Below are 239,632 nucleotides of genomic sequence, written 5' to 3'. Positions count from 1 at the left end.
CAGAGGTACTTCTGTCCCACGGAGTATGGTGAGATGGGGCTGTCATACCCAGGAGAGGTTGAAAGCAGAGTACAGTCTGAAACGGCAGTATCTGCAGTTACAGAAAGCATTCTCCTGCCTCTGCAGGAGACCTTTGCTAACAGCTCAAGAAGGGAGTTAAGCATTAAGCTCAGTTTTACTGGTCTTGATCAAAGACATCAGACTCTTCCTCTGCAGGCAGTCAAGTGAGTTTGTTTACAGAGGCCAGAAGCTGGCCTAAAGTGTTTTATTCTGGTTTTGTTGTTTTGTTTTTCCTTATGATGGAATATTGCTCTTTTCCCTGTGTTCTTTGAAGAACTGTTTAAAAACAAATTGGTAAAAGTGATGGCTACCCTCTTCCCCGAAATCATTGGAGTCAATCATAGTGGAATAAGCAAGACTGGAAATATGTGACTGTTCTTGTATGATCTCTTTGGTCTGAGACATAAATGTGGTTGAGAACAAAGCCAGTTTGCACACAGAGAAGGATGCTTCATATTTCAGCTTGTGAGTACTGCAGTCTTTTGCTGACTTACTTTGATTTGTAGGCTTAATGGATGCAAAGTAAAGGAGCTGCTGTCTGAAGCCCAAAGCTAAAGCAAACCTAGAAACTGTCTTATTATCAAGTGTTACAGATAATGCAGAGCTGGGTAAATGACAGGCCGTGGCAGTGTGAACTTTAGGTTAGCCCCACGAGAGCCAAAGGCTGTTTCTGCAGGAAAGATGCAGTATATCAGCAGATGTCACAAACTGGTGTCTGGAAGTTTCCTCCCAACTGTGGAGCTCCCCAGAGCTTTGTTCTGGGATTGGTCTCTGGGCTGCAGGTCCTCATGCGCTGTATGTGTGAGCTACAGCTTGCTCTGTGGGCAGAGAATTCCCAGTAACTCCCAGCCCAGTGCTTCCTTCCCCAGTACAGCTGTCAGCCCAGGGCATTGCAGCTCTGCTCTGCAGACTGTGGGACTCTGCGTGGCTGTGCTCAAGCGTTACTGGAGGAAACACATTACAGATGGCCAGCAAATAGCCCTGGTGTGAGCTGAGAGGCCAACAGGACCCCAGCGAGGCTCAGCTGAGAGCAGCTTGCCCTTCACAGGAGGCTCAGTCTGAGGCTGGATGGTAGGACCTCCTTTCACCTTGGAGTGGCTGTATTTCAGCACTCGTTAGAATCATAGAATCCCAGACTGGTTTGGGTTGGAAGGGACCTTAAGGCTTATCCAGTTCCAACACCTGCCATGGGCAGGGACACCTTCCCCAGGATGCTCCGAGCCCCATCCAGCCTGGCCCATAATGATGAGTGAAAGGGTGCTTCGTGGTACATGCGGGCCCTGCTGTGCTCCCTACCCATGTCAGCTCAGCTGGTGGGTGCCCTGTGATGGGTGCCCCCAACTGCTTGACCAAACCAGTGGTAGTTTGGTTCAGGCTTCTGGAGGAAGTAAAGGTCGAGGCTGTGACCGGGTCGTGAACTTCTCCAGTTCCAACCTGTCCTTTGAAAACCCACACAGGAACAGGGTGACACCGAGAGCTTTGATGTCTGTGAGCCTGGAAACCGGAACACTGATCATGCGATTAACACATGAATAGCAGGTGGTTATTCCAGGGCTGATTTGGAACAAAGGAGGCTGTGGGTACAAGGACTCTCATACTTACCTTTTCCATCCCATGTAATTTGACTATGAGCCAACTGCCTTATTGAATAAATGTGACACTGAGCTTTTTCTGAGCTCTCCCTGCTAAGCAGCTGGCTGCATGGCAGTGATGCCCTCTTGAGTTGGGATGTTTCTCAAGGTTAAGAGACTATGAGCCAACTGCCTTATTGAATAAATGTGACACTGAGCTTTTTCTGAGCTCTCCCTGCTAAGCAGCTGGCTGCATGGCAGTGATGCCCTCTTGAGTTGGGATGTTTCTCAAGGTTAAGAGACCCCTCACTAACTGCAGATCTTTGGTAAGTGACTGATGCTGCTCCTAACCTTGTATTACAGGGCAGTAAAATCCTGCGTTGGCAACTTTGAATCATTATTATGTCCTGTGTGCAGTAAGTAGTAGATTGACCCTTCCCATCAGACTCTGTTAAGCCCCACTTTAACACCTTACTTCAATAAAACCACTTTTGCTGCTACTTTTGGCAGTGGTTCTTTGAGCAGCCCATATCTGCTACATGATGCTCCTGCAATGACCAAACAAGGGCTTCTGCGTTGTTGTGGTTTATTGCTTTACTGCACAGACTTCCCACCAGCGCTCCTCATCCTGATTCAATAGTGTGTATTGAGGAGAAAGTACATGTCCTTATCAAACCACAAAAAAGGAACATTTGCCAAATGCCCAGATGTTCCTCAAGAGAGGACTTGGAGCCAGGTTGTGCAAAAGACAATGGGAAATGATTCCCTAGTTGTCTTTTGCATAGGCTGCCAAGTACCTACTCTCCCAATGCCCTGAATCTTGAGTCTGTAGTGGCACACCAAGGTAGACAACCCCAAGGTTCAATGACTGAGAAGGAGGCCTCAACTATGAAGTTCAAAATACTCCATGCTTGGTCATTACCAGCACATGGACATCTTGCAGCGCTTGGGTGACGCGATCCTACCAGTGTAATGGGGAATCCGTGTTCCCTTCGCGGCCATGCTGGCAAGGCAGAGGAATTAACTTCCAAATCATTTGGCTTATGATGTAATAATGGGAACACTTTAGATCCACAGGAGTGGAGCAGTGTTTGGCACCTTCCTGGCACTCTTCAGAGTGTTTTCCAGCAGGAGCTCATTAAGCCTCACACATCCCAGGAGGCTGCAGGATAAGCAGGGTCTTGGGAATAGTTCCGAATTTAAATTCAGTGGGTTTAAATTTGAGATTTTAAGGGGGTTTTTGAAAGCTTTGGGGATAACTTTGCCAAAATGTTTTTTTTCTCAAGGAGCTGAGATTCTTAAACTTTCTTATAAGCTCAAGGGGAGCCTCAGCTGAGGGAGAGAGAAAGAGGTATGAAGTATATGCCAAGAATAAGCTGGTGAGGTTTTTCCCCATTTAATTGAAAAACCTGGCATGTTTAATAAGGGGGGGAGCAAAACTTCATAGAATACAAATAAGGAAACAGAGGAAGCTGAACTTTCCATTTCCTTTCATGTTTGGGCTTTAAATCTTGCTATGACGTTTACTGGGTTAAAAATGACCTCAAGAGTAATTGGGAAAAAAGACCAGAAATACTGATTTGGGAGAGTGCAGCCATCTCAGACCCACACCAACCCCTCAAGAGAGCTTCCTGCTCGCCCCAGAGCATTCCAGATGTTTGGGCAGCAGAGTGGCTGGGGCTGCGTTGCAGACTGCAGCCCAGGGGTGAGGATACGTGCGGTGGCAAAACTGCTTTAGCCTGTTGTTTAGCCTGGGAATGCATGAACGAGACTGAAGTGCTGGAGTTTCACCTTGTTAAACGCTGCAGAACATGGCACCAGCTGGTGTTTTGGGTGCCTGTTAAATTCTGTATGAAACATGCCACCTACATTAAACTTACTTTTTTTTTTACCATGTTGATGGATTGATTGCTTGGGAAGAAAAAGGAGGAATTTTGTCTTGTGATGCTGGTATCGCTCTGATGTGGGGATGTCCAAGAGCCTCTTCCTCTGTTTGAGCTGGTGCAAACAGTCAGAGCAAGTGCATGGTGAGCAGAATCAGGCCCTTTGTGGTCATGTGTCAGAAGCATCACTGAAAGTGTGGTGAAATGCTTCTTTTTACCTCCTCGAAGGGTCATTCAGTGATGGCTTAGCCTCAGATGGCTTTGGCTCTAGCAAGCAGACAGTATGGTCCACTGCGGGCGTTTGAGTGGTTGGAAGGAGCTCTCACTTCACACTGAGGTGCACATCAACTAATGAAGGTGCTCTATTTCATCCTTTTCTTGCATGGAGGTGAGCTTGCAGTGCAGAGCTGCATTGTTTCAGGACACAGTGGTGATGCTTCTGGGATTAAAGAGGAATATTTCTACTGTGATGGGCTTTGTAATTCCTATTGTTCTTATGTGGAAAGTACTACAGTGATGTGCAGCAGCATAAAACCCTAACAGGTGCTGGATGGAGCTTGTTTTCTGGTGACTGGCAGGGCGAGAGCCAGGGGAGGCACCAGCTTCAGAGAGCCAGCATGGGGGGGGGAACTGAAGAAATACTTGTGTGGATAGAGCTGCCCACATCCAGGTGTGTATGAGATGCTCCTTGCTGTTATCCCAACATAACGGTGGAAGGGTCACAGTGAAGGACTTGAAAGAAAGCGGAAGGAGGTTTCCAGAAGAGGTAATGATTTGGGCAAGGGTGGGTATATTTGCACGTTCAGTATTGCATAGGAAATCGTAAGCGGTGCTCTGAAACGTGGCTGATGTTTTAGCACAATGGCAGGTGGCAAAGTCGGTTGGGTGCTGTGCAATATTGGACTCAATGACAGTAAAAAGCTCAGGAATGTACTATGTAATTGTGCACTTCCTATTGTTAATGTTAATTTTAAATACATCTCTTGAGCCTTTGCCATCTCCTGGGGAAGAACTTTTTTGCTCAGGTCCTGGAGAGGAGACCAGCCCCTTACCCCAAAGGGCTTTACTTGGCTGGAAGCTCATTGTGATTCTTCCCAGGCTTCTCATAAATCACTGATTCTGTTTCTTTCCCTCTGGAGGAGGTAGGAGACAGCATTTGCTATCAGTTGTGGAAAATAACACAGGACATTGACTTCCAGGAACAGCTTTGGCTCTTCTGGAGCCTCCAGCGCACGCAGATAGCATGCTGTTCCAGTGAAGATGCTGCTGGAAAATATGAAGCCTTGTTATCTTTCTGGAGTTTTATTTAGCCAGGCAAGGTTTCCATAGCTCTTGGACAGCTCTGCTGCTGGGGGGGTGGGGGGGGAGAAAAGAAACACCCCTCTCATTTCTTCACCTGCCAACCCTCTGCACTGGTTTTGTCTTCCTACTTCAAAGCAGTCATTGTGCCCAGAAAATGTCAGTTCAAAGGGAGGTTTTGTCCAGTAATGAGCCACTGAAAATTGTTTAGTGTAAGATCTTCTTGTGCAGCCATCAGAACTGTGCTGAGGTGAGACAGGGTTGGGTCCTTGGGGTCTGCTCTGAGCTCCATGCTCAGGTGGCTTGAAAGCAAGTTGTGTGTGTTTTCTGTGTGCTCATTTACTATAGGAGTAGCTTTAAGCTGACATAGATGAAAGGAGCATCCCTGCATCTCCTGCATCTTTCTCGAGTGAGAAATTCATAGAATCCCAGACTGGTTTGGGTTAGGAGGGACCTTAAAGCCCATCCAGCTCCAACCCCTGCCACAGGCAGGGACACCTTCCACTGGAGCAGCTTGCTCCAAGCCCCTGTGTCCAACCTGGCCTTGAGCACTGCCAGGGATGGGGCAGCCACAGCTTCTCTGGGCACCCTGTGCCAGCGCCTCAGCACCCTCCCAGGGAAGAGCTTCTGCCGAAGAGCTCATCTCAGTCTCCCCTCGGGCAGGTTAAAGCCATTCCCCTTGGCCTGTCCCTACAGGCCCTTGCCCAAAGCCCCTCTCCAGGTTTCCTGCAGCCCCTTTAGGGACTGGAGCTGCTCTAAGGTCTCCAGGAGCCTTCCCCAGGCTGACCCAGCCCACTCTCAGCCTGTCTTTGTGTACTGGAGGGCAGAAGAGCCCACATAACTTGCACAAGGGCTGCATAAACACAACACTTCTGAGCTGCTGCTTGGCAGGATCCGCAGAGCCTCTTCCCCCGCTGACCTCCACCCCACACTGCACTGGCTGCACACAGCGGGCTCCAGAAACGTGTGATGTTCCCCCAAGTGGGTGAGCGTGAGAAAGGGCTGGTGATGGAGCCTGCGGGGCCGCATCCTGACCTCGGATGCACAAGACTCTGGTAGAACAGAGCCTCTAAGACATCCGAAAGCCAACTTTCCCCTGCATGGAAAATGCTGTATGTAGCAGTGAGACAAATACCAAAGTCCTTAGCTGGAGCTTTGAACAAAAAAAAAAAAAGAAGTAAAATATAAATCTCCCATTGGCCCTGGTGAGAGTTTTGCCTGAGTAAGGACATCAGGATTATGCATGCTAATTAAATGAACGACCCATCCCTTCAGAGCCGGCTCTCTGCTGGGAATTCCCCTCTGAGTAACTTGCTCCCAGCGAGGCAAGGAGTTGCATGAAAAATTTCCCAGATGGTGAATCTGTTCGAGAAAATCACAATCTGTTTGTGGCTTTCTCAAACAAAAAAGAGCACAGGAGATGCTGCCGAATAAATTTGCTGTTGCAAACCATTTGCTCAGTAATGGGGAGAATTTAGATGGGCAAAGAGCTGGTTTTTTTTTTTATCCAGAGGAGTCTTATCTGCCTGCCTGGAGAAATGAGCAATGCTTTAAAACATAAATCACAGCGATGGGTGTTTTCAAAGCCCAGTGCGCTTCCTGCAATGATGCCTCTTCGTTTGTTCTGACATCAAGGGTGTCTGAAGCCACTGGGGGACAGTGGCCTCGGCCATGCAGACCTCCAAAGGAACAATTGCTGCTGTGTGCTGAGCAGAGCCCAGCTCTGTGCCTGCCCGGCACAAAGGAGCTGTTTCACACCGAGCTGCTGTGGCCTGTGAGTCTCCAGCCAGCATCCCTGGGCACGGGGACCCACACAGCCCCAGGACCCCAGTGCTGTCTGTGCTTCAGGGCCTGGGCAGCCAGGCCAGGGGAAGGGGTTTGGGGGTGATGGAGCAGCCCTTGGCCTGGGGCAGGCACTGGCAGAGCCCAGCAGGCAGGAGCACGTCCGTGGGATGGATGGTGCTGCAGGCTCAGCAGAAGGGATTGTGTCCCACACTGTATGCAGCCTGGCTTTGCTGCATTACTGATGTTCCCTGAACATATTTCACTTGCAATTGGAATATCGTAAGAAGCTCCAAGCCAAGGAAAATTCTTCCAAGGTTTTTTTCTGTTGCTGTTTGGGTATTTTTCATTTGAACTTCAAATGAACACTGCTTAATAGTTTCTTGGAAAGGCATTTGCTTGCAGTTATGTGCAGTGTAGGCTCTGTTACTTCCTTCTTTTCCATGTGAGGCTGACTGCAAGCTGTGTGATGGTGAACCCGAAGCCCGGTGTTGTGCAATGCGGCGGGGCTGGGGAGCAGCAGGCGCAGCTCAGACGGGCTCAGGCTTAAACTGGGATGTTTCCCACCCAAAAGTGATGGTGAATTCTTCTTGTTGAGTACTTTGATTTAATCAGCCCACATCCTTTTAATAACCCAGCTAAGAATTACATAAACCCACGTGGCTTGGGCTTGCCAGGTTCAGTTTAGGAGAGATTTATGGCCCTTCAGGGTTTGTGCAAGTCGCTGAGCTTCAAGGGCTGTGGGTCGGGGACGTGCGCGCAGTTCTCTTGTGCTCCGGCCTTTCCTAGCGAGCCGAGCTGGCAGTGCTGATTTGCCAACAAACCTCCTATTTACTGCTCACCAGAGCATCAGTTGTGACAAACAAACAGAAGAAGGCAGCATTTCGCTGAAAGCATCTCATGTACTGATTAAGACGCTATGCAAAGAGAGCTCCTCAGGGGAAGGGGAAGGCTGGGTTGCAGAGGAGCTGTTGCTGTGCTCTGGGGGCTGCTGTCAGGGCTTTGCAATGCTATCCAGGTTTAAAAATCCCAGAAATCCCTGTGTTTCTGATATCTGCTGTCCAAAGCTGCTTCCCTTTGCAATAACAGGGGGGGTGGTTTCCGCAGAGATTGTTTGTTTAAATGATGCCTTTATTCACACGTTGGGAACGCCTTCGGAAAGGGATGAGTGCGGGGCCTGGGTTGGAGAAAACACAGGATAACAACATGATAGCAATGTGCCACAAGAAGGGCAAGCACATTTCACGCTTCAGGGACTGTAACTGCTTACCAAAGAGGGCAGGAAGGGACTGATGCTGCTTCTCCCGTTCCTTGGGAATGCTGGGCATGCATAAAAGGGCGATGGGGGTTTTGGTCTCTTCCTTTAAAGCATCAAACACCAACAAAGAACTGAAGCAAGAACCAAGACCTGAAATCTGGTTATAGCTCTGGATAAACGTCTAGTTCCGCTGGAGGCAGTGGCAAAGTCTCAGTGCTTCCAGTGAGGTCAGGATTTCACCTTGTGTTCCTTTCAAACAAAACTGCCTGTTCTTGGGGAGATAAATAAAGCATTTGAAAGCGATGCTCGTGGGTCAAGTTGCGACGTGCGTATGTACAGAAGATGTACGGTGCTTTGTGTCCCTGTGCAGCACAAGAAATATGAGGCCAAATCCTGAAGTCCCTTCAGGGCTCTGCTGTGGGGGTTTTTCCCTGCTGACTTTGCTGTTTGTTGTAGCTCCCACGTTGCTGCTGTGCTTCCTGGCCTGCTCAGAACACACTGCTGCCTTCGAGAGCATAGGAGGACCGTAAGAGGAAGATGGGTTTGCTTTTCCCATGTGAATGGCGAGCAGAAGGGGTTGGGTTCAGCCCAGGCTGCAAGCTGCACCTCTGGGGGGGGGTTGGTCCAAAAGCCCTCAGAATAATAAGAAGCAAGGTGGGCCCCTTTGGAGGAGCCACCCACTGCTGTGGGTCCCATGGGGCAGTCGCACCCATCACCCTCAGCTGGTGCTCAGTTGACACAGTGCAGTGAAACCACAGAGATGGGCGAGAGCCGGGTTTGTTCCCAGCCTGTGACCTTGAGCATCTCTTGCATCCTTCCAGCACATGATTCGGGGGAGAAGGCAGTGGCGGGGGCGGCGGCACAGGAGCTGAGCGTTTGTTCAGCAATCGCTGCGGAGAGAAAACTTGCTTCAATCTGCAGAGATGCCAAGTGGATTTTGTTTTGTTTTGGCACGTTGGAGGCAAGCCAGCAGCAGGATGTTGTGAAGTCTTCAGCAGCTCCTGCCTGCTTGTTCCATACCAAGCATAACTCTGTATGTATTTTTATCGGCAAACTCGGTCCCACGCATCTGATGCACAAACAAGAGCCCCGGCTGCAGGGCTGCTCTGCCAGGGCGCTGCAGAACGGAGCCCTTCTCCTTGGCTCTGCTCTCCCATCAGAGGTGCAGGAACCGGCCTGCAAAGGTTTGCTGGGGTTTTCCCACCCCCCTGCCAGCTGCTAAGAGGAAAATCAAGGGGCTCACTTGATGGGAGAGGAAAGCAAACCAAGTTCTGTGCACGCTGGGGTTCCTGCTTCCCGGCCTGGGGATTCAGCGTGCCCTGGCTGCCGTTCTGGAAAGCTTGCAGGGAATTTAGGGTATTCCTTTTTGCATTGCACACGGGGATGAGGCGCGTTTCTGCTTTGTCAGCAGAAGGGCCTGCTCTCTCCCTCGCACAATAGAAAGCCGCTGGGTATAAATAGCCTTTCATGCCTGTCACCTCGGTGACTTTAATGGCGATGCCCTGATTTAAGCCCTGCTTCCAGAAGATGCTTCAGGTGTGTGCTGTCCCCAGGGGACTGAGCACTCATTTGAATGAAACCTGTTTAAGAGGCTCTGAGCAGCGATGCACTGGGCTCGTCTAAGCTCATGTTTTAGTGCGTTGCAGAGCTGGGACTGGCACGGGGGGGGGACGACACTGAGCCCATCGTCGCTAGTTAAGCACTACAACTGTTGCCTTCACAAAGGATCAGTGCTCAGAACAGGGAGACATCTTAAGAGTGTCTGACAAATATATGTACATTCAGGGACCGTGAGCTTTGAATGCTTAATACAGTGAAGGGAATTGAACATGACAGAGCTCCACAGAGGGCAGAGCCGATGCTTTACCTGCCTGCCTCCAACAAGCCCTCGAGATCTCCAGGGTGGGATGGCAGCTGCAGGTCGGGGGCAGGATGGGTGCCCAGCACCCATCAGGCACAGAGAAGATGGGTGCTCTCTCCTTTCTCCCTTATTAATCTCCAGGCTGCTCATGGAGAGCTTCACAGCTCACTCTTATCAGTGTTTTCCAGTGCTTTCCAGCCTGCAGCCCCAGTATCACCCGAGGTCAGGGAGCATTAACAATTTAATGACATGATTTACCTCAGGGCACTTAAGGCTGGGCTGGGTGCAGATTCCCGACTGGAGCAACAGGAGGGATGGGCAGAAGCACCCTGACAGGGTGACCCAGTCCCACTCTTCCCTCATCCCGTTTGCCCTGCCTGCATCCTCCTTGTCCCTTTGTTCCTAAGAAAAGCATCCGAGGTGACTATGGATGCCTTTTTAAATGCTTATCGTCACATTATCCATCAGATACATATTTACAATCATTCATTAAATTAGGATGTACGTTTCATTCTTCTTTCTTAGAATATTAATGCCTACTCCTGGCTGAAATGCCATATGAATATTCATTAAAAAATCAATCAATTCCTGTGCCAGGAATGATGTCATTGGAGCAATAACTGAGGCAGTAATCGAGCATGCTATGGAAAAACGATGAATGCCATCAGATCTAATGTTTATTGAATTCCGGGTGGGTAAATCACAGGAGGTTTTTGCCATCCTTTTGTGTGCATTAACTGGTGCTCCAGTTCCTCCTCCTGCCTGGCACAGGTCAGCCCACCAGGAGCAGGGAGCACCTCGGAGCAGGTATGAGACACCCCCAAGGATGGATGAGGCTGGGGGCCGGGTGGGATGTCACATTGCTGCAGGGCTTTTAATGAAGAGAGGATTAGAAATCTGTCTTACAACAATGGGAAACAAAAGCTCTCCAAACTGTTGTGGGAAAGCTGGGAAATTAATAGGCTGAGGTCCCCTTTCCAGCAGATCTTTGGCTGGCAAAGCTCTTTCTCATCACTTTGAGCATTGTCCTGAGGGACTTCAAGTGATGGCTTTTCTTGGGTTTTCCTCTCGCTTTTTAATGGTGGAGCTACCAGAGCAAATAGAGAATAAAGAGTAACAATACACTTCGGGAGGAATCATTATTATTCTACATTTTCTCACATCAAGACTTTCTCAACAATAGCAAAGGAGCTGTGCCAATGCACGGGCTCTGACTGCAGCTCCTGTGATAAGATCACACTCTGCTTGTGTGGGAAATATTAAGAGTTTTGGCTTGACTTCAGCAGCAAGAGTCGCTTTGCAAGTCTTTTGTGTGCAATGCACCAGCTTTAGATGAGAGATGCTTTTCAGGATCCGCTCTTTGCCGTAATAAAATCCTCCATCGGGTCTGCAGAACAAATGTCACAGAGCATTTGTCCTGGGGAGAAGCGGGTTCGGTTGTAACTGAACGCATTGCCAAAGGTGATTCTCAGGACATTCTCACCCTATGTTGGAGCTGAATATTTAGGGAATGTCACAGTCGTAAGACATTAAAATCCTTAGCATGAATTAAGTTATTGCTTAGTCACTCCGATTACCTCCATCACTCAAAATAAAGGCTCAAACCGTCCTATGTGCAGCAGCGATGTTTCAGCTCAGAGCTGCAGGGCTGCTCCATCCCCCTGCCCTCCCCATGGACTCCAGCCATCAGTGGAGAAGACAAGCCCAGGTTGGCTGGTTTAGCTGTCACGTGCGAATGGTGACAGGTAACACCTTCAGTGGGTGTCGGTGTCAGTATTGGCCCATTCCCAGCGGTGAAGGAGCCGCTTCCCAGCAGCACCCACCGGTGACACCGGGTCCTGGGCTCCTGGCAGAGGAGCAGCAGGGAGCCAAGGTTACCCGCTTCCACCTCCAGCACTGCAGCATCAACTCGTGCATCGCTGCTCTGACAACAGTGACTTGCTGTGTCAGTCACATCACAGACACTTCAATCCAAAGTGTTCTTCTATGGAAAGGAAGGGGAAACACAGACCGATTATGCCAGGCTCATTTACATGCTTAGCTTAGAGAAACGAGCCGCCTGACTCCGTCTCAGGCGGTGTGACGCTCTCACTGAGGGCGTCATCGTCTCCTGCAGAGAAGATGCGCAGCCTCCTCATCCCCTTCCCACCTGGCCAGGGATATTCGCCCCTCCAAGGTTGCTGCTTGTGTTTCTGTGCAACGAGTTCCCCGAATGGTGAGGGATGTAAGAGGATGGGTAGGGAGAGGCTCAACACCACTTATTTGCTTCATGGTCAACTTTAGAGTAATGAAAATTGCCATGCAAGAAAGACTTTGGAAAAGGGATGGTTCTGTCAAAGAAATGAGCCATTCTATGTGTCCTGTCCCAAGTTTCACAACTCTTTAAAGCAAAAGGTGACCTCAAATGCAATGCGCTGCAGTGGGAGCAAGCCCTAAAGGGTCTGGCGCTGCAGCCATCCAGGTTGCTTGGCACAGTAGGTCCTGTGCTAACAAGATGCATGCTCACAGAGTCAAGAGAAAGATGCTGCATCTGGGAAGCAGAAATCCTGATCAGGCCTTAAAGAGGAAGCAGTGAGCCAGAGAAAGGCTTGTAAAGTCCTGTGAATTGTGCCAGTTGGAGTTAATGCAGTTTCTGAGCAGTAAAGGCAGTTACATACCAAGGTCATTTACAAGAGGATGTTCTATCCACCAACACGTTGGGTCTTTAAGATGAAAGTAGATATTTCTCTGAAAAAATTATTTAAATGATGCTCTTGGGAAAAGAGTCTCCATTCTGTGTCTGGGGAGGTCAGGAGCCTTCCAGCACCAGCCTGGCAGCATCAGCTGAGCCAGGGCACTCAGTACCTGCACCTGAATTAACACAGCCAGAGGGAAACCACCTCCTGGAGCTGGGTTTTCTCTTCTCCCACTCATCACCAAACCCTCCTGTAATAAATAGCTTCTGAAACAGGCCAATAATCCCTTAGTCTGTTGTTGCCCTACTCTCACCGCATGGGATCCAGCTGGAAACAAGCAGTGCCTTGTGCTCCTGGAGCAGTTCTCATGCCAGGAGCTGAAGGATGTCTCTGTTTACAAACAAGGAAAGGCTTTGTGCGCACAACCCTGGACCGGTTGAGGTAGGACAATGCGGCCACCTTGGAGACCCTCTCATTTCTGTTTGTTTTAACTTACTCCTCATCATTTTAATGTACAGCAAAACAACCATCACCTTGTCAGCTGTGTGGCAGAGGGTGATTCCTGAGCCTTGTGCAGCTGCTTGATGTAAAGAACTCAGAACTTCATTTACTTTATTGATAATAAATAACAACTGCAACCTCTGCTTCCATCACATGGGCTCGCTCTGAGCTGTGCCTTATCCTATGAGTGACTTCATGGTGTTCCTGGGGATGCTGATGAGGGAAAGCCCTGCCCAGGGCAGTGAGGTGGCAGAGCCTGCTATAGCGGTGTTTCCCACTTCCTGGTCAGCATTACGTGAGCTGGAGCAGGGGCAGGGTTGGGATAACTGAGGCTGTCACATCGCGTTCAAAGCTGGAAAGGAGAATACCCAGCAGAGAAAAAAGAACTGAGCTGAACAGCCACCAAAGACAACAAAGGAAAGGCTTTCTCGGGTCAGAGATTGTCTCCTGGGTCCTGCAGCTTTGGCTGAGCAAAGATTTCAGGGGCTTGTCCCAAACTGCAGTGTGTTAGCAGCCCATCCCTCCTCAAGTGTGGTGGGTACCGGGAAGGGGGTGTGAATACGCTGTTCATTGTCCCATCCCGCCCGGCAATTGCCATTACTAATGTTACAAGCAGGCTGTGATGACACTTATCTGCCAGGGTCATGGCCTGGTTCACAGAGCTCAGACACCGTCAAAATGCCAGTTCTGAGCCCTGAGCCTCCCGGGAGATCTCTGTGGGCTGACATGAAAACATTGCCGGGCTGGAATGAGACCCCCAGTGACCCAGGAGAGATTTACTGCAGCAGGGTTAAAGCTTTCCCAGTGAAATATGTGCCAGCAAGGCTCCCTAATGGGAGCAGAGTGTAATTCTGGAGTGGGGAGTGGAATGGAGACAACACAAAGCGGTCAAGGAGCAGAGGAGCAAGAGACTAATGAGGCAGAGCCGGCATGGTCACAGGTTGTCATTTAACCTCCTTATCTCCATTTTCCAAAGGGAAACGCAGGCGTAATGCCCACCTCCAGACCCCTTTGAGTGTTGTAGCTGAGAGGTGTGTACTTAGGGTTGGAAAGGACCTTAAGATCACCCAGTTCCAACCCCCTGCCATGAGCAGGGACACCTCACACTAAACCATGCCACCCAAGTAAACCATTACTTAGACAGTTACTGTTCTGTATGGCCAGAAGCTGAGTATCCTCCCACACCACTGAGCTCTACTACGCTGACTACAACAACCCCCCTGAGGAGCCAGCTCTTTCCTCCCTTACGGTGATTTAGGTTTGTACAAGGACATTAACGCTTGCCTGTACTCTTGCCGCCTGGAGCACAACAAGCAAAACTCCTCACTTGGCTGCTGTGATGGGGAGAGGAAAAGGCAAATCCCTCTGCCATAAATAAATCAAGTACATAAACGAGGGGTTCTGATGCATTTTGGTTTGTCACTTGCTCCTGTTCGAGACGGTATGTTAATGCCAATGAACTTTACATGGCTGCAATACAGCTGCTGTTTCCTCTCCTCTCTTCTATGAGTTCCAAGTACACTGAAGTGTAAGCTAAGTGTAGAGGCAAAGTAAAGGTTTCTAGCAGCATGTAATTCCCTCTGCACACCAAACTGCCTTGTAGTTCGCAGTGCAGTGCACACACTGCTTGTGTGTGTTGGATTAGGGTGATAACACTGCTTCTACCTGTAAAGAAAGCTTCTGTTCCAGCTACAAAACTCCATCCCAATATGACAACTGCTCCGCCTTGGGAAGGCCTCTGAAGGTTCCCTTCAGAGGGACCAGTCTCTCAGGCAGACTTCTTAAGTTTTCCATTTCTGCCATCATCCTTTTCCAGCCCGGAGCTGCTCTGGGTGTAGGAGGCACAGCCCAGCGTGCCCTGTGGCACAGCCCGGCCACACTGATGGCCATCCCCATGGCATCATCCCTGTAGGGAGGAAGACTGGAAAGAGCTTGCAGGTCTTGCTCGTAACTGAGCTTGCTGGAAAGTCACGTCTCTGCACAAAATAAATGTGTCCTCTGCTCACTGGATCATGGAATCATGGAATGGTTTGGGTTGGAAGGGGAACTCTTCCTGTTCCAACCCCTCCCAGGGGCAGGGACACCTTCCACTAGAGCAGGTTGCTCCAAGCCCCTGTGTCCAGCCTGGGGCTTTGGTCTGTGACCTGTGGCATCTGATACATCAGGGTTTGATGCTGTGGTGCCTTGCTGTGGGCTCCCTGAGAGCTCTGATGCCAGAGCCAGGCCGGCTCCCTCCCGCTGCCACTCACGAATACAACTGGAAACCAAGATGTAAAGTGTATTTTAACCATCTTCAGCACCCTTAGAGCCCGGAGTCTGGAAAAGGAACAAATTCCCATAAGCTCTGCCATGGACAGCTGAAGTTTTCACTGAAGCGCTGCAGCCAGGAAGGGTTAAATGGCTGTGAGCTGCTGCAGGGTTGTTTCTTCTGCTTCACTAAGATGAAAAAACCCAGAAGTTAGCTTTTCTCCTGCAAGAATGTAAATGTTGGGTGTTTTGTCGAGTGATTTCTCAGCCCTGCAGCCATCCTTCAATTTGAAATGCTAGATTAAAAAAGAGAGAGAAAGAAAGAAAACATTTCCGTCAGCCCGAGCACACTTTGCAGACATTATGGGAACTGTTGCCCGTTCCGTTTCCTCTAGTCACTGAACCAATCTTTTGCATTAAAATCAGCATAGTAGTAAATAAACATGTTTTTTCGAGCCCTGGAGCCATTCTGGGACATGAAATGGTACTTTAGAAATGTTTCTTTCTCCATCACAGAACGTTTTTAAGAAGCTCATGGCTGAAGGGAAGGAAGATGCTCTCCTGGCTGCAGCATTAACAGCCTTTTTGCTCTCTCAGAGCTGAGGGAGGCCCTGGGCAAGTCATGGCACTTGGATTTTCCATCCTACTTAAGCACCTGGGGAAGAACAGGAGCTCTCCGCCTATGCAGGATGTCACAGCTCCCCATGGATGTGGCCTGGGGATTCCAGAATCCACACCACTGATTCCCATCCCTGTGGGAAGATACAGCCAGTAAATCGTGTCCTGTGTCCTCTGGAACACAGGGATGCTCTGATGTCGGCTGTGGTCCCTCAAGGAGGGACATGGGGCTGGGGCTGGCTGTTCCCACTGGGATATGTATGCTCCAGGAGGTATTTCATGTATTTGGACTGGAATGAAACTCAGAGGCTCTGCTATGTCCAGGAAGTGGCCAAATGGGCCATAACTGCCCAGTTCCCTCTGTGAAACGGCCAATGGGTGTCATGCAGTGTTTGTAGCATCACGTTGGGATGCTTCATGGAAGCGGGTGGAGAGGAGCAGGGAATGTCCCATTGTAAGGGCAGCAGGATTGCCCTACCTCGGAATGCACTTTGGGATAGATTTCTCATGAATCATTTCTTAAAGAAACCCCCGATTTTCTCTTGCGCAGCAAAGCAAATGTGGCTGTCCCGACCTGACAGCTTTGCCACGTGTCGAGCGCTAATGGCATTCCTCAGCCTTGGGCAGCTCTAGGCTGATTTAAAAAACTGGGGATATTTTGGTGCAGATTTTAGGGCATCCTCGAAATGATGAATGCTGAGGGAGAAACTTCCAGATGCAGAGAAGTTCTGCCGCGGTCTCGATGCGGAACAGGCAGAAAGAGGCTCGCGCTTTAAAGAGGGTTTCTGTGATTCCTTTGAAATGTGTTTGGGAGATGTGGGGTGAAGGCTGTGCACTCGAATCACGCAGATCTGCTGCTGATTTGAATATTAGAGAAGCAACAAAGCAAAATGAGTTTTTGTTTTAGGCTACAGGAGTGGGGATTTGCCCAAGAAGATAAAAGAAAGTGAGATAAATAACATGAAATGAATAAAGTAAACCAAAGCAAAAGATAACATGGACTGAAGTAAAATAGACCAAGATAAAATGAAAAGAAACAAAGTGAAATAAAATAATGAAGGAAAGTACAATAAAAAATAAGAGACATAAAGTAAAATAAAAAATAAAATAATTAAATAGAATAGAATAAACCAAGGTAAATTAAAAAAATAAAAATATAAAATAATAATAAACCATAATTAAGTAAAATAATAATATACCAAACTAAATTAAAAAAATTAATAATAAACCAAGCTAAAATAAAAACATTAAAATAATAAAATAAATAAAATAAAATAAGATAAAAAAGAGAAATAAAATAAAATAAAATAAGATAAAATAAAATGAAATAAAATGAAATAAAATAAAATAAAATAAAAAAAAAATAAAATAAAATAAGATAAAATAAAATAAAATAAAATAAGATAAGATGAAATAAGATAAAATAGATAGACTCAATAGGATAACCCAGACCCGGACCGAGCCAACCTCGCCCTGGGTCCCGCGCTCCGCAGGGGCGCACCCGGAGCGCGGCCGCCCCGCCCCGTGACCCGCCCGCGCTCGGCCGCGCCCTCCCCGCGGTGCCCGGTGGGGGCTGGGGGTGTCCGCGCCGGGTCCCGCCCCGCGGCCCCTCCTCCCGCGCGGGGCAGCCCGGGGGGGGCCGGTCCCGTCCCACCCCCCCCCCCCCGAACCGCCGCCCCCCGCCCGCAGCGGGCGGCCCGGCCCGGTCCCGTCGGGGCCGTTTCTCGGCGGCTGCCGGGCGAGGTCAGGCTCGGTCCGCGCGGAGCGGCCGGAATCACTTCCTGCTGCAGGCCCCGGGCAGCCTCCATGGGGCCGGCGCCCCGCAGGTGAGCGGCGCGGCCCGGGCCCGGCGGGCGGGGAGCGGGGGGGCGGCCCCGGGAGGCAGCGCGGTGGGAACCCCCCGCCGGCAGCACCCGGGCACCCCCCGGCCCCCGCGCTGCGGACGCGCACCGCGCTCATCCCCCGCTGCCCTTCATTGTCACGGCGCGGTTACCGGAGGCAGGGCTGGGCTCAGCCCCGGGGGTGCGAGAGCGGGTTCGGGGGGGGGGGGGGGGGGGGGAGGAGGGAAGGGGGGACCCAGGGGGGCCGGGACCCCCCCCCCCCGGCCGTGGGCAGCGGGGTTCGGGGGTGGGTTAGTTCCTGCTGTTCCCAAGTCTTGCACCAGTGTGGGAAACCGGGAAATGGGGTGGTTATTATTAGCGATACCTTCCCGAGGAGCCTGCGCTGCCCGATGCATGGCTTGTTTGCTGCTGGCACCATGCAGGCGCAGGCTCGGACTTTCTCTCACAGGGGCGGAAAACGCAGGGAAAAAGGGAGGCAGTCAAAAAAAGCCGAACCTAAACCCCAGCAGAACGCTTAAATTTGGAGTTCAGGAATGATCCCGGGGGTCATTGGGGTGCCCGGTGCTTGCTTGAGACCAGCGGCCGTGCCCCCATCCCGGCACGGAAACCACCCCAGGGCGTTCCTGTGCGTGTCGGGGGCGAAGTGGGGTCCGTGGCTGGGTGTTGCTGGGTGGGCGCGTTCCCCCGCTGCCGCAGCCTGCAGCCTGCTGTACTTAAAGTGCCTTTGCTGTGCTCAAGGACTTCTCCAAACATCTTCCCTGCTGTAGGGAAATGAAGCGCCGGCAGCTCCCTGCGTGCTGCGCTCCTCCGGGCTCCCCCGTACCCAGGTGCAGGATCAGTCCCAGCCAAGTCTCCATTACCCGCTGGGTCATTAATTTGAGCAGTCCCCTTCCCACCCCTCCCGCTTCCTTGCAGGAGGCATTTGTGGGCATCTTGATGTGCTTCGTGCCTGCCAAATGCTTGCCTCGCGCCCGGTGTAATTGCGGGGCTGGCGTGCTGCTTTACCTCCTCCGGCTGAAATATTAAACAGTGGGAGCAGTTGGGATGGGGAACCAGACCGGAATGATCGCTGCCCTCCCCGTGGTGGAGGTGCAAAGCCCTTCGGGTCCCCAGTGCCCACTGCGGGTGACCTGGCCCCACTCTAAGACCTGAATCACCTTGTTCATAGCCTGCTATTAAATAAACCCCTTCAACTAGAGGGAACAAAGCTGAGCCTTTCCCTGTTAGCTGAACTGATGTTGTTTACCCAGCCTAGGACAGTCAGTCTGTGACCTCAAGGTGGGGGTAATGGAGGCAATAATAGTTTGATATGAAGTAAGCAGCAAATATAAAATAATTAGGGATCTTGTTTTCCTCCTCCTGGGAATAAATGTCCTTCTGTAGCCATCACTGCTGCGGGTTTGGGGTTTTTCCTCCTATACAGGCCTTAGAATTAAGACTTCATGGGATGAAAATGGTGATATTGAACCCTAAAGGGTGGGGATGGATTTCTGCAACTTGAAATTTGTCAGAGAAAACTTCCAAGGCTCGCTGCATGATGCAGGCAGCTGGGAAAAGGCAACGTTTTAATGCCTTTGGTTCCAGGCTCAGACCCCCTGCCTGGGGTTTCACTCTTTGGACCAGACCATGCTGGCCAAGAAGTGGCCCTGCGGCAGGGGAGCAGATGCTGGTTCCTCTCTGTGGGTGCTAGTGACAGGTCAGTGTCTCTGTGGGGTGGCTGTGTGCTGATCTGGGGGACATAGAGCATCATTACTGCTCGTGAGCCCAGGAAAGAAAACTCCCTCTCCTTGAACTTGAAGGAGCCTGCCCATAAGGTCTTGGTAAGTCCTTCCTGGACTAGGTTGAGGTGCGCGGCTGCTTTGCGGCATTGCTGGTTGGCCCTTGAGGAAGAAGTGCCAAGAGATCTGCTGGCAGAGCCCGTTTGACTTGGTGAGCTCTGGGTTTGCTTCAGAGAAGCCTCCAGGCTGGCATGGACCTGCCAGACTGGGGACAGAGCTCACGTCGGGATGGAGACACTGGCACAGGGTGCCCAGAGAAGCTGTGGCTGCCCCATCCCTGGCAGTGTTCAAGGCCAGGTTGGACACAGGGGCTTGGAGCAAGCTGCTCCAGTGGAAGGTGTCCCTGCCCGTGGCAGGGGTTGGAGCTGGGTGAGCTTTGAGGTCCCTTCCAACACAAAGCATTCTGTGATTCTAAGGCTGTCCAGTTTTCCTGCCAGGCCTCGTGGAGGGCCAGTGCTGGGCTGAGGAGCTCTGCAGGGGTGTGATGTATCTAAGAGGCCTTGATGGACAATCCCAGTACTGAAGTTGGTTGGCGGCTCTGGGATGCGTGGTGACGCAGTGCTTGGATTAGGGATAACCATAGCGGAACCACCTGCAGAGGGGTGATGGGATCTGCTCTTGCTTTGCTCTGTGCAATGCCTGTGTTTAAAAATACCCAGGCCTGACAAAATGGGGTTAGAAGGAAGCTTCAGTCATGGGTTTGAATATTCCCAGGTTTTCTGAGCCAGCCAGCTCTCTAAGGTGGGAGATGGGCTGGGATGTGCCAGGCCAAAAGGAACCACTCCTGGAAAGCTGCAGGGATGTTGAGGAGCGGGGGGGGCTGCACTTTAATTGCATTTCTTTATTTTACTACTTTCCCTATATTTCTTTGAGCTCACTTGAATACAGTGCAAGAAATAAAACAGAGGCATTCAGCTGGAGGAAATTAAAGTGAATTCAAGTTCCCTGCCTTACCTAATGGGCAGAGAGGGCATTGTGTCTTGCTGCAATTAGCCTTCAAATCGAGCCTGAGCCCGTGTTGACCCTCCGAAGAGCAGCTGCCCGGCCCTTCTCTGCTTTGCCTGGGGAAGTGGAAGCAGATGCAAGAGGCTCCAGCATGCAGCTGGGGCAGGCACACCTATGGGAGGTGTTGGGGGGGGTGTGGGGTGTGTTTCTCCATCATTTTGTTGACATCCAGGCTGCAGAGCGGTTGAGAAGTAGGTGAGGCTGTGCCTGTGCTCTACCTGCCTTGATTTGCGAAGTGACAGGGATTTTGACAGGCTTTGTGTCTTTTTTAGCAAATCAAGTGTCATGCCAGGTTTGCCTGTGGATGAGATCATTTGCAAAATATGTTTCCCAGCTTGCTTCAGGCATAATTCATTGTGTCAACTGCAATTGCTCATTTGCGAGGAGCTGTGATTCATTAGCGGTTTATTTTTTTCTGAGTTCAACTTGGTTTTAAGCAAATGTTTGGAGGCAGAACAGAAATTGAGGGAAATTATTAAACCTTGCACTCTTTGTATCCAAAACCGCTGCTGGGAAGGGAGAACTTGCTAAAATGCCATCAGGAGGAAGAGGCAGTCGCTGGGCTGTGCAGGATTGCGCTGGGGTTTATCGTGTGGTTACTCCTAAATGGGGACGGAGGTAATAGCAACCCGACTGCTGGGACGGAGCCTGCCACGTAGAGCCTGGAGAGGTGGAAGGAGCACATGGAGCTTCCTCCTTCTTTTCCGTGGTGGGGGGGTTCAGCCTGCTGAAGGTACCACGTCTTCCTCATCCCCGCATTCAGCTGGGGCAGAGGCTGCCCTATGGATGATGGACGGGGGGATGCTGGTGTTTGCAGCCCTTGCGTGACACCAGCTCTTCCCCTGAGCTCCTTGATGGAGGAGGCCTTGGGGCTGGTGGAGATGGGAGCAGTTGCTTGTTACGGTGACCGGCACCCCCCAAAAGCTGATGGCTCAATGGGATAAAATGAAGATAAATAGCCCTTGGCACATGTTCTGTGCTCTCTGTGTTCCCGGGGCCGTTGCAGACATCGCAGTTTGGCTTCAGTCTTTTTAGAGGTCCTCACGTCAGACTTCTTAAAAAAAACAACCCTAATCTGCATGTCAAGTACATTTTTGTGTTACATTTCCTATGAAGACAAATATTTCAGTGCATTTTTTGCCCTGGGTGGGTGGATGGGGGGGCAGAAATCACTGCTACTGCTTCAGCAGCCACAAACTACCCTCCGATAACAAACCAGTCTGTGTGGGCTGCATAAATTGATATATTTTTCACAAAAAAGATTGATTTTTTCTATTTTTTTTTTTTTAAGTTCTAAGTGATTAAGTACATTTGAACAGAAGTCACTTGACAGGTTTTCTTTTCCCCGTGCAGCAATTCCCTGTAAAGTACTCTTAAAATGGGTTTGTTGGTTGGGTTTTTCTTTTTCCCCGAGTATTTGCATATTCTCTCTCTGGTTTTCTCCCAATATAAGGTTTGTCAGATTAAAAGCCAACAAGCCCTGGGAAAGGGGGAGAGCTGATGGTAACGTGGGGAGTCTGCTGACCCGCGGCTCGCCGGCGCCGTGCCCAGGCACTGCTGCTTTGCTGCAGAGGCCAGTGCCAGGAGCGAAGGGCAGCAGAGCATGAGGGGAGGGAGGTGACTCCATCACAGTGACCATATATAGTCACTGGGATGGGATTAAACCCTTCACCTCCCGGACTCATCCCTGCGGCAATAAAGCCAATATCGGGATCTGTTAATCATTCGCAAAACCAAGAGGAGAAGAATCCTCTTCCCTTCGAAGCATCTCATTTGTAGCCATCAGGGCTCTTCTGGATCACTCGATTTGGGGACAGGAGCCAGGTGTTTTTCATCCCTGGGTGTCTGGAGACTGGGTTTCGGTGAAGAATAGAGTGTGTGAAGAGTTGCAAGTTAAATATGACCGAGCTTGTGCTTACTCAGGCTCGTGGGCTCGGTGGCAGAGCAGTTGTGTGGAAAGGGTCCTGTGTTCGGGTGCCAGCGCTGGCTTGGCTCCACGCGCGCGTTCTGATCGTGATATCCACTGGGGAAGCATATGGCAGCCTCGGTTATATATATATATTGTGTGGGGGTACATGTTTTACATGCCAGTTCTCTCTGTCATAGGACAAACATTTACGCTCTGATTATATGAAGCATTAGGCAAACAAGGGTTAGGTTTGGAAATAGCATAATTCCTTGCGGAGATGCTGTGGAAGGTGCGGTTAAGTGATGACACGGCAAAGGAGTGATAATGTTTCGGTACCCGGTGCTTTCCAGGGTGCTAAGCTCTGAGTGGATTGTGCTAGATAGAGGTGGAACATGCCGGTGTATAAATAAAGGGTTGGCAGTTCAAGGTGTGCAATGCAGAAGGCAATGGCCAGGTGCCCAAAAGATGCAGGGAGCGAGGTTTTGTACGGCTGAAGGTGGTTAAAATGGCTCGATTGCCAAGGGGAGGCGGATGGGCCTGGCCAGCGCTGGGTGGGAGATCTCCCACAGGATGGGATGTGCCTGGCTGCACCGTGGACCCTCCTGGGGAGGGGCTCTTTGCTTGGGTACCAAGCTCATGGCTGAGATCCTGCTGAAATGAAGCTCTCATAGGTGGGGGTCACCCCCGTTCATGGGTGCCCCTGCACTGGAAACCTGCCTAGATGCTTTTGCAGGACTAAAGCTGAGTAGCGTAATGTGCAGTTTGGTTTTGTTCTGTTGTGGTTGGAATCGTGCTCTCATTGCATGATTTTATGGTTTGCTGATGGTTGTATGGAGGGTTTATACCCCTCTGACTAGATCTCCTCCCCTCTTACAAGTTCTGATGGGTTATGAAGTAAAACACTGCAGGTTTTGCATGGTTTCTGGAGCTGCAGCCCAGCCTCACAGGCAGGTGAAAGCATCTGTAGCACTCAGCTATTCATTCTCACAAACTTCATGTGTCTGCTCTGCAGTTAACTTCTCCTTTCTGCCCCCCTCCGTTTATACATGCTGCCACCATCAGTACATGCCCATGCTTAATGAAACATTACTGCTTAGGTTTAATTGTCTCCTAATTGAGTAAACCAAAGCTTTGCACGGTGGTTGTAACTGCATCTTCGTGTGAGTCCTGCTGTGGCCACGAGCCTGCAGAGTGGGGACAGCAACATGAAGGCCCTTCAGGAGAGGGTCATGGACCACAGCAGCAGCCTCCCGTGCGGCTGCTGCTCCAGAATATCCCCCTGATTAAATTAGATTAATTGCCAGGTTTAAAGCATGCTTTTCTTTGGAGAAATCTCTGCGTGCTTTGGGAATGCTGCCTGGTTATTGCCTCGGCACGGCCCCACTGAAAGACACGGATCTGGGGTCACGGGGAAGGCAAAGACAGGGCATGCAAGCGCAGTGCTGAATTTTTGACTCTTGTCTGAGTACAATTCCTGGTCTTAATGCATCATTAACACGGTTTTCTGCATTTCATTCCGTTCCCATTACAGCTCTCAGTTCCGTCGGGTAATTTTGGCATGTTGATATTTTTGTTGTCAGCAGTTTTTTCTCTTTTCTTTTTTTTTTTTTTTGACGCATATAAAGCCATTAGTGTGAAAGCAGATTAAAAAGATACATTACAATTAAAATGTTAATGAAATCGGCATCATACAACTTTTGAAACCATTTAGGCATTAATCTTTCTTGGTCTTATGGCCATTAACTCGGGCGATTCTTATTCTACACTGACCCCTGCTGAGAGAGTCGTGCTATAATTGGATTTTAAAAACTGGGGGGAAGCAAAGGAGGGAGAAAAGCCTTTTAGAAACATGGAAGTTGTGGAGGTGGCGTTAGCCTGCTGTGTGGGTGTCCATGGGAATGGAGCCGACGGAAAACAGCCTCCTCTCTCCATCACCGCCCGAATCCCTCCCCACCGGGGCAGGTCTTGCCCCTGCAGCGCTGCTCCGCAGGCTGGGAGTGCCGTGGGGGTGTGGGGCAGAGCCCTGGGAACCCCCAGGCTGGGATCCTCCTGGGCAGTTTGCTGTCAGCGTGACCTTGGGCAGGGCACGAGCACCGCTATCCGCTTCGGTTCATCGGAGTGTAACGTGAGCAGGGCCGTAGCGCGGCGGGGGGAAGGCGTTTTAGGGCTCTCGGAGGAAGGGAATGGGACAACAGCAAATAATCATTCACCCTCAGCTTTCCCCTGTTCCTCCAAGGAGTATTTCTGCAGATAAACTGTTTGGGTTGGGGTTTGTAATTCTTTTTAAATAGGGTTTTTTGCAGCTTACACAATATTTGGATGGGGGCCAGCCCTCCCCCCTCCTGCCCCTGGGTGAAAGAGGAGGATTGACTAATTCACAGGCTGGGCAGTGAATCCAACAACGGCACTTCTTGACTCATCAGACAGCTCCCAGGATCCGTGCCATGGCTCCACTGGGCCATGGCTCCATTGCCTGCTCCAGCCCCACCAAGCCTCCAGCCCATCCATGCTGGGCTGCTTGGTCTCTGGACACCTCCAGAGCTTTACCCTGTGCTGTCCAAGAGCTTCCACAGCTGTGGGATGCTGGAGAAACTGGGAAGGGCAGGTCCTTTAGAGAAGAACCCGGCACTGGGATGGGGCACTGGCTTGTTAACAGGGTGGGTGTGCAGCTAACAGGGCAGTGATGCGCCTCCGGAGGGGATGAGCTGTTAGTTGAGGGATGAGCACATCCCGATGAGGGAGGAGTGGGGAACCAGCCCCGCTTGCTGCCAGTGGGAAATTCAGAATGAAGAAAGGCTAACTAGGAATTTGGACGCTGCAGAGCTGTCGTCTTCCAGCTGCTCCGCTCTCCTGCGAGCTGCTGTGCCATTGCATGATGGAGGGACTGGAATCTGGTGTGTTGGCCGGGAGGCCTGCTGGAGCTGAAGCATCTGCAGGGCTTCGGGTAGCGATGGCAGTGATTGCGGCTGGGTTCGTGGCTGTGAAGCACAGAGCCTCTGGCACCTCATCACAGGGATTTGGGGGCTGGATGGCCAGAGTGATGGAAGCTCTTCCTCAGAGCTCTGGAGTCACTGTTCACACAGAGCAGAGGCTGGGGTTTAATGGGTTTATTCCCTTTTTATGTGGGGAAAAAAAGGTAGTTTATAGCAGTGTTGTTTTGTGTCAAGTGCTCAGGCATCGTGTGAATTTATAACCTGAGAGAACTTGGGATGAGGATCCAAAATTATCTTACTTGAAAGGAATTGCATGAGATTTCACTGGAGCATGACACATCCATGTCCCAGCTCTCCTGGCTGGACAACTGGGGATGTATTGCTGGCACAGGGTGCTGTTTCGTGTCCATGGGTAAAACCAATGCATTTATGACAGTCATGTTAAACTGCCTTAGGGAATGGGAAGGAAAACCACCTCCCCAGAGCAAGAGACCTGCAGAATATCCTGCCATATTCAACTTGTGTCTCTGCCCTCCCATCCTATAGTCCTGTGGGGATCCTGCATGTGGAGGGCATTCCCGAGGGCAGGGGAGCTGGGAGGCTCCCAAGGGTTATCTGCAGGTCTGGAAGCCCTCAGAGATGCAGGCAGGTGATGAGCACCACCCGGGGGTGGGATGGGAGCTGCGGCATCACTGTTGCCCACTCCTTTTCCTGTGTGGGCATTCCCATGCTCTTCTGTGTCTCAGCACAGTGGCAGACGTGCAGGCAGGGGACAAAGAAATTCCCATTTGAAATTCCTGGCAATTGTAGGCCAAAGAAGAGGGAGCAGAACAGCAACCCCGGACAGTCCCAGTGTGTTTCAGCACACAGGTGGGATTTCTAGCAGGGGGAGTCTCTGTGTTGCAGCCCCAGCAAGATGCTCAGCTCACCAGAATCAGTAACTGAGCAGTCCAGTGAGATCTGTGGGAATTTCATTTCAGGCCATCAGTCTGATAACTGGTCTCGCAGATTGGGTGGCTTGGGGTTTGTTGGGTATTTTTTCATGGTGGTTTTCATTGCGTGACTGAAAATGCAGATTGAGCCCAAGGTACCTGGAGTGCTTTGGTGCTGCAGTGGCATGGTCCTGCCCAAGGGTGGTGAGGGCTGGAGAACCCACCTTGCCAGCTGGGATAACTTGGCTCTGGGTGGTTTTCAGACCCACTGATGCTGGCAACGCTTCTGCTTCCAGAGTGCAGTGCGGCACAAAGCAGCTTTTATATCCTTGCATGGCGCTGCTAAGATTTCGAGTCCCATTTCCTTGCAGGTTCATGAATTGGTTTGGGGCAGAGCCCATAATGTGCCATCACTAGCACATCTGGGGAGGAGCACAGGACCCAGGCGAACCTGAACACTTTCTAGTTGGTCTGTGGGCTGAGCACTGACCCTGGTGGTTCTTCTCCTGCCTGTTGCTGGATGTGGTTGGGCAGACCCTGGAAGTCACCAAACCTGGTATGGTTTTGGGATGACCACGGGTCTCCATGATGATCTCTATACCCCGTGCAGCAGCCGGGCAGACAGGGCAGCCTTGCTGAGCTCACTCGGACACCCAAGAGGCTGTTTTCTCCGTGCCTTGACTGCACAGATCTGGTATTTGAATTTTAGACTTCGTTTTGTAGGTGGGAAAAAAACCACCCACCCTCCAGGCTGAATGATGCCCTGTTGTATATGATAGAGACGTGGGCAGCACGAGCTGGACTATATGTACTTTCCTCTGTGGTCCTGCAGATGCTATGGGTAGAGGCTGGGCACGCTGGCTTTCTGGGGCACGGCAGTGCTCTCGGGAGCACAGCCTACACCATGGATCCTGCCTCATGCTTTCCTCCAAATCTGAGACTTACATCATTTGTACCATGAGAAATAGATCGGTCTGGAAGTGGTGTCTGGCTTCGCTTCATTGCAGTGCGTGGCTCCTGTATTTTATAGCCTTGTTCAAGGGCCTCCCCAAGAACCTCTCCAAATTCCTTCTGCAGTTTTATTTTAGTTCAGGGAAGCTTAGCTCAGGTTTAAACCACTCAGTTGTGGTTGTTAAGTCTTAGTGACATATTAAGCATTTAATATCTAAGTACATTAGCTTCCCACCCACATCCCCTGTTTGAGATGGGTTGAGGAAAATAGTCGGTGCCCGCAGCTAATAGGATGCTGCTCGGCATGCTTGTATAAATGCCTCCCTCCTGGACCTCTTCTTCTTAGGTTTAGTTCCTGACCTAATTAGGCCTGAGCAGGGATCTTGTGACTGCATCAGACAACACCTAAGGCCTGGGAGGGATGTCAGGACCGTTGCTAGTGCCGGAGGGGACGCTTTCAGTGCCATGGGGATGTGGCTGTGGTGGCCTGGTCCTAATTCCCTGTGCCCTGCACGTGGCTCTGCAGCCTCCCGGGTAAAAGAAGTACCCAGATAGAGCAGTGTCCCCAGTACCTGGTGGTAACTGGGGTATGCCCTGGTCCAGCCACTGCCGCTTGGCTTGGTGTGAGTGCAGATGGGAGAATCCGCCTTAATTGCGGTGGCATGTCTTGATTGTGTTGCATCTTAATTTCTAGGCCCTTGCTTAACTTGTGCAGTCCATCAGAAGCTCTTGTGAAATGTAATGTGCCGGAGCATCGGCGCAGGAAAAAGCTCTGCCTTCTGTGAAGCCAGACTGTTGCAGCGTAATTTGTTTTGTAAGATTTTGAAAGGCAGTGTTGCAATCTGTAACAGTAGAATAGTGGGAAGATGGTCAGGTGGTTCTTGGGACTTCAACAGACAGATTTCATGTCTGTGTGTTTTTGCAACACCTTTCTATAAAGGGAAACATAATTTAAAATATGATTACTTAGTGTTGTAACAGTCTTCTCAAACGTTTTTGCATTATGCAGAGATCATTATCAGAGGCTGATATTAACTTGCAAAGAATATTATGCAAATCATTCTCCTGTTCTTCTAAAAAGAAATTTCCTTCATAATGCAAAGCGTGACAAAAAAAATTGTGCAGAGGCTTTTGGCAAAATTACATTCAGAAGATGTAACAGTTTTTCTGCTTACTCGCACAATCCATTTGTGCCTTTCTACTGGATTTTCTCAACTCAAGCTGATAAAGGCTGAATTTTAAACTGAGGGCTGGGGAAGGAGGGGGGAGTATCGTACCTCGTGGGTTCAGGAACAGGCAGGGAGGCTTTTCAGATCATTGTTTCAGATCCGAGCTGACAGTCAGTAGAGGTTCGGTTCATTCTCAGCTGTTTGTTGGTTTCTGAAATCACTTGGTGCTGGGTCTCCTCTTTCCACCTTGTCGATACCAGCTGAAATACATCTCAGTGTGTCGGACTCCCATCATGTCCAACAGTTACAGCACTGTTAAGGCTCAGTATTGCTGACACCAGTAAGACCATCCCAAATGAGGGGCACTGACTGGGTGATGGGAGGCTGGACCACAGACACCCGCGGTTGCATGGATGGTCCTGCCCTGGGGTGGTCCAACCTCAGCATCTTCTTTGTGTTTCTCTGAGCAGCGTTCCTGGAGGAGATCCTGGTCCTGTGGAGTCACTGTGGATTTTGCCACTGACTTCATCCCTTCTCCATGGTTTTTTTTTGGTTACAAGCTGGTGGAATCAGTTCATAGCTGCTCATTTCTCATACAGAAACCAGACCCAACTGAAATCGAGAGAATCATTCTATAGGTATTGGCTGTTCTGTGCTTATTATAGATGGATTGACAAAAATAGACCCTAATAAATATTGTAACTGGCTTAAATGAGTAAAATATTTACAGCTGTGGATGCAGGCAGGGTTGGGAAGGCTCATCCAGTGTAGGCCCCATTTTCCAGGCACTTCCAATCATTTAGGAAAAGTGTAGCATTTGTCCTGGTTTTGTTTTTTCTTGGGCATTTCTCAATACAAATGTGATTAAGAAAAGTCAGGATTCTTCCGAGGTACAGATTGAATTACAGCACCATAAAATGGCAGAGAGAGTTTTCATTAACAGGGGAGGTTTCTAGAGTTTTGTGTGTGTGTCTGGTTAGATAACTCAATAGTTTAAAATCAACCCAAATTAGATCAATACGCTGGAAGTTGTAGTTAGCATTCATCAAGCAACTTAGGCTGGATGTTCAGGCATTGACAGGCTCCACCTCTAGCTGCAGGGTTTCCCTGTTATGAACGGGTGAATACTAATCCTTGTTCATTCCCTGCTGCAGGGGAATGGATTCATCCCTGGGTTTCGATCTTGAAGCCCTTGGTGGGAGCGGGGTTGGCTGTATCTGTGCGATGGTGCTCAGTTGGATACCACCACTTATAGCCCTACCAACACCAAATACCCTGTTCTGGTGGCATGGGGCTGAACTTGAGTACCCCAAAAGTGGCCCCAGGTGCAGGGCCAGGGTGTGGTTGTGATGTGATAATTACAGAGATCACAGGAGCTGGCTCTGACCTGTGCTTCCCATGGCCTGCCCTGCACACGCTGTCCTGCTCAGCCCTGTAAGGAGCTGCTGGTTGAGCATCGAGGTCCTCCCTTCACCTGAGTCACATACTTCCCTCTGGGACACTGTCCAGTGACGAGGCCAAACACTCAACAGAGCTTGTCCAGGTTGAAGGAAGCCCTCAGAGCCTTCTAAAATACACTGTCATTTCCCAGACTCTTCACTTGTTCTTTCTGTAGGTAAAAGACTCTTTGGTTCTTCTTTCTGCAGGTGAGCCCAGCCTCTGTGCAGGGCTGTGGCATGAAGGCACAGCATTTATTTGGGTTTTATGGGATGTCTTAGAAGAACATTTGCAGAGGTCATCATCAGCTGCTTCATTCCCCCTCCCTTTCCCCATTAACCTCATATTAGCCTGTGCATATCATCAGTGGCTTTTATCCTCTACTGCTCTTTGCCAGGTTTTATGTTCCTACTTGCCTCACTACAACCACATTCTTCCCGTCACGCATGAATAAAAGCAAAGCCGTGGCCAGTGTGATCTCCTGCTGGAGGGAAACTCTTCCCAGCAGACAGAGTGGAAACTGCAACTGGTTATGTAAATGATGGGCAGAGATAAAAGAACACTCAAACGCAGCTTGAGTTGTGAGTATGTGTCTTGGAAAGGAGTTAGAGCAGTGCGGAGCGCAGGTTGTTCCAGGGTGATTCATGGGCTCACCGTCCCGCAGGCGCTGCCGGGTGTGGAAGCCCATATTCCAACCTTGAGGAATCTTGGAGGACATAGAAGTTTTTAATTCAAACTGTGACTTGGTTGAGGTTATTTTGCTTTCCCGTGAACGTCTTCATTTCTTCTGCAAGAATTAAATGAAACCCTGGGTATTTTTTTGTGTTTCTGCATATTTATTCTTGAAGTTGAAGCATTAGAAAATAATTGAGTAAAACAAAATCCACAAGGCTTCAAATTACCTCGCGCTTAATGTTTTATTTAAGGGCTTTGCTAACTGGCATCCTTTCTAATGAAGCGGGTCACGCGCTGTGGAGAGCGCTGGGTTTCTGTTTGCCATTTAAATTGGAGGCTGCTTCCCTCAAACCTCGGGCTGCGCTGCTGTGAACGGCCGCGCGGTTGTGACTTCCCGGCTCGGGGAGTCTCACTCTGATTGTTCTCAATCACACTAGTGCAAATGAGTGTATCTGAGTTCGGGGGATCCAAGCGGTGTTGTCATGGCAATCTCCATAAGGTCAAGAGGAGCTCATGGGTGCTCTTTGCCGCCTCTCCCGGGAGGCCTCTCCTAGTTTGCAAAAGTATGGATCTGGGGGGTTTGGTAAGAAGTTGAAAGCACAGTTTGGTAGTGGCTTGGCTGAAAGGATTCTGTGTTTCCTACACGGTAGCTGAAGGTGCCACGGTTCAGGTGAAGGTGATGATGGGCTCATGTCTCACGTGCTGATTAGTCATCGTCCTCTGGGAGCTGTGTCTCATCAGCTCCCGACCTGGTATGTGGACCAGGAACGCTGGGATCCTTAGAAAGGTTGCTCCAGAAGGGATCCGTATAAACCAGAGGGACAGTGGAGGGGCCCCGTTTGGTGGGCTCAGTTTGCTGCGGTGAGCTCTGGCTTGGGGTTGGTCGGGATGGGGTTTGGTTTTATGTTATTTAAAAAAACAAGAACCAAACAGTTCCCCTCCCAAAAAAAAAAAAGCAACCCAAAAGTCCCCAAACCAGCTCAGCTTTCTGGATAACAGGAGGCTGTGCTATCCAGAGCTATAGCAATGGGCACCTCAAAGCTGTCCCTGTCTCCCACCGCAGCTGGGGCTGTCTGCCCCTTCCCTCCTTGCCCGCAGCAGGCAGGGAGCAGGGATGGTGCTGAGTGCTGCGGTCACTGCAAAGGAATGTGGGCAATGAAGCACATGCATTGCTGGGCTGTAACACCGGGATCGTGCTCTGCCGTTCCCGTGCACCGGGTGGGAGGGGATTCCTGTAAAAGCTATGTGAACAGTAAACATGGGAGAAGTGGCAAAGGCAGCAAGGGGATGTTTGCTCAGCACCGCCGGGGCAGAGCTCTCCTCTCGTGGTCGTGGCAAAGCCGCAGGATGGTTTTGGTTGGGGACTGCAGGTAAGGAATTGGTAACAGAGTGCCGCTACGTGGGTGCACAGCGAGAGGCTTTTAGAGATGCCAGTGTGGGTCCGGGTGCTTTTGTGAACTTCTGTTTGTGGAAGGTGCTAAAGCTGAAATTAGAATGGAAGCTAAATTGAAATCAAGTGTAAAACTGACCCAAAAAGTCAGTTCATTCTATTGTAGAGCAGCAGCCTGGTTTGGGTTGCAAGGGATCCTAAAGCTCATCCAGTTCTAACCCCCTGATGCTGTTGTCTGTGTTCACCTGGGGTTTTATGTTGTTTAATAACCTCAGTTCACCTTTGGCATGTTTGGATTGTGGCAGCCACACCGATGACTTTACCAACACCTTGTATAGCAGGAGAAATGAATTCCCTAAAGTTGGCATGTAGCAAGTCCTGCGTTAGGTGATCTGTGTAGTTGTGGGTTTATGGTTTGGCATTCCCAAATTCTTTTTGTTTCTTAAGAAAACCCCGAGACCACAAACAAAACAAGCCCCCAAAATGAGCCTTATTCAATAAGTCTTATTCATAGAGAGCCATTATAGCGTTTTGATTTACAACTAAACGCATGTTAAATCTGCTGTCTCCTTGCTAGCCCAAAGAAGTTATCCGTACACACCCCCCCTCACCCATCTTCGTGGGAGCTATTAGACAGGTTTAGCACGTTTATGTGGAAGGTGCTTGGTTTGAATGATCTGATGTTACTTAGTGATTGAGACCAATGTTGTACAAAAAGGTATGAGATCCATGTTTAAAATGAAAGGAAAATCTTCAGTTCTGTTGGCTGTGGAGGACGTGACTGCGCCTCTCGGATGCACGTATGGCTGTTATACTGTGTGTGTTACCTGCACTTAACTGCTCCTGGGTGTCCTGCCTTTCAGGCTGTTGATCCCCGCCGAGCTTGTCCTCTCACCCCCGACAAGCGCTCGCACATCAGAGCAAGAGGACAGGTTCTCACTGGTCTTGGCACCTTGAAGGTGTGCAGACACGTTCACCCCTCCCGAGCCAGGCCTGGCTTGCAGAGCCCCTGCCCTGGCCTGGCTTTGCCCCTGCCTGCGCAGGCAGCAGCCGTGCTGAGGGTGCCCTGGCACCGGGTCCCCACACACGGCAGGGGACACCCGGTCTGTTATCTCTGCCCTGTGACTTGCCTGCCCATCATGGGGTTTGCTTTGACCTGATTTTCTCTAGGACTCTACACAGAATGAGATTAAAGGTTTTTAAAGGTCAGTTTAAAGGTTTTTAAATGAAATTTTAGCTACTGCTGTATGTCAAAGAAGTGTTTCTTAGATTCGAGTGTAGATAGGAGTTAGGCTTAAAAGAACCCAACAAAACATTGGCATTTATCATTAAAAGCCTATTTACATTTAAACAACCATTTTAAATGCTCTTTCTCTGTGCTTTCTGCAGAGATACAAAGCAGAGGCTGGGCTCAAAACAAAGCTGGTTTTCTCAGCTGACCTCCTGGCACATGGGTGTTCTCATTTACTGCAGCCTCGGCATCCGCACACATGCACACAGGGCTTAAGCCCTTCATCTGGCACCTGTACTATAGCTGTTAAGAACCTCCAGTCATCCCTCACACTGGCTTTTGTCGGTTGCTTGATGTCTAACATGTTCCCTTCAGCTTTGGTGTCAATAGCATGTGAGTAAGCTGAATACCTGCATTTCTGAACAATGGCTCATGGTGATTTCCTCATTTTCCTCGGTGAGCTCAGGCTGCTTGGGGTCTCCTTCCTGTGCCAGAAAGACTGTTTGCTCATACAAAGTTCTTCATTGTAATAGGGAAAAAAATCAATTTGATTACTTTCATGTCAGCATGCATGTCTAATGGCTTAGAAGTTATTGCAGCCATAAAATATACAGTATCATTTCTCTCTCACTCTGAAATTTGACAGGATTAATATAGTCAGCATGAAATCTTAGTCATAAAGTCGACCATAAGTGATGGTAAAATTAGCTGCTGAAATCGTCTGCTTATGGAAAGCATCTTCTGTTTTTCCTTCTGGGAAAAAATGCCAAGGGGCTGGCGTGCGGATGGAACGGAGCTTGCAGCATCTCAGGCTCTAATAGAAATATGTCCCTTTCATCCCGTGCTCTTCTGACAAGGGAGACGGTGAGTGCTGCTCAGCTCTGTGATGTCCTGCAGCCCGCTCATGGGCTGGCGTTCACGTCCAGTGCAGCCCTGATGGGGGGAACGCGGCTCTCCTGCATCCCCCCCTCCCCTGTGAGCCATTCCATGTGTGAGCTGAGCAGGGTGACCACCTTCATCAGGGTGGGAGGAATGCCCATGGGAAGCTGCCTGCCTCTGAGCTGAGACGGAGAAACCTCTGCTTGGAGCTGAGTTTCCTCCTGGTCACGCTGGGTGCCAGCGGTGGAGCCCAGCAGATGACCAGCGCAGCCTCTCCTTCCTGCTTAGCTACCTCCAAAACTGCCTTTGGAAGTGGAGATGGAGTGCCAGGGTTAGGCAGGGGGAGGTTTGCTGACATCTACTCCTTCACCAGCCCAGCCTTTGAATTACTTGTTACTGGTTTTGTTTAGTGACAGCTCCTTTTGGCTATGTTGTGTAAGGTGCCCATAGCTGGTTTTCTGCTACTGAAGCTGGTCCCAGACAGAAGGAAGGAGCTGGCTGTTGGTATCTTTAATATCATCTTTAAAATTAGCCCAGGGGAAGGCAGCAGCTTGCATCTGGGCATCATTTACCCACTTCAAGAGGTCCAAGAGTAGGGTTCATTGCGAGCCCTTGACCTGCTTGGCTTTGTGAGAGGAAATTTCTCCCGTCTCTTGATCAAAGACAGGCAGGGTTTTACTTCTGAGGGGGCTCAGGGCTCCCTCGGGTTGTATCCGGATGCTCCCACCTCTGCTGGAGGCTGTTGTCCTGCTGGTTTCACGTGTTCTGCCTCCCTTGGCAGCCTGTTGTGAAAAGTTAATATCTGGTCATTGGTTTTGGCTGCATCTCCAAGGCAACTTCATTCATACGCCAGCTCCCGGTTCATACCGATCCGGACATGCCTAGATGACTAACTCCCGGCTCCTGTTACACTGTCCCAGAAGAGCTGTTAACTCCTTCGGCCCAGGTAGGTGATGGTACAGCAAAGAGGGGGCACACGGGGCGGGTGGATGCCACAAACACCCAGCAAATGCCGACGTGCTCTGTTCCCCCTCCATCCCATCTGCTTCGGTTTGCTCCCAGTGCCCCGTCCAGCCTGGAGAGTAAAGAGCACGTCACTGTTGAAGATCCTTTTCAGTGCAGAAAGGTCTCAGACTAAGTTTGTTTCTCCTGAAATTATTATGCTTCGTTATCCTTGGGTTTGGGCAGAGCACTGCCTTTGGGATCTAAACTCACTGAAGAGCTTGCCTGCGTGGTAGCTGTTTGCTCTGGAATGCAGCTAAAATGTCATTTTGCATTTCATGCACAGCCAGAGGGGGGTATTTCCTCCGAGGGGCCGGTGATGTGGTGAGGCCGCCACGTTCCTGATGTGTGGTGGAGGTCCATGAGCCCTGCGAGATGAAGCTGTAACAGGTTAAACACGGAGATGCCCAGTGTTGCTGCAGCGCCCGGTCCCTCACTGGTGTGCCTGTTTCTCTTTGGGTTTGTCACATACAGATTTACAGCCCCCAGAGACTCCGTTTGCTTCTCACCAAAAGACGTAGGAAGGAGGAAAATGAGCCAACCTCTGGGGGCTTTTTGCTGTTTGTTTCTCTCACAGCAGTGCTGAGAGGTGCTGTTGCACTAGATGATGATGGTATGTCCTTTATCCCCACCACTCACTGGGATGGGTCCTGCAGTGCCTGGCGTTCCCTGTTGGGGCAAGTGGCTTGTCTCCAGGGAAGCATCCGACCCCAGGAAGGAGTGGGACTGGGAGAGGGGCAGAGCAGGACCAGCTCACCCCAGTTTGGCTTGAGCTTGCTGAGCGTCGCTTGGACGTGATGCTTCACTCTTTCCTTGATGTGTTTGAACACCGACATGATCCATGTATCCAGCCTGGATGTCGTGATGCTGCTTTTGTGGGGGTCCTGGAGGTGGTAGGGCAAGAGCATAAACACAAGTAGGCAAAGCACGCTGGGTCTTACTGGTTCCTGTCCTCCTTGCAGCCGAAGTGGGGTATCAGCAGCAGAAATCAAGGCTCAGGGTAGCCCCGAGGATCACTAAGATGTACAAACTTGAAACCCTGTTAATTTTTTACCACCTAATGCACCGTGGGAGATCCATTACGCTGAAACATCAGGTGGAGAACTGAGCACCCTGGGAATACGAAGCTGCTGGGACTCATGACCGTGCCCAGGCGGCTGCACGAGCCTGCTCCTGGCAGCAGAGGGAATACTCTGTGGAAGAGTTAAGTAGGGGAACATCAGGGAGATTCCCCCAAGGACCTGGGTACAGCCCAGGCACCACATGTGGAACCCACTGTCTCGCCAGCCTCCATCTTCAGGTGCTGCTTTCCCTTTGCAGAGAAGACAAACTGCTGTAGGACTCTTTGGCTGCTATAGAACTCTTAAATTTTAATAATAGATTACCATTAGTACCAGCCTTATATAATGCACACCTCATTATTGCTTACTCCGAATAATTTTGCAGCCTCTTTATAGAACCTTGGAACTTTATTTGCTGAGTATAAAATATGCAGGAATGCATGAATAGTTTTCAGACTCGGTACCCTAAACTAATACAGTGTGCCTCTCTTTTTCACCGTGCGCCGTGATTGAAGTCACATTAACATATTTACCTTCAGTGCTCCCAGGAGCAGCATTAAAGAATTCAAGAGGTGATTCAGAATAGTCTCCCATTTACTGGAGAATGAAAGCTGGGTTTCAGTTCTCAATAAAACCAGGCAAACACTTGACTCCCTTTCAGCTCTGCAGCCTCCTTCCTCCCCGTGCAGGTCCTCGGACTTATCAACAGATGGTAGCAGTATTATTACCGCCATGTTCCCAAAAGGAAGCTTTTTATTTCATTTTATTGGGTTTTCAGGATGGGGGAGAAAGCAGGGACGGAGGAGAGGGAGGGAAGGAGTTATAACAAATAGCACCAGAGCAGAGCTGCTATTTTAATCTGAAATAAGGGAAGGGATCAGCGTGATTGTTGCCTCGCTGCCTGCGAGCGCTGGTTTGCTCTGTGGTGTTGGTTACGTTATCGTGCTCTGCCTCAGTTTATCTGGACGTGGTAACCGCTTCCTAAGGCAAGTCCTGAAGCATAGTTTTTGCTATGTGTTGACATCTTCCCAGGAAGAAAAGCCATGTAAATGCAGGGTTAGGAAATGGGAATGGTTGCTTTATTGCCCAGAGGGTTCTTTATCCTTACCAGTCATCACCCGGGAGCTGCTTGTGCTGTGATTTATTTCTACAGCTATAGGATGCAATGCCTATAGCTCCAAGGATTTCAGACCCCACAACAGCCGGGTTCAGGGGTGCACGTTCCTGCCTGAAGCCCCAGGCTCCTTCACCATCACCTCTGCTGTGGGCTTCCCTGGGGAAGCACCACCTCTGAAGCGTATCAGTGCTGCAAGGAAAGCTTCAACCCCCTTGGTTTTCCTGACCAGGTAATAAACTATGGGGAGCAGGCCTGTGGAAGGAGCCCTTTGCGCAGCTGGGATCAGCTGGAACCTGCAGAGGGACAATTTTCCTTACCACAGACCAGAGGTACTGCAGTGTCTTTTTTTCCTTGCCTGCTCCAAGATGAGGGAGTTATTGCAGCAGATGTTGGCTCCTGAGAAAATGGGTTAATGCTTGGTGGTTCGAACGGTGTGGCAGAGAAAAAGAGCTTATTTGTGTGAGGTTTTGGCTAATGGCCGTGCGAGTGTTGCGGAGCGTTGCAGCAAGCTTCCTGGGTTTCGCAATCGCCATGGTTCTGGTTTAACTGGCCAGAGAGATTGTCAAAACCACACAAGTAACTGGGAAAACAGAGGCAAATCACTTGCTGCAGGGAGCTGAAGGACCTTGTGTCGGGGGTGGAAAGGCTGCAGGTGTCTGAGCAAGCAATTGAGACTTGAAGCTGCGCTGACCTCGGTTTTATCATCTCTTGGTTGATGAAGGGTGGCTGTTGCTGTGGGGCAGGCCAGGACAAACCCCTCGTAGAAAGCAGAAGTAACTCCCAGGCTCAGGGTTCCCTGGGAGAACAGGGATGTTTGTCATTCCCAGTTCATGGGAAACGGGAAAAGGGTGGTTGTGCAAGGGAGGGAAAGGCTGCTGGTGCACGAACCATCCCTACTCCAAGGGCAGGGACCTTGGGGGAGGCAGGTCCCAGCTCTGATGTAGAAGCTCTTTCTCCTGCTCTTTATCTGCACTGGTAGGCAATAAGAAAAGGAGAGAGATGTATTGCATGCACCTATGAAATGCATCCGTGGAAGGTACTGATGCAGGTGAAAAGAGAGCACGGACTGAGAAACACGGTTGGTTTATGTTCAGTGATATTGGTGCAGTGAGTCATAGAGTCATGGAATGGTTTGGGTTGGAAGGGACCTTAAAGCTCATCCAGCTCCAACCCCTGCCACGGGCAGGGACTGCTTCCACTCGAGCAGCTTGCTCCAAGCCCTGTGTCCAACCTGCCCTTGAACACTGCCAGGGATGGGGCAGCCACAGCTTCTCTGGGCACCCTGTGCCAGCACCTCAGCACCCTCAGAGGGAAGAGCTTCTGCCTAAGAGCTCATCTCAGTCTCCCCTCTGGCAGGTTCAAGCCATTCCCCTTGGCCTGTCCCTACAGGCCCTTGTCCAAAGCCCTTCTCCAGGTTTCTTGTAGGCCCCCTTAGCTAGTCCATACTGTGATGGTCACATCCTGTCTCACTGACATAATGCCATCTCGTTGGGGAAGGCTGCTGGTCCCTGGTCTTACACCGGTGGCAGGGCTGCTCCCCACCAAGGCCTCAGCCCAGGCCCCATCCAGAACTGATGGAGGTGGAAGCTGCTCTAAGCTGGGAGGGCAAGGAGGAGTTTCAGCCTGCACGGAGTGAAGCCAGTAGAAAGGCCGACGTGCAGGAGAATGCAGATGCAGTGTTGCTGTTTCTGAGAGCATCCCTGTAGGAACGACTTGTGCTGTGTCAAAGTGTGGTGGTGATGAACTGCGGCTGGTGGGGACGGAGGAAACCTCAGGCTGTCTCCTGGGCACTTCTGCACTGGGGTCTTTGGGGAAGGGTGGCCTCAGCATCACCCTTCAGCCACTCCTGCCACCCTGTGCCCCAGAGGAAACCCATTTCTGGGTAGGGTCCCTGGGGCCACATGCCCGCACAGCCGAGTGGGGGGCGTGCGGCATCGCCCGGCACTGCATCCCCACGCTGCTGGTTAAATGGCTAATTAGCTTCCATCCGAACAGCAGCATAAACCAGGAATAAATGGAATTGGCTTCGTAAAATTAGCACTTAAATATTTTCCCAGGCAGGAAAAAAAACACATTTGCTTTCCATGCAAAACATATAAATCTTGGAAAAGTTCCCGAAGTTGCGTGTTTAACCGTTAGATCGGGTGTTTGTAGCACTGAAGTGGTTATTCCTCTGCATAATTATTTTTCCTTTTACAAGGAAGCTGAGATGTTGGCGAGGGAGACATTTTAAGTGAGTGCTGGGGATGAACAAGAGTGAAGGGAGAGTCAGGTTTAATGATGATTGCTTTGCTTTGCTTTCTCACTGTTGGAAAGGAAGCACCTTCTCCTCATCCCCTCCCCGCGAGGACTAACCACAAATGCTGCTTTTACCGTTGTGTTTTGGGTCTGTTTCTGCTTATCTTACAGGTTTTATTGGCACATGTGTCTGGTTGCTCGTTTCTCTTTAATCCTCCCAAAATACAAGAGCTGTTACTGGAGTTGATTTAACGTGGTGGAGTCTCTGCATAGTTAAAATTGCGGATGCTGTATAAAACACGGGCTCTCCTTGTCCTTCCCGACAGCTCCAGTGCAGAAGATGCTGCAGTGGGATGCTCCGTTACCTAACCAGTGTGGGCAAGGGGTGGAAGGGAAGGGAGCAGCTTCCTCCAGCAGGGCAGGGCCATCAGAGCCACTCACCCCTTTGCCATGTGCTGTGGTAGCAGGCAAGGGGTTCCCGTGGGAAATGGGGGGCTGGCACCCAATGGGGGGTTTCTCCCTCCAGCCACCGGCACTATTTGCCCAGGATGGAGATTTCCAAATCTTCTTACATTACCCTTCCCTCATGCTCACCCCATGAGGGACCCCGCTGTATCTCTGTATATAAATACACAGATAAGGAGCATAAAATCACCATTTCACATATAATCCGCGTGGTGATGCTGTCGAGACCTGTCACCGTGGCTCGTGCGATGCTCAGCTGGAGTTGGCATCACCCTGTCCCCATCCTGGGGTGCAGGTGGGTGGCAGGGGGGCAGCACCCCCAGCCCGGCCGTGGCACTGGGATGCGGGTGGGAAGGGGGACTGGAGATGATGGAGAAGCAGGTCTGTAGTGAGTGCCCTGCCTGGAGCGGGTCAGGCTTTGGCATGAGGACAGTGAAATGGGTTTGGGGGTCTCCTTATTTGATGGAGTGTCAAAACAAGATGATTTCTTGTCATTACTCAGGGTTTCTCAGAGCACTTTCTGCACGCTTTGCTGTCATTAACAGCCACCAGTCCAGAGCTGGAGCTGCTTAATTTATCTGTGTGCTCCTCACACCTTTGTGTTTTATAAAGCAGCCGCCTCTCGGGGTCTGGCCGGGAGGCAGCGGTGCCTGTGCGCTCCCGCTAATCCAGGAGTGAATCAAAGCAACTTTTTACAAAACAAGATTCTCTCGCTGTTGCAAAAGAGCTTTGGGGAAATCTGGGGTTTGTGGTTAAGGATCTTACCCTGATGCACAAGGAAAATGATGTGTAGCTTTTATTTGGCCCAAAGGATTCTTACAACATTATCCGTATTTCCTTTAATTTGTGGGATTTCTAGTAAATGGGCTTAAAAATAGGTCCGGGCAAGATGCCAGGGTACATATGAACAGCAAGAAGACTCTGCAGGCTGCGAGCAGCTCGCTTTCACTTCTCCCTCGGTGCGGGCTGGGACGGGGCGAGCGCTCACCTTTGGGGTTAAATTTAACGATGCCCCTGGAATTCATTGGAAGTTGATAGTGTGGAAAAGGCCTTGGAGCTCCTTTCCAGGACTGGTGCAGTGTTGTAGAGTCAGACACAGGTCTGGAGAGGGGCAGGATGAGCTGTGGCGCCAGGTAGGGCTAGAGCATGGCGGGGGGGACACCCTCACGTGAGTCCCTGGACCCGTTTTGCTGATGGGACTGGGGGCTTTGGAGACCCGGTGACTTGGCCATGATTTTTATGGTTTAGTTTTTCATTCTCAGGAGTCTCTTAAAGCCCTTTTTAAAGCAGGAAAAATCTCATGAGGGAGAGGCTATGGCTGGAGCCGGAGCGACTGCTTGTGCCAGGCTCCCTTCAGCGATGTCCTCCTGGCTCTTTCTTCAAAGTCAGTCTCGGTTCAAGTGACTTCAAAATGCGTTTTTCCCTGGGGACAGCCACCCACAAAAGCCTTTCATTAAGATGTAGTGGGTTTACGCAGCGGGAGCCCCAGCGGTAAAGGGAAGGTAAGCAGGGAATGATGCCAGCTCGCTCCGCGTTCCTCGGCTGGGCAAGGGCGCCTCAGCTTCCCCAAACGTGCCAGCTTCGTCCTGTTTCTGCACAGTTTAGTTCATTTGATTTTAATTAAATCTGTGGGCATAAGCCTGTAAAACTTTAGTGTGAGGACCGCAGATGCTGCGCCTCTCTGCTGTGAGCAGCTTCTCGGGAGACGAAGAGGAGGAGCAGGGAGATGGATGAAGGGCAGGAAGGTTTTGAGCTTCCTGGGAGCAGCAGTGCTGGATCGGTGCAGCGGGCAAGGAGAGGTGTGGGGAGGGGACATGCAGGATTGTGGCAGCAAGGCTGCGGTTGGGTTGGGATTGCAGCAGGTCCTGTGGGTCATGACAATGAGGAACCCTCCTTGCACAAGCAGCGTGTGGGTGCAAGCTCACACCGTGCCTCTGCCAGCTCTCTCGAACTCAAAATGTGCATTTTCACGTGTTGGTGGTGAGGGACTTCCGTAAAATCAAGAGGACCCTGGTGCCTGATGCAGAAGCAAAGTTGTTAAAGGGAAATTATTGATGCCATTGGCAGTAATGTTCTAATAACACTTTCATACGAGGGTATCCAGTTGCTTTACCAGTTATTAAGTCTCGTGATGCCTCTGTGAGCTGGGGGAAGTGCAGTGAATTGGGTTGTACAGGTGAGAACCCCAGGCCTCATCCCTGCTCCCCCTCCTGGCACAGCCTGGCTCCTCATCCTCTGCTTTTCTTTAGAAGTCGGTAAGAGCTGTTGTAGGATCCAGCCCTCCAGCATTGTGGTGGCTGCGGGCTGGAGTCCCACAAGCCATCCATGCCACCGCCCAGTTCCCAGTCCTCTTTCCGGAAGAGGCAGGTGAATTTGCTGCAGGGATAATATCCGGGATGTGTCTGGAGGGCACTGGGCTCCATGACACAAAACCTTTCCATTTCCAAGCAGCAGCTGAAGGGGCTCTTGGGCCTTTCCCATGGAACTGATGGTGGGTGCTGCAGTAGATGCAGGAGCACCACAGGGCAGCTCCCAGCTCCGAGGGTTTCTCCATGTTTCAGGAAAGAGCAGAGCAGAGACCGCCCCGTGCTATTTCAGCATGGGTTTGGTACATTGTGAGCTTAGGAAGCATCTGTGTCCCTCCGGACATGGAGGTGCTGAGCGCAGGCACCCCAAGACACCTCTTTAATCATCCAACTTTGGCATTTAGCAGCTTCCAGCCCCAGGAACTCCTTCCCTCCTGCCCTGGCGATGCCGAAGCACCACCCTCCAACCAGCGCAGTGCTGGAGCAGAAGTTCACATTCAAGCTGATTCTTCAACTTTCCCTCCTTGAGTGGAGATCAGCTTTCCCGGCTGGCCCGGAGGAAGGGGCTCCTGTTGTTTCTTCAGAAACCAAGGTTAAATGAGCAGCTGCAGCACGGCTGGGTGGTAAATGTAAAGGGTTTGGGGAGATGAGCAGTGGCCTGGGCAGTGGGTCGTGGCCAGGGCTGCTGCTGGGTTCCATCGCCAGGGCTGGGATGTGTGAGGTCCCCTCTTCAAACAGTGTCATCCCTGCTGCAGGCCCCTTTGGTGTTCTTCTGAAGAACGACTGGGTTTGTGCGTGTTGCTTGGGTTTAGGGTTTTCTTTGTTGTTGTTTTTTTTTTTTTCCTTGAAGATTTTTAACTGAGAGACAGCAAATTTAATATTTTCTGTGTCTTGGATGTGTTGTGATTTACATTTGATTTTAGGCATAATTAGAAATGCAAGTAGAGCGCTTTGTGTTTTACCTCTGCTTCGACTATTTATGGCATGATATGCAAATGAAGCAAGCTATGAATATTAAAGATTAGAGTATGTTACAAAGTATCACTGTCTTTAATGAGTTGGGTAATGGGCACAGGCTTTGCACACACTTTAATATGGAGCTGGTTTATGTTGTGTGCCGGCTCTGCAGCGCTCGATGCCGGGTTCGGTTACATCCCAAGAGAGCGGGGCTGTGATTTAAGCCCCATCGAGCCCCGCGTCAGCTGCAGTAGGTAGGTGCCATTTCCAAGCGTGCCCATGACAAAGGCGGCTGCGGCTGGCGAAGGGTGTTGATGGATTATTTCACAGAGACTGTTTCAGTTCTTGTCTAGGTCAATCCGTTTCATCTGCTGCAGTGTTGTAGATGGAGCTGAGAATATGAAAGCACTCGTCGACCTTTCAAGGTGCTTTGCAGCACTGGGAGGGAATCTTAAACACGCTCCTGCCGGAATGGAGCTGCTGCTGTAACATCACACAGACCCCAAGAAATTAATTTTGCCATTCCTTGCCAATTAGATTCATTGTCAGAGAATTATTTGGGGGTTTATTGGCACATCTGAAGGCATTTGAAGGAACATCTTATCTGCTGGATAGCAGAGGGTTGGGAAGTGGGCTCCTCGGATTAACTCTTTCTTGCCGTGGGAGCGTGGGCAACCTAGGTGGGATGGGTTTATCTCTAAACTAGTAAATGGCTTTAAACCAGTGTCATAAAGGAGGAAGGTTGCGGTGTCCTGGGGCACTGCGCTGCAAGCAGCGGTTTCACCCATGGGTAATCTGAAGAAGCAGCAGTGGGGTCCCTGCAGGATGCTGCGGGGTGATGCTGGGGGGCTGCAGGAGATGGGGCTGGGGGGGAACCAGCCAGGGAGGGGAAGCAGCGGGTTTTGTGCCGAATGGGGCTTGGGGAGGGTGGGCGGCGGGGAGGGAGAAGGCAGCATGCCCCGGGGAGCGTGCTTTTGAGATTGGAGGTATTTAAATTACAAATTTGGATGAGGAAGATTGTCAGCAGTATTCAAAACAGTGCTGAAATTCTTTTGAAACACTGTCGAGCTGTGCTGTGGCAGTTGAAAAGTTTGGCACACAAGAACTTGGCCCAGAAGTTGCTGCTTGGGTTTTTTCCTTTAAAACTCCATTCATCTGTATGCAAGTATCCCACATGCTTAAGGCAAAAAATCCCACCAGGCTCAACAGTGGTTTGAGGCAGACCCGTGTGAAGCTGCAGAAGTGACCGGTCTCTAGTGGCAGGGGGTTCTATATTTATGCTTTTTAATTAAAATCATAATTTTACAGTGCTTGTATCTACTCTTAATGTTGCCCGTTTGGCTGTGGCACAGCAGCACACGACTTGTAAGATGTTAGCGTTGGCTCTGGGGGATGTACTTGACCCTATAGAATCATAGAATAGTTAGGGTTGGAAAGGACGTGAAGATCATCAAGTTCCAACCCCCCTGCCATGGGCAGGGTATATATATCTATATCTATCTATCTATCTATATTGACCATATCTAATCTACCTTATAGTAGTTATATAATGCAATATTCTGGGCTGCAGCCTTGTCTGGGGGGTGGTTTAGGCCATTGCATTTGGAAGCTTTGGGCAAAATTTGTTTCACCCAGTGAATGTTTTTGTTGTAAGAGCAGAGAAATCGAATGGGAAGTCGGTGTTGAGTCTCTGGTACCTTCCAGGCTCAATGCTGGGATCTGGGAGCAGGAGATGGGTCCGGAGGGAGTTTTCCTTTCAGGAAATTGGGAGGGGGACAGAGACTTGTTTGCTGAAGTGCAAGCAATGAATGCAATGTATGGAAAATGCAGGTCTCCTGATTTGCCCCCGTTCTGCTGGGGAAAGTGGGCGTCAGGCTGGGGTGACCCCCTCACATCACTGATTTTAGGTTTCTCTGGGGGTTTTGGTGCATGATCGGAAACCTCAGTTTTGAGAAGCATTCCATGCAATCTCTTCCTCGCTTCTCTGGACCTAGAAGCACAGAGTTAAATGTCTGCAGTCTCTAACTTGCCTTTTCTGCAGGCTTATACTTCCATTAAGGATCAGGCTCCGATGCAACTGGAGCTTTACTTTATAGAGTATTAAAAGTTTAATGAATAAATCTCTTCCTTCGCCAGGACTTTTGGGCAATATTGTTTCCCAGTGCTGAAATCCCAATGGAAACACGGCGATCCCGGGGCTTGGGAAGGGTTAATTCTGTCATACCTCCTTTTTCCTTAAAGCAGGGAGAATAAGCTGCAGCCAAAAGTAAAAGTCATTAATTTGAAGACAGAGATGTAAGCAAAGTTTCCTTCCCCTCTGCAGGCTGGTCAGGGTAGGCTATGCAGTAATTGAAAAGTAAAGGCAATTGAATTACAGGCTCCTGTCCAAACGGAGCGCGATTTCTTCTTCTTCTTTTTTTTTCCACCCTCCATTGCATCAGAACTAGGCAGTATTCCTGATGTTCTCATGTGTGTTAATGCTGACTCACAGACTAACTTGCACAAGAAAAAAACACACAGGCAGCTCCACCATACTAGGTAATGAGCTCTAGCAAGAAGCAGCGTCTGATGTTTTGTAAGCTTTTTTAATTGACCTTTTAAGATATTTACTTTATTTTAAGGCTTTCTCTTCCGTAGTGGTAGAACTGAGTCATGCATGTTATATATATATTGCTAGCTCTGCCGTTGTGTACGGGGAGTGAGGAGAATACCATTCAGCATGGCACTTGTCTTTTTGATGTGTTACGGATGTGGATTAGCGTTTGGATGGGATGCAGGCAGTGCAGGCGTTGCGGAAGGTGATGGGGTGCTCTGTGCTTTCTGGTGGCTGTAACTTAGTCGGGGTCTTGAGTTTTTATTACATAGCAAGCAATGAAATCCTGCAGGGTAACTGTATTTTCCCTTCTTTTCTCCATGTCTCTCCCTTCCCTTTTATCCTTACAGCGATGTGGAAAAGAAATGAAAATGTTGCATTTTCTATTTTTGCTTTCCTTGCTTTGAGAGCTCTGAAAACCAGCGATAGAGAAGGGAGGGAAAGAAACCCCAAACTTAATTAAATAATAATGGCAATAACACGCTTCGCCCTGGCTGCCTGACGGCACTGTTCGGAGGCAGCAGCCTGCCGGGGGGGTGACCTCGAGCGGCGCTGGAGTGGCCAGCCGGCCGGTGACTCACCTTGCAGCAGCACGGAGCCTGGGGGACCAGTGCCACCAGTGCCGGGCTCCCTGGGGATGACCCCAGCACCGCATCCCGCGGGGCTGCAGCATCACCGTTCATTTCGTTCACTTTTCCATCTCCCCCCTCCTTCATTCCCTGCCCGTGCCTGCGGGTCTGTACTTTCTGTGCGAACTTTCAGGGTTCGGAAGCAAGCGGAGCCCCGTGCCGCATGTCTGCTGCGTGCGCGCTGCTTGTGGGCTACTCGGTTAATATTTGCAGATCCAGTTCCTGCTCTCTTTAATAGGGCAGAAATCGCCTTCTCTCACCCATTGCCCCCGGCTGCTACACTAAAAATAGGGACGGTTCGCGCTGCTTGCCACTTGCAGCATTTCAGACATAAATACCTGGGAGCTGCAGGGGCAAATGCTGCAGAAGGGGAGAGGAGTCTCGCTGGTGCTGCCATTCGCTTCCCAAACTTAACCTTGTTTGCTTTCCCCTGCCAAAGACGGGCATTCAGCAGTGCCGGCGTTCCCGGCGTTTCGCAGTCATTCCCCAGCCCCTCTCCCATCCCCTCCTGCGTTTTCTCCCCCCTCCAAACCCCAACGGGGCCAAAGGGAAGGCTTGGTTTTGGGGCGGTGGGGGGGGGGGGGGGTGTATGGGCTTGTCTGCTTTGCTCCTCTGTTGCCTGATACAGTGATCTGCATGGAAGGGGTGGTGGTGGAATATGGCCAAAGCAGACCTGAAATGTGTTTTATTTGACTTTATTTAACTCTTTCTCTCGCTGACAGCGTTGCAGCAGCTCCATGCTTGGGGAATGGTACTTTGCCTCCGAGTTTTGCAGTTAGCTCGTGCCTAGTTTAACTGGGGCTTATGTAAAAAGTGCGTTTCCTTCTCATTACAAAAAGGGGGGGGGGCACCCCCGAAAAGCTGGGTGCGTGGTGTGGGTCTGGGGACAGCGGGTGGCTCTGGGGAGCCCCTGGGTGGGTGACATCCCCCTGGCAGCCTCAAAGCCAAGGGGGGGGGGGATTTTCTCCCTCTCTCCTCATTTACAGAAGAAAGGGAAGTTTCCTTTGACCCTTTGGGGCCTTCAAGGGCAGGACTTTTCAGCTCTTTTCTTTTGAGGGGTTTGGCTGGGTGGGGGTGAAAGCCCTCGGCCCCTTTTGTCTCCCATCCCTGGAGGGTCCTGCTGCCTTTGTCCCTGCCCAGCGCACCTTCCTGCAGGGACCTTGGGTTTGGGGGTGTTTTTGGGTGTGTGTGTGTGTGTGTGTGTGTGTGTGAAGTCTCTGTACATTGGCTAAGAGAAAAGCCCATTTAAATCCATTATCTGATTATTTGTGATCACTCCTGGGGGGTGGCTCTGATGCCAGCATCTTACTCTAGGTCGATGCTTTTTCCTTTGTTGTCGCCTTGCCCCGACCTCGGGGCAGGAAAATAGTTTAGGAAAGAGCAAACCTGCCTTTTTTTTTCCCCTCCCCTTCCCAAAGCGCATGAATGCAGAAACTGGGAATTCTCCAACTCTCATGGAAGTTGTCTCAAATAACGGCTGCATTTTTGATGAACCTCCTGTGACAGAGGCTATGACTTTACAAAAACCATGCAGACATGTATAGGTTGTCCTGCCCTATCCAAGGGATAGGGAAAGAGGCTGCAATCGGAAAACAGAACGATGTCTTGCTTGAAGGGTCAGGTACCTTCAATACTAGGGGTGGGAGGGGGGCTTGGCTGGTTTTAATCCTGTTTTGTCCCAAGTTTTCCCATTTAATAGGAGGTCCATGGGATGATTGTCACCTGGAGGACATGGCAGCCCAAAAGGGACTTTTTAGGGTTGTGATGGTGCTCCTGCACCCCAGGGCACAGCTCAGCTTGGGAGATGAGACTGTAAAATACAGTTTACATCTGTAATGGCTAAGGTCATTTGCCTGCAGCACAGCTCTCCCCGTGTCAGATGGACTGAAGCCATTCCAAACCATTCAAAAGCCGCTCGGTGCTCTATTAAAAATAAATAAATCCTATTTAATAGAGGAGATTTTAAATGAGACATTATCAGGCATTATTGCATTCGCTATCTGGTCACAGGAATGTTTTGCTGCTGTTGGGTTCGGGGGGTGGGAGGTCTGGGGGTGAGCAGGTTCTGCTTGGCTTTCAGGTCTGCTTTTATTTCTTGTATTTTTTGGGGGGGGGGCATTGATTTGTTGGGGTTTTAGATTGGGTTTTTTGTATATTCTGGTCCTACAGAGGCAGAGGTAGAGAAGGGAGGAGGAAATAACGCAGAGGTCCTGGCCAAGACCATATTGAAGTGGTTTGGGCTTTTCAGCTTGCTGGTATTGGCTTTGCTCTTGTTCCTCAGTGCTCTTTCTAGACCAAACACAGCTTTTCACCGTTTCCCTTGGGCACATTTCAGGGCCTTTTTTCTCTGGGAAAACTAGAGGTTTAGACCATTGCTTGGCTGCTTTGTGACCAGCAGCTACAAAGCCTGCTGGAATCAGAGCTGAGACCACCAGGAGCTGGAGTGATGGGATTTTGGGGGTGGGATCCCTTCAGGATGGTCAGGCCAGGCTGCAGTGCAGGGGAAGGGGCACCTCAGGAGGACTCAGTTTTGTGGAGCCTCTTGGTTCAAACTCCAGTGTCTCGTAGGAGGTTTTACATAAAATCTAGGCAGTGATTTGCTAGGCTGGGGCACTGTGGCGCTTCTCACTGGCTTAAACATACCCTGAAGCAGCATGATTTTGGTGGGTTTGGAGAGACACGGGTTCCTCCTGGCATGCCTGGCTTGTTTACAGAGCAAATTCGAAGCAACATGAATAATTGATATCTATTTTAAGCCGGTTTGTCTGTGCTACCAAGCTGTCCTTGGCTGGTCCTGCCCTGCCAGGTTTCTCCGAGGCAGGGGTTATGAGAGGCTCCAGGGGGGTCCAGTCCAGTGCCTCCCTGGTCTCTCTTCCAGCTTTCAGGGAGCTCTTGCTGGAAGAAAAGAGAAGATCATTCTGCACCCATGATGTGCCATCACCAGGGATGCTCAGGTGCCTGAGTGGTGAAGTTCTGTTTCCTTAAAGTGATTTTCACAGATACAGGGTGGATCCGTGCTGGCCAGGGCAGGCTCCTTTCCTTCTCCAGTGCAGATGGGCAGTGTCATGGCTGGAACAGGTCTTGGGCTCTCGGGCTTGGCTGTCATTGTGTCACCTCTGACCTCCTTGCAGGATGTCACCTTGGTCCTTCTCCTCCTGCACACGAGACAGAGCTCCCATTGACCTGACCCAGGGTTTGGATGAACCCTTTGGGCGCTCCCGACACGTGAAGGTCCTGAAGATCCTCTTGGGAGGCTGCAGGTGCTGTGGGATGCAGAGCAGATGTTAGTGCCATTTGCTGGAGGAGCAGGGGGAGGCAGCCAGCCCCGAGCGCTCGGCAGCAGCAGCAGTTTGCTGCTGTGGAGTTGAACTTAATGCACCAAACATCTATTTGGGTGGTGGATGCGGAGGCGGCAGCAGGGATCAGCAGGGAAGGGTCGCACCAGAGCATCCCTGCAGTTACCCTCCTCTGAGGATGCTTCACCTCTAATCTCCTGCGTTTTAACCATCTGAGCAGAGCAATTGAAACAAATCTGAGACCAGTAGCAGGAATCAAAAGGCTCTGGGCAAGAGAGAAGTAAGCAAAGGGAGGCCCCACCCTCTTTCCCAGAAAAAAGCACCAAACATGCTCAATAAATGCGAAGGTAATTTAAAATCTGAATCCAGGAGACAATGTGACTGGGATTTCATTACTTAAGCAAATGGATTTGCTTTTAGTGGATTCAGCCACAGACTGAAAGAAGCTTTCCCCAAGGGGTAAACATTTTTCCTGCATTTGAAAGGCTTTCTTGTATGGGGGGGGGGGGGAGGGACGACTGGAAGGGGGGGGGCAGGAATCAGGACTGTGGCTGCCCAAGAAGCACCTTTATTTGGGGCAGATTTGGGCATTCCCAAAGCTGTCCTTTTGGGCAGGGTGGTTTTGGGGAGCCCCTGCTGTGGGATGCAGGGGGATGCTGAGGGGATGCGGGGAGGGGATACAGGGGATGCAGGGGGATGCTCACAGCCCCCTCCCTGTGCCTTCCTCCGGCCGCAGGAGTTAACCAGCAGCAGTGCCAGCTCTGCAGACTGTTTGGAATAGTTTAAATGCTTTGACACTCTGGATGTACTAGATGGCAGGGGAGGCAGTTTACAGCGTAATTCATATGCAAAACTGCACTATAAATTTAAAACCTGTCTCAGTTGCCGTGGCACCACTAAGCATTTCATCAGCATACAGTACAGTATTTCTGCCATCTTTGTTTGCATTGCAGTGACTCATCAAAAGTCTGTCTTGTACCAACACTGAGAGCATTCCTCTGGCACTGATATTTCTCTGTTTTTAAAGCTTCGGTTTGAAACTGGCATTTACTTCAGGTCCCTAATCAAAGGGCTCTATTCATTGCAGAGAGCAGCCTGAATGTTAATCTGCATCCGGCCTATTCATTTAGATGCTGTGCGCTGCCGGGGAGATTTGACTTGGTAAAAGCTTGAGCTACAGCAGATACAAACCCAGGGTTTGATCCCAGAGTTGGTGGGGTTCGGTGCCTGCCCTGAGCCGCAGCGTGCGGTGGGCGACCCGGAGGGACGCGGACGGGCGCTGCGGAAGGTACGTTCGAGGGCACCGGGAACTTCCTCGCTCGCTCGGGAGGGGTTTTTGACCATGCAGATACAATTAAATTGGCTCCGAGTCCCTTCCCTTTTCTTCCTGTTACCCCGTGGCCTTACAGATAGGACTGTTTTTTTCCTCCCAGCAATGGGAACAGAGCGGCTCTTTGTGGGTTATTATTTTCTTTTCATGGATTTTTTTCTCCTGGGGAATCTTTCTCAGCTAAACTTCTTTTTTTCTTTATATTCTTCTTACGAGCTTTCAGGACTAGTTAACCGTAGTTTTTCTTCACTAGTATTGAAGGCAAATGGGGTTTTAAATCTCCTGGACTCTTGCATGGAGCCCGGGGAGGGGGGACGGGGAGGTTCGGGCTCCGGCTCGTGTCAGTGAATCCGCAGTGATTTGCTTTGCTGGAGTTTCGGTGCACGGGCTGCACCCGGTGCTGCCTGCGTGGGGTTTGTGCCCGAAGGCAAGGCTTCATTTGGTCAGTGAAAGGAGGAATTATCCCCACGGCCGAAAGGTACCGCCGGCCCCAGGGGTGGCCGCGGTGGGATGCGGAGCCGGAGCCATCGTCCCGAGCCTCTTTCATGGGAGGTTGCTGGGAGGGTCCTCGGTACCGGGGCACTGGGCTGGGGGCCGGCGGGCTCTGGCTGCAGGAGGGGCTGAGCTGGGGCTCCCCCAGCCCCACTTTGGATTTAGGGGAGGAAAATCAGAAGACAGCTCGCCTCGCTGCGGCACGTTGGTTTGTTTTATTGGGGCTCAAATATCTGGCTTAATTTGGAGATAAGCCTCGTTTTGTTGGAGGATAAATCTGTTGAGAAGGGGTTTAACTGTTGAAATGCTTCCTCTTTCTGGTGCAAATGGCAAGATTGCTTTTCAAAGTGCTTTTCCCTGGGAGCTGTCGCTCGGGCAGAATCCTGCATTTATTTCAGGCAGAATGGCACATTGTTTTATAAATATCTTTTCTGTAGTTTCAACATAGCTGCTGGTTGTTGTGTTTCTTATATAACGCTGCCCGAGGTCTGTCTTCACTGTCTTAGGTTTGCTTTACTGCTCGCTCCTCTGCCTTTACTGTTCAGGTTTTCCTGCATAAAGTAACCCCCCCCCCCCGGGGAATAAATCAGTGGTGCTTATTTAAACAGACCACAACTCAAAGAAAATGCTGGTGTTTTTGGGATCTCCTTTGCCATCCACCAATGGCATTTCCAACGCTGTCTGAAAACATTGATCAGTAATTTCTATGAGCGATTGCTTTTCCGCCCCAGCTTCTGGGGCTTCGCTTTGAGCCTTTGATGTGGGGTGAGATGGGTTCCTCTGCTCCTGCCTGCTTTGGTGAACTGTCTAAAAACGCTCTGCCTCTTTCCCTGCCTTCTCCCTTTTTTCAGATGTGCCCTACTTTGGATATTCCTGCATTGAATGTCTGAGGAGCTCCAGCCGATCCTGAGCCATGTCGCAGATGTTGCACATAGAGATTCCCAACTTTGGGAACACCGTTCTGGGCTGCCTGAACGAGCAGCGGCTGCTGGGGCTGTACTGCGATGTCTCCATCGTGGTGAAGGGCCAAGCCTTCAAGGCTCACCGGGCGGTCCTGGCCGCCAGCAGCCTCTACTTCCGAGACTTGTTCAGTGGGAACAGCAAGAACGCCTTTGAGCTGCCGGGTACCGTGCCCCCCGCTTGCTTCCAGCAGATCCTCTCCTTCTGCTACACCGGGAAGCTGACCATGGCGGCGAGCGAGCAGCTGGTGGTGATGTACACGGCGGGCTTCCTGCAGATCCAGCACATCGTGGAGAAAGGGACGGACTTGATGTTCAAGGTCAGCTCTCCCCACTGTGACTCTCAGACCACCATGATCGAAGACCCCAGCTCGGAGCCGCAGAGCCCCTGCAACCAGCTGCAGTCGGCCTCGGCGCCCTACGTCATGTCCCCTTCCATGCCCATCCCGCTCCTCACGCGTGTCAAGCACGAGAACCTCGAGCTGCAGGCGGCCGCCCTGCCCGGCCTGCCCGGCAAGCGGCCTCTGGAGCCTGGTGCCCGCGATGGGGCTGGCGGTGGCACCAACACGGGCCCCCTGAAGCTCTCCCGCGTCTCTTACTATGGGATGCCCAACCTGGCCACCCTCATCCCCAATGTGCAGCAGGTGCAGTACTCGCAGGGGGAGCGGACGAGCCCCGGCGCCAGCAGCATTCCCACCACTGACAGCCCCACCTCCTACCACAACGAGGAGGATGAGGAGGACGACGAGGCGTACGACACCATGGTGGAGGAGCAGTACGGGCAGATGTACATCAAGTCCTCAGGAGGCTACTCTGGTAACGGACAGTCTCTCTTCTTGGGTTTTCTGCTCGCCTGCAGTGGTTGCTTGGTTCTTCTTCAGCCACTGTGGGTCGTTTTGGGCTTGTTCATCAGGCTTTTATCTCTGGGGCTTTGTTTATTTGTGTAGCACTGTGCAGAAAGTGATGCACGTGGTGGGCTTGGGGCTGGTGTCCAGGTGTGGCATGGGCAGGTTCCCCCGTGCCATCACTCATGGGCTACGTCCCAGGCTCTTTGTATCATCTGCCACGGTGGGTTTAGCCCTTGTTGGCTGAGGCTGCTGACAAGGTGCCTGGTGGCTACATGAGCCATGCAGTGGTGACACCCATCCCATGGTGATGACTGGGTCACCGGCTGTCGGTCATTGAGAGGGGTGGTCATCCGTGGGATGGGAAGTGTCAGCCCTTGCCCAGCAGGGGTTAGGAGGTCAGCCTGGGAGTTAGTCTTCAGCAAGGTGAATGTTCCCTCTGCACTGGCTTTTCAGAACAGATTTTTTGTAAAGTGATGAGCACAGGACATTTGGAGGCAGGGAGAAAACAGCAAATAAATCATCTCCATGCACGTTGTTCATTAGGAATACCTGCAAAAAGAACGAAGGAAGGATTTTTATCCCCGCTGTTTGAAGTGACCCCCCCTTTCCTTTGCCAGCCTTGACCCGCACATCACTGTCGAAAAGGGAAAAGCAGTTGGGGGGGGGTCTTGATATTATTTTAGCTCCCCATTAGAAACACCATGCCCAGAATGAAACAAAACCCCTCTCTTGCCCTTCCAGAAACTGTGGTTAAGAGATGGTAGTGAGAGTCCCTGGACGTGCCTTAGAGGAGGTGGCTTCGCTTTGGTAGTGCTCAGCCAGGAGCTACTGGCTCAGCCCCAGGGTGGCACAGGGGCAAGAGGCCCCTTCCCTCTCGCTTCCCATGTAGGAGGAGGCTTCCTTGGGCATCTGGCAAGGCTCAGACCCTGCTGAGGAGCAGGGGAAGGCTGGGGTCTGGAACTGGGGGGTCAGGACCACAGATGCCGAGTCAGGTCGCTGGCGTGCCTGCATCCCGCACGGAGGCAGCTCACAGCATCCCACATGGAGACTCAGCCTCGGCACAGTGGCCTCCTTGTCAGAGCTGCAGGTGCTTGTGGCAGCAGCTTTGATCCAGGGGTGATTCCCAGGGAGGGACATCTTCCTGCTGGTGCTGGCCACATGGAGCATCCTCTCACCTGGAGCTGCTTTCCCCATTACAGTTCTGCGCTGGAAGTGCTAGGCTGATTTTGCAGTGATTTCACTCTGTTTCAGAGAGCTGCTGGAGTCTGTTTCCCTAAAGATGCTTCAGTTTATTCCTGAGCAAGGGAGACCATTTGACAAGTATGGCCTTTTCTGTTACCTAAAGCCAGGCTTTCCCTAGGACTGAAAACAGGCTCACCCCACTCACTGTCCCACCCCGTCCCAAAGGGCAGGAGCCCAGCATCCCCTTGGCATCTCACCTGCTGGGGATCAAGCAGATAACCAGTATTTTCCAAGCATTTTTAGCAAGCCACGTGCAAAAGGAGGGAAGCAGACTGGTAGCAGTGTTACTATTTTAATATCAGAAATATCTGCTGAGACAAATGGATGAGGCAGTTGTAGAAAAAGAGCCTCAGAAGCCTGTGTGCTCTCTCTGCCGTGCTTCAAGTCCCAGCGGTTGGTACCAGGTGGGTGAGGAGGAGTGGGACCAGGGTTGGGGACAAGGCCCATGGTCTCCCCCCTGACAGGAGCAGGGCCCTGGCTGCTGTTGGAGCCAGCCCAAACAGAAATCAGGCTGGTTTCCCCCACGCTGGTTTTGTTTCTGTTTTGCTGTGCGCTTCCCCTGTGCCGTGGAGCACGCAGTGAAGTAACGCGGCTTTGCCTTCAGCGCCGGGGCTCGCAGCGTTGTTCCTCACAGCAGTGGGATTATACCCTTGGACACATTTTTTCCCTTCCCTGTCACGGGGCCAGTTCATGCAGTAACAGAACAAACTGAATTCCGAAGGCGAGGGCAGGACCGGGCCAGCGCAGCAGCAGCTATTGCTGTGCCTAACGCTTGTGGTGCGGGATCATCCCAGCTGGAAAAGTGAACATAGGAGAAGCTTTCTCGAGTGTTGCTGGAGTGCCAGCGCCAGGCACTGATTTTTCCTGCTTGGTTTCTGTAGGGAGAAGACTTGAACCACATCAGGATGCCGAGGTAGGGGTCACACAGGGAGGAGGCAGGTTGGAAGCGTGGCACTGCCCGGCCGCACTGTTAAGCTGTGATACACCACATTTGTGCTAAAATACCCCTTCCACCCCAGGATGGTCCAGGGGAGTTTCCTGTTTTAAATAAGTCAGCTATAGTAGCAGGCTTCCTGGAAAAGAGGGCACACAGAAAAAAGAGATTAAAAACAATAAAACCTAAGCTATTCCATGATGGTTTGGACTTGTCGAGCTAACTGTGTTTTAATTGCTCGGGATAAACTGTACCCTCAAAAGGTGCAGAATAATAAAACCATAAGATGGAAGAGAGAAGCCAGCTAATCCTGCTCCTGGCATGTAGATCCTGACAGCCTTACAAAGGCCTGGGGGAGGGGGGAGCCCTTTAAAATAGTGATTGCCAAGGTTTCCAAGAGCCCCGTTTGTAAAAACAAAAACAAAGCCAAAGAAGAGCAGAGCAGATGAAGCCCTGCATTTCAGAGGCTTTTTGTTGGGTTTTTTTCCTCCTTTTTCTCCAGTTTCTCATTCCCAGCTGAAGCGCTGACTGAGCTGATCCCGGTGAGTGTGTGGCTGGGATGCTGGTGCCTGATGCTCTTCACTTGCCTTGTTCACCCCTTTTTATAGTCAGAGCCGTGCTGAATCTCCAAAGCCAGGATGAGAGAGACGAGAAGCGCATCTTCCCCTTAGCCAAGGGTTTGGTGGCAGAAGAGGGAGTGAGGAGGAGGTCTTGTTAAGCAGTGTGCCTCCTGCAGCGCTGGCACTGGTGTGATGGATCGGGACAAGAGCTGGACCTGTGAAAGGAGAAGCAGAGCAGCAGACAAGAGAATAAACCCAGTGTTAAGCACAGGCCGATAGGAGTGTTAGGTTTAGGTGTTGGTGGACAGGGTGGCAGCTTGCAGGGGGATGTGGGGAAGGTACCTCAGCGCCCACCAGCTTCTGGCCATGTTTGGTGGCCTCAGTGTCACCACTGCCATCCCCTTGCCTGCCTGCTGCTGTGGCAAGCTGGGAGCATTGCGGTAAAATGGCTCCTTATTCTCTAACTAGGTCTGGTTGTGGAGAACATGTGGGCCTTGAGGACACGGGTGAGACTTAATGAGGTTTCTAGCATCTGATTTGAGGAATGCACAACTCCAGAAAACATTAAACAAAGGCAAAGTATTTTTATCCTGGTTAATTACAGCGTTGTGGGCCTGATCTGAAGTGGGTTTCAGCAGGACTTGCAGATGCTCGGCGTTTCTCTGCACTGAACCTCGTTCTTGTCAGTCAGCTCTGCTCAGCAGATGCAGTTAATTCAGTTTTGACAGGCACAAGCAAAGTTGCACCAGGGTCCGTCCTCCTTCCCTGCCCCTCCTGCGCCGGTTTGCAGGGGAGAGGGAAGATCTTTATGCAGCAAATGGCTGGAATGTAAAGGCTGGACTTGAAAGTTATGAAATCCCGAACTGACAGGAGCACGCCTCATTAAAAATTCATCTAAAATAGCCATTATAGAATAGTTGTGGTAATTAGCTGAGAGAATAGTTTTCTCTCCTGGCCTCTTGATTCCTGACAGTAAGGAAAGAGGGCAAGAAACAACCCAGAATCCATAATGAGCAGCTCCGGCACAGCCTGTGCAGCATCCCGGCCCAAGCCTGGGAATGACACGCTGCAGCGCTGTAAATCACAGCTCGTGACGCCGGATAATTACAGCTGAAATAAAGTAGCTGATTCTAACTGCAGGAGCAGTGACCTGCTTGGGTTGGAAAGGACCTTAAAGCTCATCCAACACCCTGGGCAGGGACACCTTCCACTAGAGCAGCTTGCTCCAATCCCCTGTGTCCAACCTGGCCTTGAGCACTGCCAGGGATGGGGCAGCCACAGCTTCTCTGGGCACCCTGTGCCAGTGCCTCAGCACCCTCCCAGGGAAGAGCTTCTCCCCAGATTTCTTTAGATCTCAGCCCCTTTAGGTTCTGGAAGGTTACTGTAAGATTTCCCTTTGGCTTTTTGTTGCTTTTCACACAGCCCTGCTGCTGGAGGCACCGCTGTGTGCTGATGGGAGCCCGCCAGAGCCAGCACCAGCATCGCCCGTCCCGGCACGGGGACCGGTGATGCTGAGCAGCCGGAGGCAGCCAAGCCCCACACCGGGGCCATGCAGCCTCTGGCCTTTTTTGGCATTAAACCTCCAGTCCCAGTTTCCTCCCCGTAAAACACAGATGTTTAATTTTGGGCTGGCAGATGTTTCACTCCTGGCTGAGATTTGAAGCGAAGGCAAGATAGGGGTATTTATAAACCAGTGATATTTTTCCTATACTAATTCCAGATTACCTCCCTGTATAAATAGGTCACAAATCAAATCTCTCCATTCCAGCCCGTTGTTATAAATGTACTAATTGTAAAACGTAAACTATCCCAGTTGGGACTATATCATCTCCCTGTCCCGCAGTGCGTGCGTGTGTCCTCTGTGGTACAGGTTTACATACGCAGGCTGATGCTGGCGATGCCGGCGCCATAGCTGGGATGCTATTTTTGGGCTAGTCCCACTGCCAGTGGAAAATAGGCTAATGGGATAAAAATGTTTGTAAAGTGTAGCTATGTGAAAAGAAACTTCTTGCCATGTAGAGAGCAGGGAGAATTATCCCTGTGATTGCGTATGTAGTGGTTGGCAGTGGAGCAGGTGATGGTTTTGGAGCCATTCTGTTGGACCAGGGCTCATGATTTGTGGTTTCATGCTGAGGCTCTGTAAATGTTAACTTTTGGGTGAGGGTCGATGGCTCTGATCTTTCTGTATCTCAGAATCTCATTCCTAAACCAGAAGTAGCTGTTTGCTACCCACAGGAGTATGTTGTAGTTTATCTGCAGTAAATGGTCAAGAGGAGAACCCAGGCTGGTGGGGCTTGGGGATTCAGGAATAATTTTGAAACGCTGCTGTTTGGGTTGCAAGGAAATAAGTGAATACTGACCCCAAGTGTATGGCCAGCAATTCCCAGCACTGCCAGACCCCAGGCAGTCGCCCAAGCAGCTTGTTGCCCATCACTGATGAGGGTCACCAGGAGCTGTGTGGGCTCAGCATCTCTGATGCAGCTGTCCCGGCATCACCAAAACCACTGTGGGCTCAGCAAGAAGGTGTAATGGACCTCTGAGCTGGACAGTATATTTTAGGGACAAGGAAGACATGTGCCCGTAGCGTCACGCAAAGCTTGGAGCCATGAAGCACCCGTGACTCCAGCTTTCCTCCAAGCTGCTTCTTCAGCCAGAAACCCCAGGATGTTTCCCATTCTGGACCAGTTGTTGCCAGCTGCAGCATCCATGTAAGTTTGAGATGGATAAAATATAGCAGTGTTTGGCTGGCAGCTCTCATTGCTTCCTCTGTAATGATTTCCGGCCCCTCTCCGCTAGCTGGTAGGCTCCTTTCTTGGTGGAGAACAAAACTGTGTTCAACAATACCTCACATTGTTTGCCCTTTCATTCAAAGGGAAGGAGCCGCTGCCCTCTGAAGATACAAATTAATTAGAAGCAAATACTATCCTGTTCTTCAGAGCATAAAGGCCAAACAGACTGGCTTTCTTTGAGAACATGGGACCAAAGTGTCTCTTGTATCCTGCTTCTTTACATAACCGATGGCTATCTGCTGAATTGAGGTGGCACTGAAAGGCCTAAATCTTTGGTTGGTTTTGTTTCGTATTGTTGAGTTTGTGCTGATGTTTTAATGGAAACCAAGTCCAAACCAAATGATTGGTGCCCATGTTTAAAGAGATTTATAGGCAGCGAGCCAGCAGGACAGCTGTAATCAAAACAGAATCATGCATTGAGTTGCACTTGGTTGTTTTAGCCCAAATTTTAGTTTATGAAGTATTTGATTTCACAGGAAGGAATGTAAACTTCTCAATGGCTCCGTGTGTAGGAAGTGAAATGCCTTCAAAAGCAGAGAATTCCTTCAAGGCAAGACTGTTACCAACCAGGGCAGCAGCGTTGGCTTCCTGAAAAGCTACTTTTCTTTCAGGTTTGACGCCAAATCCTTCAAAGTTCCTCCAGGGTGGTAGCATGAGCACAGTGCTTGTGGTGATCTTTCCCTTGCCTGCCCCATTCTGGCGACTTTAGGATCTCTTTAGCCCCAGAATTGGTTCTTATTGGGTGTTTGCCTGTGAAGGTGGTAGAGCAGGTAGGTTTGTCCTTGTCTGCCGTAGCTGTTTTGCCTTGGATGCTGTAGGTGTTTGATTTCTTCAGTGACAGCAGTTTGATGAAGGAGCAGGCAGGAGGAGGAGATGGCTGATGGCTGCTCAAGTCTGAGTTCTCCTCTGTTCCCATTACAGCAGCGTTGGGTCACAAGCTGCGAGGAGCCTTCTCCTGCTCTGACCTCTGTCTCATTTGGGAGATGGATTGCGACTGCTTTCCCTGGAGACCCACAGCCTCTGTATTGCTTAAAAATTAACTGGAGGCCTCTGAGAAACTTTCTGAGAATCCATCTCGGTCTGCACAGCTTCCCCTCACAGCTTAACCACTGCTGGGTGTTAGGTGGGGAGGAGTGTCGTAAAGCCATTGCCAAGTTCTCTTTTAACCCCCAGTAGCATCACTCACCTGTCTTCTGTTGCTGCTGCTGAGGATCTTAGCACATCCCAGTCTGGTTTGGGGGATTTACCAGCAAAGCAATCGCTCATACATGGGGTATATATATAATTTTACCTTCTATTTCAGCCTGTGTGTAACCTGCTGAGGGCTCTGGGTAGGAGCTGATGGTGGTATCCATTCCTCCTGCTTCCTCTCCCCTTGAGATCTGCATTTTGCAGTGGCCCTTGTGCTGTAGCGTGCTGTGGTGACCATGCATTGCCAGAGCCAAAAAGGCAGTGAAGGACAGCAGAGCAGGCCCTCCCTGAGTGTTGGTTCCCTCATACCCAGTGCACCTCTGCTTTTGACTGGTTCAAGCTAGAGCATACTAGTATTTCCTTGGATATATTCTACTTATCACTCTTTAAAAGCGTCAGAAATACAGGAGGTCTTTGAGATGCTTCCTCTGTACGCATAGAAGGTGACTTCCATCTCCAGGGAGAGGGTGTCTGGATGCTTGGAAGTGCTATTGAGCAGGGAAACATGGCAGTTGGTGAAAATGCTGTGTGCCAGTGGGACTGCACAGCATAGATAATCAGGCTGTGATGGCAGGAGAAGTTCGTTTAAAAACACCATGGGAGTTGTTCTGCTGCTGTTTGGTCCTTAATCACTGAAGGAAAGGCTGCTCTGCCATGGTGCAGCTCCACGGCCAAGGGGCATCCTCCCGGTATTCCGACTTTTTAGGGAAGGAGGGAGCGATGAGGGTGGCGATGCCTCCAGCCCCGTGCCTGCGATAGGATGCCACGGCACAGCACGGCGGCGCGGGGCATGTCCTAGTTAGAACACTGCTCCCATTGTGCCCGAGCCATCGTCCCTCGGTTACTGCAGCAACAAGTCTGCAAAACTTGTTATTTTATCTAGAGAGAGGAAAAGTGGCCCCCAGAACACCAAAATAATTGCAGGAAAAGGCACCTTTTGAACAGGAGACATTTTGAGTTCAGAAACGCGGATTGCTGGCGTTTTTCCTTCTCTCTGTATTCACAGGTACTCAAGCACCGAGCTGAGTTTGATTTTCTGTGTGGCACTTGTACCATTATCACATTTTGGGTTAAAAAAAGGTGGATTTTTGTAGAGCTGGGCTGCAGGGCAGCGCTGTAACTGCCCCCACCATGTCCCAGTGCAGCTGGCGTTTCTGTACACCTCAGCCCAATTTGGTGTCAGAAATCGGAATTTTAGGCAAGCCTGTGGACTTGCACTGTAAATGTGCTTTAGCAAGGAATCCCCTGTATACCCACAAGACCCGGACTTGCACACTGCTGGTAGGACAGTTCAGTACTTCCAGTGGTAATGACTGCAGTGGTGCATTGGTGGGCTACAGGAACTGTGTGTCGGGGCAAGTCACAGCCATGTCCTGGCAAACCCCAGTAGTTTGGTTGTGAAGCCACAGCTCAATAACATATCTTGGCTTGTTGGTTGGGGTGTCTCTTGTTGCTGAGAGGAAACAGTCGCCTGCAACAGGCAGAGGAAGAGAAGGAGCTTCAGGGTGTGAGTTGGAGCTTGTAGGTTGTGGCTGGTGGGTGCCATCTTCAGGAGAGGCTGTGGTGACCTGTCTCAGTGCAGAGGGCACCCACAGAGCCTGGCTTTTAACTTCAGCAGGAAAAAAACACCAGGAGAAGCAGTTTTGGTACTGATGCAGATATTTATCAAACTTGGGCAATTCACTGGTGAAGTAACCTGCTGTTCTGGGAGCATTTGGGGAAGCCAGCATCCTGTGCCGCGCTGACAGAGCTATGCCAGCTGTGCAGAGCTGCCTATTTTCATAAATGATTAACTTAGGCGAAGTTAAAGCCTAATTAGATTCTAAGAATCCCTCTCACAGAACCTGAACACACATACAAGACTGCTGTGGCAGGTGATGGGGGGGACCAGGGGTTCTTCCCATGCTTTCAGGTGGCATCTGCCCCGCAGCCGATAGCCCTGGTAACAGCATCTGGAGAGGAGGAACATTTCCAGCAGCCACGTGAAAAATTCAATACCTGACCTTCTGTTAATGCTGTTCCTGCATAATGAGCTGGTTTCATGGTGTTCCCTTTTCATTTTTAAGTTGCTCAAGAGAAGCCGGAGCAGATCCCACTGGAGAACCGCTCCTGTGTCCTCATCCGACGGGATCTCGTTGCTCTCCCAGCCAGTCTTATCAGTCAAATCGGATACCGTTGCCACCCAAAACTCTACTCGGAGGGAGATCCTGGAGAAAAGCTTGAGCTTGTTGCAGGTAATGAAGGGGGAATGTTTCTTTGGTTGGCAATTCCTGGGAATCATTGATGTTTTCCTTCTTGAAATGTGGTGCTCGTCCTGCACCATTGCTGGAGTCAAGCATCCTGTGTGTGCCCTTCCTGTGTCTTTCTGGATTATTCATCACCAATCATCCTTTTGAAAGTTCTAAGTTTCCTTTAATTTGCTGATAGAAAAATGTGTCATTAACAGGATTTATTCCATTGAATTAATTTAGCATTTTAATTGAATTCTCCAGCTTGTGTTCTTCCTGATTGGTGCGGGCTGCATCGCAATTGTGGTTTGATTTAGATGCACAGATCTAAAAAAAAACCTGCTGAAAACCCCAAAACCCTCTCACATTATCAGATTTACAAAGCCGTGGGGAGAAAGTCTGTGTCAGTGCAGAGGCTTTGAAAAGCCTGTGAAAGCTCTTATAAAATTGGGGGTGTTATTAAGTGGTCAAACCCTGCAGTAGGCAGGAAGAGAAGGAACTGGGTTTGGTCCTTTCTTCCATCTTTATTTTCATTTTGGGGGGAGTTTACGATATTGGAAGCACTCATTACTTCTCTGTAAAGGATTTATGGGCAACCTGAGGTGGAAGGTGATGCTGTTTAGCTTTAATGGTACTGGTGGTGTAGAGCTGAATAAAAAGTGAAATCCAGTAGCTGTCCAATGTGTCCATGCCAGCCTGCAGCCCAGGTTTCTCCAGTGCTGCACAGGAGATGGATGTTGGACTGGGGTATCCAGGTCAAATTCCAGTTTCAATAATTATGTTCTGCTTTTATCAGTTCCCCCCAGTTTCGCTTTGCTGCAGTGCTCCTCTCAGCCTGTAGCCCATGCTGCTGGGAGGATTTTTCCCCCCTGGATGTAGCTGCTTTTAGTTGAAGTGATCTTTGCACAACTGCCCATGCCTGCTGCCACAGTAGGGAGGGTTCATTAATACCTATGGAAACCCTTGGTCTGAAAATGATACGTGGCTGTGCAGTCAATCCAAATCAGTTGTCCTTTCCTTCTGGACATTTATCTCATGCTGAGTAGCAGGATTTCATTTTCAGGCTGTAGAAGGAATCCTTGTTTCAGGGGATGCCCAGGAAGTTTTCCACCTGATGGAGGACGGGGCTCGGATGGAAGGCAGCAGTAAAACGCGCACGCCGCAGCACAGCGGACAACCACAAGTATTTATTTGGTATCTGGAATATTCATGTTGTGCCCGTTTACATTTTATGTGAGATTTCTTAAAGCCATCAAGTGGTGCAGGTTGTTTGCACAGGGAGAGCTGCAGAGTGGCTGGAGGCAGCTCTGCTTGATTTGCATTTTTCAATCTGGGAAAAAAAGTAGATAAATATCACTAACTGATAGTGGCTGCCTCGGCTGGGTTTTATTTATCAAAGTGAAGTTACCCTCTGATGGATTAGCTCTTAAAATACAGCTGCTAAAGGAAGCCAGGTCCTGTCTCAAACCGGGTGAGAGCTGGGGCGGGGGCTTCTGCCTGCAGCAAAAGTTTTCCTCAGGTCTCCACTTTGGAGCATTTTCCTTTTGTCTCTGATTATTTGTGCCATGATTGATGCTGGGGACTTCAGCAGCTCTGTCCGAGAGGCTCTTCAACAAGTCTTGCACTCATTGTACATCTGATGGATGGATTCTGTGCATGGAAGAGAATACATGCAACCTGGAGAAGGGCTCTGGACAAGGGCCTGTAGGGACAGGACAAAGGGAATGGCTTTAACCTGCCCGAGGGGAGGCTGAGCTGAGCTCTTAGGCAGAAGCTCTTCCCTGGGAGGGTGCTGAGGCGCTGGCACAGGGTGCCCAGAGAAGCTGTGGCTGCCCCATCCCTGGCAGTGTTCAAGGCCAGGTTGGACACAGGGGCTTGGAGCACCCTACTCTAGTGGAAGGGGTCCCTGCCCGTGGCAGAGGTTGGAGCTGGAGGAGCTTTAAGGTCCCTTCCAACCCAAACCAGTCTGGGGTTAATGATAAGGTAGCACATTGAGAAGCAGGATGGCTCGGAGATCCAAGCGGGGATTGCTCTTTTCTGGGGCAGGACCAGGGGCCTGGCTGCCATCCCTGGGCAGAGGGTTGGGCTCAGGGAGCTGCCAGTGCTTGCCCCGATGGCATGGGCTGCTCTGCAGCTCTGTCTCCATCCGGAAGGTCAGGGACAGTCATCTGTAGGGTTTCCTGGAAATCCAGGAGGTAATTTTATTGCTCCAGTACATGTTTTTGTATCTTGAGAACAGAGTGTGTTCTGGGTCCAGATACAACCCATTATTTAATCTTAATTAAAAGCAAATACCAGAACCCTCTCCTAAAACAGTGTGCTTGAAAGACAGGATAACCTCCCCCTGTAAGCTGATGCTGAGGCGGGAGCAGTTTGCTCTGTGTGACTATGTGCAAAGTAAAAAGGTTTGATAAGAAACCTGCTGTAAAGCACTGCCAAAGCCCTGGACGTGTGCAGCTGCTTTGGCAGGGGCTCTTTTTTCTGCTGGAGAACGTTCTTAGAGACGGTGTGTTTCAAAGTCAGCAGTTCCTGTGCATTAGAAGGAACATTCCCTGCACACCACAAGTATCAGGAGGTGATGGGCTGGGGTTTTTGGAAGCAGTTACATCTGTAGTGTAACCCCGTACCTTTCCTGTGCTAGATGGGGATATTCTTTTCTTTCTAGCTCTGTGCTCTGCAGTCTTTGACTTGAGAAGAATGAAAGGCCAAACGGACTGGGGTTTTCTTCCTTCAGCAAGAATAAATAATCTGATCTGTACATACAAAGTCACTGTGTAAAGCCTTGCTCTGGGTGTATTTGCAAGAAAAAGAGAAGGATACTTTCACTTGATTTCCATACAGATAAAATTAGTGATTACTCTTACCAGGGCCTTGCCGTGACGCCAGTGATGACAGTCCCTGCTAGGCTTCTCCAAAGATCCTGCTGCCCTCGGTGGGCTTCCGTGGCAGCGTGTGAAGAACACACTCCCTCCTGCGTTACAGCGGCGGCCGACCAGCGCAGGAGCAGTTTGCTCGTGCTCGGAGGCGATGCTGTCAGTGAGACAAGGGTTTAATTTTGAATTCTCCCTTCCCAACCCTTCCAGGCTCAGGTGTTTATATCACCCGGGGGCAGCTGATGAATTGCCACTTATGTGCCGGTGTCAAACACAAGGTCCTTCTGAGACGTCTTCTGGCCACCTTCTTTGATCGGTATGTCCTCTTGCTCTCCAGACCCCCAGGGATTTGGTTTATTTTCTGCTGTTCTAACCACGTTAATAGAGAATGTGTCAGGAGTGCTTCATCCTTCCTATGTGCTGCACTGATTTCTGTGCTTTTTCTTAGTGATGCATGAACCTGAGCACAAGGGTTTCCAATCCCTTACCTTAAAATCACGTAACATAGCGACCCCTCCATAAGAACCTAAAGGGAAGAGGACAAGGCAGTGGCTGTCACCTGGAGTCCCCAGTGTAAGGATCCTCCTTTGCCTTTCTTGCAGGAACACGCTTGCCAACAGCTGCGGAACTGGAATCCGGTCCTCCACGAGCGATCCCAGCAGGAAGCCCCTGGACAGCAGGGTTCTTAATGCAGTCAAATGTAAGGAGAGAGATTTTCTGCTGCTCTGATGGAACAGCAGGCTAAGAGCAAAGCCAAAACCTGAGCAGGGAAGGCCATCTCTGTTGTGTAACAGTGGGAACTATCTGTGGTGAAGTCGGGTTATAGGAAAATTAATTTTCTTTTTTTTTTTTTTGCATCATTTTGGGGCCCAAGTTAATTTTTTGGTGGGTTTTGGCAGTATTTTAATATAAAACATTATTGCTGCTTGACTGTTTTCCTGTATTTTAAAGCAGTGGTTTTACAGTTAATTAACTTATTGATAGGTGCTCTAAGGAGGAAACCTAAGTCATGTTTTTGGCAGCATCCAGAGCTTGATACCACTGAAACAGGCCATCTCCGTGTGCTGGCTTTTATGCCTCCAGGCTCATCCAAGCACAGGGCTCCACCCTGGTTTATAGGAGCAGAGCATGCAGCTCCAGGCCATGGTCCAGTCCCATCTTCTGCCCATCCCTTGGTGGTGCTGGCCCCACTGTGCCCAGGCTGTGGCTATGTCCTGGGCTTTTGGGACTGTTGGTCTTCAGCAGTAAATGCTGGAGTGGGGTGACCAGCACCTCGCTGGCAGCCTGTCTGGTGCTTTTACAGTCTTATTTCCTTGACTGTGTATTGTAAACCCTTTTTGTTTCCCTCAGTACCTCCAGTGGGAGCTCTGCTGCAGGTATCTGCCTTTTAAAAGGCTGCAGAAAGCAACAGGAGCTTTTGGTTTTAACATTGGAGCTGCAGACAAAGTTCTGCATCGTGCCACGTGGCTTGGCTGGGGTGGCTCTGTCTTTGTAGAGCCGCCGAGCTCTGTCTCAGGGCTGGGGTTGCAAAAGGTTCAGCTGTTTAACCCCTCTTGTGCTGCCCTGCAGGTAAGATCCCCTTGTGTTTGCATGATTACACAGCGCCCTGACTTGAGCCAGGGCTGGGATGTGCAGGGCTCCCTGTGCGTTCGTGCCCAACGTTGGTGTTTATACGAGAAAAGGAGAGTTTGGTTACTTCCATCAAGGTAGTTTAGTTATTTATGGCAGGTGCTAGAGACAAATGGTTAAATATTTGGCTTCTGAAGTCACTCTTGAATACAAGGAGCATGCAGTGGGACAAAAGGTGCCTGCTGGTGAGGGAGGACCTGGGCGGTGCAGGAGACCCTGATGGGTTGGTGCAGCGAAGCCTGTTTACCGTGGGCTTGATACACAGTGGAAAGCAGTGTGTTCTCTCACCCACGCTGGATGCTGGGTACTGAATCTTTCTGTAAACTTTATTGTGCTGGAAAATGAAACTCTGAGCAGGTTTTTTGTTACTATTTCTTATTTTTAAGTTTGGGAAGATAAATCTTTCCTTTCCCTGATTGTTGCTGTGCTGCTGAACTCCAGGGGCCTTCCAGCCACCCTCTGAGATCTGTAGCACATGGAGAAAAGGGATAAGATGGCAGATGTTCAATACATAGACACAAAATCACTAAGCTGTGCTGGAGGTGCTTGCCCATAGCTTGTGCATGGTGCTCTCCTAAGACAGGCTCCCTGTTAGCAGCTCACACTGCAGGGCCATGGGTCTGGACCTTCCAGGCTTGGTCTTTGCTGATGTTTGCAAATACCTTCAGAGGCTGGAAAGGCATCGCTGTCCAGTGCCACTGCCATGTGTCAGGGCATAAGATGACTTCGTACTGCCTGAATTTTACCTTGTGCACAAGCTTTAGCTGATAATTATTCACTGTGGCAGTTCCTTGGATGTTGTTCCATAACATCAGGTGCTTGGTCCCCTTGGAGGAGCAGGGCTGCAGCCAAGGTCTTGTTGGGCTTCTGCAGAGTACGTGCTGGTGAAGGGATGTCAGAGCAGCCACGCTGGCAGGGTTGGTGGTCCATGCAGCACTGGTTGGCCCTGCAGCGGCTGGCACGAGGCGTGGGACAGGCAGAGGACAGTCCTTTGGGCAGCTCCTTTGCTCAGCCAAGAGGAGCTCCGGCATTTCCCAGCCCCACAGCTGTGCCTGCACCTCTGTGGCTTTAAGAGCCGTTGATGGATCTACTGTTGAGGTGTTTGTGTTGACCTTTTCTGTGTCCATCTCTGCTTCTGGCCATCCCAGCGTTGGTGCTATACTCCGGCTGGAGGCTGGGTCCTCTGTGGGTCCCTGCATCCCGAAGGGCTGAGTGGTCCTGCGCCAGCGCCCTTCCCCAGGCCAGCTGGGATTTTTATGCCTTCTGGTTTTATCCCTTCCCGATTGTCCCAGTCTCGAGCTGAGGAACCCTTGTCTGTAAGTCTTCCCTTGCGAGAGCTCGGTCCATGGGTGAGCCTCCTCTCCATGGCATCTGCAGGTCTGTAGGACGGGACAGAGGCTGTGTTCACCTCTGGACCACCTTTGTGGTGCTTCCTCTGAATCCTCAGCTCTGTGTATCCCTGTCTTTGCAGTGTATTGTCAGAATTTTGCCCCGAGCTTTAAGGAAAGCGAGATGAATGTTATAGCAGCCGACATGTGCACCAACGCCCGCCGCGTCCGCAAGCGCTGGCTGCCGAAGATTAAGTCCATGCTGCCGGAAGGGATGGAGATGTACCGCACGGTCATGGGCTCCACCACAAACAGTGTCCCCCTGGATCCTGAGTTCCAGCCCAACACTGCTCAGGTCTTTGAGCAGCGAATCTATGCAGAAAGGAGGAGCGATTCAGGAACTATAGTAGCCTTGAGAACTAACACAGTGAATGTAGAGCTAAGCAATGGATCCAACCAGTCCTTCGAACAGAGCGAGGATGCTGAAGGGGCTGGCTCTGTGATACAGGAGGCAGCTGCCACAGATGCTATGGCATCGGATACCCAAAGCACTCCGCAACCTTTTGAACAAGGTTCGGGCTCCTCCAGCCGGCCCGAAACTCCTGTGAGAAGACAAGATGGTACTTTTGGAGGGACTTTATAAAGAGAGCAAACATTTCATGACCTATAAGGGATCTGTAATACTAAAGCTGCTTGCATGCATTACTAATACGAAACAAAACAAATGTGATCAAGCCACTTACCTACTGAACTGCTACTGTTGCCTGAAAAAAATGTGATTTTTATTCTGCTTGTATTTAAAATTTATGAAGGAAATAATCGCATTCGTTATACTGTAAACGACTAGGTCTGTGGCGACCTACTTCAAACTATTGGGCTCCTTTTTTGATATTCCTGAGGTTAGTCGATAAGATTGTAGCTTTTTCCTTATTTTTTTTCTTTTCTTTTTCTTTTTCTTTCGGTTTTATTTGAAGAAGGGGAGGAGAAAAGCTCGCCACCCCCCACCCCCGCCATCCCCACCCCATCCATCACTCAGCTCAGAAGTAAAGCCATCGTTAACCTTGTCCTCTACAGCAAGTTTTACCGTCACTTAACAGGAAAGCGAGGTGCGTGAGGGTGCAGGTGCTGGGACTGGTGATGGTTGTCTCTAGCAGAAGGGCTTTAGCCAAGTGGGACAGGGGTGGGGGAAATCGTTACAGGCTCCTGCTGTCGGAGGGAGCCCCTTGCAGTGGGTGCTGCAGGGCAGGATGCTGCGGGGCCCGGGCGCTGCTGGAGGCTGGCAGGGACTCGGTGCCGTTGTCTCCGGGAGCGTTATCCGGTTCCTGGGATCAGGGATGGTTCCATGGGAGTTCAGGCTTGCACGTGTCGGGAGGACTGCGCGGGGTGCAGGTGGAGGCCCTGGCCGGTGCTGTGGTTGTTGTCGGGTTTTTTCCCTCAATACGGCTGGGTTTGGGGTTTGGTTTCTCTCTCCCGTCCCCCCCAGCAGCTCCTTTTTGTTTGCTGCTCCTTCCTTGCACCTTCGCATCACCCACTTGGGTGAATGGGCTCATGGCACCCTCGGCAGCAGGGTGTGCAGGTCCTGGGGCATGTGCCAGAGCTGGGAACAGCCCCCCTCAGCCACCTCCGAAGGGCTTTGGATGGGAATCCACGCATGGAGAACGCGTTGGTCTTGCTCCAAAGGGCACGGAGCCGGGAGCTCTGCACTGGAGGCACAGTGAGGCGTGTGGGGCTCGTCCACTGCCCCTTCCCTCCTCCCCAGACCAACCAGGCTCTCACTTTGTAATAACCTGGAGTGGGTTGGAAGTAAAAACAGAAAAAATCAGCTTTGCTGCCTTCTGTGAAAGGTTTTGGGGAGGAGGAAGCATTTTGCCTCTTGCTCATCCTCCAGACAGGCCCTGCTGGGGTAAAAGCCCAATGTTGAGTTATTCCTCTATTATTTCTATGTTGAAAGCTGATGTCTCCAGGCTGTGCTGGCTTTGGTGGCCCCAGATGGCCTCAGCTCAATGGTGCAGGAGCTGGGATGGGACCTGCAGGTGCCCTGGCTGGGCAGCGGGTCCCATCTTTACCCCCTCGCTGCCTCCTGCCTACGTCAGCTCTGCCTGCTCAGCCTCGGGATGCCCCAAGGACCTGGAATCCCTTCCTTGTGCTCCTGCCAGGCTAGGGAATGCCGGGCATCCATGGTGATGCTGAGGCCGGGGTGCCCCAAGGGCTGGGGGCAGCGATATGGAAGCCAAGTATGGCTTTTTCCTTTCCTTTTTGAATTACTATCTTTACTGTGACTAAACACCTGCTTTAATGATATTTGCAGCTTGTTCTTTAGCGAGTTTGGGACTATGAACAAGTGCAAAGTGCACAAAGAGTCACTTTGAAGGCTACTGTGGCTGTGCTCTTCTCTTCCCTGCTTTGGTTCCTGAATCCAGACAGCGCTTGCTCAGGGTTTTCTTCCTTCTTTGTATTTCCATTGGGAAAGGGGGTGGGAGGAGAGGATAACCCAACTTTTGGCCATTTCTTTTGTTTTCTTTGATACTTGAAGCAGTTTTTTGCATCGTAGTCACAAAGCTGTCCAGAGCTTAGCCTGGTCCAGGGCTCCAGGAAAAGAAATCAGTGATGGGGTGCTTCCTGCCTCATGGCTGGCACAGATTTGGGGTTTTGGCATGGCTTGGCTTGGGTGGACCATGATGCCCTGGACCACTTGAGCTGGTGGTGGTGAGGGCTGGTGAGGGCGGCAGCGTGATGAGCTGCTGAGAGGTGTGTGATGCTTCAGGGGAGCGGGGACAGGCAGGGCCAGGGGCTCTATTTGCACTTTACCCACGTCAGCAGATAAAACTCGTGCTCTTGCTGAAGCCCAGAGCTGGGGCAGCTCGTCCTGAGCCTGGCAGCACCATGGGAGGAGGCTCCTTGTGCACAGTGATGCCCGTTGGTGCTTACCTGTACCGGGGGCATGCAGCCGGAGGACAAACATGAGCAGGGGGTGCACTGGGGACCACAGAGCTGAGCTTGGGGTGCGCTTCTTCCCCTGCCATCCCCGAGGAGATGCAGCGGCCCAGGTCCTTGGCCATGGGGGTGTCCTGTCCCCCAGGAGCTGGGGTCCAGCTCTTGGGCAGCTCAGCCAGGCTGTGGGGCTGGGGGGGGCCTCATCCACCACCACCTCCCCAACAGGTTTTGGGTTTGCCAAAAGCTTGAGGCAAACTGGGAGCGGAGCCGGGTGTGAGAGAGCAGAAGTCGTCCTGTGTGTGTCTGCGTGCGTATATATACACATATAGAGAGATATATATTAAAAGAGAGAATGCAAAGGATTCCTCCTCCTTTTTGGCACTTGCTGGGGCTGGGGGGCAGCCCGAGCCCCGCGGCCGGGCACTGCGCTTGGCTGGAGGGATTCATTCTGGACCAAACCCGAGCCCAGACAGTCGGTCCTTGCCCAGTGGGGCCACCCCGGGGGCAGCAGCAGAAGTACTTGAATGGCTTAGGACAGAGAGTCTGAAGAGAGTCAAGTTGCACAGTGAAAATATCTATTTTTATACCTAGCACAACTTCCTGTATATTTTGGGGGTTTTTCTTTCTTTTTCTTTTCCATTTTCTTTCATTTCTTTTTTTTTTTAATTATTATTATTATTTGGGTTTGTTTTATTAATTATTATTATTAGGAAGGCAAACTTCTCAAATGTGAAGGGCGTTGGGTTTCTCCTTATCTGGTAGATGAGGGCAAAGCATTTTGCACTAATGTTTCCTGTGTGTGGAGGATTCCTGATATGTTTGCAGATGTTACATGGGAATGATTGTATTCTTCCGAGAAAAAAACCCCTACAAAACCGTCGAGTAACCCCTCTCAAACACTGAATGTAAGGTGGGAACAGAGCAGTCATCGATTGTATGCGGCTTTCCTGAGTGCCTTAGAATTTTTTGATCCTTTTCTTTTCCAAGGAAAACAGATGAAGATCAGATCAGAACCGACTCCTTCCTCCTCTTTGTTTACGACACTATTTTCAATTCTAGAATTTGGGGCTGCTTTATAATGTGAATAGGAAACTGCATTCATCTAGGTCTGACAGTGTAAAATCAAAGCATCAGTATTTATGGTATGTCTGCACCTTTATTCTTATGCTTGACTATTAGCAATATTACATGTATATTATATATCTAAACTTATACCAAGCACCTTTAAAGAAATCCGAGTGTAAGCATCCAAGTTACCTGCAGCTGCCATATAGTGTAGAAGCCAGCCCCTCTCCTCCTCCTCCTCGTCCTCCTCCTCCTTAGCACCCGTTACCACCACCCTGAGAGCTGCTGCTTTGCAGAAGGGCTGCATGGCCTCTGCTGCACCCCGGTCCCGCTCGGCATCGGCCGGGGCTCACGGTGACCCCCGGTGTCCCCCGGGCTGGCTCGGTGATGGAAGGGGCTCGGGAGGAGGGATGGTGCCGGCACAAGATGGGGAGCGGGTCCTGTTTGCCACCCTGATGGTTTAATTCCTCCAACTGGGGTTTCACCCTCTGATCCCCCCGGGCTCATGGGGCTGGTGGTGGGAGCCTGTCCACGGGTGCCACCAACCAGGGCTCCCCTGTTCCAGCCCACGCGGCCCCCCCAAACTGGAACAACCCACGGCTGACGGGGGAGCAGAGCACCCCAGGGAGCTGCCGCCTCCCTCCCCTCTGCCCTTTGCCCACGGGGGGGTCCCTCAGATCTTTGTGTGTCGGAGTCTGCTCCCTGAGTGGAGAAGGGCCCGCGGGAAGCCGGGATGAGCCCCGGCACCACATCCCCAGCGCCCCATGGCCAGCCCGGGGCACCCCGGGCTCCAACTGCTGTTCAAAGTGTTCCTGCTCTCTGAATCGTGCTGTGAGCGCTGGCGGGGGGGGGGGGCACGTCTGACATCGGAAACCCCTCGACTCCTCCGATGAGTTTCTTCCACTGTTAAAGCGTTTTGCACACAAAATGATGATTTTTATGTCAAGGTAAAAAAGCCAAAACTTGCAATACTATTTTTAGCAGACAAAAAAAAAGAGAAAAAAAAATAATAATTAAAAAAATAATAATAAACCAACTGAGTATAAATGTATAAATATTTTTGACTTGAACGTTTGGATGGCACTTGATTCAAATAGAACATTAATCCTTTGGACAGGATGTTTGGGGAAAACCAAGAAAAAAGGACTTAAAGTACAAGGTTGTTTTTAAAGCGTCTTCATAGGGTATTAAGTAGTACTGTAATTCATGACTGTTAAAATACTGTGTGCTGTAGGGAAATCTCACAGTACCACTGAGTTATGTTCCTCGACTGTCGCAGCCACAAACGATGCTTGCTTCTTCTTTATGTTGGTTTTCTCGTGCATTATTCACTGGTATTTATGTGCTCTTACTCTGTATAGTTAAGACTGTTATTTTGTAGCCATGGCTGACACGATGTATCAGTAACTAAAACAAAAAGAGACAAGATTAAGACACCCCCTCTTCCCCCCCCCCCACCCCGAGCTGGAACTGTGCTCGTAGCTGTTTTCATATGATGAAAAATCCATTTAAACCCCCCCAAAACAACCAACCCGACGTGATCATTAATTGTAAAGCGCTTTGTAAAATTCACATTTACAGAATAATAAAGTAAATTACAATTAAAAGCGGGTTTTTGCCCTGGTTTTTCTTCCCTGATGGGGGCGGATGTTGTTCACCGGGAGTTAATGGGTACCAAAGGGGCTCCACGTCCCTGTGCTGCTCCACTTTAAGGCATGAAACAAACCCCAGTCTTGGCCAGTTGTCTGGGTTTGCCCAGCTTCGGGGGGTTTTGGAGTTCCCTGCGCTGGGCTCTCCCCACGCCTCAACTCAGCTCCTTTGGGCATCTCTTGGCTTTTTTTCCTGGACACATCCCATGGTCCCTTCTTCCCTTCCTCCTGCACTCACTTTATTTATTATTATCTCTTTAAATTGAGTTCACAGCCCCCAGATCAGTGCTCGATTGAGGCCGGAGGATGCTGCATCAGCCAGACCCCACTTGCTGCCTATTCACCACAGGAAAACCTTCACCAGGCTCCAAAGTAGGGGCAGGTGAATGGCTGCAGCAGGAGAAACTGCATCCCCGCTTCCAAGGTGGGAATCAGGACCCGGATGCATGGGATGAGTTTCCAGGCCTTGAGGAGTAAGTGGCTCAAAGCTGAGCCGGGTGCAGGGTGAGGATGCTCCCTGTGATGCAGTGCTGGTGGCTGCCTGCACCATCCCTGCTGCCAGGGGGTAAGGTACCAGTGTGGATGGGGAAGATGCTCTGGTGGTGAGGCCATGGGAGAGCAGCGGGAGGTCCAAGCCCTGCGCCAGGGTTCCTGGCTCAGGCTGTGTGCAGGGATGGGGCTGTTGGTGGTGTTGACGTTGTCTATGGGGTGGGGAGGGGGAGAAAAGGGTTGCAAAGCCAAAGAGCTTGAGATGCACTTGCAGGGGTTGAGTGGGGTGCGAGGGACCCCTTGGCTGGGAGGGAGGGCAGCGGGTGCCGGGGTGGCAGGAGCAGGATGGGCTGCGAGCACGGCAACGCTGCTCTCCCTCATTTTTGTCTGTCTTTTCTTTCCTCCCAACCCAATTGGGCATAAAATTGCTGAGAAGCTGCATTTCCTCTGCTTAGCAGGGGGAAAAAAAAAGTGCCCAAAACCACTTGCATTTGGGGTTTCATTTAATCTCATCTCACTGAAAGGAAAAACACAGAGACTTGGATGCTCGCGCACGGCTCGCACCGCACGTTACATAAACCATTTCAAACTGATTTATTCTAAATGAGTTGTTATAATCAGAGTTTTCCTTATGAGCAGCTTTCTTGTGAGCGTCAGGGTTTCAGGGAAGGGGGGATAGAAAAAAAAGGCCCAACCCCAAGCATCACGCGACCGCTCCAATATTTCAAACTGATTGCTTATAAACACCATGTCTAAAATTAGGCCTTTGGTGCGCGGCATTGTCAGGGTGGGTGTGTTATGATCTGCAGGGAGCATAAAGAGAGAAATGAGTTATTTAACCAAGTAAACGACGCTGCTGTAGAAACGTGCAGAGGGAAGGAGCGTGGTGGTGGAGGGGGGGGAACGGGACCTCGCACTGCGGCAGCCGAGCGGGGCCGGCGCAGAACGCGGGGTGCATGGAGGAAGGTTTCCTCTTTGCGCTGATGTGATTGCTGTAAAGGAGCCGGTCTCTGCCCCACACAGGGCTGTGATTTGGGAGAGGGAGGCAGCCGGGGGCACCCATGGGTGCGCTCTTCCCCAGGGCATTAAAACATCCTATTTGTGGGTGCTGTGTTGGGTCACAGCCGGTTCCTGGAGGCAGCTCTGGGGTTTAAAGGCTCGCTCTGTCTTCGTTGTCTCAGGGTCTGCCCCGGGGAGCGCTACACCCTCAATGTCCCTGAATTTGGCTTTTCCCCTCAACCTGTGCTGTCTTTTGTCCCCCAGGGTGTTCCAGGGCTGCCCTGGGTGCAGGTTGGCCCCAGGGACACAGCTGGGTGGGTCGGGGACCACCAGCCCGGGGGCACTGCACCACCCGCCATGGGGAAAATGCATCCAGGTCTCAGTGCCCAGCGGCTCCCTCGTCCTCCAGGAAAGGAACCCCCAGTTAAGTGAACGCTGCTCACTTGGTGCAGTCCCTGCTGGGCTTCTGGATGGGTTTATGGTTTGTTTCCTGGCACTGCTCTGCTTTGGCTCCGGGTTTTGCTGGGTCCATCCCGGCTCTCCTCCCTTTCCCAAGGTTGCTGCCCTGGAGGGCGGCCCAGGAGGGGTGCAGCAGGGCGGGTTTGCACCCACGGGTGCTGGGGGTGCTGCCGCTCCCTCTCCCTGACTCCACGCACGTGGATGAAGTGAGAGATTTATGCCAGAGAGGCCCCCTGAGCAGCTGCCATAAATCACGGCCGCGAGCGCTCCCTGCACCGGCGGCAGAGGAACACTTCACGCCTGCTCTTTATTTATATGCATCTTTTGCACCGAGCCATTTCATAATAGACTGCGGAGCAGGTCCCGAGCCCCGGCGGGGGCTGATCCGTGCTGTGCAGAACACAAAATACAAATGAAGGGTGAGGAGTAGGAAGTGCATCATTCCCGACGCGCGCCGCGTGTCCGCCGCGCTCTGCGGCGCTGACTTGGGCGCACCGGTGCTGAGTTAAGGTCGCTGCTGGCACATCCATCAGCCCCGGCGAGCAGGGCTGCAGGGCGGCTCGGTGTTGTAGGGTGGCTTAAGGGTGGTAATAGGAATAGTATGCCCTTGGGGTGGTGAAGGGGTGGCGGGGGTGGCAGGGATGGGTTGGAGTGCGATGGGCACATCCTTGGGGTGGCACCGCGAAGCCTTGGTGGTGGGTCTGGTCCTTGCTAGGTTTGGGCAGGGGCCCGTTGGGCCGGCAGCCCTCCCTCAGCCCTCTAGGAGAGGAATTAGATGAGTCTAATTCAATGAAAGGACAAAAGGAAAAGAAGAAATGCCAAGCCACGAACCCAGATGACGGCGAAACCCAGGAGGGGGAGGTAACCTCACTCCTCGGGCCCAACCAGAAGTTACAATGCATAAATTATTGCACCTAAAAGCTTCTATAATTTCACTTCTATTTGATTCACCATCAAGTACCACAATGCTCTCTGCATCTCCCCGTTTGATTATACATTTGTACCAAGACACAGCTTATGCTTAAAATAACATTACTGGAATAGAGACGGACAAGAGAATTCATTTGAATGGAAATCAATTTGATTAGAAAAGTAAATTACACCGAGTCTGAGCAGCAGATTCTGGTTCTGAATAATCATCAAATAAATGGGTGGCAGCAAAGGTTCTTAAATGCTTCCATGGAACGGAGCTGCTCGGGCAGGAGCTGCGGTCACTGCCCAGCACGGTGATGGGGCTGGGTCCCTTGGGCAGGACACCCCGAGCCGAGCTGCTCCGGGTCCCCAGGAGCACGGGAAGAGGACAAGGTCACCCGTGTCTGTCTGAAGTGATGTGCATGGCTCGATGTGGGTGCAGGGCCACGGGCAATGGGCATGGCTGTGCTGGCTGAAGGGGATGTGCACGGGTTCATGTGGCTGGAGGTGCCTTCAGGGCTGTGATTTCATCTGCCCGTGGGTTATGCTGGTCTCAAACAGCCATTGGATGAGCAGTGCCCCCCAGGTAGGGAATCACTGCTCCCAGTGGGTGACGCTTGGGATAGAGAGGACACCGGGGCACTGGCCTGGCTGTGGGGAGGACATCAGTGTCCCTTTGTGGCCAAGGTCTAGGAGGCCAACAATGTACAAGGAACCAGTGCCCACCGGCGTCCCCATTCACCGCCTCCAGGTACGCTCCCCTGTGCCAGCTGCGGAGCAAGGAGCTGCGGAGCAGAGCTGCTCTTTGCTGAGCTGGGCTATTTTATAAATAATCAATTGGTATTTAATCCCCATGTGATAACTGTCTTATTAAATCTAAATTTAATGTGTATTTGGGAAACCCTAATTTAAAGTGTTACTGCATGCACCATCTGCTGCGCTCTCTAAATACAAATGCAATAACATAATTCAGAATTACATCATAAAAGTAAGTTATAAGAGATTAAAATGCACAACTGTGTTCTTCGGTCGAGGCAGCTTTTATGCTTTTTCTCCTGATTCAGGCACAAATCACAGACAAAACGTCCCTGCCCTGATTAAGTGATTTCCTGCAGGGATTTTTGGTTTAGTGGCGAGCGGGAGCGCACGGGAGGGAGGTGAGAGCGGATCAGGAGCTGGCAATGGGCTCTGCTGCTGCTGAAGACACTGGAGCCATGGAAACCTTCCGCTCATCGGTGCCAGGTTGGTTTGGGACGCCCAGTGCTGCCCAGGCAGGGGTAGGTGATGGGCACAGGGCACCCCAGGGTGTTGCATCACCCACAACCCAAGAGCAAGCCCCCAGCACGGGAAGGGACTGCTCACCGGGAGCATCAGGGGCCTTAAAAGTAATCATAGAACAGTTTGGAAGGAACCTTAAAGCTCCTCCAGCTCCAACCCCCGCCACGGGCAGGGACCCCTTCCACTGGAGCAGCTTGCTCCAAGCCCCTGTGTCCAACCTGGCCTTGAGCACTGCCAGGGATGGGGCATTCATAACTTCCTTGGGAATCCTTTAGTGCCTTAGGTCAGAGCATCCCCTCCCAGCCCCTTCCCACTGGTGAGGGGAGGCTCAGTGACACAAAGCTGCCCTTTGTTGAAGATCTGGTCAAATATAATGCAGAGTTCAGTGCATCAATGATCTTTTATAGTGGCAGTAAATCTGATATCTTTGCAAAACCCCCTATTTTCTCTCTACATTGCATGAAACATGAGATTCCTTAATAGAGAGGGAAATTAAAATCTAGTTTTATTGCAGTTCCTGTAACTGGTATCTAAGCTATTAATAATCAATCCGTTCTTGCTTAAAAGCTAACATTTATCACGCCAGCTAGGATGAGCTGACGGGCACTGGGGGGAAAGTACAATTGACTGCAATTACACTTTGAAAAATGTTATCTGTGCCACTGACCACTGGGGATGAATGATGAGATTTCATTTATTTCCTCAGGCTTCAGTCTCTTTTTACCCAACTTCTTGTTTGCTGGTGGGTTGGGTTGGGTTCTCCTTTTACCTACAGCTTGCCTCCACTTTGGGCTGCTCAGAGCCAGAGCTGAGGGGACTGCAGGGTCCCGAAGTCATGGGGATCTTCCATGCTGTGCCCTAGTGCTTGCAGGTGCCATCCCCTGCTCCCATCCCACTTGGGTACAGCGCATCTTCCTCATCCCAACATGGGGACATCACAGCCAGGGCCATCGCACCTTCCTCATCCTCACCTGCGGACATCACGCTCAGGTGAGCAGTGATTTATGTCCCTGGGGGCCAGGGCACCCATGGGTGCGTATTGAGGGGGATCACCCAGCCTTGGTCTGGCTTCACCAAACCTCTTTTAACAAAGACCCCAGCGCAAAAGGTGATTACGTTTATCCCTTCACTTTACAGCGGGGAGGAAGAGGCTGGTGAAGGAATTGATTTGCTTGATTTACCGGTATTAATGAAGCCCTGACCATGGCTCTCCCATAGCAATATCGTGCTCCCTGGGATGATTCTGCAGCCTCCAAACTTCTCAAATGACTTTCTGCAATTAAAAATCACTAATTGTTCTGTCTAGAGCAAGGGTAATGAGACGCCTGTTCAGCCTCATCATTGTCAGCCCCGTGATTTGTTGTTTGCTCTGTAATAGAATTAACCGCTTTACCTAACGGGTGCCAAAACTTGATAATTAAAGCTGAGCAAATAATTTGCAACAAATGATTTGCCCTCTGGGTTTGCTGGGGTCCGTGGTGGGTGTGGGGCTGATGCGATGCCAGCAGCCGCGGTGATGGGAGCCGGCAGCAGTGCCCAGCCCAGCACGGGGTACCCCCAACAACCTCCTATTGCTTAAAATGGTGATTTCTCACACGAAAATGCCTCTGTTCGTTTCTTCCCAGGAAAAAAGAGGCTCCATCCCGGGCTCTTCCACACACCTGGAGCACGAGGCAGATTGTTCAGCAGGGCTTTGTTGGCTCATCCATCAGTGAGGAAGCCCCACAAGGAATATCAGGTGCTCCCTGGCAAATCCCGAGGGCTGCGTGGTTGGAAAATGGGGAGAGAAATCCCAATAATGAGCCAACAAAAGGAATTTGGTCAGACACAACCTTCTAGCAAGGATGGCCGTTAAAACGATGGTTCTTAGCCAGGTTTCAGCAGAGGCTTTAGAAGGCATCACAATTAACTTGTAAGTTTCTATTACACGTTATAGCACAAAGGGGCCATTAACACAGCGGTGACACGAAGTTTAATGCACTTGGCGAATGGGACAGTTTGTCTCTCCCTCCTCGCTGTATTCCCAGTGGATGGCTGGGATTCAGTGCTGCTGTTTGCCTCGCGGGGGGGATGCTCAAGGGGCTGGCTGGTACCACCGGCACTGGGGATGATGGTGGTGATGCCCCGTGATGCCGGGGCCGGGGGGCACTGGTGGGAAGGGGCGTTCTGGCCCCAGCTCTGCGCCACAGCCAACGAGACTCAGATGGATATAAGGAGAATATGAAATGTCTCATACCTATAACTTTGAATTAAAAAAGCAATGCAGTGTTTATTGGTTCTTCCGAGTGTCTCCGGAGCGGCAGGCTCATAAAGATCATATTACAGCACAAGCCATTATGCAAAGAGTTTACTATATATACATTTCTAAATGCTTCAGCAAACAGCAGCCTACTTATGAGCAGAGAAGGATAACTGGTTCGTTTGGGGTAACAAATGATCCTTGATTTGATTTTAAATGCAATGACAGCAGAATTTACTTCTTATTTAATCACTTGCCAGAGCTGTTGAGGACGGGCTGGTATTAAACTGCACAATGCAGCATATGACTACTGAATCAGTTGAAATAGGCATAAGAATATATTATGTTTATAGGATAGAAAAAGATTGTACAGCAATGCATATAGCTAGAATGGGTATTTTTGTCATTTATACAGTAGCTTAGATCATTATTCCTTCCCGCTTCCAATTTTTCAGTAATAAAAATACAGGGGATGTGATTCTCTTTGCATTACAGATAAACCACCTTGATTCGTTATTAAATATTTTTATTAATCTGAAGTACTACAAAGCATTTGAGCAGATAAATCAGGCGCCCAATAGTCATTTCCTCTCTGCTATGGCTCTATAAAGTGGATTCATTTATGAGCGCGCAATACCAGAAAAGAAGGTTTCCATATTCATTAATATGCTCCTTACGGGTCCGGTTTTCACATCCCACTGCACCTCCAGAAGGGTTAGCACTGACTTGGTCCCCAAAAGCAAACAGGTCTCAGTGATCCACCCTTAATCCTGCCTTGTCCCAGGTCTGCCACCGGCCAGCCCTAGGGTGCTCAGGATCTCAGCACTGGGGGCCACCAGCACCTTTGGGGTGATTTGGGGATGGATCCAGCCCCAGCATCATCCCAGCTTTGGCAGCACCCGGCAGCTCTCCCCATAGGATGTGAGGATCCCATTGTTCAGCAAAGGGACCGATGGGGATTTGGGGCCCAGCTCTGCTGGAAGCTGCTCAACCCCCTAAGGTGTCTCTGGCCTCGCGCTGTCCCTGCGCCCCAGCACCCTGCATCCTCCCACCCCACTTTGTGGCCAGCTCCTCAGGGCCCATGTGGCCCCAGGTCATCCCAGGGGATGCTGCCAGGGATGTGGGACCAGCGCAGGGGCAAGTTGAAGCAGCAGCATTCAGCCTTCATTCTGAATGCTGACAAGTCATTTAGTCATCAGAGGAAGCTGCGGAGAGGCACAAAGGAATTAAATCTATTTAAAACACAGCCAGGTGTGCAAACAAGTTTATCCTATTGTGACAGCTAAGGTGTGAATCGGGAGGGCTCTATAAAGGTTACAGCAGCTGCATGGTTATTTAGGGCTTCTTGGGAGATGTGACATTTAGTGCCTGCGTTTGCTGGGGCTCTGGGACTCACCGGGACCCCTGGAGCTGCTGCCTTCACCCCGCTGAGCCCAGGGCTCTGATTCCTGCCCTATGCTGGGGTTGGCCTCATCCTGCCCCTTCACCCCTCCCGGCCCCAGCTGCTGCTGGCACCCCCGGGGGACTTGGCTTTGATTTCACATTCGACTGCAGCAGCTGCTGAGCATTTGTTTGCTGTTTGGAAACAGGAATTATGGCGCTCGGCAAAAGGCAGGGTCCCTCCAGGGCTGCAGCAGGCGCAGCGCCAGCCTGGCACCCCGGGGCTCCACAACGTTCCTCCTGCTATGGGTGGCCTTTTGTGGCCAAGCTGTGATTGCACGGTGGGGAGTGGGAGTCCAGATTCGGGGGGATTTAGCTCTGCTTCTGCCCAGACTGCTGCTGCTTCCTGCTTTTGAGCATCCCTGCTCCCTCCCGGGCATCCTCGGGCAGGATTGTGCGCGCTCACCCGGTCCAGCACATGGTGGGAGCCCACCAGCACCACAGAAGGATGCAGGTGGTGAAGCTTGTCCCCATGGGGAGGGGTCTGCATAGGGAACCGCAGCGGGGTGGCTGATTTCATGTGTTTCACTGATCAGGTCAGGGGCTGTTTGGAGGCAGAGGAGCGGCCTCTCCGGATGCACTGGGATGCTTTTCTTGCTGGCAGCCATGGGGCTGCACATAAATCCGCCGTCAGCCACAACCGTGTCACACATATCCCAGGACATGAATTTCTCCTCTAGTTTTAGTGCTGTGTAAAGCTAAGTTATGGTACTTGTCAGCATTAGCGAAACACATCACCTCCATCCTGCCTGGAGAAAGCACAGTGGTGGGGCCAGGGGGCTGGAAGAGATGGAGGAGAGGTGGCTCAGCTCCTGTTTGAGGGGAATTATAGGGACCAGTTTATTGCTGGTGCTTGTCCATGGCCGAGGTCATCAGCACAGCAGCAAAAGCCACTGCAGGGTGGCTGTGGAGGCACCTCGGCCATGGGAAGCTCTTCTCCATCCCTCCACCTCCCTCTGCAGTGCTGGCGAGGATCAGCAGCACGCTCAGACCCCTCTTGAGGGCTGTGGCTGCAGTGAGGGCGGTGGAAACTGGATTCAAACTAAATCCAACCAGAAACTCTCATGGTGCCAGCCAGGGCTTGAGCACGGACAGCTTGGGAAGCGCTGGAGCTCCGCACCTCTACGGCAGAGGAGCGCTGGTGTAGAGCAGTGGCTCCTCATTCCCAGGACACGCGGACGCTCTTCAACACCGGCTTAGGAAAAGCAGGAGCAGACGAGTTTTACATCCTCGCAACACGGTGTTGAGGAAGGAAACGAGCAGCCAGCCCTTGTAATTGAGATGGATGAAAGGGCATCCAGCTTCCCCTAAGCGTTTCAGGCAACGTACTTGAGGAGAATATGAAGTGCTGCTGCTCTCTAAAGATCGCCACGCTGCGGCTAAATTATTAATGACGAGGAATGATTTCATATTTAATCTAAAGACTATTAATTACACTGCAGACGAGCAACACACCAGCCCGAGAGCCCCTCTCACCAGCTGAATTATTTAGTGATGCCCCACATTTCACCTCAGTGTGGCGGCCGGCTGGGACACACGCGGCTTTTGGGGCAGACATTGGTGTCCCAATGGGGTACATGGTGCTGAGGACTCACCCCAAGCTCTGAGCCCCAGGGAGCTGTGCAGAGGGGGACACGTGTGGCTCCATGGGGCTGGGGGCATGGCTGTCTCCTCACCTTGGCCGGGCTCAGAGCCCAGCTGTGGGAACAGTAAAGACAGATGCTTGTTTGCCCAGGATTATTTGCTGATCACTGTTACAGTGATCCAAGATGATCATTAAAAAGTGAAATGGGCTGTTTAATAATAATGCTCAGAGCACTCAGTGTGCCTCGCATTATGAGGATGTTTAAGCATGAGCCCAATTAAGTCCCTCGCATCCCTACAGAATTACCCCAGTTGTGCAAACTATTAGGCAAACTCCAGGCTCCTCGTACTCGCAGGCAGTGCTGGAGCCCGGCGCTCTGCTAGAGACCCATTTCTATCCTGAGGCTAAATTAAAATCCTATTGTGCCGGTGCTGCTAATATTTCCTGCCCTTGTTTCCAACAATTAAACTGTGTCATTGTGCCAAAACGTACAAGGAAACAACAAAACGCTCTGGATCAGCTGCAAAGGGAAGGCAAATCCTCCCGGCTGCCTCCTGCCACCCAGACACGTGGTGACGGTCACCCCTGATGGATGAGGTGGCAGATGCGGGTATGCATCGTTCTCTGCTGCCATGCACGAGAAGCAGGACTTTGAATATGAAGCCAAAGGGGGTTTCTTCTCTGTTTAGGAAAGAAATGTGTGAACGGGGTCCCTGCAGGACCCCAGGGCAGAACACTGATGTACTGGGGGTGCATGGCAAGGGTTTGGGAGTGAGGGGCTACAGGGGAGGCTTGCGAGAAGCTGTTGGAAGCAACTGTGTCCAACAGAGCCAGTGCCAGCCAAGACGGACCCGCTGCTGGCCAAGAGCGAGTGCATCGGTGATGGTGGTAGCACCTCTGGGGTAATGTATTTAAGAAGGGGGGAAAGGCTGCACAGGGCAGCAGGAGACAGGAGTGAGAGTATGTGAGAGGAACAGCTCTGCAGACCCCAGGGTCAGTGCAGGAGGAGGGGAGAAGGTCAGCCCACCACAGCTGAGCAAAGGAGGATGATTTCCACCACTGCCACCCCCAGCACCACCAGTGGCCTGATTCGTCTCCCCTTCTCACACAGGTACTGCCACATCCCTTTACATAGCCCATGATTGGGACTGGCACCCAAAGAGCTGCAGGTGCTGCAAAGCTGGTGAGAGCAGGTGAACTGGTGGGGAGAAAGAGAGGGTAATAGCAGGCTGTTTAAGAAAGCAATGACTGTTTGGTCATGGCTTAGAAGTTGGTACTTAGAAATTCCATGAATTTTAAAATAAAGACACGGTAAGATTTGAACTTTCTTTTGAATACTGGGGAACTGCATTGCCTAATACCTTCCCTGGCCATTAAGGAGCTGTGCTAGAGAGCAGAGAGAGCTAAGTACTACACTGATAGAGCAGTTAAACACGGTAATAGAATTGTGTTTGGAGAGGCTGCAAAGCCAGGTATAGAGCCCATACATAAACAAGGCCATTACCAGCCAGGGTAAGCGGTGATAGAATTTCATGAATATCCCCACAAAAAGCTTTGTATATTTATAACAACCCACAGAGTCGTTTGGAGCACAGTCAGGGGCCTTTCAGAGTGATTCTGGAGTTAAATTGTACAACAAATCTGCGTGTGTCTGCACTGGGGTAGCAGCAGCAGCGCTGATGGCAGAGCTGGATGGGGCAGAGAGGTCCTGGGGTGCTGCACAGGGGGTGAGGCAGCCCTGCGGGGCTGTGGGTCCTGACCCAGCGCTGGAAATGACAGCCCGATGGATATGGCCCACGAGTTTTCCCAGTTTCCAACTTAAAGCACCCATTTTATATGGTTTTTAAGATGATCCTTGGTTTGCAAGGAAGGAGAAGCAGAAGGGGGCTGCTCCCACAGCTGGGATGGAGAGGGAAGCAGGAGCAGCGATTGCTCCTCCACTGTCTGATAGGGAAGTTGCTCAGGGGCACAAGATGGAAGTTTCCATGTCTCAGGTAAAGAGAAATAAATCTGGAACCCATCAGCCTCGAAGCATGAGGATGGGGATGCTGTGGGGTCCAGAGCCTGGGTGAGATGGGGGGCCCTCTGTGGTACAGTGTGATGAACACAGCCAGGATCCCATACAGGGGTTGTGGGCACAGATGGATCCTGGTGCTTCTCGTGGCTGCTTTGCTGGTGATCCTGCAGCATTCCCAGGACAGGCTGTCAGACACAAGCAGGATACACACGTGTGCTGCTGGAGACTGGGCAAGGAGACCCCAGGAAGCCTCTGCAAGAAATCCACACTCTCAACCTGTGCCGTTTGCAAACAACCCCTCTGAGCATATTTATTGCTTTGATTTAAATAAATAGGTACTTTAAACTGAGGAAAACTTCACTTTGCAACTCTTGCAAAACCCAAACCCAAGTGACAGGTCCGCAGCTCGAGCACGAGCCATAATAAAATGCTAATTGCAATTCATAAATTATATGGGGATGCCCGGGACTATTGAAGATCCTGGATGAAGTGTAGCGTTCAATTTATCCTGTGCATGCTGCCGACAGTGCTGCCAGCCTCCTTCTTGTCCCCCTGTGTTGTTTTGTCATCTCCGTACTATCACCAATTCATCACAAAGGCAAGTGAACTCTCCGATGTCCACCCACCGGGTGACTTTGTCTTCGCTACTCTATGACTTCTAAATTAAATTGTCAAAACACATTACCGAGAGAAATATCACAAAGGGAAAGTTCTTTACCCTTTTATCCCGGCTTAAGCGAGAATGGGTTTGATTTGAAGAAAACATGTCTGCTTCATTATCCCTCCCGCTATCATAATTCTTCACTCAGCAGCAGCAGGAAAAGGGAGTCGATACACAAGTCTTGGGTGACATGATGTAGCATCCCACTGGAGTCATCTCAATAAATCCCGAGATTGCCCAGGAAAAGGTTGGGGATGTGTGTGTGTGTGTGTGTAATTTTCACCCTCTTTTTATTCCTCCCACTCTCAGACAATTTAAAAGAGATTATGGGTTTGCTGGTGTGGATTTCCCTGGGCTGGACTCCCCTGCTCCACCAGCACTGCTTGGTGTGAGATGAGCTCCTTGGAGCTCCTTGCAAAGAGAAGAAATCAGCCAAGCCAACACCCTTGTGTACTAAGGGGTCCTCAGACCTGTGTCCTCCCTAGAGAGCCACAGACAACTTGCAGGCAGTAGAGCAGTCCCAAAACTGCTCCAGTTTGCACCAAAGGAGACCCTGGGCAGCAGCGCCTCAATGCTAATGTTATGATGCTCCCCAGGTACAACCCCACTCTCCATGGGGTACTCACTGTTCTCCTAGCCAGGGAACTCACCATTCTCCATAGGGGTAGCCCCCAGGCCACCACTGCATCACACTGAGTACAGCAGGAGGGTCCTGCTGCGAGATGCAATCAGGGAGAATAATACACCTGGAGACATAAACCAAAAAGAGCTGTTTCTCAAAGGAAAAGGGCCGTTGATTTCCCCTTTTCCTCATTCGCACATTGGTCTGGGCATAATGAATCAGTCAGAAAAAGCAAGTAACACATGGGGCACTCATTCTTTTGGCTTTGGACATTATTAACATAATACACACATATTGTTTATTTATTCGGCTGTAGTGCAAGTAAAGGAGGTAGAGCCCAGCGTTTAAATGGGGTATCTTTAAATGCTCGCGTTTCCTTCGCCGTTGTGATGCATTAGCCATCAGTAGTCAAATTGCCTCATATTTGCAATTTTATGGGTACATTTTATCAAGCACACGGGAGCTGCATTCAAAGCATGAAGATAAAGTATTCCACTTGTGTTAGGCAAGCACTGTCTCAACGCCAGATACGGCCAGAAAGCAGAAATCCCCCCTTTTTCCTGCCTCAGCTCCAGATTCATCTCCAAATACCGCTTCTACTTGCAGTTGTGACTGCTAGGAGCCCCCTTTATGGCTGGTAGCATTCACACATTCACATCACCATTGTGTTTAGCTGGGTGTGGAATCACCCAGCCTTTCTTTACTCGTTTAAGGGGTCTCACAGCAAAAACGTTATCGTTGTTCCCCCCACAGCCAGAGCCGCTACCGCGGTCACTGAGCATCCCCTTCCCGAGGCGGTGTCCAGGCTTCCAGCTCCCGTCCTGAAGCAGGAACAGTTATGGTGAGTGAATAACGGTGGTAACCAGGTGAAAAGAGGGGCTCTCTGTGCGCCAGCACCCATGAAAGTGGCTTTGACAACCGGGACGTGTGCTGGTGCTTGGGCTCAAACAGCGGCTGCCTGGGGTCAGAGCTTGGCTCTTCGCAAAGGCAAGGTTTGCGGTCACCGCACGGCCCCAACGGGCACCCCATGGAGCCAGGGCCACGCTTGGGTTGCGGTGGGGAGCTCGCACAAGCTGCTCCCAAAGGGAGCTGCTGCTGGCAGGGAATTCACCGAGCGGGAATTTGCTCCCTCTCGTGGGCTCCGGGAGCTGGTGCCTGAGCTCTCCAGCGATGGTTGCACAAAGCCACGGGACTGCTGCGCACCTGGGAAACAGGAAAGAAAACCTCGCGTTTGACCCCAGGAGCTGCCACCGGGGGTACGGGACAAGTCAGGGCCCCTCCAGCGGTGCCTACAGCTTCCGACGAGCTAAAACTCAGTCTGCTTTTCGATGGGACTGGATTTTGGCTCCCCGGAGCTCCCAGCCCCTTCTCACAGGACCCGTTATTGCCTTTATCGCCTCTGGGTCTGCTGATCCCGCCTGGATTTATTCCTTCCAGACAGCTTTAGTTCAGCCGGCTCCAGGCTGAGTGTGTAACACGAACATTACAGCGCTCACTGAGATGAACAGTGGCACATTCCTTGTATTTCCTAGGCAGGTCCAGCTCCATTTAACACATACCGAGTATTCCACAGCGGCCGTGCCCTTTTGTTTCATGTGCCCTTTAACAGTGATTTTAACACCCCAAAACCCCGCAGGCTGCAGGCAATGACCTGGGAAGGGAGCACAACCCAAAGCACACCGGGTGCGGGCAGCGTGCGGCCGGTGTTTCACTATGGACGAGGGGAACGTGAAAAGGGCTCAGCCTCGGCCGGGTACAGACAGTGAGACAGGTCCCGGACGGGCCCGCAGGCCCCGCTACAGCGCCCACCGCCACCTCCGCTGCCACCGGCTGCTGCTCCGAGCAGGCAGATCGCGGTTCCCCTCTAGCGGCGGCCGGGCGGCTTCCGAGCTCTCCTTCTCCTCAGCGCGGCCCGGCCGGGCTCGCCGCCCCCCCCTCGGGCCTGGCGGGGTCACCTTCATGGGAGGGCGGTAGCGCGGGGCCCGGCGGTGCCCGGGGCCTGGTGAGGAGGCGGCGGAGCGGGGGCCGGAGGCGGCGGCGGGTCCCGGGGCGATGTTCGTGCAGGAGGAGAAGATCTTCACGGGCAAGGTGCTGAGGCTCCATGTGTGCACCATGGAGGGCGCGGAGTGGCTGGAGGAGGTCCCCGAGGACACCACGGTGGAGAAGCTGAAGGAGCGGTGCCTCAAGCACGTAAGGAGCTGCGTCCCGGTGCGAGCCCGGGTCGGTGTGAGCCATGGGTAGTGCCGGGCTGGGGCTGGAAATCGCGGTCGGGGAGGCCATTGTGAAGGAAACAGGCTTTTTCCAACGCCCTGTAAATGTCTTAAAACGAGATAAGACAAAGAACTGGCTCAAGTGAACGAGTGCTTGTGTTGTTTCAGTGTTTACCGTGTCTGCCACCCCCCCGAATTGTGTGGAGCCGTTCCACATAGGAAGAAAATGCCTATTTCAAGAGTTTTGTGTATTGGGAAGGAGAACTTAGGGGAGGGAAATACTTTGCAGCCTTTAGGTACAGAATTTGGCGTGTGCTTTGTGTAGTGTTAGAGACTGCCAGCTCCTGCGTGCTTCTTGCGACCTGGTGGCTCTGCACCGCCGGAGTCTGAAGTGCGTCCTTATGATTTCCCCTCAGAACTTAGTCTGGTTGGTTTCTTGTTTCTATGGAAGAACAGAGAAGGAAAGCGAGTGTAAAGGCGAGCTTCCCTTGTCTGAAAGAGCCTTTGCCCAGTCGTACCCTGTGTTGGCACAGTGGGTTGTTTGGTGGGGAGATAATGGACTCTTGTAAAGCTCTCCCTTGAGCTCTAAGCAGTAAGGTCTCAATGGAGGTGTCCAATGGGTAATTTACCACTGTCTGGAAGAGAAAACAAGTAAAACTGCACAGGCAAAGCCTGCGGAAGTTGAGCTGGAAAACACAGACTCTTTGTAGCCATGTGCTCACAACTGGTGTGTTTGTGGGTGTTAAATGTGAAAACCTGTGGTTCCAAAACTATTGGACTGATTTTTGAAGCTCTGCCCTGACGGTGTTTTACTTTAAATCAAACCCAGGATTTGCAACAACTGGGTGTAAGGTTGTGACCTGTCACCAGGGCTGTCCTAAAGTCTGTCGTTCTGGAACCGGTGCAGCCTGATCTGGGAGCTTGAGAGCATTGCTGAGGGATATGTAACTTTAGAGTGGCAAAAGCAAGAGCCTCTGCTCCGCCTTTGGGAGCGCAGCTTACTGACCTGCATTTAGTAGCGAGGTTCGTTTTGTCTCTAAAGTCTTGCAAAGACTTTGTTTCATAAACCACACTTGCAATAGGCAAGCATATGTGTAATATTGAATTCCTTAACCCCCGTTTAAAGGGTAAAAGGTTTTAGTTTCTGGCTGAGCACTCTGTGAAGGAAGGGTGCCAGGAGCCCTCTGCCTTGGGTCAGCTCATCGCTTCCAGCGAGAACCCCTGGCTACAACAGGTCACAGCACACGCTGTTTTTCTTGTCTTTTAGTCTTTTAAGTGCTTTTTGATTTAGAGATGAGAAGAGCTACATCCTGAGGGAAGAAGGGGGTGCCTTGCTGCAAGTTGTGGAGTTCAGCCCCCCCGCCACTGTTGCAGTCCTGGGATAAGGCTTGTGCTTCCCTCCTGTCCCTCTTCAGCACAGCTGAGTGATTAAGTGGTGCAAAACCTGCCAAAACAGGGTGGGGTAACAATTACATGCATGTGTGCAGTGCTGAAAGGCCTTTAATTATCAGGAAGCTTAATTGAATAGCTGCTTGCATTGCAGTTCCAGTCAGGGCAGAAGGCAATTGATAACTTGGCATGATGTTTGATTTCATTCTCTCTGCTGCTTTGTGCTAATGGTGTGGATTTGCATACCCATTATGGATAATATATAGTTTTATGGAGGGGGGAAAACAGAAATGGAAAAGTCATCCCTCCTGATCATGGGTATATTGCAATGAATCTTGATAGTGCCTCGAGATAATTTATGCAGCCTTCTCTTGTGAGATGCTGGTTATTATGTTCCCTAAAGTCTTTGAAATCATTCTTTTGGGAAGCAAAGGAAATTGGTATTTGGAACAGTTTTGAACCATTTAGTGCTGATTATTGTTAAACGCCTGCCTTTAGTAAAGCTGTCTTTATAGTCTAGGAACCTGATAATACATTGTTTCCGTTCCTAGGGATTTTTTAACTCATGTTTTACCATCAAAGTGTTCTCTTGGAACAGTCACTACAGCACAAGGTCCCACTGCCTCAGCAGGAGCAGACCCTGAGCTCTCCTGTGGTTTCCTTAAGGAGCAACTGTTCATTTCAGAACCAGACTTCGGAAGGGTCAGTTTAACACAAACTCACACTTAAATACTTTGTATGTCCAAGTATGTCCTAGTTCTGATACTCTAACCACAAGAGACCCTTTCTTCTTGTTGAGGCTCGCAGCGTTTCTGAAATCCTGGTGTAAAACTGAGGTCATGCACTTGGGGCACACAAACATGGGCTGTACGTGTGTGCAAGCTCCCCCTGTAACTTTCCAGGCGCTGTGGGACAAGCTTTTAATGCTCTGTGCCTCTGTTCCCCTTAAGCAGTCTCAGGGATACTCACCTGGCTTTTAAGGTATGATAAGGAGTATCTGTGGAATAGAGATGCAAGGTGCTATTTTTCAGAGTACAAAGATAAGGTAGGTTCATGCTGCTGGGCATGGTTTGGGTACTATGTGAGGGATGCAAATGGTTTAAGCCACCCAAGCTTAGCAGCAGGGAGTGTCAGTGCTGTTTACAAATGTTTCTGTTAATAAAAGCAAACAAAATAAAAGCTTTTTCTTATTTTCAAACCAACCAAACAGCCCTGTGGTTTATCAGCATTCCAGGCTTCACAAATAGCATTTGGCATCAGCAGGGTTTACAAGTTCAGTAGTTGCTCAGGCACCTGTGAACAAAGGTTTCTCTCACCTGCCTGGCAAAGGAGCCTGAACTCCAGTGTTAAAAAGAAATGCAAATATTTATGCTGGAAGCAAAAGGATGAAACAGCAGATCCTGTCCTTGCAATCCTTTTGTACAAAAAGATGAGAGAGAGCTCATCGTCCCCACGCACTGTGCCTCTGATTGTGGGGAGCAGTGCTCCTTAGCTCTGCCATGCCCTGGGGCAGCGGGGTGCAACCTGCGATTTCCCTTGCTTCCTCTGTGCTCTGCAGGAATTCCTCCTTCTTCCCTGCTCTTCCTGGGGATTACCAGTGCTGTTCTGTCTCTGGGCAGGAAGGTGGCTTTAGGTGCACTTTAAAACATGGCATTTAATACAAAAATCCTGTGTTTTGGCAGAATGGTTCTCATGAAGCAAGATTCCACAGTGAGATCTGATGATTGGTGCTCATAGTTCTTGGTGCTCTGTTAAGAGCTAGTAGAGGCATTGCCTAAGACGGCCTTTCTATTTCCAGGGCATGTTAAAATGTTAAGATAAATATTTCACTAAGCAGTCTCTTTGATATATGTACTTTCCATATTTGCCTTCAATAAAGTGGTTAGAGGATCTGGCAGTTAGAATGAGTGTCCACAGGACTTCTCTTTTAAAACAGCAGTTTTCACTGTATCATATGCATTTTCACCTTGGTGTTATGGTTGCACACCCCCCCCCCCTTTACCTGTGCTAGGGGAAAAAATGGATAATAGTTCTGGCCCCAAACATAGACCTCCCAGCTCCCATTTTCAAGTTCTTCCTTTTGGGGTAGAACTCTCAGGATCTGTGACTAATATATTGAGCTTGTTCAGAGAGGAGATGTTCCACTGATGTACTCTTATGCATTTTGGGTAACTTATCAGATCAATTACAGGAGGTGCTCCCAGCTGCTTCTAGGCTTTAATGTGTTCTTTGGCTCTGGTTCAGCAGTTAATATGCTGAAGGATTAGTAAGAAGCTACTGTTGTACAGAGCAGGGCTCAGACATTCTCGCCTCAATCTTACTGAGGCATCAGAGCTGTATAAAAGCTCATATGAGGAACTGAAGGTCAGTGTTGAAAACAAGTGCATCATGTTTGAAAAGAGCAGGTAGCTGAGCCTTCCTTCAGCTGCAGTCACAACAGGAAAGGTGGTGAAGAGCTAAAAGGATTCCTTTGAAGGAGGCTGGTGATCCATCTTATGATGGACAGGACTACATCAAAGTGAAGCAGTGATTTCAGTGGGATTTCTGGAAATGGCTTCTACCTGAAGGTTGAGCACATTCTTCTGCAGACATGGTAAAAGCATCTTGCAAGAAGCATCATTAAAAGCTGTTTCTGTGAGCAGAGCAGGTGAGGTCAGTGTTAAGTGTCCTATTGTGGTAAGAGCAGCAGCGTCAGTTCCATGGCTTTGGTAGGTTGTTATTTTTAATTTAGCCTTTCTGGAATCACAACCACTGTGCTCTTTTTCTGCTCAAACAAATTAGAAGTCTCTAGATGCACTGATGTAATGTTCCCGAGGTCTGTCACTGGGTCTGGAAGTCACTGTGGTATGGAGTCAGTTCAAGGCCTCTGTGTGTGCACGTGCTCTTTTGTCAGGATTTGAACTGGATTTCCTACTGAATTAATTGACATACAGTTTATAATTGTAATAAGTAATTGAGCACAATGTTCATATATGAAAACAAGTTACTGTGTGTTGATTATTTATGGTTGGGAAGAAAAGTTGTGAATATGACTTTGGTTCAGTGCTTTGAGCAGGAACCCAGGTGAGAGGGCTCCAGCAGCCAAATCTGTTGATTGCACTTTGAAACAAGGTGCAGAAACTGCTGTTTCCTTCCCAGTTTAAGGTCAAGTGTACCAAAATCACTGCTGGCTGTTGTTTGTTTCATCTGACGGTGTGTGTAAATAGTAATTATTAGGTGAAGCAGGGTCTCTCCTCTGTTTTAATGCTGGTTACAAATGAGAAACATGCTGTGTTACTACAGCCCTTCTGTCGAAACACTGAATGCTCTTGCAGATTTGCATTCTTAGTTCATTATACTAATTGCCACCCCCAGACTTTTCACTAAGAGGAGTGAGCTTAGTGATCTGCTGCAGAACTAACACAGCTGTGGGTCCTGGAGCATCGGTGCTTTGCTCCAAATCTCTGCAGGCCTGAATATAGGACCAAGGACTCAGAATTGTGTGATGGAGACATAATGGGAAGCTATAAATCCACTCACATAGGCTGGTGCCCCTGAAGAGCTCACTTGTGGTGATTGAGCTGTAATGTTAATGCTTTGAAACTGTCTAAAGAAGTTTTTTAGACTGTCATCAGTTGGAACTTAAATCATAGAACATGTCAAGTTGGAAGGGACCCTTGAGGATCAAGTCCAACTCCCTGAAGTAGCTATTAATTTAACAGCATTGCGGAAGGAAAGCTAAAATCCTTCCTTTTGTTGATAATTCTTCCCAGCCAGGAGCCTGGATATGCAGGTAGAAACCTCAGTTTCTTTAGTAAAACATATTCTGTGCACTGGCCTCTAGCTTAAGCTATTAAGAAGCTACTAAATGGTGGCACAGCTTGTATATGGAGAATCTTATGTGCAAGGTGCAGTGATTCATGCAGGAGGCTTATTTCTGTGCTCTGATCTTTAATATTTATTATCTTCTGCAGTGTGTACCTGGGAGCTTGGAGGATCCAAAAACCGTGACGCATCATAAGTTGATCCATGCTACTTCTGAGAAGGTGCTGACAGACACAAAAACAGTGTTGGAGGAAAACATTCAAGACGGAGGTGAGGTCGTCTGGTTTTTAATGCTATCAGCCAGGAAACATGAGATTGTGGTTAACCGTTTGGCGAGTTCCAGATGGTGACTTTCTAATATCTATTCTGCTTTGACATAGGAAGCTAGTAAGATGGCAAAAAAGGAAGAGGAAAAAAGGCTTTTTCCCCCAGAGAAAGCACCTTGAGCAGTTTGCTTTTCTTCACTCTTCTTTTGAGAGTTGAAAAGGAATTAAGTGTGTTCATTAAGTTGCAAAATTAAACAGGTGATTTTTCTCTCCTTCTAAAGGAATTTTTCTGGATCTCCAGGGCAGCTTTTTTCCTTCAGAATGATTCAAAAATCATTCAATTATGGCTGAGTATTCCAAGCCAGACAATCCAATGCTTTTGGGAAGGGGGTTTTCTTGAAGTCTCCCAGTCAAGTAGAAGGATGATTGCTGTACCTGGGTGTCTGCAATTCAGGCCTCATTCTGTCCTCTGCGATCACAGGTCAGAATCCTTCATGCTATAGTATCACTGACTGCAGTAGAGTATGTGAGGTGTGTATTTGCTCCTGAACTTTAAAGGTGTAAAGGATTAATGTGAAACAAAAGATCTAAAGATGAGAGCTGGAGTCAGTTTTTACTAGATAGCTCAAGCTAATGGCTCCTTCTGGAGATAAAGGGCAGTGATGCAGAGAGAAGCAGGACTGCTGTAGACTGAAATACTGTCTGAGCCAGAAACTCAGCAGGAATAGAGTTCCTGGGTTTTTGCCTGAGTTCATTCAGGCTGCAGAACATGTGCCATGACCACAAGCGTTTTGGTGTCTGTTCCCAGGCAGTGTCACCTATCACCTTTAGAGCTGAGAAGTGTCCTCTTAGGAAGAGGCGACAGGCACCATTTTTGCTGATTCGTGGTGTATTATTTCTAGGCGAGGTGCTGGCTCTTGGAGTTTTGAATTGCATTTGCAGCAGCTATGCAGTGTTAACTGTGTAGTCACAGTGAGCTGGCATGCCTCCTCACTCCTCCCTCTGCAGCCTGTGCCTTGCTTGTCATGGAGACAAGATTGCAGCCAACAGCTGACTGCACAGGGCAGCCAAGAGTCAGCATGTGGACCCTTTCACATTCTGATCAGCTGGGCAAATGAGGGTTAACAGCCTGCACCAGCTGTTGCTCTTGGCTGTTATGTGCTGAGCCAGATCAAGGAAACTTGTTGTGCAAAGCATGCTTTGTTTGCTTTGTACCTGCTTAACGCAGTGGGCTAAAAACTGTGTGGCAGGCGTATCTGGGTGAAGGACTGCAGATGCTGCACAGTTCTGTTTTGGGCCCTGCAGTCTGTCTGCATGTTTCCACCCTCAGAATGTAGGTGGTGGTAACTGAGATGCTAGAAACTTGGAAAGCATCTAGTATTTCTAGAAACCAAGTTTCTGGGTCTCTAGAAAAAGGGCACCTTGTAAGGATGTATTAGTAAGTGCTAGTCTTAAAAGCACAAAGCAAGCCCTTGCCTGGTGATGTGGCATATCTGATACTGAAGACTTGTTTGCCCTTGAGACTTGCCCTGGTGGCCTCCCAGGGATACATCCTGCTGTAGACCATGAATGTCTCTACTGCCATTCACATGCAAAGGTGAGCTTCAGCCTAGTGCTGGAAGTTCTTGTTGAAGACTGGTGCTTTCCTTGCTGTAGTTGGATGGTCCCAGCATAGACCCAGACCCATCTGTGACCTGTCTCTATTGCTTCCCTCTTAGTGGAAGCACTGAAAGACTTGATGCTTTTTAATTATTATGAGCCAATTGCTGTCCTGTTAACGTAGAAGACAACTGGAGCCTCTAATACCCTTTGTGTGAAGAGAAGAAACCAGTAACAGCCAAAGTGTAATTAATAATGGCCCATGTTTTGAATTGACTGTGCACTCAGGAGCTGTGGACACTGAAGGAGTGTGTAAAGTCATAGAGGCTTTGAAGTATGAAGAAAGGTCTGATGCTACAGGGGAATTAATACAAAATTAATCTCTAGGAAAATGGAGTTTGTGAAGTATCTCACAAGAGCTGTTTTCATATAATTTTCTGATGTATTTTGGTGTCTTTCTCTTTCTAGACGTCTTGCTGTTGATAAAGAAGCGTGCGCCACCACCACTCCCCAAAATGGCAGATGTGTCAGCAGAGGAGAAAGTGAGTTTGAAAGACTTCTCAACTTGTTTAACTGCTTTATTAATGCTATGTGGAGGGATTACAGTGGTGTGCTTTTAAACTTTGATTGGGAGAACATTTGCCTTAGAATAAGACGTGCAGATACACTCTGTGGAAGTGGTATAGATTTGCTCTCTGAACAAATGTCTAATAAACGTGTAAGTTTAGTTCAGCAAGTGTCTTGCTTTGTCTCTGTTTGAAAACCCAGTTGCTGTCAGGCTGTCTCCTATCTTTAGCTATATGTGGCTTGTCACCCTCTAACCTGGTCTCTAGAGCTGGAGTGTTGCCCTCTTACTATTTTTTGATTGAAACTTTATTGGAATGTGATTGTTACTGAGGGTCAGTGGTGCCTAGGATGCTGCTTATGCACCAGTGCTATTGCATTTGGTGTTACTGCATAAACACCTTGAGCAATGCTTGTGCTTGATGTTGTGTATTCCTAAGTCTCTTTACTTTGTCCTTGCACAGCTTTGTTTCTTCTTGCTTCCTGTAGGTATTGGTGTATGTCTCTGTAGCCCTTCCTGTAGGTATTGGTGTATGTCTCTCTCTTCAGTATGGTCTTGCTGAGCTGAATGTCACTGTAAGAGCCTCAGTTATAAGACTGGAAGTATTTATAATTTGTACCCTGCTATGTTTTATCCTGGACTGTGAGCATGTACTGAAAATCCAAGGCACCCTATATCTCTGCATGATACTTGCAAGCAGCAAAGCACTTCCACTGTGAAGCAGTTGTAAGTCTGTGCACAGCATTAGTCTATCTCTGGGTTTGAAGAGAGCATGCTATGAGCAGACCACATGGAGCAGAATATGGTCCTGGGCACTGAGGCCTCTAAGTTCTCTTTTTGATACATCACTTTCCCTCTATGCTGGAATTTCTGTGTGTGATTAGGTAACAGAAATAGGTGTAAGGACTGAAAGTGGGGCAACCCAACAGGTCCAGTTTTGCTCTGTAATTGCAAAATGGTACTGGTGCTGTTAATTCATTGTATTGCTAGACTGCTGTTTCTCTTAGCTGCGAGTTACAGAGCACTGCTTGATGCCTTGGTGAAGAATATGAAACTGCTCTCCTCTGTGCTGTGTTCTCTGTTCTGTGCATAATGGGTTATGAAACCTGATCATGTTTCCTGTCCTTCAGAGGAAACAAGAGCAAAAAGCTCCTGATAAAGATGCTATTCTCAAAGCGACTGCAAATCTGCCATCTCGCAATGTAGATCGCACTGTGGCCCATCACAACATGAGGGATGTAAGTATTAGACTTGGCCTTAACTCACACACTAACATCCAAATAGGCCTTTATCTTCTGTAACCTTTTGTTTTACACATAAATGTGATCCTCTTTTCTCTATAAGAGAAATACAGATGTATATAATGTACATTAAAGTAGATAGCTTAAGATTTGGATACAGGTCATACTATTTGGTGATAATACATAGCTTTGTCTTCAGCTGTGTGGAGACCACTTCTACCCTCCTGTACTAGTAGGATATGAAGCAGAGAATCTGCCCACATATTGCAGGCTGTCAGTGTGCCCTAGTAACCTAAAGGGGACAGTTGTCATTTAAGCTGTTTAGTAGCCAAATGACCTGCTGAGCGCAGCTTATTTAAAAACAAGTGTCCAGCTGAAAGGAATTTGTGATGCTTCAGGTTAGAAAATAGCTTTGATCTGTGTTGTTCAAATTTAGATTACTGGAAAGCAAAGAGTAGACCAGGAAAGCTCGTTGGTTCAGAGAAGCAAGTACTGCTGCTACAGAGGTACTGTGACTGTCTCTTATAACACATCTGCAGTGTGTTAAAGTGTTTCTGTGAAACAGTGAGTTTTCTGGACCACCACACATCCTGTGGTGGATCTGGGTGGCTGTGGTAGAAATAAAGAACTTTCTGCCCATCCTATTTACGTGTAGCACTTCACAGGAAAGGCCAGTGCCTCTTGAGAGATTAAATAATGCAAAGGAAGCCCTAATAAAGCAGTTATCTGTACAAGGGCCAGACCACTGCTGAGATACTAACAGGTATATTAAGATTCAGTGATGGCTGGTTACTGGTCTGAATGTTCTGACAGTTTCCTTTCTTGCAGTTCCAGACAGAGCTCCGGAAGATCTTGGTGTCTCTCATAGAAGTTGCACAGAAACTGCTAGCACTGAACCCAGATGCAGTTGAACTGTTTAAGAAGGCAAACGGTATGAACATATCTTTATAGTTGCTAGTTCAATCTTGGGAACTTTGCTTCCGTAGCAGAGGAGCAGGCTGAGTGAAGTCCAGACCTTGATGTAATAGCAAAGCTACTACAAACTTTGCGGCCAAGATTTTCACCTTGTGGATATAGCTTGTATAAAACTGAGTTTCTGAGGTCCTTTTGGGATGAATGAGAAGTTCCAGTTAAAAATAAAATCTTTAGTAGTGAAAGAATTGGAAAACTTCAAGTTATGCTTTAGGGATGGTAAAGAATAGTTGAAAATGCACAAGGAGATAGTAAAAGGAGGAGAAAGTGTAGCTGTTGGTTCAGTTTGTGGGAAATGCTTGCCCTTGAGATCTGCTATGACCAGATCCAATTTACTTTCCAGATAAATGCTAGATAGATACTCAGTGGATCTCATACGTATTTACTTATGTGGAAATACCACAGTCATGCGAGTTCTCTTTTATGTGAGATCTTGAATATATCTGGACAAAGTCTTTGTCCTGGAAGAATATCTGAGCCAAACCAAGCTGAGTGCAGCATATTAAATGATGAAATAGCAAATTCAGGGCAGAAACAAAAGAAAGGCTGGAAGAGAAGAATGGAGTCTGAACTTAACGCATGCCATTCCATTGAGGAAGGGGTTTATTTCAGCTTGAAGTCAATCTGAACGTTGTTTTGTTTGTGTATGTGTAGCCATGCTGGATGAGGATGAGGAAGACAGAGTGGATGAGATAGCTCTGCGACAGCTTACAGAAATGGGGTTTCCAGAAAGCAGAGCTGTCAAAGCCCTTCGATTAAATCAGTAAGTGTACTCAGCACGCTGCCTGTGAACTACATGATATGGTTAAAACAACAAAATGAATCTTTTCTCTAAAGTCTCCTTATGTGGGTCGCCTAAAACTAGGTTGGAGAAAGCATTAACTCAAAGAAGAGTGCTGCCTCAGGCAGCAGGTGTGGATGGCACAGGGAAGGGAAGCAGTGCTGTGCTTGCTCTGGAAAGAGCTGCTGGTCTGTGGTTCATGGCACTTTCCAAGTATTGAACTCACATCTTATTCCACTTTAGAATTCAGATTTTGAAGAGAAAAAAGCAAACCCATTCCATCTGCACTGATCTTTCAGCTGAAGAAAAATACTTTGTGCTGATCTTTTAAAAACATGTGAAGTTCAGATAGCAACTGTAGGAAAATAGGTACTGTAGTTCTTATCCCCTAAGAAGGATCAGCTGTACTGACTCACTCCTGTGATGGGTTTGTTAGGCCATTCTCAGAAACTTGTAATGATAGAGGATCTACAACATATTCCAGTCACTCTTTTCCACTCCCTTGTGACTCAAAAAGACTTTCTCCCCCAGTGTTCTCCATCATTCATGTTGGAACTGAAAAGTCAAATATGCAGAGGCTTTCCTTTCTGTGAACATGTAATAATTCCCATGTGTCAAATGAAATTACATGTTCGGTTGCCCTCTGTTTCTGTTTCAGTTGACCTTTGTTTCTTCCTCTGTCTTCACTGGGAAGAGATGTGTTGGGGCTCTCAAGATCCCTTAGCTTGAGCACTTGCACTGCATAGCAAGTGACTGTGTTCTGATCATGATGTTCTATTCCCTTGGGCTGGCCCCTCCTTTGAGGGATAACAGATTTCTGCTTGAGTCAGAGTGGAAGAACAACGAAGTGGTACATGTCTAAGTGCAATTGCCTGTGTTGAATCTTGCTCAAGGCATATTGTGTGCATGTAACATTTTTCACCCTCCTTATTTCTTGTTTTGTTATAATGGCATTCCTTGATGACTGGATAGATGTCTGAGAGATCTTTTTAAGCAACAAAGCAGCTTGCATCTGAGATGTGGTTCCATGTGAATTTGGAACATGCTTTGCTTGCAGCTTTGTCAACAGTTGCACATAGTGTTTTCTCTGTTGTGAAGTAAAGCAGCTGATGTGGAGAATAAGGTGACTCCCTCAGAAATGCCTCATAAAATCTAGGTTGCAGCTGTCCAAGTTGGATTTCATCCCTTTGTCTTCCTGGCTTCAGAGAAGATTGTGGTGCCCTGAAAGCACAGAGAATTGAGGTGCTCTGAGATGTGCTCTGAGATTTGCTCCGAAACTGTCATTATTTATGACTTTTCAGATACTGGTTAACCTGCAAGTCAGTATACCATGGGTGTAAATGCAAAGGCAAATGTCTGTGGAATGCCACTGTACATCTGGTGTGTTTCTCACCCCTGTGCTTTGATTTGCTTTTCAGTATGTCAGTGACACAGGCCATGGAGTGGTTGATAGAACACGCAGATGACCCTGCGGTGGATGCTCCGCTTCCCGGTCAGACTCCATCAGAAGCCACAGATGAAGCTGGTGCATCTTCTGCTGGTGCATCTTCTGCTGAAGCAACTGCAGGTCCTAGTTCAGAAGCAGGTGAGGAAGAGGCAAAGGATGAGCTGACGGAGATATTCAAGAAGATCCGGAGGAAAAGAGAGTTCCGTCCAGACCCACGAGTACGTGCTGTTTATCTTGCTATGTAGCTGTTGAGATTGGAAGGGACTCTGTGGGCACCATGGGATCCAAATTATCATTTAGTTCATAAATGAAAGGGCATGGCTGGCTGGATGTATGTTATGCTGGCTTGACAGTATTTTAGTGGAAGTCTTTAGGGACAGTTTAAATTCAGGCTGCTGAAAGGGATATTACCTAATTAATGCACTGCTGTCTTAGATAGCAGTATCTAAACTACTGACACTTCTGAAAACCATCTGATGGGACTAAAATGAGCTGCTGAACTGGCATTGCTTTTTATGACTGCTGTCTAGGAAGGAGGAGGGGTTGCAGGATGGCAATAGGTCCTTTTGCTGTAGAAAAGGATAGAAAAGCATTATTATATTTTAAGGGGGCAATGGAAAGTTTCATCATCAGATTTAAGTCTGCTGATGACTTAAAGAAGTTAGCCTTTTTATCAGTATCAGGTGGAGAAAATGTTGTCATCGCACTGTAAACTCACCAGGAGGTGCTCTTTAGAATCTAGGATTTGTTTTTTACAGATTTCAGTTTAAAGTGGTAAATGTATTTGACCTGGGTACAATTTCTAAATGCTTAAACATTCTTCTAACAATATCTAGGCATGCTTGTCTAAACACATAACGCTGACTAGCAATATAATAAATCTGAGAGGTGAAATTAAATCGAGTGAATAGAACTACAAGTGCATGTGAAGTTTGGTCTACCAGTGAGATGTGAGCAAAAGCTTTGTGACAGGAGAAGTCTTAAAATAAGATGTTTCTGTCCTGCTCTTCTCCTTTGCCCCAGGTGCACTTGCTCTTTGCCTTGCATTCAGCTTTCAGTGTTGAGGATAGGAACTGCCTTCACTCTTGAGATTTATTTTTCTTCCATAATGAAGACACTTTTGATATAGGATATTTGAAAACCTTGTAGATAAGATTACTTAGTGGTCTACAGATGGGAGCAGTGGGCTTTTTACCCCACAGATGCTCCTCACAAATAAAGATGTGAATGTTCTCATTTCTCTTTTCAATGTACATGTATTAAGCTGTGCAAATCTGATCTAGGCTGTCATTGCCCTGATGGAGATGGGATTTGATGAAAAAGAAGTGGTAGATGCACTCAGAGTAAACAACAACCAGCAGAATGCAGCCGTGAGTACACTGTCACTTCTGTTCTTTATTGCTGTAATAGTCTGTTCAACTGATTCTTTTCATCATGGAATTGGTTGATGTTTTGATCTGTCATAAAGCCCAACTGATACTGGAGATTAAATGAGCACTACATATTCTGTGCCTCTTTCAAATTAGATACACAAGTGGAATACAAAGGTTTTAGACTTCTTAGAGGAACTTCAGCGTGTGTGAGGTTGAGGCTGATCTGGCTGGGATAGCATATGTGGGTTTTCAAAGAGCTTTTGAGAAACTCCCTCAGTGGAGCCTGCCAAAGAGATTATGCTATCATGAGAAAGGAAAAGGTATTCCAAATAATTAACAAACGATTAAAGAACAGGAATAAATGATCAAACAAGAGAATCAAACCATGTAATGTGTAAATTACCATTCTGCAGCAAGGCCTTCCACAGTTTATGGAGTCAAAAACTATAAGGCTTTCAAAGATTGGTTAGTCCCCTGCTAGTGGATATGTTAAGGAAAGTTATGTGGGCACAGCTGACAGCCAAGCAGTCTTCTCTTAAGCATCCAGTGCTGGCCACTGTTAGAGGATATTGGCCTAGATGATACTTGAGGCTGCTGAGGTGTAGCCGTGCTGATGGGGTTCCTTTGAGGCAGAGTGTGTGTGGGATAACAGACATCGTTCCTGAGCTCTGAGGCATCCAATGTTGGTATTAACTTTATTACCACACCAAGCACTGCTGCTGTTCCTGTTGAAATAAAAGCTTATTTCTATGGGAGAAACACACAAATGAATAGTAATCTAGTGTGAAAAAGAATGTACAGCTCTGTCTTCACTGTGAGAGGGAAAAATACATGTTGTCAAAACTGAGACACTTTCATTCTGATGTACCCAGTCATGAAGTCTGTTGTGCTTGCTGATTTCTTTCAGTGTGAATGGCTGCTGGGAGACAGAAAGCCTTCTCCAGAGGACTTAGATAAGGGCATTGACACCAACAGCCCTCTCTTCCAAGCCATCTTAGAAAACCCAGTGGTACAGTTAGGGCTAACCAACCCTAAAACTCTACTAGGTAAGTCCTGTGTGGGTTCATGATGTATAAACGCTGTCTCTGTAGTTGCTGGCAGAGTAGAGGCTGGATGATGACAGCTCACTCTGTGGGATAGGTGCAGCTCTGTACCCTTTTTCTCACTTTCAGCAGCTGTATTGTTTGTTTGCTTCATATTGCAACTCAGCTAAACCCAGAACAGGACTTGGGGCTGTCCCAGAAATGCTGCTCATGCCCCAGGCTACTGCGTTACACTTGCTGAACTCAGAACTTTAATAGCTGCTGGCTGCAATGCTTTTGTGGATTTAGGAGACCTTTTGTGTGCTCCCTTTGGCCAAAAGGGGAAAAACCTGGAATGTCTGACTAGAACTCTGATTATTTAGCTTTAAAAACAAGTGTCTTCTGCTGTACAGCTTACTGCATGCTGAGGCCTGGTCACTGAGAGGGAAGATAACGTGGAAGAGTAAGCAAGCAAGTCTGAGCTAAGACCTTGCCTGTCAAAGTTGAGATATGTGACAATGCACTTCCCCTCCCTTGGGTTTTGGCTCCTTGGTAAAGCCTGTGTGCTGGTGGTCAGACTGTGAGCACAGCGAGTACCCAGCTGATGAGCCTGGCAGTAAAACATCAGTCTCTGATGAACTCGTCTCTCCGATGCTGGAGGGCGATACAGAAGAATGACACTGGCTCTGTGATGTGTATAAAAAGTTTTGCATTTAGTCTTTTTTTGGCTTCAAAATGGATTTGAAGCAGTGCTTTTAAAGAAAGCAGCACTTTCCAGAGAGCTTTTAAAAATACTACTCTAAATGTAATTAGGAGAGTTTGCAAGCCTTTAAATAATTCAAGAGCAGAACCTTCCCACTCTGCTTTCTGAACAAATGGTCTCTTCATCTCCAGCGAGGGTTCCACACTGCAGCTCAGAATATAAATAGAAAATGAAATGCCATTATATGTGCTTGTGAAGCTTGGATGAACATCAGAGAAAATATATTCCTAATGATACATCTGCAGATTGCTTATGTCACAGATTTTAATAATGAATTTAATGAGATACTTGCAGAATGTTGATAAATCTTGAGTTTTAAGCTTTTGACTCTGTGTGAAGAATATAGTTGAAGTGGTGAAAGGTGAGATCTGCACTTTTCGGTAGGCATGCTGCATGACCTTGAGCAGGGTATTAATGATGAGCCTTTCAGAGGTGCTGGGTACTTACAGCTCCCACTAATGTCAGTTGGAGCTTTGTACACTAACACCCCTAGGGAATATTAAGAAACTGACCTTGGTGCCAGTCTGCCAGACTCTCACAACGCTGACATTTTGGTGGCTTCTGAATAGGTCAGATGTGCAACTGCTGTTTTGTCCTGATCCGTAGTGATTGCTCCAAATGTCCACTTGACCAGCTCAGTGTCTGTCCCAAAGCTTACAAATTACTGCCTGAACCATTCTTCTGCCAGATTTGCAACTTGACTCTTGCAGTAGCTGTCTGGGTCCTTGCACATAAGTAGGAGAGTGAAAACTGGCATGTTTAAAGAAGCAAAAGAAAACATCAAAGCTTATTGTATAGACAGCTGTGTAAAGAAAGCAAAAACTGCTCTTAAATACCTGGATGGCTGTCATTGTTCAGAAATGGAGGCAATTGTTGTGCACAACCTTTCCCCCACTGCCTGTGTGTAGGCAGGTGGAACTGGCTGCCTCCCTGACATCCTTTGCTTTCCAGACACCAGGAAGGAGAAAGCATGAGCTCCTCAGAGGGAAGATGCTGCTTCCCTTCTGGATCCTGGGGCCTCTGAAAACACAGAGCTTGAGATGTGGGGGCTTAAGGCACTATATTTCTGTCTCTGCTGTGTGCAGTGAATTTAGTGCTGGGGAATGGGGGAAGCAGAGTGCGATGCGCAGTGTGTATTCCCCCCATTTTGGGGTGATGTTTGCCCCTGCCTTTGGGTGGTAGCTATTTCTAACTGTCCTCTTGTTGGAGCATCCCAAACATTGAAGCCTTTGCTGACTAAGGGACTAATTGAGTGTTGCAATTTCCATCTCTTGGCAGCCTTCGAGGATATGCTTGAAAACCCCTTGAACAGCACTCAGTGGATGAATGATCCGGAAACTGGGCCTGTTATGCTACAGATCTCTCGAATCTTCCAGACGCTGAATCGCACGTAGAGGGGGATGCCAGTCCACTGTGCCACTTCCTACTGCCCCTCACCTCACCTTCACCCCGGCGGGAGGGTGCATGGAGTGCTTGGGAGGAGGTGGATGGAAGGGGAGAGGGGTTGATCCTGAGCAGGGGGTCTCACACGAGAGCTTACGTAGTTATGGCCAACTGAAGTTAATTGCCTTGTGGATTTAGTGTTAGTGGAAGAGGTTTGAAGACTTGTTTTCAGGTATTAGATTTAAAATGAAATATATCCAAAAATAGGAAAAGGTTTTGTGAAAATAACCAAGAATCTGACTGTTGGAACGAAATCCAATCATTGTTGTTAAAAAGGCCTGTGACAGTAGTTTTCTAGCCAGTTTTGCTAGCATCTGGCTAGTGTTTACAAAAGGTCACTGACCACTAGCATAGGATATTAAAATCATCTCCAGACAGTATTAATTTATGGCTCTATCCAATTCTAAAAAGATTTTTTAAATTGATTCTTAGGAAATGTTTTTTAGAAGTTCAACTCTCTTGGGAGAGGAAGCCCATTTCTATCCAGACCTGTTAATCGTGCGTTTTAATTTAAGTGAGAATAACTCAGAGATGGAATTGTTTTAATAAATAGCATTACTTTTTCCTATTTATTTTCTGCGTTAGTGTTGTTGCAGTACTTGTAGGGGATTCTCTGTCAGCTCTGTTAAAGATGCAGTATCTCTTTCACAGCAGAACTTGCTACACCAAGGCTTGGAATCTCAAGTAGGCTGTTGTTCATAGGTTCATACTCTGCCATATCCTAGTGCAAGGAGGGATATATTCACGTAGTGGGGTGTTTTCCATTTTTATGTGCAGTTTGGGAAGGGGAGACTTGTGGTTTTTGACTTTGTTTCAAAGTGTTTACAAAGATTTGCATGGGTTTTTCATTGGTGAGCTCTAAGGCAGCAGAACAGTTTAGGTTTTTACCTTGTTTAAGGTGTTTAAAAGCAAGCTTGCAGTGACCACCTTTGAGATGCAAGTGGCTTTTCTTGACACTTGTTTTTACCTTGGAAATACCAGGAATGTCAGGCTGGGCTTTCCCGTTTGGTCAGAAGCCTGACTGGGGTTTCAGACAGGAGCTGAGAGCTTTCAAGGACAGAACTCGCTGTGACTCTCCAGCCAGTTTTCAGCTGGGCTCTGCAGGTGTGAGTCCGAACAAAAATAGGTTTTCTTTTCAGATTAATGGAACGTGCTTCACATCTGCCCTGATCCCTGCCCTGTCTTGCACTTCACAGCTGTGTTTGTGGAAAGCCAGGCTAGGCAAGCCCTGCCTCTCCAAAATGCAGAGAAACCAGCTGGGGACCCCATCCTTAGCTAGCACGAAGGTGCCCTGTCAAGTTGAGGCATCCTGAGGAGCAGCGCAAGTCACCTTGTTAAATGTGGGGCTTTTCTTAAGCAAAAATGCAACAAGATGCAACCCGAAACCCTACAACAAGTTTTGGCCTGAACTTGGCATCCAGTCCCTGCTGTTATGCAGTCAAGGCACCAGAGTTGCCAATTTCACATCATTCATATGAAGGGTGGGGAAATCAAAACAGCATGAGATTTTATCTTGACTGACTATCCCAGGACTTTATTTGTAATTCCATATTAAGCTTTGCAGTTCATGACTGCTGAAATATTTACTTCTACATTCAGAAATGCCAAGCTTTATAGAGACGATGCTTCTGTTCAGACTGGACTCTCACCAAGAACAGATTGACAGGATGACATGAAGTTGTAATCTGTCTTGTAACAGCCAGGAGCCAAGTCCTGCAGCCCAGTGAGTACAGCACAATGACTCCTGAGTAGCTGGGACTGAATGTTGTAGAGTTATCAAAGGTTTTGATTGTATTATCCGTTTTTGTTCTTGCTCCTTGAAGCTTTTTGCCTGTAATACTACCAGAAGATGCTGTTACTTGAAGCTCTTAATGTCAGAGGCTTGTGCCCTTCTCTACCAGTTGGGTTTCTTGTAAATATTCCTTTTAATGAGTGTTTTTAGAAGACAGCTGAGGAAAATGACCCTGTAGTTTGGGGGCTTTTTTGGCTTCTGAATGGGTAAGGACAGGTTCCAATGTAACAAACAGATACTTTGGTAGCAGTCTTGGTCTTTGAGGAATGTAAAGCCTTGTTGATGAAATGCTGCTTTTGATTTCAGTACTCCATGACCAGACCCTGGAGTGGCTGTGGAGCTTCCAGGCAGACCAGCAAGGGTCATCTATCAAATTTAGAGTCTTCTGCAAGTTTGGCATCTGGTTTGCAGGCAGAACCTTGGGCATTTGCTACGTGGCAAGTGAGCAACCCCACCTGCCATGGAGGTGCTGCCCCAGGACTGGTTGTGGCTACTGCCAGGGCAGTGTGGATGATGAACTTGAACCAGCCCCCCAGCTTTTAGGGGTTGAAGCTGGGGCATTCCTGGTACTCAGTGTCTGAGGAGCAGGTGGCTCACTTCTAAGGGTACAGGTTCTGCTGCTTGTGTATCTCTGCATGAACCCCACAGCAGTGAGAGCAGAGAGAGGATGATACTGCCAGGACCTGCTGATGAACTGTGCATGTTCTTCAGTGTCGGTTTGATCGGGGAGATAAAGGTTGCCAGAGCTGCTCCCCCTGTGTGCCAGAACAGTCAGTGCTGGTGAGCCTTTACAAGGCGTGGGAAAAAAAGCATTGGTAAAACACATCATGCTTATGAAATAGAGGAGGGTAAGAGTGTACAGGTTCAACAACATAACCAGGTGTTGCAGCAGCAGTTAGAGACCATAGGAATACTGTGTCTTTAAGATGCCTGAAGGCTCAGGAATATGTGGTTATTTCTGGAATTCATTACTCTAGAGCTCCACATTTACATAGCCAGGGTGTTGGGGAGTGTGTTCTTCCTGATCTGCCAAATGGTCACCTTGTTTGGTACAGCTTTAACATAGATAGTCCAGCTTGTCTTCTGAGAACTCACTTTGCCAGTGGCTGAAAGAGGCCAGAATTTAGGAGGTGATAAGCACAGAAGTCATAGGAGTTGATTTAAAACAAAAAATGCACTTGAGTTTAAACGAACACTTGAATTGCTCAAGACGTGATGGTGGTGTTAGGGTATGAATTAGTAGCAGACAAGGGAGCTGTGGGCCCCGTCACACCGGGGTGTAGTGCTGCTTCATCCCAGTGAACAGAGCCCACCGTGCCTGCAAAGGTGTTGGTTACCCTCGTTGTTACAAAACCTGCAGAAACCCCAGAAAGATCCCTGCTGTTGAGTCAGAACGTGCAGACAGCTCTCCAGGCACAAGGAGCACGTGTGGTAAGAGCTGTGCCTGGTGATGAGCTGCCCTGTCACAGGCTGAAGGGTAGAGGGCTGGTGGATCTGGTCTGTGAGCCAGTGAGAGGTCCCTGAGCACGTGGGGATGGAAGTCTTTGCTTTAACGAGTGAAACGCTGTCTTTTTGTGCTGAAGAACTACTCACAGGGATAAGGATTTACAGGCTCAGGTCCCGTGCTCGCATCTCTGGTGATCAAGTTCTAACTAGCAAAGGTATGTTTGTCTCATAGTGTGGTCAAGGGAATATTTGGAAGCCTGTGAAATCGAGCAGTAAGGAAGCAGGGAGGTAGGTGGCTAATCCCATGTGTCTCACAGTTCTAGCTCTTCACCCCATCAGTCAATACAGACAATCTACTTTTGATGTCGTGTGACTCTTGAAAGCTAGCTATTTATTTAAATATATGTAACTTGTAATTTTGTCATCAAAGCACTGATATTTTTAGTAGATATGTGCTAAATGGAAGTTTGTTCTCAGGGCTTCGTATTTATACTCTTTATAGGGTGCATTTAACGGGATGTATCTGGGGAAAAATGCCAGTGGCTGCTTTACAACTTGGATCTTGATTGTCTTTCCCTGTGAGCCTGAGCTAGCATCACCCTTGGAACAAACCTCCAGTGTCTGGTCCAGGCCAAAGCATCCTCCACTCTTTCTCTCCCTGTGAGCAGTGATTTGAGTCTTCTTTGATAGCTGCATCCCTTTGGCAATGGTCACACAGGATCTCCATGTGCTGGGAAATTAACTTGTGTGGTTTCTAATGTGGTTTTCAGTGCGCTCCTGTGGGAGGGTGTGAGGGTCCCTCCTGCCAGAAGCCTGAAACCTCTAGCAAATATCTCTGCTTCCTGGCTGCTCACAGCCTCTGGCACAGATGAGTCCCACAGCCTTGACCCCTGTTCCTTCTCTCACCCTCCTGGAACCAAACTTGTCTTGTGGGAATGGATCTTCGCAGCCAAGAAACACTTGAGTGGTTATTGAAACCCTTTTTAGTTAGGCCTGTTAAGGTTATTTTATTGGTGATCCATGGGCTGAGGATCTTTTAATGTGTTTTGAAAGCTGTTTAACCAAATGAATGTATAGTAGAGCTGTTGGCAAGCATTGCCTGAAGAATGAGAGATGAGCAGTGACCTCGACTTCAGTGGCAGTTTTCTCTAGGTCCCTTGCACAGGATGGTGAGTGCTTCATCCAGAGCAAATGCCCTGGCTTTCTACTTTTAATACTTAACATGTCTGTTAACTAGCAGGATAGTGGCCCTTGCGGCTGGGTATTTCCATCTGATCATAAGTCCTTGTGCTTTAAGGCATAAGCAAACCACTGATTGTATCTTCCTCTCTGGCTCATTATTCATCTGAAGGGTTTGTGGTGCTGGTGTTGGCTAGGACAGTTGGTGTCTGTGGCTAGGGCAGTGATCCCCATGTCCCCACACGTGGCGAACAGTACTGAGGTGAATGTGTGGTCATGGTGGTGGCTCTCACATCTGGGTATAACAAAAGGGGTTTTTAAGGACCTCTCGCCCTATATTTGAAGATCTTCGGGTCCTGTTTGCAGTGTGTGAACTTCAGTCAAATTCGTACCGAATTTGGATGTAGTTTTATATCAGTCTCTGGAAACGGGAGAAATTGGAGCGCAGTTTAAACCAAGCCCCACAAAACCAAGTGTCTTTGCAGCAGGTAACAGAAGCCTGTAGAGCTTCTTAAATTGCTTGGTTTTCTCATAATGAACTGCCCAAGATGGTGATTTGCCATCCAGCACCAGGAAGATTTACCTTGCAAGGTACTGGCTCCATGTTTGTCACTTCGCCTGTGTAGCACATCCTTAGGTACAGCATCCGAGACTCTTTGTACACACTGGCACTGATGTGTGGCATGCACAGCTCTTTCCAAGATGTAACATTACTTTTAGGAAGCTTCTCTAGGGCGGATGTCGCCGAGCCTGTGGAATTCAGGGTTCATTCTGGATGGGCTCCTGTGGGTCACTGACCTCTCCTCAAGTGGGAAAACCAGCAGGGCTTGCTCCTGGGCAGCAGCCCTCAGGCAAGGAGCACCAAATGCTGCTCATCTGCACTGAAATCTATTCCTGGAAGTTACTGGGGTTGTTGTCAAAGCCTAGCCTGCTCCATCCCTTGACCGTGTGGAGAGGTCGTACCCACAAACAAGGCCAGAATGAATGCTGAGTCTTTCAACCTGCTCACACATACACACTGAAGACACTGATGTTATGTGTGCTGTAAATTTATAATATATCTTAAAAATAAAGGTTTTTTTGATTTATTACAAGGTGTTCTGAAGCATCATTCTCAGGAGCATGTTCTGAAGCATCACTGTCAGGAGCAGCAGAGGTTTATGAATCCACGTCGTTCAGTGTTCCTTGTACCTGCAGGCTGCTGGAGTTGTTTGTCAGGAAATAAGGTATTTCAATAGCTGGTTGAGAAACCTGTAACAAAACTTGTGCAGAAATTCCTGGTTCAGTGCCTGGTCTTCCACCTGGAAGTTGTTTCTCCATTTTCCAGGAAGTCACCTTGGTGAGATTCATTGCAAGGGCTGTATGAAGCAGGATTTGGTTATCCCCTGGGATGAACCAGTGCCATTTAAGAGGGATTTATCCTCATGGTGGTTGACTGATAAATTAGAAGCCTTTTCTTCCATAACAAGGGAGCCCTCATGAGGGAAAACAGATCGATAGCAACCAGCATCTGGTGGTGTGGTGGGAGGCAGTAACTCCAGGTGATGAAACTTGTGGTGCCAGTGGTGCTGGCTCTGGGGGGATGAGCTGTGTGTGGTCGCCTTGGGGGCGAGTGATGGAGTGTAAATGTGTGAGGTGGTTTCTCTAAGGAAGAGGAGGGGTTATCCTCATTTTCACACCACATTCAGGGCAAGGAGAGCACTGACAGCAGCCTGTTTAGCCAGTGGTGCAGCAGCTGGTAAGGAGTTAATGTTCATTGTGTCCCATGAAAGATGGAGGATTAGGGCATGAGACATTGAGCTGCTGCTTGTCCAGCACAGGTTTGCTGCTGCGGTGGTGGTAAATGCAGGTGTTGTGGTGACAGGTGGCCCCTAACTCAGACTTCCTTTGTTGCACTGATGAGCTACAGGACAGTACAAAGGTCCAGCTCTCCTCTCATTTAAACACAAAACCCCTTAAAGCCAGTCGTGGTGTATCATTAGATAATGGTGCCTGTGCACCTGAACCGGTACAGCAGGTCTGGGCACGAACCCACACCTTAAACATGAAGAAGTGCTGCTATCTGAGTGACAGGATGGGTGGTGGTTGAGGTGCGTGCTGGCTCTTGGGGCCAGAAGCACATGGAGACGTGTTGCTGGTGTCCTCCAGCAGGGACAAGGACAGAGACATGCTGCTGCTTCACCCCAGAGCAGCCTCCAGCCAGGTCCGGGCTGCAAAGGGTGGGGAAGGTAAGTACAGGTTGCACATGACTGTGAAAACACATCCTGGTGTTGCTAACAGCACAAATGGTGTGGCAAGGGAGTCATTCCCAGCCCTTCCACGGGTGGCTTACGGAGCCGCTCCCAGCACGCTGTGCACTGCTCGGGCTTTCTCCTCTCATGCCCTCACCTGTCCCCATGAACCAGTGGTCGCAGTAACCCCTAAAAAGGAGCAGCACATCCAATAGGTTCAATGGGAAATACAGAGAGTGGGCTTTGATAAAGGCCTGTAGGGACAGAACAAGGGACTCCTACACACCAGCAGCACCCAGAACACAAGGCACTGTCCCTCTGTAACAGCCCAAATCTTTGCTCTGTGCTTAACTGTGCTGTTTGTTTTAATGGAGACTTTCCTATAAGAGAGGAATTGGCCAAAGGGAGCAGCAGCTCTGGGGATGCTTTGCTACAAGGAAAATGGGTTTGGAGAAGAATTAATGGTGCAAATTCGTTCCTCTTGCTATTCAGAAGCCTTCACTTCGAAGGCAGGAGGGGCAGTTGTGAGCTGGGCTGTTGCTCTGGTGGCTTAGTCCTGGAAGATGGCTTGGAAAGGGGCAGGTCTGCGGGGTCCACGTGTGAGCAGCATTGGTACAACTGCCAGCGAGCGTGACCTGAGCAGGGACAGCAGCGCCCCAGACCTGCATATCCAGTGTCAGCAGGAATCCGGTCCCTGGTGGAGCCGGGGGAGGGACATCAGTAACTTGAGATGTGCTGGACCAGGCCGCGCTGACCAAAATAAACCTGGAGAGGTGACCAGCTCCAGAAGGGAGGCAGTCGGGTGCCTGGATCGGGGTCAGGGCCCAGATACACAGCCTGAGCTTGGAGCCTGTGAGTGCCGGGGGCTCCTGAGGGGTCACCGGTGGCTCTGGGTGGTGGGGTACCACGGCACCAGCTGGCTGCTGGGATGCAGTTGTATGTGGTTAACACAGTTGTAGGTGGTCACTGCAGCAGCCGATGGGATGCAAACCCCCTTCTTGGTGTCCTGCACATCTCCTGCACCCCAGGATGCTGTTCTGCTGCTTCCCTTCCGCTGTGCCAGGGAAGGGTTGAGCTCTCAAACAGGTTTCATGAGCGATGCCATCAGCAGTTGCATAACGAGCTCTCCCACTCCGGGAAGCAGCGTGTGTGCATGGAGCAGGGAGCTGGGGCCGAGCCAGGGCTCTGTGTGCATGGAGCAGGCGATGCCTGCGGTGGCTTTGCACTTATATCAGGGCAAGAACTGCCTGAGCACCCCGGTGCTGTGCAGTGTGAGCAGCCACAGGTGCACCCTCAAACCGGTAATTGATGGGAGACTGGTAGCGCTTATGCATGATGTGGTTACTTGGCTTTTATGAGCTGGAGCTTGGGCACAAACCACATCTGTGTTGGAGTAAAACCTCTATTTGTCCTCTGTGGAAGGGCTGCTCCGGAGGGAATCTGTGCCTGGGAGCCCTGTACCTGCAGCAGCTCCCACTGCCTGGAGTTGGGTTCAGTTGGTATTTATTGAACATTTATTTAGCCCTTGGAATAGTGCAGGTGCCAAACCTGCTGCCTTCAGCCATGCCCCCCCCCCCCAACCCCTTCCCATTGCGTGAGGGCTGTGGTGGGATTTGGGATGTATCTCTGGATTTCTTGGCCCACGGGATTAAATCTACTCTGTTCCCTGTGGTCCCTGCAGCCACAGCACAGCCTCAGTAGGGGTGAGCCAGGCTCTGTGGGCTGCTGGACCCCCGCATCCTGCATGGCTCCTATGGGAAGCGCACACTAAAGGGCAGATAGACCCTGGTAAATCCATCCTTAAAAGGACACCAGGGGCTATTCCCGGGCTGTGGCAGCCGCTTCCATCTGTGTGTTCCCCGACACAGGAGCTCGTTGCCAGGCTGCGTGCGATGAATCACGGGGCGCTCTCTGCTTCCCACCCTGTGCCTGCCTTCCCCGCAGACGGGCGCCTTCCTCCCTGCTCCCACACCAGGAGCAAGCACCCAATTCCCCATGAAAAGAGCGACCCTTCCTCATCCCTCCTCTCCCACCCTGCGTTCCCCTTGCAGGAGCATGGTGCCCACTGAGGCCCAGCCCATCAGTGGTGCCAGGTTCCCTGTGTTTTCACTCATCCGGGTGTCTGGAAGCACGATGGTGCCTTTCCCACTGGACCCCGGGGTGCAGCCCTGCTTGCTGCAGGGTTCCCCAGTGCTGTCATTGAAGCCACTCAGATTTCCGTGGGTTACCGTGGGCTTTATTTATAGTTTGCTGGGCTAAAGATAGAAGCCCCAAGTGTTGGGTTCCCTGATCCCAGCCTCGGTGAGGGGGATGCCCAGGAGCCCCTAAAGGTGTCTGGTGGGGTTGAATGATGCCCTCAGGGCTGCTCCTAGCGAGGGCTGAGAACAGTTTATGCCTTGGTGCCTGTGGAGCTGCTGCACTGCTGTGACCTGGTGCTGTCCCTGCTCAGGGCAGAGCCTCGAGTGGGACTCATCCTACTAAAAATATTCCCTTCTGTCTCATCGGGCTCAATCTGACGGAGCCTGTGAGTGAGAGGGGAAGGAGCATCAGTGTCTGGCTGTGTGTAAGGAATCCCTGTGTGCCTATGAGCAGACATGCTACCGAAACACTCTGAGAGATGTCTGCATGTGGAGTGTTTGTGGTCATCCCCAACGCCCTGTCTGTGTGCCCAGTGATGCTCCTCCCTGCTCTTGACCAGTTTCCAAGCAAAGCCCCTTTTTTGGCTCCTGTTGCATGACCCTGCCAGGCTGCTGGCACTGGGAGCTGTGAGTGCCTCTGAGATACAGCCATGGTCCTGTTGGGATGGGCAGAATCCCATTGGGATGATGAGCAAGAGCAGCATGGCTCAAGATGAGGGGCCCCTGAAGGTCACCTTCCCCTGTTCTCGAGCCTGGTGTGAAGATGAAGCCAGACAAGCAGTCTCTACCCATTTTCCTCGATCTGGTTGTGATTTGTTTAGAATTGAGGCCCAAGTGCAGTTCAGGGGAGCAGGGCCTCTTCCCCCTGGGGTGTCCCCCTTGCTCTGCATCAGCCCCTTTCATGCCCAGCGGATGCATGGAGGGGCTCCAGCATCTCCTGCCTCCTAACTCCACGGGTCTCCAGGACCCTGTTGAGGGGGGCTGGATCCGGATGTTTTCCCAGCACAAAACCTTCCGTCTTTAACAGGAAAACCAAACTGGGAATATCTGCTCCCGGCCCCCTCCTCTGCATCTCTGATGTCACTCACAATCAGCGTGAGTCATTCAGCGGTTGCCGCGGCAACGGCAGGGATGCTGTGGAACACAGCGCTGCCCCCAGCCCTTCCTGGGGAGCGGAGGGGACCGAGCCCCCCAGCGCTGAGACCCGGGACGTGCCATGGGCTCCCATGCCACAGGCTGCTGCCCACAGCCCCCCGACACCTGAGGCTGTGAGGATGCCGACGGCTGCCACCGGTAAGTCAGCATTGTCGGGGCTGGGGGGCTTCAGTGGGGGTCCCGTAGCATCTGTGTGTCCTCATGAGCACCCTGTGGCCCAGCCCCATGGATAGGGGTGTCCTTTGCAGCATCCCCTTCTCTGTGTGCTCCTGGCAGCCCCAGGGGTCCTGTCACCCCAGTTCCTAGCGCCAGCCTGGGGGTATGGGCTCCTTTCAGCCAGCTCTGAACCCTGGGAGCGAGGGGAGCCTGGGGCATCACCCTCAGCATGCCTGGGGACCGGGATGGCACTGCACATATGGGCCAGGTCCATACAGCCCCACACATGGGAGTATTGATGCCTGGTGGCCCAGGTCACCAGCACAGTGCCTGCTTTGATGGGGACAGCAGGGTTCACCCCTGTCACAGCAGGATGGGGCCACCACCATCCACATTGCATTTCAGCTCCAGGCGCTGCTCACAGTGGCACAGCCTCTCTCTCAGGATGTGCAGGGAGCAAATGGTGTGCCAAGCTCTGCAGCACAAGGGATATGCCATGCACCCCGGGGCAGGAACAGGCAGGGGTTAGCTGAGTCCCCACACTCCTGGCTGGGATGCTAACGCCCTGGGGTGCACGGTCTGACCTCTGCTTTGAGGTCCTCAGCTGCAGTTTGCTCTCAGTGGCTCGGAGCTGCTGGCGGGGTTTGGTTTTTCCTGCTCGGTGTGAGTTTTACAGCCATCAAGTTCTTGCTGTAAGTAGGACCCGGAAAAGCAGGATTTCAATTGCTCTGACTAATTTGTGCATTAACACACTTCCCTGGCTGCAGATTTAAGAGCGTTCTAGTGCGGCATGTGCAGGCTGGCCGGGACCCAAGGGGGTGAGGAAGGCTGTGTTTGGTTTGGCACCTCTTTAGAGGCAGGGCGAGAGGGGACGGGGCTGCCAGGTGAAGGGCTTGGCTGTGTCCCGGGGCTGGCACCACGGTGAACCAGGAGCTGTGTCCCACCGGAATGACAGGAGCTAGAAATACTGAATGGGATGAGTGAAATGCAGTGGGAAGTCAGCACCTGCCCCCCACCAGCAGACCCTGCTGTGGTGAATTGGTGATGCTTTAAGTGGCTTTTGAGGCAGTTTATCTGCCTTTAGAAGCTCTCTGGGCTGAAGCCTTGCACACCAGAATCACCCGGAGCGAGCTGCAGTGCTGTCCTCCAGGGCCACACGGTTTCTATTTGTGGAAGGAGAAGCCTTAAAATCCAGGAATCACAGCCCTTTCCTCAAAATCCCCCTGTATCCCAGACCATAACTGAAACCTGCCCCAGGGAAAGGAAGTGCCTGGCTCAGGTTCATCCCTCCTGTGTCGGAGGTGATATTCCAGGACCTGGCAGGCAGCTTCCATCTTTGTGCATCACCTGGGGGACCTGGAACAGGGCGGCCCTGGTTTGGTTCCCATGCGAACACCTCCCTCTGAGTAACGAATGTGAAACGTTGCAGTGAAATAATGATGCTGTAACACGTTTTGGGAGAAAGGTTGGCTGGAGCCTGCTGTGAATTCCCAAAGGTAACACTTCCCAGTGGTTCAGGATGTTGGGTTTGGGATCAGTCGCACCCCAGCTTGTGCGGAGAGAGGGCTGCTGTGCCGTTTGGTTGGCAGTCCGGTTATTGGTGCGCCAGAGCTTTGTACTGCCCCGGCCACAAACCCAGTGGCATTTATTGGGATGGCAGAGAAGCTGTGGCTGCCCCATCCCTGGCAGTGTTCAAGGCCAGGTTGGACACAGGGGCTTGGAGCAAGCTGCTCTAGTGGAAGGGGTCCCTGCCCGTGGCAGGGGTTGGAGCTGGATGAGCTTTAAGGTGTCTTCCAACACAAACCATTCCATCATTGTATGAAGATGCTGGGTACATCCAAACTTGCTGTCAGCTGCCGCACAGCCAGGAGCAGGGGCAGAGCTGGCATTTGGGATTCAGTTAGGGCTTTTTTCTTCTGCCTGTCAATTGTTCTTGCTTTCCAAGAGTGTTTAAATAGTGGTGAAGAAGTTGGAGATGAGTTATTCTGTCTTTGCATAGTTATATGTTTGTGGTAAATAGAGTTTGACTTTCCAAAGTGCCCTTAGGAAAAAAGTGACTTAAAAAGGAATCATCTGGGTCAAGCAAATCAACAGTTCCCAATGAAAATGATCTCTGCCTGAATGCTGCCCAACTCCAACTGCTGAAAAGGGTTTAATGAATACAAAGATACAGAGAAATTTACTCATTAATTAGATGATGACAACAACCTTTCAGCGCTTACCCAGCTAGTCCCTGGTTGGAGGTGCTCAAGAAAGAACAAGGCATAGGGAAGGCACGCTGGGATCAAACCTCTTGGTGGGAAAGTCTCTCTGGAAAACCCTGTAAGTGCTATTGATCCGCCATCCTCCTAAACGCAGCCCAGGGACTTTAAACATAGATAACCTCAGAGATAAATATATCTTACATCTTAAACCCCCTCCTGTTATTAATGCAGGCACTTAAACCCCACCACCAGCGTGTCCGGAGCTGTAATTGCTGCGGGTAACCACAGGCCCGGTGAGGGAGATCCTGCTCCTCACAGCAGGCAAGGGAAGGTCTGGCTCCCAGGAGCTGCCACCCCGTGCTCTGGTAACACTTGCCCTGGCCATAGGAGTCATTAATTCCTGTTTGTGCGGTGCTCTGGAGAGAAGAGCTCAACAGGAGGAGTATTTGAATACTATTTTAATACTGTTATTTTAATGCCCATCAGAGGGGCAGCCCCTCTGCGAGGAGCAGAGCTGCCAGCACTCCCTGCCTGTTTTTCCCCTGGAGCAGGACAGTCCCTGTGGACAGAGGGATATGAGAACCCCCCAAGCATCCCCATGGGCTGCCAGGGACACCCAGGCAAGGCCCAAATGTCAGAGGCAGAGGTGTGAAGCGGTTCTTCCCCTGGCACCATTGGATACACATCAGACATGTTAAGCTAAGCAAGGGGAAAAGGAAGAAATCTGAATAACTTGCTGCACCCATCAGCATAAATAGCTGAGCTGCATACGCATTACCCGCAAAATAACGTGAACACATGAATGAACGGAGCCCTGCTATCTCTGCTTAATTTGTTTTCTGTATTTACATGAAAAATAAGGCTTGTTGCATGTGGTTCCTGCTGCACAAGGCCATGCCACTGCATATTCCTCCTGAGTTACAGAACTGGATATAAGTAATGACTGACAGCGGCATCCTGCCTTAGATCTGTTCCCGTGGTGGTAGTAATCGTGCTGGAGTGACTGTTCTATTACTAAGAATAATATTGTGCTCTCTTCTCCTTAAGGCTGGCAACGTGATGAACTGTCAGAGGAAACTCTTTGTACAGGGCAGAAAAAGACATTTTGAGCTGTCAGAGCACAGCTGCATGGGGGGGTCTGCAGCCCATTGTGTTACAGTACCCTGGCTCCACTCATCCGAGTGATTATTTAAATGTCTTTTTGGCCACAACTCTTTTCCCTTAATGAATTTCTAACCAGATATAACTTTTTTTGAGCTTTGTAGTATGTACTGGGGATACTAAAGCCCATTGGCACAGAGATGGACCTCTCTGCCTCCCAGGTAGCCCACATGGTGGTACCAGTGTTCACCCCATGCAGTGACCTCCGGAAGAGCCCAGGCTCTAAGTCAATCTCAGCTGGGGATATTAAGGGCAAACAAGGCCCTGCAGAACTAAGCAGAGGGAAGCAGATACAGCAGTGTTCAAAATTAGTCCAGGACTGAAAACAGAGCCATGAGGAGAGGGCGGCAGGCAGCCCGGGTGGCAAGTGCACACGAGCTGCTCTGCACTGCTCTGCCGCTGCCGTCCTCACACTGTTGGCTGTTTTGCAAGGATAAGGGGACAAAATCCTGTTGATTCGTTTGACTGTCTCCTCTGGCTGCCCCTAAGAGCACAGGCAGGAGCTGTTGAGCAAGACTAAAGGCAAAGAACCTCTTCCCAGATAGAGCCATCAGCCTTTGCACACTGATGAAGAGGAGGGATGAATTACCCAGTGCTGCCCCAGCAGTGATAATGAGCAGGCAGCTCGGTCCTGAAGGATGTGAGTTATAAACCATCCAGAGGGAATAAGGAGCACAGCACAAACCACATCAGAGTGGTTTCTTCTTGTCTGCTCTGTGCTGGTGCTGCCTGGTGCAAATTCACGTGCACAGTGTTTGTGCTGTGGACTTGGGTATGGTGAACCTTGCCAGGTAGTGTCTGAGGAGTCGGTGGAAGGAAGGGGTGACTGTCCTGCTGATGACTGCTCTTTGCCTGGGGAAAGGAAGGAAGGAGATGAAGGATGGGAAATCATCACTTTGGAAAGTGGGAAGTCCCACTGAGGACAGTCAGTGAAGCAGAAATCAGGCTGCCCAGCATGCTGAAATTCCCAAGCCCTGCTTTTTTTTTCCACTGGTTTTAGCACTAGGGGCATTATGTGATGGGCAGAGACATCATATGGAGACCTCGCTCTACATAAATAGCTGCAGGGGACAGTGAAGCATGGGCTTCATGAAGTATGCAGCAGTCTGCATTTTCCTTCATCTGAAGGTGCTTTTTGTGATGCTGAGGGAGAATCCTGATTCGCTGCTGGCCTTTCTAATTGGAAGGTGCCACTGATGGGTCAGCTCTTGCTTTCTGCACGTACCTGATCAGTATCTCCACCCTACACCATCCCAGCACAGAGCACGCTATATTGCCACAAACTATACACTTTTTTTACAACATAATCTTAGATTTGATGTCTTTGGGATGCCACGGGACTGATATTCTTATTCCACATGTGCTCTTCCATACTGATAAATGAAACACAGTGGAGGAGCTGAAATCCCAGGCAGTCTTCCAGGGAACAAGCACACAGGTTTAGCTTCCTTACCTGCAGTAGGTGTCGTGTTCAAGTATGGTAATTTGTCACAGGTATCGCCTCCTTGTAATTACTCTGAGCTCTGCTGGAAGACAAGTTGTGCAGTGTTTGTCAGCTCGCAGGTACACCCACTCTGAGTGGTTAGTAGGAACATTAGTTCCTATAGAAAAGCAACGTATTAACATTTTCCAGAAGAAAAGCCTTGAAGCAGGTTTAGTAGTGGAGTACAGGAAAGAAACAAGGAGCAGGCAAATTAAAGATGAATTTGCTGCTACTGAATATGGGAGAGTCATTTTCTTGTGGAAAAGGCAAACATGTTTAGCAATCCACTGAGGACCCTCCCATTTAAATGCAGGCTTTTTATCTCCAGGACAATGCTGAGGACGCTGGTGTGGGACGGTGCCAAGTTCTTGACAAACCACTTCACCATCATCTACAAAGTTTCCCAAAGCATCAATTTCAGCTTCCACTTAGGGACACGCAAATGCCCTAAGCAGCATTTTCAGGGCATTACCATGGAGGAAGAAGTGGCAGCACATTACACATCAGACTGGAAGAGAGTGATACCGAAACTTGGATCTTGAGGGTAGCACCATCCAAATGACAGGGGGAGAGCGAGAGGTAATGCTAAGGTCAGGATCCCAAGTGCAGCAGAGGGTTGTAAAAGGAGAGCATTCTCCTTGCCACTGGACTCCCCCATGCTTTTTCTTCACAATGTCCATTTTCTTGAGCTTGTATTTGGAGAGTTTCAAGGGTCCAGGTAACACTGACTTGGTTTTGCACTGGTAGCCTGGCACCCTCTTAAATGTGTTTTGTTCCTAAGAGCTGCTGATAGGTTTAACAACTGGATCCATTCTTCACCTCCAGGAAAAATACATCGGAGGAAGAAGTAGGTCAGTTTTCTCCCAGTTGCACCTTCTCCCTTGCATACAGGTCACCTGCTCTAAGAGCCAAAGGGCCATCCTGTTTCTACAGCCCACTTAATGCCCGATCCACCACACAATGAAACCATTCTTCCTGAATTTAAGGGGATTTGGATTGGGCCTTAATGCTTAATTTAAAAACAAGAGCAGCTTGTTCCAATGGCAACGTCAGAAACCAGCAACCTGCAAACACTCTAGCGAAAACCTAGCTCTTAGAACAGAGATTATAAAACAACTAGCATGTTGTTTGCAAAGGACATTGACTTCAGTCGTGTACAATCTTGCAGTAGGGAAGAGTGATAGAGGCTGGAATAACCTTTGAACACCAGGTTGTATTTCCTGATGACACGTAGCAGAATGCCCTCCACTCGCACTCTGAGAAGGCATAAGGAAATAAATGTTGAATCTTAAGACGGACCCAAATTAATGACTTGAAACACATTTCATGTAAATGTTACATGCGGAAAATAGAATTTATGAGAATCACAACAAAATCAGGTAGAACAAGGTCAGTCTGCTCTCACTGTTGTGCAGCTAAACTTACAATTGCATTTTCAGCAGACGGATATTGAGATAATTCATCTCCCCATCACAGGCATTAAAGTCTCAAGCCTCTACTCTCTTAATCACACAGCTTCACTTTTCCGATGAGCCCTGAAACTCACTTATCAAGTGAGTTAATCTGCAGGATCCAGTTTGGATCATGATGCACCTGGGGCTCCCAGATGGGCAGCAGGACACTGGACAGTGGCTGGTAGACAGTGGGGTCTAATGGTACGTGGTGGGCTGGCCCCAAGGTGGTTTTGATAGTGTCACTTCACCCTGCAATGACCAACCGCCAACCTGTCACACGTTTCTTGCTGGTTTCTATTGATCGTACCATAAACCAGGTGCGGAAATTCTCTATTTGCTAAGAAACACGCAAGATGCCGAGGCCAGACTCTTGCCTGAAAACCACCCTTGGCATCCTTTGATCACGACCGGCTGTTAACTCATCAAGTCTTAAGGGGAATTAGTTGTGAGATTGCTGATTGTCGGCCCATGTCTTGTCAGCGTGGCTGGCAGATGGGCTGTGCGAGGCAGTGGGGAAGCAGCTCGAGCCTATCTCATTGTTCACCCTGCTTTTAGCCAGGAAGGGCCCTTCTCCATCATCATAGAATCAATTGCATTGGGAAAGCCCTTTCAGCTCATCCAGTCCAACCCTTCCCAGCCCTGCCAAGGCCACCCCTAACCCACGGCACCGAGGCCTCGTCTCCATGGGGTGTGAACCCGTGCAGGGCCGGTGCCGGCAGCCTGTTCCAATGCCTGAGCACCCTCTGGGGCAGGAATTGTTCCTCAGCTCCATCTAAACCTGCCCTGGTGCAGCTTGAGGCCGGTTCCTCTTGTCCCATCCCTTGGGAGCAGAGCCCAGCCCCTCCTGGCTCCATCCTCCTGTCAGGCAGCTGTAGGGAGCCACCAGGTCCCCCTGAGCCTTCTCTTCTCCACACTGACCCCCCCCCCCCCGGTCCCTCAGCCGTTCATGGCGGACCCCAGTGAACCCGTAGCCAGGCAAGGAAGCCACAGCACGGAGCCAACACGGGGGAGGCGGCTGGGATCCCCCCTCCGCAGGGGACGGGCCCGGGGCCGTGAGGGGAGGGCGGGCGGGCTCCGAGCGCGGGTCCCCGTTGTCCCGGCAACCGTTGCCTAGCGATGGCCGCGGGCGGCCGAGCCCCGCGCCTGCGCAGTGCTGACACACGCGGGCGCGCGCGCGCGGGAGCGGGGCCCCGCCTTCCCTGTCCGCCGGGCGCGCGCCGGGCTGAGGAGGAGGAGGAGGGGGGAGAGGGAGAAGGGGAGCGCGCGCCAGGCGGGCGCATGCGCGCGCGCGCGCGCGGTCCCGAGCGGCGGCGGCGGCGGCGGCAGCAGCCCCGGCCCGGCGGCTCCGTCCCTCCTCCTCCCTCTCCCTCTCCTTCTCCTTCCCTCCCTCCTGCACCGGCTGCGGTCCCGTCCCCGTCCCGCCGAGCCTCCCCCCCTCGCCCCTCGGCGCGCTGCCGGGGCGCCGCGGCGGTACCCCCGCCCCTCCCTGGTGCCCCCCCCGCCGCGGGGATGAGGCAGCGGTAGCGCGGCAAGGTGAGGCGGCGGGGCCTGTAGGCCGCGGCGGGGGGGGGGGGGGGGGCGGCGGCGGGGGGGGGGGGGGGGGGGGCGGCGGCGGGGGTCGGCGGCTCCCGCGCTCGGAGCCGGCTCCCGGCGCCGGGTGGGCTGCGCCCCTCTCCCTCCTCCTTCTCCTCCCTCTCCTCCTCCTCCTCCCGGGTGGGGGCGGGGATGCGGGCTGGGCCGCGGCGGGGAGGGGGAAGCCGCCGGCCCCCTGCCCTCCTCCGGCGGGGCGAGCGGCGCGGGGATGGGGGTGCGGGCGAGGAACCTCTGCTGCTTCGGCCGGCCGAGGCGAGGGAAGGAGCCCCAGGTGCTGCCCCGGGCCTGTCGCGGCCCCGGGGGGCGGGCGGGGGCCGCGGTACCTGCCCGCATTGTTCGGCGGCGGGGGGCGGCGGAGCGGGGCCTGCGGGTGGGGGGGCGGCAGCGCCCCGGCCTGTCTTTATTGCAGCGGTCGGGCAGGTGATGGGGCCGCTCCTTTCTTCTTTCGCTAGGTCGTAGCCTTGGCTGAGGGCTTCGCTGTGCGCAAATCCCTGCCTTCCGCAGGCAAGGATGCTCGCTCCGGGCTCGGATGTCTTTTGATTTCCGAGTGGATTTAAAATCGCTAAATAAGCCCTTTCGGTGCATACCCCTGAAGGATGTCGGGCCTGTGGTGTTTATCCCACCGTATTGTGCCTGCCATAACGTGTGCCCGCGATCCCATTCAGCCAGCTCCTCTCCTCTGGGGTTTCGGAAATGCGGTGAGAGAAATGGCTCGTGTAAAAGTCCACTGTCTTTTGTTTTGTTTTAGATGGTGGATGTTGATGTTCGTGTGGGTGGAGATAGTACCAGAAGAAAAATGGATGCCCTGGCAGATAGTGCACTTGAGATTGTCCCTTTGGAGCTCTATGATTCAGCCAGAGCAAAAATAGCTGCTAATCTACAATGGATCTGTGCTAAAGCCTACGGAATAGGTAAGATCGCGTCTGTCAGAAAGTCCTTCTTGGTTTTGTTCTTGTTTATTCTGTCCCCCCTGCCATTCCAGAAGTAATTAAATTGGGCTTAAATCACCTTTGTTTTAAATAACAATAATACGACGGTTAGTTCTTTGTAACACTGTGTGTTTCCTGTCATCTTCGACAGGAATAATGGCACTATGTGAGATGCCCTGAATCAGCAAACATAATGGTGAATGCTCGCAGATTGCCCTTGTGAAGAGTTCAAACCTCAAATTTAGCCACATAGGCTCTCTTCCACAGGGCTGTATGTTGCTGCTTGCAGGCCCCAAGCCCCTCCAAACTGTGAAAGCTTTAGTGTGCTTCCTTGGCTAGTCATGTTGGCCAGTGGATGCTAGGACCTTGACACCCTTGGTGTGCTCAGTTAGGACTTTTGGTTTTGGTCAGATTGTGGTTTTGGTTTCAAAATGAGCTAAAAATAAATATTTATGATCAGCAGTGTTCTTTCATGTAAAAGAAATGTTGGATGAGCAGGTACAGTTTATGTTGTGTGACATTAAACAGCAAGGTGTAGGTGGTAGATTTCATCTTTCCCTTCTGTTGTCGTAAGCCTTTACAGTCAAACCTGGAAAAATAAGATTCTTGGAGTTCCATTAGTACAGTATTTTCCTGGCATCTACCAAAATCTGCGTTTTTGTTTTGCACTATATCTGTCTGCCTATTCTGGATTATTGTTACTAGATGCTTCTTGAGTTTAAGTAGCTTCATTATGAAGAAATAAGATGGAATACTAATGGGTTTTGTTTATCCAGCAGAAAATGTATAATAAAAACGTGCAGAATCTTATTTTGGAAAATGAGGTAGCCCTGTTAATCTAAGTCTAATTCGCCAAACTCATAATATGCTTAATGGCTTAGCACTAGCTTACTTTGCAACAAGGCTAAAGCAGCCCATTCTTGCAGTGAAACATTAAGCCTTGGTGGAATATTTTTCTAAATTCTTCTATTTTTTAATATTTCCATCACTGTCAGTGTTCTCTTCATGTTGGTTGTGGAGAAAGCAGAAAATCATGGGGTTATAATGTTTAGTGTTAGCAAAGGTGTTTCATTACAAGCAACAAGAGACCAAAAAAACCACCAAACATTTATGAGATTGCGTTTAAAAAATGTGGGAATTTTGTGAGGGTGCTAGTAAAACACTGATAACTTAAAAAACTTAGCAGGCATTTCCTCATGTAAATATTTTTTAGCGACTGGAATTGTTTGTAACGTTTCCTGAAGACTTTTTTAGTGATCAGAGATAAAATGGATATTCAAGCCATGGAGACACACTATTTATGTTATGACTTTGTTTTGAAAGAAAGCTAATCCTAAACTAGAATAGACTGGCATGGACCCTGTGCTGTAGAGAAAGCTTCATGGCCTTGTGTTTCTTGGGGCTGTCTTCTGGGGCTCCAGAACTCAAGATTGTGGCCTTACCTATTGGACCAGTTAACAGCAAGTCTGCTTAGGCACTTGAACGTTACTTCTGGAATAGCATTGCAAAATACGTAGACATTTATAAGCCTCTTTAATTCATAAAGAAATGGGTTTAAAAAGGTTTTGTATGTGGTTATAATTTTGCCTAATATTTGAACTTAATACTTGTCATCTCTTAGGGTTATGTTTTTGTTTTAACGTACTGGATGTTGCTCAGTGAGTCTTGGGCAGCTACCAAGCAATTCAGTTGGATGGAAAAAGTATGCTTCTTTGTTTATAATCTTAAAACAGTCTCATGTTCTGGAGTAGTTCTTATCTGATAGGGTTTCCATAACTGCTTTCAAATGGCTGAGTAAAGAGTGTTTGTCTGAAATGTTAGATTTGGAATCAGAGTGTATGAATTGACATAATTTTGAGCCCGAATCTTTCAAATGCTGGTGCATATCCTGGATTTCACTTCCATTTCCATCTGCGTAAGGCTAAACTCATGGTGAAGTGTGGGAATAGTCAAAAACAGGAATTGGATTCTAGTGTAGACTGTTACTAGAAGTCATTCGTCGCTGCAGGTTTTACCTGAAACTGTTATTTCTGTTTACATGAAAGGATATTTGAATTCTCCACATCTAAGCTGGCACTTAACCAGGAAAATTCTTTATCCTTTCTTTGTTTTCTCAAGGACAAATTACTGAGAGCATGCATGACAAGTAATTCGGAGTTGAAGCCCTGGTTTGGGCTGTACTTCATTTGGTGATGCATTCCTCCTTTTTTCCCCTTCTGGCCATGAAAAGAGAAAATGTTGGTAGCCAAACAACTGAGCACAGCTAACTTCTCTTTTCAACACAAATCATGCTAGTGAGGCAACCCTTCTTCTTGCATAGGATTTGGGCTGGATGCTTTGTTTCTGGAAGCCCATAGCTCCTTCTGTATGTGATGGATGCCTGGTTGTTACAGATGGACTTCAGAGGGAGGTCTTAACAACTGTTTGTCTGAATTCCAGAGGACAGCAGGGAAGGATGCTGTGAGGAAGCTGTTTCCCCAGAAAGTGTCATCCATCTCCCCAGATAAATGTGGGAGTACATGGATCTGGAAACCTTCTATGCTCTTGAAAGATTATAAAGTTCATTTAGCTGAGACAATAGTTTGAGGGAATAGAGTTTAATTAGAACAGAATGATCTTTTTCATCAGCAAACCTTGATTAGAACCAAACATGCACTTTAAGGAATTCTGCAGCAGTGTGAAAATACAATTCATTACGTTTAAGTGACCAAGGAGCAAGGGTGCCACTGAGCTTGTGGAACTTCAGTTCACAGGAGGTGAGTGTGGGAGGCTTGGAGAGGCTTGGCAAGCTGTCCGTGGGAGAGAGCACTCTTTCACAGTATGTGGAATGAACCAGATTGCCAAGTGGTAACAGGACCATGCGCTGCACAGAGCTGAGCTGGGGGGAACAGACCTGGTCCTTCGGTGCCGCTGTCCCCTTTGGGCTCTGAGTAGCAGCAGTCAGGGTGAACAAAACCAGTGTGTTTTCATTTGGTACAACATGGAAAAATAGTTAATGGCAATGAGAAGATTGATCTCTCAGCAGATTTAGTTAGTACAGCATTAATTTATGCATGGAAATCATTTCCCATCATCATGGTTATAATATTAAAATTTAGATATGGAAGGAGTATATGGGAGTTTTTAAGTGTTGCAGCTTGCTGGGAGCAAGTGGGCTGTTTGCTACCCTTTCAATAACAAATGTTGCTTCTTTAAATCTGTCTAAAATTCGGATTCTTCAAAATGGACTTGGTGGGGTTTACTTACTTATTACACCAAGGAGCTTTACATTGTTTCCAGGCTTAATGCTAACATTAGCCCAAGATCTTTAGCAAGACACAGGCAGGAGAGCCAAGGACTAATGTAATACATTATAGGAGAAATGCAAGTTGTGGCTTTTTTTGGTCTTTGAAATACTTAATACTTACCTGTTAAAGAAGGTTTTACAGTACTATAATAGCTACCCACATTTACTGGTTGGTAGAGGGTGAGCATGTTTCCTGGGCTAAATTGCCTAAATTCCTGGGATCCCTGCTTCTTCAGGTCTATGGTAAAAATACATTTAAGCAAGCTGTTACAATTTGCAGATGTTTGACAGTTAAACATTAGTTTCTTTAATAATGCCATTTCATGGGCACTGAACATTACTTGTGTGAAGTTTACAGGGGTGAAGAATTCCAGAATTGTTACTCTGTCTCTTCTGCTTCATCCAGGTTTGTGGCTCTATGCTTGATCAAAAGATATGGTAATGAGAGTGCGGTCACTCTCATCAGCGGTGTACAAAGTCTTTAGCATGGTTTTCCTGCCTGCTGTATGTAAATGTTCACGTGTAGTGTTATAGCAGTATAGTACAGTTCTGCAATGAGAGCCAACATAGAATGGTTTTAGTATAATGCAGATGGTCTTAGTTGCTGAGAATATGGAGCTTCTGCTCATGATCTGCAGCTAGAGGACATGCATGCAGTACTAAATAATTCTGTGAACAGATACTGATACTAATGAAATCCTGCTCAGAATTTGAATAAGCTCCGTTCTGTTTACCAGGATGCTTTGGCTCTCTTTCCATGTGAAACCAGTTCTTCGTGCTTCTGGAGGTAAAATAAGATCTGGGGTGTATCCACTTCTCCAATTCAAGGGATAAGTCAAATTTGTTCCGATTGCTGTGTTTTTCTTTATCAAATAATAATCAGGTAGTTGTCTTTGAACAGGTTTGTGTCAGTGAGATTATACCCTAAAGGGAGGAGAGGAGGATTTGGCAATAATTGTGTGTGATGGTTACAAGTGAAGTTGTTTTTGTAATCCTCTAAACTCAGTTGTACACAATGATTTATACTTGAGACTGACCTCATTTGGAGAGACTAGGACTCATCGATACGACAGCAGACCAAAAGAATCGCTTCCTGAGGAATTATGATGCCTTAGTTTTGAGTCCTCATCTCATAAAAATAGCTGGTAGAGATGTCTCTCCAGTGGGGCACGAACACATGGGAGTTTATGCTGCTAAAATTTGGAAAAACTATGTTATTACTTTGCTTTTCTAAGTGTGGGAAACAGCAAAAATGAGCATTTTGCTCTATAAGAAGCTGACTGGATGCAACTGGGTAATGAAATTTACATAAAGTCCATGTGTGAAAGAGATCCGGTCAGCTCTGACACAGAGCGTAGCAGGGTGAATTCTTCAACAGAAACTTAGGCAAACTGAATTAATGACCAGTGCCTTCATAGATCTGATTATCAGGTATAAAACCACTGGTAGTTCTTAAGCTTTATGTCTTTTAAGCCCCTCGGTTTGTCTAAAACTGGCAGCTGTAAAGCTTGTGTTGAAGTTGATGCAAATGTTTTTCCTGGGATAATAACTTGGAAAGCACATAAGGAAAAACAGGAGGTGTTTGCAAGCTTTTTGATAAGATGGAATGGTAACATAAAAGACCTTTTTATATGGTTTCATTGGTTTTGGTTTGCTGTTAAACTGCTTCAGCAGAAATGTGTGTAGCTACAGCTTGGAAGTTAATTGCTCAGAATTTGTTTTTTTGTTGTTGATTCTTTTCAAATTCCAAAGCATAAATGTATATTCCATTAATGAATGGAATTTTTCTAACCTGTAAGTTCAGTTATAGGTCATGAAAGCAAGGTGGTGAAAAAGATGCTTATAGAAACCGGGGCTTGGAAAGACAGGGACATTGTCCTCAAGAAGAGCATTGACACATTCTGTAGTGAGGCAAGCAAAAAGCCTATGACACGGTTGGAGTTCGGCTGATCCATAAAAACCAGGCAGGAAAGCTCTTCATAATGCTGGTGACCGCTTGTGTGTCCGTAACGGGTTGTTGAAACGAGCAGTGGGTAGTGTGAGTATGTCCAGTAGGAAGTAAATTGGAATATTACTTAAATAAAGTTAATATGTGAATGTGTTTTATATACCTTAAATTTTCTGTGGGCCTTTAGTCAGGGCATCATGTTAGTTATGAAACTGTTCCTTTCTGTCTCACACAGGCAAATTTAGCAGGCGGAAGTGTTGAGTACACTAAGGTAGAATGTAAAACTGGGCAAGTGTTCACAGTGAAATAAGTTGCTATTATGGGAGGATTAATGTTTATGGAGAACTTCTTATGGTAGTATTCAAATTATCCTGGTACTAGAAGTTATCCTCACCCACCTTTAATCCTGGTCAGTCTAAATCCATTCAGTCTTCAAGCCATTATGTGGAGGTCAGAAACATGGAGTTAGAGATTTCTTTAGTATAGAAGATCTCAAGATCTATCGGCTGGACACTCAGACTAAAGAGCAGCAGCCAAGATACAAGATGTATTATTTATTTAAAAAAAAAATATATGGATTTCTGTGACATGGAACCTCATCATTAAAACCTAGATCCATTTATTGCTAGAAAAGGCTTTTAAGATCATTAAAATATTGCTAGTTTAAATGCAAATTCATGTTTGAGGTCTTACTGCCCCTGTCACACAGGAACCTGAGCTTCATCTTCCAATAGCCTCGTCTGTTTCAATAGCGTGTGTAAAGAGCCCGATCCGATAGATTATATCCTCGGGGGTATGTTAGTGTTGGAGAGAAAGCTTTTTGTAGTTACAGTCTATCAAATCATCAGTGTACCTCGTGGAAGAGGGACCCGAAGGAAATGCAGAGTGAGGTGTCTGCTGGCGCAGTGGGCTTTGGGGACAGCGCACGCATTGGTGGAGCTTCAGGGTTCTTTGTCCAGCGTTGCAGTGCAGTTTCAGACAGTCACCTCGCTTACCCTGCTCAGCAGGGGTCTGTGGAGCTGGTGGAGGGCAGATGTTCCCACTAAACCCTCATCCGAGTACTTCAGATTCCAGACATTTTGAGCTTGCGTTTTTCTTTTTGTCTTAAAAAAAGCCTTTAAAACTTGGAGTGGTGCTAATGCTCTTGCCAGAAGTGTACTACTTCATGGATATTTCATGAGCTGCTATCCTATTATTCCCTTTCACAAATCATTTTAGTCAAAAGCAATGTATCTTTGACTGTTAAAGGTTCAGCTGCTTGTAAGGAAGCTGAAATGGTGAATTCTGTGAGCTGCTTTATGTTTTGATTTTTGGATGTTCCCTCAGTCTTCAGAAATGGAAGCTCTAGTTCTCCTGGAAATGACAATGATCATTAAATGGAATTAGCTTTCAACAGCCTTTGATTTTAGGTCAGGTTGAGTAATGTTAAGAAGATTAAAAATATTTGAATTTATTCTCTATTTTACTAAAAATGGGCACCCACATTCACAAATGCTACTTCTGTGGTGCCACTGGGGTTTTATTGTGTGTCTTCCAACCATCTTTGGCATATGGTGTGTGTATCGCAGCAGTCGGTGTCACACAAAGGAAAAATAGTGATCTTAGTTTTAAAGAGCTTCAAAGAGCTTACCATTTTGAAAAGCAGTGGTGGTGGCACTGTATGTCTGAGTGGCAGTCAGAGCTGTTACACCAACGCTGGTTTATTGTGTGTTTCCATCTAAGCTGTATTCTGGCTTGTGTAACTGGTAACGTTCTGTCTCAGTTTCTCTTCTTCATGAGCATTAAGTGCTCTGCACTACACAAATCCTGTGTGGCTCGTTTTGCAGTTCAAAGAGAGGCTATGGGTGGGAGGGTTTTTTTGAATGGGGAGATTTAATTATTCTGCAAATGAGCTGAATGAAAGGTAAACAGGCTGCCAAATTAATAATTCTTTTAACTGGGGATGTACATATTTAAATGAACGGTTGAAGTGACTTCAGGGGAAGATCTTCAGAGTGACTGGATAGCAGAAGATAGAATCTGGTGTTTGGAAATGATGAGATGTTGGGCTGCTGTTAAAACAACACACTTGAGGCTAGAAAGTGTTCTTCCTGGAGTTGAAGACACTCATTATTACTGCCAGGCTATTATAAAGATCAATAGCTTCTAGTCTGATTACTGAGGATGAGTAGAAGCATTTATTTTGGACTATATCTATTTTTAACTTGGTTTATGTCTTTTCAATAATACCAAGAAACTATTGCTCACAACAGCATTTCTTTTACCTTCAGCTGTTGTGATCAGTTGACATTTGCCATGTGCTGTAGTGTCACAACCTTTAATGTTAGCAGCACATCAGCTAACAATGTATGGATTCAGACTGTCTTGGACGTGTTTAGAGTGATCAGAATATTAGTTGGTGGTGGTGCCTCTCTTTCTTGCCAGCTGTGAAGCTGTGCTGATGAGCAGCCAAAGTGTAAGTCTTTGTGAGGGTTGGAAACTGGTGGAGAAGAAGTTTAGAACCAAGAAATGGGTGGCTTAGTTTTCTTTGCCCGGTTGAGAATTGGTGGCCGAGCCTTGCAGTTGTTTAACTGCTGCGCATAGATGCGTTGGGATATTGCTTGAAGTAGCTGTACATTTTGCTTTGGCAAGGTATAAACGCCTCTCTGATACACAGCATTTTAGTCTGTGAGTTAAGTAAATGATTTATAATTCCACATAACAATTAAAATACTCTGCACTCGTCAGCAGAAGTGATAGTGTATCATGCTGAGTAAGCTGGGTCTTATTCTAGGAGACCATGAGAGGTGTGTAGAGGAACTTGTGTCCATGTTGAAGTGCTTGCTTGAAAAGGACTCTAGTCTCTTGAGAAAGCAAACGGGCGATGTCTGGGATTTCTACTGAAGATGTGTATGTCAGGAGCCAATTCTATGTGCTTTACTTAATTAACGTTTAAGCACAAAGACCTGTTGAAAACCATTTGCAATATCAAATTCCAGACTTACCTATGTTTGGGTTTTTTTGTGCTTGTATTTTTTCTGTTCATACACTGCCTTTGAATGAAACTAAAAACAATCACTTCTGTTTATAGCTGGTGCCGTTTGTTGAAACATCTTTGTTGTTCCAGATAACGTCCCAGAGGAGCTGAAGGACCCGTTTTACATTGATCAATATGAGCAAGAACACATTAAACCACCCGTCATCAAGCTGCTGCTGTCCAGCGAGCTGTACTGCCGCGTCTGCAGCCTCATCCTGAAGGGCGATCAGGTGGCTGCTCTGCAGGGACACCAGTCGGTGATCCAGGCTCTGTCTCGGAAGGGGATTTACGTCATGGAGAGTGATGATACACCTGTGTCTGAATCTGATCTGGGCTGTGCACCAATCAAAATGGTTAGCTTAATTAAATCCACCTAATCATCTTCTTTTTATTTAACACTGTCTAAAATAGTTAATGGAACGAAGAGCTCTTCATTTCTAGGTCACTGACCTCAGGAATCTTTCATTTTAAATACAGTTAGAATATATAATATTTTTAAAGGATTTTCTTTTTAAATGCTCGTTGTTTTCTTCTTTTAGAGTTCTCATATGGCAATGATTGATGCTCTGATGATGGCCTATACTGTAGAAATGATCAGCATTGAAAAGGTGGTCGCTAGTGTCAAGCGTTTCTCTACATTCAGTGCCTCAAAAGAACTGCCCTATGATTTGGAGGATGCAATGGTTTTCTGGATTAACAAGGTAAATTTACTTTGAGAAATGTGTCTCTTTCTTCTTGTTACTTCTGAGATTTCTAGAAAGGTTCTGCTGACTGTCTTCCCTCCATCTGCCTTACCTGGGGAGTTTTATCACCCTTTCCAATTCAGGTGAAGAGGGCTGCCTTAATTACTGCATTGTTACTCGTTACCTCAAGTCCAGTGGTAGCTGGGTATAATATTCCACCGATACAGATTATTAGTGGTACTTGATTCCCTTAATGCTGCAACATATTCTGATTTCATCTTCAGGCTTGGCTTGCCAAGGTTTCTGTAAGCACTGAGAATCAGACTAGCGGGGAAAGGCAGTTTCTTTTTCTTAGGGATGCTGTAATAAAGCTGGTAAATTTTTCAAGGCAAATTTTGAAACATAGAAGATAATTAAGAACTAAATTAGGAATATGAAGAAATTGGGTTCTTTATTTTTAGACAAGCTGCTATGAGGTTTGGGATTTTTTTTTTTTAGGTGAAGCATTGTTTCATGTTAAATAACAGGGTAGACTTAATTCTGACTAACTTGAATACATTTAACAGAAATACTGAAACTTTGCAAAGGGTAGAGGTTGTTACTGAAACCCTTTTGAGTGACAACAGTATGTCCCCTTTGCAAACCCAGGATTCCCTTGTGATTATAGCTACTGCTAATAAGTGAGTTGTTCTTGAAAACTGTTGTAACACATTATTCTTTGAACTTTTTATGTTTGTAGAATGAATTGACTATTGAGTAAGGGGAAGAAGAAGAAAACTTCTTGAAATGTGTTCAGATGTATTTTAATATCTTTGCTATTCGGTGCCCTTTTAGGTGAACCTTAAAATGAGAGAGATCACGGAGAAAGAGATTAAATTAAAACAGCAGCTAATGGAAAGTCCAGGACACCAAAAGGTAGCCCAAATTTGTCTTCAGTTGTGACTTTTGTTTTTTTTGATGGTTAGTGGATTTAAATATAAACATCTCAATAGTTTTTTTGTTAGAGAAACAGGAGGTGTCCAGTCCTCGATATTCCTCAGGTTTTGTGCATGCAGTTTGTTCTCTGTCTATCATCAGTGCCCTTCTTACTTCTCAAGCCCACTGGTATCTTCTGACTTTAAGTTTCAGTTGGACAAAACCAACTTGCTTCAACTTAAAATAACTTGTATCAACTTTACATGGGTAATAAATATGACTCAGCTTTCACAGCACAAAATATATATTATATATTTTGAAAGCTCTTGGGACATATTCATTTTGCATGGGTTAATTGTCTAATGTGTATTCAGAGGCTTATTCAAGTTCTATCTTGTAAGCATACTCTTGGCATTCAAATGTTATATGTGTTTGTAGTTTTTTCCACCCTTTTCCCTAGAAATTATATCACAATGCACTAACATTGCAAAGTAAGAACACTTTCATTTCTGGAGAATGTAAACCAGATCTTTCTCAAATATACTGTGCAATAACTGAGCTCCGTGATTTAATGAAGCCTTAAAAAAGGCTGCCGTGTTCTTCCCTCAAATTGGCATTGCTGTGTAGAGGGGATTAAAGTGTGACACATGAACAAGGCACAAGTGATTTAACTTTTGTGTCAGTGGCAAAGGTTTTTCGTGTGCTTTTTTATGTAAAATATTCTTCAACAATAAGGGACTAAAGAGCTGTTTCATTTACAAGTTGATGCACTCTGAGGATCCCTTGAACTATTTGATTCTATTGACTTTTGGGTCTCATTTTAATATTTTTAAATCTAAATTTCTACGCTACAACCATTCTAAAATATGAAAGTGTTTATTGCTGAAGTGCATTTAAGTATTACTGCTTTTAACTTGCATTGCTGATGTTCCTTTCCTATTCCTACATTCCTTTCCTTGCTTCCTGAGCAGTCTCCTTCCAAATGGTATTGGAAATTAGTACCTGTAAGTGCACTACTTTTACACCAGTTGTCATCCACGAAATCATGGCTTTTTTAACTTTCTTCAGAGTGTTTGCTTCCATTACAATGCTTCGTAGATGGTCTTTGAAAAAACACCTGTAAGCTTTTGGATCATCAGGCTTCGTTTCCATAACATGATTTTTGCATACTGTACAGCATACAGCATAATCACTTCACTTCAAAATTGTTTGCACAGTGCAGGAGTGAGGGATATGGAGTAGCAACAAAAAGCTAGAAAATTAACAGCAGTTGAAATGGTTGCATTTACCATTGTTGTTGTAAGTAGGCAGTTGATCATAGCACTAAGGTGATATAAAAGCTGGTCGGTTTAAATGGTTATTTAGTCTTTGAATCCATAGTTCAGATACTCAGATCTTTGCAGTAGCTCATTAAATCAGGCTCTTGCACAGGTCTGTAAGGCTGTCGAAACCAGAACACTTGAGGTGGGGGTAGAAGATTTGACAAACCAGTTTGGATCCATTACGATAGTTGCTGGAGTTGTTTGCTAAATAAATGCTGCTAATGGGAGGAGAAGAGGCCGTGTACAGATCAGAAGAAAATACTTATTTTCTTTATGGTGACGTGTGAAACGTCACCATAATTCCACCAGATATACAGAAAAAAAACAATCAAATTGTACTTCTGGTACAGAAGCCTGCTTCGTTTTGACTGAGTTTCTTGGTTTTATACCTACTTGTAGAGATTTGTTCCTTTGCTTTCCTTAGCCTCGCTACCCTTTCCCTGCACTTGGAGCTGGTGGTTTCATTTTCTCCCTGGGAAGATGAGAGCTGTTATCTCTTTGTGAATTCCAAAGAGCAGTGTGCTTGGAAAAGGCAGGTGTGATCGGGCACAGTTTCTGCTCAGTCCCACTCCTCTGCCTTTTACTCCTTTATTTGCTTGAACCAAATGTATGGACTGCAGTAAAAACCTGAAATATCTGAAATAAAGGAATTGCAAGTGGAGATCTGCAGGCTAAGAAAACCTGTCTTCCAGCCTCCGTTAATGACCTGTGTGTAGTGAAGTGTTGACCTAGTGCTTATCACTTATATTCTAGTGTGCTGAAAGGCCACATCTGTGTTGGAGGCAGATACTTGATAGCCTTTTGAGGAGGCTGAGCAGGTTTATGTTTTGTTCAGAGACAACTGGGTGAGAGCAGAAGAAGCCACAGGAATGGAAATGACTTGCAAGGGTGTCATTGACCAAGTTGGTGGTAAAGGAAGGAGTAAATAGAGGTTATCTCACTGCTAGTCCACTACCACTGAGGTTATACTGGTTTACTGACAGGTTTAGCAGTGTCCGTAGTAGCTGTCAGACTGCGTCACTTCCATAGTTTTTCTTTTGTGATCTATTTATTTTTTAAATATAAAGTTGTCTCTATTTCAGCAGCCCCCACTTCTGCACTTTAATGCATACACATAGCATACATTGTATGTGTGGGTGGAGGGGAGGGAGCAAACCACAGAACTCAGCTTAGAATACAAGAAAGAATTCAGAATTTTCAGTGTGAAGGACTGCATGATTAAGAGACAAATAACTGAGAGAGAAATAAGGAATTAATATAAGTCCATACAAAAACTCTGATGATAAATTCATGCTTTTTTCACCAAAGCTAAAATAAACAAGGAATTCTAGTTCTCGGTATTGCCTGTGGTTAGTTTAAATTCCATTTAAGCCTATTGGAAAGGAACTATTTTTATCTACTTTAAACACAGGAGGAATTAAAGTTCTGAAGTTTGTTTTTAATATGCTTCCTTCATCTAAGCACATAAGTGCTGAACCTTTTAAGCTAACCAGTTCACCTTAGTGTGCATACTTATTTTATCAGCCTTAATGACCACATTTCCAGTGCATAATGGATGTTGCTAATGCAGTTGATTTGTTTCTTGTTTGAATAACCACCGTCGTGTGTCTCACCATTTCTTTTTGCGTAAGCCCGATCTGATGCATGCCCTATCGCACTGCATGCTGGAACCAGTGGAATATGCTCGTGTGGTACAGTATGATTCACATTCCATTACATATTTGTGGAGTGCTTCAGGCTGGGGAAAAAAAAAGTAGCTTGCACCTGGTAAAAGGACAGGAAAATAGCATTAACATATAGAGGTAGCTTTTAGGGTTACTTGCCTTTGCCAGGGAAGCTTGACATAACATCTTTATAGTTGTGCAAAATAAATTGACTGCTGCTTAATGCTCTGAGTGTGACTTTGCCTTTGAACAGATTTTTTTCTCAGCCTGTGCTATCCTACATTGACACATATGAGTATGTGTGTGTTTGTGTAGAGCTTTCCCAGGTTGTCCTGGGAAGTCTATGATCCCATTGATAAAATCCAGCTTGCCTCTGACAGCTAAATACATTCTGTATATCAGCACATTAGTCAAGATATTTTGTTAAATGCTAAGTGATATTAATGCACTAATGTGTAAAAGGAGTCTTTTCCCAACTCTGTAAGGTATTTCTGCTAGCCTCTGTAGTCTGTAGTTCTTTTGCTTGGCCACCTGCTTTGCTGCTTGAGCTTAGACACAGCCTTCCAGCCTAGCCAGCATGTGGGTGCTTAGTGAACATCAACACTAAAACTTTTCTTGCACAAATTGCAAGAAGCAATGCCAAGATTTGTTCTTTAGTTGACTGGCCTTAGCTGTTCTTCAGCTATGCTCCAAATTCTGTGAGGGCTGGGGGACGGTTTGCACAAGCGTTTGATTCCAATCTGTAGTGAAATCAAGGAGAGTTTTGCTGTTGATTTAAAGGCTCTACTTGCTCCCCTTGCTCTTTGGAAAAGGCCGTGTTCTTTTCTTTTGCACGATATTCATATTATGTGCTGGCTTGCCAGACATACCATGTTCTGAATATCTCTGAGAGAACTTTGCTGTCTGTGGACTGACAAGTCTGTGGATGTAGGTAATGTATGAGAAATCATTAGCCCGCTGAATTATCTTTTGCTGTGTTTTTGTTTTGTTTTTCCCGAGCTTTAAGTGTTTTCATGTAGTTATCGGTGTCTCTTTCTTTGGATCTGCTGCATTCATGCATCTCTGTGGAAGGATTTTGACTTAAATTGCTTGCAATAAGTTACAGTGTGTGAATGAAGCTAGGAATCCAGCAGCATGGATTGCTGCCAGATGCAAGAGAGTGATGAAAAGGGAAGCACCGTATTCTGCAGAATTGGCTTCCATTGAGGGAAAAGTAAGCTTGTAAATTGCCTTTGACTTAAAGCAGAATGCTATAAAGGATCCACCGTAAAGAGTTTTCAATGCCTAATTCCTTTTTTTTCATGCTGCTTTTCTGTTTGTTAGCATCACATGATCACTTGTTTTCTTTTGGTAGGTGCGTTACCGGAGAGACCATCTTTCAAGCAGGCAACTCCCTTACTTCCCTTTGCTTGAAGATTTGATGAAGGATGGTAGTGATGGTGCTGCTCTTCTGGCTGTCATACACTATTATTGTCCAGAGCAAATGAAACTGGATGGTAAGTAATAAAGGTTTAAATAGATAGATAAATATTCTTTAATCTTTGAAAGGTGAACTAGAAATACATTATGAAGTGAAAATACAGTGCATCTAATAAGTAGTGGAATACAGCAAGTTAAGAGTTGAGTCACACGGAACCTGCCTCAGTGTATTTTAAGATGTAACCTCCAATTTTGTTTTTTTACTTACTGCATTTAGAAGGCTCTGCTCTGTATATTACAAGCTACAAAATAATCCTTTAACATATCTAGGTGATATGCCTTTCTTTGTTCAACTAAGCTTGGTTTCAGTAGACCATAAAAAAGGAGTACCTGTCCACTACGGTGTTAGCTGATCATCCTCATGTTCTTCTGTAGGAGTACATAATTTGACATTATAAAATCTAGATTTTAAAATACTTTCTCCACTCTTCAGCAATTGTCGCTCTTCAGCCTTGCAAACATGAGTTTCTTTGCTAAAAATCATTGTAGTGTTGTAACTTACTCACCTTTTTCACCTTTCTAGATATTTGTTTGAAGGAGGTAACATCAATTGCAGACAGCCTCTATAATATTCAACTTTTGAGAGAATTCTCAAATGAATATCTAAACAAATGCTTTTACCTCACACTGGAGGACATGTTATATGCTCCTTTGGTTTTAAAGGTAAGAAACATAATGAAGGATACTTTTTAAACTAAAATGTAGGTAAATCACAAGGGGTTTGTTACTGAGGTGTGTTTTTTCTTTGTTTCTGTTTTAGCCTAACGTCATGGTATTCATTGCGGAACTCTTCTGGTGGTTTGAGAATGTCAAGCCAGACTTTGTACAACCAAGAGATATTCAGGAAATAAAAGATGGTAAGTTTTTAACTCCTTATGGATGTTAGCATGTTATTTAAAAGGTACTTGCATTACAGTGGAACTGTTGCACAGCGGTGTTTCCTTTGGAGTTTTGTTTCTGCTTGCTGGGGATCTTCAGAAGCAGTAAAAACAGAAGGAAAGTTAGTTCTAGATCCGCTTGAGTTGTGACTCTTTGAATGTGGTAGATAAGTTTTTCCCTAAGCCTGCTATTACTTGTAGCTTTCTTTCCATTAACTTCACCATAAGATACATCAGGTAAAGAGTAGTGCCTAAAGTTTCATTTTAGAATTGTCATAGAATTTTCATTCTCATGTGTAAAGGTTCTATTCTGTTTTGCTCTTTTGATGACCGGTATGAGTTGTGTTAATGTTGTATATATATGCACAGTTAAAGCAGTGTTGCAGCAGAAGAGCAGTCGTCCGCCTGTTCCCATTTCCAATGCAACCAAGCGCAGTTTCATGGCCAGCCCTGCTAGTGCGAGTCCAGCGGAGTTGCAGCCTGCAGCTCAGGCAGGCTCTGAAGCTTGCAGCAGATACTACCTGCACCCTGAGGAGCCTGACTATCTGTAAGTCTGGTTTCATGTTCTTTAGACTAATCTTCAACTTATGCTTCCATTTGGATGACCTATAATTTCTGCTGCTAAATATTCACTACAGACTGAGTGAATCTGAGTTGTGTGCAGTGAGTCTCTAAAATATTCTCAAGTTCAGAGCAGCACTTTGTGCTGTTTTGATCTTTGTTTGGCAAATGCCAATAAGCCCCATCAGTTAATGTCACCATTGCGTGACAGAAGAAGTCAGTCTAACTTCTGCTTTGAAAAAGGCTGTTAAAACATGAAAACTGTTCAAGCAGCTCATCTTTACTAGCCATATAAGTAGTAATGAAAATTTCCTTTTCTTAGTGGCAAAGGAGGAAGCCCTGCTTTTAGCCCTTCCCATCCACTGCTCCCTTTGAGACAAAAGCAGCAAAAATCTTTACAGGGAGAAGACAGCCCTGGTAAGTCTACCTTGAATTTGCATTTCAACCAGCAATGACCATCAGTGTCAATAGAGTAATGAATAAAAATGATGTAAGTTAATATATTTGAATGAGCTAAAGTGGAAATAAACTGCAGTCAGCCAGGTGGTAAGGATGTTGAGTTTGAGTAAATCATCTTTGTTTGCATTAAAAGGTATTCTCAAACAAGTGAGCTTATTTCTCAGAATCTCAAGTGCAAGAAATTAACACTAATAATGTAAACTCTGTGAAAAGAAAGGCGAAATCCCCTTTCCAAGTCTTAGGAAACACAGTTGTCATCCAGAATGACAATTCACTCTAGGAATCGATATGTTTTCACTAAACGTTTTGTATTACTGAAAACCTAGGTCCTGTACTTATCCAGGGATGCTCAGCTAAGGTACCAACCAAACACTCCAACTTCTTAAGCTCTAACAACAGGCAGTGAGGACTTTTTAAAGGTCGGGGGCATGACAGAGAAGACAAATTGAACGGTTTGGGCTTTGAAAACCCAGAAGTCAAATGTGTGGATGTCATTACTTTTCCCTAGATTTTTTTCAGGCTTTGTCTTTGGTTATTATTTCAGCAAATCTGTTTGCTGCTGCCATCTCTTGGTGAAAGGGTTTATTATGTTTGCTCTTAAATAAAGTAAAAGTGCTTGTTTAAAGACCATTTCTAAACTGTTAACAATTTAAAATATGTATTTCAGGTCATCGACATCGTTCTAATTCTTTGACCCGTGTTGATGGGCAGCCACGAGGTTCAATTCTTGCATGGCCAGATAGGAAACCCAGGTAACAGGCGTATTTAAGTGTTCCAGTACTGCCTAATGAAAGGATACTGTGACAGCCACTGTAACAATGTGGTATCACTTCCTTAGAACTGCCCTGAGAGTCACTTTAGTTTTCTATAAATGTACATTTTCAGAGATGAGTGGTCTTAAGCTTGCAATTGAAAAGACTTTAAACATAGATCTTAAGTTGCTATTTAGTATTGCTGGTCGCTTTTGATAAAGGATGCAAAGAAGCAAAAATTGTCACTGTTTTCATCAAACTCCTTAATTGAACAAATTATAACTTTTTGTGCTTAAGCGTCAGTAGAATGTTCTTATCTTTTCTAGGCCTCTGTCTCAGCCAACGCCATTTGCTCTTCATCATTCTGCCAGTACTGATGTGGACCCTGGGTCTGGTGATAGCATTAGTCTGGCTAGATCAATCAGCAAAGACAGCCTTGCTTCAAACATCGTTAACGTAACTCCAAAAAATCAGCCCCATCCTCCGTCCGTGAAGACTAATGGGAAGAGCTTGCTGAACAATGTTGAAATCGAGGATGAGGATGAAGAGCTTATTGCAATAATCAGATCTGAAGAGAGGCCAAACCGTGCTGATGTGGAATTGCAGAATGCATCAGCCAGGGTGCCCAGCATAGTTACATCTGCATGGTCTCCAAAAACAAATAGTGAGACTTCAGAAAGCAAACCAGACAGTTTTTACTTGGAGCCTCTAATGCCTGCTGTTCTAAAACCAGCAAAGGAAAAACAGATCATCAACAAAGAGGATGAATGTGGGGAAGGGAAACAAAGGAGTTTTACAACAAAAAGATTAAATGAAGGACACTTGTCTTTGATCCGCAAGAAAACAAATAGCAGTCATGGTGAGCATGACCTCAACAGGACTTTTACTCCAATTTCTAGTTCTGATTTCACTCCAGTTGCAGACCCTACAACTGCAGATTCAGTGGCACTGGTGGAGGGAGGTTTAGAAGCTTCCAGACCTTTGGCTAGTAGCAGTCTAGATCCTTCTCCTCAGGAACTATCCACTGGAGGATTTTTTCTTCATGCTGCTAAATCTGATGATGACATAGCAAGTAAAGTCAATGTCAGTTATGTGAAAAGTCTCAATTCGCATGTTGCAGATACTACATGGACTATGGTGAGACAGGATTCTGATTCAGATCTCTTAGACATAGAAGATGCTGACCAGGATTTGGTAGTCATAGATGACCATCCTATAGTTGCTAAATACATTGGTGAGGAAGAATCTGCAAAACTGCAAGAAGATATGAAGGTCAAAGAACATGAAGACAAGGATGATGCCAGTGGACGTTCCAGCCCGTGCTTGAGTACAATATCTCAAGTTAGCAGTGTGTCCATGACTAGTGGGAGTGTCCGAATGACCAACTTTGCTGAACGGAAGCTTCAGAGGCTTAATAGCTATGAAACAAAGTCCAGCACAAGTAGTTCACAGAAGACCACACCAGATGGATCAGAAAGCTGCCCAGCACCACTGACCACATGGAAACAAAAGCGAGAACAAAGCCCCAACAGGCAAAATAAAGATAATGTTAATCTTCTAGCTTCTGAATTGGTGCAGCTTCATATGCAGTTGGAAGAGAAAAGAAGGGCAATAGAAGCTCAGAAGAAGAAGATGGAAGCCTTATCAGCAAGGCAGCGACTAAAATTAGGCAAGGCAGCTTTCCTGCATGTCGTTAAAAAAGGGAAATCTCCTGATGTTCCCCAACCTCTTAAACCAGAACATTTTGCAAAGGAATATTCTCGGCACAATGGTGAAGACTTAGATGAAGTTTCTTTGGGTTCCAAATCTGAGGAGTTCCTTGTGAAAGAGGACGAGAGAGAAGAAATGCTCAACGATTCTCCTGAAGTGACAAAAGTAAAAATTCAAGAAAGCCTCGCTTTTGCTGAGCAACATAAAGCAAAAGACTCTGCTGCTATACATGACTTGGAGAAAAGCAATATTATTTCTGTTGCCCTCCTGGAAGACAACGTTACTGAAGTGGATATAAATGAATGTGATCTTTCTATTGAGAAACTGAATGAAACTATCAGTACACTTCAGCAGGCTATATTGAAGATTTCTCAGCAACAGGAACTGCTTATGAAATCTCCCACAGTGCCAACACCGGGAACCAGAAGTAACTCTCAGGACCAAAAAGTAAAACCATCAATTCACTTTGTTGAGCCCCTCTCTCCAACTGGAATGAACAGTCTTCGTAAACCCCCTCGGTTTGGCCAAGGAAGGAGCCCTCGGTCAGGGAGACCATCTGATTTGAAAGTCAGTAAAGACAGACAGCAAAATTCCACCCGTGTTAAAACCCCAACACAAAGCCTAGACACCCTACCGCATTTAAGACCGTTTCCATCCAATAGCTTGTTAAAGACACCAACAGAAATCGGCTTGGAAAGTAGCCCTGATCACGGGAGTGGTTCTCAAGAGAAGTGTTTCTTTGATACCTATAGACTTCATGATGAGAGCAATCAAAGGGCACTTGCTCTCTCCACCTCCAAAGATGCAAATATTATTTCTGAAATGAGCAAGGAGGTGAATAACAGCTTCAAGGAAACAGGGTTGAATTCTTCTGATGGCTCAGGAAAAGAAAATGTCCCAGTGGACGAGCCACTGAGGAGCAAGGCTAATCTCATTGAAGTAGACTTGTCCGACTTAAAAGCTCCAGATGAAGGAGAACTTGAAAACCCGGATAGCTCTACAGATATGATTAGTGAAGGTGATCAGAAGTCTGGTGTGGGTTTTTTCTTCAAGGTAAATATGTCACCTTTCTATATTTGCTTATTGTTACACATTTGCCCAGCATTAGAAGTGGTTTAGTCCACTTCAGTCTTTTGATGGAACACAGTACATTTTGGTTGCAATATTTAGGATTTAAAGAACTGCACTGGGAAGGAACTGCTTGTGGAGAAAAAAGGGTTTGACTTAACGTATGAAATCTGTGTTAACTTTACTAGGAACAAGGATTAACCTTGCTTTTCTTCTTTCCCATAGATTTTTCTGAGATAGAGTACAAAAGAATCACAGAATGCAAGGGCAGAATTTACTGCTGTGAACCTGTGTCAGCTGAAAGAAAGAGTTCTGACAGAATACAGGGATCTAGGAAAACCTGCTGGAGTCTGAACTGGGTTTTTGGCATTTGCACCCAGATTTTAAGCAGCCTAATATTCAAGGGCTCCAGCAGAGAATTTAATTGTATGGCTGTAGATGCAAGTGAAAAATAAGATGCTTTAGTGCACTGTTGGAAGAAATGATTCTTTTCCATACAACTTTTGGTTTTGTCTTATAATGGTAGTGTACAGGGCTCACAATGAAAATATATTTGAGTAATTTTTCTCATTTCACACATTAACTGGCTTGGGGAAAGGCTTGTTGTTAAGCTGATGGGTTCTGGGGACAGTGCTATTTCTTCTTGTTGGGTTGGGTATATTTCAGGTAGTGTGCATTCTCCTTCTGTTGAAGTTCAGAACTGCTGACAGAACATTTGATATCTTAATGTATGCTTAGCAGTGATTATTGTAAATACCTTAAATGTGCTGACATGGTGATACTTTTTTAATTTCTCCTTCAAGAAAGTCAAGCTGGGATGTCTCAGTCCTCTTGAATTTCTTGTTTTATACAGTGTGATTATATACTGACTGACTCAGAGGTTATCATTATGCTGGGGTGGTTTGTACCATCCATCCTGGCCCACGTGGTAGTTGCATTGTAATTTGCAGTTCTTGAAGTTTTTGTGGTGATGAAGCATGCTTCAAAGCAGGTCAGAGGAAGGTGACACTCTTCTTTTTGTCCTCACAGACTTAAGGGAACAGTGAAATTGTCTCTTAAATTATTCTTGAGCCACAACAGTTCAATACAGTTCTGATTTACAGTCAGCAATTACCAGAATGTAAAGGTTTCCCAAAGTAACAGCTTATGCTTTCCTAAAATCTTCCTGGTATCGTCAGCAATGCTGTGATGTCCAGCTTAGGATATTCTCTTCTGTTCTTTAAAATGCTCTGAATTTTACAGGATGAACAGAAAGCAGAAGATGAGCTCGCGAAGAAACGTGCAGCGTTCCTCTTGAAGCAGCAGCGCAAGGCTGAGGAGGCTCGGATTCGGAAACAGCAGTTGGAGGCTGAAGTTGAACAGAAAAGAGATGAAGCTCGGTAATGACATCTGGAAAGGAGTACTTCTTTTTATCTTTAAGAGGAGGAGAGGTGTTATATGTTGAATGTAACACTGTGTTTGCTATTTAGTCGCAAAGCTGAGGAGGACCGAATACGGAAGGAAGAGGAGAAAGCCCGAAGAGAACTTATCAAGCAAGAATATCTAAGGAAAAAACAGCAGCAAATTTTGGAGGAGCAAGGGCTTAGCAAGCCCAAATCCAAGCCCAAAAAACCCAGGCCCAAGTCAGTCCATCGTGAAGAATCTTACAGTGATTCAGGGACAAAGTGTTCTTCCACACGTAAGAGTTGTGCTTTGTTTGCTCTCACGGGGTCCGCAAACCCGCGTTAACAAAATGTATTTCACACCTTCTCTTTTATTTTGTAGCTGACAACCTGAGCAGTGCTCAGTCTGGTTCCAGCCTGTCGTTGGCCTCCGCAGCAACAACTGAACCTGAAAGCGTGCACTCCGGTGGGACGCCGTCTCAGAGGTAGAAGACTAAGCTTAACTTTAGTATTTTTTCAATAGCGTTGGGATTCGGTGGTGTTGGCTTCATTTGCTGCCATAGAGGCCCAGTAGTAAGCGGTGAATTCAGCTCTGTTTTATGTGGCTGCCAACTCCCATGTTCTGTACAAACTTGCTCTGTTGTTTTGTTTTCTCACAGTGGAAGAACAGAATTTCACTTTGATGACTGAGCAGGGGGAATCTGGCTCTCTGGGGGAGGAGAAGGGATATATAGCCTGTTCCATTCAGAGCCAGCCACTGGTGAATTCTTTTAAGAGGGTTCGTTTTTCAAACCAAAATCATGTCCTATAACTTTTTATATTCCATCCCCCCAGAGTTGAATCAATGGAGTCCTTACCAATACTGAGCAGAAACCCCAGCAGGAACACAGAAAGAGACTGGGAGAATGCTTCAACTGCATCTTCTATTGCTTCGGTGGCAGAATACACAGGTGACTGCTTCGGTTTGAGCATTTGTGATGAACAGCAGGCCTTAAAAAGCTGGGATGTATTTGATGTGACACATTTATTTTTGAGAAGTTGAGGTGTATTTTGTTCTGTTTAATATCTCTAAGATATTGTGGAGGATTTTCTGTTTTTCACTTTGAATGAAAATCTTAATGCTCGTAAATGTAAAGAAAATAATTTTTACTTCTTTATCTTCCTTAGGTCCAAAATTATTTAAGGAACCCAGCAGCAAATCAAACAAACATATTATTCACAATGCAATCTCTCATTGTTGTCTTGCTGGAAAAGTGAATGAACCACATAAGAATTCAATATTAGAGGTACAATACAATGTTATTAATGCACTCAACAAGATGTATCTGTAATGCTTATTTCATAACCCCGCTGAAATGCTGTAGCAAATACCATTTCCTAAAAGGTACCTGCATTGAGGGTCCTTTATTTCTCTTAACTGTATGGACTTGTGCAAAGCATGATCCTGCATTGAGTTGAACTCATAAGCTTATAAAAGGACTGAAAGTCATAGTTATAACATTATTCAGCTATATGTGAAAACTTAAAGCTTGACATGTTCACGGTGAAAACTCCTGTATTAATCTATGTATGTGTTTGGTTTTTAATGCAGGAACTAGAAAAATGTGATGCCAACCACTACATCATTTTGTTCCGTGATGCTGGCTGCCAGTTCAGAGCACTTTATTGCTACTATCCTGACACTGAAGAAATCTACAAGCTGACTGGAACAGGGCCAAAGAGCATCACCAAGAAAATGATTGACAAACTTTATAAGTACAGTTCGGACAGAAAACAGTTTAACGTGATTCCAGCCAAAACCATGTCTGTCAGTGTGGATGCTCTTACTATTCATAACCACTTGTGGCAAGCCAAGCGACCTGCAGTGCCAAAGAAGACTCAGACTCGTAAATGACACTGAGTTCTTGGGGGGAGGATTGCTGAATGGGATGGCATCGAAAGAAGACATGTTTACCATTTTCCTCCAGTTTGGTATGAAATGTGCAGAACCATAGACATTTTTTAAGACGCTTCTAAACAGAAACCGTGGATGCAAGTTACGAAGAATGAAGGAACATTGCCAGTGTTTTTTATGAATAATAAATAAATCTGCTGTTACACCCAATGCTAACTACTGTGGCTTTCAACTGATGAGGGACTGTGCATGTAGCAAGATCTTTAACAAGTGGATTTCCTTTTACTTGAAGCTTTCCATCGGTACAAATTGGGAATAATTTAGTTCCGTTTCCTCTCCACCTCATTCCCTCCTTTCTCCTGTCACTCTTAAAGTTGGCGAGCGCTGAACTTCAGTAGGATTGAACAGATCTTGGGTGAAGTGCTTTGGGTTTGGTTTGGTTTTTTAAACAGTCTTTAGGGAAACCTTCCTTTGGGACTTTTTTGAGGAACTGTTTAATACATCAACTTGTTGTACTGTTATCTACTGCCAACGTTAAGTCCAGCTCAGATTTCTGAACAAAGCCCCCAACTTGTGCTGCTCAGAACAGAGTTTACTCGCAGTATCTCTTTAGGATAAGCATTGCAAGGATTGCAAAAGCCAGTCTTTTATAAAAAAACCCAAGTTGTTCACAAATGTAAAGATCTCTGGAATACAATCGTGAAGAGGCATACTACAGGTGCTACTAGCTGCAACATGCCTGACTGAAACTTAAGGCGAGCTGAACAGAGCACAGTCATTACTGATTTCAGTTTCAGGTAGTGTCCTAAAGATTTGTTTGCTTTAATAAAGATGGAATCTGGTAGGTATAGAACATTTCCACTCTGAGCACGCTACTCCTGTACGATGGTGCACTTAATGATCACAGATTTTAATGTTTTTATTACGTCATGAAATGTAATTCTACTTTCTTTGTCCTGTCTTTATTCTGAATGAGCAGCATGCTCGAAGATGAAGAGTGTGTTATGTTTTTTATTTTGGGTGAGATATTAATATATATTGATTTGTTTTTCTCATTTAAAAGCAATTTTTAAACAGAGACATTTGCATTTGTTTCAGAAGCCCAAATAAGTCGAATGGCTTTGGATTTCTTTTCATGTTGAAATATTAAACCTTGAGTTATAACCTTAAAAGTCGTTGTGTTTCAGCAGATTAAATTTTCGTCTGTGGTACCGGGGTGTATTTGCAGTTCAGTTCCGTTCTTTTAATACTCCCATTTCTCATCTGTGGCCCCAGCCAGACTTCAGAGTAGGTTTCTGTAGCCATTACCTAAGTTAATCTGCTAACATACGCCTGCGCCATCCGGTTTGACTCGACTACCTGAGGGTCATGTAGGCTTGTGACTTCGGTTTGCACATGTTTACTTTTATTTGAAGTGTTACTTGAATCCGTATCTCTTCAGTGCAAAAGGCACTACACCATCCTAGAGGTGAACTGAGCTCTACAAGACGTTATTAAGCTCTGAGAATAATGGAAGATATAGAGAGTTATGTACATAAGGGGAAAATAGGGTACGTAATAAAGTGCTGATGAGATAGAGCAAAGTGAAGGTCTTCCATTGCGGTCTCTCCATTTTACTTTTCCCCTTCCAGTACTCCTTGACTAGGCTGCTGCAACTTTGTAAATTATGTTAGATAGTTTGCTGCTTGTAAATAATTAAAGGCTTTATGGTTTCTAAAGTGCTAAGTATTAAACACAGTCATGAGTGTAGCTTTTGTTACCATGCTTTCCATGCTTGTGCTTTATTTCTCACTGTTTGATATTATATACCATATTTATTTTATGAAACACTGAAATTTAATAAAAACCATTAACTGATTTCCTTTTTATTTCATGTGTACTTTTGTTGTTGTGACACCTCATCCCCTCAAAGAACTAATGCGCTTTAAAGATGTGCTGCTCTGTGTTCGGTTGTGCTTCACCTGTAAGCAGCTGTAATAACTTCATGACAAGAGCTTCATTCTCCTGACCCTGATTGCAGCGTGCAACAACTTGGCCAAAAGGCTTTCAGACAACTGGAAAGTGATTTGACAGTCTCAGTGAGGATTTATGTCATCACTTCAGACTCTCAGATCTGGCTGGTGGGTTTTCTTTGATCTGTGGAGTCAGTGACAGAGGTTTGGAAGCATTAAGAGAATTTCTTTTGTTGGGCACTTCGGTATTAGCTTGCTTGTGATTTGTAAAGACAAGTTGCCTCTAGAATCTGGAAGTGAGCCGGTTGTTGAAGCGTCATAATGCATCCGAGTTGCATAGAAGTGAAATTTATATTCTCGAGGCTATAGACTTTTTTAGGGCAGGAATAATTTTCTGGGACTGTACAATAATCTTCTGCAGTCAGCTAATCCCTGTGTGTAGATTGAAAAAAGAATGAATCAGTGATCCCAGTGCTTTTTACTGTATTTCATTCAGGCTGAGATCTCGCTGCCTGTAGAAAGGACTGGAAGAGAAGGCGTCCTCCTGGATGTCATTGTGCTGGATCAGGTCCTGATTTTTCCTGCTGCAGTGTGGCTTTGTTTAATACTGGAAGCACTAGGATGTGACATCCATTTGGACAGGGAGAGGAGCTCATCGATAGGCAGGGTATAGTCCCAGGTGCCAAGCTGAGGATCGTAGAGGAAGTAAAGGAGTAAGTCACCTTCTAAGAGAGAAAATTCTCTGGAAAATGAATAATCTTAAATTTTAATTATAAAAAAAAAAAGCATTAATCTCAAATACCTTGGCAAGGAATATGGTCTGTAAATTTAGCCTGGAAACAGGAAGAGACAGAAAGCTGCTTGTAAGAAGAATTTGTGGGTGAGTGTGCAGGGGAATGTGGGGAAACCTGTAGATGTGTGTAGGCAAAGGCAGTGTTTTGGAGCAGGGAGAACTCACTTTCTCACATAGGTTTTGTATAATCTAAATGTCAACCTCAGTGTGTTCACTGCCTGCTGTCAGCCCAGGGTAAAATGTGGTTGTAGGACAGTGGCACTGTCAATGACTGAAGATCATCCCATGCAAGAACAGGTGGGAATCCATGCACTGGCAGCTGCCATGGAAGAATGGTGCCAGCATCCTACTTGCTGATGACTCATCTAGAAATCCCTGCTTAGAAAATGACATTTTGCCTTTCCACAGCGCTTGAGCTTTGCACAAATACCCTCCCAGGTGAAAGGCCTGGGCAGTTACTGGTGCTAGGCTGTGTCTGGGTGCCTTCTCCAGAGCAAGAGAAGTAACTTGTCAAGCTATAGCTTAAGCTGTCTGGTTTGTGATACACTAGGATTAATTGAACCCTCTTAGCTGTGTAAAACAACTGGCTTTCGCTAAAAACCCTCCTCCAGCTTCACAAAGGTTCTTGTGTTTCCTGGGAGTTCGGGTAGGAAAAAGTGGGAGCTTGAGGTACAGCCACAGCATCAGCTTTTCCTATGGCCGCAGAAGAGGGTGTCTGAAAGCAAGTGGTGGTGTTTTACTCCACTAAAGAAGTGCCTAAGCAATGTGTAGGACTTCCACAGAGCTCGCTGCAAGTGGACCACAGTGCTCTCACTGTGTCTGCTCTGAGCTGGAGAATTAGTCCCTATATAGAGTAATAGCTCTCTTGATTTCTCACACATAATGAACACAAAAATGTACATCTTTAAAGTGCTCTTCAATGTGATTTCCTTTTCCCAAGCTCTTCATGCATCATCTGTACACGTCGTGTATTTGCACATGCTGTTTGCATCTGTAGTCAGTGTCTGTCACGTTTCCATCATGCTCTGAGGCAGGGTTCAAGAATAATCTGAGCTGAAAGCACTTACCCTGAAAACCCCCATACAGTTCAACACGGGGCTGCCGGAACATTGAGTGTGCAGACAAAAGAAGCTCGATTTCTCCCTGCTACACTGGAGAGTTAACAGCAGAGAAACTGGTGATCTCTTTGGAGTTTCCACTTGCTACAATCAGGGGTTTGGGGCCGCAGTGTAAAGTAAGAGAATCACAGAACTGGGTAGGAAGGGACCTTAAAGCTCACGCAGTTCCTAGCCCTGCCACGGGCAGGGACACCTTCCACTGGAGCAGCTTGCTCCAAGCCCCATCTGACCTGGCCTTGAGCATTGCCAGGGATGAGGTGCCCAATTCAACAGCTCTCAGTTAATCAATCAGGGGTCTACATTTAACTCCATCAGCTCAGGGAGATGCAGGCTCTGGAGTGGCTGAGGGTGGCAGGGCTGGGACCAGTCACAGGTATGATGCCTGCAGTGGGTTTTGTGGTTTGGATGTTGTGCTGTTACTGTACCACAGCAGGAAGCAAATCTGACGTGTCTTTTGGGCATGAATGGAGCAAGAGAGTAGAAAGCTGAGGTTGAAAAGGTCTGGAAGAGATGACCCCAAGCACGGGCTCATATGTGTCAGGCCTTTGGCACTCTAGAGCCACATCTTGCCATGGGCTGTAAGATGAAGTTCACTTCAAGACCAAAACGAGACGCAGGCTCTGGGTGCTGCATGCAGCTCTTTTATTTTCATTGTCTTTACAGAAACGTGAAGCATCTTCACAGTCATTGTACAAAACCCTCTCCTGCAGTGCCTCCAGCAGAACGTGTCACAGGACCAGGGCTCAGAAGGAGCTATATTGGCTGTTGCTGATAAATATCCCTGCGTGAGCTGACCCGGAGAGATGAGAGGTCTCCCAGGGCCCATAAAGATGCCATGTTCTCTACAGATTGAGGTAAAAAGGGGTGTAACAGGAAATAAATATACTCTAACATTTGGTTTAATATTCAATTTTAATGCAGGATATATGGATTTAGTCCATATTTAGTGTAGGAAACCGTTAGTGGACACGTAACATGCGATGGAGCCGTTTGCTGCGACACTTGAAACTACTGCGACCAGCCTCATTCCTGCCTCCCCCCAGGGCCTGTCACATCTCCACGGTGGAACACAACCATTCCCTTCAGTAAATCCTACTCTTCCAAGCTCAGTGTCCCTGTGGGAAGGGCAGGGCGGGGGCTGGCCCCCTCCAAGCCAGCAGAAACGGCTCCTTTTGATGCATCAGCATTCCCAGGCCCGTTACAAAAATAAAATACTTCTGTTTTTTACATTAGTATTGGAGCTGATCTAGAGAATTAGAAAAATTAAACGTTTGCTCTGACTCGCATTGACCCCAGGCAAGTATCTACAGTATGGAGCTCAACATCCCAGGGAATGCCTGCTAGAAATGTACACCATAGAAAGAACGTCTGCAAACTGCCCAGGGTTTATACACGTAGCTTTCTGTTTAAATACAGCTATTTATACCTTGGACAAAAACAGAAGCATTGTCAAAATATGGTCGGATTGAGGGCTGTTATTGAAGAGTATCCCAAACCAGAGGGAGTTCAGACTGCTTTTGGTTCGCGGGTTTCCTCTTAGGTTGATGGTCTCCTTGTATTCAGGGTCTGTAAGAATTCAGAGTGCCCATGGAGAAGGAGGTGCCTAAAGCTGAGCTCCTGTGTGGCACCCATGTGCAGCTGGGGGGGCTCTGGAATGGGGACCACTTACCCAGCAGTGTGTGTGGCTGACCTGGATGCTCGGGGCTGGCTCGTTTCAGGGCTGGGTTTAGCTGCAGAACACAGCACTTACAGAGCCCGTCCCACCAGCAGCCAGTCAAATGCAGAGAGAAAGATCATGGAATCAGCCTGCTTTGGGTTGGGAGAGACGTAAAGCTCATCCAGCTCCAACCCCTTCCCCTACAGCAGGATGCTCCAAGCCCCATCCAGCGTGGCCTTGAGCACTGCCAGGGATGGGGCATACTAAAACCTGTGATGTTGTGAGCAGTCACAGCACCCACTCTGCCTGGGGGTTTGGTGCTTGGTTGGTTGGGGTTTTCTAAACCCTGAATATTTGTTCCACACTCCCTTGAGAGCAAAGTGGGGACTGGAAGATCACCGGCTGTAACCTGGATGATTAAATACAGCAATAAGTGATGAGGCCTTTAACACAGCCCCCGGGTGTGCTTTTGTCCTTCGCTCTCTTCTTCAGCCTACAAGAACATCTTTATTTCAAAGGATACATGTGGCATGCTGCATTGCAAATGGAAATAAGTCAAACAGCATCTAGCTTAAAACCCTCAATAACTGAAAAAAGAACCCAAAACAACCCCAAAAACCCCCATCAGAGGCAGTGTGATTTGTGCCCACACCAAAATGAAGCAGAAGGGTCGGGCTGGGCTCATTGCTTTCACCTGCAGTGCCTCTCCAAGCCCATGATGTACCATCAGCTGATGGTCCCCAGTGCAGGTCACACAGGGCCTCATGACCAACGCATCAGGACCAAATAACAAAGAACTAAATAGGATCCCCTCAAGATCATCTCACAACTGCTTGAAACTGCAACTTCAAACAGGTATCTGTGGTTTGCTTTTGGTTTGCTTTTGTAAACAGCTTTTATTGGGAGTGTCAAGGGGGAACAGGAGTCAAACGTTCATGGCACCAAACCATTCAGCTGGCAGCAGGTCCGGGATGGCTGATGGGCGTTTATGGCAACGTTGTGCTTTACAGGCTTCTCATTAAAATAAAGAAAGCACATTGGAGTTTTAACCTATGCAAGTAACGGTCTGGAAAGGTAACGAGTCAGTCATCCACGTGGCAGCCAAAGAGAACCTTTACAAGGGTGCCAAAACAGACGGAAAACGCATCTGGTGTCTCTGCTCTGGGGAGGTCTCCGCGGGTGCAGTCGGAAGCGGTGGGCCAGCATAAGGCAGTGCTCTGGGGCTCGGGTTGGTGGTGATCTGTACATTCATGCACCTCTGCTGCAGACACGTGCTGTTGCTGGGTTGCAAAGTGGAGCGAGGATGGACGGAGCTGCAGCGGGCAGGGGGGCGCAGGCAGAACCCGCTGCCTTGATGGTGGCCCTGGTCATGCCCCATGGGAAGGGAAGGGGGGACATTCAGACCCAGGCTGTGCAGCCGAGCGGGTGTCAGGCCCCAAACTGCCCCTGGAAGGAGGGGAAGGGGCTGAGCTGAGACACTGACCCCATCAGTGCCTGCTCCCGGCCAGCCTGTCCCATCCCACCCCAGCACAGGGATCCCCGGGCATCAGTGCCCAGCTCCAACAGCAGCAGCAATGGGGGATGAGCTCAATGGGGGACACAAACCCAGGGGCACGGTGCCCACAGCCAGGGCTTGGGCTTAGAGCTGGGCACGTATGGCAAGAGGCATTGCCATAGGGATGGCAATTGGCGTTCAGTCACCTGGTTTGGTTTGCGAGAGGCTAAGGTGCACCGGAGGCAGTGCAGCCCTGCCATGGCACCAGAAGGAGCTGCATGGCCGTGTTCCATCCTATTCCAGCCATCCCACGGCCGCCAGCACATCCTCCCCTGCCTCTGGCACAGCTCCGAGTGCTCCTCACATCGATGCCGTAACAGAAAACCAACAGAGGGTGAAGAACATGAGTTGGGTGAAAGAGAAGTTCGGGTACCCCGAGGGGATCCCCGGTGAAGGAGGAAGGGTTTTGGCGCAGTTTTGCTCTTGTATTGACAAACCCCATCAAATGCAAACAACCTGCACCATCGGGGCGGGTAACGTTAAGCACAGTCCTCCTGCTCTCACAGGGTCGTTTGTCGTCGGGTCTCAGCCACGTCCCACCAGCACCAGCGAAGACTTTCTCACTAGTTGCGGTATTGGTATAAAAAGTTAAAAGCCACGGGGTGCCTGCGGGTGTCCGTCCGTCCGTGCCGTCCCTCCGGGGCCTGGGCACCCCTTGCACAGCACACGGCCAGGCTGGGCATCACCGTCCCCCGGGGCACCCATGGGCAGCAGCAGCAGCAGCCGCCTTCCCCTCGGCCGCCGTCCTCATCCTCACCCTGTCCCGGGCAGGGGCCGCTCAGAGCTGGGTCTCGTCGCGCGTTTCGGGGTTGCAGGGCCCCACTTTGTTGCTGTAGCTGCTCTTGCGGCTGTGGCCGTCGTTGGCCACGTGGGCCAGGGGGTCAGAGCGGATCAGGTACCTGTGGGGCACAGCTTGGTTACATCAATGGAACCCCCCCCCCAACTTCCCCATCAGCACCAGGGAGCTGTGCAACCACTAAACTGGGGTCTGGCCCATCCTCAAGGCTGGGAAATGTGGGGATGCGCCATGGGGCTGTGCTCAACAATAAAGAGTTATTTGTTCTGCTGCACAGCAGCAAAAGCCGAGGGAAAACCTTCACACCGAGAGTCAGAACCGTGATGAGTAAAGCTGGGGCAGTTTGGGCACTGCTTGGGACCATATGGAACGGGGACAGCCTGGAAGGGAGGCAAAACGCCACTGGTCTTTATGAGAAAGGATGAAAGCAATGCAATGGGGCAGGCCATGGTGCTGGGGCAGGTCTGGGGACACAGGGGGAGGCTAAGAGGGATGGAAGCAACACCTACACGATGTCGTTGAGCTCCAGCCGCGTGTCTGGAGGGGGATTGATGAGGACGTAGGACAGCGTGTTCTGGTGGTCGTTCATCTCATCTGCGAGACAAGGGGACAGGGCTGGTGAGGGGTGCCCTGAGGGACACCCCATGGCCTCGGTCCCACAGCCCCACTGCAGCATCCCCGAGCACCCGGCTCTGAGGGATCGCAGCTCATTCCCAACACACGGCATTGCCACAGGAAGAGCACCAAGAACACTGCTGCCACCTCCCTCCATGCCTCCCCAACCACTGCCCCCCAGCCGCATGGCTGGCAGATGTAACTCTCCAAAGTCCCTATTTTCCCCCATAAAAAAGTAAGTTTTCTTACCTTGGTTTAGTGCAAGAAAGGGAACAGGTTAGTCTTGCCACGTTAGGTCTAGCACAAGTCCAACCACTGGCTCAGGGCCGCCAAACCCCCCCCAGGCCGCTCTGCCCGCTTCTCCCCTTCTTGCACTACTTAATTTAGCATCATCCAGCAACAGGTTTTAGTTCAATCACTGCTTCTTTCTCCTGCCCAAAGGAAACCACCTCCATGGGGTTCCAGAGCCATCGATGCCACTCGGGGATGGCTCTAAACTACAGTGACCACCCGGGGAAGGGCTCAGGGCCACCCATGGGTGCTGCAGGGCCAAAGGGGTGGCCCCAGGGCCAGGGGTGGGGTGGGGGGGTGCTTTCCAAAATAGCTGAGAACAAGATCATAGGTGAAATGAATGGGGGTGCAAGGCTGCGGGCGGCCGGGGAGGGGGGAGCTGCGACAAAGACCACCGTTTACAGATGGATGTGGATGGACAGGATGGAGAGGGGATGGACAGACGGACGCCAGGGGAGCATGAGCAGCACGGTGGGACACCAGCTCGCTGCAAGGCTGTCACTGGGACACCTCTTGGGCTGTCAGAAGGGTCCCTCTTGAGCAGCATCGGTGCGCAGCCGATGGTTGCTGGTCTCAGACAACTGGGGCTCAGTTTGGTGGCAGCAGGACCAAGAAGTGGCCACTGGGAGAGGAGCTGCTCCCACCACCCCATCCCTGCTCTCCCCCTGCACACCACACAGCAGGACACAGGATGAGTCTCCAGCCATAACAGCACCCATGGGTGCGTGATCACCCCAGGCACAAGGTAGAGGCCAAGCCAGGTGCTCTTCAGCCTCAGGACTGGGGTGCAATCTCTGAAATAGGGCTTGCCTATAGCTGTGCAATGAGCTCAAGCCACTGCAGCCACGAGGCCCGGCACCCTGCACAGGGATGCAAACAGGCCCCCACATGTATTTGGCCAGTGCATGTCCAGATGGGTCCCAGGGCATCCCTGCAGCTGGACCGCACCCGGCAGAGTTTGCAGGGGGACATGAGACCCTTGTTTTGCTGCTCAGACACCTCCCAGCATCTCCGAGCCCACAGAAGCTGCCTGATGGTGGATGGGACCACCGCAGGGAGATGCTGTACCAGGGTGCTGGTCCAGCCCTGGGTACCAGCCGGTCCCTCGAGCCTTGTCCATCCCAGTGCTCATCCTTACAGCGAGGCGGGGACAGGGGGTGGCGATGCTGGGGTGCGGGTGGCACACACAGACCCTGGGACCCGGCGGGACACAGGGGGCTTGACATGAGGAGGGAGGTGGGACGGGCCCTGGCTCGCGGCAGGTTTCCCTGCTCCATGGAAGCACCTTTTCCTGACCCCCATGCAGCCAAGCCAGGCACTGCTGAACCCACCAAGTATATTGCCATGGGGTCCCCTGCGGCACAGCGGCGGGGCTCAGCCCAGCAATCACTGGGTTTATTTGGGGGGGGGGGGGGGGGGAGCCAGCGCTGAGCTCCAGCTCCTGCACCGGGAGTGATGCCACAACGTCTGGTGTTCACCCATGGGGGCTCCTGGTTTGGGGTGAATGGACGGTGCTGGACCCTCTGTGGTGCTCACTCAGCCCCAGCTCTTCTGCAGGATGGGGAGATGCCAGCGGGGTCCGAGCTCTGCCCAGCACCCACCACCCTGCTGGCAATATACTGTGCTGGCGTGGGGCTTCCATGAGCCCCGGCTGGGGCTGCTGCTCTGATGAAGGACAGCTCATAGGAAAATGCCAACTTTTCACCTTAAGCACGGGTTCGTGAAGCCTAAAATAGAGCAAGAATGGGCTATTGCTAACCTCTAATTGCTGCAGTCAAATGGGGCCTTTCCAGGGCACTTTACACCACTTTAAGTGCCTTTACACTGTGTAAATGATGCAACAACGCTGCAGACACCAACAAGGTGCTTGGGGTGGCTGCAGCATGGGCAGTGCCTGTGGGAGCTGCTGCCTGGGTTAGAAAACAGGGTTTGCTAATGCTAAAGAACACAAGGCAAGGATTGTGAAGGGCTTTCCGAATGCTGCCTGGCCCCTGAGCTGTGCCTGACCCATGTGGGGTCAAGAGGAGAAGGGGCTGGTGCAGCATCTCATCAGAGCCCACAGCAGCAGCTCCGCTGTGCTCAGCCCCCCACAAACCCCCTCCTCAAGGTGCCCCTGGCTTTACAGACCAAAACCAACTTGCAGAGCGATGGAGGGAGGGTTTCTTTTAATGACAGCCTCGGGCTGTGATTTCCCTGTAAGAACTCAGCTAGAAAAGGGTCCCTGAGGCTTTTATCTCCACGGCTTTGTGGAGCCCAGTTTGCGCCTCCGTTCGGGCTTTTGTTTTCCGAAACAAACAAATCAGTGCTTGAAAGGCTCGGGGATCTAAGGTGAAAACCGGCAGGGGTGTGTGGTTTGGGCTTAGCTGGCATGATCTTGTTGTACGCTGCACGCCGTGAGTCACGCGGGACTCCCAGGGAAAGGGAATTACCTTGCAAATATCCCAGGTTTACCCGATTCATCACATCACTGGCTGTTAAATTTGCTACATCCTCTACAGAACATACAGGGAAAGGCACAGACATAAACAGAGAGAGAGAGAGAGGTCAGCAAGCCATGGTTCGGCAAATATCAGAGACGAGCTCCTGCACTGCAGCAATCAAATGAGCAAAAGAAAACGGAAAGGAGCAGAAGGCAGAGCAACGGGTTCGTCCATAAACGCCATGGGTGTCCAGACACTGACGGTGACACACGGTGACAACGCACATCCCAGCACAGCCGGCCGCAGACGAGCTGTGCCGCAGGGGTTATGGAGATGCTGGTCCCCCCGCTGTGCCCAGCGCCCCGATCCCGGCCAGGCACTGCCCTCCCATCCCGACGGGAGACGGGTCCTGCATCTCCCCCCGCCCCTCCGCCGCCTCCTCGATTGCTGGAGCTTCCCTGGGTTGCTCCAACCAAAATAGGCCAGGAGAAGGACGCAGTTTCGAACACCGACCCAGCCGGAGCATCCCTGCCGGGCTGGCTGCAGGCGGCCCCTCGGGATCCTCACTTGAAGTCATTCAGGCAGAGAAGCTGCCTCTGCCTTCCCCTCTGCCTGTGTTTGGGGCACAGCGGCTCTTGCTTCAGGCGCATGGGCTGTGCTTCAAGCGTTCCCTGTCCCCCAGCTTCCCACACTGTGTGAAACAGCTCTCTTAAGGCGGTGAATGGTGTCAGCCACGCTCCAGACTCTGCAACAGAGCTGCAGGGAGCTGGAAGTTCCCTAGGAAAAGCAGCAGAAGCTTCTGGGACTCATAATGTAGGAACAAAAGAGAGGAGGGGGATAAACCACTGCCAGCCCTTGCCTGGAGTGCCCTGAGCCCCTCTGCCCTGCCGCAAGCCAGCTTTCCAGCCTTGCTCCCTATGGGGCTGGCCAATGCCTGCGGCCGTATGCCCTCCACTCCAACACCCCCCTGTGCTGTGTTTCTTTACATTTTCTCCCCTCTTTCATGTACCTCAGGGGCTGTAAGGGAGAAGCCAGAATGGGGAGAGGAGGAATAACCCCCCCCCAGCCTCCCGAAATCGGCTCCCATCCCGGCCAGGGCATGGTGCCAGCCTGCAAGCGAGCAGGGACAGACGGACAGTCCTCGAGAATGGAGCAAACAGGCGGCAGCACAGGATGGCTTAAAAGAAAGAAAGGAAAAACCAAAGCAAAACCAAACCAAGGAAGCTGCAGGCTACAGTGGTGTAACCAAGGTGGGGGGGAATCATCTGTGGGGGGACACAGACACCAGCACTGAGCGGGTGAGAAGCTTCACGAGAAATGCAGCTGCACGGAGGGACCCTGAGGGCTGCAGATGCCCCGGGGCCATGCAGGCTCGTCGCAGCCAGACATCGGTTTCGTTCGCACACAATGAAGCAAACCACTCATCCCTGCAGCTACCGAGAGGTTTTCCATGGAAGTTTTAGGAAGGATTCAAGTCTACAACAAAAGGGGTCTGCGCCAGCTGATGGGGCTTCACTTCTCCCTGCTGCATTTAGGGGTTTCTCGGGCAGGAGGGGTTAGCTGACCTGCAGGCAGCGTGTCCTGAGCCGCCAGAAAGCGGGGGGCAAGCGGGGCATCGCGCCCCAAGGCTGCGCGGTGGCACCTGGTCCCGCTGCAGGCACAGGGGCCAGAGTCACTCTTGCCGCTGCGAACTGCTGCCTGGACCCATCCCAGAGCCCCCCATGGGGGTGGCAGGCGAGGGGGGCTCTGCGCTGCAGGGACCCCAGCCTTGAGCGGAAGCAACAAGCAAGCTGGGGAATGAGGCATTGCTTGAGCCAAGCCCGGCAGCGCCTGCGGGGTTAGGCTTGGGGATTAGGCTTGGCACGGGGTTAGGCTTGGTATGGGGCTGGGTTCAGCTCGGGGTTAGGCTCGGCTCGGGGTTACCTGAGGAGCCCACGAGAGGGACGCAGCCCCGCAGAGAAGCGCGCCCGCACGGCACTTACCGTACCCGGTTGTGGGCAAGCCCAGGTGCTTCATGCGGTTTTTGACGAGCTCGGAGAGCTCCTGGCGCTCGGAGCGCCGGTACAGGCTGAGGCGCTGCTGGCTGATCCACTCGGCCGTCTTGCTGGAGTGCTTGTTGCCCTTCCTGCTCAGCCGCCGGGCCCACTGCATGCTCTTGCGCCGCAGCAGCGGGTGCTCCGACTGGTCGCTGGAGCACGAGTTCCGGTGGTGCCCGGTCTTGATGCCCCAGTGCTCCTTGACGTCCTTTGTGTCCTCGCAGTCCTCCACATTGATTGAGATCTGTGACTGGAAGCCCAGCAGGTCACGGGGGGCAAGGGGGGAGCTGGAAGAGCCCGTCCTGCCTCTGATGGGGTGGGTGTCTCCCTTGGGACGGGATCCTCCCTCTGACACACACGCACTCTCCCAGCACATCATCTCTGTGCCGCTAGAACTGCCCGGGCATCAGACAGGGGAGAAGTGGAGTCTAACAGGCACCTGGTATCCTTTACACCATGCCTTTGTCTTCCTCTCCTTCACCTTACAGTACACATGCTGCTGCACCTCCAATGCAGAAATCCCACCGGAGAGCAGGAATTTATTAATAAAGTGGTTTAAAGCATCTCTAAGGAAGAGGTGGATGGCATTTAATTAAATGTCAACTTTTGGCTCCCTGTAGCTACTTGCCACAAAGCTGAAAACTGGAAGGATTTACAACAGAGCCTGGCTCACTCCCCTGCTCCTTATCCCAGTTAATTACACTTCAGGGAATCAAGGACTTTGGCATTCCTGGACTGCTGACGCTCAGCTGGCATCACCCTTCCATGGGGACAGGCAGTGTGGTGGCACTCAGTGGCCAGAGGAGCTGCTGGCACAAGCCAGACCATTGCTTGCCCACAGGCCAGCCTCCAGGTTGGGGGGGGCAAGGAGGCAGCGCTGGCAGCCAGGATAATGCCCAGCACCAGCCAAGCACCCGGACACAGACGGCACTCACCTGCGTCCTGATGTCGTGGGGCTGCAGCAGGGGAAAGGAAGGAAAACCAAAGTGAGCCCAGCAAAGGGGCAGCCCCACTGTGCCACAACCCCCCTCCTCACCCAGCGCCATGCAGCATGGCAGAGCTGTGCCCATAAAATCCCCCTGTCCACCCGCAGCCAGGCTGCTGCCTGCAGACCTGGCACTCCCATGGACCAGCATATCTGGCTGGGAATCAGGACACCACCACCACAATGCAGACACAGAGCCACTCATGAAACAAAGGCGGAGCTTCCCCTCCCCTCGTTCCTCCCCATTGATGCTGCACCCAGGTCCAAGGGCCCCATGGACGTGGCCAGCCCCATGGAGCACATCTCTGCTGTGTGGTGATGCTCAGCTGGGACCACCAGCAGCCGCTTCCAGGCACACACCACCACCATGCCCCTACCTCAGAGGTTGCAAACATGTGTGACTCCGTCCTGTAAATCCCAATTGGAATCTCAGCGCTGGAGGAGCAGAGCTTCTGGAAGAGGCGGCCGTAGGTCCGGATCCACAGGTCATCTTCAGTGATCTTCATCTGAGCAACAGATGACAAACGTCAACCATCCTGCGCCATGCAAAGCCACCTGAGGAGCACCTTAGCTTTACCCCACCTCATCCCTGTCAGTCCCAAAAGTGAAGGTCCACGGAAAGACCAGGGGCAATTTCCAACCTTCAAAACAAGGACTTTGGTCCTTGGCAGCTCTTGGGCTTTTGTACTTTTGGTAGCACTGAGGTTCCCCACACACAATGGAAGGGGAGCAATGACCTGGCAATGTTGCCTACCCCCCATCTTCCAGGGTGGAAGATGGGAACCCTCCATCCCCATGCACAGACTGACAGATCCCACCAGATCCGTGATGACCTGATGGTTTCAACCCTGAGGACTTGGCACCTACCGCACACAGGTAGCCGGAGCCTGGCGTGGTGTCGAGGCCCAGCAGCAGCCGAGTGATGGTGATCATGTAGTCCTTCACGAACGACTGCGGGGGGACGTTGGGCAGGAACCCAGAGAAAAGGCTTGCTCAGTTATGCACTGGGGGATGCAAAGGGGTGGCCACAGCTGCAGGGTGCACACAGAGCCCGCTGGGCTCTTACCTGGTAGAGCAGCGTGTCCAGCATGCTGATGCTGAAGACCCTCCCGGCTGCAAAGGGCAGCCGGAACATGAAGGCCAGGTTGGAGCCATTCTCTCGCTCTTTCTGGAGGAGGAATGGGAGATGTGAACACCCACCGGGGCTTGTTCACATCCTCCAGGGCATTTAGCAATGGGTTGGGGCTTTCTGACACGGGCTGAATGCCCCGGTGTGTGGTTCAGGGGTGTTTTCTCCCTTGTTGGAAGATCTGTCTCAGCAAAGTGACTTCGCTGCCTCCCCTTACTGCAGTCACAGCAGTAAACCTGATGCAGAGGCCCAGCACAGCAGTAGTACAAACCCCCACCACTGAATAAACACACAAATAGAAGGAGGCAATGAGCCCAAAGATCAACTGCTCACTCATTCTCTGCAGGTTATCTCAGGTAGATGCCCACTGCCTATGGTAGCTGCAGCATGCAGAAGAGTACAGGACTTTGAGGAACACTTTGAGTCACTCCCAGCACTGACTTCCCAGGCCCCATGTGCAGGGGAAGACTTTCTCTTACCTTCTCTAGCTTGGAAAGGGCAAGAGAGTAACTGTCCTTCGCTCTGAACTGCATGAACCTCATGTTGGAGGGGTGGGTCAGCTCCGTGATAATGCTGAGGCTGGGGAAGAGCCTGCAATGGAAAGAGACCTGTTTTCCTGCAGCTTACTCAGAAGCGAGAGCGTTCCATGTATTTAAAGCCTGCGGAAGACCAAAACCATCCCTGTACCTGTCTGAGGTCAGAAAGAGCTGATGAGATGCTGTTTCCCAGAGCAAGTCCAACCACAGGTGAGTCCCACTGCCCGTAGCCACCACCCTGGCCACCAGCAGCCTTCCCAGCCTTGCCTGCAGCACAGCTCAGTGGCCATGCAGGAGCCAGGGCAGTGCTCACCCCTCACCTGAACATGGTCTGGACATTGACAATGGTCTTCGCATCTGCCATGTAGTCCTCCTCGGCGCTCATCGTGCTCTCCTTGTCCACAACAACCAGGTTGTCGGCGTAGATGATGCCGCACTGCAGCAAGCTGTCCAGGCTGGGCAGTTCCCAAAGAGAAGAGCGCAGGGTCAGCCCTTGGAAACGACACAGGGAAGCAGCACGCTGCGACGTGCAGCGCTACAGCAAGCCCGGGCTGCTCCCAACCGCCGCCTCTGCGCTTGCTCCCATCTACCAAGGGGGTTCGACAGCCCACGAAGCCAAGGGTGGGCTCAGCTCTACGGTAGCAGCCCTGGGGCTTCTCATGGGATGACCCGAAAGTCTGGCTTGGGGTAAACTCAACACATTTAGGCAGTGCCATAAGCTACAAGGGACGTAAGTGGAAACGCTTACTTGTCGATCGTGCCCTCCATGTAGTAAACCATGGGGAAACAACAGATGGCTTCCAGAAAGTGGTGCTCAGGCCTGGAGGAAGAGCAACAGAGAGCAAGGTGCTTCATCAAGTCCATGGGGTAAAGATAGACACAAAAACCCACACAGGAGTTCCCAGGGCCAACATAAGCCACGATGCCCAACAGTGGCACTGCCATTCCCCCACGCATCCATCCCCACAGTGTGAGATGCTCGTGAAGTCACAGGGGAGGGCTCAGTGCGATGGAAAACATCCACGGAAAAGTACTTGCTTGTTGTCCAGCAGCAACACAATTGGGTTCAGCTCTTTGCGGGACCGATAGTACGCACGAAGGGGGACAATGAAGTTATAGAGCCCGTTCCCAGCCGTCTCTGCCGAAACGATAATCAGTTTGTTCTTAAACCCGTAGGCTTTGGCATCTTCAAAGCTGTTGTGCTTGCAGCCCTGTGCGGTGGAAGGCAGCGCAGGGGCTCAGCGTGAGGCTCTCACCCACCCACCACGCACGGAGCCGTTTGTCCCGTCCCGGGGGGCTGCAGCCCCGTTGTACCTTGTCCAGCCTCAGGCAGCAGAATGGGGCCTTCTCCGGTAAAAGGTGGCACAGAGTCGGGGAGCTCCCGATGTAGGGGGAGTTCGGGGGGTAGCCTTTCACGTACCTGCAGCAGAGACCAAAACCAGCAGCGTGAGGACATGGGGGGAGCTTTCCATAGGCACAACGCTCAGGTGCTGGCAATAACGTTTAGGAACAGCAGCCCAGGATTCAGCACTGGTTGATGCTCCACAACTCCCCCCCCCCCGCAGCAGCTGGAGGTCTCCCAAAACGCACGTATTTAGGAATGATTTTTGCCATACAAAGGGTTACGAGATTGTAAGTAAGCAGTGCTCCCAGCAGAGGGGAGACGGCAGCAGATTAAGCACCATTAAGCATCCTTTAAGGGAGGCAGAGCAGTGAGCTCCAGGAGAGGAGGGTAATGCTGAGCCACATAAAGAAACAAAACCACCTCATGGCCCATTTTAGAGCTCGTTTAAAAAAATCACCATTTGCATTTCTAATGGAACCAGAAGCCGAAATTTTCCTTTAAAGAACAGCTAAAAGCGGACCTGAATTAAAAGCCCATTTGTGAGAGTTTGCAGCAAACTCCCCACACGGCTGTGACAGCATCCAACAGGTAACCGGTAAAGCGAGTGCTTATCTGGCTGCCATAAACTAACAGCTTGAAATGTTTATTTTGTGAGGTTTTATTTATATGCCATGGAGAACAGAATCCCTTTCATGTCAGTGAGTGAGGGGAGGCGAGAGGACTGATGGAACAACCTGCCCATCCCCAGCAGTGTCTGCCTTGGTGCAACTTCACTGGTACCCAGAGGAGGCGTTTCCAAAGCACCCCAAAAGCAGTGATTGCCTATGTTGCACATGTACATGTGCTCATGCAAAAGCTGAGAGGGAATGAGCCCCAGCACCCCATAAGCACTATCAAACACCCATCATTTACAATGGTCCCCATCTCTCTGAATGAATAATAGAGTCTTAGAATGGTTTGGGTTGGAAGGGACCTTAAAGCTCCTTCAGCTCCAACCCCTGCCACGGGCAGGGACCCCTTCCACTGGAGCAGCTTGCTCCAAGCCCTGTGTCCAACCTGGCCTTGAGCACTGCCAGGGATGGGGCAGCCACAGCTGCTCTGGGCACCCTGTGCCAGTGCCTCAGCACCCTTGCAGGGATGGAGCGAGGAAGAGCTCAACCGGGTGACTCACTCCACGACCGCCGAGCCCTCCTCGTCCGACTGCGTCATCTCATCCTCCGACTGGTCGCTGAGCAGGTCGCAGGGCAGCAGGGAGGAGGTGTCGGCCAGCTCGAGGACGGGCGCGATGCTGGGCCGCCGGTTGCCGGAGCCGTTCTCCGCCGGCAGCGCCAGCTTGCTGCTGTTAGCGGGGCGGCACTCGGTGTTCTGCAGGTCCATGGCCACTGTACCTGGACACGGCGGGGAGGGAGGCACAGCAAACGCGCTATAAGGCGGTGAAGAGCGCTGAGTCAGCAAAGCATCGTGCCCTTCAGCCCTGCCTGGTAAATGCAGCCCAGAGGAAGCTAAACCATCCGTGGGCACAGGGAGTGCAAGCAAAGCACCCACCAGTGAGCTCTGCTTGGGCACTGCTGTGTGGAGCATCTCCCTGGGGCACAACTCCTGTAGTGGGTGCAGGCTGCTGGCCCTGGAGACTATCACCTTCTCTGTCTCCCCACCGTGGCCACCTTCATTAGGCTGGCTGCACTACTTGCCCACCTATTGCAAAACCTGGCTTTATAGCAGTTCATTATTCAGCTGTAGCTCAGGGAGAACAACCACCCAGCCTCACCCCGCTTTGCAGGCTCTGGGAGACACCAGCCACGTTAGGAACAAGCTGATGCCACCGTGTCTGTCCTTGCTGGGAAGCTGCCCTCCCCATGGACACCCCTTTGCCCCCATCATCCTCAAGCTTCCTAGGAGAGGCAGGCAGGCAGCCTCCAACACAGCACAACACCCTCCTCCACTTCCTGCATCCCTGCTGATGAGCTCTACCTCTTCACCCAGGGCAGGGGAGGCCTCCCCAGCCTGTCCTCCTTCCAAAACTCAAACCTATTTATGGAGCTTTAGCGCACACTGAGCCCTCCAGGCACCCATGCGATTTCCCTCCCTCTCAAAGGTCCCTCTGCAAATGACCCGTGTAAGGAGAACACTGGCAAACGCTGCTGAGCAAAGCGCCCTGCGCCTTGCTGGAGATGATCAATGCAAATTGCTGCTCATGAGTACAAACGCATCACTTATTTGCCTGAAATATAATCTGCTGGTGCAGCTCAGCCTCCCCAAAACCCGCTCTGCCCAGATACAAGCTGGAAGTAGTGACTCATGGCGTTTTTTATGGGAGGAAATGCACCACTCGCTGCAGAGCGAACTGCGCTCCTCGTCGGGCTGTGAATCACGGACGTGATTTAGGATGTGGCCATCGGCGTTCATTCTTCCAGCCAGGGCTTGGGGGGTTTATGCAAATGCTGTTAATAAGCATGGGCATCAATCTTTAATAACGATATCTGAGCTTGCTGAGAGCAGCCAGGGAGCAAGGAGCAGGGTGTATTTTAGAGGGGAGGTGACTGTGGAAGGAGATGGAGTGTGCAGGCTCCTGCCCCATTCTGGGGACCCTCACTACCCCCCTGCCCCACCAACTCACCCATGCTGGCGATGATGCTGTGCACAGGCAGGCGGGATGGACCGTCATAGGTACCTCTCCCAGCAAAGCCCTTCTTCTTCTGCTTCTCCTCCTGCTTGAAGATGAAGGCAGAGTTCTCCTCCTTGGTGATGTTGATGTAGAAGCAGGTGTCGGACGCTGCCATGATGTGCCGCGGGCCGGGGTTCAGCAGGATGCTCTTGTTCTCCTCCCTCCGGACGCCGATCAGGCAGACCCCGTACCTGCTCCGGGAGCACAACGGGGGCATTCACAGCTAGAGAATGCTGCACAAGAGACCTCACAGCACCCTCCAGCCCCAGCCCTGACCCCCAGAGATGCAGAGTGCCAGATACTCCGCATCCACCCCTAGCTCTCACTTCTTGTGCGCGTGGAAGGCGGCGTAGGTGAAACTCTTCCCTTCGTACTCCATGAAGAACTTGCTGTCGCCCATCCGGATGTGGTAGACCTCATTGCCCGAGCAGCGCCCGTACATCCGCTGCCACTGCTCCGGGGACTCCTGGCCCTCCCTGCAATGACAGCAGCAGCAGCGTGCAGGGATGGACCCCCCGATGGTGCCAGGATGGGACCCGCTGGCGCTGGCACAGGCCCCATTACACCATCCATCCCCGACAGCGGGAGTGCTAATGAGCACTGAAGCGTATTTAGCCCAGCAGCAGTGCGATCGCAGGGACGTGCCACCGTGAGCTGTGGTGCTTGCAGCTCATTTTCATTGCTGATTTTAAGTGCCTTTTTATTCAATGAGGGCTCCCGGGGGGTGCAGAGGCAGGGTTCAGAGCCCTTGTTGGCAAACAGCTCCGAGCACAGGGAAGGAGCCGTCTGGCAATGAGGTTTCATAACTCCTTTGGTGGCACTTCACCCAAAACGCAGACACTTGTGACTGGCCAAGGAGCTCAGGACCCACAACCCTGCCGTGTACGGACCTGCCAAACAGCCTGCAGGACCTGCGTTTGCACGAGCTGCGAATTAACCCTCCCACCAGCAGGTACCATGCCGGTATAAAGACAACACCTCAGTTCCCAGTCCCTGGAAAGCTGCTGCTGGCAGCCCACCTGCACTGCTGCGCTCTCCCTGCAATACGGGCTTCTGCTCCCGACCTGGAGCAGGGTCCCTGCTGGGTTCCTCTAGACCCATGGCAGACCCTCACCCTCTCCCCTGGGCCCAGAGCATGGGCAGGCAGGGCAGGCAGGGGCAGGCAGCACTCACTGGCCGCGGGAGGTGTGCACCAGGAGGGTGATGAGGGTGGAGGTGGCGGGGCAGACGCAGTTCAGCGCCAGCATGGCGTATTTGCACTCCTCTTCACAGACGACGTGATCTGAAAGGCAGAGGGGGCTGTCACTGCCGCAGCAGGGAGGGGGACGGAGGGGTTCCTCGCTGACAGTGCTGGGGTGGTGCTTGGGGATGGGTGCTCCCTCCTCCTGCTGCTCCTGGGGGGGGGCTTTCAGCCGATCGACAGCCCCTGAGCAACACCATGAATGGGGTTGATGCAGGCAGGAAAACAGGGACAGGCAGACACCACAGGAAAGGGTGACACCAGCCCACTGAGGCCACGCTGCTGCAATGTGTGGGGTTCACACGTTGCTGCAGGCTTTAGTGCGCATCATAACAGGGCTGACAGCCCCTTGCAGCAGACAGAAGCCCGTCCTGAGCTAATTCTCTTCCCGCACAGCCCCTTCAACTCACCTGCAAACTTGACGTGGAACTTGTTTTCAGGCTTTAGAATCTGAACATAGAGGGGACAGTTCGGAGCAAAATCCTTCACAGCCCAGGCCCTCAGGATGGTCTGGTGATCCTACCGAGGAAAAGAGCAAAAGCTGCTTGTCTGATGGCTTATTTCCCCCAATGCTTCCAACCAAGGATGAAATGCAAAGCACCCGGCCACCATGGAGACCTATGGCAAAGGGTCCTCCAGCACCCCAATGGGGGAGAGCTGCTCCTCCTGCTCCCCAAAACCCAGCACCGATGGGAAACTGGGACAGCAGAAGGAAGATGAACCCGCAGGGGCTCAGCTCTCAAGCCCACGCTCTCACTCCAGCTGCCTCCTGATGCCCTCCTGTGCTGGGCAGAGGCGAGATGCAGCCATCACCCCGGTCCCTTATGGCTGAGGAATGAACGATCTCTGACCATGCCACCCCTAGGCCTGGCTCACCGCCGCCGTGCGGTCCACCTCGTTCCGGCTGCTGAGGATGAAACAGGCTTCTCCATTGTCCATCCTGCAAACAGAGAGCAGCGATTCCATGAACTGCAACGGCCAATTGCATCTGCCCGTACCAGCCAGGGCACTGCCAACCCCCTCTGAGACCCCAACGAAGGCATGCAGGGACGCCCATCACCATGCATCTGGGCTGACATTACTGGGGACCCTCTCTGTGGCTCCAAGGTCTGCACGGCAGAGCCGGCCTCGCCGTGGCTGTGCAGCGTGTCCCTCAGCTTACTTGGCTCTCATGAGGTCCTGGTCCTTCAGCGCAGAGCCCTGGAGGTAGATCACTCGCTGTGACCACAGGGGGATCTGCAGGACCCGCCGCACCTGGATGTCCATCTCTGTTGGGCAAAGTATCACCACGTAGTAGTCCTGAAAGAGAGAGGCTCCCGTGGGTCGGCAGGACGGAGGTCCTGCACATGGGGCTTTGCTGCTCTGGGGCTTCTGGTATTTGCCCTGGTGTGTGACACCCCCTGCTCCAGGGTCCTACAATTGTCTTGGGAAACACATCAGCATCATCTTCACCCTGTTCTGCGTAATAAAGCCAATGCAGGCACATCTGACTATGGAACTAGCAGAGAGCTGCGTGCTCACAGCAAAGTGACTGCAAGGAGCAGGGGTTTACAGCTTGAACGTCAAGCTGGAGTCAAGGCTGAGTGCTGGTAATGAAATGTATGTGAATGAAATGCAAATCTTTGACACATCTGTGATCCTTTCATCCTGGGAAGCAGGAAAAGCACACCCATTTGCAAGAAGATCACTCATTATATGGGGATACTCCAGTAAAAGCTGGCTAAATCCCCCAGAGGTTTAGCAATTACATGTTCTGTTTCCGTCTGAGGCTGTTCATTCAGCAAATACGTCTTTTACATTTAGAAAAGTCCCTGTGGTCCCACTCCATGTGCTTACACAGAGCTGCAAGAGGCCTGGCCAGAACACAGGGGGGAACAGGCAGAGAGAGCCCTACCATGAAGACAGCAAAGCGAGGCGGCCCTAGGGTACCACTTGTCACCTCTCCTTGGCCAGTAGAGCACACGCTGCCACATCCACTGCAGCTGGGCAGAGCACCCACCGCCACGCCTGGTCCTCACCTGCAGACGTGGGTGGGCATAAAACTCATTGAGGAAGTCCATGAGGAGATCGATCTTGAGGGAGCTGACACAGAGGACGACGTGCTTCTCCGTCTGGGCGCGGTGACGGCTGTAATTGCCTCCCGACTTCTGCCGCTCCATCCACAGGTAGACGAGCTCCTCGAACTGCAAGCGAAGGCAGAGAGCTGCTGTCCCCATCGGCAGGGCTGCCCGGGCGCAGGCTCTGCATCCCTCTCCATCCTCGGGCAGGGCTAACCTGGAGCGGCAGCACGACGAGGGCGACGCAGATCATGATGACGACGAGGAGCTGGGAAGGCCAGATCTTTGGTGTCACGTCTCCGTAGCCCACAGTGGAAAAGGTGACGATGCAGAAATAGAAGGACTTGAAGAGGGAGAGCTTCTCACCTGCTCTTTCTAAATGCTGGATGCCACAGGTCCTGAAGGGAGAAAGGGCACATCACAGCGAGTGCTGCCCTGCCCAGCAGACAGGCAGCGCCTGTAGCGCCTGTTGAAGTCAGTAGGGGACCCTAGAACGCAACTTAAACCCATGTCCATGGAGGAAATCTGTCTGTAACAGCTGTCAGCATCAGCAGTGGATTTATGTCACCAGCAGAAGTGATTCCACTACTGACGCTTACAGATGAAGGATTTATTTTGATGTGGCTGCTCACCAGAGCGACACTGGGAAGTCTAGGACATGGCTGATGGGTCACAGCAAGTCTGTGCCATGGAAAACATGTTGAACATCACCCGGGAGCTGCCATTGCATTGCAAAAAACCCCAAATCATGGAAGGAGGCAGCTTTCCCAGTAAGGCTCTGGAGAGACTCATCCCATGGGAAGGGCTCCCATATGAGGGATGTGCTCCAGCAGGCAGGAGGCAGATCCTATTCCTATGGCACTGCTCTTGGAAAGCTGTATCACAGAGCCACCTCGCTACCAGCAGTTTCTAAGTGATCTTGCTAAACGCAAGCATGATCTAAGTCATCCCGTACCCAAATTGTAGCCCTGTCACATCCACCAAGACACACAACCACGGCCATAGCAGGCTGGAGGTGCCATGGGCAGGGAGCACTGACGAGCTCTGCGGCTGCATTAGTCACTCACAAGAGAAGATTGTCTTTATTGCCAAAGACTCATGAGCCTAAAAGCTTCATTTCCTGACCATTCAGCAGCTCAGTGGTATTAGATGGTTCAAATCCAGACCAAGGGAGCCAGAGGAAGCTTCAAAAAGCCTAATTTAAAGCTAAGTACCCAGCAGTGAGAACTGACTCCTCTATAAAGAGCTGCCCTTGTCGCTGGCAATGCGCAGGGTAAAAGGGCCAGTTAATTAGCAGGAGCCCCAGTGGCCTATTACACAAATGAGCTCTTTGTGTAATAGGTATCTCAAGTGGTATCGTGGTGGGGAGAAGAGCGTGGTCAGGACCAAGGAGTGCAATGGGTCCTGGTGAAAGAGACATCACACATGTCTGAGCCTGTTCCCGCAGGAAACTGCTGGCCCTTCCCTTAACCCTGCAGCACTCACAGCCCTGCTCTGCATGCAGCACCCGTCTCCCTCCAACACCCTCCAACGCCATTAACAGGTTTCTGTTCAAACCATATAATTAGGGAAGATGATCATGATCAGTTTCTACAATACACCTTCCACTAGAGCAGGTTGCTCCAAGCCCCGTCCAACCTGGCCTTAATGCCAGGGATGGGGCAGCCACAGCTTCTCTGGGCAGCCTGTTGTGCTTTCCCCAGTGCTCACAAACCTCTCGGACTGAAAAATCAGGCTAGAAGACTAAAAGCAGAACCTCCTCCGACTTCCCACATCACCACTTTATGTCCTGGCAAGGCCACCCCACCCCAGACAAGAAGACCTCACCCCACCTCCCTCTCCTGTAAGCCCTGTAAGAGCCTGGCTCCATCAGTCCCCCCTAGGACACGCGAAGCTGGTTTCCCTGGGTGAAAAAGGGTGGTTTAGTGAAAGGAAGAGCAACGCTTACCCCGTGAAAACAAGACACAGGAGGGTGCAGATCAGAATGAGCACTTGGTTAAACATCGCAGACTGGGTCCTTTGTATGGCTCGGTGTAGGTCGTTCTGCAAAGAGAGGAGAGGGCTCTCACCAGCTCAGAGAGGCTGAGGGGAAAGTACCCCTCCAGGTACCGACCGCTGCCTCACTGCCATCAGCACTGCCCACCCAGATGAAGAACAGGCCAGACTCTGGCCTTTGAAAAGGGATGTGCACTTCTACGAGCAGCTCTGGGCTCTGCTGCCAGGAGGAACAACCCAAATGGGCCCCTGGGAACGGCTGGAACATCTCGTCCTGATGTAATACCGTGTCCTGGCGACAGCCAGAGGCCATGCCTCTCAGTGCGCAACCAACAGAATCAGTGTGGCTCTGACACCAAAGGGCTCCCGTTTCCCAGCGGGTCACTGCACAGCATCACCAGCTGGCAAAGCCTCACCTCCCACCAAGCCCAGGGCAGGTGAAAGGGGTGGGATGCATCCGGTCACTCACAATCATGTTCTCCAGGGCGTATTTGGCAAGCCAGCAGTTCAGAAACACGGGAATAAACAAATTTCGCAAAGGAGGCCAGAATATCTACAAAAGCAAGGGTTAATCACAGAAAAAAACCCATGTTTTTACAAAAACAACCCCTATAAACAGCCAATTTGAGCCCTGTTGAAAGGATCCATCTCCAAAACTCAGCACTGGCCTTTCCAGAGGCTGCCATTGAAAGCAGCCCGACTGCAGCAGAGCAGCTGAAAAGGGAAGATGGTTTTTGGGGTAACACTCCAGAGAAAGTCATTATATTGAAGAGAAAATATCCTGCCAGCTTTAAATACTCCTTGGCCACACCCCCATTTTTCTTTATTTCCCCACCAAAACTACAGCACTTGTTAAACTCAACTTAAAGCTGCTTTCAAATGTCACCGGGAAACACTCACCGTGATAATAAATGGCACCGTGTTGATCATCTCCAGGATGAATGAAATGCGGAAAATCTGTTCCCAGATGTTCCCCTGAGGAATTAGAAGCAAATAATGATTAAGGAAGCTTAACGATCTGCCAAAGGACAATTAAAAAGCTCCCACTCTGCTACAGACCCTGCTAGATGGGGGAAGGATGCCAGAGGAGCCACAAAGATGCTCCAGTTTGCCTGCAGGAGGGGGATGCAGTGCTGGCAGCAGGTACACAGGCAATAAAACCTCCCCAAACTGCTCAGTCCTTTCTGCAGCCACGACATCCCTCTGTCCATCACTGCTGCTCCCGAAGCTGGGGATGCTGCATGCAGTGCAGTGCATAATACAACGCTGCACGCAGGACAGAGAATGAGGGTGATACAGATCACTGGTGATGCAGGGTCTGAGTCTCTGCTGCCAACCGTCCCAGTTGAATGTGAGAAGATGCCATTTGTTAAGGTCACTTTTCTTGGCCATTTTAAGGGGCTTTGGTCCAAAGGAGTCAGCTTGTGCCTCTCCCTGTCTGGCTTGGAGCAGTGCCGGCTACCTCCGGCGGCAGCAGACCTCAGCACAAGCAGGAGTCGTGCTGCCAGGCTCAGCTCCAGGTCCTCAGCCTTAGGAAGCTCAACATGCTTCAATCTGTCCCCCATAAAAACAGCGAGCTTTGGTAAACGGGGCTGAATTTAAAGGAAAGAGATCCCCCCCGCTCTGCTCTGCACAACACTTATCCAGCAGCCTGGGGGGGAATGAGGGAGGAAAACAGCCACAGCCGGCTGAGCCATCACTGACACTAACGTCCTCTCGGGATGCCTCAGGCTCCAGACAGCTCAAAGGAGGCGAAATGAATTCACACAGGGGGATCTGACCCAGGCAGTGCATCACTGCCCACTGCCCCCGCAGGGCACGTACCTTGTAGCTGAGATAGATGAGCAGCATGGTCTCCAGAAAGCTGATTAAAGCTATGCTGACCTGCAGAGACAGACACCAAAGGCTGCTGAGGGCTCCTGTGATGCAGCATCAGTCATCAGAGCTCCCTGAGCCCGCCCTGCCCTGTGTGATGAGGAGCCCCTGGGTATCGCAGATGAGGACCTGTTTGCTCAGGTTGGATGTGTGAGCTCCAGGCAGCCCCGAGCAGGAGCTGACGGGTGCTCAACCCTCTCACAAGCCATTCCCCAGGCAGTGCACAGCCTGGAAACAGCCCATTATGGGTACAGCTGCGTCCAGGTGGGGAGGAACTGAGCCAGCACCATGGTTTCATCTTCCTACAGCGTTTTCTCTCCTATCCATCCCGGTGACTTTCACCCAGGGCCACGTTGTTCTCCCAGCAGAAGCCCCAGCTCATTTTGTGCTCACTGACCACAACCCATTGCCCCTTGTTTCAGCACAGGATGCACAGAGACCTGCTGGCTCCCACACAGCCGTGCCCGAGGGGTGGGCGCTCACCTGCACAGCCCACAGCGGCGTTTTCCTGTCCACCCAGAAGATGTGTGACCTGCATGGAAAAATCAACCCAGATCTAATCCGTAGCCCAAACAGCAACGCTTTCACCCCCCACCAAACACTAATATGAGGCTGTCATCGAAGCAGGATCCAGCAAAGGACTGGCACTGGTTGTTTGTTCCTTACTGCGGTTTGTTCAAGCAGTAAGGAACATTTTGTGTTAATGCGTAAGTGCAGCGTTAATGGCTGCACAGGGAATAAATCATTCCCAGGGGTACAGTCACAAGCACTGTCAATTGCTTCAATCCTGGGATGCTGCTGTGCATGCCTCGAGCAGCCCTGAGACCAAGAAATGGCCCCGGGCAGCTGCCAGCAGCAGCCACATCCATCACTGCGTTCCCGCACCCTGGCAGAGCCGGACCCCAGCACCGGCACAGCTCTCCACTCACCAGTTTATCTTCGTGGACTGGTTGAACGCGGTGTAATTCTGTTTTTCACATTCCCAGCTATAAGAGAAAGGCAAAGGAAGGGAAAGCAGTCAGTGAAGGGGAGGAAGGAGCAAGCGTGCTGGTGTTGAATCCCCAAGGCTCATGGGGTGCCCTGGCTGCTGTGTCCTGATGCAGGGAGAGACCCCAAAGAACACTCCCATGGATTCAAACACACACTGGTCCCTACAGCAGAGGCTGTAGCATTCCCTCTGGCCAGCCCCTATTTTGCCATGCACCCTTAAGAAAGGGAACTTTCCCAAACAACATCTGTGCTCAACTGTTCAGGGATGTGCATCTCTGTCATGCTTAAACCTCACAGATTTGAAGCCACGTTTGGAGCACGAGGATGTACTTGGTAGCTCTGCAACCATTGCAAAGAGAAGGTTAACTTGCTAATTCTCCTCGCTCTTAGAAAAACCCCACTTTGTATGTGGGCTAAACAAAGCAAGGACACATTAAAAATAGGCTTACGCCGAAACCCAGAGCAAAGCTGCTGTATGTAATCATTTGTCACCTCAGGGATTTAAATGGCACAACGTATTCCTTTCCCAAACACTTAAATGGGATTTAGCAGAAGTGTCTTCAAGGGCATCAGCATTCAGAAAACACTTCCATGGCGATGCACTGAAGTCATGAGCCATTGCCTGTGTCTGAAGGCCACGGTGCAGCCCTGAGCATCAGAACCAAACAGCATCGGAAACGAACATCACCCTGAATTTTCCCCCCAGCTCTTTGCTGTGCAGGGCCAGCAGACACCCACATTTGAGCAGGGAGCAAAGCCTCCAGACCAGCAAGTTTGCTAAAGTACCAATTGAAACAGAGTGAGGAAAGCCCCCGCTTGTGCATCTTCACACCTGCTGTAAGCACCGCATCCACTCTCATCGCTGCATGCACTGGGGAGCCCAGTGGCATCACTGGCACTCACCAGCCTATGCCCTCCTCCGGGTTGTCGAGCAGGACACGGACGATGTACAGGAGGCAGGTGAGCAGCTTCAGGGAGAAGTTGAAGAGCCGGATCCTCAGACCTGCGGCAGGCAGAGCACAGCATGGGCCAGGCAGCACAACCCAGGCACCCCACAGCACAGCCCCACGCACCACAGGACCCCACTGAGCCCAGGGTAGCACACAAACCTTGCTCGTGCTTTGCATCATACCCAGTGTCAGACAGGAGACCAACACAGCCATAAATAACCATGAGTCAGCTCCTTGCTGACCCCAATAGATGTGAGACACAAATGAGGAGTTGCTGGACTGTATCCCCCTCATTAGCAAGCATCCATTAAAAAGCATCAGACAGCAGGGCCAGGGCCCCACTCTGCTCCCGGCTTGCGTGAGGGATGGCGAGCAAAAGCTGCTGCTTTATCCACAATCCATCTGCAGCCGGTTCATCGGGTTGTTACTCAAATTACAAGTGAGAAATTCATCACATTTTCATTAAAAACTTCCCCGTGGGCACCCCGTTGCGCTGCGCTCCAGCTCTCTACGAAGGCGGCGGGATGCAGGGCGGAAAGGAGAATGTGAATTTATAAACTGAGGAGCAGACTCCCTCCAGACAGCTAATGACAGCTCGGAGGAAGGCAATAACAACACCATTAGTCAAGCGGAGGCTAATCTGCAGCGAGTGGGTAACTCACAGCCTGCCTCGGCTGCCCCATAGCCACTGACCTCCCTGCGGGTGCCAGGACGTCATTGGCATCACGATGGGGATGCGTGCTCCCTGACCCCCTCCCAGGCAGCTCTCAACACCCATCCTGCTCCTGGCAAGTTGTCCCAGCTGGATTCCACGCTGTGGTTGGCTCCAGTGCACAAAGGTGGCAATCAGCATCCCTGGGCAACCGCATCCCCCCAAACCAAGTTGGCCAACACCCAACAGAGAGGCCAACAGGCGCTCAGGACACCCGGGTTAACAGCCACCAGCAGATGGCAATGGCTTCTCATCCCGCAGGGACAGAGCCTGGCTCTCCCAGCTGGGGCAGGGTTTGGTTTCTCCCGGCAGAGGCTCACTGCACACACGGAGCACTCACTGGATCGCTGGTTTTTGATGAAGAAGAGCTTCAGCCGCTCCTTGAAGGTGTTTTCATTCACATAGAACTCGACCTGCACCCTGTGGGGAAAGCACCAGAGCAGGATGTCAGTGGGGTGGGCAGGTTGGACCCGGCGCCCCCCAGGAGCCCCATCTCCCCATCCCAGCTGAGTGACCCCTACCCCCAGAGAAGCCCACAGCAGATCCCAGGCTCCACAGTACCAAATCACTGCCACCACCAGCCATGAACACCAAGACGTGGTGCATCAATGACTACTAGGGATGCAGATGTGATTCATGGGGCCAGGTCTTCTTTGGGTTGAGGGCTTGGCTTTCATTCACATGCAACCAGCTGACATCAGACTTGCAGACTTCTCCCTTCCCACGTGCTTTACGGCATTCAAAGCCTCTCAGAAAAGTGGAGCAGTCTCCCCAGCAATGTTCAACCTGCTCCAAGCCCCTGTGGCTGCACCAGACCAGGAACCAGTGAGGGCGATGTCCCTGGTACACCCATGCCCTGGCTCTGCCCAGGTGGGAGCAGCGTTCAGCACTGAAGCTGTTAAACAACAAATCTGATCTAAAAGGAGAAAAAAAACCCCCACTCTTTGTTGCTAAGAAACCACATTTGGCCATTCCAGAAAAACCCAGGAGCTGACAACCAACTCCAAACGTCACTTGGCATTGGGAGCTGCTGGTGACTTGTGGCACAGGGACAAGGCACCACGGTGAGAACCAGACACTGGGGCACTGGACAGAAACCAGCAGAGAGGAGCCACAGGCGAAGCTGGACATGGCTCATCCACCACTGTGACCTTCTTCATCCTCAGCTGCTCCAGTCTCCATCACTGACACCCATCCGCTTCCCTCGTGCTGGTCCCCACATGCCGGGTGGATGCTCACGGATGGGGAAGGCCTCACCAAGTCTGTGGGTTCCTCCCAACGGATCACAGCAGGGTCTGGGATCAAGCATACCCAGATTAATGGTGTGCAGGCCAACCTGGTCCTGCTCAGCTCACCTGCCACCTCCTCTCCTATTACTTTACAAACGCCCTAGGCAAACTCACTTGTTCATCCTAGTCAGGGTTATAAATTACACTCCTGTCTGCTAAGTGCAGGCAGAAAGGGAATGTTTCCTCATGTCTCAGCTTCAGACTCTGAGCAAGACAAAGTCTGCTCATTACTGTTACAGCTGATAATGGAGTTAAGTGCAATATAAATTAGCCACTATTTCCCCTATTTCACTGTATTCAACAACTCTCTTAAGTAAGTGCTACTATTATTACTATGTTTTCAACTGCTTGGAAGAGGTCATCAAGATCTCATTAATCAGGCCTATTACCAAGCCAAGGCACAGACCAGTGTGAGCAAATTCACAGTGACAGTCATTAAACCTAGCACCCCCTTTCATTTCTCCTGTGCAAGCCCCCTGCACACACGGTGCTGGCTCCAGCCAAGCGTGCTGCCTGGCACACGCCACCGGATGGGGATGTGTTGGGAAGCAGCTGCTACTCGCTCTGACAGCAGAGGGATAAGCAGGTATTTACTGTGTATGCATGAGGAGCTGCAGACTGGGAAGGGGTTTTAGGACACCCTCATCGCTCCAGGGACCCAGGTCCTGGTACCCACCGGTGCCCGCTGGCATGTCACAGCCAAGCTGACAGCTCGTGGGGACACCGACTGGGGTGTGAAAAGCACGGCACATGCTTGAGAGCTCCTCAGAGCTTCTTGTGGAGTCCCTTATCTGGTGGTAAAGTCAGACTTGATCTGAAGAGCCTGGACTTCAGCATCTGCCTAATGCTGCTGGGGCAGCACAGCCTGGAGCAGGTACAGCCTAAGGGGGGGGTGATGCAGACCCATCTCTGGCTCTGGAGCTGCTGCGGGCAGAGCCCAGGGGCTCTACCTTGTCTCCATCAACAGTGCTGGAGAGGAAAGAAAGCAGGAGCCTTACCAGGGAAGCAAACACTGCATGTCCTCCACAGACCTGTGCCCTGCCTGGGACCCTTGGCAGGATGTCACCCACCGAGCAGCTCCGTACCACAGGTGACAATAACCAATGGGGCACTCACCAACCTCTCTTAAGACATTTGGCATCTGTGCTGGTCACGATGCCAAGGGGAAGGATGCCCAGGTAAAGCTGGCAGCCCTCAGCAAACCCCCAGCAGGACATTGCACAGCATCCAGTGAAGAAAATGCTTCACACAAATGCACCTGTGGCAGCAGCAGCAGCTGTGGGGCTTCCCCAAGAACACGCCTCACCCCAAACATCCCTGGCAGCCCCACAAACGGGAGCTGAGCCTGCATCTCCCCTGGAGCCCTGATGCTCGCGAGGACCAGACAGCACAAGGGGTCTTTGCATGGAACCCAGCGCCCGCTCACCAGCCAGTCTTGCTGGCACAAGAAGGGAGCAGGGAGGAGGTGAGCAACCACAGGCCCTGCCACAGGAACCACAGGCACTGAGGAGTGAAGCAGGAGGATTTATGAGCGCTGGCTCAGCCAGCACGATGCCTGAGGAGCAAGCAGCCATAATTGCAGAGCGTCATAAGCACAGCTTTAACACACAGTAAAACTAGTAATTTCCAAAGCCGGGTTTGGTAAATGATTTATCTGAGCCAGGGCATAAATCAGCTGCCCCAGCTTCTCCCAGCACTGCACACACAAGCTCATTGCTCCTTCTCCTTATTAAAAATGTCCAGAAATGCTGAGAACTGGCCGTCAGCTCCGTCATGAGCTCTGGGCACCCCATTCATCAGAGTCCCTGAGGATTAAATGCATTGAGGAGAGGGAGACTTGAGGGAGCATGCTTCCTCTCCCAGACATTCGCCTCCGTATCAAAGGAACAAACAGCGATATAAATCTCTGTCGCCAGACAGATGGTTTGCTGATCTGGAGCGCCGCAGCCCACCTCGAGACTATGAATATAAACACTGATGGATAAAAGAACTGAATGATTAGAAGAGATCTAACTTTTTATGACAAAGCAGCCCACGTATTCATCCATCTTAATGGCTGCAGGAAGAAGAAACATTTGGAAGGCAACTGAAGCAGGTCATGGGGAGGGGGAAGGGGGTGTTTATCAGTGCAAAGAGATGAAGGAACAAGGGAAAGTAGGAAGAACATGTTCCTGTGCAGACAACCTGCCATTGCTGCTAAGTGGGCTGAGCCCCTGGACCTGAATGGGTGTCCACAGCCATGGCCCCACCACTGCCCTGCTGTGGGTGACCATCCCAGAGGGCTTCTGTGTACAGGAGGAGGGAGCGCAGAGCAAAGGCACAGCATGGTTGGCTTAACCTGGTGCACCCGCTCTGCAGGCACCAGGTTAAGCCAACACCCCAGAGCTGAATGAGTGATGGCTTTTACCAGGCAGCAGCAACCACCCAAAAGTATCAAAGCTGCTCTATTTCCAGCTGAGGGAAGGAGATGATATCATCTAAAACATACCCTTTAATTTCGTTGTCAAGAAACTAACTTCAAAAGAAAATCAAAACCAAGCTAAACTCCGACTGTGTTATCACCCTAAAGCACACACCCCGACAGGCTCTGCCTTCAGAGCAGCTCAGACAAGCTGGTCCATTCAAGTTGTCCCCTCCCTGCTGCCAGGGCTGAGCATCCCTCCTGAGAGCAGAGCATCCCTTCTGAGAGCAGAGCATCCTTTCTGAGAGCAGAGCATCCCTTCTGAGAGCAGAGCATCCCTCCCAGTGGCTGAGCATCCCTCCTGACACCCGGGCAGTGTGGAGTCAGCCCAGCCCAGGCAGCACCAAGGGGCACAGGCAGCAGCAGGCTCTGCAGGAAGGCAGCAGTTATCACCCCACTCCCCCTGCTTCACGTTGGCTGACCCCCCCCCCCCCAGGCCATGCAGATAATCATCACAGTACAAGTCTAGTTACAAGCCCTCTGCTTGGAAGTGTAATTACCGCTATTATGCGCTTCATAACGCCCGAGCAATTTCATCTTTCCTCTGTTATTTATTGTACTTTTTAAATCTAGGATTAGGGGCAATTTGTTGTAAGATGATGAGATCCAAAAAAAGGACAGAATAGTTTGCTCAGAAAAGTGCAGGATGCAGGACCAGGATGAGCACAAGACAAGAAAAATCTTGGCAGCTCTCTGCAGCTCCAGTCCTTGTTCTCACACTCTGGCTGGGTGGGAAATGCTGTTCTTGTCCCAGGAAATTTCTCAAGAAACTTCACCATGTAGTGAGATGTAAAAAAAAACTGCTGAGATATTTTTTTGGGGGGGAAAAACACCAAAAAAACCACCCCAAGAAACCAAAAATAACCCCAGAAATCTCTGCAATCTGGTGGGTGCCATCACCCACCCCTGCCAAGGCAGCGCAGCCTCAAGTGAGATCCCGCTTCATCCCACCGCTCCAGCTCAGCCCAGAGGACAGCTCTGCATGCTCCATGCAAAACCACACGGATCACATACATAAGGAATGTGGCTGTGCCCAAGTCTGGGATTAAAGAGGTGGCCTGGGGGGTTCATCAGGGATGGGCTGTGGGTACCAGACGCAGCTTGAGGCTCAGACACCTGCTGGTGACAAGCACACAAGCTACCCATGCAGATCTCCAGCAGCTGCCAACCCTCCTGACCTCCTTCAGAGATGCTCTTTGCTTTTTTCCACCTTTTCTTAATGGCAGTTTTCTACCTTTTCTAATGGCAACAAGCAAGAGGGATGACACCGAGCGAGCTTTGTGTACTGAACACCACCTCCGGAATCTATGCGATTACCATCCTCAACCTACGCAGAGGATGGGGGGCAGCTACAGCTCTTCCCACCGGAGCTCCCAGCTCACCGGTGCGATGAGCTGCTCCCGGTGCCTGTTTGGAGATGGGAAGTGGGAACAGCTGTACGGCTGTGAGCGTACAGCAAGCCCAGGTGCCTGCCAAAGTGAAAACAGGGAACAGGCTGCCCCCACGCTCAATAAGCGGTAATTGAACAATTACTCAAAGGAGGAGGGTTGTGGGTTTCAGCAAGGCTCTACCGGCTCGGCGCTGGTGAGCGTGCAAGAAAGGGCTTCAGAACTGCACAGGGCTGCACAGCTCCAGCGGGACATGTCCTGCGCATCCCCACTGTCCCTGCATCCCCCCGGTGCACCGTGCGGGACCAGCCACAACAGGGGCTCTGATAATCCCCATACATCGTGGAAGCATCGAGCCACAGGGTGCTCAGCAGGTTCCACATCGGCCTCTCACGGGCACCACTGCAGCCCTGCAGGATCCAACCTCCTGGTCAGGCTGCCCTGGTGACCCATCCAGACTGATGGAACACTCAAGCCACAGCCCACACAGAGGCAGGGATGAGTTTGCTGGGCTGCTCGGGCTCTGGGCAGAGCACATGCTGAGGCACAAACGTTTAGCAACTTGAGACCCACACCGATGGATACCCTGCACTGGGAACCAGGCTGCTGTGGCACGTGTTGCCCCAGGGCCCGCTCAGAAACTTGTTTCTTTTACTGTGGGAATACATGGAGGGAAAAAAGCCTTTCCTGCTTTATTATGGAGTGATTCTTGCCCGAAGAAAGGAGCGATAACCACTCTGCAGCAAATTAAACACAGTGGGATGCAGGTAATGTCATCCTGGCTCCAGCACTAACACTGCAGTTTGATGTTTTGGGGATGAAAAGCAAGCTCCAAGCAGCCACTTCTGGAAAACCTCTGCCCAAGACCACGCTTGGCTTCACACAAGGGCTCTGCTGAGCTGGGACCCAGACACAGACTGCAGGAAAGGCTTCATGAATCTGTACTGATAGAAAAGAAATCTGCCGCTGGACTTCTTTTTCCTATCTTATTAGGGAGGATATTGCACTGGAAATGGGATTTTTATCAATTCCTTATTCCCTGGAGGCAGCAATAATACCTCTCCAACCGCATGCAGCGGGTACAGAGCTCATTTTCAGGCACCAAACAAAGCACTGGAGGTACCACGGGCTGAACATCTCTCCATGCAAATGCCCTCAATAGCTAAGAGCAAGTGGTGGAGATGCACAGCAGGGCCAGCAGCACAGCAATGGCCCAGCGGCCCCCTGCGCTCCCAAAAACACAGGTTTGGCTCTGGGATGAAGCAGGACACGTGGCTCCATCCCAGGCTGGGAGCCCTGGCTCAGGGCTTCAGTAAAGAAGATTCCAACCCAGGAAGAGAAGCAGCAATGGTTTAAACACACTGCTTTGTTTGGTTTAGCTGTTTTGCAACATTGGAGATTGAAACTCACGAGTCTGCTCCTATGATTGCTTCTACTGATGAATGTCGATTGTTTAATTAGGGTCTGTGCACGGAGCTCATCGTTAATGGGTAATCACCAATTTGCTGCCAAGGATATCACTTCTTCCCCAAGAAACCTGCGTGTCTGAGCGCACAGCCCTCCCCAGGGTGGGAACCATTGCTCTTTCAGAAGGGTTTGCTGGTGCCATGCACAGCTCCTTGGTGCCAAGACCAGTGAAGGAGGAATCTCATGCTCATCAGCTCCCTGAAAAGCAGAACAATCTATGACCAATTTAAAGTGAAGGCCGACCACCAGTCTTGGCAGCAGATACTGCCCACAGTAGAATCACAGAATTGTCTGGGTTGGAAGGGACCTCAAAGGTCATCTAGTCCAACCCTGATGGGGACACCTTCAACTGCACCAGGCTGCTCCGAACCACGTCCAGCCTGGCCTGGAATGTCTCATCTACCAACACCTGGCTCACCGGACACCATGCACGCATGCACCACACGAACACCCCAGGCTGGAAGAGGTTTTCACTCTCTGGAGAACACAGGTGGCTTTTCCCTGATGGAAGAGTGCCGGCGGTGCCACAGCAGCCCTCATCCCCTCCCCACAACCCCGGTGCAGGGCAACGCGTGCGGTGCACTTACTGTGAGAAGGAGGAATCCACGCTGAAGTCCTCGGCGTGAGGCCTACGGAGCGAGAGCATCACAGGAGGTGAGGGAACGTACAGCTGCCAGGCAGGAACACAGGGAATGCCAGCGCCGAAGGGACAAGCGACCGCCCGAGTGCTCGGCCAGGGGTCGATCCGTGCCTGGGATGTGTCCCCACTGAGGTCCCAGTGATGCTTTGCCTCTTTACGGCCTCAGCTCCGTGGATAAAAACACTTTTTATGCCTTTTTTCCTCTCTGTGTTTCTTTTAATGGGCCTCACACTCTGCATCGCTGCTCTGTCTCAAATCAGTGTCACACTTTGTACAGAGAAATCAGATCTGGAAAGATGCTGGCTGGGGTGTTTTTAGGAACCTAACATTGTGTGTCTCCTACGCACACCTTCACAGAGCTGGTTCTACAGACACAGGTGAGCACCAGAGAAGGGATAACGAAATAAGAGAATAGAAAGGAATGATGAGGGTAACACGGGGGGTCACAGCAGGGGGAGGAAGAAGAACAGAGAGATGTACAAGAGCAGTGGGAGGGGAAGGGGCTGTGCTCGTGTACTGTACATCCCACAGGCACACAGACACACAGCAGCACAGTGCTATGGAACAAAGCAATTGCAGCTGCGAAGGAAAAACATCTGTTTGCACAAATGATGTTCTCTTCAAGACAATCCATCCCCATCGATGACCATGGTCCCCATCACTGCTGGTGTCAGCTGGGACTGCCCGAGTCCTGAGCCCATCCCTGCCTCCCAGCGCCCAGCAGCGCCGTGCTCTCTCCTGTCCTTATTTAACTTGAGTCAGGGTAAATGAGACATACAATCAAAGCACAGGGGTCAGCTGCAGCACAGGAAGGCTTTCTCTTTTATTTTCCTTTGTGCTTTACGAGTCCACAGCACTCCAGCATAGCTCAAGCTAAATAAAGGCAATAAATTCACATTTCAATTAAACCACGAGTCCAAAGGAAAGCTAATTCATCCCTCAGCTGCCAGGCACACACACCAGCCTCCCCGTGACATGATTTACTTTGCAACTACTCTTCTTTTATTATCTGAGAAAGCTGCAGGGAGGAGCTCATCGCCCCGGAGCTGAAACGCCTGCAGAGAGCACAGGCTGTGCCTGTGGAGCCGCCATCCCAGGGGACACCATCAGCAGGTTCCCCCTAGCATCAGACCCAGGAGACCTGTGGGAGATGATGCTCAATTTGGGAGAGATGCTGGGGCCTTGAGGGAGGGAGCTGGTGAGGGACGAGGAGGTGCTTCTGTCCAGACAAGAGGCTCCAATGCAGCCCAAGAGGCTTCTCTGCCACCAAGGAGCCAAAGTGCTCCTTCAAGCAGCCCAGCACCCCTGGTGCTGCTCACCCAGCCTTGCCCACAAATAATCCACTTGCAAAAAGAAAGCCATTGACCTCCCATCTTCACAGAATCATGGTATCAGCTAGTTCAACCCTATGCCATGGGTAGGGACACCTTTCACTAGAGCAGGTTGCTCCAAGCCCCATCCAACCTGGCCTTAATGTATGGGAAAAAAGCTCAAACTAGGTTTATTAATAAAACCTAGCTTTTCTGAAGGAGGTTGAGTCCTCCAATCACTTCCCCCCCTGCCCTGCTGGTTGTTACCTTGCTTGTGCACCCATCACGGAGCAGTAAGGCAGGTCATACCCCCGTGGTCTCTGTGCCAACATCCCGCTGACAGGAAGCCCCGGGTGGGTCCATCACCCTCAGAGCAGCCCTGGCATTTATTGATGACAAAGAACCCAGGCTTCCCCCAGCTGCAAACCAGAGGCAAGCGCAGCCCAGGGAAGGAGCTCGCCAGCCCAGCCTCCCTCCTGCCAAATTGGATTATCCCACATTAGCAGCAGGGGCCGCGCAAGCCCCTCCACTCGTGTTTCATTCCGCACAGGAGCTTTTAGTGCCTTGCAGAGGTGTTTATGGGAAAGAAACAGCAAATTATTTGATTCTCTGCTAATACACTGCCAGCTGGCAGCCAGGAGCACTGCACAAACAAGGGCTTATTTTGGCTGCAGCTCCCCAAGGTGGAAGAACGCTCCTGAAAACCAACCAGCAACGGCACATTTAATCACACACTCACAAAAAGGCACCATGAGTAAAAGGGACTTCAAAGTGGTGGGCAGACCATAAACCTCACCAACAGCGGCTTTGGCCACTCTGTGCTATGGTTGAAGTACATGTGATAAAAAGGTGCTCTTGGCTTCCGAATGAATGAACTGATCGGAGGGGGAAGAAGCAACCCTGAGATGCTGCACTGAAGCCTCTCCTTCTCCCCACCAGGCACCCAAATTCTCATAAACACTCTGATTGCTGAGAAAATGAGACAGAAGAAAGCTAAAAATCACCCCAAATCTCACCTAAAAACAGCTGCTTTCCTGGCAACAAAAACTTTGTAGAAGTGCAAGCCTGAGCAGCACTGCCAACCCCAGCTCCAGAGGGGCTGCACAAGCATCCTCCCTTCAGTGCTCCTCATCAGCTCCACCCCAGCCTTTGTGCACTTGTCTGCAGTGTCACTTACCTGGCAGTTACTCCAGCTTTCCTGCTAGAGAGGATTAGCACAACGGCACGAACCCTTTTGTGCACAGTCTCCCTTGGAAGGAAAGAGCAGATTTACAATACACAGAATTAAAGCTATTTAACCGAGCCACAGAGGTTACGCTGGCTTTTAATATCTTTGAGATAATCTACTTAAAATTCACTTTCTTATTTCATCCAGATCTGCTTCCCTGAGCATCCCTGTGCAGATGAACCTCAACTCATCTCATTCCTCCCATGGGAGATAAAGACACCACAGGCACTGAGCCCGACCTTAGCTCCTGTCCAGAGTCCATGGTCTGGGAGAGAAGTGCTGCACCTGGACCTCTAACCATTAAACCAAGACACTGAGCTCCTGACTGGCACCCCAGATGTACCAGGGTGCTGTGGGATCTGAGTGGCATTTATCCCATCTGCCTCAGGTAGATAATTTGAGGTTAAATACCGTCCCTGTGGTTCACAGACTGGTTTGGGTTGGAAGGGTCCTTAAAGCTCATCCAGCTCCAACCCCTGACACGGGCAGGGACCCCTTCCACTGGAGCAGCTTGCTCCAAGCTCCTGTGTCCAACCTGGCCTTGAACACTGCCAGGAATGGGGCAGCCACAGCTTCTCTGGGCCTTTCAAGTGCTCCAAGATGCTCAGATGGAGAAGGGAGCAGCAAAGCACAGCAGCAGCTCAAGCTGAGCTCACAGAGATCTGCTCCCTCCCAGTGAACTCCCTGCCAGCTCCGCGCCCTCACTGCTCTCTCCTGCCTTTTCTGGGAGGTATTTTGGCAAATGAAAGGTATTAAAAATTCACATCTGGTCCTGCAGTTCCCATTCAATTTACAGCCATCATTTCCAAGACAAGAAAAGAAATAACCCTTCACTAAAAGCCCCTGGGAGTTACAGAGGCACAAGTAATGACCTGCCCAACACCACACTTGGCTTCAGGCTGCTTAAGGACCACTTGCAAGTCTCAGAGGCATTTTGAGACCCGGGGCTAATGGGCACTAGTTCTGATGGCTCTCTCCTGCATCCCAGAGGATAGAGCCCTCAAATTCAGTACCCTTTAGCCTCCAGTCTCGAAACACCTCCAAGAGAGGGGCAAGGCAGGGGGTTAAAAAGAACTGAGCAATGTAATTGCTTGGGAAGGGTACCCAAAGCAGCATTCATCCTCTAAGACAGGAGACGCACCACGGTTCCTACCATATTGACAGTGAGAAACTCATCCCCCCAAAATAGCCTGATGTGAGAAGGACAGATGGGAGGAGATGAAAAAAGAAAGCAAAGAGGGGGAGAGGAGGAACGAGCAAGAGGAAGGGGAAAGGGAGACGAAGATGCACGCGTCCTGCTTGCATACACGAGGCTGCCCATCTCCCTGCACGGAGCAGGGATGACCCCAGGGATGGGGCTCCAGCTCCAAGCGGCCCCAGTCTGGAGGAAGCCCATAAAAGCCCCCGACTGCTCCAGCACACACTGAAGCTGAAGAGGAGCCACACGAACAAACCCTCCCACCAGTGGCACCGGAGATGCCGCGCAGGCAGGCAGCGTGCAGGCAGGCGAGCGCGGCTGCCTCCTCCCCAGCAGGCAGCACATCAAGGTGATGTGAATCACAGAGGCGGTTTTCCTTGGCATTCCTCTGCAAAATCTACATCACAACGGATATAAAGTTTAGAAACAAACAAGGCACGGTGCCAAACCCCAGCACTTCCCGCTGCAGCACACGCACAGCCCAGTGCCCGGCAGCTCCCGACGCTGCCTGCCATTGCCTTCCAGCAAGTTTGGGCTCTCCCAGAGGAGTAGGTGCTGCCAAGGCTGGGCACAGGGCTCCTGGGCAGGAAGGCCCTGCAGATGCTGAGGCTGCTCTAAGGCATCTCCCTGCCTTTCCTAATGAGCTCAATGAGTCCCTGCGGTCCTGAGCCTTGCAGAGGAAGCATGAGCTTGGAGATAGGGCTGCAAGACCCCCCTGTGCCACAGCCCCACATCACCCAGTGCCTGGTGGCAGCATCCTGCTCTTAGAGCAACAGAAAAGCCTTCACCAGGGGAGGAGGAAGGGGCTAATCCCCATGGCCTGATGGGACCTGATGGAAATGAGCGATCTAAAATAGAGCAAAAGCCCAAATCTGTGTTTTGAGTGCAGGAATCCTTAGCTTAGGTGCTTCGTCTGCATATCAGCACCTATATAGGGCACTGAGACTTTCAGCAGTGCTGGCATCTCACCAGCAGCCGTGGGAGGAGCCTTCAGGCTTCCAAAACTCAGCCTGTTCCCCTCAGGAGGCTGCTACGGTGCTGCCAGCTTGGGGATGCAAACACGCTCTGCCAAAGGGTGCCTGGGGACAGGGATTTGAGGGATGGGGACCACACATACAGGACCAGCCACTGAAATGCATCCAAAACCTGCAGGAGGGAGCTCAGAGCTGAGCCCGGGCTGGGACATGGTGATGTGGGTCTTGTCCCCGTGCAGAGGAGTGGGCACAAAACGGGGAGGATGAGCAGAGCTCAGGGGTCCAGCACAGATCCCGGACAAGCACAGAGAGACAGCCAGGCTCAAGCCCCCATGCTGCAGCCTGGGATGGAATCGTTGGCTGTGTTTATGAAGGGCTCTGTTTAGTGCAAAGGACTCCTGCTGTCAGCTTGCTGTGCTGGCAGCCGGCAGCTGGGATCATTTCCTGTTCATCAGGATCAAGCAGGGCGCTTGCATATTGCCCTTATAATGGATGCAGCAGTGGAGCACCCTGCCTGGTTTTTGCAGTGGTCCTACACTGGAAACACGGCCAGCCTCACACAGCAGCACTCACTGCTACTTGGGAAAGAAATACCCATGTTAAAAGGTGTGTGAGCACTAACACCTCCCTCTCTTCGAGCTGTACAACGGTGACTGGAAGAACAACCTAAGGAAATTACACCCAAGACTGCAAGAACAGGCGATGCTCAATGAGCACCTTTCAATGGGGATGCTGGGCATGGCCCTGCAGCAGGCTGGGTGGCCGGATCCCAGCTCTAAGGGCAGCCCACAGTTCAGTTACTGCTGGTGAAAGGCGCAGAGATGCCATGCTCCAGCCTGGGCAACCACCACAGAGCATCAACACCCTGTCAGCAAACCTGATGTGGATTCAACGCTCTCCATACAGAGATTCCCATCACCAGAAACACATCCCTGTGAGGGGCTCGCAGCCCAGCCTGACGGAAAGTGGATCAAGGCCAAAGCACTCTGTAAGTGAAACCCTCTGCACCATGTGGGCTCTCTGTCAAGTCTTCTCCATGAAGGCTTAGGCAGGGACCCTGCCTGCAGTGATGCTCGTTCCTGCCTGCACCAGGGGCACACGGCAGCCCTGCCTTAACTCTGACACAGACGGTCCCAGCACAGAGAGGTGCAGAGACCCTCCCATAACCAAACCAATACCCCCAGGTGTCAGCACCTCTGCTGTAAACCCTCCGCAGGCAGCCAAGAGCAGCAGCAGAATGGAGGCTGGACCGTGCGTGTTGGCAGGCGCAGGGGAAGTCCCTGCCACAGCGTTCCTCCTCCACGAAAGCCGAAGTGACAAAGCAGCTTATGCTGCTCACTGCAAACAGAGGCATCTCCTAGAGCTCTTTGCTGGACAAAACCTCTGCTAAAGAAATGATAAGAAGAAAAAAGAAGTTAGCTCCTGATTGTCCCCCCCCCAGGGGAGGATTCAGCAGCACAGCTTAGCAGTGGTTCAGCAGCAAGGGGAGCTGCACCCAGGCACTTGTCGCTGTGGAGAGACCATCACTGGGAAAGCTGGCTGCAAGGCCAGACTGGTTATAATGGTTTCAATGGCCACACTGGACCTTTCTGCTGCTTGTGTGCGGGTGTCGGGTGATGAGAGCATATTTAGCAGGACCTTGGCTGCCTTCCGGGGGAACAATCATCACCAGAAACTGCATTTTCAGACACATTCGGGTGATTCCTCACTCCCTCGAGTGTTTTACTTCCAAGAAACATTGCATTAGGCTCGCCCCAGCAGAGTGCTGCTATTTGTCACCGAGAGGCTCCAGGCACCTTGTTTGGCTATAACACGGCTGAAGCAAAGTCCCATTTATTCCTGCCAAAAATACCTCAACCTAAGAGACGAGGCAAGGCTGCGGGAGGTGGGAATGTGCAGCCTGAAGGAGAGAAAGGAAGGGATTAATTGCTGCCCTTGGCTACCTGACGGGTGAGGTGTAGTCAGCCTCCTCTCGGATGCATGCAGGAAAAGGACAAGAGGGAACAGTAAAAAGAAAACAGGTACAAGATGAAGGGAACCATCATTCATCCTGAGAGTGATCAAGCCCTGAAGCAGAGAAGCTGCGACATCTCCAGCCTGGGAGATGCTCAAACCTCAGAAGGGCTGGTCCTGAGCCAGCGGAGCCAGCTTTAAAGTTAGTCCAGCTTTGGGGTCAGATCAGAGCCCTCCCGAGGTCCTCTCCAACCCCAGCTCTTCTGCAATGCTCATTTCCTGCCCCAAACCTCACAGTTCAGGTTTCGGCCGTCGGAACTCAGCAAACGCGACTCAAAGAGACAAAGGTGAAACATGAGGCAGAGGGGGGACACACAGCACTGCCAGCCCCTCGCCCTCCCAGGGTCTAGGGCAGTGCTTCAACATACATTACAGCATACACTGTTTGTAATCCCTTCAGAGTATCAGTGTGCCCCGGCACAGGCAGTGGACACGGTTTCCTCCACTTCCAGCAGAGCTGCATCAACAGGACACGATTATCTTGTAAAAATGTTTGTGTTTTTAAACCCGCATCTCCTGCATTACAGAGAGATCATCACCCCCCATGAAACGGGATCCAAACACATATTTACATGTGCTCGTGCCTGCCAGCAGCTTCCTCCCAAACCCAGGGCCGCCCGATGGAGAGCCCGGCGCAGCACTTGGCTGCTCTGTGAGTCTGGTCCCTATCGAATTCCAGCGCCCCAGCACAAGCCCTACAGGACCAACCTGCTTCAGGAAGAGCCCATTCGGGAAGGACTCAACCTTTCATGGCTTGCACCAGCCCCATGATTGCTGTGTGCCAGGGCAGTTGTGGTACCCAGGCAGGAGGTCTGATGGTAGAGCCTGCCCTCCCCGGGATGCTGCCCTGGTTGCATCCCCTTCTCAGAGCAGCCCCTGATGTACAGAAGTAGCTCCGAGCACCTTCAATGGGAGCCAGTTCTACGTGAGCAGACAGGGCTGGTCCCACCCTGCCCACAGCTCTCTACCCACAGGAAAATGCCCCCAGGGGCAGCCCTGAACTCCCCTTTTTTGCCTCCAAAAGTGGAATAATACATGGCTGTGAAGTGGTTTCTCTTCAGAGAACTCAAATCCTTTCCTTCTGTTTTGACTGAGAACCCCTAAAAACTTTGAGATGCTGCAATGACTAAGAGGCAGAGTAGGGGAGATAAATAAAGTAAGTGAGAATAAACTTCACTGGCTTCAGTCATCGAGAGAATTCATTTGCATCCCTGAGAACATCCTGTATCTCAGCATCTTCTTCCACCATCACCTGGCAATTTCACTCCCAACTCCCAGTGACAATTGTTGCTGCTAACTTGATAACGTCACTTCTGTCTGGCTTTGGAGGAGACGAAGCATCTCAAGCACTATTCATCATTTCCTAAGCAATCTTCCTGCCTTTGTTGCTTGCATATGCAGTGAAAGAGAAGTGCACAGATCTTAGTCTTAATTGCCAAGTCAATTGTTGGGAAGCGGCACACGGAGCACGAGGAAAGCCTGGCAGTCGGGAATTCAGGCACTGCCAGTGCCTCTGCCCACTGCCAGAGCAGTGTAAAAGTGCTTCATCAACCCCTCTACCTCTCAGACTGCAGCACAACGCTTGAGATCCCAATGAAACCCAGGGAATTGGGTTATTTTATGAAGCCCGGAGGCATCCTGGAGTGCTCTGCACACTTGGCATGCTGACAAGAGTCCACTAAACCACTGCAGCTATGTGACTCCTGGAATTGCTGTCCCCTGCCCTCCCCAGTCCAATGATGCCTTGCAGCATCCCTCCTTTGTGCCATGCTCTCCACCAAGGGGTAAGGAGGGTCAGCCCTGGGATGAAGGTTTGGCTCCCTGGGCAGGAACCCACTCAGCCCCTCTTACAAGTTTAATCACAGCTGGTTAGCGGTGGTTGGGATGAGTTTGGAAGTTTCCCAGCTGCAAGTATGAGTCCTTTTCTAGCCCCGGTGCATCTGTATTTGAACACTGGCACTGTTATGAGGGGAACATCAACAGCACCTGAAAGGGCACAGAGGGGAAGCAAAGGCTGTGCCAACAGTAGTATTTAGGACATGCCTTCAGAGATAGAGGTACCCCCAGGACAAGTCCATCTTTGATGTCTTTTTGAAGCAATGCAAGCAAGACACAAACCCAGCGCACAAGCAGCCTCATCAACACCGGGAGAAGACTCAGATCCCTTGTCAAAACGTGCTAAGACCACACAAGCTTCAGGGATTTAGCTCCAACGCACCCACACGATGCCCATTTGCAGCTTTCCACACGTGTTAAGCCTTTGCCTCACGAAGTCAGAAGACAATGACACACAGGATCCAAGCATCTGCTCACCAGAGAACCGGCATCAGTGCCATCTGGAGAGCTGACACCCCGCACACCAGAGCAAGACATCGTGCACTCCTGTTCTGCAAGTACACCAGGACTCTGCCTCCCAGACCGGGAGGCTAAAGCATGTACCTGGCACAGGGGTGGTCACCACACCAATGCTCCTGCCACGCTCCTGTGACACACAGCTCCCTCCTTGGCTTCCCCAGTGGGGACCACACCACTAATCCTAGTTGCCATCTTCCCCCCATCCCACCGGTGAGATGACGCCAAGAGAGTGAAGCTGGGGCGCTAATTCCTTCCAATCTGACGCCAAATGAGTAGAATTCACCGTGAACAGAAGCCTTCCTACAGTGCTCATTTGCACTGGAAACCAGAGCTAGAAACAGCTCCAAATTACATCCTAGAAGATATACAGTACACAATCACAGGGGAGGCAGTTTTTGCCAAGAAGGAAGACAGCACAGGAGGGTGGAAAGGCAGAATAGATGGGGGGAGAGAGAAAACAGAAAATGGAATGAAGAGAACAAGAACTGAATTACTGACATATATACATCCTCATCACAACTAGGGGATTTGTCATCTTCTGAAGCACTGCAATCCAAGTGCAATGTACAGTATTTTCATCCTCCTGAGAACCAGCTCGTTGCTTCCCGTACACATCAGCTGTGTGCCTGCAGGAAGAGGCTGCACCATTCTGTGTGGCAGCGTCTATTTTTTGTGCAGTTACAAATAAATAATCCCTCAGATGGGGGACCAGGCATCTCCTCTGCCATGCAAACATGGTGCTTCTGTACAGTGCATGCTGTGGCGTTAGCAGTGTAAATAAGGCTTCAGTCATCCTGCACAGATAAGGTGCAATGCAAGTTAACAGTGTGGTGTGGCAGCCCCACAGTCTCAGGGCTGCCATTCAGACATGCTTTGGGCATATAAAAAGCCAAGAAGCACTTATAAACAATTTAAAGGAACTGGCTTTCTCCTGCTCCAGCCACCTATTTCATAATGCAACTTTGGAGCTGCTGTGGCTCTTTAACACTGCTACCAGGAGGATCTGATCCACCACCCCTCCAGCCCATGGTGGCACTAATCCTTTCCCTCTCATTTAAAAGATAAAAGGTGCTGCCTCCCCCCCCCACAAAGCCCCACGCACCACTGCAGTCCTGCAATACCTTTGTCCGACATCACTCCCCATGGATCCCATCCTTCGAGCCGGCAACAAGGGGCTCACCCCATGGACATCTTCTGTCGTCGCTGGTGGGACAGTTTTTACATGGGAATTGCTCTCAGAGGGGGAATTCTTCAGCTTGGCTCTTGCCATCCTGCGAGCTCTGGCTGCCTCTGTGACTTCCTCCTCTTTCCCCCCTGAACTCTCTCATACATAGCAATCCTCACCGCAACCAGTTCAGAGCTGTCGGCACGTACCATCTCCTTTCTTCTCTCTCCCCAGTCACGGCTGCTCAGTGGAACAATCCTGCCCTGTGCATTTATTTTGGTGGTGAGGGGAGTCGAGGCAAACTCTCTGGCCTTGCTGCTGCAGCGGATTTGGTGCAAAAGGACCGAGAAGGCATCCACAATGCAGAGAGCCCTGAAATGGCTGTTCATTAAATAACGTAATTGCCTTGGCTGCCTCCTTTAAGAAGAGGATTGCATTGCTCTTATCACCACGAGCAGGGCAGGGGCTGAGGGATTATTTTTTCCCCATCCCTGGTTTTAAGTAGCAACGTGAGGGGGAGGAAGCTATTTTATCTTATTCCTCTGTGTGAAGAGCGGTGCGTGGACTGCATGCCAGGGAACAGACTCAGCACGCTTGGCTCGCAGACACAAAGCAGCAGAGCAAGGTCCCCTCCTAAACGCGCCCGCTGCGAACTGAGCAAAGAACAACTTGCTGCTGCTTCCCTCTGAGCGGCCCCAGGGGCTCAATCACTGCTCCCCTGGCCAGGCTAAACAGTGCCCAGAGAGGGGCACGCACCATGTCCCAGAACAACCTGGTGTTCCCTTCTTCAGGTGAGAACAAAGCCTGCCGCTCCTTGAGTGCGCTTGGCACTGAGTCCTTAAGATGTCAGGCAGAAAAGAGGATCCACAGTGGCCAGGGGAGTCCTGCACAAGGGATAGACCTGTGAGGGTCCCAGCGTGCAGGTGGGACTGCAAAGGGGTGGTCGTGCATCCTGCCCTCTTTTGGGGATGCCACTAGTCTATACCTGCTCCTGCTTATGCTCGATGGCAGCATTCAACAACGAGCATCTTCAAGGGGATCACGAGCGTGCACAGCATCCCATGACATGCCAATACCACCCCATGACATGCCAATACCACCCCATGACATGCCAATACCACCCCATGACAGTAAGGGTACTAAGATCAGTACCTAACCATGACTTGCCCCTTGGCACGAAGGCAATCAATCCCTGGCTGCTCCTGGAAGAGAAACCAAGTCCCTGTTTCCTGTTAACAAAATCCTTCTTTCCCTACTCGGAGCATTATTCCTCAATGGGATTTCAGCGTAAGATATACTTTATTTCAGCATTTTGAAATATAAAATGGATAAAAACCCACAGCCCATTTACTAATGTGCCAGCTTTCAGCATACATTTAATTTCTCCTTTTGCCTTAAAATGATTCATTAGCTCAATGCCTTCATTTACTAAGAGAGTCATTCCTTTCTGCTTCATGGCTTGTTTCAGCTTCATCTTCAACCTATTGCTCTACATCTGTTCACTTCAGGGTGTTGCTCTCAAGCCCCAAATGTGATTACTGCTGTTATTAACCCTCTGGCTGGGACTTTGCCCAGCTCAGGGTCTGACAAATCCTCCTGCAAAACAGGAGCCACTGAGACTGGGGCAATCAGGTCTCTCTTTTAGGGATCTATATGCAAATTCTACCCTGCATTGTATTCCTCGTTCCAGAAGAATTCCTATTTCAGGATTGACATTAGCTAGGAAAAGATCAGATACAAAAATGATACTCTCAGCATTAAGGCCATCAAGCAGCAGCACTTTTAGGGAAATACCCGGGGAATCTTAACACAAAATGAATACTCCTCTGTCACACTTTCGCTGCATAGAAGGTGACAAAAGCCATATCAAAGAACCCCTTGAGAAACACGGTTCCCACCTGTGGGAACCTTCTGTTCAGCATTTAAACACAAACCAAGACAGGAAAACCAGGAGAGGGGAGCAATCCAATGCAGGGTCACCCAAAGACCCACAGCCCCAGCAGCATCTCTCCTCCCAAGCCACCTCCCAGGCAGTGACCAAGAGCTGCTGTGCCGCTCAAAGCAGGTGAAGGAGAAGGAGTAAAGCAGGAGCTTGGAGCAAAGGCAGCTTGGAGCTGCCTGGGTCACTGAGCCATCAGCAGTGCGGGAGGAGCCCCCTGGTCCTCTTGTCTGGGAGGTGGGAAGCCAGGGCACTGATGACAAAAGGTAAAGATCACACTGAATGGATGAAGATGCCTTCCTGTAACTCAGAAAGCAAAGGGCTGTTCCATAAGAAGAGATCTATGACTAATGCAGGTCCCCATGTGCTGGTGATGCCCGTTTGTGGCTGCCCTATGCTTACCCTAAATTCCAACAACACACCAGGCACGATGCATCACTCAGTACATCCAGAACGTTCATTGCTGGGAAACAGAATGTTCCTAGAAAGAGCCGTGGCTGCAAAGGTAACCTGAAGCAGAGCTCAGTGAGCCTGCTCTGCAGGGACACACTTCCCATGCCACCCCATGGTACAGGAGGGTCAGCTCCACAGCAAACACCTTGTTCGTACAGCGTGTTCTCCAAGGGAATCCAGAGTGAAAAAGACCCAAACACAATCAGTGTCACACCAAAGACCAAAGAAGGACTTCTCTGGTCCAGAAGCATTCACCCAGCTCACTGAATGCCAACCGGAAGCTGGGAAATCACTGCTTAATTTTAGTTGGAGAGCCCATTACAAAGTGCTGATGTCTCGTTTCAGCGTCTGCATTATGCAGAGACCACTGCTGTGCTGGGGGCTGGAGGAGACTGGGAATTGCTGAGCTGCAATTGCAGTGGTAATCATTTCCCTGAAAATAAGAGTTAGGAACAGGCGGATTTTTCATTAGTCTTAATTGAACCCACTGCAACTGCATTGTTCAATAGTCTGCTTTTATCCAGGTACCTTTCAGACCAACACTCCTTTTAAGCACCTATTCAACTTACTATTAATAAAGCACGACCTAGACCAGTATAACTAGTTGATGAAACAAGAAGGGGTTGGGATTTTCCACATTATTCTGGCAAACCAATCTGTTCTGTTGAGATACAACCCGAAAGTGTTAGCGTGCAAAGCCTTCTGCAAGAACAGACAGTTAAATAGACGTCAAAATCTTCAAAAGTCACCCTGAAAGGCATCAACTACATAGATAAAGATAATTCCATCACCACAAAAGGTAACTCAAATAGGAGAGCACGTTTTGCTAGCAAACATCTGCACTCAACCACATCAGCATCTCACAAGACAATTCACCAGCCACAGCAGAGCTGTTGCTCTACAGGAGGGGCTGCAGTCATACAAATACAGTGATAATTTAAGGGACTCAGAGCTCCAAAGTCATTAAGGCTCATTATTCCCTCTCTAATGAACCCCCAGGTTCTATGGACCCATTGAGCAGCTCTGGGAAAATGGCCTTTCCATCCAGACTGACACCAAGCTCCAGGGATCAGCACCCTCCACTGCTCCTCATCAGGCTGGTTTGTGCTTGCACTGCCTTTACAGGGCAATCCTGACCTCCCTTCATTTAACAACCACAAGGACGAGCGAGGTCCCACGCAATTTTATTACCACCACAGTCACTTCCTATATGTCAAGACCCCAACAGCTGTAATAGCACGACATTAATGGCTTAATGAACCCTCGAGCACTGCTAATACCATAACAAATGCGACAAACCTCTTCGGCCCAGCCATTTGCTGAAGCGTTTTTCACTAAGTTTGCCCTTTGCTGGCTGGGGAATGCCCTACATTGTCACCATGCATTCTGCTAAGGAGCTTTTCAGAAGCTGCCAAGGCTTTTGAGGTTGCCAAGGCTCACGCACAGCCCTGCAAAAACAACTCCACGCTCCTCCGCACGGCTTCTGCAACCAGGCTAGCACCAAGCTGCGTAAAGCAGAGCTGTTCAAGCACCATTACAAGCACCCTCTTCAACAGAGCTGGCTGGGAACAGCAGTGTTTTGGGGGAAATGTAATCATTTCATTCAATTTCTGTTTAATAATTGTTCTCTTTTCCAATGCGACACTAACATCGCAGAAGGCAGAGCTCCTGCTTCCTCAATAGAATATTTTTTCCCTCTGACATTTGTTTCAGTTAAAATAACAGATTTGCAAGAAGAAAAAAAAAATGCAAAAAGAAAATAACGTTGATGATCCACCCTCCGTTTCCATGTAGGACTTGGCCCTTCCATCCCTGTGGGGTGCCAGTGCTGCTCCTCCACATAGGGATGTGGGAGCACAGACCCCTCGCCCGCTCCCTGTGCACAAGAGCAGCCCAAATTACTCTTTTCCTAACAAGACAGGTCCTTCTGCCCATGTTTTTGACTACTGATCAGCAGGTGGAGTTGCAGTTAATGAAAGGGTTGAATCCAAAGAGGTTCAGCTCCTTCTACAGTCAAAAATCCCATAGCAATACATTGATTATTTCGGATTGCAGAGGTTATTAGAATATACAGGAGATGCTTGGGAATCCTCTCTGGGCAGCAAGGATGTGTGTACTTATTAATAAAAGTGCCTAGAAAATACTGTTTGTATTGATCCAGAGTCAATTTAAAAACCTGATCTCCGTTTTCCTTCCATTAGCCTGGAGGGGAAGGTCTTCTCTGGCCCATGGCCACCAGCACGGCAGCAGGACCTCAGCACTCAGCTGCTGCGGAGACCCAACAGCTCCTTCTCAGAGCTGAGTTGTGCCATGAAAAGCAGGGTTTAAAAGACACGGATGATCAGACCCTTCCTGAGGAGGCTGTGGGAAACGGAGGGAGGGATGGATGGATGGTGACTCCTACCTGCTGTCCACGGAGACGGGCATCCAAGTGACCTGGGGCTTCCCAGAGGCTGCTCCCCATAAGAGAGACGTGGAGCCCTCCGAGCAGCCGGCGCGGTGCTGCCTGCACACTGCTCCACACCACATGAGGGCCAGGCAAGTCCACAGCAGCACTTTGCAATGCCAAGTGCTTGCAAATGTGGCCGGCATCTAAGCTCTTGTAGTGCTCTGGATCTGATGGATCCTGGCTCCTGCCGTCCCCTCCCCTGCAGCGCCTGCGAGCAGGGGCCCTCAGCAACAGCTGCCAAAGACAACGGGAGGATTTCCCAGGGCTTCAGTTTTCTTCCAGGTGAACCCATGTCTTGGCAGCTCCACAAACAGAACCCACGAGGGGCTGTAAGCAGCAGGGCAGCAACACAAGGAAGCATCTCAGTGATTCTCCCACCTGCAGTCACAGCGCAGAGAGGCATTATTCTTCACCATGTGCATTACCATCAAGCCTCTGTTTCCCTGGGCTCAGCACCAGAACATAGCCCTTTTTCCCCTGGAAGCCTGCAGTCTGAAGAGGGCCAAGAAGCAACAGGGGATGTAGAGCAGGACAGAGAAGGAGGGGGGGAAAAGCCCAACTCGCAGTGATTTTGCCAGAGCTCTTAAGAAGATACGGCCTCTTTCAGTCCCCCAGCTAAGGAACTACAATTATTGCAGTGGAAATGATAATTATTTTACTGGAATTTCTCTATTTCTACATGGAACACACCAAGACCCAGAGGACATTTAGGAACAGGGATAACCTTCCTAAGCAACGGGGTTTTGAGCAGCTGGAGAGGCAAATGCAAAGGCAGCAACACACATTGAGCTCTGGGAAGCAGCAGCTCCCTGCAGTGCCTGCTCACCACAATCTAGGGCACCAGTAAGTCAATACTGCGCTGTCTTGCATTTACTTTCAGTGCTTTCTCTTCTCTCTGCACGCTGCCTTGGCAGGGTTAATGCCTTTGCACCACAGGCCCTGACGAGTTCCCCGAGAAGCCATCAGATGGATCTACACCACTGTGAGTTCGCCTTTGTATCGAGGACTCTCTCCTGACGTTTGTCTTTAAAAAGCAACACTATTCATACGAAAAGTTGATTAATTCCACTCGTTATAATTATTCGCACAAATAAAATCCAGCTATTCCCCCCCCCCCCCCCGGTGAGCACAGGGAATAATGGTCATTACCCTTTGCAGTAAAGCGTTTCAGTTCCAGGGGTGCGAAGCTCTGTACCAAGCGCTAAGTGTTGTTATTAAACTGTCATTAAAAGCACTTCAGGCGAAGTTCACACACGGCAGGGATTTCTGTCGTCACAGCAGCTGGCTGGAGTGGGAACTGGGCTCAGAGGTTACTGCCAAAACCCCAACCCTACCAAAGCCCTTCTCTCTATCTGGGAGTCTCCACTGGAGCACGTTTGCTGCAGGCAATGCCCCCACTGCAGCCACATCCACCTTTAGGGAGTCACCTCCGAAGACCTCCCTGCTGCATCTCCCACCAGGGTGGGCTTGGGGAGCTGCTCCAGCCCCACGGCGCTTCTGGAGGGTGCTCAGCACCATGGCAAATGGAAGAAACCCACAGGAGAGAGCCCGGAGCAGGGGAACACCGATATTCCCTGACATCATCACGCAGCCACCGGTGCCGCAGCAGACACCAGGCACTCGAAGGCACTAAAATGACTTGCATGGCACAGGCAGGGATTAACTGGCTGCGTTTTATCCCTTTGCTTCCCCTATTTACTCTTGGCAGTGCCACTGAACAGCACCTGGCAGCAGCTCCCTGCCCCCTCGCCCAGCATCTCCTCAGCAGTTTGGGAGACTCCTCTGATAAACTGGAGCACTGGTGCTTCAGGGAAGAGCAGCAGAGAGGAGGGCATATTTAGCAGCAGCAAGAGAGCTGGAAACAGAAGGAAGCCTTTGAAGAGCTGGGCTGATGGAGAGAGATGGAAAAATTATGTAAAGTAAGAAAATACATACGGAGCTTGCAGGCAGGCTGCAAGCCCAGAGGGAAATGGTGTGTCTGGTACCAGAAGAACCTTTGGTTTCTGCCTCCTCCCCGAGTTCTCTGTATTAACATTTCAAATTTTAACGATTTCATAGCATTTAGAGCAGAGGATTCAGCATTTAGAACTCAGGAATTCAGAAATCACCCAGCAATAGACATCCATGCTTTGCAGCTTCCCTCCTGCCCGGTGCAACGAGCAGCACCCACACCAACCCCGGCACCCACTGCTCTGACTGCCTGGGACTCAGCCAGTCTCCCCATGGGTATGCCCTGGATGGATGCAGGGGATTCGCAGTCAGTTCTCCTCTTGGCTAGCCAAGGAACTCCCCAATTCCCTGGAGCGTTGGCAAGAGCCATTATATAAAGGCAATGCAAAAGCCTCGCACGCCGAATCCCAGAACTGTCATCGCAGCCTTTGCAAACCCATTTTTACCTCTCTAAGTGTGGCTCATCGGCGACGAACACGAAAGCTGCAAACCCAGCGTGTTAACTTGGGACTGCTTAGCGGGGAGAAGAAGAAGTAGAGCAGACCCGAGCAGACGCTGAGCAGATATCCCTATGAAACCACGGTACCTCCGACACATTTCCTATTCCTGTGGTGCATTTCACATGCTTACAAGCACAGCAATGAGCCCCTGAAGCTTTGCAGCGGCTCGTAATCTCTTCCCATATCTTAACAAAGCTGACGACAGGTTAAAATAGCTGGAGGGCAAAGGGAAGGTATTTGTATACCTGTCACGGCTGCTCAAGCCAGTGAGGAAATTAAAAGCCCTTGGGTAAAATCTAACTATATATCTGCAAGGGAAGCATGAAAAGTCTCGGGCAGAGCACAGTACCCAGGCACGGCCCCGCCGCTTTTCCAGGTGGGTGCATAATGGGGTCACTATCTGCTTCCCAAGACTTAACGAGAGCAGCGCCCGAGCCCTCAGCCAGGCAGAGCTGGCAGCCGGGGCCGGCAGGGACGGGCAGCGCTTCCCAGAGCATGAGTCAGCCTTGGCTGTGCACAGGGAGGAGAGCAGGGAGGAAGGCAGCGAAGCTCACAGGAGGTGCCAGGGCAGGACCCAAACCCAGCCAGGGGGAGCAGGGGGGTCCTGAGCACGGGTTGGCAAAGCAATGCGATTGCCCTCCACTGCCAGCAGCTGCTGTTTGTTGCCTCCCAGCTGCAGTCATCTTTGCACTGTAGAACGCTTATTACTTTAAGCGCTTGTGCAGTATTCTTTCCATGGGAATCAGAAAACACCTTGTGAGCATCCCTGGGTATTGCTCACAAAACCACAGGAGCCGTCCTGTGCTCAGGCTGTTGGGCAGTAGGAGGCAGTAATTCCATGTCCTGTGGTGGCATGTCTACCATGGCAGTTCTTCCTTCCACCCTTCCCGAGGGCCTGACTCCCACAGCTCCCCTCCGAGGCCAAGCCCTTTCCCTTGCTGCCCTCCTTCTGCAGGTGGCTGAGCCAAGACCCAGAGGAAGCAGAGGGATGCTCTGAGCATCCTCACCGGGTGGCTGAGGCCAGGACAGACATGAGCAGCGCGCTCCTGTGCACATCATCCAACAGCACTCTGCTCTGGGGAACACCCTGCTGGGCCGGGATGCGCCTCAGCTTTTCCCAAGGGATTGACAGGCAGGAAAAGCTGGAAGGGAGCCTTGTGCCTCCCCACGCAGCCTCTCCTGAGCCCTTCCAGCACACGCTGTTTCCATCCCAGCAGCAAAGTGCCTTCAGGAGGGGGTGACAATCCGGCTGGAGACAAACTACGGCGTTTAATGAGCCGGGAGGTACAGGCAGCTCCCTCGCTGCTGCAGAACACCTCCCCGGGTTCCCTGGCAGAGCTCTCCAGGAAGCAATATCACAGAGACTTTCAAAATGCCAAAGTGATTCCTACTGTGCAGTTTTAAAGGACTCGGAGCCTTTTCTGTGTGACATTTCTGCAGCAGCTCTGTCACTGAAGTACTAACATCCTAATGAAATGATCAGTCACACTGCAAAGCACTGCTTACTTATTCAATGGCTCCGTTTCTGCTTAAAATGTGGAGACTTTCAGCATTTAGCCAGGCTGGATGGGGCTTGGAGCAAGCTGCCCTAGTGGAAGGTGTCCCTGCACATGGCAGTGTTGGGACTGGATGAGCTGTAAGGTCCCTTCCAACCCAAACTATTCTATGATTCTATGAGCTAAAAACCTTCTTAAAACTTTGTTAATATATATATTTCTTTTGATTGCTTTTAGAAAAGATGAAATTTCAAACCAGAAACTTTGGGCTTTGGGGCTCTCCATCAGTTCTGCTGGTTATGTCTCACAGCAACAACATTTTCTTCCCTCCCCAGGGTCGCGGGATCATGCGAGGTACCATTTGCCATCCGTTCTCCATTTCTGTCTGTCTTCATTTTGTAATACATTATATAAGACAGAGAAAATGGCAAGTCCGTATAAAAGGAAATTCACAATGCGCTGCAGAAATCAGGCATGAACTCCATGGAGTCTGTGACAGCCTCATCATGGTGTGTGGGAAGGACGAGAACAAGGGGTTGTACCAGACCATTGATCTTCAAGTACGTTTCTTATTTTAACTTCAATGAGAAAAACTTGCTTACCCATCAACAGCGCGCTGCAGCTGGAAGCTCTGCCAGGAAACACGAGTCCCTGGGGCCCAGGTGATGTGCGGTGCCCACATCAAGGCTCGCGCTGTGCCCAGACGCTGTCATGGACGTGACGATCAGGGTCTCCCTGTTCACACATTCAGCCAAAAGCACCAAGGCATTAAAAGGAACAGGAAGGTGCGGTGCTTGGATCATCCAAAGCACCACCATGAACAGGCAGAGCATGCCTAAGAGCCTTAAACACAGCAGTTACGCAATGGCAAGGGTCTTTTACAATGTCGGGTACCTACCCACTTTGTGTATGCTGAAATACAGGAGTAAGGTGTGCAGATGACTGCATTAAACACTGTCCTCCTGATGAAAGAGGCTGCAGGGGCCGCTTCTACCTAAATACCCCTAAAATTCCCCCCAGAAGGATTCCTACATTGCCATACACATGAAAGAGCACAGCCGGTCAGGAGCAGAAAGTTGAACTAAAGCCACAGAGAAGCATTTTAAGTCAGCTTATTACACACCGTTGGTCTTATCTGCTCATCAGCTTCTGGTTCAGCTCCCCTGACCAAATCATCTGTTGGGAAGGACACAGCCGCTCCAGGAGCCGGTCTGAGAGCAGATGCTATTTCATGGACATCAGGGCTCGACCGCCTCATACATCTACAGTAAAAAGCACACCCTAAACAACCTGTCTTGGCCCGTTCTCATCTCTTATATAAAGACACAAAACCAAAAAGGAATAGGCTCCAGTGTTTTACTCGGTATTTCCTTAAAGACTGAGCTGCAAGCACCATCCCCTCCATTTATATTCATTCTGGCCGGGCAGAAGCTTTTAGGAAGAAAGATTGTTTAATAAACAGACATTTATAACAAGTGTCTGATCTCGCAGCCCTGTCATCTGGAAAAGTGTCCATTAAACTAAGTGAAGGACTCTCTGATCATTAAGTGTGTTTAATGGGATCAAGATTAAATTATAACATGACTGTATTAATATCTGCACTAGCAGGTTCAGCTGCACTCCTTTCTCTCCCTAAGATCTGCTATTAGGAAACAGGGCAGCTTAGAGGAGAAAAAGGGCCTTAAAAGGTGGAATAATTGTTTCAGATCTTAGAAATTGCTCAAGAAAAGCAGCCACCAGGCCCCAAAGCAAATCCCAGTGCCCTCTGTGCTCACCAGTACACACCGGCTCAGCAGCATCCACTGCGCCCTCTTGGAAATCACCCTCCTTCAAAAGGAGGATCCACTTCAGAAGGGAATGGGGGATCACGCCAACACATAGAAAGGCACCCGCAGCGTGGGTGAAGGGCAGGGGACTCATCTAGACCTGCATTTCACCTCCGTCTTTCCTAATTCCCTGCCACAGAGATGAACATTCCTCCTCCGCCTTCTCCCTCCCACTAAAAGCCCAATCCAGGCTCTCCAAACTTGCCATGTACTCCCTTGGGAGCATTCTTGGCAAAGCCATTGCTGGGGGGCGAATGCCAGCTTCATTCAGCAGGGCACAGCCATGCCTGGCATAGTGCCCTCTGCTTCAGCATGCCGACAGGCTGAACAAAGCTTACTTCCAAAGCTGGATGCGCTTCCAAACAGCATCACCAGCTGTTCTTGGAGAACCTGCACGGCACGGACACAGCAGAAGACACTCTCCCTCCTCTATGTACCAGCACAGGGCTTCCTTCAGCCAACAATGGCTTTGGATTTACTTAACTAACCTTTTGGGCTTAACCTGGTCATGCTGCACAGCTCTGGAGCCAGGAATCCTGCACAAGGATGTACAGGGCATGCTCCCAGGCATCAGAGAGCAGGGTTTGAGGCTCAATGGCTTTGCTCTTTTTCATAGTTGTTTGTTTTGGGGGGTTTAACCCACACCATTGGGAAAGCATCCGTCCTTCATACATGTGCGCATGTCTGTAAGCAGAAATATTTATGCTGCTGAACCCTGGAAGGACGAATATTTCCTAGCCACAGAGCACTGCATCTGGCACTAAAAAGCACTTACAAGTTCTTAGCAAGAAAGAAATATCTCCCATCAGAGACAGTAACAAGAGCTGACTAGAAATTGGGTTTCCTCACAATTTGAGCACAATAGCTGCTGGCCATAAACCTCTCCATCAGCGCTGGGCAGTTCTAAGTGTGGGAAGAAGCCAAACAAGATGACAATATTGAGCTTTAAAAGCATTTCGGATGAAGATGAAAAGGAACAATCGTTGAATGTCAGCTCTGGAAAAGGCTGATGAGATTTAACGGCTCGTCGTGTCACCAGCCTGTCACCATGTAACACTTTCAGTGACCCAACAGATTAGCAGCTCCTGCAGCAGAGCCATCCAGCTCGTGGCAACCCCTGTCAACAGCTCTGAGATGCCAACTGGAGAGACCTCCACTCTGGAAGGAGACTACAAAGCTTTACTCCACGCGGGAAAGCCTCACGGTGCCGATTTACCGAGCCGGAACCGTTGCCATGAGCACAGGTCTTGAGGAACTTGAGACGAGCAGGGATGAACGGGTGCACAGGAAAGATGAACGTCCCCTTTCTTGCTTGTGTGCCAGCACGTGGGTGAGCACACTCATGCACATATGTGTGTGAGCTCCCCAGCAAGGGTATATCCCTGTGCCAGAGAGGTGGAGCTGCTCCACATGACTGGAAAGACCACTCAAGTCGTCTGAAGTGAGAACTGAAGTGTCAGAGGAGGCCTTCACTCTCAGCAGCGTGGGTGTAATTGCATCAAACTATAATGAAGCAAATCCATCTTCAAAATCCGAGTTCAGGAACAGAGACTAAATAGCTTGCTCTAATAAATGTCTTTCCAGAGACCAGCTGTAACTTCATGCTGAGAAACATGAGCACCACCTAATCCCCATTTCTCTGTCCTTGAACAAACACTGTGACTGTGCATTACAAACACCAAATTAAATTAGTGCACTAGTGGCCATGCCAATTATTTCAATTCAAGTCTCTTCTAATAACCAATTACTACCCATTTTATTAAATTAGATTTTTTCCCAAACAATACTCCCATACGGGCTTACCAGCTCAGATGTAATTACGTGCTTCACATCTTGACACTTGGACACTGGGCAAATGAGTTTCTTTGGGCCTCCACAGCTCTCCCCACTCCCAGTCATGCAATCACCTCCCTAGCTGGTCAGAAAGGAAAAGTCTGAGTGTTTTAGCTTTGAAAAACTGCATTGAGTACCCATCTGCAGGAAACCTTTCTGTTTAAGCTTTTTTGCTCACATACAGAATAGCACACTGTGTGCAGTAAGAAGGCCACTTTCAAATTAACTAGCTCTGGGGGATCGATTAAAGCATTCAGATATAATACAGCATGGCTTGGCCAGATGCTTATGTCCTAATGGTAATAGTTACAAGACGAACTCAGCTGAACCAGCAGAAGACTTGAGACAATCTATAAACTGAGCGCATTTGCTTCCTCTCTGCCTGCAGCGGGGCAGAAGCTGCCTGGTCCCTGGTTAAAATAGACATCTCACGTCAGGAGCAGCGATGAACGGCAGTGCTGGCAGAGCCCCAGCTACGCCAGCTCTGTCAAAACCCAAATTACACGAGGTGCAAGGCCAAGCCTTACTCATCAGATGGAGGTATCAGCATCGCGCCAGAGCTGCTCGGCTGGCATCACCCCTGCCTGGTCCCCGCTCCATGTGAAGGAGGTGAGATCCTCCCACCGCCCCTGCAGAGCGAGGCTCCGGGCTCCTGAGCACAGCAAAGGGGAAGCTCAGAGGCTGCTTCTTCCTAAAACCCAGAGAGGAGCCAAGGGAGGAAAAGAAACCCAGAAGAGAAGGCAGGAGCCGTGGTGTGGAGTCAGCAGAACTGGCAGCCTCTGCCCAGGGGGGATGGCGATGCCCTGCCCGGTGCCAACAGCTCCTGCCTTCAGGCTTCGCATGTGCTGGAGCAGGATTCCCACTGCTCCGAGGAGCTCTCATTCCACGAGTCTCAGGGGTGGAAAACCACCTACTTTTGGCAAAGGCCTGCCTTGCTCGTAAACACAGAGCCTGTGGATTTTTCTTGCTGCTTTCTGAGAGGATTACACATTTCTCAGCAGTGTCACTTCAGCCCACCGGATGGCAAGGTCTCAAGCTGACATTTGCTAAACATCTTCGCCACCTGCTCCCCAGGAACGTTCCTCACTCCCAGACAGAGGAGACGTTTCTCTTGACAGCTCCTGCCATCAAGGAGCAAGCATGTACTCTGCCACTGAGCCACGGCATTTGTGCTTCACACTCCAGCTACCGCTTGGCACCCCAGTGATGGGTGCTGGGTGCTGACCCACAGCCCAAGCTCACAGAGGGCTGGCCAGGCCAAGGCAGCAGCACGGCATTTGGAAAGCCCGATTCCAAACTAAATCTGCTCGTCTCGATCTGAAGGCAGAAAACGACTGCAGCAAAACTGAACCAGAGCAACGGCTGCGCCAACAGCCAGCACCGGCGCAGACCCCAGGCGCGCGGCAAGGCTCCGTGACTCTACCCGCAGCCCAAAAAGCAATTGCTCCCGCCTCAAGGTAGCTGCTAAATTTGCAAGGCAACGCTGCCGCTCCTGCGGGAGCCCGCGTGGGCTGCAGGAAGCACGGCACCGTCACTAATCCAAACACAGCCGCTGGAGCACCGGCGCCGGCTCCGCAGCCTCCCTGCCGCACTCCCCCACGGTTCCCCCCCGAAGGCGCCTGTGATCTGCACTGATGGAGGATGGAGGCTGCGTGAGCCCGCGGGATGGAGCCCGGGTCCGAGAGGCTCCGAGCCGGGACAAGGAGCAAATGCCCCCTAGGAGCTGCAGCCGGCAAAGCGGAGACCGCGAGCGTTCACCGTGAGGCAAGTGCCACCCAAACGTGACAAAATCCAGCAGAGCTCCATCACAGAAGATGTGGTGGGTTTCACACCACCTGAAAGTGAAAGCTAAACCCTGCTGTCGCAGCAGAGAGCAGAGCAGACAGCATCCGTGTTCGTTCCCGGTGTTACAGGAGAGGAACAAGCGCCAGCACGAGGTGAGGAACTTGCCACAGCCCTCTGCAAATCAGGACCAAGAAAGAGGCAGAGTGTGAAGAAGAGCAAGGATCATGTGAGGAAGGGGGGATACAACGCGCACATCCACACTGAACTCCAAGAGCTTCAGGACAGGAGGATGACAGCGCCTTCCTCAGGACCCTCGCCCATCCCAAGGCAGGATCAGGCTGGGTGGAGGACCTCAGCCTCCAGCCTCGGCTGAGCTGCTGTTGCATGGGGAACACAACGATTGATGACACAGACATACCCCATCCACAACCCCTGCACCCCACAGACAGCGTATGCAGCATCTTGCATTACACACCACACCAGTCAGCTTTATGCAAAGCTACATAGAAAACATACATACAAACCCCCCAAAAAGCTACAGGACTGCAGGTGACTGCAAATTGTCCTGGTGAGAACAATAAAATCACCATTTTGCCCTGGGTTTGGGGAGTTGCGTTGGATGTTGTCATGGATGTTGGATGGAGTCATGTCTGCGTTGTCCTCAAGAGGGCTCTGCCACAGTATTATTAAGGAGCAGCAGCAAAAATCATCTCTGACAAAGAAACTTGACAACAGTAGACACGAAATGTGGCTCAGCAAACTGGAGATGGCGGAGCACAGAGCGAGGGTCAGACACTGGGAAGCTCTGCATCTTTGCTACAGATCCAAGCAAGCACCAGTGGAGCAGAGGCAAATGCAGCATGGCAAGGAAATCTGCACTAGCTGAAGGGCTTCAGCAGGCAATGTGTTCACATCGCTTCTGATAAGAGCTGAAAATAGTAGACAATGGAGAATTAATCCTCTCTATTGGTGGAACTTCCCAGGAACAGAGATGTTTTGATTCGAATTTCAGACTTTTTATTCCTCTTTAAACCCCTCTGCTGCACAGTCTACCACAAAATGAAGTTTCTGAGATGCTGTGCCGTACAGGAGAATGCATGGCGCAGATTTACTAAGCAATGTATTTAGGGTCTGCTGGTGATCACTTTTACCATGACCACAGGGGGGTCTACAAGAGAGCAGCTCACACCCAAGCAGAGCTGCATGAGGCCCGGGCAGGCTGCAGAAGGCTGTGATGGTGCAGCAGGAGTTGAGCCCCCATCTCCCCCAAAGGCTGCAAGCGGGGGATGCCTGAGCTCCAACGCTCCCTACACGCAGTCAGCCATGAACAGGTTGTGCAGAGGAAAAGGAATGAGCACCACCTTCAGAATGGCAAGAAATGATTTCCCTTGAGAACAAAGATGCAACTGTGATGAGATAAAGCGGTGGGAAAACATAGCAGGGAAATGTAATGCGTTCTCTGCAATTACAGCTACAGCTGCCGGGTTGTTCCTCATACTGCCACGACAGCAGCGGTGACAGCTTCAGTCTCCAGCCTGACCTCCCGCCCTCACCCAAGCCGACAGCAGCACTCCTATTGATTTCTGCAGATGCAGGGGCTTGCTGTGATGACATGTATTATTTCTTCACCCTATCTATGGACTGACTCACATCCATGACGCTTCCCTGGTGCAGAAGTCCCATGTCCCTTACAAAGCGTAGATCTGTGGCAAGATCTTCAATGCAACCAAGCGGCTGCCGCCTGCTCGCATGGGATTTCTGTTCTCTGCTCTGTACTGGCAAGTTTAAGCAGCCACCCATGGGAGCGCAGGAGCTCCAGGCAGAAAAGTGCCCCAAGGCGTGTGCACAGCTGGACCAACCGGCAATGTCCCCACCGGGCTTCGGTCTCAAGAACACACGGAAGGAGATTTGCCCTAGTTAACCACGGAAGGAAATTTTTCATGCCACTCTGCACTGCAGTTCTTCAGTCTGGACATTCTGCATGTCCTGTACAACTGGTGCAGGGCAGTAAAAATGCCAGTGTGATGGATTCTCTCCCCAGTGTCAGCCACACAAGGTGCTCTGTGACAGTGTGCCCACCTGGACCGAGCCCTCACTCCTGGGTTGCAAGAGCTGCCCCTCCTTCCCTTCCCCTTTGCTCTTTCACACAATACAAGCCAAAATCAGCTCCTTGGCTGCTGCAAGCCTCTCTTAGGACTGTCCCCACTGCTCTCAGCAGGGACATGCCCCCCTTGCTCACGTTTTCCCCTTCACTCGGACAGGCGCTCTCAGGTAACTTAAACCACTACATTCTAACGTTCGAGTCCATCCTCCCCATAGATTGAATAGAAACTAAAGTAAATAAACTGAGAAAATACACCAGGGAGGGATGGAAATTTGAGCCCATAGTGTTAAATTGCGCTAAATAACTGAAAATCAATGTTGTTCTTCCTTTTCATCAGGGCGCAGCTGTACACACTGCAGCACTCCAGGGACACCTCCACTCATTCCACCAGACTGCTCTGTGCACTCACTTTTATCGCTAGCCAAGGTCTGTTCCTGACACTAAGAGCAATACCCCTGAAAAGAATAATGACTCTTTTCTAATAAAATAATATAGAGAATTATAAGAGAAATGCATTTCTTCTCTTATTCTATCACTTTCATAACCTTCCTAATATTCCTGCTGATGTCCAGGGCTTCCTGCCTCAAGATGAATACTTAAAGGCACACCAGTAGCTACAAGGAAACATCCATTTACAAAGCTCCAAGCGGCACTTCAGTGAAGGCACCACGTTAGTCATCATCACTGCAGCCTTTCAGAGCGACTGAAAAGCAAACTGCAATTAGGAATGCCAGCTGAGATTAAAAGAAAAAGCCTACAAACAGAAGAAAATGCAAATGCCTCTTAAGGGAGAGAACCTGCTGCAGCCCTCCTCACTGGGGAGGACCTGGCTGCCCCATAAGCTCTGGCACTCCTGGATGGTAGCTTCTCCAACAACTTAGATAGCACCTAATAGGGAGTGGGGTCAGTGCCGCAGGCTTCCTGAGCAGAGCAAGCACTTGCTTCTGTACTGTCAGATAGAAACGTTCTGGCTAAGTGTTGACTCAGGAAAAGAGCCTAATCCAATTAATAAATGTCCTAGTTTTGCTTTGCCAGGTGGCAAAAGCTGAGGAGAAGCAATTCAATTCAAGTGATCACACATAACTTTCAGATCCCACCGTCTTCACCAGTGTTATTTATTACTTGGTTTGGAGCTGGCCTCAGGCATCACAACTGAGTTGGCCCTCGAGAGATTCTGCACACAGGGCTGGTGGGAGACAGGGTCTTAACGCTCGTATTGAGGGAATGGCTGTGAGACAATAAATACCTCCATCCTGCTTCCACAAGCAAGGGCTCAGGCTGCTGGGAGATGAAGAGCCTTCATCAAGGGACTTTGGGGCACACAGGCATCAGAGCTGGATCTCCTAAATCCAGGTACAAACCATCACCAGCACAGATGGTACAGCCTGAAGAGACACTGCAGTCCAGAGCTTAAAATACTGGCCACTACCTCAGCATCACAGAAATAAATGGCTCTAACTTCAGGACACAAACTGGAATTTCCAAATTAGCATCTGCATCTTCCAAATAAAATGAGAAATATTGCCCATGAAATCAAATGGCAACGAAGCAGGGATTCAGCCACAGATGTATTCACAGAACCTAACACAAGGACACAAAACTGCCCAGATCCATTAATGTAATGATGCATCTGATGAGGAAGTCACTTGGGGCATGTTAGCATGAAAACTGCAAGGGTAAGCTCCTACAAGCCTGATACTTCAGCACTCTGGTTCTTTTGTGCCAACTGTAATCCAAGCTATGATTCAGAGCCATGCTGAGTGACAAGTTCAAGAGACCAAGACCAGATGCCAGTTAACAAAGGAGCTTCCAAAACCTGTCTGGCCTGGAAGCAGAACTTGCCCCACTTGTTAAAGGCCTCTTTTCTGGGTTATGCAACATCTGAAAAATCTTTGATTTGAAATAGATGTTAAATCTTTTATGGAGCCGGTGCTGAAGTCTTCTGCTCAAGCAGCTTTTCCAAACATCCTTACCCATCAAAATGATTCTTTTCTGATAATTAGCCTCGGAAAAAAAACCACACTTAATCAAAGTGACATCCATTACTTCTTGCTACTGTAAATAGGACTGTGGCTTCTGACAATGATTTTCTGGAAAGCATTCAGACTATTTAAATGAGGCAACGAATAAGCTCTTAATGGCACGTCTCTGAGAATACGGTTTAATTTCATTTGTGGGCTTTTTTTATACATGCCCCAACCCAGTTGTCAGCACCGTCCAAGAAAAGAGAATGCAGGAGATCAAAAACTGCCGTAGTCAGGACAGCAAAGATCAAAGGGATGCCACAGCTTGTGGTATAAAACAATATTTATCAATTCAGCAGATGTGCTTTCTCAGCTGCCTTTCATCAGCAAATACCAGTATCACTTTAGAACAGAAGCCTTCCATAGAGCCCAGACTTGCAGGCCTGATGGGATGCAGCATTGAGCTCCTTCTCCCTTCCGCCAGCAGCCCTTGGCATTGCTCTTACACACATAGGCACCATCACACAGAGGATTCCTGTCACCAGAGTCATCATGTCCCACGTATGTGGCACGGCAGCCAGGCACCAGCAGTATTCATGTCCCCGGTTCCTCACCTTCTTTTAATTACAGGCTCAACCTCTTAAACTCTGCCTTTACTGTTATATTCCAGTGGCTATGAATACTTCCACGGCAACAGAACATCAGTGAGATAAGAAATGCAATACTGCCATAGGAAAGCAGAACAGATCGCTTTTTATCCCAGTATTGACGTTGACAGAACCTTCCAAAAAGAAGGAAAGAAACTTCTAGAACCAGACAGGACTTCTGCCAAAGCACTGAGGCAACTGCAAGGTTCCCAAAGAGAACCTTTCCTTCCCAAAGGCGAAACCACCCTCTCAGTCCCTGTCAGTCAGAGCTATGCCCTGACACAGTAGTTTGTACCCTCTGGAGATGTAGATCTGAATGACAGTTAATCCTGTTCCTAAAACCTAAAGAACTGCCTGGCAAAAATGTCAAGCATCGTATTTAAGTACAGTTGTATGGCACTGAAATAGAGCTGAGCCCAAAGCCCCCCAGGTGCCTCGTGGTAGTGAGTTCCAAAGCCGAATAAGACCTTGGAAGGAGCACTTCCATTTGACAACTCTAGGTTCTCTTGTCATTAGGCTTTTCTCCCTGTTGCACAAATCCATCCACCTCCCCCATTCCTCTTCTATGTGTTTTTTTCCTATTTGCTTCCTGGCTGGTTTATTACCACCCTCCACACAACATTCAAAGTATTATTGTAATTCTCATGTCAGCCTACCTGCCAGAGACTAAGCCCTACTCAGTTAAACTGACCGTCTTCACCTTTCACATTCTACAAGTACATAAGAAGCTGCGTATTTCACTGTTCCACCTCATATTCACTGATTAATTCTTCCAGTTCTGTGGGTTATCTGGACGTTTTCTCTCCTGCTGTACCACAGCTCTCTAAATATCTCCTTGTTCCACCAAGCCCTTGTCTCCTCAGGCTCCAGCACTACCTCAGACCAGTGCTGGTGTCTCCTCAACATCCTCTGTGATGAGGATGGATCAATACATCTCTAACAGAAGTGGTTCTAAATCCCCAGAAGCAGCGAAACTTGGATTCCCCCACAGCCTCCCATTCTTTTAGTCTCCTCTGACCCCAGAAACCTCCTCGCTTTCATCAGCACACTATCATTCAGGGGAGTTTTTCAGAAGCAGATATTTGAGACGCTAATGTATTTAGCATTGCTTTTACAAATAAACGAGATATTTAGTGCTCTGGGTGCTTCCCTCCGGTGTTACATCTGCAAGTCCAACGAGCTCTATTTTCCCATCCACAGTTCCCCATACTGTTTACAGGAGGGAATTTTCCTCCATGCATTCCTGTCAGTGCTGTAACTTCAAAGCACATCTCTCAGCTGCTTAGTATTTATAAGCACAGCAAAGGCAAAAGGCTTCCTGCTTTCTTTCTGCTAGCCTGAATCAGCTCCTTATTCAATTGGTTTGGAACAGACTAACCTACTAGTCTTAATTACACCATTAATTACATCGCTTTATCTATAAGGTCTCAGTATCATTAATGACTTGGACTGACACTGAAGGCCTAAGAGCAACATCTCCAAAAGCCTGCTGTGATGGCTTACCCCAATTCCCAGGGAAGTCAAGAGGACTTTGTGTGAGCAGCAAATGTATGCTCATAGATTTGCATTCCCAAATACACTGCAAAGTTTTTAGTATTTTCTAGGTGAAGGGGAAAGTCAAGCAACTAAAGATAGCAGCACACAGAGCGGGTGGAACACAGATATCTTGGGAAACAAGGCTAATGAATTTAACGGAATAATCCGGAGTATCTCCACACTAAAACCAGGGAGAGCTTCTGAATCAGAAACAAATCAAGACGAAAATGAAGGTTAAGGGGTAGACCAGTGAAACGCAGGAAAACCACAATCTGCAATTGCCATCTTCTGTATTCCAAATCCATTAAAATACTTAAATATGAAAACTATTAAAACTCTAAACTTCAAACTTATCCAATGAAGCCATATCATAACCATTCTGAAGCCCAGGCATTTTCTGCAGCAGGAGTTTCCTATTAACCTCTCACATTATGCCATAAAACAATATTAACGCTTAAGTGCCTGGTAAGGAAATCTGGGATTTAAAATCCTGAGGGTCACAGACTTTTTCTGGACAGACCAATTCTTACACAGCTGTAAAAGTTAGGAACACTTCTTTAGAACATGTGCAATCCCACAATATCAAGTCCACATCTTTTTGTGTTTGGTTTTGCATGACAAGTGCACACATGAAAAAATTCAATTGCCTTTTATCACAAATGCACAAAAGCCTTGATGCAGGTGTACCAAATACACAGCAGGCAACCAAAGGCTAACTCACCAGCAACGGAAGGGTTTTTTTCAACACGAGTTACATCTCTCTGCTTACATCATGCAATTAATTGGTAGGAAGAGATGACAATCTTACTGATTCCCCATCAGCACTCTGGCTCCTTGATTTTTATGATATGAACAGAATTGAAGGGAGGGTTGTTCTTGTTCCTCTTCATTTAACTGCTCCGCTCATGGAATTCACTTGCCACTCATGGCATTTCTCCTTTTGCTTTAGCTCACTCAACCTGGTAATAAATCCCTGCCAGTCAGCCAGGAATAGCAACCCATAAAGGCCATTTCTTTAGGCATCCCAAGGAAGGGAGAGTTGTGCCGTATTCACAGAAGCTCTTTAGAGTTACTCCGCTCCCATCAGCATCCTCTGCTGCAAAGACAGCCTCTGAGAACAGCCTGGATGAGCCTAGCCTCCTAAATAAATGTATGCGCTCAGCCCAAACTCTGCATATGGCTTAACAGGGAGTTCCACCAGCTTCTCACCTCTCCAATTACATCCCATGCATCTCCTAGACAATGAGCCCTTTCCCTCCTTGTCAGCCCCTGACAGGACTCACAGACACAACAAACTGCCCAGAATATGCACATGTCTCAACGTCTGCTGGCCCATTAGACCCACAGCTCCCAATGTCCAACAGCTTCAGTACGTCCACCAGCCCCGGAACACCCACGTATTCCTGGTGCCTACTGTCCAAGGCATCATCCCTGTGACCTCCATCCCCAGCCCACCCACCCCGTGCCGCTTCTCCCGGGCAAGCCCACTGCTTCCTGCCAACACCCCCCAACGCCCGCAGACTCCGGACACTCCCGCACCCCAGTGCCCGCATCCACGGCGCCCGCCACGACGGGAACCGGCCGGCAGCACCGCGGAGAGCTCCGCTCCGCTCCGGCCGAGGCACAGCACCGCGGAGAGCTCCGCGAACGCGCCGGGTCCCGGCAATGCATCCCCGTCCCTGTCCCCATCCCCATCCCCAGGTACGTGCGTGTCTGCCCCCTTCCCTCCTCCCGCCCGGCGGGTGTGTGCCCCCCGCCCCGCTGCCCCCCCCCCCCCCCCCCCCGGTACACCCCGAACCTGTCGTCGCTCTGGAAGGACTGGTCCCCCAGCAGCAGATCGCGGAAGCGGTACCGGGGCGGCAGAGGCAACACCTCGGACTCCAGCTCCGTCATCTTCAGGGCGGCGATGTCCAGAATGACCCCGCTCTTGCGGCTCCCGCCGCCGTCCCCGCCGCCGCAGCCGCCGGGCGACGAGAGCCTGCGGGAGAGAAGGGGGTAGCGGCAATGGGGGGGGGGGGGCACCCTGCCCTGCCCTGCCCGAGCCCTCCGCCCGCTCCGGCACCTCCTCCGGGGCCGGCCCCGCGCAGCCCGCGCCCCGCGCCGGGAGGAGCTGCCCGCCCGCCGGCTGCAGTTACATTGCGGGGCAGGCGGCGGTGCCCCCTCTGCAGATCGCTTCCCCCGGGGGCATGGGTGACGAGGGGTTCTGCCGGCCTCAGGCGAGGGGCCGGCGCCGCGCAGGGCAGCGCCGAGCACAGGACATTCGCTCCTCGGCAGGCGAACGACAGAGAGCGAGCAAGAGGAGCCAACGGAAAAGCCCAATCGGCAGGAGGAAATAAAACTGCTCGCAAGAGAGATGTACAGCTGGCAGCCAAGCCCAGATCCACCCCCAGCCTCCCCCCGCAACGAAAAGTATGGATGGGAGGCAGCCAAGGTGATGGCTCCACAACTGTGCTGGGAGAAGCAGCACAAGCTCCCCTCTGGACTGCCGGTGCTTAAATCATCCACACAGCCCCAGTATTAAATGAGAAACCGCTAACGCTGATGAGTCAGGCATGTCCAGCTGCCAAGTGTCGCGGCCAGGAGGGTATGTCACCCGTCCCTTGGTGTGCCGCTGTGTCTGATCAAGGGATGAGGGGATAGCAGTGCCTGGGAGAGATGTGAGGCAGTTGCTCAGACATGGAAAACTGCATATGGCCAGCTACATGCAACCTGCCCTGCCACGCAGGAAAGAGATGAAACTCAATCAGCTCGCAAACTATCATTTCAGCTTGTCTTTGGTCTCCTTTTCAAACCACATTTACCAACCAGAACATGGCTATGACACTGCTCCCCATGTTAGCTAGAGCTACTAATTATAGCAGATCAGGATTAAGCTGAAACTTCCCAAGGCAAAGCAGCCATTCACTGCTGGAAAGCCAGAGTGCACACACACAAGGCAAGATCACAGGTCCTGATCCTTCACCAGCGACATTCATCCATGCCATGCCAGGAACTCCAATTTCAGAAGTGGGAAGGACAGGGAGAACTTGGAAGAGGAGACATGGCACCTCTGCAGTGAGCTGATTCCTAGTCCCTTAGATATAACTTTGGAGTGTGAGGCAGGCAAATAGATGAAAGGCTCCAACTCCTGTCAGCTGCACTTCCAAGGGTCTCACCCAAAGCCGCTCCAACCCACTCATACCACCTTCCCACAGCTTTGCCTCCAGTACATACTGCATAAGCTATATACAGGCAAAAGAACTTCAAACAGCTGAATGCTAAATTGGCAATAAGCAGACATCTAGGGGGTTTGCTGCTGGCTGCAGAGATGGGATCTGAAGCTCCACAGACTGTCTTCTCCCTTCGACAACTCAAACCTCTGTAAGTTCCCAGCTGACCAGGTTCCAAAGACCTGATCAGCTGTCGTTCCCAAGTTTCTGGAAGAGCAACCAGCGTGTTGCTGAACACAGCCCCAGAAGACAAGACAGCTCACTCCCTGCACTTGAGATGATTTTCACTGATGTTATTTGCCACTTAATTCTACACCCCCAGAGCTTTTCAATCCCTTTCAGCTGCCATATGCACACTGCAGCCACTGCAGCTCTGCACTGAGTAACGCATCTGTGCGGGGCCTTGGGTATCAGCGAAGTTATTCTATGACATCCATTGATCCCAAACTTGGCCTTTAGGGGAAATCAAGCCAAACTCCTGTCAACTCAAGGACTCCCTCTGTATTAAATGATAGAAGCACGGAAGTTAGCTGAGCATCTCTAGCTCACGTTGCAAAGGAGGATCTAACACTGATCTAATCCCCCCTATAAAACCCACAATTAACTTAGAGCTTAACTACGATAAATTACGCCCAAAATGTACTTTCTCCAGGCCACCTCCAGCAAAGTTCTAGCCCAGCTGATACATCTCAATGCTGTGAGAACAGGAGAGCATCCCAAAACTGGACTTCCAGAGAGAGGAAAGATAAACTGCAGAAACCATCCACTCTCTTATTATAATGCACACTTTAAAGTGGGGAGCCAGGTGCCTCACTCCGAGTGTGGGTGATTATAATTGCATTTGAAGGAGACTGTCACACACAGCAATCTCCATTGATTATTAAGTGCCTGTTGAAAGGAGCGTTTTGTTTCCTTTCCCAGAGGAAAGCTACGGCTGCACAGCCACGGCCACGCCGACTGCCATGTGGAAAGGGCACCTTTACACACAGCTATCACCCTGGCTTGCACTCCCCTCTGCTCCCATGGCTGAGGTCCAGGCAGGTCCATCATTACCCTGCACTTACCAAAAGCTAAAGAGGCTCGTATCTACCCATCCTCTTGTCAAACACTTGTCTCTCGGGCTTTGGGTATGGTTCTTTTCAAACCCAATTAATCCACCTCAGCTCATGTGTCAGATTCACTAAAGGAAGCACATTTTTACCACTGGCCTTTATTAGCATTAACAAATTGTAGTAAAAGCCAATTCTATCACTAACTCTGGAAACACAATTTCTGCTGTGTATTTGCCTCCGAGTTTCTTCTGCTATCCGCAGTAGCAGCTACATCTTGAATACATTCTCTCTTACCTTCACATAAGAAACCATTCAGAATGAAGGTTCAGTAAGACAAATACTGCACGCACCTCTTATCAATTACGCAGGGGCTTTAAGATGTGTTTCAAATCAGTGTCTTAGAAACTAAGTGCTCCTGCCTTGCACAGCGATCTCCCGACATAGAGTTTGCAACCCTCCCAAACACAGGGATTCTGAGCTATAGAACTGCCACAGCAACCCGGCTACTTCTTCAAAACAGTAGTGGTATAAAATAAAACATTCACGAACAAGTTTGGTTATTGCAGAGTCTTCAAATACTACTGGGGAAAAAAAATATCCCAAAGTGATTTATAGCTAAATACGGGACTGCAGCTTTATTTTTATCTCCTCTTTCCTTCCTTCCTCCAGAGCCATGTACCATTAAAGCTGCACGGTGTAATCAGCATATGGAAACCTCAACACTATTCCACTTTCTCACTACGACACCGTCTCTCCCCCAGCTTGGCCAGCTCCCCAGCAGCGATCGGCATGCCAGGAGGGGGACACCCTACTGCTCAGCCTCTTGGGAGCACTGGGATCAAGGCGAGCGTGACCCAAACCAGCTCTCCCCTTCGATGTCTCCTACCGTTAAACTGCAGCTAAGCCAGTCCCCGGAGCAGGTTAGCCCCGTGGAGCGCGCTCCAGCAGGAGCCTCGGAGCTGCACCAACGTTGGGTTCCTTCAACGCGCTTTCTCATGCGTGGGTTGGTCGCGAGTGCATTCTTCCCTTGCTGCATTCCCACCCAGGGCATGCGGGAAAGCTACGCTGCTGATGGCACCATCCCCTGAGACTGGAAAGGCAGGCAGGAGACCAGCGGCAGCCCACACGTGTGCCTGCGCCGGGCCATGGCGGCTCCGCAGCGCGCAGGCCCTGTGGAGCCCATGAGCGCTCAAGAGGCAGCTTTGCTCAGAGGAAGCTCCACGGCTGGAGGCTCATTGCAATGAGTGCCAGGGGGTTGATGGCGTTTATTGACTAATACATATCAAAGAAGAGGAAGGACAGAACCCAAGTTCCTCTTCTGCTTCCTTGCATGCGATGCACCACAGAAACCACAGAGCATCCTCCTGCTTCCCACCGCAAACCAGTCCCAAACCACCTGGGGGCATCAACAGATCCATAATCCTACATTATGGTACCTTGTGATGTAACTGCCCAAACCTGCCAGGCACCATCAGGAGCTCCAAAGCTCTCAGTGACGCTCCCTGCTCTGTTGGCACCAAGAAGACCCTCCCAAAATGCTCTTCCTCTTGTTCTTATAGAGGCTGGGGTGAGCAAATAGAAATACCAATTGAACCTGCAAACTCTTGTCCCAGATTTTAGGGATTTACAGCCTAAATCCCTCCTCTCCCACTGTTCCGTGCAGTAAAAGGAGCCAAAAGTACAAGGTCCTGCTGGCAGCTGTCTGTCCCAACTCCATCCTTTCCCCAGGAGGATGTCCAGGGAGTTCAGATGTGTAGGAAGGAAAATAAGTACCTGGCGTCCAATCTCAGCATCCCCATCCCAAGCACAGCCACTGTTCCTCAAGCTTTGGTACCCAGCAGAGTCTGGCCCTGCATCCCTGGTCCATCAGTGAAAGCGAGCTCTGCCTGGCTCTCAGAGCCTCTCAGGTGAGCAAAGTCATAGAGCAAATTCTGCCTTTTCTTGTTCTATATTTATTTAAATACACACAATCATCTCCTGTTTGTTTCTCCTCCCGCAGCTCTTCTGGTTACCGGGTTACAGGAGTTCCCCCCTCTCGTTTTGCTTTTTCTCTTCTGAGTGACATCCCCGTGGGGTCCCTTAATGGCCCGAGCACATGGGGAGACGCATGCTCAGTCTCCAGAGCTGGGCTGGAAGGCAGAAACCTCTCCTGTGCCTGCAACACATAACTGCTGCAGGCATTGGCATCGCTTTTGGCACAGCAGCACAACACAGCCCAGCCAGATGAGAGGGCAAAGACCATGGAGGGAAGGAAAGCAGCTAACCTAGACCTCAGCTTGTCAAAGGGAGAGCCCCAGATTCTTATCCCACCATCTCCTTTCCATCCCCAGAGGTCATACGGTGACTCTGATGCCATTCATAGAGATCACAGCCCTGGCACCCAGATGATGTGTCCAGAGCCACAAGAGGGTCTCATACACCACGGTGTGGCTCCTTGGGGAGGAGCATACACACAGGCCACGTGGTAGGGCTCTTTACCCCAAAAATACAACATTAAAACTTCCTATTTCCCGAGCATAAGTCCCATAACCAAGTGAGAAATCATCGCAACCAGAACAGGGGAGAGATGGAGGGAGTCTATTTCCGTTAATAAAATCATTGTACCTACTTCATAGACACCTCTGTGTCCACAAGCAATCACTTCCATTCCACTTAATTGCTTTATCACCTCCTTATTACCTGTATGATGGCTGTGGATTTATTACTTTTTGATTCAAAGAGCTTAAAGTGCTCCAAGGGATGCGACCAGACCCATCACAACATCCAAGCCGTGATTTCCAGATCCTCTGAGCAGCTTCAGCCCAAGTTCTGTGGGTACCACAGCCTCAGAACACACACACACACACACACATGTAGGCAGTATACGAAGCGCTCAGTCCCCCACATTAAACTCCTGCATCCAGATCCGGATCTGTCCACATGAAGAGTGTTCACATTACGGGCTGCCGTTGCTCAAAGCTTGCACGGAGCTGCAGAGCCCCGTGACAAATCCACCCATGGCTTCGCTGTCAACAAGTGCAGGCAGTTGAGCACCACAGGCCTCAGGGCTAAACCAGCATTGTGTGTATCTCACATTGCAAACGAACAGGAAGCGTGAGTCAGTGCAGAGCTCCACGAGCCCTCCCCCCGCTGGCAGTGCTATTTGCTACAAGATAAAAGTAGAAATTGTTCCTTCCAGGTCCAGAGCCCGTTTTTCTTATTAGACAACCCCACATTAGCAATTCAACCCCACATCTCCCCATTTCCTTCTGGCTTGATGCACACATTCACTTTGTACAACAGGGTAAAGCTCGGGCAAGGCAGAGCCCTGCCGAGGAGCCTTTGCACTCTTCTTTCATCCCACAGCAGCACACGGAGCACAGGAGCAGGCAGCTCGGCTCCTCCAGCCCCAGTGGGACCAAAAGAAGCTGAAGAAAGTGTCTGCTGGTGAACAGCGCAGGAACCAGCCTGGGCTCCAGCTCCCTGGTGATGCTGAATCCTCAGGGGTTTGGTTTCATGAGCACTGCGTCTGCACACACAGGACCCTGCGGTGCCAAGCACCAGGGCTATGAGCACAGCATCTGCTGGGGAGCGGCAGCAACAAGACCACAAAGGGGAATTCAAGGAGCACAGGAGCAGAGTGGGCCCTTGGTTGGTGGCTGGCGCAGGGCAGAACCCACTGGACCAGACACATCCTAACCTGGCTCACAGCGAGGGGAAGGACAGGCAGGCTCCCTACGCCCCATCAAAGCCAGACCAGAGCACAACCATCCATCTGCAATGGGTTTCGTCTATTGAGTACGTGTGCAATCAGAGTGCAAATCAGCTCACAGGATCCCTTGCAGCACAACATACCAACCCCATCTCTCCTCAGGCCACAGCTCTGCTCCCCATCCCCACGTCCTTGGTCAAGGGTCTCCCAGGTCACTCCATTCTCTTCCTCCAAGGGTGAAGATTCAGCTCCCCACTGGAAGCAAACCACTTACACCAGTGACCTGCACCAAGGCACAGGCTGGGCACAACACTCTGCCTGCAGCCCCATCCAGCCTGACGCTTCCCAGCAGGGACAGGCTCAGGGGCACCCAGTGCTCTTCCCAGCCTCTCAGCCATGAACAACCTCAGAAAGAGGGGTGAAGCCAAACCAGAGCCTGCAGAGCCAAGGTCTCCAACCCTGCCGGGAAATTCCTGACCCAGCTATCTCCAGGGCTATTTATGGATTACAACATTAAACTCTATCTTCCTTGAAGGAGCTATATGCTGAGGAGGAGCAGGTTTCCCAGAGCACGCAGCCCTTCCCCAGCAAGGACATGACCCTTCTCTTCCTTATCACGGTGCTGGGTTTGTGAGCAGCTGGGGAGCACACGCAGATCATTTAGAAGCAGAATCATCCCTAGTGCTCAAGAAATCAAGCCACTGGGACTGCCTCTGTTGGAAGGGAGAAGCGATCCCTCACCGGGAGGCCTCATCAGTCCCGCTGGGGCTTTCGGAGGCTGTGCGCACCGGGGTACCCTGGGAATCACACAGCTTTTAATGGCAGGGTGCTGCTGCACACAGGGATAGCACCAGGCTCGTGGTGCACGCCAGCCAACAGCGAAAAAGCTTAAACCTAAACAGATCATTAAAGCAAAAAGAGAGCAATTCACTTGTCACAGCCTCAGGCTCTGCTCACGGAGCCAATAGCCAACCTTCTGCTATCACCTGCCTAAGAAGGGGAATGTAACTCCTTCTGACACCAGAGCAGGTCTCCACACCTTAGCTACTCCTCTATTCACAGCCATTAGGTACTGCTTATCCCTGCAGCCGCGCTCAATGCCCAGACTTACCCCTCAGCTGTCCCTTGGGTCCCAGTTTCAGCAACCGGCATCACGAGGGAGGCCAGAAAGCCAAGTGGGTCTTGGCCAGCTCTAATTCTACCACGAGGACTCTTCTTAGTCCCTATGAATCCCAATGCTCCATCACAGCCTCGGTCCTGCCAGTGCACCCTCCTGCAGGCAGCAGCAGCCCTCCTTCCTCCAGCCCAGGGGACAGAAAAGCTCATCTCCAGCTAAAGCAGGGCTTAAAAGTCCTTTGTCCTCTTGTTGTTGCCCAATGTGTTTTTTTTTCCTGGGGCTCCTCCTCCCACATGGAGTTACCTGGGACCAAAGTCACCCTCGAACCCTTGGGAACAGGCCCAAACCCTCCCCTTGGTAGCTGTAAGCAGGACAAGGCTACCTGCGCCCAGCTCCCGTCAGGATGAGCAAGGCGATGCTCTCAAGGCAGAGCTCGTTACACTCCAGAATCCTTCACAGACAGGAGCATGCCTGGCAGCCCACAGCACACGATCCTGGCTGTACCCCAGTCCCTCACCCCAGGCTGTTATAACCCTCCACCACTTGTGTCAGCGCCCACTGTTTCCCAGGCTCATGTCAAAAGGGCTCCTAGCTCTGACTAAAGATCTGCTGGCAAAATCCTCCCTCGGCACGGCCCCGGCTGCTGAGAGCAGCTTGGAGAAGAAACTTCCGTGTGCTCCAGGCCCCTGCAGAGCACTCCCCTCTGCTGCAAGCAGAGCACAACAGGGACACACGGGAGGGGGAAGTCTTCCCACTGCTCAAGAACACAAAGGCTCACAGAAATCATCCCCAAGAGGCTGCTGAGCCCGACTGCCAGACCAGGACAAAGAGCAGGATGTCTCCTGCATTAAAAGACGGGAGGTGAACAGAAGGGGAACAAACATCTTCTGTGGGCTCCCACCGGGCTCTCTGCTCCTCCGTGGACTCAGAAGTGATGCCGACGGCTGCAAATGAGCCAGGAAGGGCAGCCCTGGACCTGCCTGTAAACAGGAGCAGGAGGACCCTGCAGCACCCTGCAGACCCAGTGACAACATGTCAGGTGGAAATTAGCATCAGTAAATGCCAACTAATCCAAAAGGGAGAGAAATCACCTTCCTGCAGAGGCTGTGCACTCAGAAAAGAGCCAAAGTCACAGCAGACAATACTACAGAGCCAGCAGCTGACTGTCAGTGGTGGCCAAAGCCCAAAGCAGTAGAAGAGGCTGTGAGGGCACAGATAAACCCACCGCAGAGCCACACATGCTCTGGTTCCCCTCTTCAGAGATGATGAGGCACAGAGAAGGGTAATGGAGACAACTATGGGGTTATAAAGTGTTTTGTACAAGGAGAGACCAAATAGATGAGGAGGAGTCTTTAGCCTGGAAAGAGACACGATGAAAAGCAGGCGAAATCAGAGCAGACGACCAGGGAGCAAGTGCATCACAAGAGCTGTGGGAGCCCAGGGAAATCACAGGGCAGCGGGCTCAAAGGAAAAGCAGCACGTTTTCTCATCGAGCAGCTGCATCAGAGAGCTCACATCCCCTTGCGGAGGCAGAAAGTACCAACACCTTCAAGAGGGAGCGGGCAAATCCCAGGGGAAGCATCCATCCACACCTTGGAAGCACACTGCCAGGATCCCGATCCGACGGGCTGCAGAGCTACAGCCCCGGGACGGGCTGCTGTGCTCTCTCTGTCCCTGTCACCAGGGACACCAGAGGAGCCTGTGCTGGGCCCTAGTGTGGCTCTTGGCCTGCGTTCCTTCCCAAGAAGAATGAATGAGATGTTCCACCCTCCGGCCCAGCTTGGCACGGGTGCAAAAGAAACGCTAACGGGCTCCAAAACAAATGGCATGCAGCACTTGGGAACCAGGCACTGGGGTCAGGGCGAGGGCTCCGATGGAGGACTGGGAGCATTCAAATAGACGCTGTAAATATTCTTGCAGGGCAGAAGGAGCCCTGAGCACAGGCACTGAACCCACTCTGCTGTTCTGCAGCCAAGGCTGACACAGCCAGAGCCCAGAGGCAGTTTGCACGGAGGACATTGGGCCTGTGACGGTCCTTCATTAAAGAGAACAGAAGAGGGGGGGTCCCAAAACCTGTCCCTGCTGCCCCAGGTGTGCTGGGGGGTGCTTTCCTGGGGCAGTTCTAGCAGCACAACCTGATGACAGCCCCATCGAGCCCTGGGTCACAGCCGCAGGCTTCCCTCTCCTCATCAACCGAGGAAAACTAGAGCACAATTCCCTATCTCTGCTATGCTCTGAAGATGCAGGGTGCTTGTCCCTGAAGTTTTATGGTTCCCTATTGTGGCTTCTCCTGGAACAGTGAGGCCAGGATCCCCACGGGCAGCCAGAGCAACAGCTGCAATCCACCAGGCTGACTTTTGGGAAGCCCATAAATGTCTGTAGTGTTGCCTGGATGAAGTGGTTGTTAATCAGCTGCACGGCCGAGCTCAGTGCAAGCTCTGCCAGACAAGCATCTTCCCACTCATTTCCAGAGAAGGGAAAACTTAAGAGACAACAGGTTCTGAGCTGCAGGGACTGGCCCTGTGCTGAACTGAGACAGTCCATCTGGTGCATCTAATGAGTGGCAGGAGAAGCGATGGGAGATCCCATCCTGGCCCTGAGGTGCTCACGCTGAGCAAGAATCCAGGTTAACCATGCTTTTTTCTAATCTTTCATTTTTAACCCTGCTGCCACTGCTTCACCTCTGGCTGTGACTGCTACACCAGAAAGCACAACCTGTCCTGGCTCCCACGCTGAGACATCCCCTATCAAACCTACCTGGACATGGATAACCACAGTCAGAGCTTCCCTGCCTGCAGCACTCACAGCTCCCTCTGGTTGCTGCTCTAAGACCCCATCCTCGGCTTCCCAAACACTGGAGCAGATGCTCCAGCTGGGACCCACCTCCCCTCCACATCCCACTCCCGAATCCATGGCAAAGCGCCCAAACCCACCCTGCTCAGCACAGGACATCTACTGCTTGCTCCAAGTACGAACAGCAGCGCTGAAGCCAAGCAGAGAGGTGCAGCATAACAGACAGGGGACAGACCTCCCATAATAGCATCAAAAGCAGACGTGAGGAAAGCCACATACGTCTAATACAAGGATGGGATCTTCCCAAGCAGCGTCTCCAGGTATCCTCGTGCATGCCACCTTCTTTCATCTTCCTCTTCTTAAATAAGCCATAGTAGCAGGAGGTAGCGGATGGAAAATCCAGGTCTCCTCTCGCACGTCCCTGCTTCTCCCGCAGGCCCCTTCCTTGTGCAGGGTATTTTTGCATGAGCACTTCCATATGGCCCCTCATCCATCACTGCGTCTTCCCAGAGTGCCCTTACATGGGCAAGGCAGGGGAAGAGGAGCTGCTGGCCGGAGGAAATCCTGTATTCCCTAAGTGACGGGCCAGCTCCTTGCACAAACAGTGACCGATTTACCACGAGGCAGGAAAGTAAAATTGAGGTTATTTGTACCCTCTGGGTGCCAGAAACGTGTATTTGCTCTCCAAACAGACTTTCAATTGCTTCTACTGTTAACTCCTTCCTTTCCGACTGGAAGGGACTTTCGGGACCATTGTCCCCTTACAAGGACAGAAGAAAGCACGCAGACATCCGCACCTCCCCTCCACACTCAGGCAACTGATAGGATGTAATTTGCCTTCAACAGCTTTTGAGCCATCTCTAGATTTGTTAAGCATGAGGATAACTGAGGCGTCCACTTCTTTTAACAGGGCCAACCCAGCTGAAGTCCCCTTGAGCACACAGCAAAACGTACATGGGATGTGCTACACATCTTTGCTGCTCAGATTCACCCTGGCTCCCACACCCTTTGCACACGCCTCAGGTGACAGGCAGCTATGGGCAAAGCTGCAGAGTCCTGGTGGCTCCAGCCAGCTTGTTGAACATCTCTGGAAGGGCAGCAAAGGGGCTGAACACAGAGGAAGGCAAGGCAAGCCACAGGAAACAACGGCATTTCAACCTCTCTGGAGCCAGAGGGGGTTAGAAACACATTGAGCTGTATAATAACAACTAGAAAACAAAGCTCTTCCCTCCAGATCGAAAGGGACAGGCAGGAAGACCTTTGGACAAGGATTTTGTTGTTGTGCTGAGATGAGGTTAAATGACCCTGAGCAGTTCTGCAGTATAAGGAGCAGTAACTGCTGCCTGAGCTCAGCGACTCAGCCCTGTCCCATAACGCTAGAGGCTGAGCCCTCCACAACTGCCATCTCCAGCCTGTCTCTGACCCCCCAGAGACGTTCAGTGATGTTCAAGGACATCGTTTCTGCAAACACACCAAGTACAGCTGCAAAATGGGGTTTGCTGAAGGCACTGGGGCTCTGCAGCCACCTTGGCATGACCAAGGCAACCAAGTGGTGCTCTCAGGAGTGAGGTGGGCCTGGCTCCTGAGGCACTGTTCCGTGGCACAGGACTGCAGGGAAACAATGAGGGATTTAATCCCAAGAACCAATATTCAAGGATTTTATCAATTACCCAGTCAGTGGCAATGTACTGGAAGTTATGGAGTGCACTGAATACACCGTTCCTTCTTTTTCCATCTGGTCTTTTAGGAATAAAAGATGGTGTCCCTAAAGCACAGCGAGATGTCAACGTGGAGAACTCCAGTTGACCAGCCCAGGGCACAAACCCAAGCAAGGTCCTTATCTGCCAAGAAGAAACTGATATATGCACTTCATAGCCTTGTTTAAGCTGATGTTTGATGAGTGTGACAGACAGAAGAGCCACACCAGCAAATATAACCAGATCAATGATAATACAAAGGGGTTATCAGGAAAAGCTGGGATACTTCAGCAACTTCACTTCTAGAGCCCCTCCCTTGCCCAGGACACTGTAAGTCTGACACAAAACAAGGCCAAAGCTGCCGTGTGCCTGTGCAAAGGCGGCTTTCTCACCTCTGCGCGTTTGAGTCCTCTGGCTTTGGGGTGGCTTCAGGGCTCCTCCAAAACCCTGCCTGACCCACGGGCCCCAGCCCGTGCAGGCACCACAGCGGCGCTGCGCCTGGGAACAGCTCGGGATCTCCGAGCATCCCCTGCGCCCAGGCACCAACCGCTCCGTTCCCAGGGCCGCGGTGCCCGCAGGGGCGTTCGCGGGGACCCCTGCGAGCGGTGCGGAAACTTTCTACTGGCCTCGGGCACGGTTACAGCAGGGGGCACCGGGGCAGGGTCTTGCCGGCGGGTCCCGGCCCCCCCGAGAGGGGACGGCGGGGGAAAGGGGCTCCCCTCGGCCCTGCCGGGGGGCTCCGCGCTCCCGCAGCTCCCCACGACGGCGGCACATGGAGCCCCCCCTCACACCCCACCGCGACCCCCACGGTCCGCGCCCCGCCGGCGGGTACCTGTGAGCGCTGCCATCGTCGTAGAGGAAGGAGCGGTTGGTGTAGCACTCGGTACAGACGGCAGCCCCGCCGGCCGCCCTGCCCTCCGCCGGCCCCGCCGGTTTGTAGATCCCCTGCAGGCTCCGCTCTTCGCCCGAGAACGGCATCAGCGAAGCGGCGCCGGTGCGCGGGGAGCCGAGGCGGAGCAGAGCGCCCCGTGCTGCCGAGGGCGCCGGCCGGGGGCTGCCGCCTGCGGGCAGAGCCGCCACCACCGCCACCACCGCCGCCGTCCGGGTCCCGCTCCCGGCCGCCCATCACGGCGCGCCCCGCCGCAGCCCGCGGCCCCACCGGGAGCTCCGCATGCCGGGGACGAGGCGGGAGTGCGGCAGCAACAGGTGCCGGGCCGGTGCCGTCCCTACGCGGCCCCGCTGCCCTCCTCCGCCCCCCGCCCGCCGCGCTGCCCAACGGGGCTGCCCATGGCGCCGAGCGGCGGACACGCACCCACCGCTCCCGCACCCCCCGCGCCGCCGCTGCGCCACGGCGCCCCCTGGCGACCGTGCCGGCACCTCCTGCAGCCGCCCCCCGGCACCGGCTCCGCGTCCCCCGGGCATCAGCCAATGAAGCGGTCCCAGGGGAGCATCCCGCACCGCCGGCCCCTGCCCACCCCGGGGGGGGGACCTCGTGTCCTTCTATTTGCTTCTATTTGCTTCTATGTATTCTCTCCCATTACTGTTATCATTTCCTTTTCTACCCGCCGTACAAATATTTGCGCTGAGCTCCGCTGCGCCCTGGGGCTGTCTCAACCCAAAGCAAACAGACCCGCCGAGCCCCGGCCTGCTGGGGAATTCCTGCGCCGTGCTGCGCGGCCGGGGCCGGGAAGCATTGATCTTCCCGGGGGGACGCTGCTGCAATAACACAGCCCCACCCCGGGGACAGCAGGGACAGGCTGGAAATGAGCCGGTTGCCTCTGGGAAAGGGTTAAGGAGATGGAGCCCAAGGTGCTGCAGCCAGGTTCAGGTCCATGGGTGCTAGGGGGTGCCATCCATAACGGTGTGGCCAAGTCCGAAGTGCTCCAGAGCTGTGGCCCACCACATGAGGAGCCCAATGCAAACACAGCAGCTTCCACTCACCCCAGCTCTGGCCCTCTCCTCACCTCTTTTGCTTCTTTCTTTATTCCTCTTCCAGAGCCCACGCTGCTGCACAGGCGCTGGGGAGCTCATGGTGCAGATTCCTGGGACCCCAGGCTTGGAGAAAGCAGAAATGCCCAGTGAGAACCACTTAGTAGGAAGGAAACGCTCTCACACAGACACAGCCAGCCCTGTGCCTTGTGCAACGCTCCCCGGCCACCTCAGCCACCCAAAGCACCAAAGCCGCTTCAGTCAGACCCCAGCGGAGGGTGACAACATCCAGGCCAGCAGCTCCCTGCTGCCTGAGGGGTGCTTTCATAGTCTTAAATGGTTTTGGTTAGAAGGGACCTTAAAGCTCATCCAGCTCCAATCCCTGCCACGGGCAGGGACACCTTCCACTGGAGCAGCTTGCTCCAAGCCCCTGTGTCCAACCTGGCCTTGAGCACTGCCAGGGATGGGGCAGCCACAGCTTCTCTGGGCACCCTGTGCCAGCGCCTCAGCACCCTCCCAGGGAAGAGCTTCTGCCTAAGAGCTCATCTCAGTCTCCCCTCTGGCAGGTTCAAGCCATTCCCCTTGGCCTGTCCCTACAGGCCCTTGCCCAAAGCCCCTCTCCAGGTTTCCTGCAGCCCCTTTAGGCACTGGAGCTGCTCTAAGGTCTCCCCTTCCGGAGCCTTCTCTTCTCCAGGCTGACCCAGCCCAGCTCTCTCAGCCTGGCTCCCTGCTTCTCTCCAGCAGCTCCTGCCCCCCTCCTCTCCCCGTGCTACCCCCTCCTTGCTCTCCTGTGAGCCCCAGCCCTCGTGTGATGCATCCACACATGGTACCCGTTGGCTGCCGCAGGCTCCAGCTCCAGCGGGAAGCTCCCACTCAGCAGCGCTGGGCTTTACGCTTCTCACTAGGACCAGAGACTTTGTTTCTCCCGCAGCACCCCTTCCTCCTCCTCTCTCTCCATATGGACTCTCCTACACTAGGAGTCATTTGAGAGAAAAGCAATTAATCCTCCCCGTGCAATCCACCCGTGTGATGCTTCCCGACCCATCATGCTTCTAAGTAGGCACGTTATTCTTCATTCACTAATTGCCTCACATTATCGGGTGTGAAACGTTACCGTGCAGCTCAGTGAGGAGAGGGGTGGGTGGCACAGCGGCGTATTGACATGCGAGGTGATAACACAGGCGTGGGGGAGGAATGATTTAGAATGGCTACGGGAGGGGGGGTGGTGATGCTGGGAAACGAGAAACGAGAAATGAGAGAGCCAGAAGAAGAGAGCATCCACATGGCAGCACTGCACGCTGAGTGCCTGCAGGAGGGAGACGGGGGGGTGCTGAGGCCGCTTGGGCACAGGGACAAGCTGCCCCAGCGGGATCCCACCTGAGGAAGGAGAGCCCATGTCCTGGGGACCGCTCCCGGCTCCTGCACGGAGCAGTTCTGGAGCCGCTGCTCCCTCTCCCGCTGTCCAGGTGCAGCGCATCGCTTCCCAACCTGCGCTGAAACGGAAAGCAGAACATTTTCCTTCCTGTCTTCCCCGCTGGTTGTTGTTTTCTTGCCCAGGTATTAAACTCCAGAAGGGGTTGCAGGGCACTGGGTGCGTCACGAACCGGAGAGCAGGCAGGGGACGGGAGTTACTTACGCTTCGGTATTGGCTGTCACGGAGCAGTGTCAGCTGCCCGCTGAGGCTGCTTGTTCTGCCCCTGCACAGTCTGATTTTGCCCTCAGCTCGAGGCGGGGCAGCGCTCTCAGCAAAGGCACCATTCAGCATCTGGGGGCCCAGGTCTGGCTGAGCCCTCCCCACCTCCAGCTGCAGCACTCCCCAGCGTGCCATCGATGCTGCAAGTCTTCATTTCCCAACAGTCCTCCTATCAACGAAACACAAAATTAACCAGGGTTTCACTGCGACACCAAACCTCAACCTCCTCCTGACATCCTCAGCCCCACGGCTCTGCTGGGGAGCCCCTTCAGCAGCCAGCATTCCCCGCTGCACCCCAGAGCAAGAGCACACCAGGGAAGGGGCGCATCCAGGGATGCCGGGTGCTGTTTGCATGGCTGTGTTCTGCGTGCTGTGTGTGCACACACGAGTTCTCCATAGCAGAGCCAGGCTGGGGAAGCAATGAGGGGCTCCTGGGAAAGGCAAACCCCAGCCAGAGCCCCCCCCCCCAAAGGCTGAGCACAGCAGAAGGCGCAGCTCCACCACCATGGCCCCGGGTGCCAGGAGGGGCCTGGCACGGGGCAGCAGGGCTGAGCACTGCAGGTTCTGTCTGGAGCACAATAAATAAACCTGGGGGAGGCAGCGGGGGATGAGTCAGAGGCAAGAGGCAGAGAAAGGCATCCCTGGGGGAGCGCCTTACCCTGGTCCAGCACCGTGATCCGGAGCCATCAGGATTCCTGCTGGAGCGCATCCTCATCCTGCTCCAGCTCCCTCATAACCACCTACAGGAGGGCAATGGGGAATGGCTGGGGGGCTGTGGCGCCCTCCCCACCCCTTTGGCACACCCAGCTCCATGCAACGGGAGTGGAGCTGGATCCATCCAGCACCGTGTGTCCCAAAGAGCATGGGCTGGGGCATTGCATGGACCCCAGGACCTGTTTCCCTCCACAGCCTTGGGCAAGCTTTGCCTTTTGGGGTGCATCTCCCATACACCCCCCTCAGCTGCAGAAGAAACACCCCGGCTCTCTGCTCAGTGCCCATGGAGCCAGGCACAGAACCTGCTCCCGACTGCAAACATTGCCAGAGCACGGACTGAATGAATCACAGCAGGGCTTGATTCAGGGCTCAGATGCTCTGGGGGTTGTCTGTGTCAAACGAGTCTCATGTGCAATCTGGGTTTGCCAAGCACAAACAGAGCCTGTCTCTAACAGCAGGGAACAAAAGGGCAAGGCAAAGGAACCTGCACGGCACGCTCTGAAATGAGTAACAAAGGGAAAGCTTCTGGTTCACTGCAAACTAGGGGTGGGTTGGCATCTCAGCAGGGAGATCACTGCTCAGGAACCAGCTCAGCCCAAGGCCTGGATTCCCATCACCTTGACCCAGCACAAGCTCATGTATTCCCCATTCAGCTTATAGAATCATAGAGCAGTTAGGGTTGGAAAGGACCTTAAGATCATCCAGTTCCAACCCCCATGGCATGGGCAGGGACACCTCACACTAAACCAGGTCACCCAAGGCTCTGTCCAACCTGGCCTTGAACACTGCCAGGGATGGAGCATTCACAACCTCCCTGGGCAACCCATTCCAGTGCCTCACCACCCTAACAGGAAAGAATTTCCTCCTTAGATCCAATCTAAACTTTCCCTGTTTCAGTTTTAACCCGTTACCCCTTGTCCTATCACTACAGTCCCTAATGAAGAGTCCATCCCCAGCATCCCTATAGCCCCCCTTCAGACACTGGAAGGCTGCTATGAGGTCTCCACTTCTATTTAGTTTGGTATTTCTGAGGCTGAACGCAGCACTTCCAGAATGCACGGAGGGTTTAAGCTGTCTTTGTCAGGGAATACAGTGGTAGTTAGTTGTCAAAGCTGCCATTAAACTCAAGGAGTAATAATCAAACAGACCCATACAGAAAGATAGATCTCTGCAGCTCCAAGACTGGCGTATGCAAAGCACAAATGAATTCTAGGAACTTAGCTATAAAAACACGGGTTTAACCCAGTCAATGGAGCCATTAAATAGGAAGAAAAGACACCCTCATTTGTGCACCAGGAGCAGCTAATCTGTTCGGTGTGTCAGCATGCCACCTTGGTGGCTTGTTTTTAAGGTTTCTCCTTCTGTTTAACACCCAAAGGGATGTTTAATATCGAAAGATAAATGAAGCACACGCTGTGTAACGCCTATAAAGCTTTATCTTCCATCACCTCCCAAGCCTGGTGGGGAATGTAAGGTGACGAATCGCCTGCAAGAGCTGAATCATCTTCCTCAGCACAAACATTGCTCTTAGGTGACTAAGACCAAGACAATTGTCTCCATTTATTTATCACAGCCCCTGCTCTTATTGAAAACCAGACAAATCCTTCCCAGCCCTCGCACCATCAGTCTGTAGGTGCAGGTGAAGCCCTGCAAAAGGCAGGGTGCAAATAGGGGGGACCCTTTGGGCAGGGTCTGAAACACTGTGGGTACCTGTGAATGCTCTGTGGTCCCAGGAGCATCCCAGTGGCTTTCCATCCAAAGGGATGCTTTGTGACAAGGGATATCTCCAACCCTTAAAGTAAGAGAAGTGGCTACATGAGGGCACTGGGAATGTCTTATGGGAAGAGTCCGTGGTGCAGACACCTGCCAATGGGCGAGCTACACAGGCAGGATGTGGCATGGCCCTGGAGCAGGAGTGAAGAGCTGAAAGCCTGGCTGTGGGAATCAACTTGGCTTTAGGGAAGAGCCTGTGAACAGGGGACAGAGAGGGGTATCCACCCTGCAGGGAGGCACAGAGGGAGAGATGGAGCAACCACATGGACACGTGGGGCAGGCAGAGCTCCTGCTTTCATAATGGAGTAAATTTATGTTAGAAAAGCCAATTTTCACTGGTTTTCCCAATAAATCCAGCTGCCCACCCTCGCCGTCATCCGGGAACACTGCGGCATCCAAAGACTTCGCCCCTTCATGAAGTGGAGCAGAGCAGAATCAAGACAAGCCAGGCTCTGCTTCCCTCTTCCCAGCACTGGCAGGGAAGCCAGGAGACTTTAAGAACCTGTCCTCTCCAAAACATCCACCCCAAGCATCCTCCAGTCTAAACACACACTGCTCGCATGGTAGGCCAGGTTGGCTGCAGCTTTATGGGTACATCCCTGCTTCCATAATGGGGTTTGCTTGGACATAAATTTAAGGAAAAGAGGAAAATATCTCCCATAAAGCAAACAATAGCCCTGGGGCTCAGGAAAAGCTGCTTTCCCAGTTGTTTCCCTAATTTACACCCACAAGATCTGCTGGGGTTTAAGTGAGCTGTAGGAACATCACTCCTTTCCCCAGACTGACCTGGCTTCAGCCACTCCAGGGTCCTGAATGCATTCCTCTTCTGGAAACCCTTTAATCTCACTGGGAATGGGGTTTTCCCTGAAGGGTTTGACTGAACCCACCTAAAAAGTGGGATAAGGTCAGACAGAAGCTGCTGTCCATTACATTGGACTGAAGCCAGGGTTTTAGAGGTGATGGAGGGATCATCCCCAGGCAACTCCCTGCAGCCGAGGGGTTTGTGGCATTCCCACATGAGCTATTTGACCTTCCAGCAGTGTTTCCATTTCTCATCCTCAGCTTTCTCCCAGTGGAACTCAGCCAGGCTCCTCATCCATGAGCTGATGGTGCCCTGCCTGCAGTGGGATATTGCTCATCCCATGCACACGGTATCAGCAATGTCTGAAGTTCCTGCTGCCACCACAAAGCCATGCTAAAGAAATGACTTCACCAGTACTGCAAGCACCACGCTGGGCACAACTGCGACAGGGACGATGCACATGTGGCTTTCATTACCCTATTGGCACTCTAAACACAGAGGTTTTAACGTAGGGCCTTTCAAATGCTTGTATTTATTTGCTTATTTAATGGTTTAGCTGGAGATGGAGCATCTGCAAAGGGGGGTTTTTGCCCAGAATGAGTGTCTAGGGCTGTAGAGCTGCGTTGTACGTGACAAATAGTGCCCTATTAGCTCTTCCTTTCAGAGAACACATTTGACTGACACTTCCCGTGCTGACAGCTCGCCCAGCTTCAAAGCACAACTTCCAGTGAGTGTGGGGCTGGTCCAGCTGAAGCTGCAGCCCAGCTGACACACGGGCCCTAGGAAAGGGCTTTGGCCCCAGTTTTGGGGAGTCTAAAGCAGAGCCCCACGTTGGCACTTGCCCACGGCCCATGTTTAGGCTGGCTTTGCAAGCTGTAACCACACTGTGGGGACCTGGTTTCTGCTGTGATCAATGAGATTTCCCAGCAGGTCCCACACTGCCACAGACCCAGGGGCAGGCACTGGAAGAGCTGAGGGGCTCAGGGCTGGGGACTTAACCCCCTTGGTCACACCAGAAATCAAAGCTCTGCTCCACCTGCCCTAAGGATGCTTCAGGGAGGGTTGCAATGGTCAGAGCATCGCACCCTTGCAAGGGACACAGCTAAAGCAAACCGCAGCGATGCCGCATTCCCCTAAGGGTGCAGTAACAGAACTGCTACGAGAAACCTTTCCAACCCTGATAAACACACCATGACCTCTGTGCTCCTGCATGGAGGCTGAAGGTCCTGTCCTTGTGCTGGTGCAGGCTGACACCTCCTGCCCCAATTTGCCCATCAAACAACATCGTTCCCATCCTCTGTCCCCTCCAGGGACCCACAAGCCCCGTTCCCCCCCTCCCCTGCTCACAGAGCTGCTGCCAAACCCAGCCCTCACCCCTGCTGACACCTCCATCCTGTTCGTGGTGTCTTTGGCACTTCCCGCTCCAGCACTTCCAGCTCCCCGCGGCTCCCCAGCCCAGTCAGCTCCAGCCCAGCCGTGGCTGTGCCAACATTAACACAGGGATGCTCTGGAGCAGCCGAGGCCACCACTGAAGGCAGGAGTGCCCCAGGACACGCAGCCACCACAAAAGCACAAATACACAGGGTCATTTAAAACCGTTATTACAGAGGGAAAGCAAAGGAACACCCAATGCAGCTTGTTACAGCCTGGCTGGAAGGGGCAAGAAGTGGTGGGACACATCAGAATATCCCCAGCCTCGTGGCCATACACCATCAGCTCCCACTGCACAGCCCCTTGTCCCTGCCTTGCTCCCAGGGGCTCATTGAAAGCACACCTCTGCTTCCATCAGAGACAGCCTGGCCCAGCAGTGCCCATGGGCTTAGGGTGTTCTGCAATTGGGAACCCACACAAGAGAAGCCCACAGGTTCACACCCCAAACCTCCACCCTGGGAGACACAGAGTGCTCACTCAGTGAAGGGGTCAACCGCCATGGACCAGGGAGCCAAGCCCACAGTGGCACAGCTGTAAGAAACAGCAACGACCTGGCAGACCTAGCACAGATTCACAAGGGTACCAAAGGACCCCTTTCACCAGTGAGCCTCAGCAGCTGCTGCCCTTCTGTGCTTCCGAGACACCCAGCCCCAGGTGCCACAAATTAATAGAGGGAAAGGCTCAGGTTTTGTTTGCTTTGTGTTTTATGCAGCTGCAACACGATCATCCCCTTGGATCAGCTTTCCTCCCACGCAGCTAAGGGGGAAGCCACGGTCTCTGGGCACTGGGCAGTAACTGGATCCTGCAGATCCAGATACAAGACACTGCCCCAAAAGCCTCTGCCAGGGAGAAATTGCCTCTGGTGTTGACACAGACCCTGCTGCAGGGAGAACTCCCACCACCATGCAGGTAAGTGATTTGGATCGTTACTCAGGGGGCTAGCATGAGGCTTCTATGACTCAAACTGTGCCAAGAACTCAGGCCAGGTACCAAAGGCTCACCTTTGAGGACACATTTTAACATTACAGATCTGCGTTAGCATCTCAGGCCATCAGTAGCAGGTTAAAAACAGTCAGAAAATGTTAATAGTGAGATATTCCTCAGTATTTCTACACATGGATGCACAAAAAGCCTCCTAAACTAGAGTGATGTCCTTCTCGGCTTGGGATCCTGCTGCACCACAAGAAGCAGGGCTGCTGTGGTTTCTAGGAAGAGAGCCTTGCACTAATGATAGAGACCACGGTCTAAAAGTTGTGATTGTTTTGCATGGATATGTTCTAAATGAAGGGAAGCTTCTGTATTGTAGGAGCAAGAGAATCCAGTGTCTGTGTCTTCTCCTCCCCAGCTGACCCTCTGCAGGCTGCGGACTCACCAGTGGTGCTTCATTCTCTTTAATGTCTTGCTTTTCCACGTGCTGCTTTTTGGAGCAGATTTACTGGAGGAATACTTCCTGCGGTCATTGCCTCTTTCGTACACGGATGCGAAGGCTCTGGAAATCAGGGAGCGGGCCAGGCAGCTCGATACGGAGCCTCTGAAGGCCAATCTCTCTTACAGCATCAACAGCGCAGCGACGTGCTCCGATCAAGAGGTATTCCTGCTCGTTCTGGTCTTCAGCAGCCCAGAAAACAGGACAAGACGCAACGTGATCAGGCAGACATGGGGCAACGTGACAGACACCAGAGATCACACTGTCCTCACTCTGTTTGCTTTAGGAAAGGCAGCTTCAGTAACCACCCAGCTGGAGATCAATGAGGAGTCTCAAGAGCACAGAGACATTATTGAAGGCAGTTTCATCGATTCTCCTGGGATGCAGACACAAAAGATGTTGATGAGTGTGGAGTGGACAGTGACTTTCTGCTCCCATGCACAGTATATCCTTAAAGCAGATGAAGACATGTTCGTTGGTGTTCCCAGTCTGGCTGAATACTTGCTTAGCCTAACACAACTCGAGGACATCTACATTGGAAAGGTCATTCATCAAGGAGTGCCCGACAGAGACCCTCAGAGCCCTGGCTTTGTTCCCATCCATCAATACCCAGAGGAGCTTTACCCAGATTACTGTGAAGGGAGCGCCTTCATCATGTCACAGGATGCTGCTCGCAAGGTGTTTGTGGCCTCCAAGGAGGTGGCAGGGTCAGTGCCCCCCGATGTCTTTGTTGGGATCTGTGCTAAAAAAGCTGGCATCACTCCCATTCACAGCTCCCGGTTTTCTGGGGAGAAGCACATCAGCTACAATCGATGCTGCTATAAATTCATTTTCACCTCTTCCAACATGGAAGAGGACGAGTTATTTAAAGACTGGAAGGAAACAAGCGATGGGAAACATTGCTCTTTACTGGAAACTTACTACAGTCTGGTGTCCTGCAAGGTTTTGACCTATATCGATAAGTTCAAACAGTTTAACTTGGATGGAATAAAAAATGAGGTGCTTCATTTTGTCAACTAAGACTTAATGTTTGTGTAGAAAGACTGAATTTCCTTTTACCAGCTGTTTTTATCCTTTAACATCAGGAATAACAATGTCCTCTCAAGGTTAGGTCTCTTTCCTTCCACAGCAGATGAACTCCCAATGCTATAGTGTGTTAGAGCAGCAGAACTGGATGTACCCTTAACTACTCAAGTACCTACAAGTGCATGAATACAAGTAAAACAGAATATTCCAAGAAATTTTGTGTCCAGTGTTTTCAGGCTTTTGAAGTTCTCTACTTTATGCCAACGCTCCTTTTGCACCTGAGGCATCATCTACCCCAAAGTCTTTTGTACCAAAGGGGAATCTTCCTGCCCACAAAAGGGAGCTACTTCTGAGCAGCCCATTTTACAGCACCGGTGGAACTAGAGAACAGTTTACAGTGGGAATAGACATCAAACCATCACGGGAATTGCTCAGGTGAGCAGCCCAGGGAGATCGTAGGCAAGAAATCTAACTTACCTGCTA

The 239,632-nt window shown here is 50.2% G+C and overlaps 5 protein-coding genes across 23 annotated transcripts; 4 read left to right on the top strand and 1 right to left on the bottom strand.

Moving 5' to 3' along the window:
- Positions 1–17,416: 17,416 nt before the first annotated feature.
- NACC2 (NACC family member 2) lies at positions 17,417–68,792 on the top strand. Of its 3 annotated transcripts, none has more exons than XM_057409111.1 (6): positions 17,417–17,581; positions 52,223–53,146; positions 61,961–62,128; positions 65,206–65,311; positions 65,598–65,695; positions 68,096–68,792. In XM_057409111.1, the coding sequence occupies exons 2-6, from the start codon at positions 52,285–52,287 to the stop codon at positions 68,593–68,595; spliced, it is 1,734 nt and encodes a 577-aa protein (XP_057265094.1). In that variant the 5' UTR covers positions 17,417–17,581; positions 52,223–52,284; the 3' UTR covers positions 68,596–68,792. The 3 variants fall into 3 exon arrangements, with proteins under 3 accessions (XP_057265094.1, XP_057265096.1, XP_057265097.1); XM_057409113.1 differs by lacking the exon at positions 17,417–17,581 and adding an exon at positions 45,556–45,606; XM_057409114.1 differs by lacking the exon at positions 17,417–17,581 and adding an exon at positions 50,819–50,837.
- Positions 68,793–88,212: 19,420 nt separating this feature from the next.
- UBAC1 (UBA domain containing 1) lies at positions 88,213–105,748 on the top strand. 2 transcript variants are annotated; one of them, XM_057409124.1, is made up of 10 exons: positions 88,213–88,491; positions 93,854–93,974; positions 96,038–96,111; positions 97,265–97,372; positions 98,189–98,306; positions 99,002–99,110; positions 100,547–100,793; positions 101,859–101,945; positions 102,856–102,994; positions 105,012–105,748. In XM_057409124.1, the coding sequence occupies exons 1-10, from the start codon at positions 88,354–88,356 to the stop codon at positions 105,125–105,127; spliced, it is 1,257 nt and encodes a 418-aa protein (XP_057265107.1). In that variant the 5' UTR covers positions 88,213–88,353; the 3' UTR covers positions 105,128–105,748. The 2 variants fall into 2 exon arrangements, with proteins under 2 accessions (XP_057265107.1, XP_057265108.1); XM_057409125.1 differs by having other exon boundaries at positions 88,216–88,491; positions 98,204–98,306.
- An 8,110-nt stretch (positions 105,749–113,858) lies between these two features.
- Positions 113,859–229,439, bottom strand: KCNT1 (potassium sodium-activated channel subfamily T member 1). Of its 13 annotated transcripts, none has more exons than XM_057409099.1 (32): positions 229,188–229,439; positions 216,595–216,774; positions 177,167–177,246; positions 176,068–176,167; positions 175,104–175,160; positions 174,658–174,706; positions 174,124–174,183; positions 173,200–173,274; positions 172,769–172,852; positions 172,253–172,347; positions 170,522–170,702; positions 170,266–170,430; positions 169,410–169,546; positions 169,124–169,187; positions 168,658–168,766; positions 168,181–168,289; positions 167,334–167,483; positions 166,960–167,198; positions 165,514–165,730; positions 164,312–164,417; positions 164,036–164,208; positions 163,746–163,817; positions 163,318–163,452; positions 162,941–163,052; positions 162,399–162,500; positions 162,200–162,283; positions 161,710–161,838; positions 161,283–161,303; positions 160,294–160,597; positions 158,321–158,383; positions 155,495–155,579; positions 154,192–155,088 (listed from the first exon to the last, which is right to left on the bottom strand). In XM_057409099.1, the coding sequence occupies exons 1-32, from the start codon at positions 229,331–229,333 to the stop codon at positions 154,968–154,970; spliced, it is 3,804 nt and encodes a 1,267-aa protein (XP_057265082.1). In that variant the 5' UTR covers positions 229,334–229,439; the 3' UTR covers positions 154,192–154,967. The 13 variants fall into 13 exon arrangements, 12 of the variants coding, with proteins under 12 accessions (XP_057265082.1, XP_057265089.1, XP_057265084.1 ...); XM_057409106.1 differs by lacking the exons at positions 216,595–216,774; positions 229,188–229,439 and adding exons at positions 184,019–184,060; positions 194,271–194,886; XM_057409101.1 differs by lacking the exon at positions 158,321–158,383.
- CAMSAP1 (calmodulin regulated spectrin associated protein 1) lies at positions 115,078–148,286 on the top strand. Of its 4 annotated transcripts, none has more exons than XM_057409090.1 (19): positions 115,078–115,255; positions 123,917–124,079; positions 132,438–132,700; positions 132,887–133,048; positions 133,865–133,945; positions 134,917–134,949; positions 138,286–138,427; positions 138,934–139,073; positions 139,171–139,267; positions 139,658–139,835; positions 140,172–140,266; positions 140,976–141,060; positions 141,387–143,823; positions 145,081–145,217; positions 145,308–145,516; positions 145,603–145,705; positions 146,055–146,170; positions 146,388–146,506; positions 146,812–148,286. In XM_057409090.1, the coding sequence occupies exons 2-19, from the start codon at positions 123,917–123,919 to the stop codon at positions 147,112–147,114; spliced, it is 4,863 nt and encodes a 1,620-aa protein (XP_057265073.1). In that variant the 5' UTR covers positions 115,078–115,255; the 3' UTR covers positions 147,115–148,286. The 4 variants fall into 4 exon arrangements, with proteins under 4 accessions (XP_057265073.1, XP_057265074.1, XP_057265071.1 ...); XM_057409091.1 differs by lacking the exon at positions 115,078–115,255 and adding an exon at positions 123,015–123,108; XM_057409088.1 differs by lacking the exon at positions 115,078–115,255 and adding an exon at positions 123,328–123,439.
- An 8,161-nt stretch (positions 229,440–237,600) lies between the features above and the next one.
- On the top strand, positions 237,601–239,143 carry B3GALT9 (beta-1,3-galactosyltransferase 9). Its single transcript, XM_057408941.1, has 2 exons — positions 237,601–237,606; positions 238,043–239,143. Exons 1-2 carry the CDS (start codon positions 237,601–237,603, stop codon positions 239,141–239,143), a joined length of 1,107 nt encoding a protein of 368 aa, XP_057264924.1.
- Positions 239,144–239,632: the final 489 nt, after the last annotated feature.

Source organism: Pezoporus wallicus, unplaced genomic scaffold (assembly GCF_028554395.1).
Source record: "Pezoporus wallicus isolate ANWC-B61680 ecotype Strahan unplaced genomic scaffold, APGP_CSIRO_Pwel_v1 contig_8341, whole genome shotgun sequence".
Classification (NCBI taxonomy): Eukaryota; Metazoa; Chordata; class Aves; order Psittaciformes; family Psittacidae; genus Pezoporus; species Pezoporus wallicus.
Note: the sequence above shows the minus strand (reverse complement) of the source record. Positions and strands in the feature narration are given on the sequence as shown.

Coding starts and splice junctions, on each gene's coding strand:
- NACC2 (XM_057409111.1), top strand. CDS start 52,285: ATGTCGCAGATGTTGCACATAGAGATTCCCAACTTTGGGAACACCGTT. Junction 62,129..65,205: donor AAAGCTTGAGCTTGTTGCAG/GTAATGAAGGGG, acceptor CAACCCTTCCAG/GCTCAGGTGTTTATATCACC. Junction 65,312..65,597: donor CTGGCCACCTTCTTTGATCG/GTATGTCCTCTT, acceptor CCTTTCTTGCAG/GAACACGCTTGCCAACAGCT.
- UBAC1 (XM_057409124.1), top strand. CDS start 88,354: ATGTTCGTGCAGGAGGAGAAGATCTTCACGGGCAAGGTGCTGAGGCTC. Junction 97,373..98,188: donor CCCATCACAACATGAGGGAT/GTAAGTATTAGA, acceptor ATGTTCTGACAG/TTTCCTTTCTTGCAGTTCCA. Junction 102,995..105,011: donor CAACCCTAAAACTCTACTAG/GTAAGTCCTGTG, acceptor ATCTCTTGGCAG/CCTTCGAGGATATGCTTGAA.
- CAMSAP1 (XM_057409088.1), top strand. CDS start 123,377: ATGGGGGTGCGGGCGAGGAACCTCTGCTGCTTCGGCCGGCCGAGGCGA. Junction 143,824..145,080: donor GTGTGGGTTTTTTCTTCAAG/GTAAATATGTCA, acceptor TGAATTTTACAG/GATGAACAGAAAGCAGAAGA. Junction 146,507..146,811: donor ATAAGAATTCAATATTAGAG/GTACAATACAAT, acceptor TTTTTAATGCAG/GAACTAGAAAAATGTGATGC.
- KCNT1 (XM_057409094.1), bottom strand. CDS start 229,333: ATGCCGTTCTCGGGCGAAGAGCGGAGCCTGCAGGGGATCTACAAACCG. Junction 176,168..177,166: donor CATCAAAAACCAGCGATCCA/GTGAGTGCTCCG, acceptor TGCCTGCCGCAG/GTCTGAGGATCCGGCTCTTC. Junction 170,431..170,521: donor TCGTCGTGCTGCCGCTCCAG/GTTAGCCCTGCC, acceptor CTTCGCTTGCAG/TTCGAGGAGCTCGTCTACCT.